Below are 269,533 nucleotides of genomic sequence, written 5' to 3'. Positions count from 1 at the left end.
TCCGCTCCACCCTAATACCGAACATGCTGCAGCTTACGTTAGCAAGGACAATGTTCCTGGGAGGGACTGTCATTAGTTGCTGGATCATTCTTGTTTCTGTGTTTTTGAAAACATGGGAGAAAAAGCACTCTATGTTAAACTGTTTATTTAATGCCAAGGATATTATTCTAATTATTTTTGCAATGTTAGGTTTCCATTTCTCTTGAATATGCCGTACTAAGCACTGTTTTATTTTTTATAATATATAAAATCATATATCAGTCATATATCAAAATCCATTTAAATTGAAAAAGGTTGCTACTTGTGTACAAATATTGATATGCGATTAATCACAAATAATTAATTAGATTAAATATTTTAATCGTGTCCCACCACTACTAAAAATGTGCTTTCTTATGTAGTCTGTTTTTGATCTGAAACATTTTCTTGAACTGTGGATCGTCAGCTCTGCATGTAGCTCCACTTTACCAACTGGGCTCTTAAATCTCACAGTTGGCACATTATTTCCTTAACAGTCATTGTTGGTACAGCAGGAACATGTTGTTCCAGAGTTTTTTCCAATGTGATCCTTGCGTAAAAGGTCTCAAATGAAAGATAACATGAATTTGAACATGGCTGTATGTGTACTCAGGGTTTATGAGAGTCCCTCAGTTGTGGTTAAAGTTAGGTTAGGTCTGGCAGCATATTGCCCTTAAACCAGTTAAATGTCCCCGTGATTCATTTCTGTTGTTTAGAGTGAAACGCCTATTGCATGGTAGCCTGGAAGACAATGTGTTGTTTAATTTGCTTTGGCAGGTATGTCTGGCCCCTCTCCCATTCAGAGAGATTTCCAGCCAGTCAAATCCATGGGAAGTCAATCACAATCATTAATCTCATGTGGGGCAGGTTTGAGACAATGACTTACAGAGGAGCATCATAGTTACTAATGTAACTAGGGTTCTCACTCCAGCGCAGCTTTCCAGGCTCATGAAACTCATCAAACTGTAAAACAAGGCGAAACTGATCAAATATGAATCAAGATTCTGTTACTGTATTGCTTAATTTTTACCTAAAATGTTTTTAAGCGGACCAAGCACCGCCTCAAGTTGCATGTGTCGCTCAGCGTCGTTTCGTTGCTTTGATTGGTTGTAGGTCATGTTTCGTTGCTCTGATTGGTTGCTGGTCTATCCAGTTGCGACACATTTTTTGTATGCACCATTAATAATGCCCTTTGGAAATCAAAAATGAAAGACACATTTGAGAATTAGTATTGTGGTGCCAGTAATTGCATTGATTACCATAACATTTGGTAGCATACCTATGTTCCCCAGGTCCTATATTCCCAGGTCTTTTATTTTTTCCACAATCAGTGCCAAATTCCCTGGCCAATAGGGCTATGTAGACCCTAACACTACCCCCTAACCCTAACAAAATGCTGAATTAAATCAGCCGAGGCAAGGGTGAGGGTTAGGGGGTACTGTTAGGGTCTACATAGCCCTATTTGCCAGGGAATTACGCACTGATTGTGGAAAAATAACTGACCAGGGAACATAGGACCTTTTTTGGGGAAAAGCGGGGACATCAGACCTTTTTTAAAAAAAACATAGATACGCTAGGTTACGCTCTCACTAAAATAAGATGATGGTGAATATGGTTAACATTAAACTTGCTAAACATCAACGTGTTTGCATTGTTATTGTTGGCATGTTAGCTTGCTGGTGTTTGCATTTAGCTCAAAGCTCCAAAAAGGCTAAGTACAGCTTTACAGACAGTCTCTTGCAGTAACACTTGTACTGTAATACTGCAACATCAACACTCTTCTCGGTGTAACATACAGTCAATACAGTATGAATATACTCTTTGTCTTTGATTGTTTCAGGGATTAACTGTTAAAATGTTTGTGAGGTGATTGAGATGAATACAGTCCATTCAAAAATCCTGAGTCATTTATGTGGTTACTGCCCCTACTTACACTGGTTTACTGGATGGAATAACTTGCATTTCTTCTCATGAATAAAACTCGTAAATTATTTCTGTGAGCAGTGATGATTAGTAGAATCACTTCAGGCTAGACTGTAGACCAGTTGGTGGTAAATTACTTAATAGAGGGCTCAGTATTTTACAAGCAGTCATGATTCAATTCAGCAAGAGGTCCAGTAGGGGTTTAGGGCTGGGACAAATATATGGCAGACCCCCCTGCTGTCTCCAAACTCAGCTTTCTTCTGTTTCCAGCAAGTCTGCCTCAAACTTCCAGCACTTTAACATTCGGTAGGAAAAAAATACCTCATTTGATTCCATTCTGCAAAGACTTTACCTGCAAAAAATATGAAAAAAATCCCATTTCCTGGCAGACAGCAGCGTAGGGAACGCGAGCCAGGAAAGCTGCTTTTGATTCATGCTAAATTGCACTCTCAACACAGAACAGTATTCCTGTCCATTTTTCAGCCTTTTCACACTGCACCTACTTCACATTCACACAAACAGAACATATAAATACATCCACCCACCCTCCTGTTCCAAACATCCAGCTCATACAGACTCTGGATCCAGAGCAACACCCTCATTTCATGTATAAATTCAGGGTTTAGCATCTATTTTTGGATGTGTTGTACCCGTTCCCTCTTATTGGCCCACCCTATTATGTCATAAATCCTGGCTTTAGTTGCAGCAACAGTTCCTGCTTTTGTTGTGGAGTTAATTCAGAATCCCCATGTACATAAGTCATTGTTAATTCCCACACAAGTCACACTCTGGGGCTGTCAGCATTCTCTATTATTTTATTATTATTTTACAGCACCACTCCCCTTCAACTATGAATAATATCTCAGCTTTAAGGGAAATTTGAACATTACAGCAAAGTGAAAATTGAAGACATGTACAGTAAAAACAATCATAATTCAGTGCAGTTTCTGTTGAACATGACGTTCAACAAACTTAAATAACACCTCAAATGTCATCTGTAACCATATATTTAGCTGTTAAGAACAGAATGAGAGGTTTTACAGTGTATTTGATAATGGTCCCTTTATACTGCAGTCAGGACTTTGATCGCTTGGCCATTTGTTCACATGAGAACTTCAGGTTTGTTATCCTGGAAAACCTCACTTGAAAAATGACTTTTGCAGAGTTACTTTCCCCTCATAATGGTTTTTTAACGGTGAGTTACTGTACGGGCCGTTTCAGTCAGTTCATTTGAGGCATGCTTTATAATGTCGTTTTGTGGGCAGTTGGAAGAGTTTTCTTCTAATCATTCACACCTACAAATCATAACTGTCATCCCAGGAATGCTCTTTATTCCTCTTTACCTTCTTCTGGTTCAGCTATTTTCAACAGCTCTGCTACTGAGTGTTTTATTAATAAAAGCTCAGGAGATTCAATTTAAAATTGACGTAATCTGGGTTTTTCAGTTGGTGGTTTATTGGCGCTTGAAATGTGTCACATTAAGTCTGGATGCTCTACAGCGATATGAAATCAGCAGTCAAAGAATATAGTTCTTCAGGTGACTTTTTAAAATGGAGATTTATTTCGGTTAGATGGATGGAAAACTGTTTTTACTGTATTGTTTATCTTGGAACAGTTTGGAACTGTTAAGATTAAAACATTTACAGGTTCAGATTTTCAGATAGGGCTTGGCGATAATTCAATATGAGCATTTATCGACTTTCAATGGAATCGTATATTAAGATATCGTGATACACAATGATGTCATCTAAATTGATAATAACAGACATAAAAAAGGCTTTATAATGTGGTTATTTCATGTAGACTTTGTATTTATTATTTATTTATTTATTTATTGAATTACTAGAGAACATGCTATATCGTGATATATCGGTATTGAGATATGAAATTACCTATATCGGGTATATAAGATTTTAGCCATATTGTCCATCCCTATTTTCAGACTACGGTACCTCCATCTGTCGAAAGACTATGAGAAGTGGTTGAAAGCTTCAGAAAACGCTTGTAAGCAAGTTTTGAGTTGAAATTAATGGCAATACAACATATTTCCCATTTACCAATAAAATATTTCTGTAACATATGCAAATATGTGGTTGGTGGTTAAAGAAAGTCATGATTACTTATTCTGCATTTGTTTTGTGACTTTACAGCCATGGCCCGATACGTTGCAGTCCCAATCTTTACAGATTTGTGGTTGAGATCAAAATTAAGGTTTTTGTAGAAGGAAGGGCGCCAGAGGTAAGGAATGAAGACTGAAGCATCCATAAAGAACATGGAACCCACTGATACTGTGGATGTAGATTTTAATTGTTTGACAGTTAAAACAATAATGTTTAGTTCAACATTTTACTTCACATCCATTGTATTGCACATCTTTAAATTGAGTTTTGAGTTAATGTTTCCAACAGCAAAAGCAGACTTTTAGGTTTTGAGCCACAAAGCACAATGGAAAGTTTAGTCAGGATGTCAAAGAAGGGTCACGGCTCCACACTTTAAGAGGCATACATCCTGAACATTACCTAATTCCTCCTCAGGGTTACCCAAACATGCCCTCCTCCGTCACGCATTCACATGATCTGAAAGTAGATGCAAGATTTGTCTGTTTCTGTTTCTGCTGCTTGATATATGATAATCCTCCTCAGGTAGCACTTTGGGGCTGATTTCTTATTTACAACTACATTTTTTTAACGTTAACCATAAATGTCAAGCTCCCGGAGACAGTGAGTCGGGGAGGTTCTTCTAGGACAAAAGCATGTTGTCCAGACTCAGTCGAGAGCATAAGTACATTAAATCATTATTTTTCAGACAGGAAATATCTGCCACTGGACATTTTGCCTGTAAAATGTATTTCTAAGATGAAATGATTCCTGCCTGGCACAGCTTTACTCGAATCTGAATTGGAGAGTTTCTTTACACTCATCTATTCAATGAGCCTGTCTCCAGGGAAAATCACAAATGTTGTTCATCTTATGATTAAACCATGTGTTTGATCATGCTGAAGATGTGATTCAGAGTGAATCAAAAAGTAGAAAAACAAGTGCAAGTCTTTGACCTCGCCTCCTGAGATGCCCACCACATTAGCATTTCTCTCTTGGCAGATGTTGATGGTGGGGTGTCTGACTGTAGCTGGCCTCTCTGCAGTGGCCCTGTGCTCCAGGCTCTGGGGAAAGGGGGGGGGGGCTCCTTACTTACCCCCCCGCCCCAAACCTAAACCACAACCTGCCCCATGTCTGATGCACCCCTCTCACTCTCCTGACCTCATAGGCAGACTCCAGGCCAGCTGGACATAGCCTGAACACAGTCACCACACAGCCACCACCAATGGCTGCCACCACCCTCCTGCCCCTGACCTATCACCCAAAACATTACCATAAACTTCTGCCCTGCTGCCAAGCAACACACACAGCAGAGCTAACAGTCGGACTCTGCACTGCTCGTCCATGTAAAGATAGCTCTGTCTGAGAGGAGCTGGTGGAGCTGGTGGAGCTGGTTGAGAGGGGTAAACGCTCTTGGTTATGATGGCATTTTACACACAACATAAAACCTACTGTGGTGTTTTATGTTTTGTGGCTTGTGGTGATGCAGTGGCATTGCCTGTGGAACAGCCTCCTGCCTGCTGCAACAACTACTGTGCAGTATTTGAGGTTGATGAAAAATGTGTCCGCCAGTTTGTGAACCACTTTGAAACATGCCACAAGTCTGCGTGCCTCACGTCTTTTACACGCTTGACAAATCGTGCCGTTTCACGTTGCCTCAGCCTCAAGAATCAATAGAGGTCTGATTGAGAAGACCACACGCACATGGTGTTACGGTAATGACGGCCTGAGTCTGTTTGTTTGCATAAGTGAAGAGCAGGCTCAAATCGTTAATGAGTGCTTTGCGTCCAGCGTGCAACCACAGCTAAGCCAGTGGGTCAACAAGGTTGGCCAGACTAACCACCGTGTGTGTGTGTGTGTGTGTGTGTGTGTGTGTGTGTGTGTGTGTGTGTGTGTGTGTGTGTGTGTGTGCGTGTGTGTGTGTGCGTGTGTGTGTGTGTGTGTGTGTGTGTGTGTGTGTGTGTGAGTGTGTGTGTGTGTGAGAGAGAGAGAGGGAGCGAGGGAGAGACTGTGGGTGCATGGTTTTGCATGTCCTTGAAAAGTAAAAAAAAGTTTACATGCAGAAACTGAAGTAATATCAGAATTTGTCAGCCTCCCTTTATTTTCGTGCATGCGTTAATTTGCTCTTACATAATCTATAAGCACTCACTGTAATGTTTCTATATTTAACATCATTCTATATTTACTTGTGCTCTGACACAAAGATACAGTTTTGTTTTGCCCAGTGAAAATACAACTATGAGACATTTCAGTGAATATTTAAACACTGAAAAAAATAACCCTGCTTCACTTGAAATTTCCAAATCGTTATAATGCACGGTGTGAGCCAAGTGCACTTCACCAACTCAAAGCTGATCCATTTACTGTAAATGAGCTTGTCTCTGTTGGTTTCCTGACCAATTACTGTACAGTGAACTTAGGTCCTGTATTTATTTATCCATAGGTTATTTTAAATGGACTGCAGTCAATGCAGAGGCCTTGTTGAGCGGTCTTGTCCTCCCAGCCTACCCTGGGACATGCTAGCAGCGCTTGGCAGACAGACACGAATGCTGAAGGGAGCCTCTGGACAGCTTTATCCTGCGTCGAGCGAGGCCACCCGCTTCGTGCTCACCAGGGCACAGTGACTGGCACGGCGTTCCCCGGCCTCAGTTTTTACCTCTCAATTTTCTGCTTCTCCAAGAGAACTGGAGAACACTGTGCACTTTTTTAAGCTGTGGGACCTTGAAAAAGATCCCAAGACCTACCAGAGAATAGGAAGTTTCAAACTAGTAGAATACATTATTAAACAAGAATGGCTGAAAAAAGATACTCCAATGAGGGGATTTTTAAACAAATTATATAATCAGGGTGGTGGTCTTCAGTACAACACAAGTGAAAGTAATTTCTACTAATGATTGAATATATTTTGGCTTTCTTATTTAAGATTGAAGCTTAAACAATTAATCAATTATTAGATTAGCTGGTCAATAGAAAAATAAACGATAACTATTTTGACAATAGAGAAATCGTTTGTCATTATTCAAGCAAATATTCTGTCGTTTACAGCTTCTAAAATGGGATGACAGCAACACCTTGGGCTTAAGGAAACATCGATTGACACTTTCACATATTTTCTGACTATTTATTAATAAACCAAAGGATACATCTGTTATTTAAGAGTAAAGTGAGGAATATATAAATCAGTAATGAAGATTAATGTTAGTTTTAGCCCACTTTAAGATGTTCAGGATGATGAGGTGCCAAAAAAGTTGTATAAATCATCTTACAGGTGAATTCTGAAGACAAGATCAGAATTAATAAGATGAACCCGGGTCACTGCAGCAGCAAATGGGATAAACAAAGAGAAATAGAGCAAAAGTTAAGTTTTATGGCTGTAGCAAAAGCACATTTTAGAAGGAGCCACTTCATTGCCAGACTGACTGGTGCTAAATGGAGAAGGGATACGTCATGCTTGATGAGCTTGTTATTAATTGGTATGGTTCAGTGTGTGGTCTCGTTTAGCAGAAGCGTCTTTGTAAAACAAACTGTTAAATGTGCAATATTCAAAGATTGGAACTGTTTTTTCTTGGAATTGCATTGCAGTTAGTTTATAAAGCTGCAATAGTCAAATGTGGTAAACAGTGACATCATGCTCTTTTACAGTATAGGCCACATCTTTTGTTACGAAGATTTCACCAAACACAGACAGACAGACTTTTAAAAATTACAAGAGCTCGGTCATCTAAGTGTTTTTTGTCTGTGAGACGCAATAAATTAGAAAAGCACTAAAAAAGCGACCAAATACGAGAGGACACAATTTAAGGATATCTGTTTAAAATTGGAAATTCACAGACTCTGTAAACATACATTTATTTTTTAATGGCAAATGAGGCTGATGCTATCAAGACAGGAAAAAATACAGTATATAGACTTATCTGTCTGACAGTGAAGTGACAAACAGTATACTATTGAGTTCTACTTATCGCTGTGTACGTTTGTACGCTGAGCTTATGATTAGTTTTGGATGAAAGTGTTTCAACGCAGGCCGCAGTATCACATTTATGGATTTGTCTTTTAAAAATGGTCATGTTTTTCTTAAATCTTTACGAGGCACAGTTTTTAGATGTGTTCTGGTCTAGTGTTGACCTTAAATTGAAACTGGTTCTGTAATTCTTAATTTTTCAGAATGGGTTCACAGAAAAAAAAATGTCCCCACCCTCTGAGCAAAAGCTCTAAAATAGCTTTTTATTTCATAAATTGAAAACATGTGTTCAGCCTTGATGATGTAAAGGTTCAAAAGTGTTAATTCACTAATGAACAGTGAGTCCATTAGACATTCGATTACATACTCTGGGCAGCAGATAAATCAACACTGAGTGTAATTCAAACATGGGCTCTGGCCAAGCGGCTTGTTTTCTGTCCGACTGTGGTTTTCCAACAGTCTAAATCCATGAAGCGGATTTGCTCACAACAGCCAACATATTTCTCCAATCTGCATCCCCTTGTAAAGCAAAGGAAGGAAGGCAGAGCTCACAACTGTTGGTTTTGTACTGCCCACGGTCTCACAACCCTGTAACATAAGGCCGGGCTTTCATTGCCTCTCCACGGCATGAGCGAAAGGGATTTAGCTTTTAAAAGTTTGTTTTGTAAGAGTTGTAAATAAAGCAGCACTGATTCAGACCTAGATCCCCTTTCTCTCAGATGGGGTATGGCTTATGTGGGTGGCTTTGGAAATACTGAGGCATGCTGGATATGTTTATATTACACTGTCCCCAAGGAGAGTTGAGCTTTGTGGTGCAGATGGATTACAGGGGGAAAAGAGCTGTTGTAGACCTTTAAAGTTCAGTGTTAATGGTGGGAGTAAAGTGGCTGTGTAGGTGCGATGTGTTCATTTCACAGGTCGCACGTTTTTCTGTCCACGACGATGAAGGGTCAGGGGGATTCCCACACCAGCCCAAAATGAAGGTGTTTTTGCTTAATATATACCAAAGATTAGAAGATTGATACCACTCTTATGTTTGAAAGTGGTATCAATCTTCTCATCTAACTATTGGCAAGAAGATGAATGGGCTGAATCCCCAAAATGTTGTAGGGGTTAGGGGTTGGTGGAGACCAAAACAGAGCTAAAAGAGAGTGAATATTGAACTTAAGTCCTGAGGTGGCCAAAAATTACAACTCGGAATGGATGTTAATGTTAATCCTCGTTGTGAGGTAACACATTGGTGATTGAACCTGTGGCACACTGACGAAAGCCCTTGCATTTGGGGTATTACAAACTAGGGGCCTTGGGCGACATTCCCAGGAAAAACCACAAGCTGTGACGTGTTTTCTAGTAGTTGGTCCGCCAGAGAGGGTAGGCGGAGCTAACGTAACAGATTCGCTATTCAACTCACTCGTGTGGGAGGCGGTGTACTATTTTTTCCAGTCTCTGCTAGCGTTGCAGGTTAACGGCCCAGGTGCCAACTGCCGTCACTGCCGACGTCACGTAGGCCGCACTGTTTGGATCTCTGGGAAGTAAAGTATTCCTGCAGTTACAGTTTATTGCCATGGGGGCCGCCAAAGAGAACGAAACGGAGGTCTTCGAGAGTGCAACGTTAATGCAGGTTAAATGTATTTTGATAAAACAAAGACCAGAAAAGAAAAAAAGGACAAAGAGGTTTAAAACAGTGAAAGATGTTGATAGATTTATTTTAACACCTCCACAGCTGTAGATATCTGTTCCCATTCAGGACTTTTTGTGTAAGAGCACACCAGTTCTCTTCTACAGTAATGAACCACAGCAAGAGCCATATGTGTGTGTGTGTGTGTGTGTATGTGTGTGTGTGTGTGTGTGTGTGTGTGTGTGTGTGTGTGTGTGTGTGTGTGTGTGTGTGTGTGTGTGTGTGTGTGTGTGTGTGTGTGTGTGTGTGTGTGAGTGTGTGTGGGCGGGCATGCCTGAGGTTGCTGAGCCTCGGCCTTCTCCTCAACATTAATAAGGACTTCCTTCCTACCAGACAGAGTCAAACACCTGATCACTTACCAAAGAGGACATGCCCACGCATCCCTCAGAGCTGGCAGCCTTCAGCCACTAATAAGGGTCGGCCTGTGTTCTTTAGCTGCCCATCAATCAAAATGTTCACATGCCGGACATCCATACACAAATCAGGTTTTCTCTCCGTACTCCACCCCTAATGTGTGAGAGTGTGTTTATGTGTAAGCTTAGAATTAGATATCATGGGTGGCGACTGCATCCAGGGAGACAGAGCAAGAAATAATCCCTCTTATACACACGCCACTTCAAAAATTACAACTTTTTCTCCAATGGCAATAAAGTTTGGCTTCTTTTTGAAAATGTCGAGCCAAGATACACCAGGTGAAATGTTCATTTTCATGATGTGCATAACCTTGTATTTTTCCTACTTAAATATCGGGTTTTGAAATGGTTTTTCCATAATTGAATTAGAGGGGCTAGTCACAACTAACTCAAGAACACATCAACAGAGTTTTCAGCCCAGATGCTGTCAAAGAATCACTTGGCCAGAGCAACAGACAGGTTTTCTGAACAGAAAGTTGTCATTTTAACAGAGCTCAAGCTTGTGAATGTAGTCAGAATTACTCCATAGTTCTCAACTACATGTATAATGATTCAATTACCACTTGTCACTTGATATTAGATTGGGGATATGTGATATCTCAAGTGTGTGGGCCACACATGTTGGCTGTCATGAATCTGACTGTGTTCAGATTAGTGTTTCATGGTTTATATTCTGTCAACATACCACATAATGTTTCAGCAGTAAAAGCTGCTGTAGTCGGTTTGTGCTCCGCACGGCAAGCAGGGAACAAAATATCCTTTAAACTAAATCAAAATGTCCTTTTCTCCTTCAGCCAGGGAGTTTACCATCATGAAGCTTGGCCTAAATTACAGGCTCAGATATGATTATTAGAGATTAAAAAAATTAACATCCATTGTCTTCTGATCTAACAGAATAATATTAATAGATGCAGTGCTCATAGTTACTGTGGTTATTTTGTAAAATAGACGTGATAAACTTTATGATATCGTTGGAAGTGGCTTCTGTCTCATTATAAGGTTGACATTACTGTTACACAGCAGAAGGGTGGTGTACATTTAGCCCCTTAGCCCCTAGTACTTTACTTAAATTACTGTTTTTATTTTTTATGTTTTTTATTTGGCACAGCGATCACTGCTGTGGACAATCCGTAAATAACATTTTCTGTTAATTCCTTGATTTTTTAACGTTGTACTGCAAAGACACCAGCCTACAACTATGTCATCAGAGCCCCGCACCCGCTGCGGATTCAGACAGGCTTGCTGCATTCATGTGCTCCTCGGATCGTTTCTCGAGTTGGGAAGTTGTTCTTCCAACTTCAATGTGTTCATGAGATTTAAGTCATGCTTTGGAAACGACAAGGAAGCTAAAAAAAAATGGTGTTGTATTTTATGGCTGTGAGTGTTTAAACACATTGATAGCTGTTTCCAGTATTTATGAGTGATTTTGTCCCAGATTTGTATTGCATGACTAATGCATGACTCCACATCAAATCAGCATAGGACCCGTTTATTCAAAGTCAATAAACTTTGAATAAATGGGACGCATGTCCATGTTGCACCCCCTTCCAACACAAAGCACGTCACTGGGTCCTCAGCAATACACACACCAAGTGTTAAGCAGATCTGGTAAACGGTTCTCACACACACCAATAAAGACCCCTCACTTTAATGTTCGATTGTCTTGTTTAGCAAACTAGAGTAGATCCCTCTCATTTTTATCATGGGACAGCCACCATTGTGGCGGGTGCAGCTCATATGGTAGAGCTCGGTAATTGTACGGTTGGTGTGTTAATCCCCAACTCTGCCTGTCTACATGTCAAGTGTCAGCGAGCCAAGGCGCTAAAAAATGAAAGCCAAGAATTGAGAAATCAAATATTACAGCAAAATAGAAACTTTATTAACTTTCTCCAGCGAGTAACCTCTCTGTCCAGAGAAACCTGGGCATCTTGTCACTTTGGAAAGCATTGCAGATGACAAACATGGCACATAATGTGTGTGGACTGAATTTCAAATAGTTCCCTTTAGCTGCGTAAACTTGTACACTGCAGTTACATATTCCTGTCTGCTCCAGGCTTGATACATGCTCCTCTTTGGTCAAGCTGAAATCACAAAACTCAGTTGCACTATCAAAGACAAACAAAACAAATCTTTATCACGCTCAATTTCCATAATGCAGTTTCTTTTTGAATATCCCTCTGTGTGGGTTTTCCACAGTACAAGTCTGAACAAATTCAAGCCCGGCTATTCTACAGTGCTAAGGTCCTCAGTTCTGTTTGATTAGGGCTACACACAGGAGGTCCACTGCTACGGTGTTTTCTTTACCTGGCCCATAACTCTTAAAAACACACAAACACTTGGGTTGTAAATGACCTGTTCATCACACAGTGACAGGAGAGGTGATTCTGGACTCTTGGTGGGCCAGGTGTGCAGATCAGGACAGCTGTGCCGTGCCAAGACCTGTTGGCATGGCGACGCGGGACCATGGAAAGTTCTGGAATCTGTCGCTGCTGGCAGGGCCGAGCTCCTGAACGGGACTGTGTTGGCTTTGCCTCCAGCTGTTTCTTTACAGACATGCTGAACGCCAGCAACAGCCAGGGGCCAAGATCAGCCCAGTGAGTCTGGCCACACACAGGCCACTTACACACACACACACACACACACGCACAAACACACACACACATATATATACATATATATTTATACCCCCACAGTTATACAAGCATGCAAACAAACACATAAGCATTTTCAGCAATAAGCCTGTCTCTGCCAGAGAAAAAAAATGCAACAAACATATTTTCACACATCTTCATATTCCCACATCGTGATTATTTAATGTATACATGTTATTTACAAAATGTGCTTGTTTTTATTTTAATTTACTTTTTTTCATGTCCATTTGTGTTTGTATTTCTATAATCCTCGGTTGTTTCTATTAATTCTGCTGCTCCCAGGTTATATAATGCTGTCCCTCTGAGGAAAATGTTATTTTAGTATCTGCTTATTCTCAGATACAGGTTATTGATCTTTCCTTTTCCTGATTATGTTCTTATTCTTTAATCATTTTTTCTTAGCTTTGATTCAAATATTTATACAATTGCATTTTATCGCCTTTTTGTTATTTGTATGCATGTTGCAACCCTGTATAAAGTGCGATACAAATAGAATTAAACTTACTTACTTTTTTCCTGTTTAGTTTTTTTTTTCTTGCTCTATGGTGTTTGCTAGTAATCAGAGTGAATTGTCATTTGTTTTCACCCAATCACTGAAATAATTGAGATTTGGCCAGTGATTTAAAGGTGCGGAACCAGGTGCTGTGTTTGTTGCTGTAATAATCGAATCTTATCTATTACGCATAATGAACAATATGCTTCTTTGTGTATAACTGTATAAAAATGACAATAATAAACACATGAATAGCTTGAAATCATATATTAAAACAGTGTGCCAATCAACTTTACAGCACTTAAACCTTTCTTGGACAAATGATGTACAGATGTTACCTTTTTCTATGACAAAATAAACAAAACATACCCTTCCACTTCTTAACTAATTGTAATGTGACAATATAACTGTACTGGAATGTTCTCAGCACTATTAGAGGTGCTTGAAAGCTTTGATTGAGGAACCTTTGAAGGTGGTGTCAGTGAATAATCGCCCTGTTGAAACAGCCCCACCACAGAAAAATAAACTTGCCATCTTTTGTTTTCCTTGCGTGGTCGAAGGTAATTCATTGAGTAAAGCGAAATGGGAGGGAATTCTTTTGAGGCTTTTGTTTGCTAATTCATTACGTTCTCAAGACCGGTAAAAGTGGCTGCGGAAATTTTAATTTATTGAAATCTATTTCAGTGGTAAAGCTGGCCGTGTTTCTTAGAGAGTCTGGCCTTTTTCTAAACTCGCACGGTGAGTTTTGGTCAATGAGGAGGTGTACTGCTTTTGTGGTTGTGCTCGGGGGGAGGAATGTGTAGGTTTGTGGCCGGTGGAAACCTGCAGTTAGAGGAACTGGTCATAATGGGAAGGTATATACCCTGATCAGCAGTCTTTCATATTTAAAATGAAAACAGAGTGATTGTTATTCCTGCAGATAAGTGGCCAAAAAGTGGCCAGCAGAGCATCACATTTACTTAGAATTGAACTGGATAATGGAGTATGATAGCACAAACTGTGTCGATCAAAAGCATCAGTAATAGAAGTAAGTATATGTACCTTTTGTAGATATTGCGTTCATGTCATATCAGAGTTACTATGATTACCGTTAGATGTCCTAATTAAAATATCGTCCTTTTATTACTGTTCTGTGTTTAGTCCAGCTCAACCTGCTAGTGTTGCAGCGCTGCTCCCCTTAATGACAGGCTTTACGGCTTTTCTCTACATATACGACTGAAAATTAGTCTGAATGTAGAATATTTGATTACACCAGTGATTGTCGGTTCTGATGTAAGGGGTGGCAAAATTTGCAACCTATGTTGATTTCATTCAACGCGGTAACCGCTTTTGCTATAAGTCATTAAGTTAAACCACTTTTCCTCAAAGAAATATGCAAATTTTAGAGTTATTACTGTCAGTTGACTTACAACAACCTACACAGTTGACTCAATCTCATTCACGCTTTTTCCTGTTTTCATTCACATCTTTCTGTCCCTTTTTTTCTGGCTCTTGCACAGGAAGGTGTCACTATTCTCCATCTTGACTGAAAAGCTCAGAGTCGTTGATTAGCACAACCTCCAGCTGGAAAAAATGTAGCTCAGGATCCAGGCTAATTTTGTGGGTTTTGAACTCACAACATGTTGACAAAAGGAAACACATTGCTAAATCATGGTGACCTCCTTAGGTATTCCTAATATACAATGTTTTTGGAAACTGCTTTGTTTTGTGTCACCAGCAGGTTTCAGGTGTGCAAAGTTTCAATTAAAGCTCTGTCCATCGTCCAGCAGGTCAATAGCCTGCTGAGATGAAGTACGAACTGACTGACTGAAAGACTTCCTCTCCGCTGTCCCTCTCACTGGGCATAGAGTGGCTGGATATGGTTAGCAGCAGTCATAACAAGCATTTTTCAAAATGAGCTTCATCTGATGACAAGCTCGGACATATTGAATACTCGACGGTGTTTTCCAGTCCAAGTCTCTGATGATGCTGTCCAACAAAGACTTTGCTCTCCAACTGTACAGAGGGAGGAAATAGAAATGGAGCAGACATCACCCGGGACAGCAAAGTTTTAAGCATGTTACACACAGCTGGACAGGCACAGCTTCCTCGAGCTGCTACAAAGAAATGTTCACTAAATTCACCCCAAATCATTATGCTGTCACTTCAATTTCAGTCTCACATATGGCATTATATGTCTTAATGCATGTGGTTACTACATTTATTACTTTACCAGAGTGTGTCCATCAACTTGCAAAGCTTCACCAATAAACTAATTTCCATTTACTGTCTACTGCTGATGTTGTAAGTACATCTTTGCTTTCCATATCCGTGGTGACTGCCAGCACTCACGCAACCCACCCATCTGGTCGCATTTTAACACACGAGGTTGCCATCATGTAAGTCAGAAAAAGTAAGAGCTATAGAAAGGTGACAACAGTTTTCCCTCCTAGCTTACTACCTCCCTGCACCACACTGAGTCTGACAAGCTGCTGAAAAATAGGACCGGGTCACATTTCAGCCTCAAAAGAATGTGCAGGGGCTGTGAGTAACCCTGTGGTCTGCTTCGGCATGTTTGGTCTGGCTCTTCATAATATCATGTACTGTGCCATTGAGGACCGAAGGCATGAACACCAAAGAGAAGTGCCGAGGGCGTTCCTACTTTGGACCAAAATTGACGCCAAAACCTAATAGTAGCACTGTAATCAGTCTTCCCCCTAATATTAGCACCATGGCTTTTTTCTCCAGGGTGGCGGTTGGTGTGTTTGGCTCAGTGCATCCTCTTTGACCTTAAAGTCAGTCCAGTGGCTTCATAATGCACCTTTTGTCATAATCAGCAGTCAGCACATTAATCTAATTCAGCATTAACCTTATTTAAGATGCTTTTACCTGACGATAATGACACCGATGATTTCAAAAACATCCTCAATTTCAGTATTAATCCTTCTTAAAAACAGAGCGGATTACTGAATTGCTCCATTATGCTTCTCCCCATGTCAGATGTATTAACTCCTTGAACAATTTTTGCCACATGGTTTTATCATCAAACTCAGGAAATCTCATGGAACTGGTTTCTCTTTTATCAAAACCAGAAGTGCTGGCGATGGCACCAAGAAAGAGTCCAGTTACACAGAGAAATAAATTACATGTCCCAAAAGGACTCCACATGAACTTAAAGATAACTTGGTCAATGCACTTCAGCTCATGGTTGATATCCAATATCACCCCCACTGGTAATTGTTGCACCTCTAACACTGCAGGGTTGCCTTCTACTATTGCACCTGTGCTGAATTTGCAGGAAAACTCACCCGAAAGAGAAGAGCTTGTCAATTAAACCAGAAGCCGATCTCTGGTCAATCAAGCCACCCAGTATGCGCTCTCACTGTGAATTAAAATTAAAATTGATATCCCCAGCAAGGCCAATATTTTTTGTTCTGCCACTAAATGTCGGCGATTTATCATTCAAACATCCTAGGGTTTTGTGTAGGTACTTTTGGACCTCAGGTTCAGTGGGTTTGATGCTCAGCCAGGGACAATATCGAATCCATGCCAAGAGTCCAAGCTGTGAACGCTTGTCTGAGAGTTACCGTAAATCCTTCTGCTCACACCACTAAGAAGCTCAGAAAGCCACAACCCTGCTATTTGCCACCCCTGTGGTCCTTACAGGTAGCCACTGAGACTCCCCAAATTATGATCTTCGTGTATGGGGGAGCAATGCAAGAAGAGAGCTCAATGGATAAAGGACTACCTGTTGCCCCTTATTTTCCTCAGTGGATAAGGACTGGGGCTGTCAGTTTTCCTCTGTGTTGATTAATCTGGCACTTTATTGGATATGATCCTGATGATTAATGGCATATTATCCTGGAAAGGTTGCCCTTCTGATAAAAACATTGAGATTTCAGATATTTCCTGATTTAACCTAATATTTGTGGCTGTTACTCCTGAACATGCTAAACTTATTGAAAGGGATATACATAATTCCATCCCTTTAAACTTGCATACAAACTTTTATTTCCACCTTGAGGAAGCTCCAGGGAGCATTCTTTCTGCTTTAATCATAATAATTTAAGTGTGATCGTTAAATTTACTGGTTTCCCCTTGATTAACATCTTAAACAATTCACAGATAAAGGTCAAACCATATCCATCTCAGACTCAAGCGGCTCATGGTTCATTATTGTTTGAGATCCTCTGTCCTTTTGTTTGCATATCACCGTGAATTTGCATAATGCCGGTAAAGATGATAATGTTCTTAATTTAGACTTCTTTTCTAAGATTGAAAATGGACCATCAGGGGGTTCAGAGGCTGAAGTCCAACACTGCCCCCACCAGGAGTTCCCAGCAGGGTTCTGGGATCACACATCAAGGTCTGTCGCTGGCCATCGACCCCTGCCGAGGCCTCTGTGACGGGGAGGAGCCAACACTGAGTAGGCCGGGGGAGACAACACACCATAGCTGTGTGCAACTGCACAGTGAGTCCTTTCGCCCGTTGCCATGCTGTAGCTGACCGCAGGATTGCAGTGTTTACTTAAGAGCCGGTGCATAAGAGAAAGGCGGACCACCGGCAGTCACCACCCGCCGGGACCTGGGCAGGACCTGGGGCTCATCTTTGTTGAAAATGGCTCTGGAACCTGCCACCTCCCACCGGGCTGACCTATATTTAGCAACAAACTGAAAAACCTCTTCATTCTTAAAAAGCTGTTTAGGTTTCCATTGAGAAGGGGGTTCAGAGGAGGACGGGTGGTGATGCTGCACTCCTGTGGTCTGAGAGGTGCTTCTCTTTTCCCTGATCTGTACAAGATATTTATGTTTACAGCTCACCTGGGATGGAAATAGTCTATCTAGGACAGCCAAGTAAAATGTGGTAAATCCTGTGAGAGACAGTTATCATTACCGAGAGAGAAGGTGATGAAAAATACATGTAAGCACACTGCCAATGTACCTAATGTCTTAGCCTAGATACATATTGAAATTGACACTTTTTTTAAATTCTAATTAACATGGAAAGTGGCAAATGAGTCGGTAAGAGGTGTGATGCCTAAAATGGTGCGTAAAGACAGTCAGCAACTCTCAGTCCAGACCAACAACACAATATCATGTGAGCATATCAGGGTTTTACAGTAACCAAGTTGTCATTAGAAACCATTTTAAGAAATTGCCAACCAATTTTGCATCTTTGGAAAAAAAGATAGGGACAGCAAAACATGCACCCCGAAACGATGCAACTTTTTTTTTTTAAATATAGGAGCCAAGTGTCAACTTTCTACATTTCTCAAAACACTCGTTTAAGCATCTGAATGCTTAATTCTTGTCTACTTTGCTTCATTTGTTTAAGAAATCTGGTTGCATGCTTCCTTCCTAATGAAAGTGATGAATTGCTGACTCCGTCTTTTTCAGTATGCGTGCTGTTCTACTCTTCCCACTTCTCCACGTCTCATTGAACTCGGGAGGAGGGCAAATCCAAGACAGGACATGCGTATTACATGTTTTCATTTTCCCTCATATATGCCTGAATAGTGAAACAATCCCTCTTTTCATGCCCATGGTTTCATTCAGTGGGTGGCGAGAGCACCACTATGATTGAGGATGAGGGAGCTGGGTGATTTTTTCCAAGGTGAGCACCTCATGGGAGATGACTGCTCGCTGCCATTAGTTTAAGTGCAGGAGTGTCAGTTAACCCGACACTGGCACCAGGAATACTTAATGCCAGATGGAGGGAGCTGTCCTTGAAGTCGTAACAAGCAGGAGCAGAGAAACAAGCCTTTATTCAGTGTGAGAGAACATAGAAAAAATTGATAACTTAGCAAGGTTACCACAAAGTGTACGTTAAATCCCACATAGGAAAGGGAGGGATAAAGGAGATTGAAGGTGGTGGGGAGGGGCAAAAGTCCAAAGTGGATAAAAACACAGTTTAGATGTTGCTGACTGTAATTTTTGATTGCGTTCAAAATAATATTAAACAAAGCAGCAGTTGTCACGCTAAAGGGTCCAGCTGCTTAAGAGGTGTCAAATTATTGTACCTCAGCTGGATACATCAGTGTTGGAAGCCAGGGGGTGAGAAAAGAGCCAAACCCAGCAGACTTTGGCACATTTGTCCTTCACCGCTGGCACGGATGAGCCACGCTGTGAGGCTTCAGAGCATCGATAGGCCCCCGGCGTTTTACTACCCAAAACTAGGAGCTGCTACAAGAGCTGAACACTACCTCCTGGAAGGACAGTAAACATGACGACAAGTGCTTTTTCCACATGGTGCACCTCCTGGTCTCCTGACCAAATAGTTCTGATGTAGGTCCAGCTAAAGAGCAGTCCATTCAGGCGACGAGGCACTATGGGGCCTAAAAGTTTCAGTATTCAAGATTGAATAAATAAGATCGTATCAGCTTGAAGTACCAGGTTTTTGGGAATGTGTCCTGGCTGCAGTAGAGACCGAGCTAAGAGCTATTACTTAAAATAACTCGACACCAGAAGGGTCTCAAATCCTCAGTAAGGAAATTACAAACTCAGTCTATGGAAGCACCTCACACAAAGGTCCCCAAAGAGCTCTCTTGTTGTCAGCTTTTATAAAATCCATTCCCTTTTCTTTTTTGGTACTTAATTGAAAATTGAGCTTGAGTCCTGCCAACGAATGCAATAAAATGCTGAATGCACTGAGCTGTTGGCATGTTCCCTGATCTGGCACTTGAACCCAGGAGTGCGGCTGAGTCTCTGTTGATTGTCTACTTCTCATTCATTAGGTACAGTTATTGCTGACGCTCCTGAACGGTGACTCGAGTGAGGGGCCTGTGAGCTCAGAGCCCAGGCATCCGGGAGAGAGAGGAAACAGTCGAGGGGCATGGCGGTGTCACAACCGACACATCACAGGAGGCTTTTGAGAAGTCTTTGGCTCTTCCCATACTGGTCCGGTACCAGTGTTCAGCCATGCGGACAGAAAAACTAAGCAGAGGCAGGTCTGTTGCGAGCTTCGGCCAAGTTAAGCACGGAAATATTTCTTTCCTGTTAACTCAAGAGTCTGGCAGTCACCTGCGTGAGGTTGCCCTCTCTTTTAGTCGCGAGCCATCGGCCATTCGGTTCAGCCGTGTCAGGCATGTTAAAAAAAGGCTACCCTGGTGATGAACCATGAATAAAGTCAGATATGTGGTTCCAGTTACAGTGTATTTACAGGGTTTCTTGACACTATATTGCACTGTGTATCATTGTCTCTTATCTAAGAACATTTTCACTTTCCCATAGTTGTTGAAGTGTAGAATTGCAATGAGTTCCTGAAGGCCTTGTCATGGGGGAGCCAGGTCTGCGCTCAGGAACAGTGGATACATTTCTGTTTGGGGCAAGGCTGGTGATTGTGTTTGGCGCACAGTAGGTCACTAGCACATGCTCTCTTTTAATCTGCATCAACTAATTATGTTTTGACCACTTGGAGGCAGCAGAAACAAGCTGGAAAACACACAGTTAAAATCGCCTTTATAACATTTGTTTGGGGGACTTCCTGCAGATATGAAGCAACATTAGCATTCATTTGGAGTAATTTTTCTGGCCACCGGATGAAGTCAAGTATCATTCTATTTTTAACTCCCAAGGGAAATATTTGGCTCTTAAGCTAAATACTCGACTGTGCTCTCCGGCTATAATCCCTAACTTTGTCTGTCTGCTGTTTGGTGATGAACAGAACGTGTAAAGTGGTTTTCTCCATGGAGAGTCAGGCGATTATTGTATGTGGATTTGTCCCGAGGAGCAATGTAACACAATGTTTGACATTTGACCCATAGTTAAAATAAAAATAGATTGTAGCAGCTTTAACTTTGTGCACAGGGTCCATGAGTGGATAAAATATCTACATCAGTGAAGCTCCTTTGCATTTCAGTGCATTTGCAGTGGCAGAAGAGACACTTTCAGTGGCTCTAACAGATCAAATTTGTCTTGTTCCTTTTATGTCAGTGCATTACATTTTGTGGAGATGGATGGCCTATATTAACTTTTCCTCCCAATTATCCAACATGGCATCCCATGAGTGCCTCAATGTAGAGACTTAATAGCAATTCTTCATCCCCTTCATGAAGCTTCACACAGTAATGTTTGCCTTAAGTTCAGTGAGGACATGGGCAAGTGTGTCTCTGTACTCAATGGCCAAATAAAACGGGGAAAAGCCCAAATCATAATAGTAATGCAAATATATGGAGGGGTACTTATGATACAAACAGGCTGGTGGCCAACTGGGCATCAACAAGGACCAGGGAGGGAGTCTCATTTTTCCTCCTGACAGAAATGTCTACAACTAAGAGTGTGTCCTTTAAGTAGAGTTTGGATTGTCAACAGATGAAAATATACTGTGTGCGCTCTACTAGATTGCTGTTCTTAGGCCAGGACACACAAATCTCAGCTCCTGTGAAATACACTGCTCCCACTGCCTGCATCCTACCCTCCTCTATGCACAGGAAACTGCCCAGGACTTGATCTTAATTAGTTTGGCACTGTTAAATAACATCCTCTGAGGTTTAGAGATTGTTGTGATAGATTAGTGCAGGGAAACTTTTGTTTGTTTATTTTACATGGCACAACAGTCTAAAATCTTAAAATGTGAATGTTGTTAAACAAAATACACTTTTATAAATAATAAATGATGTATACAGTTAACTGTTATGTTCTTATGTCAATGTGGACCAAGCAACAGTTGTGTGCCCATGAGGTGACAAGGGCTGTGATCATACGTTGTGCTGAAATGTCATAACTAGGTATAACTAAGTATGTGTTTTGTTGTGTCAGTGGAATTGGATCAGACATCCTCTGGGTGGTAAAGGTTGACTTTTCCTAAGCTACTTCTGCGGTTGGCTCAATTGGGATTTTAAAGTGTTTAAAATCCAAGATAAACTTAACCAAGGAGTCTGTGTTTAACATTTTTCTTAGTGATTAGAAATCCACTTTTAGAACATGGATGTTTTAGTTTGAGATGTGCCGTCTTTTCCAAACACAATATAACATCTAATTATTCAATCCAACTTGCTTTCCTTTTTGTCTTCATCGATTGATTAATTTCACGATTATCTGTCAAAGAAAGTTGTCTTACTGCTCAACGTCAAATGGAGCAGTTCCATTTAAAATGAACTCATTCTGAAAACGTGAATGTTGACGATTAAAGAGCGGGCTTTGATCATTTTTCAGAGGCCATGACTGTTATGCTTAAAGAGGCACTCTCTATGATTCTTGGCCCATGCCTTATTTTCTGTATAAATTACATACAAAGAACGCTTAAGAGGTGTTTCTCAAGGGCTCAACATTTTTTATGCTTACACTCCATTGGCAAATGCACTATGGAAAAGCTGAACTATACTTGAAGTGCTGTATTTTAGTGTGGTTTGGAGCTGAGGTGGGGATCAATTGCTCGGTTTCTGCAGCAGCATCCCAGAAAGCCCCAGAGAGGCAGGTCTGAAGGACAGGTGGGGAGCCACACAGTGCCACCTCAAACCACTGTCCCCACGGCAGGAGGGGGGAGGCCTCACCACAGGGTTAGAGACCCAAGACAGGCGGTAGGAGGGCAAACACTGGCCTGTCTGTGTGCAAGGGTGCGAGGCTGCAATTTAGGATTACTTTCGCTATTGATTCCACTGTCAATTATTTGCTTCAATTAATCATTTAGTCGTCATATTTACATTACATTTATTGACATTAATATTACATTTTATATTATGTCTGAATGGGTCTTAAACCTGAAGACACTATTATATGTGCAATAATATAAAACAGACAAAAGCAGTAAATGTGTGGTAGGAGGGGCTGTAAGAAAGTGATTGTTGTCACCCTTTTCTTCCCTTATCTTGTTCCCCTTGTGTGCTTGATTAAATCATTTTACTCTTAACATATAAAGAGTGCCTGACACTGTTGTTGCTCATCAACTCTGAAACAGTCACATGCAAAGTCTCAGTGAAGCCAAAATGCTTACTGGCTTGATACCGAACATGAAACCTAAAATAAGACTACGCTTCTTGAATAACGTGGCTCATGCTGCCCTCTTCTGTTACAGAGGCAGACTTCATCTGAATGGGCTCCCTTCAACATTCACTCACTGCCACGTTATGTAATGGGAAAACCATCCTTCGACATTTTAGTTATTGTTATTAACTGCTATTAATCAGTAATTCATGCGACAAACTTGCTACACAGACTGAGTAACATCCACTGCTTTCAAACCAACATTGAAATCGTTCTCTCTTTACTCAGTGCGACTCAGATGAATTATTTAAACTCGCATGTGTCAGCTTATTGAATACAATAAAGTCAATAGTAAGTGATTGAAGCAATTGTGTAGATATCGTGTGCAGGATTAATGTAAACCCGTTATCTAAAACACTCGGCCTGCTCTTTCTTTGTGGCCTGCAAAGCGTTGCATTCTCAGCGAGCCAATCAGAACACACCTTACTGGGATCTTCCAACCAATGGCAGGGCTGGTTGTTTTTTTGGCCCTGTTGCGACCGCGGACAGACAGAAGCAAGCGGACCGGGTTTGAAGCTAAGCTAATTCAATCACATTACAGCTACTTAATTCTAGTTGTTTGCATTTTTCCCGTTTGCAGCACGCGCGCGTATCTGTTTGGGAAAAATTAAAGTCACCTGTGAATGTTTTCGCCCCGAGGCTGAGACGCGAAACTGAGCATTTATTCAGGTAAACCGCCTCTGTGGTGCTAGCTGAATTAGGCGCCAGTTAGTGTTTGACAACAGCGCGGCCAGTCACGTTCCCGGTGTTGTTGTTGTGTGCAGCTGCGGAGTGAACGAGCTCATTTTCCGAGCGGCGAAAAGAGAAAGACCAACATTAATCGCTAAATTAGAGTTCAGCATGGCAGAATTCCTCGAAGACCCGTCGGTTCTCACCAAAGATAAGCTGAAGAATGAGCTCACGGCCAACAACGTGCCACTTCCCAGCGGCGAGCATAAAAAAGAAGTGTACGTGCAGCTGTATCTGAAGAATTTGACCGTACTGAACAATAAGAGTCCGCCTGCAGACACCTTCTCCAGCGACGAGGAGTTACCCGCTCCCGTGGTGTCCAACAAAAGTCGATCTGGAAGAGTAAGTTTGGGTTAATTGTTTATTATTAGTAGTAGTAGTAGTAGTAGTAATCGTAGTAGTATTTGTGCATAGCTTGTTTTGTGATAACGCAAACTGATTATTTCTGCAGAAAGCTACCAAAAAGACAGACAAGCCTCGCACAGAGGAGGTGGAGGTGACTGACTTCACTGATGAAGAGTTGAAACAGCAGCTGGCAAAACATGGTGTGGACTCCGGGCCCATTGTTGGTGAGTTCCTGGAGGCCTTTCTCAGACTTTTGGGGGGAAACTTTTCATGTTTTAGGAGTAATTATGTCAATAAATGTATCCTTTCAAATAAGTTTTTTAACTATGCAGTGAATGTTTCAGGCTGAAGATCTAATAATAGTATATCACCTGGTTACTTAATAAAATTATAAACATAATACATAATTTATCTTTTAAATTTGTTCAGTTTTGATTGTTTTTAACATAATTGCAGTAGACAACATAAATGTTTGCAAATATTGGTCCATGAATTAGTGCTACACGTATCCAAGTAATCATGATTAAACCATATGACTTGCAATCCATAGTGTAATTTATCTGTTTTGTTTTTGTTTTTTTTGCCATTTCCTGCCCCCCATTCAGCTTCCACCCGTAAGTTGTATGAGAAGAAGCTGCAGAAGCTTTTGGACCAGCCTCCAGCTGAACCCGAAGCTCCTACAGACGTCACAGCTCTCCCCAAGGTCGACAGTAACCAGAACGGCAACACAAATTCTGACCAGTACAGTGACAAGGAAGATGGTGAGCTCTAACCACGCGTTACCCGTGGGCTTTTTAAAGTTCACCTTACTTACTAAGACACATGACACGACCTGTATATGTCAGTTTGTCTTAAAACATTATTCAGCAAAATGATGCAGACGTGGATAAGATTTATTGTTGGAAAAACACTGATTAGTGTACTGATATTGCTACGTTTCACTGTTGTGTTAACATTACGTTTGTTTCTCAGAAGAGATTGCTGCCCCTGAACCAGAGCCGGTTCCTGTGGTGGAGAAGTCTGTGAGGAGCAGAGGGAAAACTCCAGTCACCGCCCGAACCAGCAGCAGACGACAAACCAAGGTGAGGCACATTTTACCATTTTCACTATTAGTGATAGGAGTATATTTTAAGTTTGCATTAATATTGTTTTTATATCACACTGACAGGTGGTGGAGGAAGAAATAATTATTACTGAAGAAACTCCTAAGAAGGCCAGCGAGAGTGTTGTTGAAGATATCCTTGCCAACGAAATAAGCACACCAACAGGCATGAGGTAACAAGCACATGCATCCTGTACTGCAGAGTATTCATCAAAATGTTTGCCTAAAAGTGGAACATGAAAAAACATCCTTGACCTTGGAAACACTAGTTGGATTTATGGATTTATTTTTTTATTTTAAATCAAGGTTCACTTACTGGCTTTTTCACATCCGTACTCAGCAGTGGTAGCTGGATAGAAGCTGTCACATCTAAAGCAAAAGACCATCTTTGAACCAAGACAGGTTCAAAGATGGTCGGGGTTGGTCTTTAGCATTACATGTGACAGCTATCTCCATGACAACTAAGCAAATTTAATCTACTGAAGGAGACCGTGAGATGCAGGCGAAAGCTCCTGAAAATCTAATTAAGAGGACTTTGGGTTTAGAAATGTTTTTTTATGTCTAGTCTAACAGTGGTTTTGCTGTTTCCCTGCTCAGTGCGACCTGCAGACGCCCGATTCGAGGGGCAGCCGGTCGACCATTAAAACCAAGTGAATACTGGCTGGATGAGTCCCGTGTGCAGCACAGCGTCCAAACTGAGACTCGCTCTTACTCTGAGTCTTTCTCCAGAGGAGGTAGCGCCATCACTTACAGCAAAGCACCAGTCCAACGAGGCTTCCTGTCTATGTTGCTCAAGCTCCTGCTCCTTGTTGTGGTGGTTGGTTCCCTCTTCTATGCCTACCAGAACCTGGATGCCAATAACATCAAAGGCCTCCTCGACAACGTCATTGTCCCTCTTCAGGGCGTTGTGAACAACGCAGCCACCTACCTGGGCCTGAGCAGCAGCAGCGCCGGTGCTAGCAAGTAAAGACCCTCAGCAGTCTCTGACCATGCCCACGCCACCCTCCTGCAGCCTGCTACAGCACACCACAACTCAAGCAGTTAACTTGGCTTACCTCTTTTCTTTACCCACACGGACAAAAGTTATAGGAACGATAAACTGTCTCCTCTTTGGACTCCAGCTTTCCTCCTACCACAAGAGGAAACAGTAGCTTCTGGATCACACTGTTTTGTGGCAGTCAAAAGAGACTCACTTAAATGTTGATTTTAATCTGTGAATTCTTTGTGTCTTTGTGTGTGTTTAACCCGTATATGTAGAAACCAGTGCAGAATGGAGAGGCCAGTTTATCCATGCATGGTTGTAGTTGTTGAAGGTCATTCTGTAGTCTCTAACGCTCTGTGCCAGGTGTTTTTCTGATGGTGAAGTGCCTGGACACTGTTAGCACGTAGTGCCCTCCCATTTTCAAGCACAAAGCAGTGCTACTAATACCAGAATGTTACACGTTTTCCTGTATGAATTTCAAAATTTGCTCTGTAGCTATAGAGTTAGGTAGAGTGATTCATTATTTCTATGGTGCTCAGGTCTATTCAGCTCTAACTTTTTAATGTGGTCTGTGCTGGGAGGAGACACATGGTGTAATCAGGTCGCATCGCCGCATGAGGAAAATCCGCCCAGGTTTAGGGTTGACGTACAAGACCTTTTTCAGTGGCTGGCTGATCACTGCTTAAATCATATATATGGGGCTTTGTGATTATGACCAAAATCAAGATACTGGTCACTATTGTTATCATGATTTTTACTGTAAATGTTACGAGGAAGAAAATGTACTTTTAGGATCTTGTATCAAACTCCTCATCAATTTACAAGCAAAATTTTAAATGAAACAGCTTTTTATTATTATCTACCACTTCTTTGACAATTCCTTCTTGAGGAAACTAAAATTGCAACATTCGATCATAGATTGTTGATTTTCCAGCCCTGCCAGTGTGCCCATTTGAGTTTACATGCTTTGGGTTTTAGTGCTCTGTTGTGCTTTTTATGTTGTTTTTATTAGATTTCTGATCCTTCAGTCCTATATGCAGGATTGGCTGTTGCAGTGCACCCACATAGCCCACCTCATTGACAGCATGTGTCCAGACATGGAAGATCTGCAAAGAAGACACGTGGAGAAAGTAAATAGTTTTGGGACAGTTAATCAATTTATTCTTTTCAGAACACTTTGACTACGCCTGCCTGAGCAAATTACCACAATTATGAGACTGTATATTCCTCTGAAAGGGGCTGTTTACCCAGTGGGAGGGAAATTAATTAACAGGAGGTGATGTTGGGGCTAGGACGACTTCTGGGGCATCTTTGTTTCTATTTTGATATTTTTCTAAAATGGTGTTAAACATTTTTTATAGCTCATTTTAAGGTAACCTGAAAGCAATATGTAATACACAAAAGTGATACTGTATCTTAATTTGAACCTTGCTGACTTAATCACAAGGGATTCATCATCAGGCAGCTCTCCCACAATGGACAGAAACGACAGGGGTTATGTGGGTAAGGATTTTGAATCTGTTTATTTATGATAATATAGGTAGTGTATCATAAAATAAACGTGCTGTTACCACACATTTGTCCTTTGTCCTGCTGTCTGAACGATACCAGTCTTTTTTCTAGTTTTAACACCCATACTACTAGCTGTTTCCCAAAGCAATACATGTTTCCAATGTGGATGTGTCAACAGATCATGGCTACTATTGACACAAGTCACATAATATGGGATAATGTAGAAAATGAAATGCATTTTAAAGTCTGATTCAGTTTATAACTCCGTGAGAAATTGAATGGAAAACAACAGCAGGTGTACAAACTTTAAAGTAGTACGGTAGCTTGCCAGCTTTTGGAGGAGGCGGCCTAAGTGGTTGATGCTTCACCGGAATGAGAATTAACGTATTTTCTTGTGGCCTCTGTACATCTGAATGTGTACGTTATCTAATGTGACAGCTTGACTGGATAAGTCCATTCAGCACCCTGCTGTTCTCCCAGTCGGGGATCGAAGAAGCAACTCCTACAGAGGACACCAGGCCAGGGTGTCGGCTGCTACTGTGCCCAGACCTGCTCCGACTGCCTCTCTGTTGAAAGTTCATTTAAATGTGAAAAACTTTGGAGAGCACCTGTAAACACAACATTTTTCTTAATTCACACAAGAACACCAATAAGTACATCTCCATCTCGCACATTGCTGACTTGCAGGGTTGTCTTTTGTCTGGTGATTTGCTCCTGGCGCTGACCTGAGAAGAGCTGTTTCACTGCTTTATGTGAATGTGACAGATCATCATTGTCTTTCCATCAAATGCTAAAATGTGGGGCGGCCGGTGGCACAGTGGTTAGTGCAATCGCCCTGTGTAAAGAGGCTGATGGTCCTTGAGGCAGCAGCCATGGGTTTGACTCCAACCTACGGCCCTTTGCTGCATATCTCCCCCTCTCTCTCTCATTCCATTTCCTCTGTCCTATATAATAAAGGCTTGAAAAACTGCCAATAAATACTATAATGCACACGGCTGTGGCCTTCTTGGTAAATCCCTAGATGCTGTGGCCTTGTCTGGAGTCCACAGCATGAATGTTTTTTCTTATAGTATAGCTTCTGAAACCCTTTTTTGAACAGGGGACACTAAATTAAGGCCCAGATTAATCCTAATCTTATTTTTTTGTTTTGACCGCTCCGGAGTGCAGCGAGTTGCATTTGGTTTACTAATTTCAAAATAAGGAGAAACATATTCAAGGCTTTTATTCTGTGGGTTCGTAAGGAACTTTTTCATAGTCTAAGGTGGACAACATGATTGGCTGATGGTCCACAAATACTGAAAAGGCTGAAAGCTATCTTGAGTTTTGCTCTCTTCACAGCTAATCAGATGTGTGTCTTGTTTGCTCATGCTACAGTTTCTCCCTGCAGTGGTTGTGCTCTAACATTGATTCTCCCCCTGCTGGCTCGGTAGTGTCTGTGCTTTACTAAAAAATGCATCTCAGCAGTTGGTGTACTCAAGACGCTCAGATTTAAGTGTGAGTGAATGACTGAACCCTGTTTTTCTGAGGTAACGCTGCCAAAATTAGACACACTCCCTGACACCTATTTGTTTGGGAGCAGCCCAGAGCCCCTAAGCTGCTGCCTTGCTCTGAAGTAATTTCCACACGAAACGTTCAAAACACTGAAGTGGTCCTTCAGCTGGTCCTTAACCAGTGCAGAGAGGCTGTATATTATAAGCAACTCCAGCTGAAGTGTAACATTGAGTACGAAATATAATGCAGATGTTTACCATGTACGCAGGTTCGTACAAAAGTGAATCATAATTGTGAAGTGGTATGTGGACCTTTTATAATAAAACTAGCTTTCTTTTTCTTTATTATTTAAAAGGAAGTATGGTTTGTTGTAAGCGAACATGTACCAGCTGACTGAGGTGACCCTTGGAGTGCCGAACTGAGACTTTGTAGGGGATGGAGAGGCTTAGTCAATTAAATCCAGTAGGCTGCAGTCTGACAGAACAACAGGAAGGGGAGCAGGCAGTACAACACAACAAGGGCGAGAGTTACTGAAGTGTTGGAGAAAGAATCAGGACTTTCACTCAAAGTAACTGGAGGCTCAAGACAACAGGTGAACAGCCATGATTTTCATTGTCACGTGGACATTTAGAGTGGATTTGGTTGGATTCTGGTTTGTGGTGTCGTACTGTGGGGAAAGTTATGCTGCGTGACAAGAGATACATGTTTTACTGTCCTTTTCTTGTCCACCACACATAAGTGCATCTACTGTTTGTTTTTATCTTCATCTCTCATATTCGTTCAGTTTGACTTGTTTATCTCCAGGTACTCCTTCGAAAACCGCCACCACAACCATTAAATATCACTTTCTGAAAAAAAAACATCAAGAACAAGAAATGATCTACTAAAGATAAACAGATGAAATGTCTTTCTTGTAGGTTAAAACCGTAAAAATGTTGTTTCATCTGGGACCTTTTGGCTCATCAAGTAATCAAACAATTATCAAATGATTTGATTTTTTACGCCACATGTTGTCCCTATAGTGTGAAAGTTATACTGAAAATGGTTGTGTTAAGATTACAGTTGTGATGCCTGCCATCTGTACCATGCACATGTCTGTTCAAATGTGACTTCACTTTCTTAGTCACATACAAACATTTGACAGGTATTTTGGTATAATAGACTAATTCTCTGATGATGATTTGGTTCTTGATCACTCAGGTACCAACCGTGTTTTTATTTTGCGTAATTTTAAGTCACAAAACCAACTGTCCCCACTGTAACCTTGCAGGCTTAGCCACCTCATTTACTGCTCATGTTTACATGCTTTGAGTGCACAATGCTTTCTCTTAGTAATCCAGTTAAACTCACGTCTGATTAAGGGATAGTTCCCTTTCAATGGGACTTTTATCCTCTTTCAGACATGGCAAATTGTGAGAGAGATGGCTAGATTAGAGTGTTGCACATACAACAGTTAGAGACAATGTAGTGCCTCATATATTACAGTATCTACGCTCTGCAGCGTAAAAACAATTCCCACATGTGCAATGTGCTGAAGATTCAGAGGCAGCTAGGTCATTTATAATTTATATTTCTGCCTGTTATTAACGGTGGCAATATTAAAGCTGTAATATAAGAGAATGCATTTTATTGCACTTATCTCGGAGAAAGAATTTAGGTAGCACACTACTTCCTGCACTGTATATGGTAGAAGTACTTGTTATAGAGACGTCCTATAAGATGCGAGGTTAAGGTGTGGTTCAGGTGCAGCAGATGGAGGCAGCATTAAGGGATTACAGTAACTCCTTGAACAGTCTGCAGTCAGTCAGTCAAGTTTGCCATCCGATTATAATGCTCCCTCCTTCCTCCTCCATCGGTGGAGGAGAGAAAGGAGAGGAGCCAGCCCTGAGTCACATGTGCTCTGTGCTACCGCTGCAGCTGACCGGATACCTGCCTCAGCTGTCTGGATTGCACAAACAGTAACTGTGGGAGGTGTTGTGGATGCATGGGGGGTACGCAGCTCTGTGGGATCACACCTTAGGTATCCATTCACGTTGCCATGCTGATTACATGTTGGTATTTATACCTCGCAGCTCGGAGCATCGCCAAACAATGCAAGTATTGCTGCTGTTTTTGTGTCTGGCTGCTAGTCATTTCAAGGTGAACTCTGCAGAAAGATAATATGTGGGACAAACCTCTGTCAGTGTGTCTTTATATTCTTTCTTTTTTTTGTAATGGATCTAGAAGAGAGAGAGAATTCATGCCTCCATTAGTGCTACGTAAATAAATATCAGGCTTAATTTGTAACTCAGAATATAAAATGTGACGTCCTGAATGCAGTATTTATGAAGTTTGAGCATGCAGGCTGCCCTCTGGATGCAGGACTGTTTCCCTCAGTAGTGTCTGTGCGTAGTGGTTGTCACTTGTCTTCAGTCGACATGCTTTATGACCAGGAACACTCTTCTCTCCCTCCTCTCTCATCTTCTTTAATTATTCTCTCCTCAGCTCTGAACATGGCCTCGATTCTGCAGAAGCTGATCACCCCGCTGTTCAGTGGTCCCCCTGAGCCTCCCAGAAATAAAGTGACGGTGGTGGGCGTGGGCCAGGTTGGCATGGCCTGTGCTATCAGCATCCTGCTCAGGGTAAGCCCGCCGGTGTTCTGTGTCACAGAAGAGGGTAATACCCAGGATCCTCCTCGACTGACGCCAGATTATTACTGATCTCTTGGTGTCTGATCAGACAGTTATCCATCTACTGTAGTTGTTAAGGTGTGGTGACAATGACAGAAACTTTGTTACCAAAAAGGGAACACCTACAATTATTTTCTACCAAAGCAGCTGAAATTGGGCAGCAGATTACCGTCTATACAGAAGTGATAGCAGCTAGTTTACCTACTCCACAATGAGACATTTTAACACATCATACTGTATGCAAAGAAGCTCACTGCTCGCCAAGTATTCCCAAGAAATGGATAAGCAAGTTAATATAGATTTATGATCAGGATTTGATTCGTGGCCCAGTACTGTATGTGCATTTTGTTTTATCTGAATTGAGTTTGAGAACAAATTCAATTGTAAGCCATCGAGGATATCTTGCAGTAAAACTGCATTATTGTATTCATAATTTATGCTCATCTGTGTAACGCCAAAGCAACATGTTATTTGGCCTTATACATGCAGAGCACTGTGTTTTAAATGACCAGTTCAAACAGCTTGAAACTTTCTATCGACGTAATTTAGACTGGGAACCCTTATTGCAAAAAAAGCAGGTAGATTGGTGAACAAGAGAACTTTGAGAGGGCGCGGTGTTGTTCTGACCTTTCCTGTTGTGTGCAGGAGCTGGCTGATGAACTGGCCTTGGTGGATGTGATGGAGGACAAGCTGAAAGGAGAGATGATGGACCTGCAGCACGGCAGCCTCTTCCTCAAAACCCCTAAAATAGTCGCAGACAAAGGCAAGTTTAAACCTCAGACACTGCAGGGTAAAGGAAACTGCCAAGCATTAAAAATAGCCAAGACTCTTACCAGCTGCGTTGAAAGATACCTGAGTTTAGACAGGAATCTGAAAGTGAGAACATTTAGCCATTATGACAAATCCACTCCTCCTCTCTCAGACTACTCAGTGTCGGCAAACTCCCGCATCGTGGTGGTGACAGCTGGAGTCCGTCAGCAGGAGGGAGAGAGCAGGCTGAACCTCGTACAGAGAAACGTCAACATCTTTAAACACATCGTCCCTCAGATCGTCAAATACAGCCCCGACTGCACCATCGTTGTGGTTTCCAACCCAGGTACTGTCAGACACACACGTGTTCGTCGTGTCCACACACTATGCGCCCTGCTATAATAATGCCAGCAACACTTCTCAACAGTTGACGTGCTGACCTATGTGACCTGGAAACTGAGCGGCCTTCCCCAGCATCGCGTCATCGGCAGCGGCACCAACTTGGACTCTGCTCGCTTCCGCTTCCTGATGGCCGACAAACTGGGGATCCACCCCAGCAGCTTCAACGGCTGGATCCTGGGAGAGCACGGGGACACCAGTGGTGAGGGTTTCTGTTTGGTCAACCCTCTGCATGTTATTATGTGATTTGAGAAACCATGAGTGCAGACTGAGGTCGGTGGTTTCAACATGTGTCTCAGTGCCCGTGTGGAGTGGGACAAACGTGGCCGGAGTCAACCTGCAGACATTAAACCCGGACATCGGCACCGACACGGACGATGAGAACTGGATGGAAACACACAAGATGGTGGTGGACAGGTGGGCCACACTTCACTCGCTCACATTTCCTTGACTATTGCTGCGTGTGTTTATTATAAGTCTCTTAGAGTAGCGGGATAAACCAATATTTTTGTTTTTTATAAGTGATCCCTCCCTACGCACCTCCCCTGGGACTATGAGCCATGAGGACTATGAGCCACTCAGATGGAGAGAACAATGAAATTAGGCAAATTATCAAACAATACGTTTAGGGAGAGAAAAGAAGAAAGTAAAGGAATAAATAAGACAGACAGACATCCAATCACCTTATATATATATATATATATATATATTATTTAGTAGATGTAAGAACAGTGGACATACACACACACACACGGTATATATATATATATATATATATATATATATATATATATATACTGAATAATAGTATTAGAATATCTCAAATGTTTATCAGGTCATTAGACCTTAAATAATCATAATTTATGGTCTTACTCCAGTAAAACACTGAAAATAATTTGTCTCAATAGTATTAAACATTAGTTAAACTTACTATGTACTATAATAATTATCACATCAAAACGGCAAATCTCCCTTTGAGTCTCTTTTTGTGCTGCAACAAGAAAAAGTGACAACTATTGACACGTTAATATTATCTATATTCCTTACTGTCACCTGTATCCACTAATATTGTATTGGCATGAGAATAGGACGTTGAAAAATACATTACATCATAAAAAAGTGAAATTGTCTCTCTGTCTCTTTCATCTATTGTGGAGGACAAAAGCATCCGCCCTGTTGTCCTGTTTTATCAGTTTATTTTTAGCACTTATCATCTGCTTTGTCACCATTAAAATTAACTCACTGTGATCAATGTAAACATGAAGCCGTCTGTGCTCTTTCAGTGCCTACGAGGTGATCAGACTGAAGGGTTACACCAACTGGGCCATCGGTCTGAGTGTAGCTGACCTGACAGAAAGCCTCATCAGGAACATGAACAGGATTCATCCAGTTTCCACCATGGTGAAGGTAAAGGCTGCTCTCACACACAGAAGCCAGTTTTGTCTTTACGTTCTGGATACAAACTGTACCTTTACCTACAAAAACGATGTTGCTGTGTCATATTGTTTAAATAAGTTGCAATAAATTGAAGTTTTTTTGACTGATTTGTGATATATTGCAAGAAATGTCAGCAAAGATATATTTAAATATGCATTAATTAAACATATTTAACAGATAAAAATACTATTTTAATAATTGTGTGCCAGTTTTATTTATTCAAGCTCAGATTGAGCTCTCATGACAAACATGACTAGGCTCAGCTCACACAGTCATTAGTTATGTTATATATGTATAAAGAATATTTTATCCACTGGGTGTCACATTTAAGACAGGTGTGAGGGGAAAAAAGCGAGTTTTACTTTCAAATCATTGCATCAACTTCCAATTGTGGCCTGAAAACTGCAAAAAAAATTTGGTTCAGCCTTTTAATATTGGAGCACAAAAAAATCCCATTTTTGCATTTTATATTCTCTCTGCTGACGCTCTAATTTTGAAATTCTCATACAGTGTGTTGTTGTTGTTGTTGTTTGTTTGTGTACAGGGCATGTATGGGATCAGTGACGAGGTGTATCTGAGTCTGCCCTGCGTGCTGAACAGCGGAGGCGTGGCCAGCGTGGTCAACATGACCCTGACGGATGACGAGGTGGCCCAACTGCGCGCCAGTGCCAACACGCTGTGGGACATCCAGAAGGACCTGCAGGATGTCTAACTGAACAGCAGGGGGCGATATAGCTGTCCCCTCCTGAAGTATTGTCACTCTGCAGTCACTAAACACCACACAGCTCCACCCTCCACACCTCCAACCCACCGCCCTCTGTAGATCCACAGGCGTATGGGAGTTTAATCCCGTCAGATTTATCTCTAGGTGTCAGTTTGTGACCAACTGAGTGTAACGCTGCTCTGACTCAGTTGTCCCCGGCCGTGTTGCAGTGTGGGACTGTGCACATGTTGCTTTTGTGTTTAATAAAGCAAGTCTGTTGTTGCTTGAGCAGCAATTGCATGTGTTCAGTTATCTAACTGTTGAGGTCTGCAGGAATGAGTCCTAAAAACCTGGAAGTGAGTTAGAATCTTTGCACTCACAGTTGTCTCAAAGTCAGTGGGATTATTGAACGGGTGGTTGTCTGGTCTGTGGTTAACACAGGCTTGATAGATTTAAAAAGTTAGTTTCTATGAGACAAAATATAGTAAATACCCCACTGATAAATACCCCACTTGCTAACAAGTGTCTAAATGAGTCTACAAACATCGTCACCCCGTACCTAAAGCTAAATCAATTAGAAGCTAGCATGTGGTGTAGTTCGATTATAGATTATTATAACGTAGCTTTCAAAAATCATTTGTGAAGATTATCTTGCTGAACAAAACGTGTAAGTGTCATAAACTTCCAGAGAGACAGTGATGGGTAGATGAATAAAGCTGGTACGGTGCAACCATTTCTCCTGTAATGCATCATATCTCTGTCCATCTGTATACTTATGGATTAATCCTGACATCGATCACAAGTAGGAGAAACATCATTATAGACTTTAGATGTCACAATGGTTGCATTAAGGACATACAACAAATCATTTGATATTTCCTCTCCTAGACATCTTACAAAAAGAAAATGGTCACCTATATAGAAACGTTTTATTTGGGAGCCATGTGCATATACAAATAAGCTTTTATTCTGATTCATGTCCGCGTTAAACAGGATTAAAACTCAGCTGGTGACCTCTGCTTGACTCAGTCACGGCTGGTTCAGGCTGCCGTCTCCAATCAAAGTCACTCTCTCAGTCAGTGTGATGATGGATGGCTGAGTGGTGTTCAGCATGGTGTTAATCGCTGTGAGGTGTGAATGACTTAATTGTTGCCCCAAGCCGACACAGACTTCATAATCGATAACAAGTCGCACGACAGTAAAAGGAAATCCCTCGACATTGAACACGCAGCTCACTGACAAGGCAAGGGGATTTTATTTATTCAGCACATTTGGATACAAGTTCATTCAAACAGAGACTGGTAACACGTATGGAACATCACAATAATACGGTATAATACAACAATGACAAGAAATAAGTCTAGTGATCTCGGATATCACTTCACAAATGGTTCAAATTCAGCTCTTGTTCGTCTGGGTAATTATCTGTATTGCCTCCACCTGGAGAAGAACACATTTGGAGATAAATCTTAAAGTAGCTCAGATGATAGGGATGTGTTGGTGGTAACTGTCAGGGTTTTTACCTTCTTCCGCAACTCGCTGCAGAAGCTCCAGAAGAACGGAGGACAAAGACGATCCAAGTCCATCCCTGCTCTGGTCGCGAGTCACTGCAGAGACGCAGAGCAACGATATTTAAAAAAGGGAATGACATCATTTTTGTGAGATAAAGTCCTTGTATCAAACTGATGATCATGCAGGTTTTTAGGCACCACTTTATGTCAAAGGATTAATTATAAGTTTACATTTAATAATTAGTAAGATTAATTATAAACACAAGTGTTTAAAGGTTAATGGTTAATTAAGTATTTACACATATTCATAGATCAGCTGCAGTAAAACACATTAATAACAACTTTCAGCTTATGAAACATCCCTTTTTCTGCTGGTCCTTTAATGGCAAAGTCATCAAGTCAAGGCTGCAACTATAAATGTCAATACAGTAACAAACCATAAATTCTGTTGTTAAACATGTTAAAGTCATCAATTATAAATGATCATGAGTTTCTCACTCTCTCATGAGCTCAAGTTAAGCCAAAAATACCATCAAATTAAAGTGCAGTTATGATGTTAATTGTTAATAAATATATCGTGGTCCGCAGATACAAAAAGTGTTCTGGCTTGTGTCTAATTTAAGAAGCGTTAGTAAATCATTTATTAAACATGAACAGAGTCATTAGTTCCTACTTGTAAACTGTTTATAACGTGTCAGTTATTATTCCAAAGTGGAAGAAGCGTTTAAGAGCCAAAAAGTAATACTGCTCCACTGCGTACACAACTTTATCATTTTTCTGTATTATCGGAGGGCGTCACATCACTCACCCATATGTAAAGTGTCACCTTCCTCTCTGCTGATGCGCTGCGACACTGAGCGGTGTCCTCCTGTAAAACATCAACGCTCAACGATGTTTTCTCTAAATTTGACAAGACGCCTCAAAACCAAGCAATACTAGAAGTGTAAACTTCCACATTTTTTTTTAATTCTTACGTGTTCCTTTTAGGTATAAGATGGCTTGAGGGGTCCAGCTTCTCCGCTGAAACATGATGCAGAAGATGATTATCTCCTAATTATAAATATATGTTAATGTTTTTGTTTAAATTCAGCTTAAACATGAAAGAAACATTTTCACCCACCTCTGGTGCGCTCCAACACTGAGTGACCAGTGTCATCACGAGCAACGGGACTATTAGAGACATTGCTGAATTCTGTAATGACATTTAGTTTAATTACAAATGACACTTATAGTTCTTATAATAGAAGAAGAAGAGGAGGAATCACCCTCCATCCCACCTCTACATTTAATAAAGGCTTTAAAACACAATCTAATGTAGTTATAAGCAGATATAAAGAGATTTAAATGTATAGTATTTATCAACAATTTTCTCCCATGAAGGCAGATTTTATATTATGTCAAGAGTATTTCACTATATTATATTTTTCTGTTCATACACAGGAGTTATACTAGTTGTTGACAAATATGTTAAACACCTGCTTACAACTACATCACAGTGTTATAAACTGCTTATTAGATATGCAATTATATCAACTCAGTTTTTAAGTATCTCTGACTTTAGTTATTTTAAGGAAAAGTAAAAAAGTTCTAAGCACTGACAAAAAACAAAAACAAATATTAATACTACTGCTAATAATAATAATAATAGTAATAATAATAGCTTACCGTTAATTGTAGGCTGTGTTTTGCTCTCCTGCAGGCTAAATGTAGGATTTGTGTCTTCTCTGTGACTGCAGTTTAATCTTAAAAACAATCATGGAAATCACCTCATTATACAGGAGGCTCATTAGCAGCTTAACGACATCTCACGTGACGTTTCCATTGATAAGTGACAGGTGTTGTTAAAGCTGTCACTGCTGATTAACTGCTTGAAGAGAGTCTCTCTTCACGGGGTCACCGCGTGATGACGACACCAGTGAGAGTTTATGAATGAACGCTGACGCGATGACAGCGTGTCAATAGAGTCCGTGGGTGTGACAATTCAAGTCGCTGAAAGTGTTGACGCTTTCCATAAAAAACTGCTAAAAAGTTTGTTGGAAAATAACAAGTGAATCTTTTTGTTGTTTATGAATTTGAACTCATTCAAATTCATTTATTATAATTTGCAAAATAGACATGTGATGGTGACAACCGTGCAAGATACACTCACCAAACTTTACTAAGGCTGAGTTTGAAAATCGTGTGGGTGCCGGAAGTAGGATGGAGTGAAGGGGCCATTGCTCACGCTCACGCTCACGCTCACGCTCACGCACACGCACACGCACACGCACACGCACACGCACACGCACACGCACACGCACACGCACACGCACACGCACACACACACACACACACACACACACACACACACACACACACACACACACACACACACACACACACACACACACACACACACACACACACACACACACACACACACACACACACACACACACACACACACACACCTTTAACATTTCATGACTGCATCTTGCACGGTTGTGACGCGATCGTTGTGACAAATTCAGTCCCCACACATACAGTGCACACACCTGGTGGTACATGATGTGGTATATGGTGATTAAAGTGTGACCATCGTGTTGTGCGGTGGGAGTCAGGGATATAAAACTGCTGCAAAGAATATGAAACAAGCATTTAAAAAGACACTTTATTGCAAGTATTCACTTACAAAAGTTACAGTAAAACATCTCCAAAACAAGCATCTGAAACCTTTTCCACAACAGTTAAAGGTTTCTTTGCCAACGTAACATTTAGCTCAACATTATTTTCCCATGTACAAAATTCTACTAACACTTCATCGATAGACTCTCAGTGACAGTTCAGGCACACGATCTGGAGGAGAGGATGCTGGAAAGAGCTCCTGACTCTCCGCTGAGTTAATCCAGTGGTCCCAAGTGATCAGTCCATAAATATTAGACAGGAATGATACAAAATGGGAGACCTGCTTCCAGCTTTTTAAATAGAAAACATCTCTTGGCAGTCAGGTACAAAACATCATGATGTCGGTCAAACATCCACAGGTACGCTTTGTTGGGATTCACAGTTCTGGAGTGGCAATAACCAAAAAATATACAGAAACTATGATAAATACGGCAACAGACAGTCCTCTGTTATACCATGTTGTTGCTCTCACCAATTTGATCCACCAGCTGAAAGAGAATAAGATCAAAACAGAGTTAGTTTTTCTGTATTTACAACCTGCAGCCCTTAAAAGAAACATGAAATTCATCTTTAATCACGGTTTGTCTTGGCAGCCTAACTTTCTTCAGCCGCTAGTAGCGTTTTTTAAGATCTAACTTTCAAATATAGGATGTGGTTGCAGCTTTCGATACACATAACAGAGACAAAGGTAAAACTAAACTAAAATTTTCCGTGTCATGAATTAGCCGTCTTTAGCGAGTTTAAAGTCTTCGATCATTTAGAAGGACATTCAATATTGGTGTTTTTATACAGAAAATGCATCACATTTGCGGCAAGGCAAATTCTGCGTTTACAAGTGGCCGGCTATTTTCATAAATAGACATTTCAAAGTCTGTTTTAAAAAAAACATCATGCACACCTGTCCGTTTTCAGAGAAGTTTTCGTATACTCTATATATGCTGTCAAGAGCACGCTAAACCTGTAGGTGTCAGTGTACGGAGAAGCTTGAGCCCACGTTAGCGAATGATCCGTGATCACCACAGCCAAATGAAAACGGAAACATAGGTTACACCTGTGACGCAGGCGTTAGTTCTGGCGCTTACTGTGACGTTTGCTGCCGAAAACGCAACCAGAGTTTTTCAAAATCTCCACTCTGGCTGGAGTTTTTAGAAGAACTCGTTTTCAGAGGAGAATTCTCTGTTTGCGTATAAACGAAGGGCACAAGCGCAGGGATATGCCTCTGTCTTTAAAAATAACGTGTACGTGTAAACGGGGCCTGTCTATGTGAAACCAAGGCTTAATATTCCTCCTCTCCCAAAAGACGGTTTTGTGGGATAGGCGTAAACATGTCACGTGACCTGAAGCACAAAGTTCGGCGTACAGTTATGTACAACATATGCGTCAGCAGGAGTTGGCCCGTGACCTGATAATTCACGACTTTCTCTGCTGTGATTGTCAGCATTCCCGTGGATCTCACAGGCTTTCCAGCTGCTCATCACGACGGTCGATACTTTGCCGTCTCTAGTTCCTGTGATCAGCTGTTTCCTGCTATTAAAACTCCAGACTGTGGGACGCACAACGGTTTACGTCATCGACACCTCTGCCCAGGTCACGCCTGTGCCGCCAAGCCGCATCACTTCTGTTTAGCATGGAAATGGAGCGGCCAATATGTGTAGGGTCCGAGGCGTCACATTAGGGGGCTATATCAGACCACTAATATACCTCTCTCTGTCTGAATCCATGGACCAGGCGGCAAAAAACGCCGCCAAATTACCGCCTAACTGTGCAAAAACACCTTATGATACTTACTCTACTGATGCCTGGTAAACTGAGCAAAGACCCGAGCACAGGTATTCGTCTGATGAAGCCCACCGCCACAGGGAAGAATCCTCTGTTAAAGAGAGAGATAATGACGTGAGACAAGAAAAAAAACACACTGATTCAGGATAATGACGACAAAGACATCTGTTCTCTTTCTGTTTTGAGCCGACCTGAATAAGAGGAAGAAACCGTAGATCTCCAGAACGACTCCAATGATCGGCCAGCCGACCAGAACCACCAGCACTCCTCCCAGGAAGAAGCTGGTGGCTTTTACTTTGTGTCTCTGGAAGAAGAATCTGAACGTTCGCTCCAGCCCGATGACGAAGGACAGGCCCGCCACAAACAGGATCTGCACAACGGGCAAAGACGAACAATATACGATCACAGGTGAGAAACCCGTCGGGTCACGAGGGAGAAGTTTGACTGGAGTATCGATGACCAACTCACATTTCCAATGGCAAGGAGGGCTTTATCAAAAAACAGCATCATCCCGAAGAAGAGGAAAAATACGCCGAACCCTGTCAGCCCCATCCCAATTTCTGAAAGGAACAAAACAAAAACTTATTATAACATGTTGTTAACATCACACGTAATAAACTGTTGTCAAGAAGAAACTGAGCAGCTGCGGACACTAACAGCGTGCAACAAAGAAAAACCTAAAAATAAGACAAACTCAAGTTACTTAAAGACAAAAAACACAGTAAAATGTCAATAAAAATAAATACTAATAATGAATTAAAAGATAGCGATTACAGTATTTATGTTGAGCACACTGGTGTCTATCCAACTCAATGAGGAAAAAAGAAACCTAATAATAATATAAATATTAATAATAATAAAAATATAGTAATAGAAATAATATAGTACATTGATCTGTAAGGGATTTTAGCTCTGTTGTGGCAATGTTTTAGCTCCAAACAGACATTTCAGTGTAGATATTAAACCAAAACACAGATTTTTAAATCATTTTTCCAGAAAATTCATTTCACAACAGATGACAATACAAGTGCAAATACACGGTTAGAGGATTTTATCCATGTTGCAAACTCCTAATTTGCTGCTGAAAAATTGGCATATTAATCAATTTTTTAATGAACAGTTGAATGTATTACAATTTAAATCGATTATTTGTTATTAATGAATGAAAATGTAATGTATTTCCTGTTTTCTATTAACTGATGCGTTAAAAAATAAAGTATTACTCGATCAAATAAAACGGAAGACTATTTGTTAAAATAATGAGTTATTATTGTAGTTTTTTAAATTATTATTATTGCAAGAGAACAAGTACATATTATACTTAAAGATCCATATTATCACACAAAAACATACGTATCAGAAAAATAAGTTATTATATAAATTAATTCATTCATCAACTTTATTATTGATTTACAAAATACACTAACAGTGCATCAAACCTTATGATGAGCATCACATTAATAACAAATAGACGTAACACCAAAATAAATACATACATAAATAGAGATAAAAATAATAATGATAGTTTTTAAAAAGGGGGGGGGGTAAGATACACCAGGGCACGTGAGCAATGAAAGTTAAATTGAACTAAAGATATTAAAATGAGAGCTCAGATTTATAGATATCAACTTGAAATACACCTGCGGTTATTTCATGAAAACACAAAAAATGGGTTTTACTTTAGCAAATTTACACTTGTGGTGTAAAACTTTGAATTAAAATGAGATTAATTAACTATTAATTTCTATTTTTCAGCCGGAGCGTCACTCTTTTCAAACACTTTGCACGAGGAGCTCAAAATCACAGCAGCTATTCTCTGAAATGAAAATACGTCATCATATTCCAAAGTGACGTGCAGCTACGTGACGTAACGACGCGTCAGCCAGTGGTCTGTGAGCAGCTAACGTCCGCTAACGTTCACACACAGAAACACAACAAAGACAGAGACCCACGCAGGAACATGAAGCGGTCTTACTCTGTGAGTCCGTGAGGGAGATCATGGTGGCGGCGGCGGGAGAGTTTATCAATGACCACAAAGCTCGTAACGACTCAGGTCTGCTGCTTTCTGCCGTTAACGGACACAACTGTTGGAGCGATGGAAGCGACGCAGGCTGCTCGTTACGCCCGTTACGCCACGTCCTCCGAACCACGCAGGCACGTAACCCACCAAAGATCGTCTATGTTGGATCAACCCGCTCCTCATATTTCACAAACGGTCCGTGGGTGTCTTCAGTGTCAAACCTTTTCATTTTATGCTACTTAAATATGGGGACTAACGTGACTTAAGTATCAAGAGGTAAATAAATAAATACTTAAATATATGTTTAAATAAATACAGGGATAGTAAATGATAACAGAAATAAATAAATGAATTAAAGCTGAAATAAATGAAAAATACATATATAAATAAATACAAGGATAAATAAATGAATACAAAGATAAATAAATGAATTAAGGCTGAAATAAATGAATAAATAAATACAGAAATTAATTAAAGCTGAAATAAATGTATAACTAAATACAGGGATAAATAAATATATACAGAAATAAATAAATGAATTAAGGCTAAAATAAATAAATAACGAAATACAGGGATAAATAAATACAGAAATAGATAAATAAATTAAAGCTGATATAAATGAATAAATACAGGAATAAATAAATGAATTAAAGCTGAAATAAATTAATAGATGAATGCTTGCATAAATGTATAGAAAATAAATAAATGCATGGATGAATAAAGAATAAATTAATGCCTTACATTTATTTCTACATTTTTGTTCACCCACGTTTATTTATTTATGTATTTCAATGTTCATGTGCTAATGAGGTAGGAGGCCCCATTTATTCATGCCTTTATTTATTTATTTATTTATTTATTTTATTTATCTGTTTATTTATTTATTTGTTTCCGTATTTTTGTATTTATTTTATTTCTGCATTATTTATTTATTTATTTATTCCTGAGTTGTCCATTTTTAGCCCATAACTTCTAGCTTTCCACTCATACTCTATATTCTTCACTTGCGCTTCTATTCTGTACATTGCGCATATTATTTATACTTTATATATTGTGAACTTGCACATTCCTGGGTCAATATTTCTATCCCTGCACAAATGTGTACTCTTTCATTAAAAAATGTGTATATTGTAAATTGTTCTTTATAACATTTCTTTTTAATATTTAGTTTGTTTCTGTTTTATATGTATGTGTCTTGACTAAAATATTTTTTTTGGACAGGTGACAGTGACATACTTCAGATAAAGCAGCGCAGAGTGATGTTGTGGTTTTCCAGCAGAGTAAGAGCTCTTCACTTTACTTTAGATACTATCTGCGCATGCGTGTTCGAAAGTTTCTGTGCGTCATGATTGCGCAGCGATTGCGCTGTTAACGCAAACATTTTTCGCTTTCTGTTCGTTATTTTTCATATATTCCGCTAATATTTTCTCCTACTATTGTTTCCCAGACAACATATGTATTTAATTTTCAATTTTGTCGTAAATACAGAGAACATTAAGGACACTGCGTGCCTTTCCCCCCCGTTTATGTCAGACAGGAACTACAACTCCCATGAGCCCATGCGATGAGGAAGAGTTTCATTCCCAGATTCAGACGTGTTCAAATGAGTTTGTGTTGAAGCGGAGGGTCTGGTCTAAGACAGTCAAACGAACGCTGCTAATTTGCAAATATGCACCGACCGGAAACCCGCTTTATGAAGTGACACGTTTTCCCCCAGTTTTAGTCTCCAGGGATCCAACATGGCGACCAGTTTCGCTATTCTTCTGGTTTTTGTCGGCTGCTGTAGCAATGTGGTGTCTCTGGAGCTACTTGTAAGGTCAGTGACAAACTTGGACGGTGAATGAACTCCTGTCGACTTTACTGCATTAAAGTTTTCACTGATGTTTCTCATCTGTGTTTTAAGTATTTGCTACTGTATCCAAGTAACAACAAGTGTAAGAGGACTGCATGGCTTTAGTCGCAATAAACCAATAACATGCACAAATACAGGAGGAAATAAACAAATGCATAGATACATAAATAAATCTATACGTTAATACAGGAATAAATTAAAAAATAAATGTATAACTTGATAAAATGCATAAATAAATACAGGAATAAATAATAAATAAATCTATAAATAAATACAGGCATAAATAAATAAATGCACAAATAAATCAATAAATAAATCTATAAATACAGGCATGAATAAATAAATGCACAAATAAATGAATAAATAAATCTATAAATACAGGCATGAATAAATAAATGCACAAATATTTGTATAAATCCATAAAATGCACAAATAAATATAGGACTAAATGCATAAATAAACAGATAAGTAAATTCATACGTAAATACAGGGCAAAATGAATGAATAAATATATGCATGAATAAATGGAACAATAAGAAATGTAAAGCATTTATTTATTTATGCGATTATTTCATATTTGCATTTATTCATTCCTGTATTCATTTCTGCATTTATTTATCAATTTATTTCTGCATTTATTCCCGTAAATATTTATTTATTGATTTATTTATTTATAAATATATAATATCCTGTATGTATGTAGGCCTTAAGTAAAATTCATACATTTATCATACTTAAATATATTAAGAAAAAGTGGGAGAATTAAAGTAAAAGGAAGAACAAATTACAGATGAGAACACTGGTTATTTCATTTTCTGTTTATTTCAATAGAGACTCATTAGTTTCTGCCATGGCAGTTTCTAATCTTTCAGGGCTCCACACATTAAAGTATGTACAAATAAAACGTTAATATAGTCATGGAAGCAAAGGAAAACTGTAGAATGGACAAAGCAGCTAATCTAAACGCAAAGTTATCAACAAATATATAATATAATAAATGGTTCAAATGATCTCATGTCATTTCATTATCTGTTTATTTTCTGTTGTGTCCTCCAGACAGTTTCCAGGATGTGGCAACATCGTCACCTTCGCTCAGTTTGTCTTCATTGCATTAGAAGGTTTTATCTTTGAAACGAACTTTGGGAGAAAGAAACCTGCGATCCCCATCAGGTAAAAACTCTTCAAAGGGGTTTGAACTTCCTGCTGCGGGTAAAGATGTGGAGCGGGCGCTAAAACACCCTTGCTGTGTCCCTTTTTTCCCCAGTAACTATGTGATCATGGTGACCATGTTCTTCACAGTCAGCGTCATAAACAACTACGCTCTCAACTTCAACATCGCCATGCCGTTACACATGATCTTCAGATCGGTAAGAGCTGCTGTTTGTCTGCTTTTCACCTTCATCTTTTCATTTTCTCTCTCATCACATCGCCTCCGTCCTCCACCTCCACCTCTGTCTGATCTCTGTCTTGTTGCTCTGCAGGGATCACTCATCGCTAACATGATCCTGGGAATCATCATCCTGAATAAAAGGTACACCTGCTTCCTCTGACAGCAATAACGCTTGTATACGTGGAGTCATGTCTGCAGGCTGAAAAGTGCCAATGTGCAGTTTGATTGTAGTGATTTGTGTCTTGCTTTCTTCTCCCCCTGCAGGTATTCAGCCAGTAAATATTTATCTATAGCTTTAGTTTCAGCTGGTATCTTCATCTGCACCATCATGTCTGCCAGACAAGTGGTGAGTCCTCTGCAAGTTGCATAATTATAACAGGCTTGTTTTTATTTTCTTATTATATCTATCAAGTGTGTTTTGTGTCTGTTTTACTCTGCAGCAGTTACTTCAATATAAGGCTAAATCTCTCTATAAAAATATGCAAAATATGGCCTGTAATATTATTTTATGCATTTTTGTCATTTTGTTCCGTCAGAATGTGGCCAGTGAGGGATCAGAAGAGCAAGGCGTCTATGCTTTCATGCGCTGGCTCATAGGTGAGTTTCAGGTGCCACACACGTCCATTTTATAGAACTTTTTTAACATTTTACAGAACTTTTTTACTTTTTTGACTATTACTGATCGCCTTTTATAAATGTTCTCGAAATTCTTGCGGCTACTTGAAGAGTCAATGTAATGAAAATTCATTCAATGTGCACTTTGTCTATGTGTATACCTGAATGACAACTAAAGTTATCTATTTATCCATCTATCTATTTATCTATTTTAAGTTTCATTCTGAAAAGAGGGTGAAAGAAGTCGTCATTTTCATTATAGATCCAGCAGTTTTTAAAAAATTGATTTATGATTTAGCCTATAAAATGTCAGAAAATTTTTAACTTTCCTCGCTCTGAAATGACATGAAATAGAGAAAAGCAGCCAAGCTAAAGGGAATATTTGTCATTTTTGTTTAATTAATTGCCTATAAGATTAACAAAATCAGTACAGATTAACTCTCTGTTAACTGACTAAACGATCAACCGATTGTTTTAATCCGGAAACACTTCTTTCTGTGATGGATGAATAGAAAACTAGAAAGAAACATGCATAGATTTAAAACTCACTGTTGTTGTCTGTCCTTTCAGGTATTGGAATGTTGACCTTTGCATTGTTGATGTCTGCAAGGATGGGCATCTTCCAAGAAACGCTGTACAAGCAGTACGGGAAACACTCCAAGGAAGCCCTCTTCTATAATGTGAGTTTTTCTCTCTGCTCCGACGCGCAGGCCTCCTCAGGGGAAAGTCAAGCGTCATTTGAACTCTTAGGAAATATTCTCTCTAAGGAATAAATTCTCGCTTCAACAGCTTTTGAACTTTTTTGTTTCTTTTCGTCTGTTCGTAGCACTGCCTGCCTCTGCCGGGCTTCCTGCTTCTCTCAACAGACATCTACAACCACTGCGTCTACTTCAGTCAGAGCAGTGAGTGCCATTGATTCATTCAGGAAAGCTTTCCATTTTCATCTTTACTCACAGATGTGAATTAACATTTGCTCTGTCTCTCTCAGCTCCCACAGTTGTTCCTGTGGTTGGACTGACTGTGCCGATAATGTGGCTCTACCTGCTGATCAACGTCATCACACAGTATCCTGTCAAACAAAACAAGTTTTGTATGCATTTGTCTAGTAGAACTGAATGAAGCCCAACCTGCACAAGAGCATAGAAAAAAACACAGTTCTCTCATTTTGTCATGTTTCTTTAAATCTGCCCTTTATTTCTTGTTAAATGCGTTAGAGTTTTGCTTCTTTGGGCGTCTCAAAGGATCCCAGATGTAGACACACAGCTTCCATTTACAGCAAGGAGTCAAAAACTAGGGCTGGGGATCGAACTTCAATACTTTTTTTTACTGTTCACAGAGCATTGCATCAATCACATTTGATGTTCTCTAATCAGATACTTACAGAACAATCCAGTGTTTTCTTTCTTGCATCTCAGAGTTCTTGCAGTTATATCGAGTTCAATATTAGTATTAAAAAAAATAGTTTAAAGGTGCTGTACTCAACATTCAGAGAGTTAATATAGCCACAAACAAATATGTCATGCGTAAATATGTAGTGGAGTAACGGCGTCCTGAGCAGATATTGAAGTTACTCTCCCTTTGTGTGTTTTAATCTTTTTTCTGTTGTTTTTAGTTTTTAGCAATAGCCACAAGCCAAAAAGGTTGGGAACCATTATTTATTATATTATTAATTATTGTCTCTGTGAAGAAATCAACCTACTTGCAAATGTGCCACTAACACAAAGGCAAAGCAACTACTGATGTCACACTTTCAAGGGATTAAACTTTAGATTAAATTGCAGGTTCTTTGCATTTCCTCCCACTCTTGTTACAGACTTTAACCAGTTTTCTTCAGGTACGTATGCATCCGCGGCGTTTTCATTCTGACCACGGAGTGCGCCTCGCTGACCGTCACTCTGGTGGTGACCCTGAGAAAGTTCATCAGCCTCATCTTCTCCATCATGTACTTCCAAAACCCCTTCACGCCGTGGCACTGGGTCGGTACGGCGGTGGTCTTCCTGGGCACTCTCATTTACACAGAGGTGTGGAGCAGCGTGCGGGCGGCTCTGCGTGGACCTGATGTCAAGGAGAAGAAGGCAGAGTGAAGGAGAAAAAGAAAAAGAAGATGGGACTGGTGGTCGAGTAGAAAAACAGTCACTGTGTTGGACTTGGAGATTGTTTTTGGTCGACAATCCTGCAGCGTTTTTATACAGTTATGTCCGTTTTTTTTCAGGCCGTAGTAAATCCCTGTCACACACACAGTTTACAGGATAAGGCTGGTTAATGTTCTATATTTTCATTGACTGTCTCGAACAACAGAGAAGTTGGGGGAGACCAAAGTGGAGCTAAAAAAGAGTTAACACAACAAAGGCGCTCTATGGCACAGAGAAATAAGATTAATCAGGCTTTAGCTGCTCGTTAAAAGGATCTTTGGTCTTTTTAATGGGATTTTTAAATAATAAAGACACAAATATAGAATATCACCAGCCCTGTTCTTTAATGTTAGTACCTCATTAGTATTCACAGATGCAAAATCTTGGTGCAACTTTATTTTCAGGGTTTTTTTTGCATTGTTTTTTGAATATTTATTTTCTAAACGCGATAGCCGATTTACTCTGTTTAATCGTATTTCCTCGTGTGTCAAACTGTCTCAGGTGTATCTGTGTATCAGTGTTTGTCAACAGGAAACATCACATTGTACAGTGCAATAAACCGTTACACTCCCTGCGCACTGAAATTAAAACCACTACCTGTCTACAAATGTAGATCTTAGTGTCTCAGTAACTGCAAGGTCAGGTAACTTGTGCATGTTTAAAAAGAAACAATGGAAAGTAACAAAGTAGCGTCTACAAAGCGCTTCAAAGTACTTTCTGTTTTATGCAACTTAATACTTTTCTTATACTACATTTCTGAGGGAAATGTATTTGTTTCTCCACAGCATTTGAATTCAGACTATAAATACAAAATATAACAAATAAATGATCATAATATACACTATGATAAGATATATTAGACTAAGCAATAATTAAAGTGATACAATGAGGTAGCCTACAACACCAAAGTGATGCTTAGGCATAAAAGCATCAATACTTATGATACAATTATACATATTATAAAATGGACCATTCTGCACAAGGAGTACTTTGACTTTTTGTGCCTAAGGCAAAGTTAATTTTGATTCTAATACTTTTGTGTTTTTACTCAAGTAACATTTTAGATAAAGGAATATTTCTACATGGTTGTATTGCTACATTGAGCACTTTTCCCACTGGTACAAAGCAGAATGGGTTGTTAGTTTAATAAACGTTATGCACGCCGGGACACAATGTTCCTTCACATTTCATTGGCTTTAAAGTGAGCCGACCAATCCAGGGAGGCGTTGTTCAGCTGCGGCCAATAGCAGCAGCTGTTGTTGACATTGAGCGGTGGGAGGGGCAGTTTGCTGCAGCTGGAGCTTAATCAGGTCCACGTTGGGGATTAAACATTTCCAGCAGCAGTCCTGATAGTAGTGTGTGTGGCTGCTGCAGGTGTGTGTGTGTGGATGGGGGGAAACAGCCCGAGTCACCTCTCTCGTGAGGATGGTGAAGGCGGAGGAGTTTCTTTTGTGAAGGGCATTCGGGTGAGTGAAGCTCAGGGAGAATAACAACATAATGCATGGGGCTTGAAGTGGAAGAAAGTATCCAAACACAGTGCAGATAAAGAGGGAGCGTTGGTGTGTCCGTTTGCAGTCCTGGCTCATGTTTGATTCCCTGATCCTGTGATTTGTAATCTATAAAGTATCGATCTGACCCACACTGCTCTGCTCTGGGGTTAAATATAGAAAAACAACATGGTCGGATGTCCCAGGGACCAAGAGGCAACACAAACTACTTTGACTTTTGCTTCAATTATCAAGTTCACCATGAATATACCTGCAATCAAAAATGTATAATATGCTTAACCTTGACAAAAACAGTATAATCAAAATGATCTTTAAGTCTGAATGAACTCTTTTTTTTAAAAAGTTATTTTTTTGGCAGTTATCAATGTGCGACCTTTTGTTTTCATCGACCTCTGTTGTTGACCTCATGCTCAACCTTCAACCATCAGCCACAACATGATTTCTACTAAATAATAAGGATGATGTGAGGGCGTTCACTCAGTAAAACATGTGTGATTATATTAAGCAAGGGAAAGGTAGACACCTATTTTTAAATTTAAAGGTTAAATAAATATGTTCCAATAAAAAGAAACAAAGGACGACCACACAACTTTATCTTAAAACAAACAAAAGTGGAAACAGAAATTAATAAACACGTTTTTAAATAACCGCAATGAAAAAGACGCATCAGAATAAGATATTTAACGAATATTTCTCTTGTTTCTCTGCAGCTGTCAGATAAAGTCATCAACCGGATGAAACAGCCTTCGAAAGTCGTCTCTCCTCAGCGCTCTCAGAATGAACGTCCTCCGTCACCTGAAACTCACACGCCCGCTCCAGTTCCCGCCCCTGCTGTCGTACACTCGATACCTCTTCTGACACCACCACCACCTCCTCACGAAGCTCCATCCACACCTCCATCAGTGGAACCTGCTCCTGTAAAACTTGTGCCTCCTCCTCCTGTTAAGTTTCACTCCCTTCCTCCTTCCTCCGTGGAGCCTGCAGCTCCGCCTCCACCTATAGAGCCCAAAACTCCACCTCTACCTGACCCTGTTGTTTCTCTGCAAGTAGATGCCCCCGTGGAGCCTAAATCATCATCTCCTCCTCCTCCACCTGCTGTAGTGGAGCCAGTAGTCCCATCTCCTGTCGAATCATTCATCCCACCTCATGTAGAGCCAGAGATCACATCTGCACTACCAACAGCAGAACCTGTCATCCTACCCCCACCTGTAGAAATGGCTGTAGCTTCACCTGAACCTTTAGCTTCACCTCTGCCCTCTGAAACGCCTCCATCTACTATAGAACCTGCTGCTGTAACTCCCTCTGTTGAACCTCTTGAACCTGTCGTCCTGTCTGCGCCACCAGGGGAAACTGTTAAACCTCCACCCACTGTTGAATCTACACCACTTGCACCAATAACACCACCCTGTCGCGTTGATTCAGCTACAGTTGACGCTGTAGTTTTACCTCCGCAAGTGGAGGCGACTCTCACTGAGGCTGTAGTCCCACCTGCTGCAGTTGAAAAAGACGTGCTTCCTGTCATGACTCCAGCTGTTGATTCACCGTCTCCATGTGAACTGCTTCCATCTCCACTTCCTTTGGATCCTGTGGCAGCACCCTCTCCTCCTCTGGAGCCCGCTGCAACACCCTCTCCTCCTCTGGAGCCCGTGGCTGCACCCTCTCCTGCTTTGGAGCCCGTAGCTGCACCTGCTCCTCCTCTGGAGCCCGTGGCTGCACCCTCCCCTCCTCTGGAGCCCCTGGCTTCACCCTGTCCTCCTCTGGAGCCCGTGGCTGTACCCTCTCCTCCTCTGGAGCCCGTGGCTGCACCCTCCCCTCCCCTGGAGCCCGTGGCTGCACCCTCCCCTCCTCTGGAGCCCGTGGCTGCACCCTCCCCTCCTCTGGAGCCCGTGGCTGCACCCTCTCCTCCTCTGGAGCCCGTGGCTGCACCCTCTCCTCCTCTGGAGCCCGTGGCTGCATCCTCTCCTCCTCTGGAGCCCGTGGCTGCACCCTCCCCTCCTCTGGAGCCCGTGGCTGCACCCTCTCCTCCTCTGGAGCCCGTGGCTGTACCCTCTCCTCCTCTGGAGCCCGTGGCTGCACCCTCTCCTCCTCTGGAGCCCGTGGCTGCACCCTCTCCTCCTCTGGAGCCCGTGGCTGCACCCTCTCCTCCTCTGGAGCCCGTGGCTGCACCCTCTCCTCATCTGGAGCCCGTGGCTGCACCCTCTCCTCCTCTGGAGCCCGTGGCTGCACCCTCCCCTCCTCTGGAGCCCGTGGCTGCACCCTCCCCTCCTCTGGAGCCCGTGGCTGCACCCTCCCCTCCTCTGGAGCCCGTGGCTGCACCCTCCCCTCCTCTGGAGCCCGTGGCTGCACCCTCCCCTCCTCTGGAGCCCGTGGCTGCACCCTCCCCTCCTCTGGAGCTCACCTTTGAACAGCCCTCCCTGCCCTGTCACTGTGTAGAGCTGGCCATCGTACCCACTGATGCACCTGTAAGCGAACTCCTCGTCGAGCCTCTGGCCCCACCTCCACCTGCTGAGGAGCCCACCATGACCCCGTCTCTGCCCCCTGTTGTTGAGGACGAAGTACCTGCTGTCGGTTCAGCGCCACCACCTGCAGCAGGTGAGCTGATCACCCCCATGATAAAGATTGTAGCAACAGTTTGAAATAAATCAACTAAACTTCTTGTGTTAAAATAATGTGTTTACAGCTCCACCTGTCACTCCTGAAGTGGTGGAGGAGGAGTTGAGGATGAAGATCAAAGAGGAGATGCAGATGAGTCTGGAGGAGGAGATCAACCAGAGGAGGCAGGAGCTGCTGCGACAGTAAGGACAAATAACTGTCACATCGTATTTTTGTTATAAGATTAAATAAATACACATGAACTGTAGATAATTCAGATGCTTTATATGTACACAGTAATGCTGACGCAGTTTAATTAATTAGTTGATTGATTAATCATTTATAAGCGTTACAAATTCTTCAATTCTCTCAAAAAAATTGAATGAGTTTTGGTTTTGCCTGAACAAAACAGGGAAATTAAAAATCTTCACAATTTTTGACATTTTATAGTATACTTCTGAATATTCAAGAAAATTAGCAGATTAAACAGTAAACGTGATCATAAGTTGCTGCCTTAATACGTAGTTAAATGCATACACGTGATTATACTCAAATCTGAGGTGTTAAAGCTACTTTTTTTGTAATTTTGCTTAAAAAATTTAACTACATTTTCAGATTCACACAAATGAAATGTATGAAGGATGCATCACTGTGAGTGGGAAAAAGTCATTTGATGTGTCCTGTGTGAAGGCTGGAGGAGATGAGGGCTCAGGCTCAAGCAGAGGCCCAAGCAGCCGCTCAGGCTCAGGTGGAGGAGCAGGTGAAGAAGACGCTGGAGGCGGAGAAGGCGGTGTTCTCTGAGAACCTGACGGAATCCATCATGAAGGAACGAATGAAGACTGACGACGAGAGGCTCATGGTGCAGCTTTATGTAAGCGCAAGACAAACATGATCTGTACATGTCAGGATCTCTCTTGTAAATGTGAAAATCTTTCCTCTTACTGTGCCTCTGTTTCTTTCTTGTCCTCTTGTGTTGTTTCAGCGGATGGAGCTGAAGGTAGGGAAGAGAATTTATATGTGCATGACTCACTTTTTCACTTTCTTTCTGCACTAATCGCTCTTGAAACAGCTGCTGTGTTTCACTGCTTTTCATTTATTTGATGAGACAAAAAAAGGAAAACAAGTCATTTAAAGCTGGAACAATGAACTACAAAATATGAAACGATAGCATGTTTGAGTATAAGTGGTTTTGGAAGCATGAAGATGTCGTTCTAAACATTTTAAACTCACACAGGCTCATCAGCTGGAGGAGAGAGAGAAAGAGCTGAAGAAACGAGACGCTCTCTACAAGGAACATGTCACAAAACTTGAATCAAAGGTGAGCAAAATTTTCAATTTTCCTTGTCTCTACACCTCATTGAAGTTGCATTAAAGGGATAGTTCATAAAAAATTCACACAAAGAGAAAACAAACTAACTGATAGAGGCAGTGGTAGACCAGCAATCTGTTTTTGTCAAAGGATTCTGGTGGTTTTGAAGTAAACATAGATGCCGGCTTTAGTTCCCCGTAGGGTCAAGTGATGAAAATATTCTAAATATAGTTTACACTTCAACTGATTTTTTTTTTTCTTTGGGGGGTGGGTAAAATAACATTCCAAACTATCCTTTTTAAAGCCCCCGAAAACGTGTTTAAATCCAATTTTTTTTTCTTGATAACATTAAATATGTATGACTCAAAAAGCAATGTGAAAGCGGTTAGGGTAACCCCAGCTCTCCTCGGCTTTACAGAGCTGGATAGAGGCATGATTACACCGCAGCAGCTGATATGTAATGTGGTCTCTTGCTGTTTGTTGAATTTGTCTGACATTTTCATTCGCAGCAGGCAGCTGTTTTCAGAGAAACAGCTCTGAATATTTAACATATTTTACCTTGATGGTAACGTGTGGTGCTTTCACCTCTTTGACAGTGCACTGAGTTTTACAAAGTGACTGCTGAGAGCTTCGAGAAGGGCAAAGAAGAGACGCACAACCGTTTTGCGTAAGTTTGGAGTTACGGTGTTTTGTATAAATGAAAAAATGAATCTACATTTCTAAATAATCTAGTCTTGATAACAAGCAAACATTTTTTACAGTTAATGGCGTTAAGCTAGTAAGGTTGCACTGACACATATGGTACCAGGACAAAAGGACTTGGCGTTCATTATAAAAATCAGATTTTACAAATGATAGGCTAATTTGCACATATTTGGTGCAAACCAACATGATGTTTGATATTTGTCCGTCGCAGGCGTTTCAATATCCAACCGGTGTGTGGCGACTTGCAGAGTCAGATTTTAAAATGCTACAAGGACAACACAGGAAAGACTCTGTCCTGCTCGAGTATCGCCTCCGCCTACATGCAGTGTGTCAACAACGCCAAAAAGGTATGATTATATAAACTACTCTTGAACACCTAGAATATTTTTGCAACTTCTGTCTCTAACTTTGAGTTATTGTTGGTCACATTTTAACCCGTTTCTCTGCACCCTCCCTCTCTCCCCATCTGCAGGATAAATTGAGCACTGGAGGTTAATGTGGATGACGACAGAATTCAACAAGCAGACGAGTTACGGGAGAATCAACTCCAGCCTTTACATGTATCTGGAAAAAGTACCTCAAACCCAGCCCAGTAGTCTGGTCTGGTCTGGTCTGGTACTGGTAATGTTTGTTTGCAACCTCTCTGGTTCTTGGGATCATGTTAAAAACCAATCGTGCCACAACAAAGTTCTCATCGTTGTTCATGAGGCGAAACACAACAAAGGAGCAGAAAAGTTTCACTTGTGCATTTAAATAAGGTTTTCGTTTGAGATCTATATACTGATAGATCATTACGTATGTGTGCCTTGAAGTTCTAAAAGTTAATCATCAGGTTGCAGGTGCATGAAAGAACTGATTGAGTGTGAAGTAATGAAGACCTGTATGTGTTTCAGGGGTATTGTACTGTACATAAATTATTTTAGGGGTTATATTGCTGGTGCATGCAAAGATCATTCTCAATAAACTTTGTTGTGGAATCACATCAGGACTTTTATGTTTTGCAGTTTGAGACAATATTGGCAGGTAGTTGCTGCCATCTGGTGGATGTAGATTAGTCAAGATTGCACAATTTAGTCATTTGAGTAATCTAGAATCCATAAATTGGTAGGATGGATTTAAATTTACTTAAACACACACTACGTTGTAGAATTGCAAAAAATGCCATGTAATGATAGTTTAACAGAATAATGTAGATAACAGGGGCTGTATATCATGACAAAGTCACTGAAAACATCCACTTGCAGGAATATTAAAGGTATATAATGTTTTTTTGTTCTGTAACGTTTCGGGACTTTTGTTCTGCTCTGTAAAACCAAGGTGATGTAGCACACAGAGGTTAACTATCGTCTTTAAAAGTTAACATACAGTATGCATTGCTCCTCATTTAATAGTGAAGACAAAGTACTGAACCTCCACTTCACTGTCCATCATTTACAGATGTGGAGCTTATTTAAAGATGATTGATGTTACTGACTATATTCTTCCAGGGACTATCATTTTATTTAGTAAAGTCCATTTTATGAATTATAATTACTTTATTTAGACCCTCAGGCAATAACATGCTATTTTCATAAAGAACCATCGTACTAAATCAAAAACGTCCTGGACTCACTTCAGCATTTGTGGATGGAGAGATATCGTGAACAAATGTGAAATCTATGAAATAGATGTTGACTAAACTAGGTAGAACACAAGAACTTAACGTGTTATTTTTGTTTGTGAATTCATGTGACAAATGCAAATAGATTTTTTTTTTCAGTTATGAAACAATATATCCAAAAAATACATTTCTGTGAATACTAATCTACTAATATATCTATAATCACCAAAATAAAATAAAACACAGATGTTATGCATGAAATAATGTATGGTATTAAGAAAATTATTCACATGTATAGCTTTACACACATTCTTAGTTTATACATTGTCTTAGTTCCTTAGTTTGAAGAGTTTTAGGAATAGTTGCCTTGCTCGAGGGTACTCCAGTGGGCCATGACCTTCACGTTATTCGCTAAGATTATTTCATACTATCTATCATGGGAGGCAGAGTCGTGCACTGAGTGGGAGTTTTTAATCAGAAGATCTTAAACACTACTTTTTGTCGTTGATGTTCTGAGGAAATCATCTGGGATCCCCTCATCGCCCGCCAACGCACGGATGAGATTAGAGCTTGCTCTGCCTTCTGACAGCTGAATGTAAAAAGCCTCAGTTCAATGTCTCCAATGCAAAGATTTATTTCATGTGATTAACCCGGATTAGCAGCCACCCTCTCTTCCGTTGTCATCCTGCTCATCCTCTCAACAGCCAGTAAACCTCCTGCTCATCCTCTCCAACCTCCAAAAACAGTTATTGCAAGTTGCTATTGCATAAAAGCGTCAGCTAAATTAATGTAATAAATAAACATAGTACTGTCCATCTGTCATCTGTGGACATGATGCTCCAGTGTTTGTAAGCACTGAGTACAGCATAATGCATTGTTATCAGCAGGTTTTCTGGCTTTGTTACTGAAACACCGTTGTAACGTAATTCCCAGTTCTGACTTGTGAGGTAAATGGAAAGCACCATAATTAAAGTTTCTTTCTTGCGGTGCCCTGGAGTGCAAACCAAAATGGCAAAAGAGAAAACACAGAAATTTACTCAAAAAAAAAATGTGCATTTGCTGTTGTGTTTTGCACTTAAGGGTCACCGTACTTTCTGTTCCTAATGCCAGTGACACCACACTGCAGCTAAATCAAGGACTTGCGTGTCTGTTAACATGTGAGTCCTTTCTCCTCTAATTTTAGGTGCATCATGTCCTGGTCAATATGAAGAGGAAGTGAGTGTTTGTGGGTACTGACATCCAGAGAGAGATGTTGGCTAAAAACTTGAGTTTTAGCAATTTAAACGCAAGAGATTAAATCAAAGAATACATGTTCTTTATGTAGGTTGACAAAGTTCTACAACCATGGAAACTATCTGAATATATTGAGTATCAAATGCTTGTCAAGTTATAAACAAGCCTGCTTCTGTTAGTTTCTAAAAAATTGACATTCTGGAGGTAAAGTTGCAAAAGTATGTTGTAAGTTTTAGCCTTTTTATTTTCAGTCTTGAGGAGTGATGACAACCAAAACAAATCTAAAAGAGAATGAATACTGAAATAACATCCATCTGCTGGATGTCCCTAACATGTTCACCATTTAATTTGTAAAGTGGACAAAGACAATCAAAAGATTTAATAATGACTAAAATACTCAGGAGGTCATCCTGTTCTCTTCCTGCTCTGACTGACGTCTCCCTTGGCTGCAGGATACTTTCAGGTCCTTCGTCAGGGTGCAGATCACAGACAGGATCATCTGACCCTCCAGATTATAGTCAGACACTCTCCAGCTGTTCGGACTCTGTCGTCCTTCAGGTGAGTGAACACAGGAGGTGACTCTCACAAACTCCCTCCCCTCATACTTCATGAAGTTGAAGTGATTCTGGGCGTTAGCCAGGGTCTGCATGTCGATCTCCTCCGGGTGGACTGGAGTCACCAGCACCGACCGGCTTCTGTGTGGCTGCTGAGGCCTCGTCCTCTCTGTTACTGCTGAGGGTGGGATAATGTTCAGTTGGAAAGTTGAGCTGAATTGGTGCACCTTTAAACATTCCTTAAACCACATTTGGTCAAAATGCTCATCATCTGTTCTGGGCCCACAGTGGAGTGAAGGTAAGCAGACAGCCAAGGCTTTTATCTGGTCTTGAGTCAGAGCCCGCAGCCTGAGGTTTGACACCTCCATCTTGATGATCCTTCGCTTTGGACATTCAGGGAAACCACCTTAACAAAAACAAAGAAAATCAATTTAACTAGTGTTCATTTGTCTTATAATGAAATGTTCAACATGCTTTATTTGTTTTCACCCAGGGAGTTTTGATTTTCTGTGAAATGTGCAGTGTGCGCAGAAGAAAACACACCTGCAGTTTCATTCCTGAGGTTTGCTGACTTGTAAAAAAGGATCAAAAGATATTTTTCTTCTCTTTCAGTAAGAAACTGTTCAGAAGCAAAAGCTGCCATTATTCTCAGCCTTTAATGGATTTGAATGAAAACTTCTTCTATTTGCATGAGAGCACAGTTTTTTTGAATCAACACAACCCTAACATTCTGAAATCTCATAGTTGGTGTAGCCAAAAATATAAACACTAATAATATCTGTGGTTGGAGCACTAATAATGAACTGTTTCACACAATACCATATTACCTCTGATAACTTTACACATAAACATATAATTGATTATTTCTATGGTTACACTGCTGTACGTGCTGTATGTTATAACATGTTATGTTATATTATGTTTTATGTATTATATTATAACATTATTACTACCATGCACCTGATACTATATCTTATACCTCATATTACACTGTTCTAAATTATCCTATACTATGTAACTATGTTATACTATCTTAACATATACCGTAATATATTATATTTCTATGTTGATATATTAATACAGACAGCACTAAGTATCAGTAACTATATGTTATTCGTATGTACGCTGTAACATATTTAACTTACTATTTATCAAACTTGTCACTTTAACTTGTCACTTACCTTGTAACTTTGTCTTTAATTTGTCTTTTTGTCTTTATTTTATTTTTTTACTATTGTTATACAGGTTGTATATTCCTTTTTTTATTACTTATTCTCTGTACTTTTTTCTGTCTTTGTGCTGCTGCAATACCTGAATTCCCCCTCTGAGGATCAATAAAGGCTTATCTTTTCTTATGTTATGCACAGCTAATCTATATGCAGCTTTAACTTGGAAACTGCCTTTGTGTTGGATAAAAACAAATTCAATAGTGTTTACGCATCAGAAAAGGATATATGTTCCGGACAGATCTGGGGAAACTGTTCACTTGTGATATTTCTGTCTGTGAGGTTTTTACAGCCTGATACACATCGTTCCGTGAGACCTATCAGCCCCATTGTGCATGTAAAAAGAGAAAGAAAGTGTAGCAATGGGATTTTTTGAAGGACGGTGAGCGAATGAATGTTAGTTTTGTAAGGCAAAATAAAACACAAAAACAAGAAAATGAGGCGTGTGGGTGCCCAGACTCATTCCACAGAGACTGGAACCGTATCACCCACTCAGTGTTTTGAGAAACACCACAGAATATCTCACATTACGCTTGCATAAAGAATACAGCTATCACATCACAACTTATCACTGATGCATGTTAGAAAATTAAAGGCACATTGATCCTTTGAAGAAGAACTATTCATCTGTTGTGCATATGGCTTCCTGAAACAACAAAGGAATGCATGTGCATCACATTAATCGCATCACATTAATCGTAACTTAGGGAACTGAAAGATCCAAGCCTCAGATTCTTCACAGCATCACCTGTACTGTATGTACCGTAGGTGGGTTTATATCTGCTGCATTTAGCTGCTTTTCAAGGGCAGGTTTGTTGTTATGCAATCCTGTCCTTTCTTTGGTGCTGTAGTGATTGTTACCAAGGACGCATGCAGAATACTTGAGTAGGGTTGTTACATAACGCTGCTAGTTTTGTTTTGTGTTGGCATTTTTGGTGGATTTCTCTTGTGAGTGTGACTGACCACAACAGGGCACAGGTCATATAATGTACACAGTATGTGCAACAAAATATTTTTCTAATGCACAGAGACATACAGTAACCAAGCACCTGTGATGTCTATTGAGTATTTTTGAGTCTATTTTTTCCTGATAAGAAAACAAACTCCTTACCTTCCCTAAATTATCTCTGCTCAGCTGTACCAACATCCTACATTCATCCATCCAGTCCTGTCACACACACACACACACACACACACACACACACACACACACACACACACACACACACTCACAAACCCCTCTAATGTTAAGATAAATATGAAGCTACAGCGAGCAGCCAGTTCTGGAATGGAAGCACGTGTAAAAATAAAGTCAGACCGTGCCATGGTTATTTTTACACTTTCCATACATGTTTTTTACCATTGACTTATAAAATGTGGACATAGTCTCTGTGACGTCACCCATAGGTTTCTGAAGATCGGTTGTGAAGCTCAATGTGGGCGGCTCCGGCTGTCTCCATCTTGGCAGTGTCTGGTGCCGCCTGTTCCCGGCAAATTCGAAAAGGTGGAGTCGAATAAAGCCTACAGTCTGCCACATGTGACAGCAACCACCTATCATTCAAAGTGACCAAGCCCTTAATTATGCAGAACTTGAAGCCTTAAAGTGTACCTCTACCTGTGTAGGGACTTTGTTTTATGTGTAGGGAATTAAATTTGTCTCAATGGCTTATCTGATGTAACCTGACTCTTGACAGAGGAATTTCGTTCCGCCTTGCTTCTCTCATACATCTGGGATCGCTCCATAGAAAAGGGATTTCAGGAGGCTGGGCCTTATCAAAAATCCTTGCATATGATTGGATCAACCACTTGTCCTTCAGCTTTATTGACGTGCTACTTCAAACACTTATGCTGATGACTGACGCAGGGAAAAGCCAAACGGAACAGCTGACATCGTTTCCACCAACAAAAGCCTTCAGAGCTGTTCTCTGGTGTTCTTTTAAAAAAGAAATATTCGCTAGATTGGACAACATGGATGAAATAGCAGCATCGATGTTGACGCCTGCTTTCTCGATGCAAGCCGCCATTGTTGTCTGATTCACAACAGACGCTCCTCTGCTACGTCACATCTATAAAACCCTCGCCTGGTGGTCCTGATTGGCTGAACCACCTGAAATCACTTTCCTACGGAGCCATCCCAGATGGTTGAGTGGAGCTAGGCGGAAGAAAGGCAGAAGCAAGGCGGAACGAAATTCATCTTCACAAACATGTTTCATGGTCTGACACACATGGGGACTGACACACTTTTGGAGTGAGTCTCAAGTGGTCGTTTGAGGAACTTCAGTTTTTGGCACTTTGGCACTTGTTGTTGCTTAGTTTCCCGTCTTTGTGCTAAGCTAATCTAACTTAGCTTCACGTTTAATGGAAAGATATAAGTACAGAGAGTCCTCTCATCTAACTCTGCCAGAAAGTGAATAAGCGTATTTCCCAAAATGTCAAACTATTCCTGTCATTCCTCTCTTCAACTTCTGCTTTTTGTTCTCCCAACAAGAACAGAAGTTAACACCCACCCAGGCAGCCAGGCTATCTTGGTGTAGCTCTACGTTCAGCACAGACTGTGAAGTTAAACTGAGCGTTTGACAGTTCAGCAGTCTCGATATAGCTCAAGTCTGTCTGGTTGCTGGTTGTGGAGTTATGCAAACAGAGAGAAAGAAGAAGGAGGTGCATCAGAGTAAAGAGAGGAGACGTATTATCAGTCTTTCTATGACTTTATAACAGAGTTCTCCTCGATGTGAGGGATGGTCAGGATGTTAGGTAGCAGGCAGAGGCCGGCTGCGGGACTGTGGACACTTAAAGAGGCATATCTTGCAATGCTGCGGCTGCGGATTCACACACAGCTGGAACGATGAATTGGAGTGAAAGAGAGTAGGGTGGCAAGTCAGAGAGAGTAGTCGCAGGTGCACACAGCGCTGTAGGAGGGTGCTGGATAACTGGCAGCAGGATATAGGTGTAGATGTTGAGGTGGTGATGATGAGGAGGGGATTTGGAAAATGACGTGACTCAGCCCTCTCAGCCTCTTCCTTTGGCGTCTTCAGGATGGACAGATGAAAGGAAGAGAAGGAGCCACTCATCGTGCGGTCAGCTGACTCACCATTTAGGAACGGGTACTGGGAAAGGAAGCCCGTGCTGCCGGGTGATGGGTGAAGGGGGCTGGGCTCGTTTGATGCAGGCACAATTATTCCTTTTCCTCTCACACCAGAGGAATGCAGGGGGGAGATTCCTGCTCTGTGAGTCGTGCCCTCTCACCTGCCGCCAACATATGGATACTATTTCATGTTTCCCTTTCCCCCATTCGCCGGGGAATTCCCCAGTTTGTGTGCTTTTACTCACAGAGGAAGTTACTGTGTTGTTCTGAAAATAATTTGATACAAGTTGCGGTTTAGTTTAACAAAGCAATGTTCCTGTTTTCACTGCCCGTAATTTATTGCAGTCATTTAGAGCATGGTCAGAAGTCTTATCCAGTCATAAATGAGAGTAAACAACAACTCCTTATTTCCCAGCATTTTAGAGTTACTCACTTAAATGTGGAGCGTTATGTGGATGAAGCATGTAAAAGGAGCAAATTGCTTGTTTGCATTGGCGAGAGAGAGAATGCTGGGTATGTAATCTTTGTGTGTGTGTGCTTGTGAGAGAAAGTAAGCTGCTACTGTACATTTTATTTAATTGTCTTATCTTTTTTCTAAGGCTTACAAAACTTTAATATAATCAGTGTTTACAGCATCATAATGTACTGTAAATACAGATATTAATACAGGGTAGTCTATGCGTGCATGCGTGCGTGCGTGCGTGCGTGCGTGCGTGCGTGCGTGTGTGCGTGTGTGAGTGCTTGTGTGTGTTCGTGTGTGTCTGTGTGTGTGCCTGAGCCTGTGTTGACTCACTGTTACAATAATGACTCTGGCAGAGCTGTTGGATGAACAGCTCACGCTGACTGTAAAGAGCAGAGAGAGAGAGAGAGAGAGAGAGAGAGAGAGAGAGAGAGAGAGAGAGAGAGAGAGAGAGAGAGAGAGAGAGAGAGAGAGAGAGAGAGAGAGAGAGAGAGAGCAGACTGTGTGCTCTCCCTGGCATCTCCATCTCATAACTCCTCTGTCGTTCAGTGTGTTCACACACACACACACACACACACACAGAAACACACACATTCATACAACCTACTACAGGACTACAGCACCTACAGTACAGTTTATTGCACTTCAGTCGGAGCAGCGAGTGTGAAAACGACTCCAGGGAGGAAATAATGCATTGTGTGGTAGGTGACGGATCAATTTGCAACAGGTTAGTGTTTGTGCTTACCACTGTGCTTGTGTATGTGTTCATTTATTTGGATTATTTGTGAGTGTTATAAAGATAAATATGGTGCTTTTACTTACACTCCTAATGTTTCATAACTTGTTTGAAAGTGCAAATTGTATGGGGTGTTACGCAGTTTCACTTTCAGTCTATATTTGAACCACAGTCAGTCACCTGTAGCCAAGCCAAGTGATTTCTAATGCATTGATCTTGAGTAGCATTTACTCTTAAAGGGTAAACAACTATGAACAAGATGAACATGTTTGTGTTGGTGGTGGTAAATTATTCAGAAATCTTTCCTGGAGGAGATCCAGCATGAAGGTTTCTTCTCTGAGCTATTATCACTACTCTGCAGTGATCTCAAACACAATAACACAAAGTATTAGATGCAGTCCTGCTGTCTCTTCTCAGAAAAACACTTTCTCTGTCTGTACTCACAGAAAAATGTGATGCCACTTGGTGAGGCTGTGAGATTGATTTTCTAGGCTCAACAACCATCCTTTATACTTTATTATCTTGGATATACGGGAGTTTATGCTGCACTTGTTTTGCTCTAATATCTAAATGTAATGCCAGGTACCACACCTGGATCCTGCCCTACACTAGTGCATGAGAGTCCATGGTGCGGTGTGTATGTCTATATATATATATATACATATATATATATATATATATATACCTGCAAAACACATGCAAACCTCATTCTGTCATTTAAATCGTCTTGTGATGAAGTCTCTCTTTGTCTGCACAGTCACTGATCTCAGGAAAGGCAATAAAGGTCCAGACTAATTAATGGCAGACTGGCAGGGCTCTAAAATCCCCTGGTTACTCACCCTCCAACATCAAATACGGTGACATTAATCGCCATATTATGACAAAAGTAACTCAGTTTCTGCTTCTTGTACGCAGTCGTCTTCATACATAACCGTTGCCGTGGGACAGATATATGATTTCATGAACAGGAGACTGTCCGTCGCTGCCTCTTCAAAATGAAAAGCCCTGGAAATGTTGTCTATGACTCATCCGTCACAAGGTAAAAGAGAAGTAAAGCAAGCAGAGTTGTTGTGTTGGCACATTATGCTCATCTCAGTTTAAGTGTTCACATCAGCGACTGTATGTGGAAAAGGAGGTGAATGGACTGATCTTCAGTTCAGTGTCCAATAGAAACAGTTAGGGATGCATTTCTGATCCTAACAGCATCCTGTAAAACACAATAAAATAAACTTTGTTGTATAGCCGAGGCAGGAAAATTGGTCTCAAAGACAAACACAAAACATGTCCACAAGATAAAAACGTCACATTGAAGTTATAATCCGTAAGATTTCCATTTTGTTAATTGTCTGTCAAGTTACTATCAAAGAGAGAGTTAAAACAATAGTGATTGTTCATATGACCCACTAATGAAAGCACTTGTTACCTTTTTGCCAAGTATTACAATCTGTGTGTGTGTGGCGACATTCCCTCCATGTACTCAAATGTGCCGCCATGTTAGGGACGCTGCTGACAGCAGTTGGCCTGTCTGTGCCAGTTGTGTTGTGTTCACTTCTAATCATAAATCGAGAACGTCCAACTTGTAAACTGTAGTAAGGGCAGAAGTGTAATAGGAATGTGTGCATGTGTGTGTGTGTGTGTGTGTGTGTGCGCGCGTGTGTGTGTGCGTGTGCGTGTGCGTGTGCGTGTGCGTGTGCGTGTGTGTAGTGGATGGACTGGAAGTAGAGAGGTGAATGTGTTTCAATTAAGTTTACAAAGGAGCAAAAGTCAACACACAGTGAACGTGACAAGATAGAGGCTCTGAAAGAACAGGCTCGCCTGCACTTACATCTTACCGCCAAAGAGGCCGCTAGAAACAACGTATCTCAAATCTTACGGATTGTGACTTTTACAGAATAAAGTTTCACATTGGTTTTGGATGGATTGAACAGACGAGATATAACGTGTTAATGGCTAGCTGTTTCCCACTTTTTAGCTAAGCTAAGCTAACCAGCTGCTAGGTGGTCATCCCTATATTTAAGGTCTTAAGATACAGAACAGAACAGATAACATCTTAAGAGATTATTAAGGACTATCTTCTCTGTTCAGAGATGGACATTTCAAAACAAACAACAAAAATCTATTCAGTCACTTCAATATATGAAAAAAATAAAATAAAAATATCGTGCCTTCAAATTTGAGGGCGTAAGCTTTAAATGAGTATAACATTCGTAGCTGTAGGTGGGTGAGTTCAACGTTTGACCTCAAAAAACATACATTACTTAGAACGTTAAAACTTTTGAAAGGTCTTGTTAATGTGTCATATTAAGCTGGGGGACACAGGACCCTCCCTCCCGCTGCTGCAACTTCTTATTTAACGGACAGATATGAGAATGGTATCAAGTGTTTTACAGAACTCTCTGCAAGAAAACTAATAGGTGCATTTTAAAATGCTGAACAACATCTTTAACCTGAAGGAAGCAGGAGCTCTTTGATAACGCCAATATGTGTCGGTCAACAAGACTTCTTGTTCATGTCGTGATGCAGAAGAAACCTTTCCACTAGATTCACACCTTCCTCCCGTCCTCATCTTGCTGCCTCACGAGCAAATTATTTCACATATTCATAGGGTTATACCTTCTGCCATTAAGGATAATTGCTCTGCTCGCCCGAGGCATGAACTCACTTAAACATGCCAAGGAGCATTAAGTCCAATGTGAACATGAAGCTGCAATGTCAGACACACCACCTTCAGTAAGAGCTCAGGGGAACAGAATACCTAACAAACATCACATCTTGCTCTCCATGACTCTTCACTGACTTTCTTCTGCCTAATCCGACTGACGCACTCTTGCTCTGAATTCCTGGACGCTTGATGACTCCGGATAAAAATATTGGGAGTTATGAGAGATAATTTTCTTTGGACTCATTTAGCTGTGGCTCAGTCATTGTCCCAGTTTGGTGATGCAGAGCATTTAGCATCAAACCCAGAGGATATTTGAATTTAATTTCCTTTCACTTAAGTCATTTGGTTTTATTTGGCAAAGATTGGACAACGAGGAAGGGGAAGAGGAGGTGTGATGAGCGGTGTGTCATATGATAAACCTTCACCCCCTTCCGCTCCTGTTTAAATGAAGCCATCTGGGAACGACATGAGTCATAGCATTATTATTAGACCTGCTAGACCTGATACCTTTATGTTGCACATTTAATGTCAACAGTATTTCTATAGCTCAGACCTGACTATTCAACAATAATGCATGTTTTTATCCACTTCTTGCTCCTCTTCCTGCTGCTGTTTCTTTGCAATGCCTATTGTTTCCAACCACATTTATTTTGACCAGTGTTTAGAGCTATAGGCTAAACTTAATGGAGGATTTGTCCTTTTAAGATGATATATTGACCTGACATGAGAGGGGGGCACTGAGGTGTCCACCCTGTATATGCATCAATTCATACTCAGTTTGGACTCAGGGACAAGATTTGGGAAGCGGAAGAGGTATGGTTTGTATTTGTAGTCCAAGTTACCAATTACGACCATGCTTTGGTTACATGCAGGTAAACAGTCCATGCGCAGAGTCACAGAACCCATCGACTGCTATCTGATGATGATTGAGCTTTTCATTAGGTTTTTGTTATTATTTAATCTGCATTCACAGGTATCTGTTTGTAGAAACGTCGTCTCTCAACTCCAACTCCATTCTCGCATCTCAAGTTGCTAATTAGACCGTAAACAATGAATGCCGCTTAGAACAGGAAGTCCACTGGATACTGCGGAAAGCCCAAAATATTAGCTGTTGCCCCCAGAGACTTATCTGCAGTCAGACAGGTAGCCGATGGTTTCTGAGATTGACCAAGCTGCAACCTCCAGTGATGAAAAATTAAGCCAATATGAAAGTGCCTAAAGCTGCAGTTCCTCGAATGACCACTTGAGGCAGGCTATAGCGAGTCAATCCCCACAGATTATGTTAAAATGCCCATCTTTATGGCAGAGATAAACATGTTTACAGAATGGTCTCTATAGTTTCATATTCATTCATGAAAACTCTACATTGGGTGGTTTCTTATAACTCATTTATTATATTAAGACTGCTTCATACAGGCTGCTCCAACCACTCTCGCTGAATCCCCTTGTTTCCAGTCTTAATGCCAAGCTAAACTAAGCTCACCAGCTGCTTGCTGTAGCTTCACATTAAGCGTACAAACATGAGCGTGGTTTCAATCTTTATTCTAATCAAGAAGAAGTGAATAAGCATAGTTCCCAAAATGTCAAACTTTACCTTTGCAAACATCGTTACCAATGCTAAAATATCATTGATAGACGTATTCTGATGCACAATAACATGCCAGTCTGAAACGTGATATGATTGTTTTTGTTTGTGTGTATTGAGTTTTCTCTTTAGGTGGAGTACCAGGAGACATGTGGGAGCTTGTCTTTACAAAAATATCCCTTTGAACTTCAAGAGGTTCACTTTAAAATTTCCTCCCACTAAATTTTCTTCTTGGTTTGGCTCTGGCTTTCAATGTAACCACACCCTCTGCTGTTCGTTTGTAGAATAGGCCACCGTGCAGCAAGTGGAGCAAACACAGGACAGCCTCCCGCTTCAAACAACAGCTACTTTTGACCCACATCTGCATCCAATTAGCAGCACAAGGCTCACCAGTCGATACTGCATAATATCAAGGATCTCTTTTTCTGTATCCAACATTTCTTGTATTGCATGTCGCAAGCATAATACACTGTCTATAAAATCAGAAGACTGCACTCAGAAACTGACTTCATTTGGTGACGTAGATGTTTGTACCCAGTCTCTAGCACCATATGAAATCAGTGTTCTGGGAGTTGGACTATCAGCATGCAAACACTGAAATATGAGATGTTTTGTGATGGCACAAAGTAGGTCACATTTGTATAAATTACTGTACTTTCCTGTTTCATAAAGTAACTGGTCACAGCTGTTTCATAGCTTCTTGGTAAACCTTTTTTCCCCCTCAGTTCTCCCATTGACTTAAACATACTTGCATCACTTTTCAGTGATACATTTTGAACCTGTTAGCTTTGTGTTTAATGCATTTTGGATATACTGTATAAGCTAAACTATATAATTTTTACTGAACAGTGGCCATGACTGGCAATGAGAGGGATGATTGAAAGATAAATGCAAAAACTAGTAACACGAGTAACAGTGGCAACAATACACAACAATATCTAGCTAAAGTTTGCTAACATTAGTCTCTATAGGCTGTAAGTTGTTGGAAGTAAGTTTGTTGTAGTTTTCTTATTTCAGAAGGTGTATCGTCTCACTTAAAAGGCACATTTTCTGACTGAAGTCTGGTAGCATACTGCCATGCTGTTCATTACATCACTAAGTTTTCTCTATGTAGTAATTTTTTCTTCTTCAACTGATTTAGAAATGTACTTAATCAAATGAATGTAAGTGACAGCTACTTTTTACAGTTTTAGTTTTTTTAAGGTTATTTTTTGGCGGTTTTTCAAGCCTTTATTATATAGGACAGACAGGAAAAGGGGAGGGGTGCAGCAAAGGGTCGCAGGTCGGAGTGGAACCCGCAGCCGCTGCCTCAAGGACCTTCAGCCTCTTTACATGGTGCGACTCTAACCACTCGGCCACCGGTGAAAATAAAACTGTAAAATTACATCTAAGTGTTTGTTGTGTCGTTAATAAAACTCACAGTTCCTCTATCCATCAATCCACCCATCTACTGCAACTGCTTGCCCCCCATGAGCCAATCCCAGCTGACATTGGGCATGAGGCAGGGTACACCCTGGACAGGACGCCAGTCTATCGCAGGGCACATAGAGACCAACAGAGACAATTCAGAGTAATCAATTAACCTGACACCTGCATGTCTTTGGACTGAGGGAGGAAGCCATAGAAAATGCAAACTCCACACAGAAGAGCCCCAGCCCGTATTTGCCTTGATATCAGAGATAAAATAACTCAGTCACAGTAAAGTTTTTCAGTGCATGTAGGTGTGTCCCTGGTTACATTCACCTGCACTAAACAGCTTTATTTCTTTATGAGCACTCAAGGTTTTCTAGCTTTAGCTGAAATCAATTCAAATGGCTTCATTTAATCCATCTTTCTAAGCTTTTGAAGAAATATCTAAAAGCCTCCTCATCCTTTTAATGGATTTAGTGGGGAGATGTAAAAATCGATCACACAATCTGAGTTGTCGCTTTCTAAAATGTAGCACCTGAAGCACTTTTAGTTTGGGTTATTTGATTAATTGTATGTACCTGCATGATTCTTGCATGTGTTGGATGGTACCTTCATGGTCAAAAGCATTAAATGTAAGAGAATCTGAAAAAAAAACAGCTCACTACGGGCAAAAATAAGATGCGGGTTCATCTTGACCCTGGGTTTGAACATACTACATAGACTACACTTGGCAGCTGAATTATCACAATCAGGATCTAATTTATTGGCTAAATGTGTTGACACATACAAGGGATGAGTAGCTCTTAATATACGAGCCAAAGAAGAAGCACGATGCACAATTATATTACTGAAACAAAGATGACAAAGCTAAACAGTGGAAAGCACACAAAAATAAAGCTGCAATAAATAGGCAAGTGTGAACATAGATATACAGTATGTATAAATAACATTCAGACAAAAAAACATAAAGCCTAAAAATATATTTTATGGTTGATTCCATTATCCCCAACCAGTATGAAACGATGATTATGCTACACCCTTTTTTTCTTTTCTTTTCTTTTACTTTATTGAAATGTACAAGATATATTTGGCAACATGTATAGAATAGAAGAGAAATACGTTATTGATCCCAAGCTGGGAAATTGCATTGTAACAGCGGCATTACACACAGACTCATCAGAGCAGTAATATAAAAATACAATAGAAAAAATACCTAAAAAATAAATGTACAGTATAAATAAGCGGACTAATTGTAGTGCAAATGTAAACATATAATAATCTAAGGTGCAGTGGACAGATTATGAGAATGAGTACATCCAGGCATTGCATAAATGGCACAAAGCTTTTGCCAAATGCCACTGTACTGTATCAAAGATAGACATTTTGTAAAACAGGATTAAGAATGGATTACAAAGAAAGAGCTTTTAGTTTTGTTTTTTAAACTTTATTTGCATATTTTCACAAATATAATACAAACATAGTAATTAACAAAAAAATAATATATATATGAGGCAGTCAATGCTCCTTTCAATAATCCTTACAATTTTAAATTATAATGACATAACACAAGTAAGAGTACTTAAATACACAATAAAATGGCAATAAATAAAGCAAAAATAGATACATACAATGAAATTAAATTAAAACGTAGGCTACATTATAACATTTCTTCAAAAAAGAAAAGGAGAAAAATCTTGTAATATTTCAGCGGCCTAAGTACATTTCTTATTATTAATAATTTAGATAGAATCGAAATAATTTCGAAGGAAGTGCTTTTTTTAATAATTTCTGAACAGAATTATAACATCAATAGAAAGGAGTAAGTATATTTTTAATTTCAGTTAATTTGTGCTTTTCTTCCATTTACCAATTTTAAAAACTTCACGTATGTTTTATGGTTATGCTTCATTCAGGGTCCCTGAGCCTCTCTGGCCCCTCCCACCTCATGGTATCCTAGCAGCGCAGCTCCGAGCCCTCTCCTGATTGGTCCGTTTCCAAGAATCCGCCATATTCAAACTTCCGCCGTGCTGTGTCTGTTCTGTTGTCATCGATCTTCCGCTCTCTTTGTACATATCGGGGCCAGTTTTCATACGTCTGGACTTTTGTTTGCTTTGCCATAACTACGTACAACTGATCTCAAAACGAAGCCTTCGGAAAGATGGAAGAAAATGAAGAAGTTGGTGGAAGGACGGTGGGAAACAACAAGCAGAAACTTCGCAGGATGTCATCGAGGACGTCCACCACCAGCGTCATCAGCGCCGCGGTGCCGTCTCCACAAACACTCCGCAGAAACAAGTCCAAGAAGTGAGTGGGTCACGTCAAACAAATGTGATATCATTATATCTATTTATTTATTTATTTGGAACTATTTGTTATAACAGGACATCAGCACATTTCGAGCTAACGTTATCTGGTTGGCCAACTGTGACGGGCAGGGCTGTTATTGTAACTGGCAAAAGATGCCTTCAAGTGCACCTCGGAAAGCCATAAACTTTCGGATGCTGTCACCACGGATCCCTAGGCTATAAAGAATTACATGTGCCATAAAGATATATATATATAAACATGACTTAAGTCTCAATAAATAAATAAATACATAAATAAAGGTATAAATAAACACAAATTGATACATAAATAAACACATTAATGTATAAATAAAAGAAAAATAAATAGAATAATAAATAGATACTTTACATTAATTTCTACATTTTTGTTCAGCTCCCCTTTTTTTTGTCTGTGCTGCCTATGTTAATTGGGTAAGAGCTCCAATTTATTCATGCATTTATTTATTTTAGCATTTGTTTTTTTTCTTCCTGTATTAATTTATGCATACATCATTTGTTGAGTCATGTTTAGTCCTCCATAACTAAATGTACAGTACAGCAGGAACTAAATGTATGCCATCACAAAATAAATGTCTTTGTTTTTAACTGTCTGATTTTTTTGAAGACCACATCATGTAATCAGTGGCTTAACTTTTTTTTTTTTAATTTAGTAAAACTAAGAATAACTAAATGATCAATTATGGCTGCAACTTATTATTATAATGTATGAACTGAATGATTAATAAAGTAGATTTTGAGTAACTACTTACTCTATAAAATATTTTAAAAAAATACAGAAAAATGGCCATCAAACCGAATTTTGCACTCCCCCCACTCATAATCCTGTTATTTCCAACATGACTTGAGGGCATGATTACAAGGAGTAGTTTGTGTAGCAGTGTGTTCAGCTGACAGTGACCCTGAAAGCAACCTCAGGCTGTCATTTACTCAGAAGAAGACATTGTAACTCTCTGTAGCACCATTGTTTTGTCACCATAACACTTTTTCTACAGCAGCAGAGAGCCGTCCAGCTCCTGATATGGTTTTGAATATTGACGTCGTCATTCACAACGTTTGACATATTTGAAACATAACGGTGACTGTAACAAAACTTATACAAAAGGCATCCATCATACTAACAGAGCTGAAATGCATTTCTTATGAAAACAACGATTCTCTTCAGTCATGTTTGTTTGTCTCGTGTTGCTGTTTGTGGTGTGTTTCAGCTGCACTTATGGTCAGATTCTGTACATCTTTATCAAGACAAAGAAAAATCCTAAGCAGAGTAGTAGACAGTCACTCTGCAATGAAGTCGATGTAAACTTGTTGTCATTGCTTATTTGTCTCATTTCTTGTAGACCTCCACTGCAGAGAGGCAGCTCCTTCACATTTCTCACTCCTGGGACTCCATGGGACTTCAGTCTAGTGAGTTAATGTTACGTTTCAGTGGTCACATCCTCGTATCTATGACCTGTTGAAGCCATGACTGTTTTTCATATATCCAGGATTCGTACAGGTGCTTGAAATCCTTGAAAATGCTTGAGTTTTAATGATGTGTTTCAGGGTTTGAAAAGTGCTTGAATTTTGGATAAAGAACTTGAAAATGCTTTAAATTCTTTCCGCATTTCTTTAACAACAAATAGTTATAGAATTCTTTAATTAATTTTTTTTATCCTTCAGTCATTACAAAACACAATTTTAGTTATTTCTAGCATAAGACCATCTCTTTCAACGTGGTAAAAAAGTAATCATTTTTAGTATGTATGTATTTGTAGAAATCTATAACTTACCACAGCTGTAAGGTGCTGGAAAAGCTTGAGAATGGACCTTGAAAGTACTTGAATTTAACCGTGGAAAAGGTGTACGAACCCTGTATATATTTTGCATGTCACTATTGTATTACTTAGACTTTGATCCTTGCATGGATCAGAATCAGAAATACTTAAATAATCCCAGGGAGAAATAATGTTCGCTACAAAATTCCAGATATACAAACAACAAATATTATACAGACAAAATATATCATAAAAACCTTTAAGAAATATATACAAGAAAATATTAGATATTAGAGATGTTGCTGCCTATGTGTCTGAATTTTCATCGGACCTGTGAAAGTAACCAGTTTTTTTCTTATGTTGCTACAGAAGAGAAAGCGCAAAGAGAAGGAAGATGACACGGTCAGTCTGTCCAGCTTCGACCTCAAGGTGAGATTCAGGGCAGCTTCTTGTTTGTCTGTTGGGTGCAGGTCTAGCGTAGCAAACTTGAACGTATCCTCACAACAAACTTTAATCCGTCTGCATGACTCAGGGACTCGCCACAGTAAGCCATGAGTGCTCTTGTGTGTTATGTGCTCAGGATAATCCCACTATCCCCAAGACTGGTACAAGTGTCTGAGTAAATGATGGCGACAGAAAATCGGGTTGTCCCTCAGCATGATCACTGTCTCTCGGCTCTGTGAAAGGGGTTTAGTACACTTTCCATTAAGGTGTCTATAGTACCATAATTTTACTTCAATACTAGTACAATAAACGATACTCAATACCTATTTCGATACCACGACAGAAGGAAAACAAACTCCTAGGCACACAAAAGAGGATACTTTTATTAACTGGTTGTTCTGACATCCACTCATGTGGTGCTGCCTGCTTTTTCCAATGGCTCCAGTCACATGGTGAGAGAGAATACAGTGATCTGTTTTTTTTTTTTTATAGCTTCAGTACTTTCGGTACTATCAGATGGATAAGTAAAAGAGATCTTATCATGATAAACACATGGTATCGAAACAATTATCAAAGTATTGTAACTTACTTTCCGTATAACATCAACAACTCCCATTTCATTTTTAATACCATAACATTAAACTTAAATAACAGTTATCTATAACATTTAAGAACTGGTGTTTTTCCTGACACCTTTATTAGTTGAGTTGTTTCTCAGTATAAATGGCACCAAACAAAAGAAGAGCTCCAAATTAAATGAATCATTTTATTGTAAGCAATAAAAGAAAACAGCAGATTTGACAGAATGTCCTCATTATATCATTTTTCATCAGCAAAGACCTGGATATTTGACTTTTCAGTTATTCGTTCATTTGTGGTTAAACTGTAGCAGCCTGGTTCAGGCGATTTAATGAAGATGAAGTCAGTTTACGGCCGTGCGTAATGCTGTACACATGCAGGCGTTAAATAAAACGAGTTGGTAAAAGTTTTATTCAAATGTGTAAATAGAAAGCCCTCTTTTAATCAATACTGTATTATTCAAGGTATTGTCACACCACTACAGTCTACACCTCAATACAATCAAGTTAAACTGAGGACATTTTATTTCCTTGATTTCCAGGAGCCCAGTATTAAGCGTGTCCGACCTTTGGCCAAAGTTTCATCCCTCGTCAACTTGATATCTCCTTCAAAGAATGGAGCAGTGCGGCGCTTTGGCCAGACCATCCAGGTAAATGCCACACTCTTGTGACACTTTTAGTAGAGCTTGTGTTTGACTGTAAAAAAAAAAATATATATATATTTTATAATATATATATATATATATATATTTTTTTTATTTTAAAATTTTTTCCCTAGTCAATATCATTACGTGGTGACAACAAGTCACCGGGGATGCTCCTCAAAGCCAGCAGCAAGGCAGCAGGTCCCACTCCCACTAAACGCAGAAACAGCACGCTTTGGTCGGAGACGCTGGACGTCCATCAGAAGAGCACGTTCTCCACCAAAGAGATCAAGAGACAAGAGGTTCTGCAGTTCAGTCTTTTAAAAAGCTTACAGCACAGTTATCTTAAAAGTACGTAGAAGAGAAAAAAATAACTTCTCCTGCTGTGGTTTCGTCTTCAGGCAATTCACGAGCTTTACAGGGGAGAGCAGGATCTCATAGAAGATCTGCAACTTGCACGAAAGGTTAGAAAATTTTTGTTTAAAATTATACGAAGAAATAAAAACGTTTATGCTCCCTTTTTTGTTTCTTTTGGGCTCACACTGCTGCTTTTTTTCTCACATTCAGGCATACCATGATCCGATGCTAAAACTCTCCATCATGACAGAGGAGGAACTTGCTCACATATTTGGGGACCTGGATGCGTACATCCCCTTACATGAGGGTAAATCACCATAAGCCATTCTTTGACCTAAACTGCTTGAATTGATACCTGAAATGTTCGTGACCATGTGTGTGCTTTTTTTTTCTGCAGACTTATTGATGAAACTAATGGAGGGAACTGGCCCCGATGGAACAGTAGCTCTGATTGGACAGATAGTTATTGACTGGGTATGTGTTGATGTTTACACACATTATCTTCAGATGTGATCAGTTTCAAAAAAGATAAATGTAAAAAGATTGTAACTGTTACTGTTTCCGCTCAGCTGCCTGGTCTGAATGCTTACAAGGGCTACTGCAGCAACCAGCTCGCAGCCAAAGCCTTACTAGACCAGAAAAAGCAGGACAGGCGGGTCCAGGACTTCCTGCAGCGCTGCCTGGAGTCGCCCTTCAGCAGGAAGCTGGACCTCTGGAGCTTCCTGGACATCCCACGGTCGCGCCTGGTGAAATACCCGCTGCTGCTGCGAGAGATCATGAGACACACCCCTCCTGATCACCCAGACATAGCCAGTCTGGAGAGAGCTGTATGTTACCCACATTACTGCCAGTGTTGTTCTTATATTTAGCTGTTATTTCACTGATTATGTAGTCGTGTGTTTTAGCCAAACTGATCAGTCTTTCTTTAATGATCCAGATCACTATAATCCAGGAGATTCTGTCAGATATCAACTTGAGAAAAGGGGAGTCAGAGTGCCAGTATTATATAGACAAACTGGAGTATCTGGATGATAAGCAGCGGGACCCTCTCATAGATAACTGTAAGACCCTACTCTGTCACGGCGAGCTGCGGAACAAGAGTGGCTCGGTAAGAATTAGAATGACTATCATTAATACCATCCCCATTCATGTTGTCTGTCTTGTATCAGAATAACTTTCATTCTCTATTAATGTGTTCCTTCACAGAGGCTGCATGTGTTCCTCTTCTCTGAGCTCTTGGTTCTGACCCGACCGGTGACCCGGAACGACCGGAGCTGCTTCCAGGTGTATCGACAGCCCATCCCAGTGCTGGACATGGCTCTAGAGGACCTGCAGGATGGAGAGATCCGCATGGGTGGGTCCTTCAGAGGGGCCTTTACCAATGGAGAGAAAGGTGGGTTGAGTTGGGTTGAACTCCACCTACTGGCAGTGTGGCTGAGGCATTTTATGTCTTGTTTGGTCTTTAATTAATTTATCCCAAAAAAGATTTTTAACATTTGCTGATTTCAGACCATAAGATGTGAAGACTTGCTGCTTTTGTCTCTTTTTATATTATTGAAAATTTGATTTATTTTAGGGATGCACGATATATCGGCAATCCCAACGGCATTGGCATCGGTCCAATGAGCAAAACTGGTCCGACGTTAACCACCGATGATTATTTCCATTTAGCTGTCGTTGTGTTTGTCAGGGCAGAGCTGGTGTGTGTATGTCTGTGTTTTTGTTTTTAAAAACAAACACAGAGTTTGTAACACAGTGACATAGCACAGGAAGGGCCAAGGAATATGGGTCTTCATCATTAAAACAACTTAAATTTACTGTTAAACCTGCATTAACTGATTTTATGGCAACTTAGGGGCAATAGAAATAAGCTGTGAACACAAAAACTAACATAAAATGACCTTTAGAAAGTTATATGGTAACCTTTTTTAGCAAACAGTTGGTTATTTAACCATTCATCAGATACAGAACAACATCCATTTAGAGTTGTGTTTCTGGCCACCTGGTGAATGTAGACTTAGACTTCTCTTTATTGAGCCCTTTGGGATGACTCCCGCAAGGGAATTTAATTGAATGTAAGTGCATTTTGCACTCTCATTTGGCTTTCTTTTTTTTTTTTGTCTCCCCAATACTCTTGAATTAAATATCTGACTCTTAAGCAGCTAAATATTCCACTTTATTTCTCCAGCAGTCTGTCATTTGGTTCTGAGCTCTTTATCAGAGGTTTATCAGATATTTATGGTTGTAAAAAAAAAGCTTCATAAACTGCAGATTTAGGTGATAAATGTCTGTTGGTTCATCAATACAGGAAATCAATTTCACTTTATACATTCACTTATTTGATCCATTCTTAATGTGAAAATATTAACTAGTGCCAATAAGTGGTTTTTAACATTGTGAAGGAGAAATGAAATAGTATATGTCAAGAATATGTTTATGTATTTATGTGAAGAAGGGGAGTAAATAGTATCCCAGATTTTGCTGCCTGTTGACCAGTTGTATTTATTTTCTTCTCTGTGTCCCTCTAGCTAAGAATGTTTTCCGTGTGAGCTCTCTGGATCCCTCCCATGGCCAGTCCCACACCCTGCATGTCAATGATGTCTACCACAAGCAGCAGTGGCTCAACTGTCTTCGTGCTGCGATGACCCAACAACAGGGGGCTCCACCCACAGTTCAGCAGGGAGAGGCTTTCAAAGCCAAGCGTCGCTCCTCCACTATCTCAACCACCAACTCTGACGAGGAGACAGATGAGAACTGTCCGCCTCCCTCTGGCCCTAAACTCAGGCCTCAGACACTCTCCAAAACCAGACTGGACCAGAAGTTACAAGGCTCACTAAAGAGGAAGGAATCTGGAGTGTAGACATTTGACCCAGCACACAGGTTCCTCTCAGACAGACCCATGTACGCAACATGAGTCCTGTTTTGTCAGTGAATTATCATGCAACCAGTTTTTATGCTTGTGCTTTGTCTGTAGCTGCACTGAAAAGGTCTCTTTAATCATTTCCGTCCAAATTTATTTGTAATTTTAGTTTTTACAAAGTGTTATTAGTTTACAAAAAAAGTGATGTGTCAGGGTGACTCAAATGTGTGTTTTCACCTACTAAATGTGTGTGGAATTAGGGTTTTCTGTGTTTACCTATGTTTAAACAACTTTATACCACTTGAGCAGAAATTTTGTTTCAACATTCATTCCAGTGCCGACAGTTTTACATTTTCTATATGTTTTTGTTTTTTTGCTGCAATCAAAATGTCAGTGCTTGTATATTATAGGCAGCGCGTGCAGTTGTCAATTTTAAGTGTTATCTGTGCCAAAAAGATAAGGGTTCAAGAAACTGAGTAACTGCAATGGCCTGTGTCAGGAAGGAAGCCATTGGGTGAGATGAGACTAAAAATGTTTGATATCAGATATAAGATAATGAGTGAGAACATTGACCATGAATAGGATAAAGTAATTACATTTCTTTGGCAAAAAAATAAATAATGAATCCAGATGTATTCAGTGAAAAGTTGTTAATGTGAAAAGATAAAAACCTGTAGTTTGTACTTGAGTGTGATTGACTGTGAGATTGTATGTTACAACACACCAACATCCTCTTTGGTTGTACTTGGACCTCTCAGTCACTTCCTTTTCATATTGACAGAGCTGTTGCGACATACTTACTTCATATCCTTCATGTAGTTTTAGTCATATTTCAGTTCAATACAGAATGATACAAATTAAAGGCCATTTGATTTGTGTTGAAACATTGAAGCTCTTTAGGAAAAAAAACACTCAATACTGAAGAAGGGACTGTGTAAGGATTTGCATTAACAATGCCACTTTTACATATTTGCAAAGCTAGATTTACATGAAAGTAAACTTTAGCTAAATACCTGTTGTTATGCTTGAGTTTGTGCTTGCTTAACGCCAATGAGAAGAGATGTGGTTTTTATTTGTTTATGCTGAAAAACTGCAGCATTATTGTGTTATACAGACAACAAAATGGCTGCAGTTTCATTAGGAAATAAAAGCAATTAAGAAACCAAAACTGAAAGTGCATAAAGAATAACTAACTAAGGTCTCTGGGACAGGATAAGGACAATTAAGTCCAGAGCTAGCTGTTTCTTTCTACATAAGTTACCAGTTAGCTTCTAAACAACCTTGCAGAAACCATCTTTCTTAAAATGTATGTTTCTGCTTAAGTAAGGCGGATTGCATTTGCAGTTGTCAACGCAGTCTTTCTGGAAACAGTTAATGTCAAACCACTTGGCATTTGCTTCCATTAATTCACTATTGCCCCTGCTTATTTTAGCTAAACAGTAGCTTAGTGGTTCCCAAAAATCTTCTTGTCCTGATGCCCTTGTCCTTCAAACCTAACACCTGCTTTCCCAAGAGGTGACAGTGGAGACAGCTGCTGTGGTTCAGACACTATCAAATGACAACAAGCTGAGGGAAGTGAAACTATTAATGTTTTTTCAATACCTTCAAAGAAAGTAGCAGTCTTTTATTTTATTTTTTATACAATTGTCACTTTAACTTTCTTTATCACCTGCACATTTAACTTAAAGTGGCTAACCTCTCATATCTAATTCAGCTCATCTTGTTTCTTTCATATTATTTCCGCCCACAACTTATAAATACCTCTCTGTTTCTAGGTGTGTTCACTGACCTGCGTACTGTTATCTGGTTAATCTTTAGAGTTTGTTTGCACAAGTCCTGCCATAGTTTCTGCTGTTGAAAACATCCTGTATGTCAGTCACGGGAGATATCAATATTATTCTTTGTGTTATTGATTGGAATTCATATTTTAAGTGTAATATAATAATATCACTCAAAACCATGACCTTCATTTAAACTTTATATTTCTATTTAAATTTTAAAGTAAATTTGTACTTTTTCTCCACTACATTTATTTTGTAACTTTAGTTACTTTACAGATTCAAATTATTAATACAAAATATTATCGACAAATAAATTAGGATACATTGTCATAGATTAAGCTACACAGCAGTATGTAAATTAAAATTACATTTACATCCATCTCTCAATAGTTATAATTCAATAATGTAATATTCTGAAACTGACAATTCTGCATAATGAGTGCTTTTACTTTTTGTACTTTAAGTACATTTTGATGCTAATACTTTTATACTTTTACTTAAAGGTTGAATATGGAGAATGAGCAGAACACCTCCATCTAGTGTCTTAAGATCGTAGTCTCAACAACAAAAAAATATTAAAAGCACTCAGGTTGCCATGTTCGTCAGGTCCAGAAGCCTACAGGAGACCGGAGTCTGTCTGAACCTGTTTGAACCCATCCCATCCGGCAAATCCCTCCATAAAAACAAGTATTAGAAGAGTTTGACTGACAGTTACCGTTACAGCTAAGTAAACATGAAAGTTAGCTTACCGAGCAAGGAGAATGTAGCCCTTACTGCATGCGTTTTAATGCCATTGCACTTGAGTAAATCAAGTGAATGCTTGACCTATATTGACTATCTAATAAATAACACAGCTGCAGGATTGTCAAACTCCATTTCCCCCAGTGCCAGACTACAATAGCTGCACCGAACAACAGACAACCCAGGCAACCCACAATACCAGCCGCTATTGGCTGGTATAATGTAAACAGAACATTATATAAGTCATTGTGAAATCCGTAAAAAAAAAAATATATATATATATATATATATATATTAATTCTGGAAAAGCAATACTTTCATTCTGTACCGCTCAAAACGCTGTGTGGGTGTATTATTTAAAAGATACATATAATGTTTAATAAAGATTCTACATATTCAACCTTTAAGTAACATTTTGAATGCAGGACTACTTGTAACAGAGTATTTCTGCAAAGTTTAATGAGTTCTTTGTGTTGGAAGGAAACTAGTAGGAACGAGTCTCACAGGTTGTTGTTGTCAGTCCGGTTAATCAGGAAGCTGCACCAAGCTAAGAAGGATGTTAGCCTGTTAGCATATAGAGGCCTCACGTTAGCAGTTGTGATTAGATGTTCGCTCAAAACATAAATTAACGCATCGATCTACACATTTATTCGATGTGTATTTTCCTTGTTACACATTTAACGTTATTTCAGTTTTAATTTATTTATTTTTCTGAGGAAGGTTCCTAGCGACATTCAGCTGGTGGTGACGGTAACATTTAGACGGTGCACACAGTCAGGGACTAGATGTAGGTCAAGCAGTTCACCCAATGTGCCTCACCCAGTTATTTATGAATCATTCATATTTCATTTATTCCACTGTTAAGTTATGTAAACTCGTAAAATAGGTAATAGGTAGATTTCCATTTATTCTTGGCACTGTATTAAGTAACATATTAGGAGCATGTGGAGCCGATTTGGGGAAAAGGAAGAAAATCCTTTCCTGTTTCAACATACTTGTCCAATCTCATTTAATCTAATTTCTGAATCTAGTTCCAAAGCTTTTTATTAATTATCAGGAATAATTCTGGTGAAGAAACACTGCATTCTTCCCATGTATATATCAGGAAGTAGTTCATATGTCGTTGCATGAAAATCATGTTTCTAATACCCAAAGTAAGGTGTCATAAAGGCACAGATTATTTGTTTTGGGTTTTTTTTTTAGTACTGAAATGAGCCTGTAAATTACCCAGCACAAGTTTTTAATTGTAGACTGTAACTTGCAAAAACCTTAAATGGCCCAAAACATGACCTCAGTCTGTTATATAATATGTTATTATCGTTAAGATCACATTATATCTGTTAAAACACTGTTCATGTAGTTGACCATCAATGTGAAGAAGATAATAAACCTAATACCTGTCAGAATCTGTGGCAGAGGTGCAAGTTCAGACATGTTTTAATTTGTAAGTCAGACTGGAGGAATGCAGTTATTATATGTGCGTGGTTGTCTCATTTTCATGTAAGGTTGTAGCTGCAGTCACAGCACAGTCATCTAATCTTCAGCAGCTTCCTCTATCTGACTCACCGGATGACTGTGGGGATAAAGCTGTAGTTCCTGCTACACTAAGTATCTCCAGGACCATACACAGACTCACAATGTAAAAACTAAAGTCGTGTGGAAATGTAACCGCACCTTTACATTCATAATCATTCAATAATTCATTTCTGAGTGCCATTCCTAACAGCAGGTCATCTGGCAGGGGGTTACTATTTATCTGTGAATATCGATCCGGCAACGTACTTGCACGCCTGCCTGTTACGTATGTTGAATAAAAGTGTCAATAAAAGCGTGTTTGGTGTGTTTTCATTGTGACGGGTGTCTGTGAATCCTGCAGCCAAACTAGAAATCATGTATATGTAGCATTTTTCGCTTATAATTTCAAATGTTGGATGCATTTTCCCCCACATGTTACACAGCAGTTTTTCTTTTATTTTCATGCATTATGAAAATGAATTGGCAGGCTCTTTAAATCTGCTTCATACAGTAAAAGTCTGCAATACGTTTTTTACAACAAAGGTTTTAATGCAGATTAGTTTGAAAGTCCTTGAAAGGAACATTATTACAAACAAAAAAACAATAACCAATTTTGAATGTTGGTGGTTGTAGCTCAGTTACAACAGAAGACACAACACTGAAAAAACATTTTTATAAGCGACCTGTTAGTGGTCTATCTATTTACACAAATTTGATAGAGGTACAACCATCTGTAATTATTTACAAATTTACATTAAAAATAAATAGTTACATAATATATACAAATACATAAAGTTCCCTAGTAATCAAACTACTTTATGTTCCCTGTTGGTTCTTTTATTACAGGATCTATGATGAAATCATATGTAAATTCACACTTGGTCATGATGAGCAAGCCAAGTTCATGTTTCTATATTTCAAGCTCCATTAAGCAATACTTTTAATATTAACACTGACTTGAATGACTGCAAGTATTGTGAATTTGTTGAGTTGCCAAAGCCTCTGGGAATTCGTTGTCAAGTGCCTTACACACCCACACGTGTGGCTCCTTAGATCTCTGCTCTGGGTGAAGGTGGACTGAGCTATGCTGGGAGGGATGTGAGGTCATGTAGTAATAAGGAAGATAAAAGGTGTCATTTATTGTTGTAACACGTGCAAAGAGCTTGACACTATCACCTGTGTGGATTAACACACAGGCGATGGCCTTTAATAGCTAGTCCTTATAGACTTTTGGACTTCATGCAGACCATAGTTAAAGGGGAATTTCAGTATTTTTCAACCTGGCAAAAACAAACACTTTAAGTGGACCGTGCGCAGGTGCCTCATTTGATTGATGGTAGCCTGATAGCAACCAGGCTGCAGTGCTCGTGCTCAATACTCGACCAATTTCAAAACAAGTTGTTGCAATCAGTCGCTTTCACAGAAATACATGGGCCAATAGGGTCCTGGTTAAAAGAATACCAAAATTCCCCTTTAAGTCTAGTCTCTCTTAACTACCAGAAACAGATTTTTTTTTGTTGTAAACAAATTATTTAATTGAAAGTAAATACTTGACATTCATTTGGTGACCTTAAATGAGACTGGGATGCTCCTGTATCTCTTTCTGATGGATGAGTGAGCAGGCAGTTGTTTGCCGATAGGTTAGCCAGGTTCTTCTGGCATCGTGACATGAAACTGCGCTTTCTCTGCCAATGAGCGTTGCAGGGGGACTAACGATTAGCCAATCAGTGCCATGGTCGGGACTACCAGCGTTGTGTGTGTTTACATTACTGGTCATCACAACCAGGTCTATGGTCACAACTGTTGTGATCAAAGGGTGGAAAAATGTGGTTTTGAGCATTGAAACCTCCGCAATATGACTCATTTTTATTATCATCAGAATCTGATCCGTACGTTCTGATAAGATTTTGGAAAGTCTATTGGAGTTGTGCGATTAAATTATTTTACAACCATTTAAGTTAGCAAAGCGCTAAACCAGTAGTTAAGGCTGTAAGTCTCTTGTGTTTGGGTTAATCCCCCCCCCCCCCCCATGGAAATTAATAAGAGTGCAGGCAATGTCAGACTAAAGATGGAAACACAATGTAACCAGTTGACAATTCTGTCAGATATCAGGCTAGGTACACATGTCAATGCTGTATAATTTACTTGGTTAAACAATCTGAATATTCAAGTTATGAAATCTTTCTGCACCCATTAAAGTTTGGCAGGGTTAAGACATTTCATCTGTACCAACTTCGGCAAAATGTCACATGACTTTCTGGAGAGAGATCCAAAGAGCCACGTTAAGTTTGATTGTTATTAAATTTCAATAACTGGAGGGGGCATGTAAGAAAGAAAACGTATGATGCGATTGGGCAAGCCCATTTCGGACGCAACTTCACATGCTCTTGTGCCGAGAGCCCTTCTCACAGCCACTCTGCTGATCTGCTGTAGACTGAGGGGGTTATCTAAAGAAGAGAAAACAGAGATGACATATATGTACCCTGATCGGATTACTGCCAGTGACAGGATGCACACTTTAAATAAACAAACTTACTCTCATAGAACTCAAGGCAGAGATAAGAGGGAGACCCCAGACTGGTGTAGTGGATGGGTTTTTTGTTCAGATTATCTCTTGCGTACACATTCCCCCCAAACTCCACAAGTAGATCAATCAGGTCAACGCTCTTTGTTTTGGCTGCATGATGAAGGGCCGTCTCATGGAGCTTGGCAGCATTCACATTTGCTCCTTTTGGGAAATACAGACATGTTAAACTGTATGAGGGAGAAAAATACTTCTCCTGTTCGTACCGTCTGTGTTTATGCACTAATTATAATCACTTTTTACAGGAAAACAATTAGCAGTGACCATAAAAATGAACCAGCAGTGAGTTATGCAACTACCTTTCTACACACATAAGGATATTTTACAAATAGATAAAACTACTATTCTGCAAAATATTTAAATCTCAAACATTAGTAAATGCGGTGATTTACAAAATAAATCATGACAAAAATATACTTAATCTTATAGTAATATCAATATTGGTTTTGGTGACAAGTTGGTTACTCATGACATTCTTTGTTCTACAGTTTTTGCAGTTACGACATAAATATCACAATGAAATGGTCTAATATCCACATCTAGACTTTGTCCCGAAAAATACTGTGACATCTAATTTGATCCAGCTCTGGTGTGCAGGAGACAACCTCACCTGCATTGAGGAGAACTTTGGCGCAGTCATGATGTTGCCTTGCACAGGCTACATGAAGCGGTGTCCCATAGTGGCAGTCATGGGCCTCCATGAAAGCTCCTTGATTAATCATGAGCTGAACACAATCTGAACTCCCTATTGTGACAGGACAAAAAAAATATTGTCTGTTTAGGACAAAATGAAATGCTCTGCAGCAGAGGGACTTTCCACGCACAGCTGGGAAATAAATCCCAGGAGGCAGGGAGTCATATTAAAGTATAATGTATTTGTAAAGTTAAAGAGACAGTACTCGACGTTCAACGCATTAATATGGCAGCAAACAACTACTTTCCATGTAAAGATACAGTGGAATAATGGCTTCCTGAGCAGAGAATAAAGTTACTCTTCCTCTGTGTGTGTTGTTATCCAAGCTTCTCTGTTGTTTGTTGTGATAGATGGTCCGGCCGCGCATGCATGTTAGTCCATGTGGCAGAGAAAGAGTGTTGTTATCTCACGTATTGGGATGAGAGCCGTTTTCAGGGTTTTCTGTAGACTTTCAATATAGATGCAGTACTCCAGGCCAATGATTTCTTCTGAGTATTTAACACTAATTTCATGTGGACTTTAAAGATGGATGTACATTTTTTCATATAGTTTTATCATTAAGATTGTATTGAAGCTGTTGTTCAGCATGAACAGATTTTGGCTGGAATTTCACTTTACAGCTTTCTCCTTACTCGTCACTTCAGTCTTCAAATCAATACTGCGATCATGAGTGTGCTGCAGTGCCTTAGCAGGCAGAGCCAGTACACTCTGTCCCATTGCCCTACTTGTAATTGTGTTTCCTTTTCATTGCTATGTCTTGTAAGGCTTTTTATTAATAATCAAGAGCTCTGCTATTGGATTGTGCTCTGTTCCGCTCTCCCTTCCTGTTTTATCTTCTAAGCCCCAGCCTCTGGGACAAATTTCCTATTACAGGAGACTTTTTCAAATTTTCCACTGGGTTACCACATGAAGCCATGAGCCAAATGTGCTCCCACTACTATTTAGGGAGAACACTGGAGAACTTAGTGTAGTTAAGGCCTGCCTTGATTATGAATCTATTCGCTTTTTCAGAAAAAGATACCTAGTTCTCTACTTTCACCTGCATTGACACAGTACAACCAGATATTTGGAATCAGGTGTGGCAATGCAAGACTGATGAAACAAAGGCATCAGTCACATACATAACTCAACATACATACATACATACATACATAGCATTCCTGTGTGATGTATGTAACAGGACGCACCTCCCATGCAAGCCTCATGAAGCGGTGAGAAGGTAAACAGTGGAGGATTAACAGTTGCTCCGTACTCCAGCAGCAGCTTGACACATTCAAGGCTACCAGCCGCACAGGCATCACACAGGGGAGTGCTGCCATCGATGTTACGAGCATCCACCTGGAGGCCACAGAGCCATAACAAAGTCAAAAGTAAAGTCAATCAGCAGACGTGTCTATACACTGTACAACTGTTATACTTGCTCTTGTTTGATTGCCCACAAGATTCAATCAAAAAAAAATTGGAAAAAAAAGTAAAGTCAATCATGAAGTCATCATTATAATGAAAACACCAAGATCACTGACACCATCTCACCTGTGCACCAGCGCCCAGCAGTAGTCTGACACATTGGGTCTGTCCTTGTATACACGCCTCATGCAGGGGGGTGATGGAGTCGATTGCCACAATGTTAACTGCTGCACCACCCTCTATCAGCTTCTGCAGCTGGAGGGCCCTGCCCTGTGCAGCGGCCTCGTGCACCGCTGACCGGTCTGTCCAGAATCCAAGACCATGAGCTGCAAATATGTGAAGTCAAACAATGCTGAGCCTCTCTATTCACAATGTTTACATTTTCTGAGTGGGTGTGTGTGTGTCTGTTGGTTTATTTTGCCATTCCAACCATTCATATAAAGCTGAGATATTATAAGCATAAAGGATAGAAAAGGATCTACAGTGAGCTTTTTCGTTTTTTACAATTTCATTACAAATTATATTAGAAAATTTATATTCAATGAAATGTATATGTTTATTTTGAGTAGAGTAGGTCTCAACCACACATAATGACTTAATTATGATTTACAGAGACCCAACAATTCCCCCATGAGCAGCAAAAAGTCACACTTTCTTTTACAACCTTTATGTTTAGGACTTAATCCTGTACAATCAAATAATTCACCTTAGAAGCACCTCCTGGTCATGATCGTCTACATCAACTGGTACAGAAAGGGGCACAATGAAATCACTCATGGGCAGCATGAGCCAAATATCTCAATAGCATTAAAGTCAGTGTACTGTATTACATCTTAAAGTGTGTGGTATTAGGCCCATTACCTTGCATAGTCTTACGGTCCATAATATATATATATATTAAAGTATGTCACATGCTGTTACAGAGCAAAGCTAAGTATAACTAATTATGTTGGCTAACCTTGACCTAGCTATACAGCGACTGGAAACTGACCACCATGAAATGAAAGCGAATGAAAGCTAGCAGTCATTGCAGCTACCAGGGTCACTGTTGGTCACCAACTGTAAGCTTCTTACCGATTTCTCCATACAAGGACGGTCTGGTCCGAGTGATCTCCATTACATGTTACCGTTTTGCTTCTCCGTTAAACACGTAGATTCATCCAAACACGTGATATATTTTGAAGCACAATAAAGACCGAGGAGGCTGCATTATTATTACAAAACACGCTGGACAGCCGGGTGCTCAGTGAGAACAGCGGAGCTCCAGTCCACATAAACAAAGGCTTGGAACTCTGGGATATGTAGGCGACTGACCCACAAAACAGAGAGCTTAGCTTCAAGTTGAATACTTGACTGAAACTAGACACTAACAAAGATAGACACTAATAAATACTTTAAAAAACAATTCATAGAAATGTATCGATAGTGTACGCCACCCGGGTTCCCAGTGCATGGCAACTAGAACATCCAATTACCATGGAAACTGAACTTAACTTGATAACTAGCTAGCATTAAAATTGTGGCTTTTTGCACTAGCTTACACATTACCATACTATACCAACATGTTCAACTACAAACACTGAGCTGGTACAGAAAAGGTCATCAAAGCTACATAAAGATGGATAATTGGGGGATAACTGATTCTTAACTGATTCGGTCTACTAGTAACCCCTTCATTTTAAGATTTCAATTACGGTTATGATTCAGGGTCAATATCCAAATGGATCATTAACCTCAAACCAGGTTGTTACAAATAATAGCTCACATAAGCAGATTGGTCTTTAATCCAAATTCTGTCAGAAATACAAGTTTGTTTTAGGGCTCTAACAGTTTGTGTATTTATACGGTGGCACAAACATAAATTTACATTCACATTTACAAAAAAACAAATAACCAAATTTCCTGTTTCAGGACTCAGGTTCATCTGGTTCTTTGTCAGTTGAATCAATTTTCACATTTGTCTGTGATGTTGGGTTAGTCGAACTTTTCACCCCACACATTAAGACAACTTAATTGTGTCTAAAACAGATAACTGTGTATGCGCAAGAAATGTTTTAATTGTCACTAATGCAACAAATATGTAATATTTATTGAGGTATTAATTTCTCATCCTGGCAACTTTTACTGTGAGGCTTCACATAGTAAAGAAGTTTATGTATTTGGGTGTTTTGTCCAATGTGACAAACTCGCACCAAATTGTGACTCCTAAACCGAGGTATACGCACTGAAAGAAATTCTGAGTGGGACTTTTTGGCATAATATTAAAATGGTTTGAATCTTGCTTGAAGGACAGGGACTACTTTTTGTCTATAGGTAATTACACATCTGAGCAGGCAAAAATTACACATGGAGTTCCCCAAGGCTCCATTCTGGGGCCTCTTCTGTTCAATATTTTACATGCTTCCATTGGCTCAGGTCATGACAAACAACAAAATATTTTACCTTTATTATGCAGATTGCACATACATTTACATAATATCAGCATATTCCAATACAAGCACTGAGTGGATGCATTGAGCAAATGTTCATATTTCTTTCTATATTTTTTCTACAATGTATTGTTTTTTATTGACTTCCTCAGTGCTATCCACTTTGCTGCTGTGAATAAGAAATGTCCCCTCTGTGGGACTAATAAAGGACTATCTTATCTTATCTTATCTTATCAACGATTGGATGGACCAGAATATTCTCCTAAACAAAGAAAAAACTGAATAAATTGTTTTGGAGTAAAGAAGAACAACTAAAAGTTAGCACACAGCCTCAAACAAATAAAATACAAACGCCCAGAAAACTGCAGGTCTGCTGCAATTCCATAGACTGTATAAAAAATGGACGCCTCTCCGCCGAGGTCCGTTCTCTCAATTTGATCCAATCGTACTTGCCTATGGGAGTCGCCATCTTGTCAGACTATGACTCCGCCTTATTTCCTTTTACCAAAAAAAGGCATTGATGTGACGTTGGGGGGAGGGAGATACATCCATCTGGCTGACGTACTGGATACTGGATTAGCCATATTGGCACCACCGCCCGGGAACTAGGCCAACAGAACACGCTACTAGATGAAACGGGAGTATTAGAGAGTATTTTGTGACAGGAAAGGGATTTTTTTAGAAGGTAGAGACTGACACAGGAGGTCAGTTTCTAGCAGAGTCAAGTGCAGGCACTCCTATGTCTCGGGAGCATACCTATGTTGCCCAGGTCCCATGTTCCCGTCTTTGTATGTGACCAGGGAACATCGGACCCTTTTTTAAAAAATAGGGTCTGATGTTCCCTGCCTTTCACAGAAAGGGTCCTATGTTCCCTGGTAGGTTATTTTTTCCACAATCAGTGCCGAATTCCAGAACAAATAAGCCTATGTAGACCCTAACACTACCCCCTAACCCTGACCCTAACCGTAACCCCTAACCCTAACAAAGCGGAGATTACACCAGCTCCAGGTGCCAAGTGCAGGCGGCCAGCATTTATGCTCTATGATTTAAACTGATATTCAACACAGTACCATGCCCATAGACTGTAAAACACCGACCCTCACGGCATCTAATGCATGTTCTATCAATAGTAGGCTGTATTGCAAAGTCATGGTGCAAGTGCAGCTATTTAATTAGCATAACAGAGCTAACACGTTGTGTTCCTAAACCATCTGTTGGTACAGTTGATCTAAGAGCAAGACATCTGGTCACATATGATAACACCACCACTGACCGCAGTCGAGGTCGAGTTGACGGAGTTAGCATGCTAATCCTGACAACTAGCCTCCAAGATGAAGTGAGGGCCAGCGGCTAATTATTCATAAACTTTAACATACAATAAAATAAAAAACAGCCTGGTCCAAAGAAAATTCACCCCCTTCAGTGTTGTTATGGAGATATGACCTATACATACAGACTAGAATGTTTTTTGTACCAGGCCTTTAAGTTGTCCTCCGTAAGTTTTCTATCTATTTAATTGGCTAATATCTATCAAAGAGTGAGTTAAAACAATGGTGATTGATCGTATGACCCACTAATGAAAGCCTGTCTACTTGCCTTTTTAGCCCAGTATTCCAATATCTGTGTCTGTGGCGACATTCGCGGGCTAGATGTAAATAAGCCGCCATGTTAGTGACGATGCTGACAGCCCTTGGTTTGCTGGTCCAGATCGTCACCAGCGGTTATGCAGCATTCACTTGTAATCAGAAATCGGAAATTCCAACTTCTGAGTCAGGCTTGTAGTAAGGACAGAAGTGTAATAGGAACATGTGTGTGTGTGTGTGTGTGTGTGTGTGTGTGTGTGGATTTAAGAGGGTAACATAGAGGGGGCGGACTGGAAGTAGAGAGGTGAATGTGTTTCAATAAAGTTTAACAAAGAGCAAAAAATATATATATTGTCAACCCAAATACATGGACATAGAAAAAAGAACATAGTGGCCATGAAGGTGACAATTACATCTTACCGCCACAGGGGCCGCAAAAAACAACGTATCTCTAATCTTATGGAGTACAACTTTAAATAGGTTTAATTATTCTGTGAAAATGGCCTATTTAACATTGGGGCCAATGACAAATTGCACTGTTATAAAACATGCCCCTAATGGCCATTCTACAAACTGCAAATTTTGGCACTTCCTTATCGGATCAACCAGGAAGTCGCTGCGGTGGGGGCTCGTGCAACTTAAAACTACAACACAACTTTAAATCAAGACTAAAGACTTTTCTGTTTGCCACTACCTTTCAGTAAACAAAACAATGCATTAATTACTTATGCTGCACTGTATCTTCCATTGGCATTCTTGGTTTTATTTCATTTTAAATATATTTTATTTTTTGTAATTATTTTGTCTGAATGACATTTCATATGTTTCCTTCCAATTATTTTAATGTTTTATGTAAAGCACTTTGAATAACCTTGTTGCTGTCTTGCCTTGCCTTGACTTTTGAGTATCATTACATACCTACTTTCCTTATACTAAATACTTAACCTTAAATTACACACCAACACCAGCAGACATCAAACTTTGAAATACGTTTTCCAAGGCCTGTTGGCAAAAATGTGTTTCCACTGATCTGAACTTCCCCCACAATCTATACAGTAGTTACACCAAACTAAACTACACTGTAGCTACATGAAGGATATTGTAGAACTCCATTATCTATCTTAAACTACAGTATCACGTCAAAGGTAGAAACACACACAAATGTTCAATACTATTTCGCTTAGTAGGCTAATCATTCATTTTTTACTGAGAAGAGGACACCAGGAGAAGTGAACCGCAGGCGCTGTCGAGCTTCAACTACTGCCTCCACCACCACCACAGTTTGGTGTAGACTTTCAAGATGGATGCTTCGTCTCGATAGGTTTCTGTTTCTTTTTCGCAACGGACTATACACGCGCCGCTGCCCCCTGCGTCAAGATGGGGGGTGTATCATAATTTAAAGGATTTACAACCCGTGAAACGACAAACGTTGTTATAAGTGTGTTTATATATATTTTTTTTTGCTTCTACGTGGCCAGGGCATGTCGCTTATTTTGTAACTTCCTGGTTGTCGCATTAATGTGTCTCTTGAAACTGCGGCAAGTTAACGTTACTTTGAAAGGTTTACTGCATACACGGGACTTTATAATCTCGCTTTAATGTTTAGAGACGACTGTTTTAAACGAAGGGCAAAGGGACAACGACACATTTCACAAGTGTTCAGCAATGGAAAGTGGGAATGCTGGAGCCTCGAGTGAAGGTGATGGGCTTTTTTTTTTTCTCTCCTCGTGTAACTTTCACTTTAGGATTCACAAGGAAACGTGGGTCGGATGTGTATTCCCCCCAAACTATACGAGAGATATATGACCTTATAGTTGCTGTGTGATTAGACCAAAAATTGACGCGTAGGTGCGGTGTCGTGTCTCAGGACAAGAAGTCCCAGCTGTAGAATAACTTGGAAAGTTGTTTCTTTTCCCTTGAAGAAAAGCGAATACGCACTTCGCTGGGATTTCGCAATATCGCTTGTATGTCAATATAAAAGCTCATGTTTGTATTTTTTTGTCTACTTTTAGGTGTTTTAGTGCCGGTCTCGGAAAGTTCTGGCGTCTTTCAAAACAATATTTTGGCTCCACTGAAAAGTGCGTACTTGTATGAGGAGTCAAAGCAGTCTTTCAGGTATGAGTCCGCTGTGTTGGTGAAGAATTCAGCACTGGAAGAAAAGGTCAGTCTAAAATGTCCCCCAACATTAAGATGTCATTAAACATTAAGCCACATGTAATGGTTAACCTTAAATATGTCCACATTTAACCAATAGCTGCACAGGGTTTGATGTCATGAACACAAGTTAAACAAAGGAGAAGTCAATTTTGTTGATTACTGTATCTTTTGACTATTAAATGTGAATATAGGAGACTTAACTTGTATATCATTTATGTAAGAAAACTTGGGAAACAAGTAAAATGAATGCATGAACATAGAAACAGCCCTTTATTACTATGAGAGGAACCTCAAACATAAGATCCAAATTTTGACACTTTTGAAACTGATTTTTTCTTTCTTCTTTTATATCAGTATAATGCTTTCCGAGCAAAGAGAAAAGAAGCAGGGTACTCAGATGAGGATCTACAGGAGTCCTTTGGGTTTCTGCTGTTTGATGATGTCAACAAGGTAAAAGCTGGCAGACCTGAGGAAAAAAATAATGCTCTGACAAATCATACAAGTTTGCTGATAGTGTTTGTATTTGTTTAAAGGCGAATGCACTTGGAGAAACAGGTGTGCTCACTGGAAACAGCATATGCACAACTCTGGGAGATCCCTCGAACGGTAACTTAAACTGATTTCTGTTTTGCAACCAGTAGTGAAAGCGCAGTGACATTTTAGTATGGGCAGCTCAGCCATGACTGAACAAGAGGTCGTATTACTATGCAGAAACACAAAGTTAAGATCTGTACACAGCAGTTTCTGTATCTTATAACATAGATATGCTTACTGGATTCTTTTTCAACATGCAAAATAATTACATGAATCCTTTCTCATTCATTTTAAACATTTTATCCCAAGTTATTACCTTGATAGCCATATCTAGGTCATTGTCCATGCATGCAGTCAAGTCCAAAGGATCTGTCGTTTAGATCCAGCCAAGGTATGGTGCATGTGGAGAGTTTGGTGCTCCACTGCATTTGAAAGTGAAAGCAAAAAATATAGCAATAGGAATCCTTACAAATGAAAGTGAAAGAATTTAGATTGTGAAACAGAAACCATAAGTTGGTGCATAGCAGTTCAGGAAATTCATTTTGTCCAAGCCATAAAGTCAGTGAATTTAGCATTTGTTAGGTTTTTCACTGTTCATATTCCTGTAATCTGAAATGTTTCTGCTCAAATGTTTTGTCTGATAATCCTCAACCGCCCAGGCTGTGATAAGTGTGGAAGTTATCAGGCATAAACATTGGTCAAAGTCCTTGTTTTTCTGTACACGGTGGTATGAAACCACACTGGATTGGCACATGAAGACAAGCTCCACTGTGTCACATGTAACTGAATGTAGCAGCGTTGCACAGGGTTAGCCTGTGTTATACTTCACATCTGTACGTATTTTAGTTCCCATGCAGATTGCAGTACTATAACAGATTTCCTCAATTACCTTCTGGTAATTAACTGATTTTTTTAACATTATGGCTGCATTTATTAATGGTTCAAAGAGATGTTTTGAAAGTTTAGACAGTTGGTATTTTGAACATGTCGTAACCTATCAACACACTTCTGGTGGGGGAGTATAGGAGACACACCAAACCGGTTATTGGCTCTTTGTTTATCCTCTTACATTTGCAACCTGAGAGAATTCACCTGAATGTCACTCTTTGCAAAGTGTATTATCTAACCTCATTCATATGTCAGTGCATTGTAATTATTTTATTATCCTTTTTACGTTTTTAGAACATGAGGTTTGATGACATATTGATAATTTCTTGGATTTTATTTTTTTCAAATTACTTTTTATTTTTCAGTTACCTCACTTCCAAGAAAATTCACTATGTTGCAACCCCTGCCCCTTTTTTTTTTTAATCCTCCCCAAGACACGTTAGAAGAAGTAAAAGTAACTATTAAAATCCTTGTATCTGGTGGCAATTAGATGTTATGTTTCTGCTGCTAGGAGACTATTATTTCTCCTTGTGTAATCAATAAAGTTTATTGATTTACCTTGTGGAAACTAGCCTGTGAATATTCTCATTTGTCCAGGTCATTGTTATCCCCAAAGCAATTTCAGTCAAAAGCAACTGGACTTGGTTGTTTGTCTAGGAAGACGTTTCACTTCTCATCTAAGAGGCTTCATCAGTTCATTTACGCATCTGACCAGGTTGGGACTGGTCCAACTAACTGGTGTGGAGATCCAGGTATTTAACCTCTCACAAGGCCGATGATGTCACTGGAACCCTTTGTGCTCCAAGTGCCAACGGCCATCATTAGAGTGGCAGTCGTTGGTGGGCAGTTGGTTTTGACTTTGTTAGTGCTCTATTGAGTCTTAACAACAGTCGTTGGAGTCACAGGAGGCCATTTGTGAACAGTTGTTCTTTGAGGTTAGATTGTTGAATCTCCTGGGAAGGGATGAAAGGGCAGCATTGTAAATTGGAGATAAGTGGTTTCTCAGACCTCCTCTGTTTAGTGATGGTTTCTCTACTTTTGCATAGATGGCTTCTTTTACTCCTCTTTCAAACCATCTATCCTCTCTGTCCAGGATGTGGACATTGCTGTCATCAAAGGAGTGGGCTTTCTCCTTGAGATGTAAGTGGGCAGCAGAGTCCAGGCCTGAGGGGTAAGCTCTCCTGTGTTGGGCCATGCGTTTATGCAGTGGTTGTTTGTTTCTCCAATGTAGAGATCTTTGCATTTCTTTGTTGCTTAGTGTTATTCCTTTAAAGAATTTCAAAGCCTTTTCCTCTACTTCTTCCATGTATAGATTTGCCACAATAGGGGTTTTATGTTGTCCAATGCAATGAGGAATGCAAAGATCTCTACATTGGAGAAACAAACAACCACTGCATAAACGCATGGCCCAACACAGGAGAGCTAACTCCTCAGGCCTGGACTCTGCTGTCCACTTACATCTCAAGGAGAAAGCCCACTCCTGTGAGGACAGCAATGTCTACATCCTGGACAGAGAGGACAGATGGTTTGAAAGAGGAGTAAAAGAAGCCATTTATGTAAATGTAGAGAAACCACTAAACAGAGGAGCAGGTCTGAGACACCACTTATCTCCAATTTACAATGCTGCCCTTTCATCCCTTCCCAGGAGATTCAACAATCTAACCTCAAAGAACAATTGTTCACAAATGGCTTCCTGTGACTCCGACTGTCGTTGTAACCCAGTAGAGCACTAACAAAGTCGAAACCAACTTCCCACCAACAACCGTCACTCAAGACGGCCGTTGGCACTTGGAGCACAAAGGGCTCCAGTGACATCATCGGCCTTGTGAGAGGTTAAATACCTCGATCTCTACACCAGTTAGTTGGACCAGTCCCAGCCTGGTCAGATGCGTACATGAACTGATGAAGCCTCTTGGATGAGGCTTCCTAGAATTCCTAGACTAATAACCAACTCCAGTTGCTTTTGACTGAAATTCCTTTGGGGACTTGTGGAAACTAAGATATAAGTGCTTGATTAGTGCAACCACCGATCTATGAAAAAATTGCCTTAAGTATCTACAATATAATGTACACCCCTTATGGGTAAGTGTGGCTAGATTTTCGTATTATGGCCTATTAAAGACTGTAAAAAGAATGTAATGTAACATTGTTTACAGTTATTGTTAAGTAACAACTGGTGAGGTAATTCAGTCGTTAAACGTGTGGTGTCTTTGACAGCTGCGACACATTCATCTTTCAAGGTTCGGCTGCTGTAGGATTGTCAGTTGTTTGGAAAGACACTTTGAAGTTATCAGTTTATTACTATATTTTTTTATGATGTCCTCAAATCTTAATTAGTGACACTCCCTGTATTTATTTGTAACTGAACACATTAAGTTTTATGTGTTTCCTCAGGTGTTTACATATCAATGTACTCTGACTGTTTGGATCTAAATCGTTGGTATCATGGGAAATCTGGATACATTGCCATGATCAGGATGACAAAGGTATTGAAAAAAATAAATGTTCATTCACGCAGTTATGTGTTTTCATTCCAAGACAACATTTCATGAATCATCATTGTCCTTCCTTGTTACCAACAGGGTAAAGTTAAAAGGGTTTTGGAGAACTACACCCAGAATTTCACTGCACTCACTGTGGGGTTTGACTGTCACGTGTCAGAACAGTTGCCTTCAGTATCTGCCAATACCAGCTCCTTTCTTGCCTTTGAGAGAACCCAGGTAAGAAGAGGCATGTGACTGGTGATGAAAACCATACAACACAACTTTTCCCACTCTACTTTTAAAGAGTGCAAACAATAAGAGCTGAAGCGGTTCCTCAAGTAACTTCATACTTGTCCTTATTTATTCATTTATTTAATGTAACTATACAACGCGCTGTTTCTTCACGGATGATTAATTAAAGTCGCACAAAGGGCTTGACACTATGGACACCACATGCATGTTGGACATATGTTGTCAAGAAGATGGAATGGCACAGATTACAAAGTGGAGGAAGAGAGGAAATAGAGAGGGGCCAAGAGAGGAGACACACCAAAGAAAAAGACAGAAAGCGTTCAAAGTTGGGATTATTTCAAGCTTTAACTAAACGAAAACTCTGTACAGTGTATCTAATGTAAAAACCAAACTATCTTACCACAATGGCACAACGTCAAAGATATGGCACCTACGCAGCTCTGTTCACTAAAAGTCAGATGCGGCACGCTTGTATATTGCTTAAGTATGACGTTTATGTTTTTTGGACATAATATTGTTTGCAATTTAAGCAATACAAATTTTTATAATAAGGAAAAAGGAAATCTGTCTGTGTGAACATCCTTATGAGGACAATATTGTTGAATACCATAATGCATGAATGCATGTTATGAAGGAAAAATAGCAGAGACACAAGGCAGCTCAAGTGCATCTTGTTTTATTATTGCAGTATTACATGTATGAACTGCTAGATGATGGAAGCAATGCGGCAGCTCAATCTCCCAGTGCTGCCTGTCCCTTTGCCATTGTATCGTTTTCCTACACGGATACAAAAGCAACACTTGCAGCACCACGGGAGAAAGGGTACTGTATTGCTACAGCAACACATGTACTTAACAGAAGGCCATTTCATACAAATTGAGAATAGTGAAGTCATATTGATTGTTTCCCGATTTCTCTTTTCAGTGAGGAGAAAAGACTTGGTAAGTAACATGTCATTAATATCAAACTGAAAATAGGCTGTTGTGAATTCCCCAAATTTTAAAAATAATTGTTTTATTTGATAATATTTTTTTCTTCCAGTTTGTCATTACTTCCCGTGGAGGGGTCAGCTCCAAGTAGGCACCCAGCTCTATGATGTTAAGCTGAGGTCTACAGCAGGGGCCTTGATTCCTGCTAAAATGTAAGTTAAAATGTACACAGAAAATATACAACTCTTTAAATCCTTAAATATCTTTAAGAATTTAGATTACAACCTATCTTCTGTGCTTTGTCTTTTTCTTTTTCCATTAAAGGCCACCGGTGGTGAAAATTGACAGAGCCATTTCCATGTTTGATCTGAGACAGCTGTTGCCAGGGGCAGTCTTTGAAACCTGCTTCTCTGGTGAAGGTGTGCTGTTATATTAGAAATATTACAAAACTAGTGTCTTGAAAAAAGTCTGAGATTTATTGAACACTTATTGTTTTTCAGTCTCTCTGGATGGCTTATACTGCAGTCTTTTTGAGTTGTTTTCTTCTGAGGCGGAAGAAACCAACTCACTCTCTTCACTTCTGCAGGAGATCAAGGAGAAAGATCTTGTGAGTTTCTGTTTATTATCAACCTTTCAGAGCATGTAGGGCTTAGTCATTTCATACATCCCAAGCCAATGCCCGACTCATCATTACAATGAGAGTAGCTGGTCTACCTACACAGACAAATGAACATATGTGTTCTAAAAAATAATAATAATAAATAAAAACACATATCTGAGACTTAAAGCAATTCTTACATTTCTTGCATGTCTCAGTTAGAGCACTCAGCGCTTCCCTCCAAAGTTTCACCCTCTTCCCCCTGCCTGACCTCTGACACTCCCTCCTCCCCTGACACGTGCGTTGAGAGAGAAATGCTGCCTTCAAGTGCCATGGGAAGTCCGAAGTTTCAGACCCCCAACTAGGCAAAGTGCACTGGAACGCCTGTCATATTGGAACCTCCTACTATCAAATTCAGGGAAGATCGACCTACCCCAAATTTGCTAGAATGATTGGTCAGACTTTTATGGATAGGTATTTAAGACCTGGTGGATTTCTTTTACATTTTAGTGTGCCATATGCGTATTAGGAGCATTTTAAGTTTACAAAAGAAAAGTGTAAAAATGCTAGAGAGAAAATAATTGCTTTAAGGTTGACTAAGGTGGTGCAGTGTTGGACGTTTGTGGGTGTCTGCAAAGAGGCATCCACCCCATGTGGGTTTTAAACCCCCCAGCCAATAAGAGCATGCAAGCTGAGCAAAGCTTTGATTCCCAAATGCCACTTTGTCATTCCCCTTTCCCTCAGCGTTGCATACTGACACACAGGGCACAGAGCAATGTACAGTACTTTGCACAGAGCAGACCTTCACTCACTCTCTATCTCACTCAAACAACGCTGCACACTCTCTCTCTCTCCCTCTCTCTGGCCGTTGAGCCAGGAAGGAGAGGAGGGGGGCTGACTCTGAATGCTGTATGTTTACTAACAATAAACCGCGTATTACATAATATACCTTTAAACAAGAAATTGATTATTAAAATTCTCATAATTGTCTGTTAATTATCAACTCAGTAGTTTCAGTATTGGGAATATCCCATTTCATACAACACTACATGATAATATATATATTATTGAAATTGATTTGCTATCCAATATCCAAAAACTGTATCTGATAATCTTTCTCATTTATACGCAGGCTCTCACTATTCAGCTGAATGATGGGGGTTTTCTTATCTTGTTGCACTCCTCCAATTTCCTCACATATGATGGTAAGAAAAGGATGAACTATATTGTCAGTCTCATGACAACTTGCAAATTTCTATCTTGGTTTACAATCATAAATCAATTCAATTTCAGCCACATACAATGTCTTTGTGTCCCCTACCCCAGATACTGGGTCCAATGCAACTGAAGTCCTGCAGGGCATGTTTGTGTTTCCAGTGACAAAAGTGATACAGAGAGGTGATCACAACATGTGTTTTACAGTGGATATTTTAATTTGATATGTTGATATATTTATGAATACAAAAGCAGCTATTAAACAAGTAATCTTTCTTGATTTTTCACAGCCATAAAATTTGGACAGAGGAAGCCTACCATGTCACCTGAAATCCTGCGGGTTCTACCAGTCCTAAGTTATGCAGAGGGTGAAGTTGAGAAAACACCAATTGACCCAGGTGAAGAACTGTGTGAAGTCTTGGCACAGCATATGCAGAGTTATGCTGCACTGATAAATCCTGGGTTGGCATTGAGTCCCTCAAAGGAAGTCAGTGTCTTTCCAGATCAGTATGATGTGCCGGATGCCCACAAGCACCTCTACTCATCCCCGGAGTGGACTGAATGGGCATGGCAGACCTTCAGGTCATACCTGAGCAAACCCGTCTCTTTTCAACTGCCAGTGTCCAAGGCTTCAGAAATCCTTGCGGCTGGACAAGAGGAGCGAATAGAAGACCTTGATGATGATGTCTACATATGTCCGTCATCTCCTGAGGAGGCACCAGCGAATCCTGTTAGCATGGAGGTAGATTACCCGTTGACAGGCCCCAGATCTCCTGTTAATGTTGAAACACTTCTGGGCAGTTGTATAACAAGTGCTGAAACACAGCTTGAATCAGCTGTGCCGCAAAATGTTGTACCAGATGATTTGCAAGTTGGAAATGCCACTAAAGACACCCCCAAATCTGGTCTGACTGTGCTGAACAAATCTGATGACATGGGTGAAAGAAATGTTCTGATCCCCCCTACATCAGATGACCTTCCTGCTGAGCTGATTGTCAGCATCACTTCAGCAGAGCAAACTGTCACTGATGAGAGTTTAAATCTGATCAGTACGGTGTCTACAACGAAGCATAACGACTTTCAGCTTTCTGATTTTTCAACAGCCAAATTACATGTGGCAGGAGTTAACTCTCTGAATGTTGAGACTGTTTTGGATTTCCCTGAGGTCACCAATCTCACGAAAACAAAAGCAAGGAAACTATGCAGCGGACATGCCACAGGTCAGAAAAAGGTTGAGACTCTAGTGGAGGATGGCAACTCAAAGAGTCAGAAGGAAGTCCAGGCCGAGGAATCATCAGATCGGCCACAGTTGAGTATTCCTCTAAAGATCGATCGGAGGATAGTACGAAGGCGAAAGTGCACATTCAGAAAGTCTTCAAAAAATGAAAAGGTGAGCTCTGCTTCTTTTGGTTTAGCAATTGCAGAGGAGAAAAACACTGAGACTGGACAGAAGAGCGTGGGAAGCAGCATTTTAATGGAACTTGAAGCTTTTACTCTGAGAAAGAAAACAGAGCGCTCGGACTTGAAGCCTGTCATCAGCGAGTGTGGAAGAATCTTGGTTCCTCATGGCTCTGTAGATATTGCGGATCAGATTAAGTCTTTCAAGAATACGTTTCAATCTGCAAAAGATGATCAGTGCCATGAGAAAATGTTTGTTGATAACTCTGTGAATGTTCATGACATTGACATGGAGCAAGACTCTAGCACTGCTTCAGAGACATTAGTAGATAAAACAGATCTCACTACATCAAAGGATGAAGGGGACCATCTTCAAAATGCTGCTGTCAGTAATGTTAGTCCAGAACATAGTATTTTGAAACTGTCAGATGATGGCAATAGTTCATTGACTTCAAATCGAGAGAATAGTGAGCATTCTTTAAGGACTGATGGCACAGCAACTCCTCCCTCAGAAGCAGTTACAGAAAAACACACTGATACCCCCTCCGCAGGAAAGATTGCTAAAAAGGGGGAATTTCTGTTGAGTAAATTAAAGTCTGTTCTTCTAAGAGGAAAGAGAAAAATGGATCTCCTTGAGTCAGAGCAAACAACTGCAGACACTTCCCAAGACACCGAGCCCTGTCTCAAGAAGGGTAAAGTTGGTTCAGACACTGGGATGCTGAAGAGTAATTATGTGATTACAAGCGTCCAGGAAACAAATGCGCGTGCAGAGGAAGTTTCGAAGATGCTGTCAGTTGACCCTCTTTTTGCATATGCCCTAGGACTGACCCCTAAAGAGACACCAGATAATATGCAGAAATGTGAGGGCCAGGATACTCAACTTAGTGAACACTCATCAGATACACAAGAACAAACCCTTCTAGACAAACAACCTCAAATCATACAAAAGCCTTCCTCAATCTTCCCAAGAAGGGGAAGGATTAAAATGCTTAAAAAGCATCAAGACATCCCTGCAGAATGTGTAAAAAAGAAATGTAAGTTGTATTTTTTAAATTCTGAAATGTGGAATGTTTGTGCATGATTTGTAACATTTCTTCAATATTGTGTATGCCAGTTAAACTAACTGACCCTTTTCTTGCATCTGTCACCTCTGCAACTGTCCTCAGCATGCTACTGCTTTACTTTGCGATGTCTTTGCTTGTGCTTGGCTTGCTTTTGCTCCTTTCTTGCTTTTGTTGCATTTTGCCTACCCTATGCATCTACACCCAAACATGGTGTTACTGACAAACCAATTCCTTTCTTCGAAACAATATAATATTTTACAAATTGGTGACAGGTTCTGAATAGTAATATATTGGTATTCAAATGCTTTCAATGTGCTACTTTTTATTTTCATGCTGTTTCTCTTTTTCTCCTCTGTTTTGTCTTCACAGGGTGGTTGCATTTTCAAACACCAGCTTGTTATGCCAGTGAAAATCTCAAATACAAAGATTGTACTAGGGATAATTCTGTCAGGAAGACTGTAAAGGAAAAAATGAACAGTGCTTGCTCATCTACAGATGCTTTGAACTTACTTGCTGACTTGGCACTCAGTGCCAGTATTGACCAGGTTCCACCACAACTAGACCCAGCATTTCAACGAAAACCTGAGCCAAGTTTGAAGAAGTGTGACCTTACAAAAGATGTTACAGGTGCTGAACAAGAGTCAGTTCTTCATGCTCTGCTTAGAAAGCCTGCTGCTAGACCCACACAGCCTCTTGAGTCTCCTTCACCACCAAGCCATCTTGTGGGATGCAGTGAAGTGGTTGGTTTGGTATCTAAAGAACATGCTTACTCATTGCCCCCGTCTTCCTCTCTACTGTTGGGTTTGCCAGGTACACCTTTCCAGGTATCCCCTTTAAGTGGTTCTACTAGACTGCTGCACCATCACCAGGCAATGTATGGCGATGGAATTAAAATACTACAACCCAACGTCAGCCAGGAAGACCGAAGTGAACAAGACCACAGGACTCCAGAATACCTGAAAAAAAACATGATGCGCAGAAGAAAGTTCAGACACTGCCGTGCCTTTGTTGACAAGAATGGATCTATCCAAGTCACAAAGCGATGGAAAGAAAACTATGACTTCAATCAAGACAGCAAGTTTACAAGTGACTCAAAGGATAAAGCTATTGTCCGAGCCTTGCATGGGTATGTACATAAAAGTAAAATATTTATATTTTCACATAATATAAGTGCTATACTTGCTTATTTGATAAAGTTGACTTTTAGTTCAGATGACATGATCATCAGTTATTCAATTGCAATAGCTAATTTATGTATATTTCACATCTTCGATAGCCCATGGGATTTCTCCATGCAAGACACCAGTGACGAGGTTCGGCTCATTGTCCACATGTGGATAGGTCTGTTCTACAGCCGGTCAACAGCCAGATTCTTTCATGTTGACTCAAACCAATGTTCAGAACAGAGTGATTCTTTGGAAATGTCTAGTGAAACGGGTTCATCCCCGGCTCAGTCTGAGCTCAAGGCCAATTCATTTACGCCTTTCCCAAATGAAACAGACACTTCAGAACTTTCTATTTCAAAAGCTTTGGACCTCAGCAAAAAACATGATTCTGTGTTGGACAACGGATCTGTGATTTTGGACTTGTCACTGAGAAACTCCAATGCAGGGATTATCCCTTCAGATCCAGAAGTCACCAGAAAGCAGATTTCTGTGTCTGGTGATCCAAAAGAACCCATTGAAACCTTGAACACACTCAAGTCATCTGTGGGACTGCAGGAGGCAAGCAAAATTCAGGTTTGGTTCTAATGTTTCTGTTACAATAAAGATAAACAACTATGCATTTAATGTTTTTGTAAGGATTTCAAATGTCTTTAGAATATAGAAAAATAGATGGATCCAATTTGTGTAGTTTGTCATGTACTAATAGACATACAATCATTTGCACAATTAAGGGACTACCCATTAAGAACTATTTAAGTTCATGAGGTGAGTTTGAAAGCAAGGCAAGTTTATTTGTATAGCAAAATTCAACAAGGTTATTCAAAGTGCTTCGTATAAAACATTAAAAGCATTGGGAGAAATGACACAAACTTAAACATTTAAAACACATAAAAAATCACAAAAAACATAAAAGATTTAAAACGCATAAAAAGTAATTTAAAACATATAAAAGATGTTTACAGTTACAGAAGTTACAGTGATCTACTTTTTTGGTCTTAGTGAAGACTCGAGCAGCAGAGTTCTGAATTAACTGCAGCTGTCTGATGGACTTTTTAGGGAGACTTGTAAAGACACTGTTACAGTACTGCTGAATATAAATGCATGTACACGGTTTTCCGCTGACACACAAGTCCTTTAATCTTTGATATGTTCTTTAGGTGATAGTAGGCTGACTTTATAATTGTTTTAATGTGGCTGTTGACGTTCAGGTCGGAGTCCATGACTACACCTAAGTTGCTGGCTTTGTTTGTGGTATTTAGCATTACTTTTTGAAGCTGGGTGCTGACTTTTGATCGTTCTTCCTTGGCTCCAAAAACATAATTCATTTTTTTTCTTTGTTTAATTGGAGAAAATTATGTTTCATCCAATCATTGATTTGCTCGATGCATCTACTCAGTGCTTTTATTGGACTATAGTCGCCTGGTGATATAGTTAAATAGATGTGTGTGTCGTTTGCATAGCTGTGGTAACATATGTTGTTGTTTTTCATGATCTGAGCCATTGGCAGCATGTAGATATTAAACAGAAGAGGCCCCAGAATGGAGTCTTGGGGAACTCCACATGTAATTTTTGCCCGCTCAGATGTGTATTTACCTACAGACACAAAGTAGTCCCTGTCCTTTAAGTAGGATTCAAACAATTTTAATGCTGTGCCAGAAAGTCAGTGACAGTGGAAGGGACAATCTACTGTTTTCTGGCTAGACCATCGGAATGGGAGTCACAAGCTCTCTCAGAAGCCCTCAGAAAAATCTGAATTCTGGCGGACATTTAGAGTTAACTTCACTACTCGTTTTGGTTTATTCTGTTAATCTACCAGGTTCTACCACCATCTGATATAAAGACTCTGAAATGCTATTTGGCTGCTTTTATCCAGGAGCACAAAATTACCCCTACTACATATGGCTGGTGCTGCTCTGCTCCTGCACAGGCCTCAGCTCCTTCTCCTCCAGAGGTGACATTCCGCAGACTGATTGCTATTTTCAGTGTCTAGTGTTCAAGTTAGACGTTGGGGTGGCTGTGGCTCAGAGGTAGACCAGGTCCTCCTTCAATCACAACATTGGTGGTTCGATCGCGGGTTCTTGTTCACATGTCAAAGTGTCCTTGAGCAAGACACTGAACCCCAAGTTGCTCCCTGTACACTTTGTGGCTGCCGACTGCTCCTAATGTTTAGGATGTGATGCCTGCTGCCCAGCTAACCAAGTGCCAGGCCCTTTATTTCTTTTCTTGTGGGTGTTGAAACCAGAACTATTTGGGCTCAGACTGGCAAAGTTGCATGGCCCCAACTACTAGGTGATCTTGTGTAGACTTGTCTCCAAAGCTTTAAGGACCCCGGTTGGGCATATTCCTTTGACCTTCTCATACTGGTGCCTCTAGACATGGACAAATTTGCAATGGGAGACCCTACTGGAAGTATTGTCCCTGAAAACCCAGCTCCCATGCAGAACTCAATCATTGATGCATACTCCTGGTAGAGCAAAAATAGGTGATCTGCAGTTGACATAGGGGTGAGCTTCAGAGCTTCTAATGGTTTCCACTGTATAAACCATGTACCAGAAGAAGTATTGATGCTTGTGTAGTGTCTATCATATCCATACTTGTGTACTCAAGTAATGCGCACACTGCCAAGATGGACTGCACATACAATGCCACTGTATGACTGAAAGGGACCGCCTTTATACATCCTGTTTATTACATTAGGGTTCTGTGTCATTCACAGGCAAACTTAATGCGAAAATGGATACTTTGTTTATGACTGTTCTACCTGCATGTCAGTCAGAAACTAGTCTTGTTGTGATTTACAGTATTCACTGTTTGAATTGTGTATGAATAGCAAGAGTGGCCTTGAAAAAGCATGTCAGAATTTTCTGAACATTGAAAAACTACGAAACAGCAGTAAAGGTTTTCATTGAACAAAATATATTTGTAATGGATAATATGCTACTTTTATTCTTATCTGTTTTGTTTTTCTTTTTTCAGTGTTACAAAAAGATGGCACACTACACACAGATGTCAGATGCAGAGATCATCAATGAGGTGAATGATGTCAGAAGATCCTATGAAAATATGAGGAAAAATGCTGGGAGCCTGCAGCGCACTGATGTACCATCTTGTAAAGTTGATGGAACATTCATTCCCGTACAAAAAGAGATGGGAAGTGCACCCATTCAGCCCGAACATAAGCAAACTACTTCAGGAACTGGCCATGTGTTACATGGATGCAACAATAGAAAAACATTTATAAAAGATGGCAATGAGAATTCAGAAGCTATAGAGAGATTAGTGGAAAAGCATGGAAGAGATTCATCCAAATCTGTGACAGACGAAGAGATATCATCCAACAAAGAAGCAGATGATGTGTCTCATACCGTTGAGCATGATGAAATTGAATGTAAAGATGCAAAAAACTGGGAAGTAGAAGAAAAGCCATACCAAGGAGGCGATGCAGAACCTTCTCCAAAAGTGATTCAAACAGAGGATTATTCAGCAAACGGTAGCAAACTATCAGATATAGTCTGCAATGGAATTCATTTGGAAAATGAGAAGCTGTTATCTAGGGAGGAACCTATAGCACTCTCACCAGACAACGCTGAAAATTTTAATGAAGATGTGGATATATGTACAGTACAAAAAGGTCAAGCAATTCAAGAGGAAGATTCTTTTGGAAAACAAAATGCACTTGATGAGACAGATACTTGCATTTCACCTGTGGAAGCTGACAGTAATTTGAATGCTCAACCAGTACCTATGATGTGTGATGGCCCAGACTCAGGAAAGAAGAATTACATTATAGAGTGTGATCCCAAACCACCATTAGGAGAGCAACCACCTGAAGTCGACAAGGAGGAAGATGCAAGCCATGATTTACAGCTGAGAAAGCTGTGTGCAAATGACAGTGCATTGACAGATGAACATGCCATTTCAGAAAAAACTCCTCACATTCCATCAGAAATGGAGGCTGTTCCTACTCAACCTGCAGTTGAAGAACACTCAGAAAAGGACATTTGTCTGGCAGAAAAGGCACATTATCAGACGGCAGCATTACCCATGTCTGTGGGGAAAAGTGGTTCATTGGCTGGATCTTATGCTAATGGTCCTCTTCTCAAGACAAATGACAGTGTTGAAACAAGAAGCCAAAACAAAGAAATGGCAAACTACAAACTAAGTTGCAATGATCTTGAAGATGAGAATAGCCGATCAATTTGGGGAGAGCAAAAGGTTGATAACGCAACTGAAAAAGAAGACTTTCATCATCAGTCTCATCCAATTCAGTGTGAAGCTCAAGTGGTATTGACTGAAGAAACGGATCTCAAACAGAATGAGAAAACAAATGAGAGATTGGAAGAGGTCTATTGTGGGGTAATAATTCCATTAATTGGAATAGATGGAGAGGATACAGCACAACCACATGACTTCTACTCACAGGTCAAGGTTGAAGCAGCTGGCCAAGAAGAAATACCATTTACCAGTGAAACTACCGACAGTAAAAAGACAGAACTGTCTGCTGGCAAAATCTCCATTCCGCTACTTGATGTAAGTGAAACCAACGAGCTAGTGGTCTCAGGAAATGAGTCTGATGACCGGTGCCCTACCCCAACAATGGATGAGAAACCATATGAGTACTTGACTTGCTCTGGCCCAAGTAATAATAGTGCTTCTGCTTTTAGTGGCAATGAAACCTTCAAAAACATGAAATGTCTTCATACATCCATAAATGATGAGGTACCTCACAAGTCTAAAGTTAATGATATTGAAAAAAGAACTCTAAGAGTTCTACAAAGTATAGACGTGTTCCTTTCAGAGTCAAGCCACACTGACACATCCAGCCAGATTAAAACAGCTGATTTGAAACACTCTCTTGATCAGACCCCTAACCCCAGAAGCAAGTACATCCCCACTTGTTCAGCCCCAAGCCACACCTCATCTGACTTTGAGGACATAGAAATAAGCAATACAATGCCAGCAGTGGTTTCAGTCTCTGCCACACAAGACCTTCACATAGAACCGACAAGTCACTTTCTTACTTCACCTTTCAAAAGTAAACTAGAAGAAGTACTTGGTGTAAAATTGCAGCTAAGCAAAACTGACTTGGTTCATCAACACAATTTTGAAAAAACAGATAAATTACAGGAAACTTCAGTTGGGCAAGATTGGTCTCATTCTTGCAGATCCATTCCCCCTACTGATAGTTTTGAAGCCATTAAACCTAATATTGACCAAGATCGACATAAGACAACATCACAAACCAATTTAAGTCAGGAACCGCACTCATTCAGTCAGCGTCCTGTCATGGCAGTGAAACCATCTAAAAGTGATGAAAGTCAAGCAGATTGCATCTCTAAAGACAGACAAATTGAAAATGCTGTAATGTCACATTTTCCCATAAATAAGCAGACTAAACCCCCTGTAGTCACATACACCACACCCACTACCAGGCTCTTGGAGAAAAAGACAGAAAGTCTAAAGGGAACCTCTGAAGGACTAAATGATGACATGCAAAACGGCAGGGAACTTTCTTCAAGGAGCAGTTGGTTATCAAAGGTTGATGACAGTAAGTCTAATACAGGTAAAGCTAAATTGGTTCTTCTAGATCAGCACCAAGTAAGGGACATTTCCAAATTCAACAAGATCCCTTCATCATCTCTCCCCATGCAATCTTGTGAATCTGCAAAAAGTTCCTCTAAACTTGTTGATGGAAACCAGGGTTTCATGCCCTATGATTTAGTTGAGAAAGTTGGGCAAACAACTACAGAGAGCATTGAGATGGATCAGAAAGACTGCTCAGACCCATCAACTTCATATGCAGATTATAAAGATGGTGGCATAATAGATGAATGTCTCTTTCTGGGACCTCAAAGCTCACTCGTGTGTACGATCAATAACACCAGTCAGAACAGATCTTATTCTATTCTGGACCAGGTTTCTCAGAGGTGCCTACAAGATGACCCCACTGAGGCATCAATGGAGCAGGAATGCCTTATCTTCTCAGATCAAATGAAACAACTTTTGAAAAAGAGTAAGAGGGGATCAATCCGCCAACAGGACACACATGGCAAAATCAGTTTGTCATGCCCCGGTCCTGTGACTGTGCACTTTGGCAGTCTTGAGGAACAGGAAGATGTGGAGGATCACTTGAACTCACATTTGGATGCAGTGTCACTTGTTGGACAAAAAATCAAGGTAGACATGCCTGAAAGAAAAGACGTGGCAGACACCGCAGAGGAAGAAAAGACTTTGCATCCTCAAGAGTTATCTCGAGGAACAGGAAACCCAATGGAACATGCTGAAGTTTCTGGTATGATTTCAGAGGAAGCAAGACTGTACGAGGAAATGATGAATGACGTTTGTGCTGTCAGAAAGGGACCATCTAGACCTCAGCACTTTAGAATGGATAGAGGTTACCCAAGGATTGAACAAAGTAACCATTTTGACTTCTGTGATCAAATGAAGAGAGAGATGGATGACTGTTTTCGCAGTAATCTGAATTCAGTCGTGAAGAAATCCTGCAAAACAAAGTACGGATTCTACATATTGGTGACATCAGATGATCCCTTCTTTGTGGAAACCAAGGTAAGACAAGTTATAGTTATAAATATATACTATTTATAGCTTGCATTCCTTAAAGCTTCAGTTGGCAAGTCTGGCAGATTGAGTTGACCCATTCAAATTTCGAATGTTTACAACTCTCACGCCCCTCACCCTCTATCACCGAGCTCCTCCGTGCCGCTCTCCGCTCTCAAATCGAGTGCTCGTCAATGCACGTGCACCAGATTCCTGTGTGTGTCTTCTCTCAACGATAAACAGCATGGAGTACATGCTACATGGAGGTAGGCTGGCTAACTCACTGATAGATAGCAACTGCTAACGTCATTTAGCATTTCCCTAAACTAACACCAAACGTCTGCAGTAGCATGATAAGAGTCCTTACACAATAACAAAAGCACCAACAACGTAGTTAGTAAAATCAGAGTTTATTAAAAGTGTTTTGAAAGACTTACCAACTCGACCGGTAGCAACTTTATGTAGATTTCAAATGCAATCCAAAAAAGGAAGGAGCGCATTGATGATTTCTTCCAGCAAAACACGTAAACCTTGTGGTTTGAAAGTTTGGTGAAATATAAGTTAATAATAGATGTTAAAAGGTTTGGAAAAGTCCCACAGCATCTTTCCTGCAGCGCCTAAACGGCACACGAGGAGGCAGGGGGCAGGGGGTGTGTGCTGCCGGACGACGCACAGGGAAAGACCCCACTAGCAGCTAGCCTGCAACTTGAAGTAAAGAGAGTCAGAATGGTTCAGGTTTGTATCTTTCCCGGCTTTAAAACAAAAATGAAAGCTTAAAACCAAGACACTTTTCATAGGATGCCATTGCGGTAAGATGACCATGCTCTGATAAACCAGTGGCTTATTGTTTTGAATCTGGACATAGAGACGCTTAGGCAGAGGGATTACCGTGTCTGCCACAAACCACAACGCTTAGGTGTTTTGCTGGAATTAATCATCAATGGACTGCCTCCCTTTGGATTGCATTTGTTATTCAACTTGAATGGACTTTACTACGAGAGGAGCTGGTACCGGTCGAGTTGCCAAGTCTTTCAAAACACTCTTTGAATAAACTCTGATGTCAATTACCACATTGTTGGTGCTTCAGTTAATGTGTAAGGACTCTTATCATGCTACTGCAGAGGTTTGGTGTTATTTGGAGCAGTATTAGTGGCTAAAAAAGCTGTTTAAATGTATTCAACTCGCCCAATCAATTCAAACCCAGCTAATCCGTGTACGCCGCATTTTGCCGTAAGCGACTATTAGCGGAATTTCACTTTAATGGAGAGGGGTCATGTTTATGGTTTTGCGCACAAAACTGCCTACGTTTAGGCCACTGGCTCCATCGTGGGATCTTCCCACAGTGCTAGGTGTGTGAAGCAGCGTGCTGGGCCTCGCCCTACACATTTGCTGCAAGGTTCTATAAGTTGGATGTCACAGCACCAACTCTAGCGAATACGGTCCTGAGCGCAGGCTCTTCTTAGAGCATAGATCCTACCAAGTGATGCCCCACTGGGGACAGTTGTCTTCTTCACAGGCATGTCTGGCAATTCGGGAGTCAGTATTTTCCCATACGAAACGCATACTATGAAAGAGAACTTAAGGTTATGGATATAACCCTGGTTCTCTGATTAGCATGAGTGAATGTCTCACCAGACAACCCTTCTTGCTAGAGAAGCGAGGATGAGGTGAGCTTGTTTTGAATGATGACTCTCGCTATGTCAGCCTGTTATATAGGGGGAGGGTCCCTGCTCTTCCTGACATAGGCGTCATCAATGCCAGCCAATAGGGGGCTGGCGTAGTGTTATTGTGCTTCTGATGAGGTCACGCAGGAGGCGTTCCCATAGTGAGACAATGCTATGGGAACGATGCTAATCCGAGAACCGGGGTTATATCCATAACCTTAAGATACCTTGTTTCTAGCGGACTCTTTGACGGTAAGATGTAATTGTTGCCTGTTTTTTCAGAGCCTCCATCGTGTCATGTTCACAGTCGCTATGTGTGTGTTCACTTTTTGCTTTTGTCAACTTCATTGACACACATTCACCTCTCTACTTCCAGTCCATTCCTATTTCACTTCGGCCCTTACTACAAGCTAGTGACGTCTGATTGGGATGGCTTTCAGGGTCAAGAGCATTAGCTAGCTACATTATCTGATAGCTACATTATATGATCCTCTCTGACAGATGAACTGGCATTTGTGTGCTCACAAGATTGGCCATGAATCCCCATTTTCCTGTTTGGCCTGAGTAAACTGTGTGCATGTGACAGTATTTAACTTACTTGTACACTGCTGAGGGCCTGATTTTGCCAGGCAATGTCCAGTAGTAAAAGTCCATCATTTTGGCAGCAGGTGATGTAAAGCAAGCTGTTTTAAACTGTCAAGTTTCAACCAGTGAGTGCTAAAGGTGCTAAAGCTAACGTTAGCCTTAAGCTAACAAACCCGGTAAGTTGGCTCGAGATAATGTGTTACTAAACAGCACTTCAATGGCTATAAGGCAAAACACTTTAGGTAAGAGGTCAAGGGACCCTTTTCAGAATGGCCATGGCAGTTTTTCCCTTGCCAAAATATAGCCTATCTTTGGAGCGTTATTCAGCCCTTTCCCGCAGGTCTCTAACTGGGGTGGCCAATCATATTTTCGTGTTTCATGTCTTTTTTAAAAATTAAATGTCTCACTATTTATTGGGTCAGTTATTGTAGTATTGGTTGATATTTGAGGTCACTGAGTAGATGTAAAAGATCATATCAAAGAAATGCTAAATTGAAGGATTGCATACAGCCCGTTAATAACCCATACATATATTTGCAGACACAAAATATACAAAAGCAAGTCAAGACTGAACTCATTTTAATGTTAAAGCAGTTTAAGTTTCACTGATGGAAATGACTTTTAATGCTTTGGTTATTTCTCCTTGATTTTCAAAAGGCACAGTTAGAGGCAGAGGGACACACTGCTGTACAGCCATCTGAGTTCTTCCTTGACGAGGATAGTTATTCATCTCTAATCATTGTCCTCAGGAACGAAGACATTGCAGAGCACATTTGTGAGGTAATACACCAGCTGGTGAAAAATGTCATGAGATAACTTTTGCGACAGGTAATCACAAATGAATGACTGCTTTTGGCCATCGTAGGTCCCGCATTTGCTCGAGCTGAAGAAGTCACCACGTGTGCAGTTTGCTGGAATTGACGAACCAGATGATGTTGTGAATCTGACCCATCAGGAGCTCCTCACAAGGGGTGGATTTATAATGTTCGACAGAGCAGCACTGGAGCCCCTCAGCATTTGTATGTGTACTTTTAACTGAATACCAGCTTTCTATTGTTTGATATATTGTCATATAAGCGGCCAATTTAACTACTGATATCAACTTTGTATGAATTTTAAGGCAACATAAAAAAAATGTCAGAAGTCTTGCAAGAGCTAAACAAAACAGGGAAGTGGAAATGGATTTTGCACTACAGAGACAGCCGTCGGATGAAAGAAAATGCAAGGTAGGTTCCAACCTCCCACTGTAGTTAACAGGTGTTCTAAGTCTTTTTTTGATAATCAAGTTTTTTTTTTTTTTTAAAACACTCTTCTTTATTTGAATTTATATAACTCTCACAAAATGTCCTCATAGTTTCAGTTACCATACGGAGTGTTTTCCATCATTTCATAAGGAACGGATGCTGATTGTGCAGTTTCTAAAAGCTTTTCTTTAAAAGTGTTGCCTGTCTGAACATTATATATCCTCCTCTCATATCCAGGTTGAGTGCAGATGCCAAAGAGAAGAAGAACTACCTAAACTGGTGCCAAGAAGCTGGAATATTGGAGGTTTTGCCTTATCACGAGTGTGACCTCATGTCAAGAGATAAGCCTGACTATCTCACCTGTTTGGTCCGTTTGCAGGTCCAGAATATATTATCCCGCTACCCTGTTTTTATAACTGGTGAGACACTAATGCACAACTACATTAACTCTGCCTTAACATCTAATGAGTCTCATGATATTGTTTTTTTTTTTAAAGCTATTGTTTGCAAGATTTTATAAACATCTCTACTATATAATTAAAGGTGATTGATTTCAATGCTTTAGTGCCTCAAAAGTAACTATGTTAATTGGACATTAAAAAGATCCCCAAAAGTAACACAGTAAGTCTTACTGGTTGAGTTCCTGCATTGTGTCTGGGTGAACCTGTAAAGGTTTTAGTTATGACAATGCAAAATGGACTGACATGTTTTTTCTTTATCCTACAGCTACAGCAACAAACAGCTCATTTGGAAAGAAAGGAATCTTGGCGATGACTTTTGACTCTTTCTTGACGTATTCTCCGGACAAAAAATGTACAGCCTGATGTGTAAAAAGTCAGATGGACACACGTAAGCTGTGCTCGTTCAAGAACACATGAATGAAAAACTCACTGGATGTGAGGGAAAAACACCATTTACTATTTTATGGTCATTTAAAACATACTACATTTTAACGTTTCTTTAGTCAGTTCAGCTCTTGTTATTTGTATATTGAGCAATAATTACCAATTTTGATTTGCCGTGTTTTTGTTTTGTTTCATTTGTCAACTAAGTTATTGAGTTATTGGACAGTGTGACAATGCCAATATACTGGCAGGTGTAAATACTGTATGCATTTTGTATTATATTTTTTATTGTAAATTGTTTTCTACAGTGTATATTTTGTTATTTACAGTCCTTGAGACACAGGCAGTACAATCCTTTTGCAGCAAAGTTTTTTTCTTTCCAAATGGTTCATATTTGATGTATTCAAGTATAATACTGCACACTGCTGCTGACAGTGATTCTTAAATCTTGAGTGTTGACTAGTTGGAGAACAACAGTTTAACAATATTAGCCTACTAAGCACTTAAGATATGTATGTTTCATGACTGTACAGAGTAACTGCACTGACAATAAAGAGTTCTGTTAAATTGAGTTTCTGTAAAAGTTCATCCATATGAGCTGCCATAAGAAGCTATACTTGATGACTCTGACTACTTTTACTGCACTTGCCAGTTTTCTACTGCATGGGGACTCGCCTCCCTTTTATTAGCATGTCTTTCTTTGTTTTTGATTTTTGCACTACGCATAGTATCCCCCCAGAGTAGGTGGGCTTCTGCAGCTTATCGCCGTAGCAACACAGCATGAAACTGCTGTCACATAATCTTCAATGTGACACTCACTTGATCCTTTCATTAGCAACCATTTTTGTGCACTTCATCAATTGTACGGTGTAATGTACAGCGTAGCTTTATGAGCCACCTTTTTTTTTTTTAATCTGGGTTGGGTGATGTAAAAAATTGGGGGTGCTAATTGACAGAAGCCTGGCTATTTAAAAATGGTTGGTTTGTATAGGATGTCCTGTGTCGGGGATATGCAGTGTTTTAACTCCATCTTTTAGTATCGTCTCAGCTTGCTTAAAACCTCGACCGAGGACGTACCAAAAAAATACTACCAGCTAAAACTTTTGCTAATGGAAATCCAAAAAAAGAGTGAGCCAAGTTGAGAAGAACCATGCTGTACCGTGCAGAGTAGATATGGAACATGTTGCCATGTCCCCACTCACAGACCAGCCCTAGAGAAATAAGGCCTACCACAAAAGTTACAATGGAAGGATGAAGTGGCCTCAATCGATCTCTAAAGAGAATAGGTTCAAATGAGCAAATTAACTTTCATCACTCAAGTGGAAAAAAAGGATGTGTATAGGTGAAGTGACACATAAAACACGCAATGGTAAATTATACATAAGAACTGTAACCAGGAAGAGGGCCTTACTGAGAATACAGATCTCTTTGACGGGAATGTCCTGGACAAGAGAACAGCAGCGAGCCGAATACAGGTTGAAAGGGTCATACGTATAATAAATTATATAAAATTGAATAAGCACATATAATTCGAAGGATGATTTCAACATGATTAAATAACATTAAGCTACATATACCACACGGGGAATATAAAGTCCAATATGCAGCGGTTTCAAATTGTTCCATATAAGGATCGGCTCCAGCTCCCCGCGACCCCGACAGGGACAAGCGGTTGAAGATGAATGAATGAATGAATGAATGAATGAATGAATGACGTTTACGCAGCAAAATAATACCAAATCTCTGAACCTGTTTGATACAAGAAAACACAACAGGAAGTGAAATTGGACCCACTCGGAATCAGAATCAGAAATACTCAATCCCATAATCCCAGGGGGAAATTATTTTCGTTCCAAAACTCCAGATATACAAATAACCGATATTATACAGACATCATATATAAGAAAAAAGAATATATATATGAAATATCAAATTTAAATTTACAGAAATTCATATTTACAGTAGTGAAATATATACAAGATAAAAAAATACCCGACTAATGTACAAAAGAACAGATTGTTTGTAGACACTCTTAAATAAAATAATAAATAAAATGGAGTATGTCGTATACAAATAGCTAAACAAAATAAATAATTCTATATGGATTTATGGTGAGATTATAGGCTACTCTCTGGCAACGAGAGACTGGCTACCCTTAAGGCCCTGCACCACATGTATCCCTCAGTAGTAGCTGAACTGAACTGTTTCTGAGTTACTCATTGCCACCGTCCACGTCAGTAAAGTTGGTCAGCCTGAATAACACGGTGTCTTCTCCAACTTCAGTGTGACAACGGTGAAGCATTAAAACTGTAACAGCTTGTACTGCCCTAAAGGTTTTTGCTTAAAACGTTAGCCCCCCCTAGCGTTGGTCTATGTATTTTACTAACTATTTTTATTACTTTTTATTTTTTCTCTCTCTCTCTCTCTTTCGTGTTTATTGTTCTTATCTCCAGCAAAAATGGGTTATTGAGAAGTTTCCCCCCTAAAAGTTTGTATTTTGTATTAAATAAATAAAGTTTGTATTTTGTATTAAATAAATAAAGTTTGTATTTTGTATTAAATAAATAAAGTTTGTTTCAAAAAAACAAAAAAACAAACAACGGATGTGAAGCGATAACCGAAACTGGCTTTCGGTGAGTTTTCTACATTAAATACGTTTCCTGGGCCTCTTCAGCCACCACGACAGTGAAAACGTACCGGTCCAACAGGTTAAAATGCCGCATTTTGTGCTGTATATTAACTATATTTGAACAAAAATACAAAGTCTTTTTCGTTTTTTACAATTTAGAAATTTGTATTTCAGATTCTGAACAAGCAGACAATCAGCAAAAAATGATATTCATACAAATAAGACCAGTGTGCAAATAATGTGGAGGGCTAAACATGACTTAAGTCTCAATAAATAAATGCATTCATTAATGTATCAATAAATACGGCAATAAATAATTAAATGCACAAATAAATGAATTAAAACTGAAATAAATGAATACATAAATAAGTGTATGAATAAATTAATAAAAGTATAAATAAATGCACAAATAAATGAATGAATGAAATAATAAATAAATACTAGAAAAAATGAATTAAAAGTGAAATACTTGAATAAATGTATGAATAAAATAATAAATAAATGAATTCAATCTTAAATAAATGAATAAATACATGAATAAATCTATGAATAAATTAATGCATAAATTAATTAATTCAATTTGAAATAAATGAATATATAAGAACATGAATAAATACATGAATAAATTAAAATAATAAATAAATGCACAAATAAATGAATTAAATAAATGCATGAATAAATGTATAAATAAATTAATAAATCGATACATAAATGCATAAATAAATGTATAGTAAATAATTAATAAAATGTATAAATGGATACATTCTTTACATTTATTTTTACATGTTTGTTCACCTACATTTATTCATTTCTGTACTTCTGTGTGCATATGGTATGTCTTTATTTACTCCTGTATTCGTGTATACATGTATTTATTTATTGAGCTTCATTGAGTCATGTTTGCAGACGTTGATGACCCGCTCGAACACGGCGGAGTCGTGTGGGCGGACGCTGATTTGTGCGCATGCGCGATCTAGATTTCGGGGATGGGTCTATCGATGGAATCAAGATGGCGACTCTGGCGAAAGCGCCAATATATTTACTGAAGTAGATGACCAAAATTAGCCGCCGTAGCGGGTTTTCTCAAGCCCCTGGAGGGGTTCTGTGAAACATGAAAACCGGGAACATGTTTTGGGAGAGGAACTAACCGGGTTTCATACCGTAACAAAGTCAGCGAGATGTGCGAGAGCTATGCCCGCTCGCTGCTGCGTGTTTCGGTGGCGCAGATCTGCCAGGCTCTGGGCTGGGATGCGGTTCAGCTCACTGCGTGCGATCAGCTGTCCGATGTGCTGCATCGATATATCCAGCAGTTGGCCAGGGTCTGCCATCGGTACTCTGAGCTCTGTGAGTGTTTCGTTTACTACCCCGGTTACTTTTTTAACCCGTAAAACTGAAGTAGTCGATCACGTTGTTATTGACTGGGTCCGTAAGCTGGCGCCCCCTAGCAAAGGTTGATGTGTCAAAAAAGTACAGTAGCTACATAGCAAAAGTAGCTTCCATGTTTTGTTATTGTTGTATATGATGGCCTCCAGCTGTCTTCACATTGTGTTAGTCTATGTCGCATGCACTATTTACCTAATTGCTCTTATCTGTAAAACGATTCACTATCAATCTGGGACCTGATGAGCATGATTTATGCTTCAGGTTGAACGTCAACATCAGTCAGTGCACCTCCTTGTATGTGCAGCACAATCAGTAATATACAGTCAAACTTTTGTTCCAGGGTATTGTAACAGTAGAGTTTAATGATCAAGAGGCATGTAGAGTGTGTGTGCTGAGGTTTTAATGACTTGTTGTGATGCTGAACTTCAGATGGACGAACAGATCCAGTCCTGGATGATGTCAGCCAGGCCTTCAGACTACTGGGGGTGAGTCTGAGTGAACTTGAGGACTATGTCCACAACCTGGAGCCTGTGGCGTTCGCCCAACAAACGCCGCTCTTCCCTGTCAGCAAAAACAACGTCCTGCAGTTTCCCCAGCCTGGAGCTCGAGATGCAGAGGAAAGGAAGGATTACATTCCCGATCACTTGCCACCTCTGGTCTCTTTACAAGAAGGTAAGCAGATATATTGATTACATGTGCACATCTTTGAGTGTGTGTGTAATCAGTGTTTTCCACAGGTTGTTTATAGAATATTCATAATAGAAATGCACCTGTACCTGAACCTGTATTGGGTACATATAGATAACACTGCAATGTATGCTATCATGATGGTGACATTTTATTGTTTCTCTTCCTCATAATAAAAAAATCAAAAATATAATAATTTCACTCCTTTACAATAGATGAAGGTGGACTGAATATTAGAAACACCTCTCTGCGAGACACATTGCAATTCAGTAGCACTTCAAGCTACATCCTCCCAAATGAAATGAAAGCTGAACCAACAACTCTCTATAACAGTTTCAGTGAAAGCGGCAGTTAACATTATAACCTTTGTGAAGTAAGGATTGTATTAGACATACAGTAAGTTTTAGCTCAGCTCACCATATAAAACCATATGTTTGGTTCGGGGCAAATCAGTTTGCATGGACCACCATAGTTAAATAACTTTCTCATAACCACAACAACTTGTACCTGTATACATAATAAAAATGGGTCTTTTCATCATGAGAAACCTTGGACCTTAATTGAAAATGGTGCTCAACTTGTGTTTGTCCCTTTCCTCTCTAGAAGAGGAGGAAGAGGAGGTCCTCGCTGACATGGGCACCTCAGCCGAAGCTATGCAGGTGGCACTGGAAGAGGATGAGGAGGAAATGGACGAGGATGAGACGGTCAATGATGAGAACCACCCACTGAAGAGGCACCTTGACAGTCCGGATGCGGCCATGGGCATGATGCCTACCTCCAAGAGACCACGCATGTACCCTGGTCTCAGCCCAGAATGGGGGGTTGAGCCCAGGGAGCCGCTTACCTCTCTCAACGCTCAACGTGTTCCCCCAGGCATGCTGCCTTCTCATGATAGCCTTGACCCCCTATCACCTGAAACACCTTCTGGAGCCCTGCCTTCCTTCAGACCTCAGCCGGTAGTACCAAAACACTCTGATCAAAAGGGCCTCACCACTCCAGGAAGAAAGCCTAAGGTCTCATCCCCTGGCAGACAACGGACTAAGTCCCCGAAAGGGGTAATTCCTGTTCCGGTGGGCGGTAGTCCCATCCATTCTCCAAAACCGTCTAAGGAAAAGAAGAAATCTCCAGGGAGGACAAAGAGTCCAAAAAGCCCCAAGAGCCCAAAGATGGGTTCAGCCAAAGCACCCCAACCCCAGAGCAAGACAGATGGTGTGCATAAGCTACCGCTGTCTGCGCTGAATGAGAGGATGGGCAAAGAGAATATCCATATGCGTCAAAATATAGAGGATAGGGAGTTAGATGAGGGCCCCTTCAAGAAACTAGAGCCTGAGAATGCAGCCATTGATGACTCCATTGATGCTGTGATTGCCAGAGCGTGTGCTGAGCGGCAGCCTGATCCTTTTGCCTTCTCCTCGGGCTCTGATTCCGATAGCAATGGATTCTCCAGCCCAAGGAGGCTGACCATCATGGAGCCATCTACACCTAAACTCTCGATTGGGGCCAGCATCTCTATCAAAGACACGTCAACACCACTTCATCTACAGGCACACCCAGGCCTAGGAAATTGGACTATGGATGATTCAATCAATGAGGTAATCCGAAAAGTCAACCAGGGAGGTCCGTCCGTACCGCCACCAAACCAAGGAGACTTTGTCTCATCAGGATCAGCCTCACCACCTACTCCTGAGCCTTTACTCAAGGTATTTGAGGAGAAGACCAAGATTGTGTCATCAGTAGATGTCAAGAAGAAGCTGAAGAAGGAGCTCAAAACTAAAATGAAGAAGAAGGAGAAAGACAAGCCGAAAGACAAAGACCGGGATAAGGATAAGGGCAAGCTGAAAGAGAAGAACAAGGATAAGAACAGGGATAAAAACAAGGACTTTTCCAAGGATGGCAAGATGCCCTGGAAGGAGTTTGGATTGAAGGATGATGAGCTCTTCCTTCAGCGAGACTTCACTTTGCCTGAGGGCTCCATCAAGATAAAAACCAGAGACGGAGATGGCCCGAAGAAGGAGAAGGAGAAACACAAAGACAAAAAGAAAGATAAAGAAAAAAGTAAAAAGGACAAAGATAAGAGGGACAAGGGTAAAGACAAGAGCAAGGAGGACCGGCAGAAACAATCTGCGTTAGCTCCCTTTGCTCTGGGGGAACTCCCCCCACTGTTCAGCCCCTCTGCCTGCCTGCGCATCCCCTCCATGCTTCCTCCTCTGGCCCCGATCCTCCAGGATAAGGACATAAAGAGCAAAGAGAAGGACAAGAAGAAAGACAAGAAGGAGAAGAAGAAAAAGAAAGACAAAGAGAAGGATAAGGAACGAGAGAAGGCCAAAGAAAAGGAGAGGGAGAAAGAAGAGAAGAGGAAAGAAAAGGAGAGGGAAAAGGAAAAAAGAGAAAAGGAGAAAGAGAAAGAAAAGGAGAGAATTCGATTGGAGAAGGTAACTTTTTTTGTTAGGTATGTCATGATGTGTCCGTGTTAGAGTGTCACTGATATTTACTTTGTCCTTCCTTTTTCTCCAGGTGAAAGTAGAAGCTCCAGCAGCTCTGCCGTCTCCAGTCATCCCGAGACTGACGCTCAGGGTGGGAGCAGGCCAGGACAAAATGTAAGCACTGAACCAATGTTTCCATTGATAGTTCTGGGAATATTTCTCTTATTACCTCTTTGCATGGTATTCAAAGTTCTCTCTTCCTTTATTGATTGAGCTTCTGTAGAATCATATTTTTCTATTATTATTAAAGCAGCACTGAAAACTGTACATAGAGCTTCTGTCAGATGCCCGTTCAGATCCATGACTGTTTTTTGTTGATAGTTCCTCATGTATATCTATATGTTTGAAAAAGTCTAGCTGCTTTTGTTACATAAAAAAAGGGGTTTTGTATGACAAGGCATGTTTGAATTAGAATGGAATAGAAATACTTTAATGATCCCAACCTGGGAAATTGCAGAATTAGTAAGTATTTTTTTTTAAAAGTATTGTTTTGGTACCCACATAAAAACTCAGGTATGGCATTGCTATTAATATCTAAAGAAAAAAAAAAGAATCAAATATGTAAGTTGTGTTTAATCATTTAAGTCCCTTTTAGATCGAATGGAGACCTGACTACATGTAAAAAGTAATTCACTATACTGGAGAACAATAGGCCGACATCATCAGCTGAAATTGGCCTATCACAGAAATATCAGTATCTGTTTGTCGGTGTATGTATTGTCCAATATCTGCCAATATGAAAACCTTTAAATTAATTAAATCAGAAATCATAAAAATAAGTAAAAGTAAACATGTCTCATTTAAAACAAATGAAACCCTAAGATGTAAAAGCATGTTCCAAGGCTGTTATTACTACACACTTCATTCACTAAGTGGTTGACATTTATTCATTTATATTCTTTACATTATATAGTTTACATAGGAAAAGTTAAGTCCCCTGTTTGTGTTTACTAGTATTTGTCTCTGACTGCCAATAGTGTTATCAGCAAGGTGGTTCCAAATTCAGAGCCCAAGGCGCCGGCACCCAAGACCCCCGCTGCCAAGTCTGGACCTGGGAATCGCCCTCGGACGCCCCCACCACCCCCAGTACTCTGCCCAGTCTTACCCACTCTGCCTCCACCTCCCGCTCCACTTCCTCCAGCTCCTGCCCCTTCATCGTTGCTCTCCCCTTCCCCTATGCTCTCTCCTGCCGCATCCTTCAAAACACCAGTCCGCAGCGTAGTAACTGAGACCGTGAGTACCTACGTGGTGAGTGCTGTGATTTGACATTTGGTGCATATGATAACAGGATTTATGAAGTGCACTTTAAGAGGTTTTCTTAAGTCAAGGCGAAGAATAAATTGATTACACCTGAGATGTAATTAACTGAAGGGTTAGTCATGTTATCTTTTCCACTAATCTGCATTGTTTATGCAATAGCTGTTTTGTCATTGAGCGATGTGTAGCTAATACTTCCTGTTGTATGTATTTACCTTTAGATCCGAGATGAATGGGGAAACCAGATCTGGATTTGTCCTGGATGCAACAAACCTGATGATGGCAGTCCCATGATAGGATGTGATGACTGTGATGATTGGTATCACTGGTAAGAGATGTCTTTCTTTTCTTCGCACTGTGTTTGTTTGATTTTTTTTTTTTTTAGTTTTACATACATTTTAATAAGTTTGAATTGTTGCCATCAATTTCAGATTTCAATGGGTTGATACATTTTTTGTACAGCAAAGGACAAAAAAGACATGCAGATGAAGACACATTGTGTTTTAAACATTTCTAAAATTCAGTTGGTAAGACAAAAGTAAACATATGTTAGTATTTACACTGTAGTCATTTGTATAACAAAATACTCAAATGTGCATATTCGCAAATATAAAGTAGATAAAATTGAATTAAGAAAACTGCACAATATTTATTATCCAGTTGAAACAGTAGCGCCAGCTGTACCACTTTTAACAAACAGTTGCTTAATTTTGTGCTCAGTCAGGAGCACACTCACCCACATTTACTCTCTGTAGACCTGGAGGTCTATCCACCAGTAGTGACAGTGTCTGAGTATGACTGTGGGTCATTTTTGGATGACTGCAGCTTGTCTTTGACTTAAATGCCAGCATGTAAAAGACCATTACAGTGAAGATCAATCCCTGAGCCAGGATGCTGCCAAAAGTTTAGTTCGCTTGGTAGTTTATAGGTTTCCACTGTTTGTCCAGTGTCTTACTCATAAACCGTAATGCCTCCAAATGATAGATCACATCCTCCAGCTCTGGTCTCTCATTTGTCACTTCTCATCAGCTGTCCCACTGCCAAAATTGTCCGGGTGGAACTCTCACACTTAAGAAATGTTCCACGCTCGCCAAGATATAAAAGTTAGTTATCTGCTACTAGAAAAGTACCGCAGTACCCTGCCGTTAAAAACAATACTATTCCACTTTTTATTAGTATCGGCACTTTATGAATTTTGTGCGACAGCGGGGCAGCGTGTGTCTGTGTTTCATAGTTACAGACAGTTACACAGCGAGACAGACGGGGCTAAAAGTGACTTAAGTGCTAGTACCGTCCTAGGCTTGTTTATAAGCAGACGCACAGAGCGAAAACGTAGCTGACAGTATGGAGCCCATGGACATCACAAAGCCCGTCTGTAAACGATGCTTTAAATCGATCTCTTTGAAACACCTCGCGGACAGAGATGCAGACTTGTTCAAGAGTTCAGAGAGCTGCAGGTTAGAGATAAAACATAAATATCCCATGGAAGTAACATTAAGTCAAGTGAGTGTTTATTTTGTGATAAGTGAACTTTTTCCCCATCATAGGCAGTCACTGTCCGATGTGGTTCACACATCTCTATATGCAAACACAACAATCACACTCTTAACTGTTTAACTGGAAAAAGGAACATTGAATGTATGTTACAAGTGCCTCAGATTAACATGAGGTTGGTGATCTATTTTACGTCCATCAGTACCGGTAATATAATCATAGCATGTGCATTTTTGTAAATAATTTACAATATATTTAGTCATTTATCTTATAAGAGAATGGTCAGATTAAAGCAAAGACCTCCACCAGGTCTGGGTCATTTGTGTTGTATAACGTGTTCAGTAGCTATAAAGTTCAGCAGCTTTTACAAAAATAGATTTTTATTTTGACTTTTTAAGTTTTTTTATTTAATCAAACGTAATTGTCATTTTACCTCTTTCTTATCGCTGAAAAATGTGTCTAACTGACGTAAGAGCGTTTGGACCGGAAATTGTATTTTGAAAGGGTGTTACATCACACTTAACAGCCGGATAAGGGCATGAAAAGCAAAACAGATACATATACACAAAAAATATATATGAATTCAAAAATAATGATTTAAAAACATTCATGGTTCATTAGTTAATCATACTGTGATATTAAAAAAAGGTTAATTTTATTATCATGAAGTACAGTATTGGTTGGTTTCCATGCAAGGAGCATCCTCATATTTTTTGGAGTATCTGTAGGTCAGGCAACTTCACCGGCTCTTCAGATGCTGATTAACAGTGCTTTCTTCACATTTAAAGGAGCAGTGTGTAGGGTTTAGTGGTATCTGGCTTGTGAGGTTGCAGATGGCAACAAATTGAATGTCCCTTCCCTCATCCCTCCCTTTCCATCCGTGTAGTAGAAACTGCAGTGGCCTTCAGGTAAAGTTAATAACACAAAAGACCACCTCTAGGGCCAGTGTTTGGTTTGTCCATCCTGGGCTGCAGTAGAAACATAGTGCATATTTTACAATGATGAAATATAAAAGATATGAATTCTTACTAAAACATGCGATTATACACAAATGAAAACAGTCATGAATACTTCATTCCATTCCTGCCAAATAGATCCCCTTTTATCCTACATTCTGGTCCTTTTAAGAGCAAGTATTCATCTTATTTGACATTTTGTCAACCAGGCCTATCTCGTAAGTGTTTGGGACTAACACAACCCTTGTAGAAATGTAAAAACAGCGTCATCCTGTGCTTCTTTTCACTAACCTATACACTTGTTTTCTCTTGTCTGCTCAGGCCTTGTGTTGGGATCCTTACAGCCCCTCCTGAAGACCAGCAGTGGTTCTGTGTTAAATGTTCCAGCAAGAAAAAGGACAAAAAACACAAGAAAAGGAAACACAAACTGCATTGAGACTATGCAAAAAGCACATATTTTGGACTTTTTTGGACTTGAAGCCATCACTGAACACTTGTGGCACTGCTGTAAAATAAAAAAAGGAAGTTTAAATTTGTGGCTGATTCTGGCATCTGATGATTTTTTAATGATGTCAGCCATGATGCATTGTGAGTTAGTAAGATAAAAAGGCTTTAACCAGCACATATCCAGCCTTAGTTCTCACATGGTTTTCCCTTTTCATCTGTAAATTGTTTACTCGTTTATTTGGATGTCCATTCGTAGGAGATCATGACAATTATGTTTGTACAAGGAGACCAGAGAACCAGAGATTAACATCCATCATCTTTATTTCTGTCAACTTTTGTGGCAACACAGACGGAATGACCACCAAGTCAAACCATTACCCAGTTTTCTGCAGTATCATTGAAATGTCATGTATATAATGATGATGGCATCAGGTGTGTATAAATGTGTCAATACCAACTTCCAAGCCAAGTGCATTTTGTTCTTAGGATTCTGACTTGTTAAATCCATTTTCAGATATCGGTTTTTAACTCAAATGATTTTCTGTAATTTCTGTACATTTTTTAAATTTAAAGTTTGTATTTTAATTTTTTCTTCATATGGATTTGTCCTGGAGTTAATACTGTAGCTGTGCTTGTAATGTAATTCATTTTGCTGATATTTCAATATTAAAGATGAACGGTCTGTGTACTCACAGACTTTAAGATGTAAAATCTCATTACCGTCAAAATCTAGCCTAAATTTTCTGTCAACCACTTCTGTGCACCCATAAATGTTGACCCAGACAGACATCGCAATATTTTTCCAGTAGCTGATTGTTTGAATTTGCTCTCCAAATAGAATATATTGGAAATATTTTAACAAACTGAGTTTCATATGTTGAATTTTTGTTCCTGCTCATTTCAGACTTAATGGCCAAACTATTTGTCTCAGCAGTGTGCAGTTGGTTACTGATCAAATCTGGAATCCTCCCTTGCTGCAGTCTGTGCAATGCATTAGCCTAATTCAGGACTATTCTGCTGAGTTGTCTTCCTGTACTTCACCTACATGATACGTGGGAGAGCGTTTGGCAGTGATATCGCACGAGTGGCGTTTTTAAAAGATTGTGCATTGTGAGGAACAGTTTTCTCTCGTCTTTAGATGTATGTGTGTGTGTGCGTGCGTGCGCGCGTGCGTGCGAGAGAGAGAGACGATGTCTTGTGTGCCTTTTGCAGCAGAGTTGTTTTTGCTTTTCCCTTATTGACCACACGGTGTCATTCTTCATGCACAGACAAGGTAGCATGCTGCTCATGACATGTACAGACACCATAGAAGGATCTCACACAAAAAAAACCCAGCTCACAAACCACACGATGAATGTAAGAAATATGACAGGTGTCTTCTAGTTGATGCATATGGAATCTTTATCTCGCAAGTAAAACTGGCTCAAGAAATGCTTCATGCAGCATGTAAACGACTGAGACTCGAAATAGGATTTACAACCCCTCAGAAGCCTTGTGAGACAGTCAAGCGTGTCTCTCCAGTTATCAGTGAACTATCTTTTTTATGAGTTTGTTTGATCTAAATTCTTCCATTCTTTTGAGGTCAAATGCTTTGCAACTGTTTTACAACTGTGGCAGGTTTTATTACCAGAAGTTCAACCTCACTGTACTGTACAACGTACATAATGGTCTAGATGTATATCATATTCTACATGCTTCTTTTATTTCTGACCAGTAATGGCTGGACCTAAGAAGGCCACTTGGTTGATAATATAGCATATCAGAAATGCAAAGTCATTTAACGATTTATAAACACACAATACTTTAGAATCAATGGTTTGACAGAGTTGTGTGATGTGTGGAGCAGCATTGTTCTGAATGAGCTGTCAGAGAGCTAAAGCCCATTAAAGTCATTCAACCTATTCAGGGTAAAAGCATGGATTAGTTTAATTAAATCTTGTTCAGAAATTGCTATATTTTTTGGGTGATAACAGGCGGATTTTTGTCTTTATTGCCGTTAATAATTCAGAACATCCGGATGTCTTTCAGTCGTTCTACTTTGGTGTAAAATCTTTAAATTTATTTGAAATGAATTTTGTCACCGACCCCCAATCGGACTTATTCATTCACTTTTCAAACTTGTGTACTATCCCTTTTACTACTACCCCCCCCCCCCCCCCCCCCCACTTCTCTCTCTGACTGTGTTGCTCCCATAGATGACCTTGATAGAAATCTACTCAGTGTCTTCCGATAACACTGAATTCAAAGAGGAAGTGGAAAAAACGATGTGGCAGTATAAAAAGGGGAAGTAAGATGACTCCTGTCCACGCAAAACAAGCTGACATTTCAATGTGGTGTTGCTTTTTATATGAGATGCATTCACTCATGCAAGCCACAGCCATTTAACACAGAGTGGGGGAAATACAGCCTATATCAATAAATAAATGTGTAATATCTTTAGTGATTCATTTATTTGCAATTAAATCAAGTTGTATATAGAGGGTCATAGACAGCAGTAGCCTCTAATTCTGAAATGCTCTCTCCACTTGTGGTTGCAGGCCGCTCTCACTGTCTCTCTTCACTCACATATGCTGGTGTCAGGTCTCCTACAGTGGGAGCTTGCTGCTGGCATCTGTTGGATCATAAATTATACTGCCTAGTGCCAGTAAAGATAGAGTTCTGCCACATGTGATGTAAAAAGGATTATGTCTTGATTTCTTATTAGGTAAAAATGTTTTCACCTTGTCCAGATCTACACTGCCTCATAAATGGGATATCATTCTGATGTAATACAGAATATAAAACTCACATGTGCAGTACTGTGCATTAGTACACGCTACAGAACACAATGTGCATCGAGCTGTAACAGTTTCAGTTTTAATCCACAAAAACACAGACGGTATTTGTTTGTGCAATCAATCCCAAGAGAGCCCACAAGTGGTAGAAAGGGAAAGCTGATGGTTATTTTCACTCATCACACAGCCACCTGCAGTGCAGTAAACATGCTGCTATTTGACTTATGACAGGCATGAGTGCATTTTTTTTCAAGCACTAAAACCCCTTTCTCTTCAATGTGGATGTGTGAACAGGATGTGGATTTCTCACAGCGATGCATCTTTGCTGCGTGTACTTACAGGTTTCACAAGTTACAAATGCATTTCATACAGCACTCGCGCCATTTTGTGTTGCATTATTTTGCTTGTGCAACCTCTTTTTAAATTAGGTTTCAACTGCAAAGCATTATTGCACACAACGTTATTATACTGAGTGTTGTTTATGCGCTTACACGTTGTTAGATCAGAGCTTTCGGTGGTGCTGTGCGCTACATGATGCCTGTGGCACTGACACTCATACTAAGCAGCAACACATCATAAAAAAAATGGATTTCAACATGCAGTGTTTGAAATATTCATGTCAGCAGAAAAGAGCAAGGCTGAAATGAAGAGGGTTTTGTGCCATGATCAGAGGAAGTAGAGACACCTCATGCTGGTCTTCTCAGCTATGATACCAGCACACGATGACACATTCCTGTTTCAGATGACTTTTCCACCAAATATCACGTTACTCTAAGAGGGAACAACATCCATGGGAGAATGAGACCTACATTCAGTTTCTCCTGGGTTTCCTGCGTAGAATATTGTGACAAAAATTGCTTTAAAATTGTTTAATCGGATGCCATAGTGAGAGCAAAACATGCTTTAAGTGCTGCAGCTTCAAAAACGGCCTTGCCTTCAGCATATTCCCAGCTATATGGCTCAGAACAGGCAAATGAGCTCTGTCCAATGCAAATTCACATGCAAGGGCTTTCTTCTGTTCTTCACTCTTCAATATGCCATCAGTTGATGATTCAGCCTTCCAGTAATTTAAATGTAATGTGGAGAAACATTTACAATCCTAGATTATCCTGCAGTTACATACATGTCATTATGCTCTGGAATACTGTATGTAGGGCCATAGGTGGGCCTGTAGCCGAGTCACAGGGAGTATTTGCAGGTGCTTCAGTGTAACCTGCCTGCAATCTGAAATGTTGAACAAGGGGGTTGTACTGTCGTATTTAACAAGTATTCATACTGATGACAATGTCTGCTTATATTCTAGCAGGCTATCTTTATCCCTATCCTCTCCAGAATAATAATGACATGAGGTTGTTAGCTCTCAGCTCCCTACCTGTCACCAACTGGTGTATCATCAGCCAGCTCACAGAGGGACAGCAACATGTACATCCCCACAGGAGTAGGATGGAGAATGATTATAATATTTACCTACAATATGTACAGGTTGTTTTTGTATGTTAAATGTTAAGAATTCTTATAATGGACAGTTTTTAAGATACAAGGCTTCACAGACCCATTTACAGGAGTATGTCTTGCCTTAGCCTTTATTTGGAGCAGTTATCTGATTCATACATGCCAACAAGCACAGATACAAGCCACGAAACCAGGACTTGTGGATGAGATCTTGTGGCAACTGTGTCGATGTTTCCTCTCATTTCCTCCAATCTGACAGTAGAAATAAATCATCCATGTCCAATTTGCTGAAGTTTTCCTAATATGGGTGTCAATTAGTGCAAGAGTGCTACTGTGGCCACAGCTTTACAGCCTGCAAACTGGGCTGCCGCAGGCAGCACAATGCATTAGCGCAAGATGAGCTGTCAGAGAGGATTATTTCAGCCACGCCAGTCAGCGAAGGGGGTGGGCGCCGCTCTGCTGCACTAAACCCAGGAGAAAGAGTGGGCGGGAGACAGAGAAAGGGAGAGAAATTCATAGAGCAAAGAGGGAAATAGAAGAAAGTGTCCATTGCACTGGGTGGATTTTTCCAGAGCACCAATGTTGGAACACTCTTCTGAGCTGGCCCTGGTGCAGAGTTTGTATGCCAACAGCATGCGCTGTCCCCCCTCTGCAGCCGGGATCTCTGTCAGGAATGAGGACCTGCCTATGAGGTACGTTGGGGTTGGCCCCTCATTCAAATCTGGGCGAGCTTTTGTGGAGCTGCCCGTATTTGGACTGCTTCTTTGTCTGAGCTGAATATTGTCATAGGATGTATTGTTTCCAGTTGAGGCGTTCTCCCATGCTGTGACTGTGGGCAGGGTGGTGCACCTCTATGAGTCCCAAAAAAATGTTTTCTAGCATCCCAGAAACCGTGTATTTGAATCAAATGAATTTGGCTGTTCATCCCATCTCCCCTAGACAAACATGATTGTGAAGAAGAATGGTGGTAGTGGATTACTTTTAAATTGTAAATGGGAACAGAAAAATCAATATCTTATAGCATTCATGTCATTTAATTACCTTCCTCCTCTTCCCAAAGATCCACAAAGGCTCAGATACTTGCATGAAGTACAAAGAAAGAAAGAAAGAAAGAGAGATGAATGTGTCAGCAATGGAGGTGTTTGTCTTCGAAATGAAAAAGATAAACCTGTGTCATTGGATATCTACTGAAACCAACCCAGGCCTTACTGTACTCCCTCAGTCAAAATGAAAAAGAAATATTTATCTTTAAAAGAACAAGAAGGAACATTTACATCCATCTTGAAATTTGCATTCATTTAGAGGAACTGGACCCTGATAAGGCAGGGTGTTATCATGTGTGCTTAGTACATCTTGACCCAGTACATTTCCTCTAGAAAGCATGATAAGATGAAGTTCTCTCTCCATTTTGAGAGCCTTTCCGTTGGTTGCCATTCTGAATGTTTTTACGAAAAGCAGAGCTGAGAAAAAAAGTGTACCTCCAAGTTCAAGGCGATGTGTTCAGACATGATGTGACCCATTTGGATATGAATATTGCCTATTTTTACACTGTGCAGTTTGTCACGAATGTTCTAATTTGAATGCTGGACGATGATGATGATGATGATGATGATGATGATGATGATGATGATGATGATGATGGTGATGATGATGATGACGATGGTGATGGTGATGGTGGTGGTGGTGGGTGAGTGGGGCTTCAGCTCCACTGCATGAGGGGAAAACGTTTGATGTAAACAACAAAAGCATGGTACGTGTGGAGGATTATGATAGGATTACAGTAGTAATAATCTGAGATTAGGAAAATAAAGATGCAATAGTATTAGAAGGTGACAGCGTCAGCCTCTGGATTCCACTCCAGCAAACATTTCTTAGAAAAGATAAGGGGATGCATAAACTGGTGCAATGGCATGGTTAACTGTAGAAAAAAACTATACTGTGTATATTCTACATACCCACAAGAGAAACAGGAGTGGTTCTTCACAGGAATCCTGCTCATTTTCTAACACGTCTATTCAATGAGATCCCCTGAGATCTAATTCAGTCAAAGGAAATATGTGTATGCTGCAGATGGGATAACATTATTGTATTTTTCCTCCATTTTAATGAAACCTGATTCTCCAGAGAGGTTTAGACTTTCTTTTTATAGCAGCCCCTCAAGCTTAATGGTAATGCATGTTTCTATAGTGGTCTTGCCTGCATGTATGACAAAATAGGTCGCATATCACATTATGCATACAAACCTCTTTTAGGCACTGTTTAATAGAGCATGCTCTGCATTGGTGCCAAGATGCCTTGAAATTGCTAAGGATACAAGGATTAAATCGGATTTCATGAATGAGATGTTTCTTAACACTTGCCATGAATAATATTTTTGGATTGTGCAGCTGCTGGAGCAATAATGAATTATTTGATAATTAGGCTGCCCCCCCCCTCCCCAACACCCCCTTGCCTCTCTGCTATGGCAAACAGTACTTGACAACCAGCCCCCCTACCTTTCCCCGCCAAGTGTAGAGGCCTCGCCCAGCAAGTCCTGCACAACAAAAGAAGATAAGATCCCCCTCCCCCAGGGAAACAACAGCCCACCACAAAGGGGACCCTGACCTGTGACCCTTTGGGAAAAGCACGACCGAAGACAGCAAGAAAAACTGCATTTTAACAATCTCACTTTTGATTGGAAAAGATTAATGTACCTAAATGCAATCTAAGGCAATAAACAAGTTGGAAATAGTCCTACTTATTTGCGTAATCCAATAAAACAGGTTCCTAATTTAGACTCCTGAGAAAATATGGAAACAAGAGCACTCTTATTAATCTAGATGTTAATGACCTGGTTTCTATTTTTAAACATTTTAAATGGCTCTCTAATCAGGATCATTAGATCCCTGGCTCATTCTCAGAATAAAGAGGGACCTGATCTGATTCTTATAATGTGCCATTTGCTTCTGAAAATGCTGCAGGATATCAGTCATTATGTGGGTCGAAATATTCTAAAATCTATCAGACACTCAAAACATGATCTTTATTGTTTGACTGGTGAATGAAGCCAATCCAGCATCTACGTGCATATTTTACCAGCATTTGTCTGGCGATCATTTCCATCCCTGGTCATGCCACAGCAGATAAAACATTATGAACTACAAATAGGTCACTAAACTCTCTGTAGAAGACCACGTGCCAGTCCCTATAGGGACATTACAGTAATTTCACATCGGGGGCTGTGAGGCTTGCTGAGCAGCAGCAGCAGGAAGCATGGTTTCAGACTTTTGTTGAAAAGGCCACGCCTCTGGTTTGCTGCAGCTCGGTGTGCAGTGTGACAGCGGCTTTGCCTGAATTTATTTCAGTCGGGGAACGAGAGAGAAATCAGGAGGAAGGAATAAGGCGGATACCGGTGTCCTCGCCTTCTCCCATGCAGTTTTGAAGAAGACGCCCCCCTCCCTGCACCTGTTCTGCTTCGTCTTGTTGCCGTCTCGCAGGAGTTGAGCCTCTTGGCGAGAAGAGCGGACATCGCTTCTCTTCATTGTTAGATAGACGTTGTTGTTTTGAGCATGACTTCGGCGTACGACCTGGATTTCCACCCTCTCACCGAAAGTCGGTTAATGACTTCGAGCGACACAATGTAAGTAATCCAACTATCGTATTGTATTCCAGTGTCCCTGCTTTAGAAACGCAAACATTTGTGAGTGTTTTAACACAGTTCAGGGCGAGTTGGGGTGTTAGCTAACCGTTAGCTCAACTGCCGACTGGGATGCTAATGTTGCTAATCACACGAACAGTGACGGTACGCTTAACAGGAGTTGAAGTAGTTTGTCTTAACTTGGATAATAAGGGAAGTAACTTCAACAGAAGTCGATTAAGTAAATGTCACACCACTCATAATGAGCACACACCGACTATTGGCGCTAACGTTCACTGTTACTCTTCGTGACGGGGAGAAAACGCAGTTAGCTAGCAACGGCATCGATACCGAGCCCGCGACAATAGTCAAGTGACATGTGCTTCCGGAGATCACACGTTTCGGTATCAGTCCAGGAAAACGGCGTCCATTAGCCTTAAAAAAGAACAACCCGGGTGTTTGTGTTACTTTACTTTATGCAAACACAGCACCACCTCCTTGGTAAACCTAGTTGAACAAGTTTACGTGTGCTCGATTACGGTATGTGTTAAAACAACGGGTTAAAAGGAAGTGCGTTGAGTAAGAGTTACCGTGTTTAAGTTGGCCTGAACTTTGCTATTACTATAATTTGTTGCTTATTATTTCTTAGTTTTATTGGTTAAAGCTCAACAGCAGAAGTGAAGCGTGTTTTTAGGCAGTACACGGCACACATTAGCTCGGCTTTGCCTGGCAGTCCCTCCCTGCCTCTCCGAGTGCTATCGAGCTAGCCGCCATCGTTAGCTGCCCGCACCTCACTGGCTGTTGTTCCCCCCGTCCATGTTGAGTGTAGAGTGCTTCTTGCTCAACGGCAGAAAAACACGTGGTTTGCTACATTATTGAGCCCTTAATGGAAATCTTGTGACAGGGCATGTACACAAAGGAGAAGAGACATTCACATTCAGAGGTCCACATTATAAGTTTAGCTAATCCTGACAAATACAATCCCACAAAACCAGAACCTGCTCTTACAAGACTTTTACAATTTAAATGTTTACACTTTTAGGAGTGCTTATCTTTATTTTGCAGTAAAAAAACAGGCCTGGGTCTCTTTTGCGATTCTGTGATATTGTACTTAAAAGAAAGGACACGAGGAAACGTATTTTGTAACCGCATTTTATCAAATATTTAATTTAACTTGTAATCATCCACTTCTATATGTGGTTATTGCTGAAAGGTCAGTCCTGGATCCGAACTTTAAATCCTTTACTCCATTTAGTCCTACTGTGATGATAACTTAAACAGCCAATTAACAGGGAAAAATGGCGACCAACTACCAAACACGACTGAATTACAACGCATCAGATGTGAGGATTCACTGCTTTCCTTTGTATGATGCGACAGTAAATTGTTTTTACGTTTCTTAATGATGGTTGGACAAAAGAAGCTATTTTAAGGAATAACCTTTGGACTTAAGGAAATTGCAATCGATGCCTTTCATTAATTTATAACAGTTAAAACGATTCATTGAGAAAACTGCCAATTATTTGTTCATGCATTGATGGGTGTTTATAATGAATGGCTAGCTTTTTATAATATCACTTTTTTCACATGATATTCTCTGAATAATATCTCATGTTGGACTTGGAGAACGTGAGGTGGTGATTAGATCTTGCCCCAGCTGTATTTGATTGATTTATCGCCCTGATTGTTGACAGAGAGGTTGACTATGGGGACTTAAGTGTGATCCGTTGGCAACCAACACAGCCATAGTGCTATGTCAGTAAGCCAAACGTCACAGTGGCCCCTTTTGTTCTGTTTGGGGGGGCTGTTGGTCTGTGCAAACTGTACGATCTTGGCACAGGGTCTGAGGGCTGCCCGGTCCAGCTGTTCTGCTCACTGAGGGTGGCGGCGACGGTGTTGGGAGATTGCTATGCAGCCAGATGTTTAAGACCAAGAGTAGGATGGCTGGGCTCTGATCTGGCCTATCACCTGTTTCTCTGTTCCTGCTGCTAGCTTGGCTCTGCAATAATTACATGCCTGGGTGTCCTGGAGCTCCAAGCACAGCCTTGGAACGCTCATAATCACGTCCCCTATGTGGGGCGGCGTGATCGAAGGTTAGGCAAATTCCGCTGCAAAATTCGCAAACAGATATTGTGGGACAGGGTTACATAAGACCAGATGCACCCGCCATGTCCATGAAAGTGTCAGTACTGTGCGGCTGTTTACTTATTAACAAGGTCTACGCTAGAGGCATGTTAAATCAGCAACATAAGGGATGTGATGGATAGCAATTAGCATAATGTTTTAAAGATGGTGCACTGTTCATGCCAGCACAGTTGTAACCTTTTGTAAGTTGGTGTGTGCAGTCTGCCTAAACTCAAATTAAAAAGCACTTCTTGAGTAGACACGTTAAGAGTATCAGTATTGGATTGAAGGGATGTGACAGGAGAACCACTCTTTTTTGGATTGATGACTCTCGAGCAGGAAGCTTCTGTCAGAAACAATATAGTATAAATGTCTGCCATTTTGATTTGAGTGTCCTGATGACTGTGAATTTCATGCAATATGTACTGCCCTAAAAATATCAGCATTGGATTGAAAAAAGCACCATGTAGAATAAATTCTGCTTACAGTCCCACAATGCACTGTCAATCAACCTTACTATAATAAAAACTAATCTAAAAGTAATCAAATGTAATTGCTGCTTTTAGTAGGCTGTTTCTCTTCATTTGAGATACATTGGTAAGGCTGCTCCAGTAAGCTCCACCTGAAGCTTTAAATGTATGCTCCACCTGACACTACCATAGGTGTGAGCAGAGTTTATTTAGTTGGATGTGTGACTGTTTGTTCACACAGGCTTTGCTTCATCAACGTCATCCATAACCGCCAGGGATGCTTGGTGTGATTATGGAGCTAATGGGGCGGGTCTTGTCATCAGATGCTGGCCGTCTGTTAACATGCGGCCCATTCAGAAGCTGATTGAACTTGTCTGTCTTCATCAGGGGAAATGCAACAATGAAATCAGGCCATATTGAGCTGATTTGCGGTTATGCCAGGGGGAAAATAACTTAAGAACTTTCCGGCCTCCGGCTACATCCATCCATCCATCGTCATTTGTTCTTTCAAACCTGGGCCACAAGTCTGAGTGATTCTTCCTCGAGGGGCCAACGTCAAATGTTATGTAAATCCCACTGCTGTTTTCTGTGACCACTTTAAGTTGCAACCCCAAGCCTGTCGGTAGGATATTTTCATGCCAAGCTTGTGAAACCTTATTCAACCTGTCAAAAAATATTCTGCCTCTTTTTGTAGTAGTGGAGAAAATAGATGGAGCTAGAAGCGTCTTCATGACAGATGTCAAAGATATTACCGAGGCATTAGTGGCATTCTGTGTCTTGTTGAATCATGTTATGAGGTTTCCTGAAAGGAGAAGCAATTCATGATTTTTTTGTTAATGCAACACTAGCAAACCGCTGTTTTAGCCAACTGACTTTCCTTTTTTTTCATGAGCATTGTGTGTGTCCATGCGATCTTTGACACCAATAAAGCATGACAGTCGTGTGCTGCTGGATGCCAAAACAGCCAAAGGCAGAGGAGTTTGGATAGGACAAGACTCATTATGTGTAATGTTTCCCTAACTAAATACTTGTACAATCAATATTTTATTCAAGGCAACATTCTGATAGTTTAATTGAGCAATAGCCTTAATAAATGGCTAGTAATGATAAAAAATACAATTATAGCAAGGATTTTTAATATCTAAGTAACCGCAAGTATTGCTTTCTGTCAGCAGTGATGACGGAACAAAATCATGTGACATGTGTTGCTGCTGTGACGCCTGTTGGGTTACGGATGAGTAACGTCCAAAATCTTGTGCATTACCAGGAAGATTGGCCGGCTTTCTATTATGGGCACAGACAAGGTGTCGCTGGCATACTTGTGCGGTCAGAGCTCACCAACAGGACCGCCACATGGTCCAGATAAATCACCTGTTTTTATGGGTGGTGCAGCAGTAAGCATGCAACTGTCGTGGCCCTGGCTCTGAATTGCTCATCAGCTGCTGCAGGGCGTCTTGGAGTTCGATGAGCTGCCACATCGCAGGGCTGTTTGTGGAAGCTCAGCAAAACACTTCATCACAATGTCTGGCGATGTAGGGAGCAGGGATGGGCAGTATTGACAGAATCAATTATAGTATTTTTGAGTCAGAAGTACCTTTTTTATCAATGATTTGCTGATATTTCTCTTATGTTTGTTTGTGCTTTGTATAATATATAACCTGAAGTAGGGGAGAATGAAAATATCAGTGAGGTGAAGTGAATACGACGATCAAGCAGATGATCTTTGTTGTTTTTACTAGAACAGTCTAATATCTACCATAACTCAACTGTAATGCTAACTTATGTTAAAAACATGTAAAGGGTTAGTTATCCAAATAAAATAAATATTTTCTCACTAACACCCAGTGGCCTCAAGCTATGCATATAGCATTGGTTAGATTTCCTCAGGTTTTGTGATACAATGTCCTGTAAAAACCATTATATCTTTACTGAAACCAAGTCCTGGTTACCCTGACATCACTGAACCCATTGACCAGTTTTCATTGTCACTAATTCCTACTGAAGAAATAACTCCTGTGAAAGCTGTTGACAGTGTTGTTTAAGGTGTATACCAGCAGCTTTGTATTGGCTTAATGCCACTGCTGTATTGACATAACATTATGCAGCTTGACACTCTAGTTCCACTGACAGATACTACTTAATGTCAGCAGGTGTTACTCAAAACTGATACGCTTCTGGCAGATACTGATCCTAGTAGCAACCTGTCACCTTCTGCCATCTAAGCAAGCAGGGCTAGCCATAATTAATTAATAACCTCCTTTAAAAGAATGGCTCGACATTTTTTTGAAATGCAATTATTTACCTCCTTATTAGGAGTTAGGCTACTTCTTAGCTGAAACTTAAGAGGGGCTGGATTTTGTAGCTTTTTGACAGAGCTGTCCCCTGCAATCTATATACTAAGCTCCTGGCCACTCTTGTTAGCTTCATGTTTACCCTCCAGATATGAGAGTGCTTTCTGCAACGCATATTTCTCAACATGTCGAACTATTAATAAAGGTTAGCGCAGCATGGGCGCTTTTAACTTGAAATGCTTTCAAAGCATATACAGTTTCTAACTATCCTATCTGTTCTTGCTCCTTTCTTTTTGCTCCAGTTTTAACTCAAGCGGTCAATACAGCTTAGTGTGGCAGTGCTTATGGTCTGTGAACATGTCCACTTTACAATAGCCTTCCATGATGTAAAAGTACTGGGAGACAGACACATTTTTATTACATGAGTCATATAAATGTATGATATATAGACATTTTTGTAGTTATTTAATCATTTTTGTGTACAGTAAAGTGTATAGTAAAGAATGTATTATTGCAGTTACATTTCTCTGGTCGTTTAAGCTGTCGAGATTGCACAGCTTCCGGGGGCATGCCGGTTTAATGAATGTTAAAGAGACAAAGGGAGTTTATTTTGAGTATTCATGTTTTTGAAAGCTATGACACAAATCCAGTTTTTTTTTTTGTGAGGTTTGCCGTTTCTGCAGTGAGATTTTAGAGGCGCTGGAGAGCCACGGGCAAAACTGGATAAATGGTGTCACCCACCAGTGCCGTGGCCTTAGCAGACGTAGCCTGCGATGTATTCCAAAGCATCTCTCTGACTTGGCCCATTGTGCTGTAGAGGAACGGTGAATAGTGTTCTCCAGCATGGGCGAACAATATGTGATTGTTCACCCGCTGTGGTGAAGAAGCTGTAGGTTACTCTCTGTACCATCGCCAGAGTGCCTGAGGAAGAGATGAACCGCAAATCTCTGTCTGCTAATCAGGGATTCCTGTAGGTTTAGAGCTCTGCAGTGCTGTTTTCCTTTAGTTGTCGGAGGTGGTGGGAGGGTGGCACTCACCCCTTTTTGGTGGAGAGAGGCTTTTGTTTCACCAGAGCTGATTTTTACTGTTTATATGTCATCATTCGAATGTATTGACAGCCACTGGGGGGAAAAAATCATACTGAGGTGTGGAGTTGGATTCCAAGAACTGAAGTGTAATTTGTTAGCATGTCGTTTAGGTCCCTCAAGGAGTTTGGTGTTTCAGCAGAACGGCTGGGCTCAATTTGTAAGAGATGGATGGCTCGTGTCCAAAGGTCTGTGTGTGATATTATTTTTACATTAGTGTATTTTTTTGTTTGTCTCTTTTACAATGCTGACTTAAGAATCTTGGTTTGGTTTGTGCCAGATATCTTATTCTACACCTGTTGTTTCACATGTGGCCCTTCTTGATACTCCTCTGTGGTACTACATTGTGAATTGGGAGTGATGCTTTATGCTTAGCATGATTTATCTGCCTCACCCCCATGGATGGCTGTAGATCTGGACTCATTCCTGGTTTCCAGCACCTCTGCATGTCAGGAAATGTTTGTGATCTTGATTTTGTGTGTGCGTGAGAGAGAGACGAAGCTGCTGTAGTCGTAGGTACACTGGTGGATATTGATTATCTGTCCCTAAGGCTTGCCTCAAAGGAAAATGGCACGATTTTAGTATTTCACTCATCTCCATCATTGCTCTACTACCCCCGATAGTTACTCGATATGTTGTTGACTATGCAATTCAGAGTTGTTGCACCATCCATTATTGTAAACAATATTGTTTCAGTATCTACTTCAGTATACACATTAAATAGTCACAGTGCAAAGGATTTAATGCTCTATAAACACTGACTCCTTGATAATAAATTTGAAATATATAAAAACTATCAAATCGCATTAAGATTAGTTATGAAAGTCCACAGAAAAACGTATGCCCATCTAATGAATCCCAATTTAGCCTAATTTCAGTATGTTTTGGTGATTGGTTTCACATGTATTGTCACCCTACAGAGTGACAATGATAAGTCATGATCATTCTCTGAGCAGGCTGTTTAGCAAACAGTCTTGTTAAAATTTACAAATAGTTAATGCGAAGAGTTGCATCCGGTATTTGGAAGTATTTGGGTTTTAAAAGGATAATGTGGAATTTATTGATCTCACTTAAATAATGTAATTTGTTTATTGTATATTGCTTAAATCCCAAATACTGTTAGCTGCATAATGAGGCAAATATATTGGAAATCGTTCCGACAAGTTTGTGCAGGATTTTACAAACAAAGTGTTTGACAATAGGTTGCAACAACAATATCGTTTATGGATTGACAAAACTTGAACTTCACAAATAAATTTTGTCTAGACCCTAGTATACGAATAACAGATTTCTTTTCATTCTCTTAGCAACGGCAACGGCAACGGCAGCAAGATGAACGGGTCGCTGGAACAATTGGACCATCCAGACCCAGACTCCATCAAGATGTTTGTGGGACAGATCCCACGGTCCTGGACAGAAACGGAACTAAAAGAGCTTTTTGAGCCCTTCGGAGCTGTGCACCAGATCAACATCCTCCGTGATCGTACCCAGAATCCCCCTCAGAGCAAAGGTACAGTCGGGACGCAAATCTTTTTTAGTGATTGTTCTACTGTGCCACGGAGGTTGTTGAATGCTAGGCTCTTGACATTTAGAATGTTCTTGTTTGTTTAATAAAGTGTTAACTGATACGTTAATTTCATAATATTCAAAATATTGGTAACCTTCCAAAGAACAGAGAAGCTTGGAACTTTTTTTATATGGCCAACGTTGTCCTCTACCTGTATTTGCCTGGCTTTTAGTGGTCAAACACTATACACAAAACCCTGTTATTGCCACGTCATCTACCATCACATTTCAGCACAATCCCCTTAGGCAGAGCACAGCCTTGCTTGTCTGCACACGCAATGCAGCTGGTTTTGTGCGTACAGATGAGATGATTCAATAGCCTTTTCTTTCAGGGTTAAAAAGTAACACCTTTTTCCATAACCATGCATCATAGAAATATATATAATTTATTTTGTACTTTGGCTTAAAAGCAGCATTGTATGAAGGAAATGTTACTCAACTGCAACTTTCCATTAAGGCATCTATCGATGTTCTCACCTTAGAATGGTGCTCGAGTTGAGCGATTTAGTTTAGGTTCCAATTAGAGGAGACGGTGAAGTGGAAGCCTGCTGTCTGCAGAGAGCTGCAAAGTGCCAGTGGAAGTGCTCAGTCTCCCGTAACTAACTGCAGGTGAATAAAGTAAACGACAGTTTCCCTGATGTAACTGTCCTGGGTTTACAACATCACCCAAATTTCAATTCCCTTGATGGTTGGATGACTCACAATGGCTAAAGGCAATAATCCTTTCGGGGGTTTTATGTGATGGGAGGCTGTTTGATGCTGGACTTGGCGTCTAAATGGAGCCTCTTTTGGGCTACTAGTGGTTTCACAGCCCAGACACACCAAGCCGGACCATGCAGTCTGAAATTGTTTGACTGCCATTAAACAACTTTGGCAAACCTTTGGCCATAATATTTGAGGTATGCCAGAACCACTGGCATTATTCAACCCTTATAAGCTGCTGTTACGCTGATTGAGTCTGAATAATCGTTAGCGGAGACTGTCTGAGAGAGAGTGTTGCCCGACTGGCTGTTCATCCAAGTGAATCAGTGATTTTACCCATTAAGCGCATTCTATCCTTATTTATTGCCGTTACCCTTTTTGCTACTGCATGCTGCTACTTGGAGACGGACATCTTTGCCTTTCTGGCGGTTATACTCTCCCTCTGCCCCCCCCCCCCCCCCCCCCCCCCCCCCACACACACACACACACACACACACACACACACACACACACACACACACCCAGCATTTATTCAAACATCAGTCATTGTGCAGTAAATTATAACATGTTGTAACAGTTGTCTGTGCAAATAAATCAGATGCCATTTTAACTGATTAGCAATATAATTTGCTTAATCGTCATTGAATGTGCAAAAAGGAACCTCTGGAAGTAGTTCCCAGGGTTCCTCATTTAACGTGACTGAAAGAGCGTTTAGTGTGTCAAGGCCCTAATAGCCACAGATCATGTGACGGGACAGCACTTGATTCAAATGATCTTTTTCACAAAGATATATATACACATCTAATGTGACCAAATCATCCCAAGTGTGTTCAAAGGTATACTAGAAAATCTCTAGGGTGTGTAAATATACAGCCAACACTGTGCAGTTCATTGGAAGGCTGAAGAGTTCAAAGTCCCCCTTTTTTTAACAGAGCCCTCCCCTTTTCTATGTGGAGTGTCAGCTGTGATGGTCTATTGACATGTTAATGCTGTGTTAATGTATTCTAATAGATAATCTGGCCTGATCACAGCCGTCTTTGGCTCATTCAGCCTGTGAGAGGTGAATATGTTGCTGTAACCCAATAGTCCTACTCCTACTTGTAGAAGTAGAGGAAGCTTTATTCTACCTGATGATATCTGGGTTATGTTTATTTGTATGGTGCTTGCTTTAAATTGATTTGATTGGTTCGTTGAGCTTGTTCTTATCCCACTTCCATTTTTGTTGTTTACTTTGCCATAGATCTATTGAGAAGCCATCTCATTTACGTGTTTTTTAGGTCACGTCTACCGCAGGTCATGAAAAAATCATCTGATAACTATCACGCCTCTCTGGATGGTTTATTTAGCTCCAGTAAATTGGAGGCAGGGCCAAGCAGCAGAGAAAGAGAGAGCTCAGCTGGAGAGGAGCTCGATGCATATTAGAGTTCAACAGCCCTCCCCGCGGCCTGGGAGCTCCAGTAACAGCATAATACACACTATGTAGGTCAGAGACGCTGCAGTGCTCCACTTCCCCAGCCCAGTGAAACTGACAGGCTGGAACGCCACTGGCGGTCTGCTGGGACGGAAGGATGAGAGGCTTTTTTCCCCCTCCCCCGCTCTTCTTTTCTGCGTACCCTCCCCCATCTCTTCTCTCCTCCCATGATTCCTCTTCCTTCCTCTCACTCCTGCTCCCTCTTGTCTCTTTGTGCTGTTTTCATGCCCCCTCTATATATGTTTGTACGTGATTGGATTCCTATGTACCACGGCACCACTCTCTGATTTGATGTTTGTACTATGCCCTGACATGTCTGGGCTGTGTTGACCTGCCTCCTGACAGCTATCTAACCCTGTGGTCATCTCTATGGCCATGTCACACAACTGCCTTCAACTATCTCATTACTCCAGTGTCCTCTCTGCAAGCTCCTACATGAGCTGTGTACACCATCTAACAGTTGGTGCTAAGAATATCCTGTCACATGTTTCAAACATGTGATGTGCAGAGAACATACGCTCATCCGTTAGGCTTCTTTCCTTCTCTGCAGTTGTCGTGGTATTATGTTTACTCTCTGTCTGTGCTGTGTTTTTAATGCTGTTTTTGTCTCTTTTCCCCTCCCATTGTCTGTCCCTGTTTTCTCTCTGCAGGATGCTGTTTTGTAACTTTTTATACAAGAAAAGCTGCACTGGAGGCCCAGAATGCACTGCACAACATAAAGACTTTAAGTGGGGTGAGTAAGCACAGTATGGGCTGCTTTTAGCTGCTTGAGCCCCTCTACGTCCCTGGTGCAGGCCGTGAGCTGTGTGCTGGGCGATAATGAGCTCTCGGCTCACTGAACGTCTGTCTGGCCTGAAAAATATCTTGGCCCCCATTATACACCAACATCACACCCAGGACTACCCTGAATCTCAACACGCGGATTTGATAAGCCATCTAACCCTACATATATACGCACACACGCACACACGCACGCTGGTATCAGATAAAGTGTTCTTGACCAGGCAGCAGGTTATTCACTGAGGCACAGTACCCGATCGGCACAAAGTGGAACAAATTATTAATGCTTGTCTTCATGAATCATTTATGCACATCTACATTTTTATTTCCCAAAGTTGGAGACCTAAAAGGAGGCATGTTGAATACTTTTTAACAATGAAGCCTGGTGAGAGTGATTGGGGTCTCTTAATTCCTTACCCCATTTATCTTGAGATTAAAGCTCAGTCAACTGGAATAGGTGCTTGTTAAACCTCCACAAATGTGCCCCCCCTATCACCGCTCTAAATGACTCCCATCTAATCAGTTAAATTTATAAAAAGCAACTCCAGCCTTCGATTCAATCAATAGCACAGTCTATTGGAAATGGAGCCACTGTCAGTGAGGTTACAGGTAAATATTGCACAGAGCTGATAAATGAGTATAGCAGGCTGAGTATAGAGGCTCCGCACTCTTCACTGGAGGACTATCAATCAGCCAGACATTTCAAATAAAGTGGGGTCTAACAGCTCAGCTCTCGACTCCCAATCTCCGATCATACTGTTACTGGCATTGACTTCAGGTGACTGAGTTTGGTTTGCGTGACAGTGGAAAAGCTTGTTTCTGTTCCCGTTTTCTCTCCCTTCTGTGCCTCGCTCTCCTTGGTCAGTGACGCTAGCCAGTACCCATACTGAGCAGGCCATCTGTCTGGTTCTCTTTAGTGCTTGTCAAAAACAAACCCACCACTTTTCATAGGTACAACCTGCTCAAGCATCTCACGGCTTGATTTATTTCTTTTTATTCACTTCACATAGCAGGTAAAATGTGCTAAAAATATAGTCACTTGAAGTCCTGTGAGTCGCCTTGGACAAATGTGTTCATTAAATGGCGTGAAATGACAGATCCTACAGCACATTCTCACATAAATAACACAGCGTTAGAAAGAGTGTCATGGTCATAGATGTTAGGCTGACTCAAATAAGATTTTTCACATCTCAGATTTGCCACACCATGTTGTTTGTGATATAATATCTAAACAAAAACTTGCTGTAGAATTGAAAGTCATAGAGAACTGGCGTGCTTGTCAACCATCTCTGTAAAATTGTTCTAACGTAGATGACAGATGCTGACAGGAAGAATCGATAAGTTCAATCACAAGTCTACACTACAGCAAGAAGTGAAATTGGATACGAGAATTTGATCATGGACACTTCCTCCTGAGTATGGCGGTGGTGTTTTGAGTGAGAGAACAAAACAAGAGGCAGAGAGGAATGCTTGAAGATGAAGGGGATGGAGTGTCAAGATATGAGATTATGCGGAGAGATAACAAGGCCAAGCACCTGTATGGTTTATAATAGTGACAGGTGCAGTGTTAACCATTTCTCTAACTTTTTTCCCAGATGCATCATCCTATCCAGATGAAACCCGCTGACAGTGAGAAAACAAGTGGTAAGTGGATTCATGTGAAATGTAGGGTGACATCAGCCATAGGATGGGATGGATGAGGTTTTATAAGAAGGCGGGGGCTGGATTGTGATTCTGTTTAATGCCAAAATGAAGGCTGGAGAGGGACTTAGTTCAGGGAATGTGCAGCAATACACAATTTCTATATGGTGTCAGGGGTTAGGAGGATTAAGGGCTTTTTAAAGGCACCAAGGGGGAAGAGTAGAACCAGTACAGAGGATCTGGAGGAGAGCACAAATGGATGATGCAGTCCTCTGTCTTGAGAAGTAGACACTGAGGAAAACAAGGCTGCAAGTTGCAAAGATACTTGTACAAGAGAGGCACCTTGAGCGAGAAGCAGAACATGTGGCAGACTGGTAAAGGAGAGAGCTTGAAAAAGAGAAGTGCAAGATTTTACACCTGATGTAATAACCGCTTTCATTGCTTCATAATGGTTTTGAGTTTCTCTGAATAGTTTTTCTCTTTTCGTCCTTCTGCAGCGGTAGAAGACAGAAAACTCTTCATCGGAATGGTTGCAAAGAAATACGGCGAGAACGAAATCAGAATGATGTTCTCGTCTTTCGGACAGATTGAAGAGTGTCGAATTCTCCGGGGACCAGATGGTCAGAGCAGAGGTAGGTGTGCTTTCAGCGTAGGCAAAGTGCCTCAAAGTCGCCACCTTTAGAGTAGAAGAGTGCATATTCTCATCAAGTACTTACACGGGCCCCTCCCTACTTCTTCATTTCAACCCCCAAAATCTCTATATGCTATTCACCTCCGGTGGCATCCATTCCATCCCTGTAGTCTATCCTCCCGTCACTGTTACACTCAGCTTCCACCTCTCTAAAGCGAAGGGCCACTGCACTCGCTGTCCGACACAATGGCCCGTTTCCTTGGCAACCACTGGCTGCTAGTGTTCGTGGGCTCAGCTGGCAAGCGGCTCGGCTCAGCTCAGCTCCTCCTTTACCGCCTCCTTCATCACACTCTACAAAGGCTGAAATTAGCTTGTCGTTGCATCTCCTGCATAGCTCTCCACTGCATAAAGCCTCAGATAGCAGGCAGCACGAGGCTCTAATGATGCATACGATAAAAACCCAGTGACAGTTGGCCATTCATTTATTTCTTTTTAGAAATGGCACGCAATGTAAAATTTGAAATGGACCATAATAATACCCTTTGATGTTTGCAGATATTAGACATTTAGTAAATCAAAGCCTTTCAGTGTGTATTTCTGTGTGCATCTTATGTGTTTATAATCACATTGACTGTTTCACCATGACACCATGTAGTCAAGCCTCTTTGGGTGGCAATTTAATCCGTCAATCACTGTGCTCATGTGACACGTGTTACTGTTCTCCTTGTTGTGTTCTTTCTCTGTGTGCTAACCAGTGAGGGTGGTTCTGTGTGCTTGGGAGTTGCCATTCTCTGTACTGTAATGTGTTTTTTGGGGTTCATAACGAGTTGTCCAAACCTTTTTGTCTTGTTTTGTTTCTTCTTGTCCTTCCCTCCCTCCCCCCCTCTCCTATTGTTCCCCCCCTACAGGCTGTGCGTTTGTCACATTTGCTACCAGGGCAATGGCAGCGAATGCAATCAAAACCATGCATCACTCTCAGACTATGGAGGTACTGTACCCCTTAGCACCTATTTCTCATTTCCCCCCTTCCCCGCCCTCATTCATTCTGCTGCCCCCTTGTGTTGGATAGATGAAGAACCTGTCCAGGCAGATGGTGTCCATTCATCACAGAGCATGAGTCATTTCCAAAACCACTCTTGCTAATTACAAAATTACATTGTCATCTGCAAAATAATTGAATAAAACTTGAAACATTGCCTCTCACATAGCTGCTGAATCCCGAGCTAACAGGACACAATGAGAAATGCTGTCATTTCTCCTGTTGGGATGAACTAAATGCATCACATTCATTGATTCTGATAGTTTTTTAGAGCCTAGCCCTCACAGCCATAATAAATCTATATTTTGGACCACAGGGGAAAAGAGCCCACACCATCAAATATAGGTTAACAAAAAATTAACCCAGACTGGAGCTGCTACTCTATTAGATTTCTACAAAAACTGGGTCCATGTCATCTTGAAGCCAATAGTATGGAAGTGGAGCAGCAGTAATTTGACAGCTAGCAGGTCAGAGGCTCCCGAGTGAAGTAATAGACCAAGTCTAATTAGGAGCCAAACCAAACATAACGTTCCTCCTACCAGATTAAACGCAGGCCCCAGTGGTGCTGCCACCTATTTCCCAGCATATTATAACCTCCCCAATTCTCAGCTGCCATGGGAGGTGCGGCTGGTGGAGAAGCCATTTTCCCAGTCCAGTCTGGTCCCTGTCTGGCTATCAGCTCTCAGTACTTTAGCACCGCATGCCTCGTGTCCATGCGTCTGTCTGAACAGTATGGGACTGTCTGTTTGTGAGATTGTGTGTATTGTAATGCATTTTTCTTGTTAATGTCTGCTCATATATCCTCCTTTGAATGTCTGTTTTTCCAAGTGTTGTCTCCATCTTGTCTGTGAACTCAACTCAGCTCCTCAGAGTAATAAAACAATTCACTGTCTGCAGCATTGTCCTGTGCCCCTTTTTGAAATATGGCCTGATTCAGCTATGCATGGCAGATGTCCTCTGTGTTAGCTTCGATATGAATGCAACAGGCTTAAAAACTGTCTTGAGGCACAAATGAAACCTCCCTTTTGAAAAATTCCTTGCAAGGACTGTGTCCTTGAGTTGATGAGCAAACTGGATTCTTCAATGTGCTACTGAATCTGTAACGTCTCTAACCTCTTCACTGCTTTAGGGCTGTTCCTCACCTCTGGTGGCGAAGTTTGCCGACACACAGAGAGATAAGGAGCAGCGACGCCTGCAGCAGCAGCTAGTACAGCAGATTCAGCAGCTGAACAGCGCCTCCACCTGGGGAAACCTGGCCGGCTTGGGGACCCTCACACCGCAGTACCTGGCAGTAAGTGTTGCTCAAACACGCAACCCCACAGAGCTGCACTGTTACTCATGTATTATCTTATTGCGCAGTTTTAGTAAAAAATATATTAATAATTTAGCAATATGTTTACCATATGGGCCACTTGACTTGCATAGTGCAAGTAGGTGTTTCTTAACCTTCATTTTTGTGGGTGTAGTTTGTGGTGGTGGGAGTTGTTCAGGTTCATGTTTGAAGAGACCACAGTCTTAACAAACACTGAAAAATGTTTTTTTTCTCAGTGATTTGTTTTACAGAATAATATTGCCAGGTGATCCCGTTTGTTAAACAGTGACTGTTCTGGAGGGAAATGCAGAAACCATTGTGTCTACAATATAAACATCCTCACATGCCTCAAACCTGCGCAAAAATGGTTGAAAATGTTGTTGAGATTGGCTTATCATAGGGCTTATACATATAAATCATGTGACGGTGCAGATTGCAAATATATAAAAGCTTTACAGATTAAACTGATCATCTTTGGCTCAGAATAGGAATATCTTGTTTCACTCGTGACGTGCATGTGCTTACTCTGATTCAGCTGCAAAGAGCTTGTGACTTAAAGATGGTCATAACATTAACAGCTGAGCTGTTCGTGTGTCTAGCAAGCTGGAGATTTAACACTATTGCATGCGCATTCAGTGTTGACATGCTAAAACGTATTGAACAGACTGAGCTGCCATTTCTTCTATCCAAATATTGCATACATTTTGATTTAAGGGAAATAAAAGGATCTTTGGGCATTAAAAGTAAACATGACATCCGACATCTGTTTGTGACAGTTACTGTACGGCCAAGCTTGATTTTCATGTAGCCTAGGAAGACAAAGACGGATTGTAATCAGATTTTGTGTTAATTACTGGCAAAAACAAACAAAAAAAATAATGTTGTTCTGATTTTAGTGTCGTTTTTTTTTCCTTTACATTATTTCTATTTATGTTCTTATTCCATTCCCGTATTCAAAATAAAAAACAAACAAACAAAGGTGCCTTTAATCACATCTGGATACGCAATACTGGGAAGTGACGAGCATAAATTCAGCCGATATTGAGCTCAAATACATTAACACACTAAGCATCACACATTAATAGATGAGTTTATGAAAGCCAAGATTACAACGTCTAATCTTTGTCCTCGCATTAACTGCATAATGGCTTCACTTGAAGTGTCAGTCTTCTGAAATTCAACAAAACGAGCAACTGCGATCATATGGTTGATGAATTAAGATCTAACTGTGTCCCTGGACTATTTCATTCTTGAATTAAGTCTTTTTTCTTCTTTTTTGTCAACAGTTACTCCAGCAGGCCACATCTACCAGTAACCAAGGCAGTTTCAATAATATGCAGAGGCTAGGAGGTGAGTTCACGCTCTCAGATGTCAAAACTACTGTTCTTATGTCATCCTCTATAAATGAAAAAGCCAACACTCGGTGTCACCTACCTTGTGAGTCAGTGCCTGATGCCACATGGTTTTAACTGCCATAAATCACAGTTTCTTCCGTGATGGCTGCCTCACTTTTATCATTGGGACAAAACTCAAAATAATCCAGATGGGGCAGAAGTATTTTTCTTCTTTTTTCAGTTAGTCCACTTGCAGTCGCCATGTTTTTCAGGGCATCTGCCTGTTCCACCAGTCGAGCGTAGAGACTGACCTCTGGGAGCAGACTATACAATGGGCTACATCGCCCTAATGCAGCAACTCTGTACAAGTTTGATAGGAGGAGCATCTGTAATTTTGACAGTGAAAATCATACCGTCAGAATTTCTGAATACACTGGTATACCGTTATACCTGGTTACTGCCCAAGCCTGTTTTAAGGATGGGTTAGATGATAACTCGACCAACGTGGGTGAATGGAAAGCAGCAAGTGTGATTACAAGAATGCCATGTTGAATCCAGGCAGGGTAAAATAGATCAGGCTGAGAGAATAAATGTGTTTAAGTGATCTCAAAATCACGTCCCATCTTAAACCGTCTTCTCTGTGTATGCATTCTGGCAAAGTTGGTTCCCTCGAAGAAAAACTTTGAAAAGACATTTGTCTGAGAGAACTGTAGCATAACTATGGATGTCTTTAATAATCACCTCTGTGTCCTTGTTCTTGCAGCAGGTGTGAACCCCCTTCAGCTGCAGAACTTGGCCACATTAGCTGCTGCTGCGGCTGCAGCTCAGAGTTCTGGCAGCCCAAACTCCACCAGCGCCCTGTCTGCAAACAATGCCCTGGGAGCCCTGGGCAGTCCAGGTAATTCAACACTAACATGAGATGGATGGATGGCAAACCTTATGGTTATTTTAGTTCAGTTGAAGTTCTTGTTTATAAAGGTTTTGCTTGCTGAGTTTTTGACCTTGTTTACTGTATTCCCCTGTGTCTCTTATCTTTGTCTATCTTCACACACGTAACATATACAGTTTAAATAAAAATCCCTTACCTACTGAGATGAGCGTTCTTGTTAACAGTTAGCCCTCCTGCTTCTGTGATAGTATCAACCAACTGTTGCTATTTGCCTAACGGCCCTCAGCCATTCCTCTTTTATTTTATGGGAGTTAATCAGCCACATATAAAATTTTATGAGAGCTCCCATTTCCCTTTAATCTGTGTAAATATACATTGGCTCCATCTGTCTGAGTTTAGCATATTGCCACTGCGGTAATGACCTCTCCTCGTTAAGAGACAGATTTTTAACTGCCCCCTCCCCCCTCTCACTGCTGTGTCATCCTCTCATAACTGTTAAAATTTGTGGCAAAGATGCCAGGCATTTAGAGTGATATGAGGTCTTTTGAACATAAGCTAGTCGCCCTGTGGTAACCCGTGTGTGTGTCTTTCAACAGTTGGTTCCACAGCGTCCAGCGCAGGTGCTGCCATGAACACCTTGGCATCTCTAGGCACCCTGCAGGGTCTCACTGGGTCTTCGATGGGCCTCAACCTCAACGCTCTCTCCAACAGCGTCAGTGGTAAGAATGTCCTGTTTTTATAGATTGACAAAAGCTTAAAGAATCTGCTCACTTACAGCTGCACGCTAACATCGATGCTGCATTAACAAAGACTTTAAAAGCTCACTTTTTTGGAGTGTTGGTGTGCTGGACTCAAAAGCTCATGTTGCTCTGTTACTGCTGCATTTTATACATACACTCCTATACTTAAATGCATTATATATCCTTGCAGTGCTGTTTAACTGTACTCTATGCAACCTCAGTAACAAACACAGTTGAAGTAACACCTCTTGGTAGGTTTTAAATAGAATTGTTTATTATCAGTTTGTCAAGGTATTATATGTGGCAGAACTGTTCGACTGGACTGCATTTGACTGCATAGGTGTACCTAATAAAGTGGCCAGGGAGTGTAGCTTGACAAGCAAAAGGCCGGTTGTTTGTAAAAGCTTGTATTTCTGCCCCCTGGTGGCCAAAAACGTTTAACTATTCACAGTAATTGCCTGCAAGTTGCAAACGGTGCTGAGTATCCAGCCCATTCTTTTGTTTCTGCTTTACAGGTATGGGGGGCATGAATGGAGGCCTGGGAGCCTCTATGGCCAACGGGTCAGCAGCCAGTTCCATGGACGCTCTCACCCAGGCCTACTCAGGGATGCAGCAGTACACCGCCTCCGCCCTGCCCTCCCTCTACGGCCAGTCTCTCCTGCAGCAGAGCATTGCTGGAGGTCAGAAGGAAGGTGAGCATGATCACTATTGTTTCAGCCTGTTTTCACATGTTTATTAACGTTTGTTTTCTAAATAAGATTAACTTCACGATGAATTAATGAATTGTGTGCATCTTAATAAGAATCTAACTTGAGTGTCTGATTGTCTTACCAAATGGAGTAGGGCCAGAGGGTGCCAACTTGTTCATCTACCACCTGCCCCAGGAGTTTGGCGACCAGGATCTTCTGCAGATGTTTATGCCTTTTGGAAATGTGGTTTCTGCCAAAGTCTTCATTGACAAGCAGACCAATCTGAGCAAGTGCTTTGGTAAGTGTGATGGCACCACTGGTCTCTGAAGCTCTCTTTTTTTTATATAATTGATGTAACTTCTACGTTGAGTGGTGGATATTAGGTTGTCATAGTGCAACCTGGCCTCTTATTGTAACAGAGCCGGATCAATATTGATCCTCGGCTGTCAAGTTGTGTGTTCAGTAGTTCAAACATTTAACATATTTCAGTTCTTCTCGTTAATCATGCTCATTTTGAGGCATTGAACTTCCTTTTAACCTTTCAATGCAGCTTTAATTAAGATAAGATTTTCCTTTATTAGTCCAACAGTGGGGGGGGGGGAACTGTGGCAGAAAACAGTCCATCATTTAATATTGTTTGTAAAAACATGTTTTTTGACAGAAATATTTTCAATTTTAAGTTTATTGGTTATATTTGTTTTGTTTAAACAACTAGAGATTTAAGGATTTTATCACTCTTTAAACTTCCAATGTTTTTGAATGTAATTAAAAATTACAGCAATATTACTACTTTGGTAGTTTTTATGTGAACAAATAAGCTGCTGGTCCTTGCATTAAAGAAATTGTAACCAGTAAAAGGTTTTATTTTACTTGATTGAGCCATCAATTTATTGATATACGTATGTATTTGATAATGTTTCATTATACTGTCATATGTATCTCGCCCCAGTCTTATGTATTCATTGCAATGGCTCTCTGTTTTCCAGAGAACATCAAATAAATCTGACTTTAAGACCAAAAATATCCAATAAAAAAACTTCCTTAACTTCAGTCTGGATCTGTAGTTTGAGAAGAGACTGAAAGCATTTGACTGACAGTAGTTGGGTTGATGGCATTTTATAAGTATGTGAAGGGGGCGTGTTAAAGTTCAGGGTGTTTAAATTACTCTTTCAATGTGTGTTAAAGTGTCCTCCACCTTGTTGTTTTCAGGGTTCGTCAGCTATGACAATCCTGTGTCTGCACAAGCTGCCATCCAGGCCATGAATGGTTTCCAGATCGGAATGAAGAGGCTGAAGGTTCAGCTGAAGCGCTCCAAGAACGACAGCAAACCCTACTGATCCTAGCCCCGGGGCCTCCCCCCTCCCCAGCTCTAATGCTAGCACTGCTAGGGTAAGTTCACCCTCCAGCCAAGGTCACCGCAGCAGAGACTCAGTGGGGCAGGGGGGAAAGCCCACCACAGGAGGGAGACTCACTCTCTTCCTAAAAAATGGTTGCAATGATCTTTCCACATTTTACTGTATTTCATTCCTGCGGTTTTATCATGTAATTTGGGTCGGATTAAATATTTTAATGTATACGATTATTTATGACGTTCACTGGAGTCGGTGTTCGCTGGAGGTATTTTGTGTCACTGTAATTAGTGGAGAGCATCAGGTGTGTTTCCATGCCATTTCATTGCCTTCAGGTCAAGCTAGATGGGTTGACTAAGGATCAGTTGTTGTGTTGAAGGGCTGAAGCCAGGCCACGTAGACCCCGAGTCCAGAGCTTCAACCTGTGTTTGGCTTTCTCCATGTAGCCTGTGTCATTTGTTTGTCATTCTTAATGTGAGATCCCCTGCATTCTCCTTCATCTTTGCTCCCCACCCACCCCCATCTTTCCCTTTTCTGTCTCCCACTCCTTCTCTCTCATGATCTAAGCCATGTTGAGCTAGGCTACCTCTCTCTTTTCTCTATTAACAACCTCTTCCAGTCATTCCATCCATCCTCCAAGTCTCCCGCAAGGGGGACTGGCTCTAGATGGATCTCTTTGGGTGCCAAGTATACCGTTTGTGCATGTTGGAGTCTCTGCCATATGTCCTGGTGGTGTCACTTCCTTAAATCTGTGTATTGTTGTTTTGTGTGAGAGGGGGGGGGGGGTTGTTTACCGCACTGTCCGTATTGTATGTGGTGATTGGCATTGTTTTTGTTGTTTTTTGTGCCTCATGGTTAAACGATTCTTGTGCTGTGCCCCTAACTTTCTCTTCTCTCCTCTTTGTCTTCTCTCTCTCTCTCTCTCTCTCTTCCTTTCGTGTTTTTGTTCCTTTTTTAGAACAAATCTCCATGCCTGTTTGCTCATCATTAGCCTAGCATGTCTTCATGATGTTGAAAGCCAAGCCAAACTCCTGGCCTCATCATCCCACCATTGTCTGTGATGTCTCTCTAAGCTCGCCTGACCAATACCTGGCCACCCACTGACCCTTGACCTTAGCTCAACCTGATTTTTCTGCATGTATATTCATTTAGTTTTGTTTTTTCTGTATAGAAATGTGACAGGTGGGAGAGAGGTCAAGCAAATCAATGTGAAAACTTACCTGCGTTGAATTCATTTAAGAGACCTTTTTTGTTTTTGCTAATTTTTTTCCCCTTTTTTGCGCGAATGTTTTAAAAACCTGTGGGATTTCTTATTTTTAATTTAGCTTTTTTTTTTTTACTATTCTGTTTCTTTCTTTTTACCTCTCTCAGTAAAGTTCACTTGAAAGTTGAATACAGGGATTGGCACACAGCTGTGCTATTTGGTGCCATTAGCAATATGTTGGCTTCTTTAAAAAATGCTACAGACCACTTTCCAACCCTTTTGAAAGTCTGACCAGTAAAACCCCTCTCAGTGCTCTGTAATGATCCCTACATTTTGCGGGCAGTGTGAAGATTTACACCAAGGCTATTTAAAATATATTTTCTTTTCATTTACAAAAATATCCAGTGTATTTACCTTTTTTTGAACTATTGATGGCACAATAAAAGGTACATTTGCTCTGTTTAGAGAAATGACTACCTACATGAGTCAACTTTTTTAGAACTGATTCACAAATAGACAATCTGTGGTTTAAATGCACACTTAGATTACCTATATTTTATACCATTGAATCTATAGAAGTTTAACTAACAGAACCCAGGCAAAACTTTGGGTTTTTTGTAGATTATGTTGTAATGTCATCTGTGTCGGGGGGGTCTTCAGTGTATTACATTTTTAAAGAGGACTAAAAATCAGTTTGATTAGCGTGACCATTTGAGGATCATTTCTAGTAAATTAAAAACATTTTAAGTCAAAAAAAAAATCCTCTGCATTAATTATAATTTCAACTACTAGGAAAATAGAACTTTTTTCAAAATGGTCACAGTATGTGGACTTCATTTTCTTTTTTCTTCCTGCGTTAAAGAAAAATTTAGATTTCAACTTCCACGGTACGTCTTGTTGACTTTCTGTGAATTTGTCATTAATAATTTAATTAATGGATGTTTCACTTTGGTTCAGTTTAGATGCTTCACGTTGAAAGATGATTTACAATGTCTGTTAATCATACAGATGCCAGACAATGTCTTTTTGTTTAAATTTGTTGTTAAAGTGCCCATGTGTCAAACTCGGTGTTTTTGAATTCACACATTTTTTCCTGTAATATTACTTAGTTTTCTTTGCGCACACACACACACACACATGCACACACCGTGACACACAAAACACTTTCTGTGGTTGCAAATGTGGGAGCCCCTGAAGAAGAGATCACTTGGACACAACACATGACCTATGGGTCTCTGCACATTTTATAGATACACACTCTTGCTTTTTCATTTTAGTTTTTTTGCTGATTGTTCTTTTAAGTGACTTCCAGTATCATGTTTCAGTCGTACACGATGCACAGCACATTAATACTACTAAATCCACCACAAATAGTGTTGGTTTACAAATACATTCCATTTTTTCAGCACGAAGTTTACACTTTTTTTCTTTTCTTTTTTTAAACACCGGGGTGGTATTTTGTCTGTTGTACTACAAGTTGTTAAGGCAACCCTGGTAAAACAACAACCACTTCACCCCCAAAGAAGGGTTCCCTAAAACCGCGTCCCTGACGGCGCTAAAGAGTTGTCAACTCAGGGGCTTTTTTTGTGTGTGAAACTAGACACTCACACAGGATTATGACACAAAATGCACAAATATCACCATTTGACCTTTTTGGTTTGGATTTTTTTCCTTTCTCAAAATACATAAATATTCCAAAAAACATATAAAGAGGTACCAAATTTGAAACAGTGCTCGAGGAAAGTGTTGTAGTTTTTGTAAGGAAACGTTAAGCACAATTGTGGGAGCTAATCACTTTTGCAGAATGTTGTGTGTGTGTGTGATTATAATCCCCAAATTTTCAAGGTACCACTGATTTCACTTTTTAATATGGGCATGTGCTTTTTACGGTGTGTTTTTTCTATCCAAATGCAATACAATATTCAAAGTGCCATATATACGTCTAGAAACTGCCTACACATCCTTATCAGGCCTTGGTTTAGAGATTGCTGCAGTTCGCCTTTTTTGTCTATTTATGCCAGTGTCATGAAAGCTCTTATCACCTGCTCATGCCCCCCTTCTATTCCCACCACTCTGTGTTGAGTTATTGGTAAATGTGTATTGTGATGTACTCAATTTGAACAGTTGGTTTAAAAAAAAAATTGTAGATAAACAATAAACTTCCCTATACATTTGAAGGTTAAACCTCTTTCTTAGTGAGTGTGAACATGTGTACCGTAACACTTTGCGATAAACGCGTTTGGTGACCAGATGTGTCGGGGTATTTGTTTAGAAATAAAGTTAAAAAAAGAAGCTAAAACAAAAAAGAAAAAAAGATCACTTGTTTACCATGATAATAAGATCTTTAAATGATAAAAATGTGTCAGACACTGAAATGAATGCAGATCTATGGTTGGTATGCAGTGTATGGTGAAGTGTTACTGTGAATGAGTAAAAAAATAAAATTAAAAAAAAGCACAATGTACAGTCCACAGCGGTCCTAACAGGAACTTGACTCACTTCAGGGGCTTCCATCACAAATCCCATTCAAGCTCTAACAATCACTTTCTTTCTTGTGTTTTTTTGTTTTTTTTCTTTCATATTCTTAAGTGCTATTTTTTGACAAGTGTGGTAGCTTTGCATCTCTATAGATATTGTCTTGATCCAAAAAGAAAATAGGGAGAAAAAAAAATCTTTTCCTGTGTTATTTTCTTGTCTGATAATCGGTAGGACGTTGTTCATGTTCCACCAATAATTTAATAGATGTTTTATCTTGTCTTGATGAAAGCCAAAGTGGGTGCATCTTGATGTGATCTGTATTATACATACAGTAGTTTTTTTTTTTCTCTGTTCAGTCGATTATACATTTTTTGAAACTGGGTGGGATTTGAAAAAGGAAAAAAAAAAAAAAAAAAGACATGCACAGGCTTTCCAATTTCTACAACTGGTTGTTCATATGTATTTTGTACCAGTGAAGCTTTTTATATTGGAAATTAAAGAAAAAAAATCTATATTGGAAAAAAAAAAATTGTCTGGCCTCTCAATGTGGCCTCGCCTTGACCCGGTCTTGAGTTTGGCCTCTTGGTGGTGTCAAGCAATTTTTTTTTTGGTTTTTGTTTTTTGTCTCTAAAAGATGCCTGATTTTGATTTTACTTGGATCTCTATGTTCCTCACTTGGTTAATCAGTTTCGGGGAGGGGGGTTGGGATCCTCTAAATCGTGGTAAGTTTCATGTTAGTATTTGTGCTGTCCACATAGTTTAATGGTCATCCGGATTTGGACAACTTGTGTGGATAATTGTCTTAGTTTAAGAGTTAAGTATCTGTTTAGTTTGAGCCTTGCTTTTTACCTGTGTAGAGTTTTCTGTTTTTTCCTATAGCGGAGTGTGTAGCTCAAAGACTCTGTGTTCTTTTTTGGTCAATGTTTGTTCATGTGTGGTGTGTTTCTTTGCCTCTGTCTCCAAATTAAACCATTTCCCCTAATATGGACTGTGTGTCTTTGTGTGTTGTGCTTGTCCAGTGTTGTAAAGACATTTTACAAACACCCCTCCCCTCCCCCAGTGTGTCATGTCTTCGCTAACTTGTTTCTCTTCGTTGTGCTTCTCTTTGCTTATTTCTGAGCGGTAACAGAAGAAGGAAAGCAGATTTATGTAAATCTAAAAATTATCCTTCCGCTGTCTGATGGAGGGGGGGGGGTTATAGGTTACAGCTAATTTTGGTCTCTTACACAACAGAAGATTAACGCTTCAAAATGGTTGTCAGCTGTCTGATTATCATTTTCATAATTGCTGATTTTTCAGTACTTTGCAGGTTCTCAAATGGGAGGATTTGAAGCTATTCTGTCTTCCATGACATGGCAGAGAATAAAGGCATTTGTTTGTTGATGTTTCTTTGGGGGAGGGGGGCATTGCACAACTTTAAAGAGAATTTCTGACATTTTATGACTTTAAACTTAAGTAAAGAATACCAAACAATTGATCAAACAAGAAATGATTAGGTGCGACCCTGGAAGCAAAATAAGCAATTCGAAGAAGGCTCCTCGGACTCTGTAGATAGATTGAAATGGGTTTTCTGACATTTAATAGACGAAATAAAGATGTAAATAATTGATTGGAACCTAACTCCAGAGTAATGCTCTAGGAAACAAGCTGTAATCTAAAAAAATATTATAAATATTTTGCAAATGTTAAGTGAATCACTATCCAGAGATGTAGCTTCCTGACAGCAGACTTGACTGGTTGGTTTGGTTTTCCGCACAATCACTGCAGTCAACAATTGATTTATATCAGTGTGTAATGTTATGAATCTTTCTGAGGTGATTATGAAGTGAAAGTGTTTACATATTGTTGGTAATTCAACCGCTTCAGGTTACATCAGACTGTTATTTCCCAGAATGCCCTGCCACAGAGCCCTGAGAATGTTTTTTTTATTATTATTAATCTGTATGTTGAGTGATAGCTTTAGCAGCATAATATCAGTATAACATTGTGTAATAAAGGTGTTTCATTGGGACAAAGAGCCTCTCCCTAACAAGACACAACATATCCTGCTGCATTACATCTCTGTAAACTGGTTATATCTACACTTTTACTATAATTTCCTCTGTTGAATTGATATATAAAAGTAGCTTTAATCTAAAATGGCAGCTAGTCAGAATGTGGAAAACCCTTTTTAGTCTGAATATTTTAAGTTGCAGTGTCACTTGGATGATTAGGAACATGACATTTCAGTGATCTCAATTATTAGACAGACATTTGGAAGTAATGTGAAAGTAATTATTCAGAGACCTCCTCGCTTGTTAATTTAATGTACATTATTTCATACAGCACAGCAGTATAATGATTTTTTTTATTAAAGTCAATCTAGTATAAGATGTATTATATTAGAAGCTAAGACTTAAATATGGCGCCTTAAAGCAAAGTAATGTAACTTACACATTTAGTGTTGACCTCTTCCTTCCTTTAGGACATATTGTGAAATATCCTGAAGTAAACCAGAAAATATCAGTCTACTAACAACTCCTGCTTTATATCTTGGTATTATGTGGAAGCATTAAAATACACTAGAGCAGTTTGGATCAAGGTCGTGGTAAAAAAAATAAACCTTCCAATTTTTCTGTTAACATCACAGCAAAGCTTAATGAGTTTTATCTTTTCCATAAACAGAAGAATGCCTTTATTTTTAATTCCATGTTGAAATGAAATATAATTGTTTTAACTTTTTTTTTTTTTAGTTCAGATATAAACATAGAAACAAACCTTCTGAACACTGTAATGCACCTTGATAGACTCTTCAGTCTCATTTGGTGTTTTAATGATGGTGGGAAGAGCTATCCAGCACACTGCTCCAAAATCTATAACTCGGGGGGAGATCTGGTGTCTGTGGAGGCCATAGCAAATAGTCCACATCCTTTTACTCACTGTAATTTCTTCACATATATGGTATTTAAATACCTATAAAAGAAGCAATACACAGAAATGGGTCAATTTCTTACCAAAACAACGCGTGTTATGGCGACGACTGTGCAAAGGTAACGGTGAAATCCTGCTTTCCAATCTTCAAATATGGACCCTGGAATTTCCAAGGAGAACGTGAACACACCACTGATCTCGTTCCTTGACACTTGTTGCGCTTACGTCACGGAGGCTACTTCAATGACCTCGGAATTTTAACTCGCTTTAACACAAGGAACAGTTGCTCCAAAATGTATTATCATGCTGCAAATACGAACTTGGTGGTTTTTGTTTTCGATTAACCTAAGACGAAATCAATAAAAAAACTAAAAGTGAAAGATTTCCTCGTAACTGTTTTGAAAAGAGTACGTGAACCTCAGCCAATGGGCTTCCGATGCGGCTTCTCCTCCCACAACGCCCCCCTCTCTCTCGGCAGTATGGCCGCTGTCCTGTAGCCGTTGGCGTCGGTTGGTGTGTGCCGATATACGATTATAACATTACCTTAAACTTTTTAAAACAATGTCGGCCCTGCTTTTCCTGAAGAAGTCGCTGAGCAGACTGCCACCGACTGTCGCTCGGCAGGTGGTCGGCTGTTATCACACCAAGAAAGGTGTTTACGGATACCGACCCAAACAGACTGAGAGCGACCACAAGTCTCTGAGGGACCGCGTCACGGCGCTGAACCAAGGTCAGTCCTGTATGGGGTTAATTCACTCCTGGAGAAACTGAACCTCAGAGGAGCTAAAATAAAGTCACCGACTAAGAAACGTGCATTAATGTTATTTTACTTTGTGAACAGTATCACTCACATTTCAAGAGTCACATGGCTCATTGATTTAGCTGGAGCAGAGGTCTTCAACAGGGGGTTCGGGATCCCCACGGGGTCCGCAGAGTTACTGCAGGGGGTCTGCTAACTTGTTTGGTAATGTGCATTAACATGAATGCAACGTATTAATAGCAAAGATACATTTGTGAAAGAAAACCAATACATTGACACAGCCTTGATGCTAGTCTTACTGGCTTATAGGTAAGTTAGCCATGCACAGATACAGTTGAGCTGAATGATTCAATGTGCTTTCCAAATTTATGTTTAACATTAACATATGATGAATGAATATAAATACATGAATATGTAATAATGTCAGTGGCAAGCATTGTAATATCTTAGTATTGTATGCATCATAAAAAGCTGTGTGTATAGACTTTAGGCTGCCCTAGCTGTAAGGCCCAATTTAATATACAACTCAGTTTAATGTACTAGGGGGTCCTGCTTCTTCTCTCTTTAAGCTTAGGGGTCCTTGGCCAAAAAAAAAGGTTGAAGACCCCGGGGTAGAGGATGCTTTTATTGCGGTTAGCCGACAGTGGCTGACATTGAAGTGTTTTTGGGACAGCTCGTCCTGACAGCGGCCTGTTGTTTTTGCAGATCATGGTCTGGCCCGTCTGGTGGAGGCATACAGAGCACATGGACACAAGGCTGCTAAAATTAACCCCCTACTCCCCCAGGAGCCTGTTGTTGACAGCGTCCCAGAGATAAACATGTTGACTGGTACCATCACAGGACAACTTAACACCTCAGGTACATGTCAGCACAGAAGGTGTGACAATTAAGTATTCTCCTTCAACAAACATGACTATAAAAAAATGCTATAAAAGCGCTCCCCACGGCTCATTCAATGTGCTTCTGCAGGTCTACGACACTTTGGCAAAGCGGAGGCTTCAGTGGAAGAGGTTCAGGCCTACCTGGAAGGAGCCTACTGTGGCCATCTCTCAGTGGAGACCAGCCAGCTGAGCAGTCTCGAGGAGAGGGAATGGTTCGCTGATCGCTTTGAGGAACTCAAGAAGAAGAGTTTCTCCAAAGAGGAGAGGAGGCAGCTGGCCAAGATCATGCTGGAGTCTCAGGTAGGTTTAAGATAAAAAAGAGGAGGGTGCAAAAAATATTCTGTATTATTTGACACATCTTATTGTTTCGTTTGGTTATGTCATGTATTTTTTAATGCATCTGATTCTTTACTTCTCTCTCACCACCTGTAGGAATTTGACCACTTTTTGGGCACCAAGTTTGCTACTGTGAAACGTTATGGAGGAGAAGGAGCAGAGAGCATGATGGGCTTCTTTTACGAGCTTTTCCACCAGTTGGCCCACAGTGGAGTCACAGACATTGTCATCGGCATGCCCCACAGAGGCCGACTTAACCTCCTGACAGGCCTGCTGAAGTTCCCACCAGAGGTTAATCAGCCTAGACAGCCACATTTAATGAGACATGTACACTTTGAAATTATCCGTGACCTGACAAGATTATTGTTTATGCCGCACAACTGTAATTAGCAGCTCAAGTGAGCAAAAAGTCACATCCAGCTGCCAAAGGGCAAACAAGGGTAGGATAGTATCAACCAACACTGTTCTTCGATCACTTTTCTCTCCAGCTCATGTTCCGTAAGATGCGAGGCCTCAGCGAGTTCCCTGACACATCCCCTGCCATCGGTGACGTCCTCTCCCACCTCACCTCCTCAGTAGAGCTGGATTTTGGAGCTCAACACCCTCTTCATGTGACCATGCTGCCCAACCCATCTCATCTCGAGGCGATCAACCCTGTGGCTCAGGGCAAAACCAGAGCCAGGCAGCAGCTCAGGCAGGAAGGAGACTATTCACCTGAAGACAACGCCCAGCCTGGCGACCAAGTCGTCTGTCTGCAGGTGCGCAACTCATATACTCACATGCAGTCAAGAGGTTTGAGTTTGCAAGAGGAGGAAGCGCAACTAATTACTACTTGTAGTGATCAATTTTTTTATTACTCCTTACTGGAGGGAAAAGCAAATAAATCCAGTGACACTATGTCAATGATCAGATTCAGGCTCAGTTTACAGGACCAATCTGCACAATTTTTCAGGCTCACAAAACTCAGACTTTAAATGAAATGAACAACAATTAAAATAACAAATGTTTATTCACCCTTGGCGACGGCAAAACTTTCTCATTTAAAAAAAGAAGTCATATCAAACCATCCTGCACTGTTCACACTACAAGACAATCTCTGTCGTCTTCTTCACAGGTCCACGGTGATGGCTCTTTCCCCGGCCAAGGGATCGTTCCAGAAACGCTGACCATTTCAAACCTCCCTCACTACAGAGTCGGCGGGAGCATGCACCTCATTGTGAACAACCAAGTGGGTTACACCACTCCATCCGAGAGAGCGAGATCCTCTTTGTACTGCAGTGACGTCGGTCAGTGATATCATATCAAACCTAGTCTTTTGCAAATGTGCTTGTTTTGTTTTGAAAGGTCACACTCGTATGATACTATTTGAACTGCCAAAGTTTGGTAAACCCCAATATGTGTTCTCAGTATATTACTAAACACAGGTCATCTGTCCTGTTATAAGCAGAAACTAATGCTCTCCTTTTCACCACAGGTAAGATGGTGAACTGTGCTGTGATCCACGTAAATGGCGATGATGCAGAGGATGTGATGCGGGCCACTCGGCTGGCTGTGGAGTACCAGCGGCTTTTCAGGAAAGACGTCATCCTGGACCTGATCTGCTACCGTCAGTGGGGCCACAACGAGCTGGACGAGCCTTTCTTCACCAACCCGGCCATGTACAAGATCATCCGGTCAGTTAAATTCACCTTGTGACCTTGTTCAGCTTTCCTATCATGAAGAGGTCTCACTCTACTTCAAATTCTGTTATATGTTTTGCTTCTACCGACTGCAAATCTAATTCAGCAGTCAAATTAGCAACAGAAAAAGTGAGATAGGTGTGTCTGAAAAGCTCAAACTCTTCCTGGTGTCAGGTAGCATGGAAAGCTTGTTCACGTAAATGAAATTACATGTTTTCTTTTCACCGTCCAACCACTATTTAAAGAAAATAGTTCCTCAAAAAAACCCAACTATTTTATAAAAGTTACTGCTGCTATAGAGAAAACAACCATGTAACATGCTTTGATATGTTGTGTGCAGACTTTACATGTTTGGGCTCTAACCACTGAGACCAGGGAGGTTTCTGATGAATGTAAATATTGGGTTATGTGTAATTTAAGCGTTGTTAAACAAAAATATCCATAAACTCATTAAATTTGAACCTTAAGGTTAGTACAGTTTTTACACAGACAACAAGGTCCATAATTAAAAACAAACAAAATGTTTTTTTCTACCACTGAAAGATGTATTTCGACTCATATCGCATATTGTTTTAAGTGTCTTGAAATTCCATCGTTCCAGATTTATTTCCGTTTGCGTTCTTGAATCTGGTTGATAAAACAGACTCTCATTTTTGGATCCTCACAGCTCCCGTAAGAGCGTCCCTGACTCCTACTCAGACCAGCTGATCTCCGAGGGTCTGATGACCGAAGTTGAGCGTGACAAGATCAAGTCCCAACACTATGGCATGCTCAACGATAAGCTGGCCAACATGACCCTGTACAGCCCTCCACCCACCAACCTGCAGGGCCGCTGGGGGGATCTGGTGGAACCCCAGGCCAGAGTCACCACCTGGGACACAGGCGTCCCTGTTCCCCTGCTGCAGTTTGTGGGAGCAAAGTCTGTGGACATCCCTGAGCAAATCCAGCTGCACAACCACCTTGGAAAAACCCACGCACAGGTGCGGCTTGTTACTGTCATTTCTGTTGGATTGTCTGTTGTTGACATGGCAGCATGGCAGTTGTTGACATTTCCTCCTTTGTGAACACAGGCTCGGTCGCACAAGTTGGAAGAAGGAACCAAACTGGACTGGTCCACAGCAGAGGCCTTGGCTTTCGGCTCCCTCCTCTCCCAAGGTGAGTCAAGGTGTTGAGCAGGAAATTCACCAGATCAAATAGAAGAATCCTCATCTGGCTGTCAAAAATGGGTTTGTAGATTTAAAATTTTTACTTTTACAGGCTTTGATATTCGAATCAGTGGGCAGGACGTTGGAAGAGGCACATTCAGTCAGCGTCACGCCATGGTAGTGTGTCAAGAAACGAATGACATGTACATTCCTTTGAACCACATCAGCCCTCGGCAGACAGGTTTCCTGGAGGTAAAACCTTTATAAACTAGATAGATCTGTCTAAATCATGACATATGTGTAATAATTATTATTATTAATAATTCCTAAATAAGATCAAACAGTTTCCTCCTTTTACGTTTTGTATTGTTATGTCTTTGTGTGTGTTTAGGTGTGTAACAGTCCACTGTCTGAGGAGGCAGTGCTTGGATTTGAATATGGAATGAGTATTGCTCAGCCGAAACTCCTTCCCATCTGGGAGGCTCAGTTTGGAGATTTCTTTAACGGCGCTCAGATCATCTTTGATACCTTCATCACTGGAGGTAAACTCCGACTACACTGGTGCTATCAGCAGATTCACAATTACTCTCATTATTTCATATTTTTGGAAAAATCTTTCACACATCAGATGTGCTGTGTCCCCAGGTGAAGCCAAGTGGCTCCTACAGTGCGGGTTGGTGATCCTGCTGCCTCACGGCTATGATGGAGCGGGTCCTGAACATTCATCATGCCGTATGGAGCGTTTCCTCCAGGTCTGTGTGAAATTTCATCCGTGTCAAACCAAGTTACCAGTTTCTGTGTAAACAGAGTTCATGTCAACATCCCAGTTGTAATTATGGTATTATTACATGTCTGACATGGCACTTAATGTTACGTACATGCCTGAAAAAAACAAACAAACGTGTACGCCTCAGGTCAGCCAAAGTCAGTCGTTGAAGGTCGGTCAATCCAAATGTAATGGATGAACTGTAGTGCTGTGTTGTCCAGACATAGATATTCTTTTCCGTCCCCAACTTTTCCATCATACAACGTGAATGATCACAGTTCGTTATCTTTATCATCTCTATTATGCATCTCATGTGACGTGAACGCTGCATATCTACATGCTTCAAGTCCTGCATATTCATCGACTTTTGAATTAATGATATTTAAAACATTATGGAAGTTTTCATGGCCAGAGCAGAGGTTACCTTTTCACTTTGTCCATTTGTAGCTTTTGAGGTGTCTTTCTACTTTTTTACTGTGATACTGTCTTACAGTATATACAGTAAAACAGTAGTAAGTACTTACAGTATAACTCGTTTTTGCAAACCAGTGCCATGGTACAGACATGTCACGCCATGTCAGCTTTCTTCAGTACAAAGGAACGTGATGCAGCACAGAGGATATAATTAACAGGCCATTAACCGGTGTAATCAATAACAAATCAGCAGAGATAATGTCTCTTAATTATCCACTAGCAATCAGGCTTTAAAAGAGATCAGATTGAGGCTGTGTACAAAAATCACTCCCTTACTTACTCCCTCTATAATAGGCACTCTGTAGTTTACACTCTAGTGAGCCTTAAATGAAGACTGAAGACATTAAAGAATCATCGTCATTGTGCGTCATCAGTCATTTTTTAATCTATAAATCCATAAATGTGACACATGACTACATGCTGCATTTCACACCTAAGACACTTGAATATATTGTCGAAGAGTAAATATAGTGCGCTACTAAAGAGAATAAGCAGTGATTGCATACATGGCATTTGTCTGAAAATGTTGACTGTTCAAATTATAGTAAGGAAGTATGTAACGTTTATTTCTGGAGCACATGTAAACACATCTTAAGGTGACCAAAGTGCTGTGTAAAAGATTAATAAAAATATGTCGTCAGCGTAGATTTAAAAACAGAGATAGAGGGAGGACATCTGATATCTAATGGGGACTGGTTCAGCAGTTGTAGAGCAGCAACTGCAAAGGCACCTTTTAGTTTTCTTTCCATCATACAGCATGTTTGCTATTTTTTAATGTCTGATTTTGTAGAAAGATTTGTTAAGGACCTGTGTAAGAAGTAGTGTTCAATCGTGCACTGCACAGATGGAAAAGTATGCCTGTCATTCACCGACCAACACACACATTTTGAGAGTATTGTTTTCAAAGCACTGCTCTGTCTGCCGTTATTTGTTAACTGGTTTACAAACTAAAGTTGTTTTTTAGCAGAATGTGTGTGCTCTCCCAGCAGCGTTCTGTGTCGTGTTACACATTACCTGAATTGTTAATGATCACTAACTCGTCCTGCTCTGTCTCGTAGATGTGTGACAGTAAAGAAGAGGGTGTGGACGGTGACAATGTGAACATGGCTGTGGTCAACCCCACCACGTCTGCTCAGTACTTCCACCTGCTGAGGAGGCAGATGATCCGTAACTTCCGCAAACCTCTCATTGTGGTTGGACCTAAGACACTGCTCAGATTTTCTGTAAGCGCTGTAGAAACATGTTTACAACTCCTTTTCCCCAGATATTTCCATGCAAGTGGCTGACTATTTTTTGTTTTCACAGGGGGCAGCGTCCAGTCTGACTGAACTAGGACCTGGAACATCTTTCAGACCAGTGTTGGGCGATACTTCAGTCTCAGCACAAAGGTACAGAAGCCGCAACATTTAATGATTGTGAAGACTTGGAGGCTTCTCTAATGATTGTGATTTATTGGCCTGGGAGAAGATCTTGCGTTCAGCCATGTTTTTGTGTTTCCATCCACAGCTTATCTTGTACACTACTCGACTCATCAGTCTAATAGTTTTTGTGCAGATTTATTCAAACTATTTTTTTTGACTGTTGATCATACTTAATGACTCCTCAACAAAAAAAAGGTTAAAAACCAGCTTGACATTGTCTGTTGTAGGTGTCATTTTCGCCTTTGTCGTGGCACAAAAACAGACATCCATTTTGAACTGGAGAATCTGCAGTTTAATCTGTACCCAATCCACTAAAGTTAGGCATGAGATGAATAATAGAATAGAATATCCTTTATTAACATTATATTACAGACGACATTTGGAGTGCTACTCCTTTTGTTGCATTAAAAAACAATATAAAAGAGGTACAAGAATACAAGAATAAATAAGCTATATACATGGAAAAAGAGGAGAATGGAGAGAAGCTGTATCCATGGAATAAATCACAGTTCTTGATAACTTCACTACCAACTTGATTGTACAGCTGCTACGGCAGACTGGATGTTCAAGTAGGGAGTGAGTGGGAGAAATGTTGTTTATTCATTCATCTTCAACCGCTTGTCCCTGTCGGGGTCGCGGGGGGGCTGGAGCCGATCCCAGCTGACATCAGGCGTGAGGCAGGGTACACCCTGGACAGGACGCCAGTCTATCGAGTCCTTTAATAAAAACCCATTCTTTTTTTATTCCATGCAGTGTCCAGAAGGTGGTGCTGTGCTCAGGTAAACATTACTACGCCCTGCTGAAGCAGAGGGAGACATCAGCAGCCAACCAGAACACAGCACTCATCCGTGTAGAGGAGCTGTGTCCATTCCCACTGGACGCTCTACAGCAGGAGCTTAAAAAATACCCCAACGCCAAAGGTATGTGTGGGGCCTCCACCGTTTGTTGGCAAACTAACTCATGATAGGTGTCATCACAACAACATTTTGTTTGATTTTAGGCCAGTCATTGAGGCAAAGTTAATTTCTGCAGTTTATGGCTGTTACAGCAGTATTACAAGCAAACCAGTTTCCCTCAATGAACACATAACCATTTTCACAATTGCTGTAGTGAACATTTTCAGGCTGAAATATTTGGTGAGAATGTGTTTTTGTTGCATGCCTCCACAGCGAACAGAGAATCATATTAGGGTCCATATTTAACTACAGCCAAACTATATCAAAACATCCGTTTACGAACTCAGACAAAAAATCATGCAGTATAATCCAAGTCTCATTTATCCAGTCGTATTCTCAGTACTTTTTAGACCAAACCTCACCATTTATAACACTACGGCTCGTGTGCAGGCGCACTTCTCGTCTGTGCATGAGACTGTTCAACCAAAGGAGAAGCACAGTAGAGGACAAATTAACAGCCACTGAAATAACCCCAAAGTGATTTAGGGCTACAACTGGTGATAGTTTGTGTCATCAGTTATTTACAATATAAATGTATCTGTTTCTATTAAAATGACTTCTAAGATAAATTCTAAGTAGTTACATTTATTCAGATAATAATAATAATAATAATAATAATGAAAATAATACAATTACTTTTATATTGCACTTTTTAAAACAATGTTTAAAAGTGCTTCCCAAGAGAATAAAAGCAGATGAGTGAAGCAAAAGTTTAAAAAAAAAGGTAACTATAAAAAGAGAACATATCAATAACAATATAATAGTGTGTGTAAATAAATGTCATAGTGTGTAATGTAATCTGTAGTCTCTTTGTGTCCACTGTCCTCTCTGCTGACATGCTTGCTGTGATCTGCATGTAATGATTTCTGAGGCATTTCGCTGTGCTACATTATGTAATACTGCAGTCTTTGACTGATGCACAAGAGGCAACACAATATTATTTATATAAAATTATAATTTTCACACATAAAGGAAAGGTGTGGTTATTTACCTCCAAGCTTAAAAGTGCAGTAACACAACATTTAATGGTAATGAAGATATGATTTTAAATTAAGACATATCTCAGATTTACTGGGAAATTGTTCCAGATATGAATGTAGTGCAGATACACTGAAAGCTCTCTGTTTTATTTTTAATCCTCTTAACCTTTGCTTTTTTATTTTTATAAATAGACATAGACTCCATCACAGTAGTCTGGCACGCTCAAAATACATCAGCTGAAAAGTTTTAGGTTTTGCTGAGTCATTCGTCCTTAAATTCCCACTATATATTCAAGGTACCACTATTTGTAATTGTCCTTATGAAGCACAAATAGTTTTGCTCTCAGTCTTCAGTTAACGTGATTAAAAATGAGAAATGACCTTTGAACAACAGAAAGCAATATCAGTTTTATCATTGATCACTTGGAGGAAAGTGATTTTTTCCTAAATACACTCTGGACCAGAGTCACTTGATGATGCAGCCATCTAAATGTGAGCGTCGGGCAGAAAAACAACTGCAAAAGCAGCTCCACGGGTGAGTCACGGGAAGTTGAATGCCATTCTGCAATGAGCGGCAACTACAATAGAAGTCTGACAGTCGTCACTTATATTAAAAAGTACCTAAGATAACATTAGACAACTCACAAAGAAACCAGAAATTCTGAAGCGTCTGTGTATCTGTCAAACAAAAATCTAAAGTTTGAGCCTTGCCAGACTGGTATACACTGCAGGGTTAATTGTACCAATTGTTTTTGGTATTTTGTCCACCGTCTGTAGCTGAATGAGTGTCAGTCCACACTTTGACCGTTATGCAAGACTTTCCCAGTATGAGGAACTAAAGGCTATAGGTCTACGCGACCTTCTCTTTACCCGTAAAACTTTGCATTTGTGGGTTGTTAGCTGACTTTACTGAAGGTGATCGTCTACGGAACTGCAACACGGTTGCGGAACATCAGACGAGGACGTTTTCACGTCGAGAGCTCAAATCCTGAAGTCACTTCTGAAAGTTTCTTCAATCAGTTTGTCTGAAAAAGTGAAATGTGTTCTCGGGGTTTACTGCCTGTATTCTCACAAACTTGGGTATCTACCACGCCATCTGATTAAACGTCAAGCCATTGAGCTTTACAGGCAGCACACATACCTACATCACTGTAAATATTTCGGTCTTATCCATGATATCCATCAACACTCTTTTGTCCATCCTTTTTAGCTATAATTTAGTCTTTGCTGTCTAAAAATCATCAGTGCTATTCGGCCCTCTCTGTTCAGTCACACAGCCAAAAACAACAATAATAATAATGGCAATTATTCTCCTTGTCAATGAATCTGCTGATTATGTTCAGATACTTAATTTGGTTCCTGAAAATAGTGAAAACAACCATCACGATATCCAGCGTCCAGGTGATGCTTTTATTTCATGTTGTTATTTACAGACTAATGACTGTCTTGTTTGATCCCTATCAACATCTCTTTATTGTATTATTATTAGCAACATTTTCTTTTGTTATCTAAAGAATATAACACATCTTGTACCATCCCTGCTAACATGTCCTTATTTTCAGTAAATTAACACTTGCATAGTCACAGTCACAATAAAATTGCACCAAAACTAAGTTGATTACTTATATTAGTAAGTGTGCTTTGGCAACATGTCAGATCGCATGCCAATAAAGCTTACTGAACTGAACTGAGGCTTTTTTAAGTTATTTGCGTTTACAAATGTCACAGCAAGTGACATTTGAAAGTTCACGTTTCACTTCGGCTCTCTGTCTTACTGTTCTCCCCCTCCAAAAACTCACTGAGGCTAATCCAGTTTCAGTTGGATCTGGATCAAACCAACTGTGGTAAAAAGGGAAGAACCCCCTAAACTACGTGACATGCTCAGTGAAAAAACCCTGTCCTCTTTTACTTTCATGTACAGAGTTTATTTGGAGTCAGGAGGAGCCTCAGAACATGGGTCCCTGGTCTTTTGTAGCTCCCAGGTTTGAGAAGCAGTTGGCCTGTAAGGTGAGCAGGGTTTCAAACAATATAATCTACCAATATAAAACCTTTAATCATTTAATTGTTGATATTACACATAACTTACTGTCTCTTCTGTCATTCTCAGCTCCGGTTAGTGAGCCGGCCCGCTCTGCCCGCCCCTGCTGTTGGTATCACGACCCTCCATCACCAGCAGCAAGAGGCCATCCTCACCAGTACCTTCTCCTAAAATACTCAACAAGACTGTGAACTAAAATAACCAGTAAATAAGCATTAGCACGACGCTACATACTGGTATCTGCTGTGGTCCTCCAAAACATCGTCACTAAATGAGCTGCACGGCAGATACACAGGACCTTTTTAGATGATGCCGATGTGTGGTTTTAGAAATAAATTGGTTAATAATATAAAGAACAAATCAAGGAAAGCGCTAAAGAGAAAAGTGCTTTATTCTTTCATTTCTATTCTTAAAGTCAAACACATCTTTAAATTATTATGTTTATGCTTTGAAAGAAAGGCCTGAATTCCTGTTTCTTTTGTCTCATTTACCACGCCTGTATTATTTATTCAAGGCACAATGGGAAGAAAAAAGACAACTGCTAATGTGGTTCGGATGTGACTGGAGGCCTTAGAAACCATGTTTACAATGTGAGGATTAAAGAAGTACTGTTAGGTGACCTTCGAATCTATAGCCTTTGGGATGGTATCTTACCCAAGTCAGACCGGTACGAGCACCACGTTTCAGAAAATCAAAGTCCCCTCATGCGTTCAGTCTGCATGTGTTGTCCATTTTTGTGCTGTTCTTAAAGTGTAATTCTGGCGCAATATCACCCCATGGTCTTTTTCTGCACTTAAATACATCAGATAAGCCATCAAGACAGTTTTTTTGGGTGATCAACTATTAACGGAGAAATCTGGGAGAGTCACTAACAGCCGGACGTAGCTAACAGTGATTAGCTCGGGGCAGTGCGGTGAAGGCATTAAAACGCCGTTTCTTACCACTTATACTGCTCAAAATAACACCAAACCTCTGCAATAGCATGATAAGAGTCCCTACACATAAAACGAAGCACCAGTGGGCTCCTTTTGGATTGCATTTGGTAATCGACTTGAATGGTACTGGGGCCAGCTGGTAAGTCTTTCAAAACACTTTTTTAATAAACGCAGATGTCACTAACTACGTAGTTGGTGTTTTAGTTAATGTGTAGAGACTCTTATCATGCCACTGCAGAGGTTTGGTGTTATTTTGAGCATTATTAGTGGGTAAAAAAGGCATTTTAATGCCTTCACCGTACTGCCCCGAGCTAATCAGTGTTAGTCACATCCGGCTGTCAGCGACTCTCTGGATTTCTCCGTTAATAATTGTTACACGAAAAAACTGTCTGGATGGCTCATTTGATGTATGTAAGTGCCAAAAAAGACCATGGGATGATTTTGCACAGGAATTAAACTTTAACAGAATATATCAGTTTAAGTTGTTAAATATTTATGTAAGAACAGGTGTACTTGAACTGGATTTCTGAAGAAACAAAAAGAGTTTTTGACTTTTGAATGCTTATCCAACCTTGAGTTAGATGTGTTTGGACATTTTGTGGTTTCAAATTGAACATTATTTAATCATGATTCAAACTAACTAAAGGCATCAAAGGGCTAATGTAAATAAACACAAACAGATGGATTTCAAATAAATCTATTTTTACCTTTACGCGTCATGTTTCTTTTTTCCCAATCTCGTTCTTGCAAGTTTGACTTGATGTCATATGAAAATAGGGTCTTTCAAGTAATTTCATTTATACAAACAGTTTGTTTTAGGAACAACAATGTCACTCTCCATGAGCTCCAATCTTAAAGCCAATCTACAACTGTGACGAGACTCAATCAGTTTTAGAGTCAGTAGCTGCTGGAAAAAGACCACTTCAAACTGACCTACTGTTAATAACAAAGAGAGAGAAAAACGTAACATTGTTTAAAGACGTATAGTTAGAATCGTTAGAATAGTTAGTGTACATCATTCTATATATTGTTCAATTCATGATATGTTAATCTTCAATATTCAAAGTTGATGCAGCAGAACCAGAAGTATGTTGTTTCACATCTCTGCAGAGAATCGCATCCACCTCAGGAGCAGCAACAATAATTTCTGCCAAATAATACATGCACCATTTAACACTCAACCCTGCAGAAAATTGCATCCGCCTGATGACTAAGCTTTCAAAAACCACAGACTTCAGACCGTTTATCATTGATGAACCTGACAAAGACGATTATAACATGTTTAAACAGCCTTAAAAATCATTATTTTTCCCTTTAGCTGTGGATGCAATATAATATTTATTTTGATGTTTATGAGAATTTGAATACTGAATTTGTTATAGGCGTTATGCTAATCTATTTGTTATTGTTTGTTTTTATTTGGTTACAGGTTTAAAATGAACTAAAGTTACCCTCAAATTTTACGAACATCGTTTATCCTTGGGGTCAATTTGACCCCAGCAATTTAAACATCCAGAAAATGATCATGATCAAAGTTGTTACTCAAGTTTTAATGTCAGATACTCTGTGTATATACTGACTACCTAAACAGCATTTTAAATTAAACACAGCACCCCAAACACCGTCTTATACATCCAGAATACCTACAGTATAACTACAGACAAATATTGATTGATCTAAAATTGGATCGATGGATATTTCTGCGTGTTTTAAAGTAAGTATATTATTTGTAAGTATTATTTTGAGTTATTTATAATATTTAATTAGAAAGCCATTTATTTATCAACGATATCAGCATATATTACGTACACGGTCAATTTGACCTCAGAAAAAAACAGTTAAAACTTTTTTGAATTGTAATATAGATAATTATAATAATAATGATGATTAAATCAATAAAATTATCAAACTGACATAAAGGAACAACGATGTGGCAAGCATGTGTTCAGGACAATGAACAAATAGAATCAATTTTAAGTTCCCCCAGTTGTCCCCACAAAATTAGGAAAAGTCCTTAAATATGAAGCAAAATAAATAACGTCAACCATGTATTTAGAGATGTTAAACATACAAGGATAACAGGGGGGTTACGATGGATGAGGGTTACATGCTGTGCTTGGGGCTCCCGTTACTTCTGGCTACGCCCCTGCAGGCTTTTAAAACTCATATCAAAATGAAAGCATGGATTTGTGCAAGAACCAGACACGAACACCAGACTTGGTTTAAAAATGACTTTCCTGCAGAAACACTGACTCCTAATCAGCCCGGCGGAGTTACCACCGGGCCGGTGATTTGGTGCAATGCGAACACTTGAACCGTTCATTGTGCACGCTGAAAGAGAGACAGGAGGGAGCAGCAACCTCCCACTCCTGCTATTGCTATAACAACAGGGCGGTCGGTGTGGCTGGATGGCAACCAGCAGCTCGGATGCGACTGCCAAGTGTCCTCTCCCCTCCTGCGAGTAGCCCGACCTCAGCTCACCGCATCGCCCGCTTTGACTCACTGAATCCCGCCCGAAGAAGAGGAGGAGGAGGAGGGGGAGGGAGGGAGCGCCTGTGTTTCCCCGTCACAGTGATCTGAACAGCGGGGAAGCTCAGACTCGGGATCCGCTATACGTCAAACAGATTAGTCAAATAACCTCTCTTGGTAGGACATACCTCCAATCCTTGGGCTTGCCTGAGCTGAGGAAACAGGACAGTCAGACAGACAGCCAGCCAGGAAGCTTTTGGCGAGAAGTGCACTACTTTTCTTTTTTTCTGGGTGAGACGACTGTGGTGGTGATCCTCCTCCTCCAGCAGCAGCAGCAGCAGCGGCAGCAGCAGCAGCGGCGGCTCTTCTCCTCTCCTCTCCCCGCCCCTGGTGTGCGAAATGGCGAAAGAAAACGGCGAGTCCAGCGATGGATCTTGGAAAAAGCATGTCGATGACATCAAGGATATATTTGACTTCAAGGAAGTCCTCGGGACGTGAGTAACAAGACTGAAACTTTGTATCCAGTTGTGTACATCATAGCAGACAATGACACCGATTTAACGGAAATGGAAAGCAGACTGACAGCTGTTGAATATTCGTTCAATTAACTGAGAAGTACTCGACAGACAGAGAAAGGGCCTTTTTCAAATGGGTTTATTTATTTGTTTTAACTAAGCCTACGGCCGTCTGAAAGAGGCATTGTTTAAAATTGAGTTAATTGTTCAGGGAGTGGAAATAACGCTTCATGAGACACAATAACCTGTGAAGTCAGACACGCGTGATTCCCCCTCGTTATGTCACAGTTCATTCAAAAACTACTGCAGCGTGTTTTTATTCTCCCCACAGGGCTCACGCATGTATGGAGCTCCACAGAGTGGGCAGCCATTTAATTTTTAGGGTCGTTTTTGTACAACATGATACAACTATGATGACAAAGACAGCAGGGCCCTTTTTTTTTTTTTTTTTTTTTTGCATACACAGGTGATGATATTCCCTCTCCAAATCAAGGGACCACTTGTTAAGACTTTACTCTTTCAATGGCAGATTTTTAAATAAACATTATGTTGTTGTTTACAGATATTTGTACTTGTTGGTACATTATGAGAAACACTTGGGTTGAAGTTATTCCCCTACTGTCTCAAGACCACAGAGGAGACAATTTCCAGAGTTTATTTTGGTCCGCTGTTAGTGCTGCTTGACTTCATGTCTTTTCTTCTTTGAATAAGTTATTCTGCGGACAGAGAGCATAAATGTTCCCCCTGAATGGACCCCAGACCTAAGGTCTCAGGCAGTCAATCCTTTTCTGACAACACTATACGATCTATTTCTCATTTTCTTCCTGATGGTCTTCGCCCCCTTAAGACATGTCCTCTCTTCACTGAGAGGAATTTAACGAGGTTGTATTGTTGGAGATTCGGGGAAGGGTTCTCCTTGGGGAAATATGTTTTGTTTTTTATTATTTGGACTCCAGTGTCAAGCTGAGCAAAGAAAAAAAATGGCCTCTATAGTCAGTGTGTTAGTAGCTAAACTGGGAAGCCACTCTGATGAAAAAAGGGACCCATTGTGGTTTGCTGTTGTAATATATGCAACCTCCTCTTGTGTAAACTTAAAGGGGACACACTGTGCTCATTTTAAGGTTCATACTTGTGTTTTGGGTTTCTACTAGAACATGTTTACATGCGTTTAATGTTGAAAGAACACATTATTTTCTCATACTGTCTTTATTTACTCTCTATCTGAAACACTGTTTTAGTTCCTGTCTGTCAGTGTGCTCTGATTGGTCAGCATTTCTGGATCTTCCCCGACTGCGCTCTCTTGGTCTCTGCACCATCATTGCAGCCTGGGAATGACTGTAGCGGCACTTTCTACCTACACTGGAGATCAGAATTAGAGTTATTAGAGTTATATAAAAGTTATTAATACTTGATTTATTCTGAAATACTGTTATTTTTTTATCCTACAGCATTTGATAGAATATCCGCTGTGGCTATAGCTCTTCTGTACTAGCATGTTTTTTTTTAAATAATCAAGGCGCTTCAACAGAAACCTTTATTTTGTGGAAAAACCCAGTGGGCAAAATTAGAGAACACTTTCAGATACCTCCCAGTTATTGGTGTCAATCTGGCACCTGGTGACAATTTATTGTTGGACATTTATCTGCAGCTCCCCTACTTACTTTGTAAGATGGCAGCTGCTCTAAGGTGACTGAAACCCTGAGACAGCAGGTTGTCCAGATGAAGGCCGAAGGGATGACCCTCTCAGCCATCAGAGAGAGGTGGGGTGCTCCAAGTCTGTGATTCAAGAATCTTGAAATTTTACAAGGACACAGATTCATTTAAGTCCCTCAAAAAGGCCGGTCGTCCATGTAAAACGAGTGCACGTGAGGACAGGGTTATGTGAAGACTCTCAATGTGGAATCAGCTCAACACTGCAGCTGGAGTTGCTTGCCATTTCTGTTCTGAACAGGGCAAGGATCTGTCTTTGCACACAGTGTGTCATCGTTTAAGACTTTTTGGACTGAAAGCCCACTTTGCAGTGACCAAACCTCTCATCAGCAGAAAGAATAAAAAGGCAAGACTTGCCTTTGCCGAGGAGCATGTAGTGTGCACAGAGGAGACAACTAGTCCAGAGTGACTTCAGTGATGAGAGACGTTCAGTTTATTTGTGTCTGATGGGAAATATTATGTTTTTGGCGTAGGACTGTGGAAAGACTGAACCCAAAGTATGTAAAGAAGTCAGTTAAATTTGGAGGAGGAAGTGTCTTGGTTTGGGGGATGTTTTCTGCAGCAGGAGTTGGGCCTCTTGTACAGCTAAATGACAGGGTGAATGCAAATGTTTATGTTTGCCTCTACACTTCCTATTCATTTTTAATCCTACAGCCCTAAGAAAACATTTTTTAAATCTTCTCTTCTGACTCAATGGTTACTGTTCTCTAATTTTGCTCACTGTTTTTTCACAAAATAAAAGTTTTTGTTGTAGTGCCTTGGTTATTTAAAAAAAAACATGCTAGTACAGCAGAGGTATAGCCACAGCGGATATCCTATCAAATTATAAACAGTAAAAAATAACAGTATTCATGATTTGTTCTCTAATTTGGATCTCCACTGTAAATGTACTATAGTCATGACATCACGACCGTCCTGACGGCTCGTTTAAAGCCACCGTTTCTGAATACGAGCTGTGTGCATTGAGCATTTTGATACTTTCACAGTATTTATATAGCACCTGCTTTATAATAATAAAAAAGGCAGTATCTCATCAGTCTAAAATCAGCCTCACCTCCACTACCTACGGAAATCTCTTTTTTTTTTTACAATATGGGACCTTTTAATAATCTGTCTTCTTCTTCATCATCATCTCATTTTGAGCTGCTCCCTGTGACAGCATATGGGTTTTGTCCTGAGGAGCAGCATCATAAAATTCTCATACAGATTGGTGATTCACAAAGTGCACTTGACACTTCATCTGTTGTACTAAACAGTCAGACATTCCTACCTGAAGGCTGTTCTGATTTCCCCAAGGCTTTCATCTTCTGTGTGAAGCGCCTCTGAATAACACGAGTGAATCATCGTGATTTTCTGTCCACACAATGGCCAGGTTGGAGGAACACACATCCCTCGCCCACAACCTAAGCAGCGCACATCTCCAAGGCCAGTTTGTCACTGTTCAGCCCTTATGTTACATATTGCACAGGATGTACTTGTCTTCATTGACTTTAAGAAAGTCGCATTTACTTGTTCCTGTGTGTCTTGCCTTGTTGCCACTACACAGGCTTCACAGCAGGCCACCTGGGGTAAAGAAGCCCTGCAGCTTTGCTTTAGGATTAAAAATGGACGAGGAAGGAGTGTGGGTCAGAGGAAGAGACATAGATTATCCTCCTCCTCCTTCTGCTGCTGCTCCACCTTTTAGCTGTACCTTCCTCATCATGTTTCCCTATCAGCGTCCAAGAGGGATCATCCCTCTGCAGCGACCTCATTCATCGCTCTCCAGAAACCTGCAGTGGAAGTACATTTACTCAAGTGCTACACTTAAAGGTCCCATACTGTGTTCATTTTCGAGTTCATACTTTATTGATATTTTTGGGTCTTTAGTAAAACATGTTTACATACTTAAATGTTCAAAAAACACATTCTTTTTCTCATACTGTCTGTCTGAATATACCTGTATTTACTCTCTGTCTGAAACGCTCCATTTTAGCGCCTGTCTTTTTAAACATCCCAGTTGCTCGGATTGGTCAGCATTTTCCAGGTCTTCTGCATCTGCTCTCCCTGCCCCGTCATGCCCCGGGGAATGACTATAACGCCACCATAGCTGCACTTTCTACCTGTATAATGTAGATATGTGAGGTGTCTTAAGTTTACATCTGTTGTGATTTGATGTCATGTAAATAAAACTGATTTACCACCTGACCAACACACACCGGTTGCTAAGGTAGCTCTGGCCCGGTGAGTCAGGACCGGAGTGCATGGAGTCCTAGGGTCCCAAGTCCTGGGGCCGGTTGCATAAAAATATTTTAGACTGGTCTTTAGTGTTAGACCAGTCTTACAGTCATTTTGCTGCTGGATAAGTCTAGACAATTTAGACTATTTTAAGCCTAAAGTTAGCCACCCTGTCCACAAGGCTAACTGTGAAAGCAGCACCTGATGGCTCGTTTAAAGGTTTCTGAAAATGGGCTGTGTGTGTTTCTCTGTGGGAAGAACATTTTGATACTTTCACGATATTTAGCATCTCAACAGCACCTTATTATTATCATAATAATAACAAAAAAGAAAATAAAGTATCTCACTTGTCTAAAATTAGCTTCACCTCCACTACCTACAACAAGGCATGTTAAATGCAGGACCTTTACTTGTAATGGAGTATATTTATATTCTTTTATTGCTATTTTTACTTAAGTTGAGGACAAATTTTCCACTACTGCTGCGTTGTCTTTGTGTGAGTTTTGATAGGAGCTGGGGAGTAGGAAGCCTGCGGTGGTGTAAAGCTTTGGCCACACTTCTTCCCCATGTATTCTTGCAGTAGCTGTTGTGAGCTAATGAGATCTTGGCCACTGAAGCCAGTCCTCCCACCTCGCTGCCACAGTGCCTTGTGGCTAATTTCAGAGCCTTAAGCTGCTGATGCTCTGTGGGAACGAATTAAGTAACCTGACCACAAGGACCTTCAGAGATCCCAGTGGGCAAGTGTTGTAAATGTGCAGCAGAAGGGGGCTTGTTACTCACAGTGGGGGATGTTGAGATGTTAAAGAGCGCACCAATTATCTTTCTGTTACGCAGAGTAACTGTCAGATAGCATGTGGTTCTAAAATCTGCGGTAGTGGCCGTCACGACTCAAAAATGTAACGGACAGCAGAAACTGACAAAGAAACTTTATCTAATGTGGATGAGTCACATCTTGGCCAAAAAAGGTCTGTGTCACTGTGGATATAAATACAGTATCTTGGGTCAGAGCAGCCCTACTGATAATTGAATGGGCTGATATTATTTTTATTATTGTTCTCTCTGATGGTATTCATTTATGGTCTTATAGTTTCTGTCCACATATTGAATACAAATCCAATTTTCTCTCTTTTAGCTTCGTGTTTGGTCTCTACCAATCCTTTAGCTGCTAAACGCTCCACTGTGTTCAACAGCTAGTTGCTAATTGTGTCTGTCTGCTGTTTGGTGCTGAACATATAGTCTACAGAGACCTTTTTCTCTAAATCTGCCTGCTGCAGCTGAAAATGACGCCATGAGAGCGGTGAATGATGCTAAAACGCTCTGGGGAGCTATGGGGAACTGTTTGAGACATTGTTAACACCTCCACCACAAAGGTTATGGTTTCGGCACGGCTTTGTTTGTTTCTCTATCAGCAGGATTACAGAAAAACTCCTGGCCTGATGTTCATAAAACTAGGTGAAAGGGCTATCATGGGCCAAGGAAGAACCCAATACATTTTGAAGCATATCTGAATCACAAGTTATTTAACATTGCGTGATTTGTGCTGCATTCATGTAGTGTTGGAGTAATCAGGAAAATAAATTCAAGACTGGGACAATTTGCACTGCATCAACTTTGTGAGCTCTGGCATGCCTTGGTGGATCTCTGTGCTTGCTGAGTGCCCATTTAGTTCATAATGAAATAATGGTTTAGTAAAGATAATATTGGCTGACTTAATGTAATATATCACAGGACTGCACTCGAGTTAAGAAATACGACTAATCGATTAGTTGATTTCATCGACAGATTTGTCGGATTGAGCTTCTCCACAAAGAATCATGTAAAAGAACCACTTTAAATCTTGCGCTTAACAGAGACGTGCTCATAAGTTTCTTTGAAATTAGTCCTAGTCATAAAAAATGACTTTTGGCTAAAGAAATCTTAGTCAACTAAAACAATTGTTTCGTTGACTCATCAGCAGTATTACATCAAAAGAAACCCTCATTATCAGTCTAAAAAAAGACTTAAGATCTTAACTCAGGCAAATAACTTGCAGAATGTGAGTGTTTTATTTAATTTAATGTCATGGCTAGAAAAGTGGTCCATTTTTATGTTTTTCCAGAATCCCACTCTCTGAGATTTGAACGGTCAAAACTGCAAAATAACACATTCCAGACTTTGATATTAATTAATAAACAGGCCTCTACGTTAGATATTAAACTGACCCTGGCTCTGAGAACTCATCCGTGATGCATTAAAATGACTGCCTCCGTTCATTGATCTTTTTCTGAAATGCAGCTTGTGTAGAGACTAGTTGGGTCCTTGATGCAGTTAAAATGGCAGCTAGGCAACCAGGATGAAGGAAATCCTTGGATGCTCCCTCTAAAGAAGACTACCTACCACTTTCCATCACCACTGTCCCCCAGTTGCATACACTGTGGGTGGGCATACTCTGTCAATGACCATAATGATGGAGAGTCAGATAAGATAATGCGTAGTAGTTTTATGCTTCTGAGTTTCCATTGGTTTTCATGTCATCTCTCACCACATTCAAAACCTACAAAGCCATAGTGTATGATCCGCTGCACTCAGGGAGTTCAAGTGTGCGACACCGCCCTGTATCAAAGCATAGGAAGCGATAATCACCCTTATTAAAATAATTCAGCTTCCCTGCAACGGGCTGATCTGTGGCTTCAGACACATTTCTGCCAAACATTTCCCTCGAGCGATGGGTATGTTGTTTCCTTTTTCGGTCGTTTATGGCTCCTATAGCCCTGTAAACTGACCATCGTTCTCTGTTTGATCAACAGTCTGAAGTGCTCATTCCTGTAAAGTAGCCTCAGGTCCCGTCAGTGTGTTTTTGGGTAATGGTGTCCAGCTTCAGCCGTTGGGACTGTGAGAGCTTCTGGATTTTATTCAAGTCATATTATTGTAGTTGATTTAATTCTGCGGCACCTGAACAATGCTATTCACTTCCTGGAAGGACAGAAAACCGGTGTTGGCTTGTTTGTCAGCAAGGGCCAGAGAGGAAAACCACAACTGAGCCTGTACTTTACTTGAGTGGTGCCATTTTATGCAACGTGGGTTGTTTTTTGTCTCTACAATTACTAGAAATGGTTTCCTGAATTGCCCCCCGGGGACAAATAAAGTTTTTTGAATTTAATTGAATTGAAGATGCTTTACTAGGTATTCATTATCAATGACACATTTTTTTTTTAAAGATTCCATATTATAAAGTTATTTCCATTTGCTTTTTTTTTATTATAAAGCAGGTTGAGGGGCTATGTAAATACTGTGAAGGAATTGGAAAGTGTTTTTATACGAGCCGTCAGGACTTCTATACGGTTGTGATGTCACAACTAAACTATTTATTTAAGAAGAAAGTGCTGCTCTAGTGCCGTCACAGTAATTCCCCGGGTTCAATGATGCTAAGAGCGCAAATGCCCGACCTGGAAACGCTAACTTAAAGGATAGTTTGGACATTTGTTGTTTTTTTTAAAGATTTTCTTTTTGTTGGCAGTTTTCAAGCCTTTTATTATGTAGGACAGACAGGAAATGGGGTGAGAGAGAGAGGGAGAGACATGTATCAAAGGGCTGCAGGTCAGAGTCGAACCCGCGGGCGCTGCCTCGAGGACTTCCAGCCTCTTTACACGGGGGGCCTGCTCTAACCACTCAGCCACCGGCCGCCCAAGTTTGGATATTTTAAAGTCGGGTTGTATGAGGTCCTTGTCCATAGTCAGTGTAGCCTATTACGTACAGTATGGCTGTCAGCATGCCCCCAGTCTGGAGAAGCTAAGCAAAGTGCTGCTGTGGACAGGGGCAGCAGCAAAAACACATTTTACACACCCAAACATAGGCCCACCGTCAAACATCCATTTCAGTTTAAGTGTATGCTATACTTAGAATAATTTCATTGCTTCATCTTCCTGTCAGACAATAGCAGACAAACTTTATAATTTGTTGTTAACGTTTTGAATGCAGGACCTTAACTTGTAATAGACCAGGAATAACATTTAAAATTATAATTATTATATAAATAAGATCTTAAATACCCTAGATTAGGGTTGTTTTTCGTCCAAAAACAACAACATCAGCAGATATATATCTTCATGAGATTGTGTCTTTAACTTTGGTCATACTTGACCTCCTAAATCCAGTTTTGTTGTATCACTATTTTAATTATTGAAAGCATTTGAAACTTCTTCCACTACTGCCCTCCTAAAGATTCTTTACAGCTAACAGAAAAATGATCCTCAAGGAGAGAGATCAATATTGGTGTATTCCAAATGATGATAATGATAAGAATAATAAAGCATATTGCACAAAGTAGTGCCTGTTAGTTAGAGACGATGTCATTTGCTGACTACAGTTTATAGGAGACGGAGTAGCGTATCACAGCGGAGCAGATGGTGGTGTAAAGTGTTTATAAATACTGTAAGTGTCTGTGTAAAGCTGCTGCCAGCATAACTTTTATCTGCAATTTTGAGAGATGTTATGTTTTACGGTTCTGTTTAGTGTACAATGATAAGTACATTATAATGAGGAGAAGCAGTGATGGTCCCAAATATCAAATTTCTGTCTTTTGCTTGACCCAAATTTACAAACAATCACATATCATGGCTAATTTGCGATCCAACCCCAACTTTGGGAAAGACTGCTTTAAAGAACTGTAAGCAACTGCATTTTTTGAAAGCATAGATTCAATAATCTGTGGTGTGTGTGTGTGGTCAGAGTTTTTGTCCGAACACAGTAGGTCACGCCGGTGGTCGCTCCACCTGGATTATGAAGTGAGACTTTCCAATCCCATATGTTGCGTAACAGGGCGATGCATCTTACACACCATGATTCAGTGTGATTACTCGGCAGCACCGCAATATAATGAATATGAATAAACCTCTCCCATCAACTGTGACCCTTCATTTTCATAATCACCAAAGGACGACCAGCTGAAGTCGCGCTCTCTGGATGATTGTTTGACACAGAGCTTCACTTTGCATCTGCAACATCAGCCGCAGGTTTCACACAGCCCACATTCACATTTCGAATTAGTCAGACAGTTTGGCTGTCATGCACGTAGAGTGGTGATGTGCAGACTAACACACACACACACACACACACACACACACACACATACTGTCATCCAAGAGCTGTGAAGAGGGAGCTCTGTGAAGTACTTGAAAATAAAATATTATTATTCATCCAATGGCGATGTGTCGTAAGATATTGAGATCAGTTTCAAGAAAGAGTCCAGTGTAGATGGAAGTTTCTCTCATCACTTCATGCTCATCCCATTGATCATGATCATCTCAGCTCTAGAGTTACGTGTGATTGTTGTTGATGTGTTACTGTCTCTTTGTGTGTATGCGCAGATAAAGCATGTGGGCAGCAGCATCACCATATGTTTCTCGCCGACATCGCACCTTTCCTTTTCTGTGAATCAGGAATTAATAGACTGAATGCTCGCAGCACAGTTCTGTTGTGCTCCGTGCCCTGAAAGAGCGAGGGAAGTCACAGCCTCGGATTCTGTCATATTGTCATTCACAGGAAGTGATGTTGCTGCTTGTCAATGTGGTGAGCAGGGGGGGGGGGGGGCATAAATGGTGCTACACGCTCCAACCACCCTGTCAGTGAGGTTCACAGGTTTCCGGTGGTTTTCATCATTGTGTGTCTCCTGCTGCAGAAAGCGTACCCTGTTTTTTTTTTTTTTTTAAAGACGTGCAAGAGAGTCAATTGACAAGCTCCTCATGCTCGTGAAAGAATTCTGCACTCCTTCCATACATGTCCACACAGCTGGGGAAATTGGTTGCATGTGCTGAATAGAAATGATGCTCATTGTCCTCACGGCAACAGCTGCGGTGGGAAGATAGTGCTGTAACGAGCCTGCAAGTGGTGCACCAACTCCCTCACTTACACAAGAATTTACATTTTGTCACACATCATGTGTCAGAACCAGGTCAAAGTCAGAAGGGCGTCTGCTCCGAACCCTCTCACTTCTGTTTGAGTGTGTTCCACCCCATCACACCTGGGGCCGGGCTTTGGCACCAGGTAGTGTGTTTGTGCACAATCTGTGTTCATGTGTCGTGGCTTTGACTGACCCCCACCCCCGTGTGATGGTGCAGTGAGGGATTAGCGTGGATTTGATGGCCTCAGTGGGACTTAGTGCAGCGAGTGGTGCTGAGTTCAGAGCCCGTTGAGAGGGAGTGATTACACTTAGAGAACCTAATGGACCGTCTGATGTTGGCCGTCGGCAGTGGATCACTTAAGGTGCATTTCACTTTTGTTTAACTGATGGTGATGATGCAACGAGACACTTATTTCTGCAATTAAACCCCCATTAAAAAAGAGGAAACAAATACAGGAAGCAGGTGGCTGAAATTTTGGGCTTGTCCTTTTTTAAAAAAAATTTTGGCATCAGAGTTCTAAAGAGATAACGATTGATTAGAAGTTGATTGCTCTTTTGTTACAATATACCTTTGGCAAAATCACGAATACCTTTATGGAACAGGTGAAATATTTGAATATATTATATTATATATTATATATTTAAAAAGAAAGCTATCACACAGAATGGCTTCTGGTAAACGCTACAAAAAAGATGATTAAGAGTCAGAATTAAAATAAACAGTGTGGAGCAACAGACCTTCATCCCCGCGATGACTGCAACATGAACTAAATGTAAAATATTGGAAAGTAGAAGGGCACTCGGAGAGCGCAGCCCCCTGGCAAAGCATGTCCTATCACACGATGTTAATGTGGTGTGAATTTACCCAGTCTGAAACTCTATTTTCATTTTTTATTCCGACACCACGTGAATGCAGCACAAACGCCCTATCTCTCATTGTAAACGAAAGTGAACAATAATTTGTGTATCCGCTAAATGTAATGGGTTCTCCCTTGGCCTACTCTACACACTTCAATCAAGTTTCATGAAAATCAGGGCTGGTAGTTTTTTGCACTGTCCTGCTGACAAACACACAAACAAACAGGCAAACATGACCTCTTTGGAGGAGGTGGAAACTGAATGCATTAAAATATGTGCCTACAAGTTTTAACCTATTAGATGCTGAATGTTGTTTTTGCTTTACAAGTAGTGATCCAAGCCCACCCATTTAACTTGAAAATGTTAATACAGTTAAAGTTGCAAAAAAAAAAAGAAGAAACCTTTATTTCAGCTGTAATAAACTGAGGGAGGAGCATGGCTGTGGAGCATGGCTTTGTTAGCAGAAGAGAACAGAAGCACTCTCAGTACTTTGGCCTCGGGCTCGGTTTACTGTTTGATTTCTCATGTTTTATGCTTTGCAGCAAACAAACCTTCATTAAAGCCATGAGTTCATCAGTGATCAAAGATTATTTTAGCCGTTTTAGATCGCATTAGATGTTTTGGACCAGTGAACATGACCCAGATATTTTCAAATCAACAATCCTTTTTTTTAAACATCTTAACATTAAGCCTCTCTGACGGTCATGGAGGAAAAGGATGGCTTTGAAGGTGTGTAAGGAAAACAAGAAGGGGGGGAGCAATCGTGCTGCCTGCTCAGCGAGATTTATTAAGGTGGACTGAATGTGGTATCATAGCAACAGACAGATTGCTTGAGCAAATATTCCCTTAATTCCGTATTTGTTTTTAAAGGCTCTCGTGTATGGAGACAGATGGTGTAAGGAAAACACGCTATCTGCCCTCCTAAATGGGTGCTTTTTGAGGTTTTAAAAGTGTTTGCCGTGCTTTTGGCTGCACACGAGCACCAAGCATAAGCCAACACAGACGGCTGTTGGCCATAGTCAGGAACTTTGCCTGTTCTCAGTAAATATTCACAATATGCTGTTTGTGTACTCTGGCCTGTCTGCCTCTGAGTGCTCTCTATCTACTCACTGACGATAGGTTTTCTGTGTCAACATTGACTAAGCGCATATAAAGCAGGAATAACATGTATCTCTCTCTCTCTCTCTCTCTCTCTCTCTCTCTCTCTCTCTCTCTCTTGCAGCGGTGCGTTTTCTGAAGTGGTGATGGCTCGGGAGAAGGCCACAGGAAAGATGGTCGCAATCAAGTGCATACCGAAAAAAGCGCTGAAGGGGAAGGAGACGAGCATCGAAAATGAAATCGCCGTGCTTAGGAAGTAGGTACCGCATGACTGAGCCGCGGGGGAGTTTGAAGAAAACGACTTTAGAAGGGGTCACCACTTCGGGTTGTCCTCGGGGATGCTCCTGTTTGTCTCTCCTGTCTGAGTAATGACTCAATGTTGGGATGCCTGTGCATCTCAGTTTATTTAACAGCCACTGTCAGTCTTAAGTGACTTCCTCATTGAATCCCATCTATCCACCATTTTGGGTCTTCACAGTGAACACACACACACACACACACACACACACACACACACACACACACACACACACACACACACACACACACACACACACACACACACACACACACACACACACACACACATACACACACACACACACACACACACACGCACACACTCGTGCACATACACATGGTATGATAGGATTGACACAAGGTGACACTCCATCCTCCTCCAGGGCCTGATGGGTAATTCCCCCGTGAAGCTCAGTTATCAGTCACTCTCGAAGTGAGCTCACCAGTTGTTGGGTGTAGTTGCCTGGGTACAGTTGGTATCCTTTCACTTCCTCCCTTTTCTCTCTCACGATTTTTTTTAATTTCTCTATTTTTCTCCCTTTCTTTATACTCTACTCAGCTTTGTTAGTCGAACAGCCCTCAAACGGCAACCTCATGTTCGTTCTGGACTTTGTTCTGAAAGGAAGTTGTGAAGGTTGTTTAGTCCTTTGAGACACTCTTCCGCCCCCATTCTTTCTTTGTCAGCTACCTGCCCTTGTAGACACACTCTGTCATCTACACATCTCCCTGCAGAGGCAAGGACTTTACTAAATCCTTGTTGTTTGGTTGCCTGGACACAGACTCCTAGCATCTTGATCCGTCCTGTATTATTTTCTTCAGGTGCTCCTGCTGACAGGGATTGCCGCTTCATGACTCATTGATTAGCATCCTCCTAAGAGTCCCCTCCCTTCCCCCCACCCTCTATCACACACAAAAGGTTTCTCCCTTGTGTGAAGGATACCAATGTGAACATGCACAAATACACACACACACACACACACACATACACATACACACACACACACAACACAGAGTGTAATTACAGACAAAGTGCTGCAACATAAAGCAAAAATAAAACAGCTTAGATTTCAGTTGGCAGGGCATCATTTTAACAAAAGAAAAGGCTAATTGCACCTCATTAGTGGCCTGTGCTGACAGAGGCTGATAGCAGGCAAAATGAAATTTCTGTCCTCCCTCTGCAGGATCAAGCATGAGAATATCGTGGCTCTGGAGGACATCTACGAGAGCTCAAACCACCTGTACCTCATAATGCAGCTGTGAGTACATCAACCCACCGCATTGTTTGTCAGCTCTTTGTCTCCCATCCGGCCGGTCATTTTGATTATGTGTTTTTGGCTTGAATAAGCGTCTGTAATGTCCTTGCATCATTTTTGCCCTGGGATGAATGTGTGATTGAAAAGAGTGATGCTTCAAAGATAGATGAGCTCAAAATATGTGTACCCGAGGTTTAGATTAGAAGATTGATACCACTCTCATATCTGTCTGTAGTGGAGGTCATGTGGCGGATTAGCCTGAGTTTGCTCCTCTCAGGTATTAATATTATTATTATTGTTGTTGTTATTATCATTTTATTGGAGACACAGAGCTAAGTATCTGCTTTTCAAAAAATACCCAGTAAAAAAAACGCCGGTCACTTAACCTCGGGTAGCAAAGAATGACATATGCACTTGAATTTTTATGAAACAAGGAATACATAATATGTAACATTAATATATAATAATAGCAATATGTGTATATATACATTATATATAAAATAATAGAAATTAACAACCATATAGAGAATTCTAACTGATTGTTTTAATTTAAGAAAGTCTGAAACATCACCACTATCAGCCCAAATGACCTTTGATTGCTGATATGTACGCGCAAGGGTGTGTTCAGCAACCCCGCTGTGGATTCCACTTAATGGTCGTTTTTTAGGGCTGTACTGTTGATCATCATTGGTAAAACTATGCCAATGTTGGTGAAGGTGGACGTGTGAAAACCTCTGTGTCGTTTTCCTGTGTGGCATATGTCGTAGAGACCTTTCCCCTCACCACATCAGTTCACAGGGTTTGTGACTAATGCACCAGCAATTTAGGCGGCGATTATGTGCCCTCATGTTATCTCTGCACTGTGCATAATGTTGCCTCGAAGTCTCACTTATCAAAATGGTGATTGCCAGTCGTCCTTGAAGGGAGGCACATAATTGATGCTCAGCTTGATATGAGTCACTTTTCTGAGTCTTTTTGCCTTTTGTCGTTGCCATTTTAAATAGTTGCGATGAAATGCTAATAAATCAGTTGCTAACACTTAAGAGTTACATAATGCCTCACAGGGACAAGACTCAAAAGTCGTGATGACATATAATGAATGCTGGTAAACTGCATTTTGAAAAATAAAGTATGACAGCAGCACTGGTAATCTTGGAACTCATCCGCTCTCATTATGCAGATATCTGTTTATTGAGAACAGCAGCTCTTTAATAACACTTGTGCGTGTGGCTCATTAGCAGCAGTCGTGTGAAATATATACTTGGCCTGTACTAGTGCCTAAATACTGATGCCTTTACGTGAATTATTTTTGATTAGATAAATTATACTTATTACCATGAACATACCCTTGAAAAGCAAAATGTCTTGTGTGCTGACAGTGTGTCTGGAGGCGAGCTGTTTGACCGCATCGTGGAGAAAGGTTTCTACACAGAGATGGATGCCAGTCGGCTCATTCGACAGGTTTTGGATGCGGTCAACTATCTGCACTCTATGGGCATAGTGCACAGAGACCTAAAGGTACAATAGTAATTAATATTCATAGTAACTCCTTCAACCCTCTGCAAGAGTTGAAAATATTTTGCCACTCATCCAGGAGAACTCTTCTGTCACGGTGAGAGAGGAAATCCCTGCTATTTAACCTGTGTGAGTGGTATTACGTGAGCGCTTCATGAGGATCACACAGAGGTTAAATGTCTGGGATTTTTCTTCTTGGTAAAAACTAATGAAGCATCTTGGATTTGCCATCAAACTCCTCCAACTCCTGACTGACAAATCCAGGGGATTTAGTTTCATGTTTTGTCTGATATCTCACCGCCCGGATGGCTAAAAAAGTAATCCACGCGCAGAACATGAGGTCATATGAACACAAGCCCCGACACACTTTTTAACTCTTTGCTTCCCCCTCTTATTTCCAGCCTGAGAACCTGCTGTACTTCAGTCCACATGATGAGTCAAAGATCATGATCAGTGACTTTGGCTTGTCAAAGATGGAGGGAACAGGTGACGTGATGGCCACCGCCTGTGGGACTCCAGGATACGTGGGTGAGGACGCCCTCTGAGCTCTGGAAACTTCCTCAGAGATAATTAGATGCACTAGTTGGCTAAACATGATCTAATCTAATCTGCCAGTGGCCAGAGGTCGGCCTCAGCCATCTGCTACTGGCAAACCAACCAACAAACATTTACATTCTTCTCCAGCCTCTGTGTAATGGTGGATGGTTGAAAAAACTGTTCTGTGTCACTAGTTTTTCCATTTTTAAAAATGAATTTCATTGTTCCAGCTCCTGAGGTTTTAGCTCAGAAGCCCTACAGTAAAGCTGTGGACTGCTGGTCTATTGGGGTCATCGCTTATATTCTGTAAGTGTCACTTTTAAACATAAATGTGTGTGTGTGTTTGCTTGATTTTCATGTGTTTTCTTTTAACCTTTATTTAAACAGGAAGCCCAGAAACCACAAACAAAACATCATCGAGATTAAAAACCTCTTTATCAGAGTGACCAAGAAAGGGAACTACAGGGAAGTTACAGACAGATATCATAAAACCAATAACAACATTAGAAATGGGAAAACAAACAAGAGTCTAAAGCCATGCTAGCTCTGTGAGGCTGTACATAGGCAAACATCCTAACGTGAGAAAACGCCAACAAGCTCAAAGTGACAATGATAACATGTTGGAGCAGGGATGAATTATTGAATGGGCCCAAGGGGTCAGTGGGCAAAAAAACAAATGCAAAGAAGGCAAAAGAGACACCAACTGCTACAAAGACACGCAAAAAAACCCAAATATATTAAAAAAGTAAAAACACAAATCGACCATAAAAAGAGCGGTATCTGTGAGCAGGGGCCCATTGTCCCATAACCTGTCCATGTGTCGATGGTTAGCAGGTACAATGTTTACAAATATTCACTAGTATTAAAACATTTTCATGTCTGTTTGTGATGTGTAGTTGGCAGTTTGATCAACAACCAAAATCACACATATTGTATTTCCTGTTAATATCAAATGTCTCTAATATTTTCATACTAACTGCTAAAACAGTATACTATAATATGGCGATTGGGCTTTGTTCTGTATATAATTGGAATTAGTATGTATTAAGTCTTTGGAACAGAGCTTTATTTTAGCATGTTAGCGTTCTAACATAATCTATTAGCACTGAACACAAACTACAGGCTGATGGGAATGTCATTAGACACTAGACAGTATTTGGATTTAAGTCAAAGTGGTGGACTCATTTTTGGATTAAAACTGATGATGGTAGCCTACTAGATGAAATGTTAAGGGATCACCAATGAAATTTCAATTCACCCTGAGACAACACCTCTTAAAACAATACAATGTGGCACCTAAAAGCCATCTTAAGCCCCCAAGTTTAAAAAAAATCCAGATTCTAATCCATTTGATCTAAGTCTGAGCGATTCCCACATCTACTGTTGATGGAAAGTGTTACATGAAGTTTGCCAGATGAATAGAGTGGTGTTGCTCGTTAGCACAGACAAAATCCCTGGTCTCGTTATCTATTCGTAAGGTGTGAGGAATGTTAAGGTAATTAAGTGGAAGAGTTTCTGAAGCGCTCACAAATGAGGCTTCTGTCCGGCGGTTGTTATGGAATAATTTGGATTCTGTTTCAAAATCAAGACCACAGTTTAAATATAGAATTTGCACATTTTACAGTTTGCATGTTATTTTTCCCATATCATATGAAAACATTCCTATTTGTTCCCCCTCTTAGCATTCATGTAGCCTCTATAATCCCTCTTAACTGTCTCTGACTGTTGCATGCTATATGAAAACTCAAACTGCCGGGGAATGAGATTAGGCCACAGCAAATCCTTTTTAGAAGGGTTAAAGTTTCAGCTGGATGAAAGCACAGACACACAGACTGTTGTTGTGTAATCATCTATCTTCATCTTTTTCCAGGCTGTGCGGTTACCCTCCTTTCTATGACGAGAACGACTCGAAGCTCTTTGAGCAGATTCTCAAGGCAGACTACGAGTTTGACGCACCGTATTGGGATGACATATCAGACTCCGGTGAGCTCTGACGTGTCTGTGTTTATGTATGAATCAGGAGGTCACACTTTATTTTACAGGTCCCATCAATTTCTGATAATTTTCACTAGAGGAACTGACATATAGAGCCCAAAAACTGTAGAAGGTTATTAGACGAGTAAAAACTACACCTACAACAACAACACCTAAATAGTGCAGGTAGTTAAATAGTTTAAATGCCATTTAAAAAGAAAAATAAATCTGTATATTTTTACTCCAACCAGTTGAGGTAAAATAAATTAATCCTTGAACATTTTAACATTTATCTTTAGCTCTTTTTATTTTCCTATTTTGGGTTTCTGACACACATTTTATTAATTTATCTAAGCTCTATTTTCCCAATGCAACATTGATCACCACATTCACAATTTTCTCAATAAATATTTGATAACATAATATGTGTAACATTAGAAGGCTACGCAAACAAGATGACTGAGCTACCTGAAAACACTGCTAGCTAAAGACACGTAGCACAGTTGCTTTAAGCTAGTAACGTAAATGCAGCTAACTTAACACAAATAAAACTACACCAGTCGTGGTGGGTGACGTTATTCATCCATATACTGGATGCTGCTGTAGCACCACCGTATAAACTCCTGTAACTGTACTAACCAAGTTAACGCCACCAAAGGTAGAGGAGCATACCTATGTTCCCGGGGTCCTATGTTCCCTTGTTTGTATGTGACCGGGGAACATAGGAACCTGTTTTTTGAAAAAGGCCATATTTTTACCGCTTACCCCCAAAAAAGGTCCTATGTTCCCCGCTTTGTTTGTGACTGGGGAACAGCGAAGCTTCCCGCTGTTCACAGAAAGGGTCCTATGTTCCCCAGTCAGTTATTTTTTCCACAATCAGTGCCGAATTCCCCAACAAATGGGCCTATGTAGATCGTAACACTACCCCCTAACAATGACCCTAACCGTAACCTTTAGCCGTACCAAAATGCTGAATTAAATCTGCGAAGGCAGAGGATTATGCGACCGGGGAAAACCGGGATGATCCCCAAAGTCAGCTAGCTCACGCTTACGCAAGTTTTTGTCAGCCAACAAAGAATATACAGGGTTAACAGAGTTAACTTTTTGTTTTGATTGTTTAACTAAATGTACTTTTGTTTTTATGTATTCAATTATATTTTTGAATCATCTGATAACCTTTTACCATAGAATTTCTATCCTATACAAGTATGATCCTCAAAAGTGTTTGTAGGGTTTCAATTAATTTGACATAGGCTAATTACCCTATGTTATTACAGAGAGTTTTCCAGTTAGAAAGTCAGCCACTAAAATGAAAAATGTGTCTTTTACAGATAAGCATAGGCTGCAGTTCAACAAATATGGAAGATTTTGTTTACAAGTTTACAAGATTACATAGGTATTTTCTAGGGTTTAAACATTATTCTTCGGCCGGTGGCATAGTGGTTAAAGCAGTCGCCCCATGTACAGAGGTTAAAGATCCAGCAGCATCCTCGAGGCAGCGGCCGCGGGTTCGACTCCTTTCATGCATGCCTCATTCTCAATAACATACTACTAAATTACATAGTTCTTTCCAGGACCTGTCTTAGGAAAATCTTTAAGAAATTGCAGGAGTGTTCAACATGTTCACAGCTGGACATGTTTTTGTACTTTCATTCCCCTCCACAGCCAAAGACTTTATCAGCTGCCTGATGGAGAAGGACCCAGAGAAGAGATTCATATGTGACCAGGCTCTACAGCACCCTTGGTGAGAAACTAACCGCCACACTGCACCCCAACCAGACAATCACAGGGAACCACACATCTTGGTGGGATTTAACAGCAGTATGACGCAGATTGCCAGGCTTACGCATTTGTCATGGAGAGCATGTCCTCCCACTGTCATCTGTCTCCATGGCTCCGAGCCGCGAACCCATCTCTGCTCAGCATCGCCAGCCCTAAGAGAGAAATCTGCTGAATAAATGGTTGCCAATTAGTGGCTGCCGTCCTGAAGGATCCTTGAAGAATGTGGAAGCTTTAATGAACAATTAGGATGTCTTCCCAGGCCTGAGCTGGAGTTAACGAGAGTGAGTGGGCTTTGGCTGCTGTCCCTGACTGAGGTGTCCAATATGAATAGGTCTGTTAGCCATTAATGGGCATTTTGGGTCCTGGGCAGGTGATCCCTGATACAAATATGGGGTTTGTTTGTGACACTGGTAGCAGGTGTCCTGACAGAGAGAAATGGCTTTCATTGACAAGGTTTCATACTGTGATATTAGGATGAATGTGACAGAAAGCGGTGCTGTGTGTTAGCTCCTCCAAAACAAATCACCCCATCACTCAAACGCAGAATGACAATAAATGATCCGAGCAAATAGGAAAACACCATGAGGATGATTTCCAGGGGTATTGCATATACAAATATTACAAATATAAATCATTTGGGTAATGCTGTGTTTGTGAATTGTTATTAAAATGATCGAAAATGACGACTTTAATTTCCAGGATTGCTGGAGACACTGCTCTCTGCAAGAACATTCATGAATCAGTCAGTCGACAGATGCGGAAAAACTTTGCCAAGAGCAAATGGAGGGTGAGCACACAAGAGTTATCAGAGATTACTGGAAATACACAATATATTCTATCTTCTTGAATAGTAAAAGCATACAGTGGTTTGTCTGTACTTGGTATTACATTTGTCTGTTTGCACCCTCTCTTCACAGCAAGCCTTTAATGCGACGGCTGTGATCCGCCACATGAGGCGCCTGCAGTTGGGCACCAGCTTTAACAGCAGCATTCACAACGCCAACTCCATGTCCAACCCCCAGAGCCGCGCTCCAGCCAAAAGCCAGTCTGTGGACTGCGCCCCGCTCTCCCTGAAGGACTGTGAGTGACACTTCCGAAGTCTCTGTTCACACAAACATGTCCAAGTTTTAGTGCCGCACTCAGCTGAGCTCTGTTCACTTTGCTGCCCTTTTCGTTGAGATGAAAACAGTTGAAAAACCTCTTATGGTTTAATTTTCAATTAAACAGACTAAACTGATTTGACATGAGCCATGTGGTCACTGCGTTTCTGGTGCCATTTAATTTAACACAAAAATATACATAAGAGGAGAACATTTTTTGTTAATTTATTAAACAAAAAGACAAAACAAACATTTGCTGGTTCCAGCTTTTTAAATGTGAGGGTTTTGTTTCATATCATTGTACATTAAATAACTTTATTTTGGTGTCGTCATCTTTAGATCTGAGAAAGGGTTGAGTTGAAGGGTTAGTTGCAATTAGAAGACAACTGAGCAGATGAATTGGTTATTAAAATAATCATTATTTGCAGTCTTAATGTGTTCATTGGCTTTTGCATAGTGCTGACGTATATCATATGTTGTTTATTGTAATGGTGGCAGTAAGTTCAATATGCTGTGATTGACGACACCGTATGTTTGATAAAGTCATCTTAACCCAAGGTCCACTTACTAGCTTCTTCATGGCCTTTCAACCACCTCGTGGTTTTCATCAGCAGACACAATCTGCTCGGTTGCCATGGAAATAGCTCACTATTATTCCTACTACTGTTTCCAAGTTAAAGAATGAAAGAAAGAAAGTATGATTCTATTTTACTTTATATTATAGGATAAAAGGAAGGACATGTTACTGTAGTTCAATGTTAGTCATTCAGCTGCTGCTGTAAATATTCACCAAATCACTAAATATGTGTAAACTCATGGCTGAAAATTGTTTGGGTAACAATGCTAAGTTGTTTCAGGAAACTATTTAGCCTTCTAAGAAAATTAAATATTTATAACTTGTTTCAAATGAAGATTTACGTCTTCGGTGAGAGCCAGTTAGGGTTGAGTGCCATAGGCAGGCTTAGGACGTATTGACAGACTTTCTTATGGTCAAGTTACGCTTGACCTGAAATAGTTTGAGCAACAAGAGTGTGTGTGAATCAAGAGTGTGTTTATAGTTGTTTTTTAACGGCAGTATTCGACTGCGGAATAAAAGCCGGCCGTCGTAGAGAGGTAGGAGATCCTAAATCGTTTAAATGAGAGGACAGTCTCTCTTGGAAGAAGTGACAGAAATAGTAACAAGGCAACAAATTAAAAAAAGAGAAGTGAGAGAGATATTCAAATCCTGGCTCCTTTCTCATTTCTGCAAAGCTAAGACATGCAACTCTTTGTTGAAGCTGTATTTTCCCCCCACAGGTCCTCCAATAGCACCTTTGCCCTCTGCTGTGAAAGTGTACAATGAAGTCTCTGATGCCCCCTCCCCTGAACGAGAGGAACCATCTGTGTTGGCCGAGCCATCTCGGCCACCGCGACCTTCCACCGTAACGGTCATCCACACTGGGACTAAATGACGCCAGGTTCCGCGGGAGGTGAGCTGGGAGACCACAGAGCTTTGAGACAGGATGCAACCATTCCAAGCCTCAACGTTGTCGCCCAGTTTGCCCATCCCGCAACCTCCCATCTGTTTCTGCCAACCACGGCGGGAGGAATTTGAGGAGCGTTGGCTCAGCTCCATTTGCCGTGGCTCAGCACGCCACCCCCGCTGCTTCCCTTCCCACTGTCATACAGACTTGGAAGTACAGAGGGGAAGATGCTCACCAGAGGTTGTTATTGTGGAAGCCATGTTCAGCCTGGATCATGGTTGTCCGGCAGATAAACAAGCAGGGAAGTGCCACACTAAAGGGAACTCTTTATTGAAGCTGCTACCAGTTTTGACTGTGAACGTTTTAAGAAAAGGATGCTCCGCTGTATGCCTTGTGTAAATATCCTGTCTGGAAATGTTGAGTGGAGTCATGTTATGCAAGTGAAATATAAGCTTCAAGCTGTGGTAAATAATTGTGACATCATCTGCACTCTGAACTTTTTCTTGTCGTTTTGACAGCTCTTAATTCGCTGTGGTATTTGCTACAATGGCTCCCAACAGTGTGACAGTATGTGTTATCTCTTTGCTTTAATGTGTGCGGACGGGAAATATGAGCAGGACGGCGTGCTTCAACCACGGCTGTGATCGCTGAGAGGGCCGGTGCATTGCACTAATGTATTGGATTATTTATTTTCTTACAATATATTCTGACTTTTGTAAAAATAAAATGTGTAAATGTGTTATAGACTGTACTGAAAAGCTATTGGATCTAATGATAAAGATATTGTATCTCATAGTTGTTACTTTGTAATTATTGTTTTATTTGATGAATGTTTTTTGAAGTCCTCTTTGACCACAGGAGGGCAACCACGTGTTGTTGCGGTGTGACCAGTTCTCAGGGATGTGCTCCAACATGAAGCCAAACAAACCCCTCTCACTGTTGACTTTGAAGAGTGCTGATGGTGAAATAGTTGACAACTAAAACCTCCAATTACTGCATATTATTCTAATATGCCATTGGAAGAGTTTAGCAGATGCTTATTTTCTTTTCTTTAAATCCATCATTATTGACAGTGCGAGTGTAATGTAACTTGTACTGAATGGATTTTTTGCCCTTTAAAAACCTTGAATTATATTTAGATGTAAAGAAAGTGTGTGTCAGTGGAGTGCGTATTCATTTCTGCGGTAAAAATGTAAAATGACAAATGAATGCGAACGTATCTCGATAATGATTGCTCCCATTGCAGAATCGTCAAATCAGTGGTGTACAGTTCAATAGTCGTAATATCGTGCTACCTGCTTCCGCTCGTGAAGTGGCTGGTCAGAGAACAGCTCACTCACTCTGTGTTTAATCACTGTGCTTTCATACCAGCCTGTTGAATTTAGCAGAAAGACTCTTTCTCCTGCTTTCTGCCGCTCGCTCTCTAGAGACTTTCACACAGAGAAGAGAAGGGATCCATCTTTGTATTTTCTCTGTGGTGCCTCTGTTTCATTTTAAATCACCCAAAATAAATGGGAAAAAGAGCACTCCACAAGAACATGCCCAATATCGAGGGCTCTCTTGAATTATCTAAAAATGTTGTGGTGAATATGAAGATCTACTTACTGTAAATACAAATCTCAAAAACACTGTTTGTACTTGGGTCTTGAGTGTTTATTTTTGTCATTCTTATATTTGTTTTCCCAATAAAAGCACCAACAGAAAGCAAAAAAATACAAAGCCTTGAAAGCCCTTCAGTTTGCATGTATTACATATTGTTGCAGATAAGTGCTTTGGCATTGTAGAGTTTCATGTATTAAAAAAATTAAGGCTTGTTTGCATGAGTTGTTGCTTCTTTGAGAGGGAGTAAATATCAGGTTAGTTTATGCACATGTCTTACAGTAAAAAGGCATAAAGGTTTTTAAATGACCACTGGTATGCTAGTATTTAAGGTTTTTAAGCCCTTAGAGGCAAATGAGAAAAATATTCTATACTATTATTTTAAATCCGACTAAAAGCATTGATGGTTTCTTCCAAAGTGAATTTTAAATTCTACATGTACTCTAAATACAAGGCACATTGTGTGTTAGCAAGCTAGGCTCTTTATTAGAACTTGGGATAGTAGTGCACTTCCGCCTCTTGTGATCAAAATGAGTATTACAACAACGAACACTGTCTTTTTACCTGTTTTCACAGATTAAATTATTTATAAAAAACGTAGAAAGATAATCTTGGCACAACCTTTTCTTTCCTCGCCTGACTTTAAGTCATGAACACAGGAAGTAAAACAATTTAGATCAGACTTGGATCACCATATCCCTCACTCTCTGGGCTTCCGTAGCGTACTAAAGTCATCCAAGTGAGTAAATACATACATGGTAAAAGTAAATAAAGCAAACAAGCAAATACAGTTTATTGACATGTATTCTTCTTTGGCATTGTAGTGTAAAATCATTGCACATCTATTTAACCCAGGCCTTACTGCAGCTAAAAAAACAAACCCTGCTATATAAAATGTTTTACTTCTGTTTGGGGTTTCAGAAACCCCAGCTCTTGAGTACAATACATTTTCAGATGCTTTACGTTTGTGACTGGTGTTGACAGACCTCTTATTGACCCCAAATTAAAGTAACGTCATTATTTAGGATAACAAACTGTGCATTTCTAAGTTATTTTATAAGAACATCTGCCAAACATCCAATGGTTAGAATTTCTCAATTGTAATTGTTGGTTTTCTTAGTCCACTATAATAAGTAAGCTCGGGTTTTTGGGATTATGGGATTTCCCACTGTTTTCTGATATTTTGTCAATCCAATGAATAATTGATTCATTGCAAAAGTAATCTGTAGATTAATCAATAATGACAATAATCTCTAGTTGCAGTTTAAGGGATTTAACCTACTGTTCATTCACATCCCATTACATATAAACCATAAACTATCTCCCTTTTATGTGTAATAATGTTTTATAGTTATTTCTCTCCTGTGTCAACCTCGATACATGTATAAGCCCAGTTTGTGGCAAAGAGAAAGGCACTTCAATACCTGTATATTTGGTTTTAACTCAAAAATTCAGTAATTAAGTTCAAAAGAAAAGAAAAAAAATGCTGAAAGAAATTTGAAAAAATGTGCAATTATTACTGTAACTCTTCCACATCCAGCAGTTTGGTCTGTGGGAGCCCATCAGTGAGGAAATAAAGACTATCAACAACATAAGTTTGAAAAGAAGCAGAGAAGCTCATTCTGTAACTGATATGTCTACTATATAACTGTCAAGGTCAGAGGAGAAAGGCCTTGTTGTGAAGTTAAAGATCTTACAGCATCGTCTCTCTCCTCTCTCTGCCCCTGGTCTTAGGTGGACTGACGGTTGTACTCTTGGGGAGGATGCATCCCATCGTAGTGAAACTCCCTCCACTGCTCGGTGCTCTCTCTGGTCCTCTCGTCTTGTTCTGGGAAAGATTATGAGAATTTTAGTGGATGAATGAGGTGGTGGAGTGAATGAACTCATCCCTCTCAGCTCCGTCCGAAATACCATCATTGTCCTCTTCAGCGTAGTTCTCAAACTCGTTCCTCTTCTCCTCGTGAAACTCTCTCTTTCGTTCATCTGCGGCCAGAATCTGCCTCTGCTCAGCTGCAAGCACAGAGGAGGAGGATGAATTAACCGAGTGTGAAATGAAAAACATCATAGACTCAGTTGGTTAATGTCAGATTTTCCCTGGAGGAGGATTTGCAAATGAAGCAGACTGAACATTAGACACATAAACTGTACACAAAAGAAAGTAACTGGCTTTGAACTATTTTAACAAATCAGTATCTAAAAAAATGCACCAATAATCATGCTGATATAATATTTATTAAACAAATATACTATGAAATAACATTAGATTTATCACATTGACAACTATTCACCGTCAGAAAACGTATTATGTATTCTAATATTCACCTAATGGAAATCTCAAGTGAGCAAGCTGGTTGAGCAAGTTTTTGGACACTATTGCAGTCATCTAACTTTTGTTGGGTATTCATCTCATCCACCCTGTGAAACTAAGCTAAATGAAAACCTTAAACAGGCCAAGGGCGATTTTCCTGGAGCTAATTTCCTGAATGGAAGCCCTTGAAAAGGTCTGGTTCTGCACCCTGGGGATGATTTTAGGCCTAACATACTTCAACAGACTCAGGATGCCTTAAGTGCAGCTAATGTTTCAACAAAATATCACAACTCTGAATATGCTCTACGAGAAGGGCATGGCATAGTCTGGCATCAGCCTACAAGTACACACACACACGCACGCACACGCACACGCACACGCACACGCACACGCACACGCACACGCACACACTCTACACAATGACTGTTAAACATCACAAAAACTACAACCTCAAAAAATATCACAGAACTGAATCATCGTGTCTGAACAAAAGCTGCTTTCCGGGAACTTCATAAGGTTAGTATTTGTGGTGGTGAAGCTGTGATTCACAGAAGCTCACACTTAGACCCCCAAGTGACAGAGAGAAGTCTAATGAGTAATATCTCACCTTTTTTACTGAAGAAATATGTATGTGGGTAGAAAGCAAAAACAATTAAAGGAGAAGTTCGTACTAAACAGATTTAAACACATTTGTGAAGCTTCTGTGTGCATGGAAAAAGTCTTATATCTTTTATTTCAACTTGTGAAAAATGGATCAAGTGGAGTCAAATCATATTAAATCAAGTGGGTAATCTTCAACACACAGTCTCTTTAGTAGTGATCCTTGGTTTGGATCCTGTTTCGAAGCTACTACAGTAATATAGATACAGAGGAGTGACCTGCATGTGACCCCCTGAGAAGCAGGATTGGACATACGAAGAAGCCCCGAGCGCGTTTAAGAACTCGTCTGTCATGTTAGTGAAAGTCACTCGCTGACCGCAACATTAGATAGAGCCATTAACTGAATAAGAAAGGTTTGGGATAGCCATGCTAACCTTTCAAATGTCAGGTCACAACCTTTGACCTTTCAGCAGGATTCCCAGTACGGGTCTGTGCATGCAGTCAGAGCTGGAACTCACGCTGGGAATCCAAGCCACTTAGTTTCATATTACAGAGTTTAATGATTATAACATTAACAGATGCACTTCAGGTCAGTATTCAGGCATTTGCAGATTAAAACATTTCAGGACAACTACTACCATGAACATTTTATGAGACAGTGGACTTGTAACCATCCGGAAATAACCCAGCCTACATTTAAGAGTAGTGTCTGCGGTGGAGACGCAAAACAGACCTAGTATTTAGGTTCATGTCCATACGGGTTACATACGGTTCTAAAAGTATTATACCGAAAGTGTTTAATGGACACACAGCAAAAGAGTCTACTTGTAATAATTTTGCATCCCTTTGGAGTAGTTTTGCATACATTTTCTAACTCATTTTAATATTGTTTTACATCTTTTTCTGGTAATTTTGCATCCCCTTGGAGTAATTTTGGTTCTACTTGTGATTATTTTGGGTCTACCTGTAGTCATTTTGCATCGACTTTTAGACACTTTATGTTGTCATTTTGTATTGTTTTGCAGTAAGTTAGGGTTGTTTGTAATCATTGTGTGTCTCTTTGTGGTCATTTTGTGATTGTTTTGCATTTTTTGGGGGTTATTTTGTATCTTTCTGTCTATTTTCATTCATGTGGCATGTCTTTGTGGTCATTTTGGATCGTTGCATGTTTTTTTCAGCAATAATTTGTGTGTCAGGGCCCCTGACACTCTGGGCCCCTGGGCCTGTGCCAGATAGGCCCTTTCAGTAGTCCACCCATGACTACTGCCTGTTTTTACTTTATCTCCTTCGACACAGCAGCACTTTTTATCCATCATTTTCTTCAACTGACACACAGCAGACCTGGCCTGACCTGAAAGAGCAGCAATCGTTTTGAGTCTGATGTCTGTCTTTGCTTCAAATTCACTTTATCCACCTACAGAAACACGTGATACATTTATCAAATATTTTCCTCTGCAAATTTAATCCGCCTGCAAGCGAGATGTTATGCCTTTATGTCATCATGCAGCAGGAGAGGCTCTTCAAAGTGAGCACAATTTATTTGGCTCACTTTTGTAACTTGGTTTTTCTCTGACCCCTTTCTGCCTGTGTGTCGGCACATTCCACATTCAACTCCCAGCCACTCACCCACTCACTCACTCTCAGTCCATCTCAGTCTTTGCACTGTGTTTACTGCTTTGTGTTCACTTTATCCCTGCTTTTACTTTAAGCTGCACAAAGTGTCTTTTTGTTTTAACACACACACACACACACACACACACACACACACACACACACACACACACACACACACACACACACACACGCATGCACGCACGCACGCACGCACGCACGCACGCAATCACACACACACACACACACACACACACACACACACACACAGACCCACGGCATGTTACACAACTCCAATTCAGAGCAGCGGTCTCAGTGTGTGCTCTCACCTTCCTGTTGGCAAAACTGTACATAACAGGGCTATTAAATCACTCATGAATGTCAAACATTGTACAGCATGTGAATTTTCCCAACACTTGGAAGGAGAATATTCACTGAATTATTTGTGAAACGTGTGTGTGTGTGTGTGTGTGTGTGTGTGCGTGAGAGAGAGAGCTCCATGCTGCCCTGTGGCTCCTGCTGCAGAGGAGGCAGAGCTGCTGTGTGACCAGAAAGGTCTGAGGTCGGGCCAGGGTCACAAAACAGTCAACAGCTGCTGGCTGCCATAAAAACATCCAGACTGTCATTAACATGTTCTTCTCTCACTGTCCATTCAAACTACAAAAAAAAACTGTTACAAGTGTGATTTCATCATCACTGTCCCAAAAAAGTACATATTATTAAAATATCATTTTCTTGAAACAAGAGAAGGAAATATGCCAGTCTAGTTATACTTTACTATCTCAACTGTTTCCATTACAACATAGTGCATTTCACACACACACACACACACACACACACACACACACACACACACACACACACACACACACACACACACACACACACACACACACACACACACACACACACACACACACACACACACACACACACACACACACACACACACACACTCTGATGGTTAACAAACTTTGTTCACCTTGTTTATATGAACAATGCTTTGTTTTGTAAAGCAGATTAGCATCGTTTTTTATTTCCTGGTGATGTGTTTGTGTGGCATCTATACTTTTTCAAGTTGTGTAAAGAATGTTTCTTTTAAGAGGCATTTAATGTTTCATTCAGATCAAATAAACTTTTCTGGTCTCAAATGTAATAATGTTGATGCTCGTGCAGTCTTTTTTTGAGAGAGTTACACCAATTTCTAGGAAATTCCTAAAGTTTGTAAAAATTCACTGGATTCATCGCAGCTCTTTGGCAGAATCGGTTTCATTTTTTAGCACATTGTAGAGTTTTGAATACAGGTATGTTGGATCAAAAACAAGGGTGCAGGATTTCTTTGGTTTGCTGAATATTGGAATAAATTACTTTTAAGGACAGATGGTTTTGCAATGACTCATTATCAATATTATCACCAATTTGGATGCCACATAATAACTTCCATCATAGCATGATGAAATTAGTGCCCTGCTGCCATAGTGCTTTGTATAATAAGACACAGATGCCAACAATGACCACAAACACACAACAACAAACACACACTGCCACGGCTGACCAGAATTCACTGTCGCAGTCAAACCCAGAGTGAACTCACCGTTAATCTCATCCTGAGACTTTACACCTCGTCTGCTGCGTCTTCTGAAGAAATTTGAGGCATCTGCCTCCTTCATGAAGATCTTCTTCAGCTGACCTGCAGTTGGGAGCAGGAGGAGGTTCAGCTCACAACATAAAAGTATAAAGAAGAAATGATGTAGAAAAGACACAGCTGATGCAGCTCCTCACCTTTTGGATCTTTAGTCCTGCTGGTCACTGCTGCAGAGTCAGCCTCTGGAGACACTGGGTCAAAACATGAAGGCTCTAAATTAAAACATAGCTTACTGACCCTTGCATTAAATACAAAGAACAAAAACAGCTATTATCACATGAATCCTCGTACATCAGACTCACAGGAAAGTGCCAGAAGCACAGCAAGGAGAGCCAGCAGGGTCGCATACGTCCAGGACATCTTCAGCTCGGTGCCTGAATTTGTTGAGAGATACCAGTAATGTGACAGACCAGGAGGGAGAGGTGAGTGTGTGAGAGGTGGGGTTGGAGCCTGAAGGAATAGTGACTGCTTGTCAGAGGAGAGAGAGGGAGTGACGGTGCAGATCTGATAAAAGGCTGAATCCAGCAAACAGCTGGGAGGGTTTCCATGTGACAGGAAGGCGCTGAGGATAGACTTGATAAACTTATTTGTTTTCTAAAGAATCATGGGCCTGCTTCTTTAGTCAAACTAAAAACAAACCAAAAATGGGTGACACATAACAAAAACACAGACACACTGACATTTCTGGAGTAAAAAAAAGTGACAGAAAACAAACCAGGGCCCAAAGCTGGAGCAGGGTCGTAAGAGGCCCCTCCACCAGGCCGCTCTCTCTGCTTCTTGTATAAAGACGTGCAGGACAGTATGCCTTCCTTATGCTAGAGGTTTTTTATTTCTCCCACCTGATTTCTGGCTATGCCCCAGGAAAAGACTGAATGTTTAAATTGTTTTGTGGGGAAATCCAAGGTGGAGGTATTGTTGCTCTGGGAAATTAAAGGCAGGATTTCAGAATATGTGTTGTTAGTTTGTTCAGGTAAGTGAGGGACGCAGATGGAGTCTGTGAGTTTTGAATTTAGGGAAAAGCTTCATGGTGTTTTTGTTGTCAGTGGAGTAAAAAAAATAGTTACAGTATTTGCCACTGAATTATAGTGGAGTAGAAGTATAAAGTAGCATATAATGGAAACACTAGTAAAGTACAAGACAAATGCCAAAAAATGTAGAGTATAAGTCCTTGAGTTTCTTTATATCACTGATTTTGATGATACGTTTACTTAAGTGTTGAATGTATGACTTTACTTGCAACAAAGTTATTCTACACTGTGTTATTGCTTTTACTTGAGTAAAAAGACAGTGGTGGAAGAAGTAAAAAGTAGAAATGAAGTGTAGAAATACTCTGTTACAAGTAAAAGTTCTGCATTCAAATTTTTTAGTAAAAGTACAAAAGTACTAGTATCAAATTATACTTAAAGTAAAGAAAAATAAAGTATGAGTAGGCCACAGAATGACCCATTTTAAAATATCGTATATTAGATTATTAGAATATATATACTAATTGTTGATACTTTAATAATGCTGGGTAGCAGTCCCGTTTTTATCCATAAAAATACATCATAATGCATTTTTTTATTACATTTTTATTATTAATCTGAATCTGCAATGTGACTAAATATATCAAATAAATCAAGTAAAAAGAACAATATTTGGCAGTTATATTTGGAAGGTTTTTATCACCACTGTGTGCACAGGATTGCCCGATTAATACTGTATATAATAACTATAATAATAATAATTATTATTATTTTAAAGATTGTTCCTGCTCATGGGGGACTTGTTGGGTGTCTGTAAATCATGAATAAGTCATAGAGTGTGGTCTAGACTTACTCTATGTGTCTTGAGATCACTTTTTTTTATGATTTGGCACTGTAAAAATACTGAACTGAATTAAATTGTGTTTGAAATGTAGAAGAGTAGAAGTATAAAAAAAAAGCATGAACTAGAAATACTCAAGAATAGGATAGAACATCTTTATTGTCATTGCACAGGTACAACGAGATGAAGGGTAGACTTGATAAACTTATCTATATATTTTCTAAAGCAGTGGTTCTCAAACTTTGTACACGATGTACCACCTCAGTAAATATCAGGCTCCCTCAAGTACCACCACTGTGACCAATGTTTAAATACAGCAGCGTACACTACTACACACTATTCAGCTACAGAGAGGAAGGTTTATTCCTAATCAGGAGATTATTTATTGTTGACGGTCTTCATCCACAGCCACGCTGTAGGAAGGGTAGCATCAGAACTGACATGTCAGTGTTTTCAAACCATCATTTTACCTCTGCTCACTATCCTACCATCACAGCTTAGCTCGTGACTCATAAACATGACTATACAACAGCCTGATATTGAAGCAAAAATATGACGGGAAATGCTAAACTTCTTTTAAATTACATCTCAAGGCTCTTAAAAGTATTTTCTTAGTATTATCAAAGTCAAAGTCAAAGTCAGCTTTATGTCAATTCTTCACATGAACAAGAGATGTTTCGTTTCTCCCTCTCCCATGCGTAGACTTGACAAGACAAAGACAAGACATAATTAGTAAAGTGTAAGACACAAATGGTAAGTGACAAAACATAAATTATCTAACTGCTATAGTAACAACATAAAGAAAACATCAATATAAATTTAGTCATCTCATCTCATCTCATCTTCATCCGCTTATCCAGGGTCGGGTCGCGGGGGCAGCAGCTTTAGCAGGGGACCCCAAACTTCCCTTTCCCGGGCCACATTAACCAGCTCTAACTGGGGGATCCTGAGGCGTTTCAAGGCCAGTGTGGAGATATAATCTCTCCACCTAGTCCTGGGTCTTCCACGAGACCTCCTCCCAGCTGGACGTGCCTGGAACACCTCCCTAGGGAGGCACCCAGGGGGCATCCTTACTAGATGCCCGAACCACCTCAACAGGTTCCTTTCAACGCAAAGGAGCAGCGGCTCTACTCCGAGTTCCTCACGGATGGCTGAACTTCTCACCCTATCTCTAAGGGAGACTCCAGCCACCCTCCTGAGAAAACCCATTTCGGCCAGAGAGAGTCTGAGTACCAGTGCTCTCAAGAATATCATGGGCCTGTTTCTTTAGTCAAACGTACAGGCTCGCTTTCACTACATGCTGGATATACTGTACACCACTTGCCTTAAAAACACTGACAACGAGATGAAGGAAGAGGAGGGATCCACTAGGGGCCGCTGTGGGGTCGCACTGACGCTGCCCCTGCTGTGCCCAGCACCAGCCGTCGGGTGGCGCTGTTTCCCCGCGGTCATGTCGGTGACACGGCTGTGTGGTGGCAGGCAGCGTCAGCAGGCAGAGGACACTCAGATCAGCCAGTAATCACCATCGTCTCTCTCACACTGCCATGGTTGAAAACCCCAACAACAACAGCGCTTCCTACCCTCTACCGGGGGCGAAACTTTAAAACCTAAACAAGAAAATACAAAAAAACAAACCAAGCCGACATGCTGCTGGAGGACGATACAACCCCGCGGATATAAGCGACACCGAAAATCAACAAAGTAGCTACCTCCGCACCGAAACCACAAAGAAGAAGAAGGTTGTTTTTTTTCACGCTCGGAGGGAAAGACGGCATCCGGCCTGAGAAGAAGCTCCGAGGTCGGGGACCCCGGTCGGACTCATCGTTTCTGGTGAGAGTCGCTCGTATTTTCGGGGTCGTTTCTGTGAATTTACCGACGGTTGAACCGCAGGTTAACAAGACGCGTTCACACCGCCCCGCGTTGACACAAAAACGGGTTTAACAGTGTTTACTTCGCAGCCCTCTGTGTGTGTTTTCAGTTTGATGCATTCACCGGTGAATGGCCGCATTTCTAAACTAAAAACAAGCCGTGAGGCGAGCAAACACGCAGCATAAATGAATGGTGAGTAAGTTCAGAGTGGTTAATGCTTCACCGTGTTTGTCCTCACGGGTAAACATTTGTGTCGGCTTCTGTTGTTAAATACACAGCGACACAAACAGTTGTCACTAGATTTTAAGGGGTTTTGTCGTTTGGCTTTAGTGCACTTTACATTTTTAAAGATGTCCTGTCTTTCTGGTGCACCGTGCAAACTGTACCAGCCTCTGATCTCCAACACACCGTCAGTATTAACAGCTTTAATCCGTCTCAGCTGTTTGTGTGTAGGCCAGGAGCTCCAGACAGCAGCCTGCATGGGAACCAGTTTGAGGAAAATCTCACCCTCAAGAAGCAGCTTTCAATGAATTCCTGCACCTAATGTCTTCTTCCTACCGAGGGTTAAACATGTGTGGCAGTGAGCTGTAGGTTGTGTGTGTGTGGGGGTGAGAGTTAGCAGGATGTCCTTAAAGGAAGACATCATTGTTATGAAAAAGGGGGAGGGATGGTCATGGCAAACTGACAAGGAAGTTCATTTGGTGTGAAAACACCCAGGAGCCTCTGTGGTTACATATTTATTGCCACATTTATTGTTCTTGTGTTGTTAACAGCATTATTCTAAGTCTACTGACTCTAGGCAAATGTTATGTCTTATGTAATTATGTGCCACTGTTGGGACCAAACTCTTTATACATGTATGAAATACAACTTTTGCTAGTCTTTAATTATAGCATGCAACATAGAAACATATGTATGTCAAAAACATTAGGGCTGCAACTAATGGGTATTTTCATCATCAGTTAATTTGCTGACTATTTTCTCGATCGTTGATTAATTAAGTATTTTTAAATACTCATTTGATTCACCTACGACTGAGAAAACCAGCAAATGATCACAAAAGAGATTATCGAAACAATTTCTGATTAATTTTGGGTTGATCGACTAATCGATTCATCAACTAATCAGTTCTTATCGTAACATAAGATCATTGTGATTTGATTCGGCCGATAGTAGGTGACATTGAATTATCACCCTGCCTATTTATATTAGAAAATAAACTTTTTTCTATCTGCCTTGGTTTTGTCCTTTGATAGACAATAGACATAGAGAGTGTCAATAGTTTCAACAGAGACACCAAAACAATCATTTCTGAAATACTGTATCAAGAGGCAGATCTTCCTTTCCAAACTTCTCAAATATTAAATGTTGCGTAGAACTTTTCTCATATAAATGCAGTCAAAAATCGGATGTGATAAGATTAGTCTGAAACACTCTGATCAAAAAACAGGCAAAGATGCAAACGTTGACAGTCTTGATACTTGCACTTCAGAAACATTGTGGTCAGTACCAAAAAAAACACACACAGATTCAATACTCAGTCCTCCATGTCACTTTATTATATATATTGCTTTATATATATTATTTATACTGTTTTTCTGAATAAAAGAGCTGTCCAGGCAATTTCCCTTATTTCACATGAGCAGGTTTAAGTTTGACAGCCGCAAGAAACGCATCTTTCCTTGAAATACGTGTATCATTTGGACTTAAATACCTCACATAGAGCCGTGTTACTGCAGGAGGACAGAGAGCTGTTGGGGGACAGTGTACCTGTGTGTGTTGGTTTGACGTGGGGTCGTTCCCTTGGTGAAGGCCTTGGGGATGGTGGTGGCAGAGTAACCTGACCTGCTGAGAAACAGCTGTAGCCACGCGGTGCTGATCCCTGGAGTCCCAGTGCAGATCAGATGATGGTCCAGTATGTGTATGGGTGTGTGGCTGAGTATGCACAGTATGTGTGGGAGTGTACGCATCAATGAGTGTGTTTGTGCCGGAGATTCTTAATCTACTTTTAAAAATGCACTCATACAGAATGGGCTCATACCAAACTTCATAGACGTATTGGGAGATTTTAATTCCTTGTACAGGGTTTTGCTTATACAAGTGTGTGTTCTCTGACTGTGTGTGTGTGTGTGTGAGCTCATGTTTAAGCGGCTGGCCAAGACAGCTGGTTGAAGGTTAATGTGTCACTGCTCTCCGGGGAGCAGCTGCTATGTCACAGGCACCGCTCCTTTCTATAGATAGCCATGAATACACAACTCTTCCTCTTTTCTTTGCTGCATTAACTCAAGAACTCTGGCACCGGCATGCAGTTGTCCCACAAGACAAATGCTGCTGCTTGCAAGTTTGGCCGCCTCCATTCCGCGACTCTCTATCTCAGTCTGAATCTGTGGTAGCAGAGAGCCCACTGCAGCCACTGAACCAGCTGGCTGAGAACCTGTTTGATTGAGTTATACAGTAATACCCTACACTACATATCTGGGTCGTCATCTCAAGTATTAATGCCTGAAACAGGTGAGGGACAAATTTTGCCTTTTTTCCCGTTACTCTTGGCAGGATTTGCTAGAGCTGTCTGAACACTTGTCTGGTCTTTATTTGGAAGCAGACACACACACGCACGCACGCACGCACACATGCACACACACTTTCATCCAAATGTTATTACAGTCAGCATAGCTTCACATATTTGAGAAGTGCTGAGGTGCTCATAATTAAGTTCTCCCTGGTTTAATGAAAAACCATGTTAAATCCAGGAGTGTTTGGTTTTTTAATTAGCTGAATTTAGAAAGCCCCAGGCCCGCTCTCCCTCGGCTCAGTAGGTTTTGCTAATCAGGGATTTGAAGTAGATCAATGTCCAACGGCTAAAAATAAGTTCCTCCTTAATGAAATGATCACATTTCAAACCTTTGTGAGTTTCTCAGCGCTCACACGCAGGAAAGAAAAAGAAGCACGATTGAAAAAAGTTTTCCCACAGTTTATTTTTATTCATTTGCAGACATTCATAAAATATTTGTAGACAATGATTTAATCAACAACAGCTTTGCTAATAATCAATCATTCATCAAGCTGAAATTCCAAACCTTACCTGGTATTAGCTTCTCAAATGTGACGATTTGATCTGTTCCATATCCTTACAAACTATATCTATATCTTAAAACTAGCTTCTTTCAATATAAAATATCAGGAAAATAGTTAAGGGGATTTTCATAATTTAAAGATGATTAGAGCTGAAAGAATAAGCTAATTAATCCGATTTTTTAATTTAGTAATTTCTGTAGTTTTTCAACCAGTTTTTTAAACAAAAAAAAAAAAGTTGTGTTTCATGCAGCCCTTCCACTCAGAAAAAGACAGTTACAAACAAACCACTGTAACTTTCTGCAGAGTTTTCCGCATGTGCTGTAACACAGCTGTACCTAACATGCTGGCTGTGTGAAATTACTACAAAGGCTCCTGAGAACTGTTTGCACTTTGATATGGGCACTGATAACTCTGATAACCCTATCCTGTCGTCTGCCCATAGCAGCATGGCTTCTTGTCCCCTTTTAACAGCCAAGGAGGCTATCAGGACCTGCTGGTGTGACGATGAGCGGGGGGGCGGGCTAATTGCCGCTCTCTCTGATGCTAATGCTCTGCTTACAAATGGACGCCAGGTGACTTGACTCAGGCTCACATCAGATGAGCCCACGCCTGGGCGATTATCTCCGTAACAAGCCAAACAGGAGTCTATGATAATCATGCTGCCTTTTATCTATCAGCATATCTAAATATGTTTTTATGGGGAGAAAGTAACAACTAAAATATTGCAGCTGTAAAACGTTCAGGATCCACTCTGGAGAAAAAAAAGGATACAACCATAAAAGATGGATGTTATTAAAGAATAGGTTGGACAAAAAACAAGAAAATGTGTTACATTAAAGAGACAGGAGTCTGCTGCCTGCCAGATGATATCAGGCCCTATCTGTTAATCTCAGCTGGGTCCACAAGGCTTATCTGTCATCATTCATGCAGGCTTTCATCCCATTCATAAACTGTCTTATCATGTGTGAAGTATAAGTGCTGCTTTAGATGTATCGTTTTCATATGAAAGGTGTGTTTAATTTCAAAGTTGTGGGTATTCATCACATATTTATGAAGGGAAATTAATCTAATATAATTTTGTGATTTGTTAAAGATAATTCTAGGTATAATTGTGAATTTAAGTCAAATCTCAGAATGAGCCCCTTTTGTTAGTATGTGACCTACATTTTTCTAGATAATTGATAGCAATATCAGTAAAAGTGGGCTGTTTTACAGAAACACCTGTTCTTCATGCTCAGTAAACTATTAAACTGCAGCTTCGAACCAGCAATATTGAACTTGGTCATCTACTATCTGACTGCAGGCAGTATTGGACCACAGAAAAAGCTTAGAGAGGAGTAGGCCTGTCACTCAAGCCTCTGTAACCATAGCAGCAGTGTTAATCAGCTAGTGTTGAATCAATCTTATTGCCAGTGAGATTTTCGGCTGTGCGTCACTGGTCTGGCCTGGCTTTCTCCTTCAGCCACAGGCTCTGGCTGAGGCGTCTGTTGTATTTCACACACACACACACACACGCACACGCACACGCATACACACAGCAGTGACCTGGTGACACATGTGACAAGTGGGAAAGCAGGTTGAAGAAAGAGTGTGTGTCAGTGAGGATGGAAAGAGCAAAGAACAGAGGACCATGTCTTGTTTAATGGTGCTGTACTCGGGCTGGCACATGTTTCTAAACCAATTACGTGGAATAATGATTTTTCACATGCATGCTTGACCAGACCATCTATCAAAACAAACAACAGACTCTGGTTAAAACCAAGCCCCCGCTACACCGACTTCCTGGTTGTTCCAATGCGGAAGTGCCAAATACTGCAGTTCTCCAAGTGTCCAGTAGGAGTAGTTTGCACAATAGAGCAGTTTCTCATTGATCCCCATGTCAAACAGGCCGTTCTTACAATATAATTAAACCTATTTAAGGCCTGGTACAAAAAACATTCTAGTCTGTATGTATAGGTCATATCTCCATGACAACGCTGAGGGGGGCAAATTTTTGTTTAGGGTACTTTTTTATTTTATTGGAGGTTAAAGTTTATGAATAATTAGTGGCGTGGCCTCTTGATTGATAGCTAGCCCCTGGCCCTCACTTCTCCTCGGAGGCTAGTTGTCATGAACGGTGATTCTTGTGGTGGTGTTTTCATAAGTGACAAGAGGTTTGCTCTTTGATCAACATTACAAACAGATGGTTTAGTAACACACCGCATTAACGTTAGCTTTGTTATGCTGATTAAATAGCTGCACTTGCACCATGCCTTGCAATATAGCTTACCTTTGATGGCACATACACTGGATGCTAATCTGGAGCACCAGGAGAATTCGGGCCACCAGGGTCAGTGTTTTACAGTCTATGGGCATGGTGAATGGGCTGTGTTGAATATCAGTTTAAATCATAGATCATAAATGCTGGCTGCCTGCACTTCACTCCTTGAGCCGGTGTGTTTTCCACTAGAGACGCGGGACGTAAAAATACAAGACTCCTGTTCCTGGAAAAAAATCTCAACATTGACTCCTACTCCTGTTTATATAGTAACGTGTGCTGTTAGCCTAGGTCCTGAGCGGTAGTGGCCAATGTGGCTAATTCAGTACGTCAGCCATATGGACGTCTCTCCCTCGCGTCACATACATGCCCTTTTTTGGTAAGAGAAAATGAGGCAGAGTCAAAGTCTGACAAGATGGTGGCTCCCAGAGGTGAGTACGATTGGATCGAGTTGAGAGAACGGGCCTCGACGGAGATGCTACGTCCATTTTTTATACGTTCTATGGTTAAAGCTCACTGATTCATTCTCTACTCAGGTCATCATTACTCCACTATTTCTTAACATAAAAAATATTTTATATGTTCTGGCGCCATTTTTTCCTTACCGAGTCCGATACCTGAACTCATTGGAACAACTCTAGCTACCATACCGCTCTTAGAGCGTGATCACACTATCCTTTTGGCCGCGGCCAAAACCGGTTTTTCAGCTAAAGTCTAGTACCTTTAAGTAGTGTGAGCGCACCCGCTCCACGCTCAACTGGGGCCAGCTGGGCCGCCACGGCCCGCTTGAAATAGGTGGGCTTTAGCGGAGCCGTTTGCACATGTACGAGCACGAGCGTGCGCACGTGTACGCGCACGAGCACGAGCCCTACGGCAGTAGCGTTATGTCCGCCTGTTCGGACATGTAAATAGAAGGACGGACCATGCGCGGACATTTAACAACAACAACAATGGTGGTGAAAGGTTCACGTTGTGTTTACTGCAGATTTGGTCGGATGAAAATATTCAAAAACAGTCGACAAGACGCACAAAAACTCCGAGGTCTATGGAAAGATTTGTAAACAAAGCCACACACACGCGATCAATGCGTGTGACGTGTTACGGCTTGAAGGCGTATGGACAGCAAGAAGTATTGGCCGAGGCCCAGGTAGTGTGACAGCGTGCTCACACTGTCCTTTTGGCCGCGGCCAAAACCGGTTTTTCAGCTAAAGTCTAGTACCTTTAAGTAGTGTGAGCGCACCCGCTCCGCGCTCAACTGGGGCCAGCTGGCCCTCCACGGCCCGCTTGAAATAGGTGGGCTTTAGCGGAGCCGTTTGCACATGTACGAGCACGAGCGTGCGCACGTGCACGCGCACGAGCACGAGCCCTACGGCAGTAGCGTTATGTCCGCCTGTTCGGACATGTAAATAGAAGGACGGACCATGCGCGGACATTTAACTACAACAACAATGGTGGTGAAAGGTTCACGATGGTGTGATGCGGAGGTGGAGTGTTTACTTCAGATTTGGTCAATGAAAAGATTCAAAAACAGTCGACAAGACGCACAAAAACTCCGAGGTCTACGGAAAGATTTGTAAACAAAGCCACACACGCGATCAATGCGTGTGACGTGTTACGGCTTGAAGGCGTATGGACAGCAAGAAGCATTGGCCGAGGCCCAGGTAGTGTGAGTACAAACGGGGCTGGGGCGCGGGGGGGAGAGGGAGGGGGGACAAGTACCCTAAAGTCCGGGTCTCGGTCCGGGAGGACAGTGTGATCACGCCCTGAGTACAAACGGGGCTGGGGCGCGGGGGGGAGAGGGAGGGGGGACAAGTACCCTAAAGTCCGGGTCTCGGTCCGGGAGGATAGTGTGAGCGCGCCCTTAACGTCGAGTGCAGTCCCTGTAACTTTAAACACATTACTGTTAAATTAAAGCCTCACCTGCTGCCGTGTGTGGGGGAGGCATGCCTGCCTGGTTTTCATGCTCCACTCAGCTAAGCACCATGCAGCACACCACAACCTCCTGCGTCTCCTAAAAAAAGCTTACTTTTTACTTTGCACAATGCAGCCTTTATATAAGGCCCCCATAATGGAGCCAGCTCCTTCACTCATGTCCTCATTGTCTTGGCCAGGATGAGAAAAGGCTGCTCTTTAGAAAAGCGAGGCTGAGCTCACCCGTGAATCATGCCAACAGTCACGCTTGTTTTCTGTCGTGTTCTGTGTGCGAGGCAGCCAGGGGGGAGGCAGACGTTTTCTAGGACCACTGTTCTCCTAAAGGCAGTGACGTTAGCTGGTTTACTGAACCCTGTAGGGGTCATAGAGAGGTTGTAACCTTGCTTTTCCTGTTTCTGTGGGTGGCCCAGACAGCAGGTATCCTGTGGCGTGAGTGGTTCATCTAACAGAAGTGGGGACAATTGCATAGACCTCTGCATTGATGGTGACTCGTGGAGCTCTAGTCTGGCACTACAGGGCTGCCGGGGGGGGGGGGGTGGTGGTTCCTCACAGCAGGCACTCTTTTCCCAGCCCTCTGTTCGTCATCAGCACAGTGGCTGTTTCCTCGCGGCCGCAGCAGGAAAAGGACAGAATCCATATGAAGCATATGTATGTTGTCACCACTGCAACATCCATAATGCCTCAACCCCCCTCCTCTCTCCTATTTTCTCCACACCCCACTACCTCCCGCAGACTGTACTGCCAGGAAAACAGAGGTGGAAAATGCAATTTAGCATACAGCTGGATATGTGAGTTTGTCCGTGAGGCGAGGGTCGTGTTATGGTGAGTATTGATGGCTGGTTCAGGGGATGAAAATTCAGCCGTAGTTGAGGGGGTGGGGGTCGACTGTAGGGTGTGAGACGGAGGGAGACGGAAAATCAGTGTGCATGCAGTCTCCTGCCGTGCTCTGCATTTCCAACATGGAAAAGCACTGGGGTTGCCATGGTAACAAATCCAGAATCAGTGCAGTGCTCGGACCCCTCCTCTCTACCCTACATTACCCCCCTCCTCTCCTCCCTGGCCACCTCCCAGCAGATCTGGAGCTCAGACCTCAGACCGGCCTACTTAGGGTAGCAGGGATAAGGCTCGGAGCATGGATCATGTCCAACGCTACACACTCGATCCCAGAGCAGGAACGTGGGCCAGGGGATAGGGGTGCACAGTAGACAGACCCTCCTCTTCTCCTCTCTACTGCTGCCATTAACTTTCCATTGATTTGTATCCACAGACTCTGCTGGATAGTAGGTCATATCCCGGTTATTTATGAGATTTTAATGTTCCCCCTCAGATCCCCATCATATACATTCATACATTAGGAGGGGATTCTGGATATTACCAGATTATATTATGGAAACTGGAGAGATTTACTGCAAAAACCTACAGTCTGTCAGTTTATCCCAATTTTGATGCCAGATAATCCTTATTTTCGCTTATCCCAATGATTGTAAACACATTTTAGTTAAGGCTTGGTATCGCCACTGATTTTCTGAATTGATTCGATTCTGATTCACAGATAACTGATGCTGTACATTGTAAAAAGGAACCCTCTTACCTGGTGCATTATAAAAATATGCATGTTTTCATTAAGAATTGTTCCTAAAGTAGTTGCATTAAAGCTGCAGTAGGTAAAAAAAAAAATTAAAACGGCAGAATTTGAAGTAGAGTGAGACCTCTTCCTGCCGCTCAGCTTTTCCCCTTCCTCTAAGGGCGCACTCACACTGTCCTTCCGCACCGGGCCAAAACTGTTTATTCGGCTAAAGCCTAGTGCGTTTGACCAGTGTGAGTGCACCCGCTCCGTGCATAACTGCGGACAGCGGGCCGGAGCACGAGCGTGCGCACGTTTACGAGCACGAGGCCTACGGCGGTTCTGACGTAATTTATGTGCGCCTGTTCGGACATAGAAAATAGAAGGACGGACCATGCGCGGACATTTAACAACAACAACAACAACAATGGCGGCAAAGGCTGAACTTTGGAGCATTATTGAGCCCCCTTTCTGACAAGCTATCATGACATGGTTGGTAAATCATTGATTCTAGATTTTATAAATCGATATCAGATCATGCAAATGAAAATTGGTTTGAAAAAGAAAATACTGCAATATTATATATACTACATTATATATATGTGTGTATATATATATATATATATATATATATATATAAAATACAATATCAGGGCTACAACCAATGACCATGTTCATTATGGATGAATCATTGTCCATTTTTCGATTAATCCTATAAATCTATGAAAATAGTGTAAAATATGAATTTCACGTTCCTAAAGCCCGAGGTAACTTCTTCAGATGTCTTGTTTTGTCCGGCCAACATTACAAACATAAAATTGATGCAATTTACAATGATATAAAACAAGGGAGAACAGCAAATTATCATGTTCAGTGCGATGGAATAAGCAAACATTTGGTATTTTTACTTTATCAAAGGATTAATTGATAATAAAAATAGTTGCAGGTTAATTTTTGTGTTGAATCATTGCATAATAGTATAACTGTAGGCTATATCAGGTGTGCCACTTGCTTTGGGAAGAAAGACAAATCAAACTCATAACTCTGAACTCTAATAGATTCTTCTGCTTCAGCTCGCCTTTCAACAGTGAAGAAGACACTTTTCCATCTAAAGAGAGTACTTTTTCTTTGTCACGTTGTGTTTAATGCTACAGTAAAAAAGTGGGTAATGCAGCAAGCTGTTTGGGAGACGACAGCCTGCTCGCCCATGCTGGAGCTGATGAGTTGTGGCGGACTGATGTGAAGATGTTATGACAGTCGAGTTGACGTTCTGCCTCATCTCGGTCCTGGAATAATTAGATCGCTTGTTGTGCGACTAAGAGCACAAAAGGCCACTATATATAAATGGAGGCAGAACAAGATTATTATGTAAGAGGGGGTTTGCTGTGTGAAGGAAATAGGGGCAGGCTCACTGCCTCTTAAGGGCGCACTCACACTATCCTTCCGCACAGCGACCTGGGCTTTAGGGGGACTTGTCCCCCCTCCCTCTCCCCCCGCGCCCCAGCCCCGTTTGTACTCACACTGCCTGGGCCTCGGCCAATGCTTCTTGCTGTCCATACGACATCACGCCGTAACACGTCAAACGCATTGATCGCGTGTGTGTCGCTTTGTTTACAAATCTTTCCACAGACCTCTGAGTTTTTGTGCGTCTTGTCGAATGTTTTTGAATATTTTCATCCGACCAAATCTGCAGTAAACACTCCACCTCCGCATCACACCAACGTGAACCTTTCACCACCATTGTTGTTGTTGTTAAATGTCCGCGCATGGTCTGTCGTTCTATTTTCTATGTCCGAACAGGCGCACATACCGCTACCACCGTAGGGCTCGGGCTCGTGCTTGTACACGTGTGCACGCTCCTGCTCGTACATGTAAAAACGGCTCCAGCAGCCGTTGCTTTAAACGTACATATCTGGGGTGAGAAATGGCATGTTAAAATTAAATGGAAGTTATAAATCAAGATGTGGAAAAACGGTTTTATTAACTTATTTGCTGCCACTGTCGCCATGTTTTTGATTTTTTTTTTTCAACCACTCTGACTTGTTTCAAGTCAAATCTGATTTTACATTTTAGGCTGATAGTTTTCCCAATCTCCACTGATAATCTGTTAATCATTTAAGTCGTTTATCAAGCACGGATGCCAAAAAAAGCTTTGTATTCAGCTTCTAAATGTGAGGAATTGCTGTTTTTCAATGCTCATGTCGTGTAAATGGAAAATGTCTTTAGGTTTTGTGCTACTGGTACTGGAGAAATCGCCCTGGGCTCTGGGAACCTGAGCAATGTTTCACAATTTTATGACGTTTTGGAATAAATGTTAATCAAAGAAATGAACAACAGATGAATTCATGATGAAAAGCGTTGTTAGTTTAAGCAATCGTTTGTAAAATGTTGTCTGTCATGCTCCGATCCTGTGTTGTTCTGTGAACTATGAAACTGAAAAAATGAAGTTCAGATCCTGGCTTTCCTCAAGTATTGGTTGGTTCACATATTTTCTGTCTGTTTTAAGAGAATAGCCTTGCCCATATTTAGTGCAAAACAGTTTTTGGGTCTACTTTAATATGTTTTTTTCTGTCCATGCTAGCCAAAAAGAGATCCCTACAAACTGAAATTTCAGTGGAATTGATGGGGGGCATCCTTGCTTTGTTCTAAAGTACATTCTTAAATTAAGCTGAATATAATATTCGGCTTCCACAGTCTTTTATTTAACATCAATATTTTTTAAGCTTCCACAGTCTTAGTTTCACAAATCAAGAGAGATTTTATTCCAAGAAGACTTTAGCTGTGGGTTTTGTCCCCCATTACTTACATTGAAATCACATCTCTTTGGGGGCAGTATGGAAGAAAAAGCTACAGCGACTAAAACTGTTTAGATGTATGTATAGCCACATGAGTATTGTTTTAAGAAAGAACCCTTTGCTTTAACTGATGATTCAAAGCATCAACGTTAAGACATTTGCCTTATTTCAGCAGCTACCATGGCCTCATTATTCTGCTCTGGCTGGGTGAGTAAGTTGTTGGACAGAATTCCGGTTATGATGAGTAATATTTGGAGGACAAAAGACTGTCAGTAAGGAATAGTTGACAGGTAGTGAACCCTGAGGGGCTGCTACTCGTGTGTTTTCATGTCTGGCTTTACTCATCATCGTGTCACAGACAGACGCTTGTCCAGATCTGCAGTAGTGGAGTCGTGAGGTCACAGGGAGAGGCTGCTTGTAATCTGCTCCTGCCAAACATTCCCACATATCTTGATGTCTTGATTTGAACTCTTTTTCCCTCTCCTCGCATAAAATTATCTCACTGATTTTCTCTTTCGCACACACGCACACACACTATCTCTAGCTCTCACAATCAGTTACTCTCATGTACACAGTAAATGCGACTGGAATGTGTGATGTGGACTCAATGTGGCCCAGGCTCGTCCTGCTCCATTCAGTGGCAAATCCCCCTGGTTTAGGATTTGCTTTTACAGTCTGGTGTGCCAGGGACCGTACGCTAAACTCACCCACAAGAATCTCTCACCAGCTTGTCATGCTTTCACATGGGGAGGAATGTAAAGTGATATGCCTGAATGAGCTGAGTCATAATTAACGTCAGAGTGCTAATTTTTCTGTGTTATTGTTCGCCCGGTCAGATACCTGGTGATCTTGTTGTGGGATTGTGAAACACGGCTGCAGGCGGATGTGGTGTAATCTTTTGAAATGATTGCAGTTTACATGACATATTTTATCAATGAAAACACGTCAGTGCTACAGCTAACAGATAGTAAGGAAGTGTTGGTGGTAGATAGTCGTCTGTAACTAAAACTGTATCCTTTTCTTTATTCTTGTCATCCTCAGGCCTCCCCTTCCCGAGAGCTCCATGGAGAAGATGAAGCGGTTCAAGCGGCGTCTCTCTCAGACGTTACGAGGCAGTCACACAATCGACGAGTCATTGTCTGAGCTGGCAGAGCAGATGACCATCGAGGAGAACGGCCTGAAGGACAGCGGTGAGTTTAGGCTACATCCAGACTTCTACTTTTTTGGTTTAAAACGCACATGTTGAGGCGGAGTCCTCAGAGCAGCGGCCCCGGGTTCGACTCCGAACCATAGCCCTTTGCTGCATGTTATCCCCTCTCTTTCTCTCTCTCTGTCCCACATTTCATATCAACCTTTAGCTGTACTTACAAATAAAGGCATAAAAAGACCCAAAGAATAGAAAATGCATATGTTTTTCTGTGTTTACACTTCCCATCCACACTACTCCAGCGGTTCTGAGCCCCTACAATGGGGACGTTTGGAAATGCTGCTGAGCCCGTTTTAGTTTGAAAACTCTGTGGTTGTTTACTTTTCGCTTGAATGGTAGCTTTAGTAAAAGCAGTAATGAAGTGCATGTCTGGAAACAGGCTTCCCGCAGATCCTTAAAAAGGCTTAAAAGGCATTGAATTCATTAATCAAAAAACAAGGGCTTAATTGTTATTAAAATGCATTAAATCAAACTTTCAAAGGTCTTAAAAATATTAACATATGGGAAGTGGTATTTTATGACTTTTTTCTGATGAAGTAATTCATCTAAAACTTTCAAAATAGTTGGTAAAATTTAGTTTTTATAATATTTCACCGAATGCCTCTCACCGTAACATCACGATATCGGAACCAACGAAACAATCATGTGGTTGCGGCCCGAGATGCATGCAGTTGTTTTTTGTACAAATGCTCTTAAATTTCATTCCAGGTGGCATTAAAAAAGAATGAATTGAATTTAACTTGCCTTAAGCTTTAGGAATCCTAGACAAGAGACTTAGTTGCTGAATTTTAATAGACCACATTTATATAGCACTCTTACCCAAAGCTAAATTCAAATTTAGATTTAGAGTTAAACTGCTGAACATGTTATTATGTTCCTACAAAGTCTAATGTAACCTTCAGCTTGCCTCCCAACAGAATTTAAAGCTAAATGATTGGATATTTCTAACTGATATGCACCTTAGGATATGTGGTTTACTCTTGTCCTCAAGCTTTTATTTACATCCAAGGCAAGCCTGGGAAATCCTCAGGAACCAGAACACTTAAAAACGGACTTTCATAATATATGTAACATACAGAAGTCAACCACCAGCTCCAGGATGTGGAAAGAATTTCGCTAAAAAAAACAGATTCTTTATAAGTCCCAAAATTAAAAGTAAACTTTCTTCAACACAACAGACATGCTTGAGATTGTGGAGACAAAAATGCAGGTCATACTCGTTTTCTGGGATTATATGAAAATGAGGAAATACTGAGATGATGTAAGGGTAGAGCTGAACTGGATATTGGGCTATGAATTACCAAATACATTTTTGGCGTCATCTCTGGGCAATTTGAGCAGGGAAAATGTTCAACAGGAGGACCGATATCTGGAAAAAAATTATGTTTGCCACAAAAAAAGAAGACAATTACCAGGAAATGGTGCAAAGAAGATCCTCCTACTTTGAGAAACTGGCTGGACACTTGAGGAGATAATCAATATCGAAAAACTCACATTTTTTGTGAATACAACAACCGGAACTCGTTAAGAAATGGTAAAAGTGGATTGCCTATAGATTGCTTCACGGAGGTCCCACTAGAGTATCAAGACAGGGACATCTTGTGTTGTATCAATATTTTATATACAGAGCTAGCACGACCTGTTTGTTCTGTAAATATTAAGGGAAAAAAGATAAAACTTAAGGTGAAGAAAAAGACAGTTAATGTGACTTCACCAGAAATAACTTTACAGATCTATATTGTCTGACATGACTCTTTATTTATGTTCTGTAGACACACTCTGTTCCACACTGGTGGATACTGTAGTTGGTTACATCATCTGGATCCTAGCGAAGGCTGTGGCCTTAAAGGCGTCAAAATAAAAGCGGAGTGGAACAGCAGCTTATCTCTGCTGATATTCACAAAATCTAGAGGGAGGGAGGGAGCATGACTCGGTGTCCTACCACATCGTTGCCATGGTGCTCAGGATCTGGAAATATTCTAGAGTTTCCATGACATTACCACGGCAACTTGGATGACTTGGTGAAACCAGCCAGGCATCTTGATGCATTTTCCCTTTTTTTCATCTTTCAGCTCTTCTTCCTCTCTTTTGGCCACCCACAGCCCCCCCCCCAAAAAAACCCAAGCTTCTTTCAGGCCTGTCCTCAGTTTTCCTCTCTTGTCTTTTGTCCAAATGAGAAGTTTTTTCCCCTTCTTCAATCAATCAGATCGTCCAAGTTCGCCCTCCCCTCCCCGCCACCCTCTGAGAACTAACTGGGCTTTGTAAAGAGCTTTTTGTATAGTGATTAACACCAGGTTTGGCCAGAGTGTTCTGTGCTTGGTGAGTGGGGACACAGAATCATGTTGTTTATGTGTGTCTGCGTGTGAAGGGATTTTAGCAGCCTGTGTAACAGTAAGTAGGGTAGAGAGGAGAAATAATGGAGTAGCCAGATGAGATGTGATCTGAACTCTATGATTGGGGAAAGCGTTCTGCTCCTGATCTGATTATGTAACACTTTTAACATAGAGCAGCAGCAGCAGCAGCTGCGGAGAGATAAGGGAGAGGTAACATAAGGGCCTGGATATGGAGGCTGTTTATGTTTTTGTTTTCATTGGAAATCTAGGAAATGACTTGGTGTAGAAGGGGATGATGATGTGTGAAACAAAAATACAACAAAAATAACAAATTGATGACATTTCTTGTAATATAGGACACGCCAAATGTTCCAAAGTTTTGACATTTGCGCTTATGAACTGTTACGAAGTAAAATGTGTTTTTTTTTCTTTTTAAAGCTTAATAAGACCCACATGCCCACAGTACTCTGAATCAGCCTCGACCGGCAGTGGGAACCTTGTGGGCTTAATTTTGTCAATAAGATTTAAGTCTAAAAATGTACTGAGAATTGGATAAATCCTGAAAATCAAAAGCCAGACAAATCTGAATGTGACAGGGGTTTGTTTAGATGATTACTTGGATTGCTTCTTCTCAAATATCTTGATTGTTTTCAGCATTTATTACAGGCACAGTAGATATAAAATGAAGCACAACGCTGCAACTTCATGTCTTGTTTCCTGCCTTAGATTTATTAAAGGTTAAGATACATTTGACAGAACAGTCAGCCTGTTTTTCCAGCTTGAAAATCAGAGCCAATGGTTGACGACAGCCCAGTCAGGGGTGCATTTATCTAATCTGGTGTGGGAAGGGTTGCCGTGACGTCTCAGTGAAGGAGAGCACATTCAGTTATCTGTTACGCAGCCCAAAACAATAACCACTGAGGCCAGCAAGACTACAGTGACTGAAACAATATCTTAGTGTTGGCTTTGTAATTGTTACTCTGAATGAAAAACAAAAAATCTTATTATTTTTATTATCACCTCCAGACCTCACACCATCCAACTTTTTAGCCACACTTTGCACTGATAGTAATTTTGGTTTGCAGTTTTTGTTGAATGGATTGAAATCAAACAGTTTGTTTGCATTTTAATTAAGACACAAAATTAACCCCCCACACCTGGCCACAGTCTGCATGGTTCGTTTTCTGTCAGATTCACTGATTTGTTTTTTGTAAAGTGAATGAGGTATGAAAAAATACCACATTTTATATATATATATATATTATGTACATACACATAACAATACATTTCTGGAAAACCAATTAAAGCATTGTTAATGGGTAAAATTACTTGGAGAGGAATGTCTCTAATCAAAGTATATGTAGAATCTTCATTAAAAGCAATATTTAAAAATAAAAAAAGTACACCCACAAGGTGTTTTGAGGGGCACAGAATGAAATGAATGAAACGTCTCCCTAGACAAATAACAGTCCAACAAGTCCAGTTGCTTTTGACTGAAATTGCTTTGGGGATAACAATGACCTGGACAAATGAGAATTTTCACGCGGTTTGACAAAGACTTTCTGTCACGTTCTGTTCATCATATTAAGGGCGATCCCAAACCAGACAGTGATGAGTAAGGGCAAACTGTAAAACCTTATTTTGACCATCCTCCATAACCATCTTTCTTTTCTGTTACTCTATAACTATTGCCATATGTTTCATCCTAATCGTCACTGCTCTGGTTGCACATCTTACAGTATCCTTCTGTCTGCTAAGCAGTTTCTCTGGGGCTCCATTTTCTCCCCACTTTCACAGTTGGTGTTTTAGTTGGTGCTACTCTGTCAGCTCCATTCTTGCTTTTGGACAAATGCTCCTCTGTCCGGCAGTTTTAGACCCTTTTCTCCAGCCAAAATACACTGCTGGGACTCCAAGAAACTTAGTTCACATACTAACTAAAGCCTCTCAATTCCCTACCTTTGATAACAGCTATTAACTGGCTATCTGTATAAAGGGCACACTGATGAGAGAACAGACCACATTGTAACTGCCCCAGCTCTGTTTATAATTAGGTAACTTTTGTTTCAGTGGCCAACTGCAGGAATCTGATATTCTGGAAAAATCTTAAGAACATTAAGATTAGCCTTCACCAAACCCCGTTATTTTCATTTATTTTTTGTTGTATATTATATTGCATTGTGTTTTGTTTTGTGATGATTCCGGTTGAGTGAATATATGACAATATCTCAAATTCTCATATTATTTTAATTAAGATTTAACAAATTGTAGTACCTTAAACTAAGGTTGTGCCGTTAATAGAAATTGTATTGAATTGCGATATATGTGTCAAAATGTTTTTCTGAATTAAGTATTGTGGTGCTGCAGAGGTGAAGTCGTATTCTACATATTTATAAAACATTCTTTGTCTGGTACAGATCATCGCAAAAATAATCACACCATCATTTTGATATATTTTTCAATGAAAATTATCATTCCCTCCAATATTGTTAATCATCGCGCAACTGCAATATCAGTCAAAATGATCACAATTAGATATTTTCCTCTTATTGTGCAGCCCTACCCTAAACTGTTTACCTGTTACTTCTATCACCGTTTCTGTTTTTCCCATCTTGTTGTTTTTCAAGTCCCATGTAGAGGAATATAGTTTTTTCTTACTAAGCCACAGCAGTTAACTGACATGAAAATATAACATGAACATGACAATCTATGCATCAGTAGATTAGAAGTTAAAACTCCTTATGTAACAGGGATTATTTTATGCAGTCTGGTGTTGGGTTGTGTAACCAGCAATTTATAGTTTGTGAATCAAAAAAGCTTTTAGTCTGTTTGCCAGCAAAATGCCTGAAATCATCACCACCTTTATTAAACATTTAATGAACTCTCAGCCAGAGGGACTTTGATTGATGTTGAGATTTGATTTTTTTGTGAATGGTTGGAAGATGGCACCATGTAACACATTCAGAGACAAATTGTTTAGATTTATTTATTATTTCAGTGATTAAACCTCAAACTTAAGAAGAAAATACACAAGCATATAATGATTCTTACATGGAAAATATTTGGCTAAACAAAGCTGACAACTTGAAAAATAATCTGTTTTGTGCAATACAATATACGCCATCAAGTGAGAGTGTGAAATTCACTGACCTGTTTTGTTGATGATTTACAGTCAGGTTCAGCTGGAAAAGACCATGTTATTTTAAAAAGAAAAAGTGTTTATAGTTGTTTTGAACAGCCACACTTGAAGGCAGAGACAAGTTAAAACCCTGGCTCCTTTCTTCTCTCAGTACGCCAAACCAATCACGGCGTGTAAATGTGGGCTTGTATCTCACAGTAATAATCACTCAAATATGTGATGTGTGATATTTTCTGGTCTCATGATTAAGCAGCTCCGGTGTTGACCGTAATGTGACAGATTAACATTAAATATCATGTCTTTGCTAATGTCATTGTAAAATTTAAAGTCACAGGCAGGCTCATATGCTTAGTCAACCGCAGAGTACTGTTCCTCAATAAATAGATAAATGTTTCAATTAAAAGAAATGTCTTCTTCCGCAGAGCCCATAGTGAGGAATGGTCGTCCTCCATCGGCCCACAGTGTCCACTCCTTCCTCCACCAGTACACGGGCTCCTTCAAAAAGCCGCCACTGCGACGACCTCAGAGCGTCATCGGAGGAGGCCTGGGGTCTCTCATGGTCATGCCCCGCAATGGCAGTCGCTTGGGTGAGACACACCTACACGGACACCTACACCAACTTATCACATCCGCACACACAGGCTGTGAACGTAAACAGAGGTTTAGTACAGGAGATTTCTGTCAATAGGTAGAATCTGTTAAGAAGTGGCTAGATTTGATGCCAGATTTGAATTTAAAGTTGGATGTGAAGCTGCCAGATTAAAAGTCCATATGTAGAATATCCTCAAAATGATGTGTAAATTCACATTTCAGCTGAGCCCACACAGAGTGATATATTATGAGCTCAAGCAACCCCCTGATAGAGGCATATATTAGTGCAGACATGCACACAAATATCAGTGAAATCATTCCAGTGTTCAATTCAGTCAATGAGAAAAAACTAGAGACTAAAAATAATGACTTTGGACACATCCTTGGATTCCCAACCCAGATACAATATTTAAATTCACAGCACTCCCTAAAGTAAACATAAAGCCTGGAGGAAATGGAAATGTGTTTTATATCTATGAAATCTGAGTTTGTTTAGGGATAGAAGAATTACAGTGTGATGTATGGATGTGTCGTGTAAGACCCCATGGCAATAAAATAAATTAAGTCTATCAGTCAAACTTATTAAACCTAATGCACACCGTGTGAATATGCTGCTCAACACAGCCAGAAGCTAGATAAGAACAGAGGGGCTCGCAAAAGGCTGTTTTTGTCTCCTGTTGAGCCCTGCCCTGTTTCCACAGATTCAACCTCTCATCCTATTTTTCCTTCTTTCTCTACTGCAGATATCGTCCATGAGAACATGAAGATGGGGTCGGACGGAGAGAGCGACCAGGCGTCTGGGACTTCCTCCGATGAGGTCCAGTCGCCCACGGGTGTTTGTCTGCGGAACAGAGGGAACAGACGCATCTCTGCAGAGGTGGGGATTTTTTCTTTTAACGCTTTATGTGTTCTTGTTCTGCTTTTTAAGTGGTGGATAGGTTATGTTACTCTTACATAAAAGAAGAATGACGCATTTATTCATCCGGCATTATTCCTGGCTCAGTGGTTCAGCCTTCACATGAAAATTAAAGAAATCTGAGTGTTTGGTAATGGACTTTTCTTTCTCCAAGAATTGGTATTCAGTGATATGTGCGTCACAGCACCATGCTTCTTCTGGTAGTGTGTGATGAACACGTTGAAGTCCTCAGCCGCCCACAAAATCTCAGCAGGGGACACGCGCGCATATGCACACAGTGACTGCACATACTGTACTGCTGAACTGTCGCCACCACCATCATCCACCCAACTCCTTTGCTTACTTTCTCGTTCTCTCATTACACACACACACAGACACACAGAGTCAGTAAATTTTGTTTTTACATTACTCCTATTTTATGGAAAGACTTCTCGCTGTGATTATTGTTGTTGTTGTTATTATTATTTGTTGTTGTTGTTGTTGTCTCAGAGGGATTACCTTTTACCACAAGCATCTTTTAAATCCGGGGCGTAACATTTTGCATATATTAAATGTAGTGTAGCGCTGTTTTTACCCCAAATTCATTAAGCTAAAAACATTTGAAAAAAAAAGCAAACTACTGTAGAGATGAAGTTCTCATTGCTTGCACCACGCTACGCAGAGTTTTATTCAGCAGAGCATATGGAAAGACAGACGTGCACACAAATGTAGAACCAGATCAAGAGCGAAAGCTTTAATCCAGCTGGCATGTAGGGACACAGCGTGAAATAAGAAGAGCAATCAAAACAAAATGACATTAATGTTTGATGCTTCTTTCATTTGTTTAGTGTTTAACACTATCGAAAGGTTCTGACATGATGGTTGAGGACTTTAACAACATCTCAAACTGTCTGCTTCTCGCTCTTTCTTTACAACAAAGCTTAGACTTGGTCCCTCCAATCCACCTTAATGGCTCCTAATGGGATTTGAGGATGTCCAGTGTCAAAGAAAAAGTGAACAAGAAAATTACTTCTTACCTTATTTACATTTTCATTACGTTTAATATTCTCATATTTACAGAAGAAAAGAAAGATTTGTTTGGAAAATAGAAATATGATACAATATGAAATGAAACGATGTAACTTTATTGTTCCCGTAGAGAAATTTGTCTTGGACTCAAATGCTGCACACATGTATCTGCCTCCATAGTGGTAATAAAAAATCAACAACATATAAACAAATAAAGCATACTATAGCAAGTCACAACCAAGAATTACACACATTATACAATCAGTGATAAGAACACCTTGAACAACAGCTATTTCACGACCCCTGTAGCCTCAAGCAACATTAATGAGGACGTAATCATTCATCATTTCGTCTCCATGTTTATCGCATGTTAATCTACATTGTCACATATGAGGGGGAAGGTGGAGGTCTCAAAGGTCCAGGGACTGCTCTCAAAATACTGTGTGAGTAAAGTTATGTAGAGAGTAAAATTAAATATAGTTTAAAACTTTTAAATACAATACAATCATGATATCTGACCATTTTTAAGATGTTGCAAACTATTTTCCTAAAATAACTCTTAATTAAATGTATATAATCTTTTCTTTTGATTGTTCTGTATGTGTACTTTGCTGTATGGTTGATGCTGACAACATGCCAGTGAACCACATATTGCACAGTACCTGCTGGGTGATCGTGTGAGGAAACGTCTTGTGACTGAACAACACACACTTCCCTCCCTCTGACAATGTTCACTGGTTGGTTTGATAGCAGTACCTCTGGGGATTTACGAGCAGATACCAGTAACTTCACAGAGAAACCAACATGCAAGACTGCACGAAAAAAAAGAAGAAAAAAACCCCTTCAACACGTAGTCAAGCAGCTTTCTCCATTTGAGGCTACCCACACACAGCGACATGACACATCACCTCTTGCTGTGTAGCGACAGTGTGTGCAAGCAGTGCACCACACTCTTCCTGTGACTGTTTCACAATCAGGAGAGGTGTATTTGGAAAGAAGCACAAGAACACAGTTTTATACTTTCTCACAGCCCAACAAACTCTGTGTATTGTTTGTGCTGGTATGAGCAGCACGATTGACCATGTGCCTGTTGCTGGTGAAGTGATCCAACAGTGAAATCACTGTGTGGCCTCATTCTTTGTGCTGATGTGACACTCAGAGGAGGGATAGTAGACTAAGAAGAAGAGGAGGGACGAGGAGGAAGAGTGAGGAAATCCTTCCGCCTGTGTTCAGGTAGAGGATTGTATGTCTCTCACTGGAGAGGAGGCAGTGCTGTTTTGGGATTACATCACAAGGATTAGTGTAATACGGTCCAGATGGGCCCCTGTTGTAACAGATTAGGACGGGTTGATTGGACAACTGGAGGGAGGGGTGGGGGTGCAAAGGTCAGGTGATGGATGGCATCCTTTGCTCCGGCGACAAACCACCAGTCCTGATCCAGCACACAGAAACTACAGACCAACAGAACTGTCATTCAAAAATACAGATTCAGAGGGACTTCATAGCAGCCATTTACTTGACTTTATGTATGCATTTTCATGGTGCATTTAGAGCTGAAACAATTAGCAATATACTGATTTCATGTATACCATTGTATGAAAATTCAAGGTTATCAAACCACGTACATTTACTTATCTTCAGCATTGAAAACAAATGCTTTGTTATATTAATTTTCAAAAGAGCGACTTTTAAACATACTTCCTTCCTTTTTAAAAAATGGTTTTAATTATAATAAAGTGTTTGTTCAACCAAAAAAAGTAATAAATACAACTAACAATAGTTAATACTGGCTACTGTGAAACCATGATATATTCTGAGGCGTTTATCATCATGTGAAAATATATCAATGCAAACACATAGACCAATAAGCAGAAAATTAAGATGCAGGTGTTTTGTTAACTTATATATCGTTTTGCTGATCTAATATGAGAATTATCTATTTTTCTTTATCTTATATGACAGTAAACTAAATTATCTTTGGGTATTGGACTGTTGGTCTGACAAAACAAGCAATTTTTAGACATAAATTTGGGTTCTGGGGACTTATAATGGAAACTTGACCCTATTTTCTGAAACTTTATCAACATAGTCATTATTCAAATAAGCAAGAAAGCAGTTACATAATGACAATAATTGTGGAGGAATTTTCAGTCAATCAACTAATTGTTTCCACTCCACTGCAGCAAACACTAAGGGATATATAGATCTGGTTAGAAGCACACAGATCTTTCTTTACTTGATATAATGTTTTTTTTGGCCCTTAACAAAATTGATAAAAACATTTTTTATTAAACCATACAAAACAACAATTCTTTACACCAGCAAAATCTGTCTTGTTTCACTTTGCATCTGAACTCTAACACATTTCACACATTTATCAACTGCCCTGCGCAATGTACATTATGTCTTTATTACTGAAGTGAGGATAAAAACATCACTTCCTATAAAACTGAATCTGAATCTGTCACTCGTAGGCAGCCACAAAGGCAAAAAGCTGAGTCACTGTTGTGGTTTGAATGAAAGGCTGAAGGGTCAGTTCACCCTTTTACAAGTCAGTCACCTTTAGTTACAGATTTATCGACGAGCTTGTTGTTGAAATGTGAAAAGTTCAAAGTTGCATATTGTTGTTTGTTGGTGAGGAGGGAGGGGTGGAGCCGTGGCGTTACTAAGTGTCCGGTGTTACCTCAGAGGGAGTGAAAGATTTAAAGCAGCTAGAGAGAGAGAGAGGCCGGATTAACAGTAATCTAACAAATAGAGGAAATGCATGATGGGAAGATTTCAGACGTTGCATTGTGAGCGTGTGTCTGATTTTATATAACAAGTCATTAAGATCATGCTTTAGTACTTTGTTGTTCTAGGAAAGACTTTGCCTCGAACTCTTAAGGGCTTCACAGGCTTCTTTTATTATGTACACAAGTCTGCTACACAAAACACAGACGCATACTGTTAGACGTGTATTTACACACACACACACACACACACACACACACACACACACACACACACACACACACACACACACACACACACACACACACACACACACAGCCCTCTCTGTTGACCAGTGAGGGCTAAAGCTGGCTGGTCCTTACAGTTTCAACTTGCTTACTCTGGGTTTCCGCCATTTTTTGTCAATCACTGGTATTTATTCAGAGCTTATGCTGTTTGCTGAGGGTTTACTCCTGTTTTTTTATGGTTTTACATCATGTTGACACTGTTTTTAAATTAGGTTCTCTGTTGTTTTTAACCATTTGTGTGTGTGTGTGTGTGTGCACGCTTGTGCGTGGGCGTGCAGGACCTGAACAAACGTCTGTCCCTGCCCGCTGACATCCGGATACCAGACGGTTACCTGCAGAAGCTACAGCTGAGCAGCCCGCCCTTCGACCAGCCGTTGAGCCGACGCTCCCGCAGAGCATCACTGGTGAGACAGAGAGAAAAAAGGGGAAGTGGAGATATTGGTTTGAGGGCAAGAAAGAGAAGACAATGTGGTCGTAAGAAAGAGAAGGGAAATTAAATGGATGATGAAGTAAATATAGTTCAGTTAACTTGCTCAGCACCAAAGAGCAGACAGAGTTAGTGACGAGCTGGTGAACATAGTAGAGCGTTTAGCTGCTAAAGACTCAGGAGTTGGTGGAAACCATAGACTGTATATAAAGATGGACTCTCCAAAAGTGAAGCCAAAGCATTTCAATCGCCCACTCACAAGTACCAAATAAAGTGTTGATGTCTTTCTGTCATTTTAGGTAGTTCTGATCACCCTGATGTTTGTTCATATGTCAATGTTTGGTTTTAATTTGTTATTTGATGCCATAAAAACGTGGTGAAATGTCATGATTGACAGCTGTGATTAACTCGTAATTGGTCTGCCGGATGTACGGGCGGGACTTTGATACTGCTCGATCTCTCCTGCGCAGGCTCTGTCTGTATCCTGGATATTTTGGCTTCACTTTTGAACAGTTCATCTTTATATACAGTATGATGGAAACCGAAAACAAAGCTAAAAAGAGAATTAATATTGGACTCACAGTCAGTAGGATGACACAAATACAAAAATGTTAGTTTTTTCTTTCAGCTATTAGCTATTAGCTATTAGCTATTAGCTATTAGCTGTTAGCGGTCCCTGTTTGCAATGTACCCATGGTTGTGCAGACAAGTATCACAGGATTATTTTGATACTGGATAAAACAAAAAATATGATTCCCAGAAAATACAAGTTACATTGTATGTGCGTGTTCATATTTGACTGAGTTATGGGTTACTGCCCACATGAGAGTGTGCAGTTATGATTTGAGAATCAACAGTGGAGGATGATCTGGTGGAAATAGAGAGAAATAGAAACAAGTAGAGATAGCTGTGAATTATGTTTTATTTAAAGGCATCTAGAAACAGAAGTGAAAGTGATTGCTCACACCTTGCCCCGTCTAATCTCATCCTCTCAGCCTGTTGTGTGTTTACTTTGCACCCTGGCGTTCAGTTTGTCAGCAGCCTCAATAATTGGCTTGTGGTTTTACTTTGAATGTGCATCTGTCAAAAGCAGAACAAAGGAAAAGTACGAACATTCTGCCTCACCCAACTCATTTGCATACCTGCTCCCCTGCAGAGTTGTTTATAGAGCACTGAATGGCTTTGGTCAATATGTAATATGTGTGTCAGTGACCTCTCACTAAAAAGTTTTTAAATAGTTGGCACATTTGCTTTTTCTAATTATTACTTTCTAAAGCATGTTAGGGCTGCAACTGAAGATAATTTAATTATCAATGAATCTGTGGATTATTTTCTTGATTGATAGAGTAATTATCTGTAAAATGTCTGAAAATAGAGACAATGTTATAATGGCCCACAGCAAATCAAACCTTAGAGAAGCAGCAAACCGCTGGCATTTATGCTTAAAAAATTAGCAAAATATAGTTGTCAATACATTTTCTGTCTATTGATTAATTAAGTTGGAGCTCTAGATCACATAAGAGTTTTCCATTGTGTAATAAACATGCTTTATGAATAAAATTAGCCTTCACTATAAACGAACACATTGTTAAAGCCAAAAGCTAACGGTCCTCTGTCACAAGACATTAGCTATGATGTTGTGACCTCCTTCCACCCCACACCCCCCACCCCCGGTCGCTGCGAAGCCGTCATAAGGATTTGCCGTCATGTCTATAAGCTTGTCCCTGCTAATAAAGACGCCACCTTCATTAATGCTGTTTGTCCTTTTCTCTCCTCCAGTCAGAAATTGGATTTGGGAAGCTGGAGACCTACGTCAAACTGGACAAACTGGGGGAGGTATGTGTGTTCACCGTTTACCTTGACTTCTTCACAGATGCAGATGTTCTCACAGAGCTATACCACATACAGACGCAGTTATATAGTTCACTTTTAACCCCTGACTGCCTGACTCACCTCTCGTCTACCTGTCCTCTAGGGCACATACGCTACGGTCTTCAAGGGGAGGAGTAAGCTGACGGACAACCTTGTGGCTCTGAAGGAGATCAGACTGGAGCATGAGGAAGGGGCGCCATGCACAGCCATCCGAGAAGGTATTACAGGCTCAGTGTTGCACTATGAACCTCATACATTACCCACATTGCCTCCAGTCATTGCAAGAAACTGCAGCAGGTGAAAAGGTTGATCTGGTTTACTGCTACAACTTAAGGTTGTAATGATCTGCAACAGTTACATGGAATCCTAATGAGGGTTTTTTTTGTTTAAAACACATAATTGCAAACTGACACACAAAAATCCCCAAATGCCCAAATTTGAGCAAGAATTCAACCCCACTTGTTCTCTATGTTACAGTTAATAAAACATGTTGAGCACTTGATAAAAACATTTGAATTCCAGTACTTATACAATAAATATTGGTGCCTGACACTACAGGTTATTCGCCTCCCAGAGAAATGCAATGTGGTTCACTTAGAGTGAGAAGTTATGTAAGGAGATAGATATTTGTATCTTGTGTCCTTGTGTTTTTTTTCTTTGAATATTTTATAGTTTATCTTTTGGTTTCCTGACTTTGTTGACTATTTAAATCTGAGGCTTTCTTCATGAGTCTGTCACATTGATCTATGACGTAAGGCTTTATGAATAACTCTTAATTGGCTTAATTAATGTAAACGCAGAGACATCAGAGGCAGGAATTAAGTCAAATCTACCGTTCAGATTAAAGAAATAAGGTGTAATAACATCCTTCCCTTTCTTTTCCTCTAGTGTCGTTACTGAAGGATCTGAAACACGCCAACATTGTGACACTGCATGATATCATCCACACAGAGAAGTCGCTCACACTGGTCTTCGAGTACCTGGTGAGACAAACATAACCCCGGCCCTCACTTCCTGCATGACTCGCATGTTGTTCTGTGCATGGATGCTAAAATGAATATATTTTACATCATTATTATTCATGACCATCTGCAGAGTTGAGGATGGTAATATCAGCAGCACAACCTGTAGCCTTTCTACTCTTCTAATGCCGTCTCTCTCTCTTTCTCTCTCTCTCTCTCTCTCTCTCTCTCTCTCTCTCTCTCTCTCTCTCTCTGTCTCTGTCTCTCTCATCTAGGACAAAGACCTCAAGCAGTACATGGACGACTGCGGGAACATCCTGAGCATGCAGAATGTCAAGGTGAGCCTCTGCAGACCGCCTGCTGGCTCGGCCGACTTAGTCAACTGCCATGACTTTGTGGTTGCTGGTGTCAATACAAGAACCACTGTTGGTGTGCCCCCTGGTGGTGGAGTGTAGGAAGTGGAATTTGTTCTCTTCATTTGACTCTTCTACAAAAATCTATTGCAGTTGTGTGCATTTTGTAGAATTTATCAATTTTCTTTTTCTAAATTACCTATATTTCAGAGGGGTTTGGATAAATGACATGTTATGTAGCAACAAATTTAATTCAGCACCAGGAATTGAAACTGATGTGACACTATGATGATGTTTGCTAATCTCAAATATCTCTCTCCACAGATCTTTCTGTACCAGATCCTGCGAGGATTGGCGTACTGTCACAGACGGAAAGTTCTCCACAGAGACCTGAAGCCCCAAAATCTGCTCATCAATGACAGAGGAGAACTCAAACTGGCAGACTTTGGTAAAAGAAACAACAACGAAAAACAGTACTTTTATCAATTATCAATCCGTGTGCGAGTTGAGTCATGAATTATCTACCAGTTGCACCTTTTTTTGGGACATTATTACAAATACTGTGTGACACAATTGAGTCATATTTATAAAAAAAGAAAAAGGATTAATATTTGGCATTTTGGAATTAAACCCCTAATATGAACTTTCTACTAAATGTGCCCATTGGATCCGTTTTTATTGCTCATATTTCTGCTCCACAGGCCTGGCGAGGGCCAAATCTGTGCCCACTAAAACATACTCTAACGAGGTTGTAACGCTTTGGTATCGGCCTCCTGACGTGCTGCTGGGCTCCTCGGAGTACTCCACGCAGATAGACATGTGGTGAGTGGGCCTCACTCATTATAACGGTTGGAAAACACTAAATTCCTGGCTTACTCTCTTTATGTCCATATGACTGAAGGCACAGAAGCAAATATAATCCTCAAGAAGAACAAATGTCAAATTGTTGTCAAATTCTCTTGCTGCTTCAGTGGCTTGTGGAATAAGCACTGTTGTTTGAAGCGTCTTTCATTGAGTGAGCAGCAGCAGACAGGTGTCTTTATCCCCAGTAAAGAGACTTTGATGTGGAACACAGCTGTTAATGAACAAGCTGATGTGGAATTGAAGTGTTAATGGTTTTCCTTAAACTTAAGCAAGGTTGTCAAAAATGTCAATCTGTCGATACTTTACAATACCACAGGTTTAAAAAACGGTACAACATCCATGTTATATCCATGTTATATACTATCAGAGCTAAAGACAACCAGCACCGTGCGCAGGTCGTTTAACTTAAAAAAAAATGGGGGGAAATATTATCCTATTTTGTGTGCCATGGACTATTTCTTTTTTCGTTTTGCTGTGGCATTGAAAGTGCTAATATTGTATGGGAGTTTAAAATTCTAGTATCGTAACAACCTTACTTCAAAGTGCTCTGCTACTTTCTACAATGAATTCCTGCCTCTTTCTTTGATGTTTCATTCACTGAATGGATAGAAACGGGTAGAAACTGTTGATGTACAATTCAGAGAGTGTGAGCCAATAAGTCAGTGGTAGCATAAATACAGAAGAGCTGTTTAGTTTAATTTGTATTAAAGCTTCAGTCACACTCTTAATTATCTGTCTGTATCTTCCTGTCAGGGGTGTGGGCTGTATATTCTACGAGATGGCTGCCGGCAGGCCCCTGTTCCCAGGCTCCACGGTGGAGGATGAGCTGCACCTCATCTTCAGGCTGCTAGGTCGGTGCTGCCCCCTGCTGACAGGGGAGCACTTAAACTTTTAATATGAGCCTTAAATCGCATTAACCCTGGCATGTAGCCCCTGTGGCAGCGTGAAAAGCCCCTCCAGCTGCCACGGTAAAGCCTGACTAACAGGGTCAAATGAATGTCCCTCCACAGGCACTCCCACAGAAGACAGCTGGCCTGGAATATCCTCCATGGACGAGTTCAAGTCCTACAAGTTCCCCAAGTACAAGGTTCAGCCGCTCATTAACCACGCACCCAGGTAAGATGGGGAAACTTAAATCCTGAACATTTCTTCTCCTGCTATTTGTGGATTGTCTTTTTATATGACATCAGATATAGTGTGCTGCAGCTTATCGAATGTCACATGAGGTTATTTCATATTTATAAACCTTTACAGTGTCTTAACACTCCCACCTCACCTCTCTCGTTAGCCCTCCAATCACTGGAGATGGAAATGAGCAGATGTTTCTAATCAGACCCAGGTATAAGAGAAGTCACTTGATGTAGTTAGACATTAGTATTATTGGTTTGTTTAGTTAGGAGTGTGTGCTCTTTGTCACTTCCTCTAAGGAAATCCTGTGGAATAGTTGACTGTGTTTCCTTCCTAACGCTCTCCAGCATCTGTGAGTCACCCCACCTCTACTGACCTCTCTCTCCTGCTCTCTCGCCCCCTCCCTGTAGATTGGACACTGATGGCATCGACCTGCTGGTGTCATTCCTAAAAGTGAGTCTCACTATATCTGCCAGGCACGACTGGGATGTTAAAAGCAGCGTGGCCCAATCACACATTGCTGACGTCATTTTTTTTTCTAGTTCTTTAATGACTGTGTGTTTCTTTTACTGCCACAAATTTCAGTATGAATCGAAAAAGAGGATCTCTGCCGATGAAGCAATGAGACAGCCATACTTCAGGAGCCTGGGGCCACGTGTGCACACACTGCCAGAGAGTGAGTAATGAAATGGCAACGCAGAAATGCAGACTTGGCAGAAGCCGCTAGGTACAATTAGAAGGATATTGCAGTGTACAGTGAGGATTAGTTAGAGCTTCATAACAAAGACACTTTTCTCCTGGCAACTGTGATTTCTGTTGCACTGACTGACTCATTATGTCTGGCAGGCATATCCATATTCACACTGAAGGAGGTCCAGTTGCAGAGAGATCCCGGCTACCGGAACTCATCTTACCCTGAGTCAGGTGAGGAGTGATGCCGGTATAAATACTTAAATCACTTGTGTTTTCCCTATGAACCAGAGGTTTTTAAACCGTGAAGTGCGCCTCCCCAGGGGGGCGCGGGGGAAGGGGAGAGTTTAAGGTAAAGATATTGCATTAGGTGAAATGCTAGTGTTTTAAAAACAACAGGATGTTTTTTTTACTGTTTGGCTGTGGCTGTGACACAGCTCATGGAGACAGTTAAGGGGCTTTCACCATATTTCATCAGCCCTGATACTGATACCAGTGTTTGATTAATAATCTGTACGCCTCACTGTGTGGAAGTGACAGGGATCATTCTTTTATGTGCAAGGTAACATCTGACTTGACTTAAACATTGCTTTCCTAACTTTGTAAAACAAAATGAAACAAATAATTGCATACATTTAAATTGACTAAATTGTTATTCATTTTTAAATCATGTACCTGCAGCTTCTTTAAAATCAAAACAAAAGTCTTTAATATGAACATGAACTATAATTCATGTGCAAACCTTTTAAATGGATCATCTATTCAAGTCAGTATTGGCCCAATATCCGATATTGATGCAATATTTTTAAATACCATATGAAATAGCATACTATGCTTTACATACCTAATATGTATACTATCATTCAACGTACTTTTTGTGTGAATAATCAGAAATATATTTTCATGCGCACTGAGCTGTAGTTACGTCACTTTCTGAGAGCCTCCTTACCACTTGGAGATGCGTACCTATGGTAACGCGCGCCAACCTCAGCTCTACCGGCACTGCCAGATAATCCTTAAACTACTGGAAAAGTTAAGCAACTAGTCCAATAGTTGGTGACAAAATCTGATTGTGTGAACCTGATTTTTAAAATTTAGAAATGTAAATTGAAGCATTAGTGGTATTACAGAGGGGCATTGGTCACTCTCTGTTGTCTGTTATGAACATTGTTGTTACTACCGCATTGCATTATGGGATATTTATGCCGGTGCAGTGTCCAGTGTTTGCATACTGTAATATTTCACCAGAAATGGCATGCATGTTCTGGATTCTCACATTCTGTTTTAGCCTACTAATAAATACAATGTTAATGTGGAATTTTGGAAAATGTGAACATATATCAACATAGAAATGGGGATCACAATGTAACTCACTGAATCCATAACAAGATTGTCCTTACTGTTAACAACCCTCAAAGCATTTTCGGAACTGTTCCAAAAGTTAGAGCCAGATTATCGTCCTATTGAGAGGTTGTCTGGGGTGTGAGACTCTGACATCCCCTGCTATTAATATATATATATATATACACACACACACACACACCCGTATATCCTCCATCATTTTTTTTTTTTTTTGTCTCTCCTCAGGCAACGGAAAGAGCAGAAGACAAAGCATGCTGTTTTAGATTCTCTGGACTGTATTTTTTTTATTTGGGAAGGATCTCTAAGCTGTACAGTCTCGCCGGTGGCCAGTAACCCGAGATGGATGTTGGCGTGGAGCATCATCATCACCCCCCCAAAAAAGCTACTTGGGGAAACTCGTCCACAGTGCGACTGACCCTCTTTCCAGGTCTGGCCTGAACCTGGCGCAAAAGAGACATTTATATACTGTACATCTATATTTATTGAGAAGAGAATTTGCTGCTAAATCCAACTACTGTCTAGAATTCTAACTGACTCAGTCACTTTAATGAGTACATGCAATGTGTATAGATTTCCTTTTTTTTTTGAAGTGGTGGTATTTTAATTGATATTTTTTGTCATTATTTCCATTTCATACATAAAGGAACTCCACCTCCAAGCTCCTCGTGCGTGCGTGTGTGGGGGGGATGTAACGCACACAGACGAGCAGAGGGTTGTTTCTCTAGCAATTCAAAAGGGTTGACTTTCTGTCTGTTGCCACGGTGCTGCTCTCAGCTGCACTCATCATTTGTGACGGTTTACTCTGAAGGCTTCTGAGACCAGCTTTGATATAACTGATAAATTTATTCTAACTGGAGGCTAATATGAAAGCAGTGCTGCCAAGCTCTGTGCATAAAAGGATCACATTCTTGTCAGATGCTGGTGTATCATTCCAGGATGTTGAGGTCTCTGTTGTGACCAACGAACAAATGCAGGAGGAAAAAGGCAACATAGAATTAATGACAAGGGCATTAAACAATTAGTTACGCCTCCTAAATTCTTCATAAAAACCTAAATATGTAACTACCTTCTTGCTTTATCTCCTCCAGTCTGTTACAAAGAGGAGAATGGATCCTCAGTGTTGGAATCTGCTGCCTTTGTGCGTTACAGATGTGTTCTCCTCTCTGCCATTCCCATCTCCATCAACTGTTTCTATTTTTCTGGATAGCATCCATCACGATGTTGCATGCCTGCTCTGTTGTATGAGGAAGCACACAGCCACTGAACTCCTAATTCAGGGACTACTAGCTTTAGTCCTGTCCCTAGTGAATACGATACTGTGTCACAGTCTATTTAACAGTGTTACAAGAGATGTTTTGTATGATATTCTTTAACTTTATTTGTTGATAATGTCATTGGTGTGGGACTTCGTTGCAGATGCCCTGCCATATTTGAGCTTTTTTTTTCCAGAGTAAAGAAAATTAAATCTAAAGTTTAAACAGAAATCATGTGAACTGTTTTTTTCCCCCCTTTAAGACACTTAACATTTTTTGTCAAATGTAAAAAGGCACTGTGTTCAAGCATTCAATGCTTTATTTATTGAAAATGACAAGACATTCTTCACAATACAAAATCATACAGAATACAAACTGTATACCAAGTCCAGTATAAAAAAAAGAACATTAAAAGTGTTACAAAGTTTTTTTCATTGATTTGAAATCTCGTCTTCGTTAAAAGATTTTGGAAAAGGAAAAAAAAAGGACAACAAGGCACAGCCGGTACTATCTGAGAAGCATAGTGCATACAATACCACACAAGTGAAACAACCAGTTTCACATTGTGACAAACACTTAAGAAAAAAAAATAAAAAGAATATTTTTTTTTACAAGATTAAAACAACCAAGCTCTCTGCAGAATGAGTGGCTGGCTAGCCTTTTGCAGCTAGCGACATGTCACTACTATCCATTGTGGACAGGGTCATGTGGAAATGTGCTGTACTTTATCACAAAGAGCCGGACGTCTCACAGACATCGTGGCCTATGGCTTTTACCAAGTGCTTTTTACCACTGGAATCTGAAGCAACTCAAGTGCAAAAAAGTGAGGTCACATACTGTCTCGCAGGGCTTTTCTGAAGCAAAATTTAACAAGACGGACAATAGATGATAGATAGCTGCTGATGATGATAATGACAGTAATAATGAGATGGATGAAGATGGGGAGGGTGTTTTTTTTTTCCTACAGACCCTGGATCAGCATTTGTGGTTGGTGGGGGACAGGAGCAGGGAGGAGGGTGTTCCTTCCAGGTTTGGCAAGGGGACAGGCATGTGTCCGTTGATTAGGCTGGGGAACTGTGGAGGAAGAGAAACGGGCAGAGTTAGCGAGGAGGGGACGGCGGCTCTATGAAAGCTGCTTTCCGGTGAGGAACTGCAGCATTGTCACTGTGCTGGTTTCCTGTTTTTTTAAAATTATTATTATTCATTGTGCCTCTTCCTTTTCGTCTCTGTCCCCGTCCCCTTAACCTCCGCAACAGAAGGAGAAGTCAACAGTGTTTGTGCACAAAGAATCCGGTGTGTTTGTGTGTGGGGGTGTGGTGTATGTGTGTGTGTGTTTCACAAATGAGGAGCAGCTCTCAAACCAGTCCACCCTGTTCAGACTGACTCCCCTGGGCTCAAACAGGAAGTATTCACAGGATTTCCTCTCTCTCTCACAAGCACTGAAACAGGACACCTCTGCTGGACCTGCTTAAGTCTCAACTAGTTTCACAAGTATCTGCTATTTTGCAGATCTCAAAAACATCTTGTTTTTAGGTGTTATACATGCTTTCGGTCAAGTAAATACCTGCATGAAAAATGTTAAATCTAAAAGATCGAGAGGCACTTGCAATCAATTTTAAGGACAGACTAGAGGAGCAATGTTAAGAAACAAACTATTCCATGTAAGTTTGTAAAAACTTGAGCCGATCATTTTATTATCCGTTGCAAATATTTGGAAATTCCTTCATCTTAATCTCATGGTGTGTTTACTCGCATGATTTTCACAACGGGGATTTTGCAGCTGTGCTAATTTTACCTGCGCAGCCTCACAACTTCCTCCTCGGCTTTCAAACGCTACCAGTAAGCATTCATTGTTTGAGCGCACCTTTCAACTCCTGGTGTGTGTGTGTGTTAGTTACCTGGAAGAGGGAGCTGTGGCCCTGCAGCCGGGCGGGGCTGAGCGGAGCGACGGGGCTCAAACTGCTCCAGAAGTGGATGCCTGACAACAGCGGACTGTGAGCCAGCAGCAAACCAGAGGGAGTCTGCGAGAGGGGGAAACACAAGAGGGGAGGGAGGCTCCGTGTAAATAAGAGAAACCAGTGAAGACAACATTTTTTTTTAATAAAAACACAGAGACCCAGTGGCTGGAGGAGAGCATTGCTCTGAGGGCTTTGGTAATGCGAAACATGCTGAAATGGTAAATGGACGTGTATTGGCGTTTGGAAAAACAAACTGACGGAGCAGGAAGGAAGTCTGTGGTTTTTCCCCAGAATACAGGGGTGACGTGGGGAGGGGAGGAGGGGGATGGTTGGGGTTGTTGTTGATTGGGAGGAGAGTGGGTGGGGGGGATACTTGGAACGCCAACTGGAGAAAAAACATATGAAATCAATTTCTGCCTCTCTCCCCTGGTCTTCTCTCCCCCTCCCCCGACTTTCCCCTGTGTCACCTCAGAGAAGTGAGCCAGTGTTACGGAGGGACCCAGCCCTGCTCCCATTATTAATGGAATTATTGGAGCATATGGCATCACTTAGGGCCTCTTCCCCCTCTCATAGGTTGGACTTGCAGAAGATTCCTGTAAATTGCTTGTTTTCCTCTGATCTCACTTTTTTGCGCCCTCATAAACAGACAGTGTGAGTGTAGAATTAATGGCTTTCTCAAAGTGTAGATAAACCTCTGAAGTGGCATTTTGCTTTGTAACAACTCCAGTGTAAACACATTATTAACCGAGTTAGATTATTAAATACCATGTCCCAGCTGGATTAATTGGGCTTTAAAGTTGTGGGACAACACACGACATACTGTACTGTAAAACCTGAATCTTATAGCAGGCGTGCCGTTTAAGACCAGACAACAAGAAGAAGTGCACTTTACAGGAGAAATTGTACATTTTACATGCGTTTTCATTTCTCAAACTTTAATTTGAGTGTTGACATACTTCTATAAGGCCTGTTATTTGCAGTACATAAACATTCTGGCAGTAATTTTGGCTTTTACCCCACAGAACTGTTTATCAAAATGATTTGAAAGGTTTAACCCCAAACATAACGCCGACAATGACTCATTGAATTAGTCTAAATTTGCATTTATTCAAAACTATGTACATTTTCTTTCAGACATGAAAGTGCCTGTGCACATTTTACCCTAAAAATCCGGCCAATTTACATTTTCCACACCTTGTCTCTTTGTTTCTTAAGGAAATGTTGGCCTACTTAAATAAATATAGCAGTAGACTTTCCACCAGCACATGCCAGGCTGTGTCAGATGTCTCTTGCTGCTCTCTGACCGCTTTAGGGACACTGACATCATACTCTGGATAGATCCCATCATCTCTCTGTGGCCAGCCAGGCCACCACACAGAGAAGACAGAAACCGATAGCATCACGGAATTAGTACTCCCTTTCTGAGATTTGATTATTATCGGGCTCACTGTACTTAAGCTGTGGCTGGCACACAGCGACACGATCTCTAGTCTATCTTAAATTATTGAGAGCAGAAATAAGAGAGCTTGTAAACGTGTGTCAAATGTTAGCAGTTGGGGCGTGTAAACATGTCTGGACGAGGTGAAGCAGGTTTTAGATGAGTCTCAGGTGCATCATGCTAACAGTAGTAAATGACAGTATTGTCATATTCCAGCATAAGATGAGCAAAATGCTGGGGAACATCTTGAATGAGTCACCGTTCCCCCAAAGTGCTGACATTCATAACTTTGAGTCCTTAAACCACCAGACTTGTGGCACAGGGAGGAGATTTATTTACACACTCTCACACACACACACACTCTCACACACACACACACACACACACACACACACACACACACACACACACACACACACACACACACACACACACACACACACACACACACACACACACACACACACACACACACACACACACACACACACACACACACACACACACACACACACACACCTGTGCAGTGAAGAAGGCAGGAGTGAGGGAACCGGACGGCAGCGCCGGGCTGTTGAGGGCGATGGAGCCGATGTCGCTCCCTGCGAGCAGGAGGGATGGTGATGAGATCTCCAGAGCTTTGGGCTTTTTGCTTTTTGGTGGGAGTCCATCTCCTTGGTTACTACTACTACTACTACTACTCATAGAGCTGCTTCTACCACTGCTGCCGCTCCTCTTCTCAGGAGGCTGCAGGGCTCGCTCTCTGTGCCCAGAGGAGAGGTTGAGGGGCTGAGCGCTCTGGTCAGAGTCCTCCTCTTCCTCCTTGACTGCGGGGCTCCAGCTTCGGCCGGGCCGGGAAGGTTGGGTGTGGGGAGAGGACGGGGAATGGAGTTTGGATGGCCGGGGGGAGATGTAGGACTCTGGCTTGGCAGAGGGAGGGGAGCACCTTTCGTTGACGTTGGTGCCGAAGCGGATGACAGAGCGGGGCTCCTCATGGCGCTCCCGCAGGGCACGGAGCAGCTCAGGCTGGTTCTGCAGGGAGCTGATGCTGAAGGAGGAGTAGAGACCCGAGCGGAGGTAGTCATTCCGACACTGCTGCGCCCCCAGGGCTGCCAGCGTCCTCCTCTGAGCCTCCTCCTCCCCTTCCTCTTCCTCATCCTCCTCTACCTCCAGCTCAGAGGTCTCTCCTTCCTGGAGGGGAAACCTTCCGGAAGCCAGGCCCATCTCCACCGCCTGAGGGTCCATCTTCAGGATCTCAGGGAAGGACACAAACTTATAGACAAACTTCTGGCCAATCACCTTCTTTATGATGTTCTGCAAAACAGACAAACACCATTTATGATGAGGAGAACTCTACACTTAACTGATAAAATAATAACAACTGTTGACTGTCACAGCGATGATCAGAGCATTTCAGTCCAGCGAAGACATACTGAAACAACTTGGTGTTAGAGTGCTTCATCACAGCCGGATTTCTACTGTGCATTTGCTGAGAAAGAGGAAGTGGAAGTGTCTACCAGGGGAGATTGTGGTTTTAAGAGAAGAACAACAAAAAAAAGTTGTTGTGGTACTACACCCCTTTCACATACCTTCAGATCAGTTACAAAAGCTTCAGAAGATGACTAGCTGGACCATTACACAGTGGGAGCTCCTGCACATTAACCATAGGCACTTTAATTCACCTTGTCATAATAGTAGCGCAGGGCTCTGCTCAGCTTGTCGTAGTTCATGTTGGTCTTGTTCTTGCGTAGCCCCCACAGCTTGGCCACTTCCTCTGACTTCAGGAGCTTGAACTCTCCGTCGGTGGACGTCCAACATATCAGGTGCTTGTGACTTTGGTCCAAGAGCAGCTGCAGAAGGAACTGCCACAGAGTGATGGCACTGTCCATACCTGCAGCAAGACACATTCAGTGTAAGTGAGACACTTGACTCAGATGGAGCAGAGCACTCGACATAAAAGAGGCTGTTCTTCTGTGGCCTTTTTTTCCTCTATGCGATAAAAATGGAGCATCATCACCCAGAGATGTCAGAAAAAGCACCAAAACTACCTACACAACCTGCCAGATGCGACAATGACAGAATAAGCACAAAATTCAAACGTCTGGGGGAAACAAGCCTGGCAGTTCTACTGTGCTCATTACTTTCTATATTCTACGCCTGCTTAAAAATTGCTGATCAAACAGGGGCTACCTTGTGTGTTCAAAGAGACTGTAGAACAAGATGATGATTCATCTTGATTAAATGCCTTTTTTCCTGATCTCTGCTTTACTGCATACAGACTAAATCAGGTTGCTGGCTGCGGAGGGAACAGCCTGTAACATGTGGTGTAAGGACGAGTACAGCGGTGATGAATAGAACAGTGTGTTTTAAAGAGTGTAGTGTAATGTAGCAGCCGCAGCAGACGAGAAAAAAAATATAAGGAGGAACAACAGCTCAAGCCAGAAATATGCTGCGGTTCAACCTGGCCCTCTCTCCACAGGAAGTATGACGGGCCCAGGGTGGGTTATTCCTTTAATAGAGGAATGTGCAGCCTTGAAGCTCCTGTCTGCCGTCTAGGAGCTCATATAGTAATATTGTGTGTGTGTGTGTGTGTGTGTGTGTGTGTGTGTGTGTGAGGGGGGGGGGGGGGGGTGTTTCTGTCACCACAGACAGTACAACAGAGTGGTACTGAAAGGACTAATCAATTAGTTGAATGACAGATGATACATTGGCCAAAAAATATATAGATACAGACATACTGTATGATTGGTTAATTGTTAAGTCAGGAGCTAAAATGACAGAACAGCATCTCAAAATTGAGGAGTTGCTGGTTTTCTCAGTTTGTATCATTTGTAATTGAATATGTTTGAGTTTTGAACTGACAGCAATTATCGTATTTTCTGATATTTTAGGGATAGAGAAATGTTTTAAGCATGGTTCTAAGAGATTATTGGATGGTGAAATAATAATTATTAGCTGCAAGCACCAGAGACACACATACACATACACATAGACATAATACGACTGCTGGTATCAAATACATGATCAGGTTTTTAGCTGATTTGTAGTCTTTATTTATTCGTTAATCATATAATAACTGTTTTAAATCTGAATTTTGCCAATTTTCATTTATCCAGAGTTGTTCTTTGGCTGCTTGTGTGAGAAGTTTGGCTTCTTTTGTAAAATAATAATTTAAAAAAAAGTATATTCCTTAAAGTATCATGCAAAAAAAAAAGAAGATGTTTTGGTATCGCTCATGTACGGCTATGGCACTACATGGCCCTACATACTGATGGACTGTATTCTTTTCTGTCTTATCAGTGGATGTGAGGAGTGATTAGTGACTGATGCTAAAAAACAATGATAGCAGACTGGCCTTTTAACCACGGCACCTCTGTCCAGAGAGGGAGAGGGAGGGAGGGCTGAACTCATTTCCGACACAAGCTATCCCCTGAGTTTTCTATCAGCCATGTGAAACTACAAACCTGTCAGAGTCAGGACTTCCTCCTATTCTACTTCCAAGGACAAATGTTGAGGAGAGGGGATCCCACAGCAGGGGAGCATTTCCCCAGTCCTGCCACACTCCCACAAAAATCCCAAAAAGAAAGGGGGTCAAAAGATCAAATCATTGTCCCCTTTCCACAGCCCCACCCTTTAAAAACCAATACGAACCCACAGTTCGGTTTTTGGCTTTTAAAATACACTTTGAAGCAAAAGTAACACTTGCCAGTACAGAGCCAACAGCTGACAGGTCTACAATTAGGCCAGTGTGACTTATAAACATTCACCTTTGCAAAATGCTGCAAATAGCACAGAGGGACTTTTAAAGTGTGGAGCAGAAACAGAAATCATATTTTAAAGACAAATCAGAATGAAGTGACAATAACCTCATTACTAATACATTATTTGCACATTAGGGTGATGTGCCTACCACACAGAGATAACAAACAAAACAAAACCCTACAGCGTGGAAACTACAGTCCCTGCAGACATGGCATAAGTCTTTCTAGGAATATTACATGAACATTGCGGTGGTTTTTGGTCCGGGATCAGTAGCTCCTGCTGCGGATGCTCTTGCTGAGAAGTCTCGCCGTGCGCACAAAGCAATCCAGTGTTGGCTGAACGGAAACTGCTAATGAGATTATAGATGGTGTGTGCAGACATTACTTAGCCATGACTAAATCTGCTCTCTTCCTGTTCACAGACGGTGGAAAATTCAACAGGGGCCCGTAAAGAAGCATCTCTAAACCGCAGCAATGGACTGTTTTTGTTTTTGTTGTTGCATTGCTCGTCTTTTGTTTGCCTCTCTTTCTGAGCAGGCGATAGATGTATCCGGAGACTTGAAAGTTGCAGTAACAGTTACGCACAGAGGTCTAGATCACTCTTCTGCCCCACTGACTCATTTTCAAGATGTTGCTCGGACCGGAAGACGGCACATTATCGCGACCGCCTCTAAAACCTGTAGCCTAACTATTCTTACGTAAAAGTTAAAAAAATACACCGGATCAAATGAGTTTAACACAACGCGAAAACTTTACAGCCAAGATCATTCATATGGAGTGTGAATACAGTCGCTAATTGTGCCAATCGTGCGTTATTTCACCCTTTACGCGCACAACAAAGCGCAGATCACAGGAAGATTGATTTTTTTACATTACCTGCGATCTGTGTTTTTCCCTCCGCGAAACTTTACGGTGAAGCTTGTGTGATTCCTTGTTTTTCCATGCTTACTTCGGGTCTACACAGTTGTGCTGGACTGAAATAGGATCCTGGGCTTTTTCTTTTTCTGAGCAGGAAGTTGGAGCAGGCAGACACAGAGCCGGCTGACTTCCTCTCCCCGACGATTCCCCAGGCAGTTTGCCGTCTGTGTAAACACACTTTTCCTCCCCTCCTCTTCTCCCCTGCCTGCCCGCTGACGGCCAGCAGTAGGCCTACTCTGTGTCGGCACACATGGTGATACAGAAACTCCTACAGCCCACAAACTGACATCATCTGTCCGCAGGGCTGCTGCTGAGATGCTTTCAAGTGCGCCTCGTTTATTTCGAACATTTCCATCCAACATCCAAAATGATCATTATCCGCAGTGGTGGAAGTGAAAGTAGCAATATTACGTTGCAGAAATCTCTTGTTACATGTAAAAGTCCCGTATTTACAATTGCACTAGAGTAAAAGTACAAATGTAGTATTAGCATTACAATATAACAAAAGTATTGGAAGTAAAAGTAAGCCTACTAGTTATGAAGAGTGGCCCATATACAGGGATATTACATTACATAATTATAATTGTATAACACCTAATTTTGTAGCTGGTAATAAAAGGTGGGCAGAAGCAATCCTAGAGTTTGTTGTGGCCCTACACAAAAATTCACAGGGGGGCCCTGGAACCAACGTTCATCACCATTATAGGTTTGTTTAAACTGAATCATGCACATCACTTGTAATGGTAGTAAAAAAATAAAACAAAACTTGCAACAGGAGTGGGTGGAGTCAGGTGGGGCCCTCTTAAAGTGTAACTCCTCCGAAAATGGAACCCATGGTGTTTTTCAGCATGAATATACATCAAATAAGCCATCGAGAAAGTTTATTTTTCCATTGATCACCTAGTAACAGAAATCCCGGAAATTCGCTAGCAGCCAGACATGGCTAACACCAAACCTACACATAAAACGAAGCACCAACAACGTAGTTAGTGAACCTGGAGTTTATTAAAAAAAGAGTGTTTTGCAGTGCTACAAGCCTTAGCAGCCGACTACGTCCATATTGAGAGGCAGCCCAAACAAGTTGATTACTGAGTTCTGAACTTCAGTAAATTCAGTAATCGACTTGTTTGTTTGCTAACAAATCTCCAGGAATTCTCTGTTAATAGTCGATCGACGAAAAAACTGTCTTGATGGCCTATTTAATGTATATTCATGCAGAAAAAGACCGCAGGTTCCATTTTCCCAGGAGTTACACTTTAAGGAGGTCAGGCCTCCTACTGTCATTGCAATCTTTGTGCAGCATCACTGCTGTTTGTCAGGCCCTACTGGCCTGGGGCTCCATGCTGTTGCCTGCCTCTGAAGGTGGGATTACTTTATATAGGCCTACTGCTGGGTAGCTTAACCTATGATAATAAATCAGCATTTAATAGTCAATTTATATTTTGTATTTATAACCTAAATCTGCATGTAACTAGTAAAGCTGTCAAATAAATGCAGTAGAGTAAAAACTACAATATTTGTCTCAAAAATGTAGTGGAGTAGAAGTATAACGTGACATAAAATGAAAATACTCAAGTAAAGTACCTCAAAATTGTACTTGAGTAAATGTTTTTAGTTACATTCACTGATTACCGGTGTTTTTGTGAGAACAGTGAATTGGATTTAATCAGTGTCAGGGTATGGGGACACGTAATGGGAGAATTATGTCTTACTACAGCCTATTTATTATATATTTAAATTCCTTAAACTCTGTAAATACATTTATTGTGAATATGCAAAAATGAGTCAAGCTGCTTTTATATTTGTTATATACCTTATGCCTGCTATTTTGTTTGTATGTTTTATTTTCAGTTTTAGTATGCATGTATGCAGGGGCAGGCACATACATTTTAAGGGCTTGTTGCTCTAACCTGAAAGAAGGGCACCCCCCTGTTATATCAATATTACACAATATTGTGCTTGCCTTACAGTAAACGTGACACAGAGAAATTAGTTTAACTTTAAAATCCAATTCATTTGTCACATGGTAGGGAAATAGGTCAATGCTTTGCATCACATTGCTGCGTCCAGCATAGCCATGCCTATCAAAACGTAATAAAATAATTTACAAGATACAGTGATTTAATTTAGTTTAACTTTTGCAATTCTTCTTCTTCTTCTTGTACTTGTAAAATAAAATAAAACATTTCCTCCAGAGGGGCAGCTCAGCAAAGAGGGCAATTGGCCTTCGCTCAGGGATGATGATGATGATGATGATGATGATGATGATGATGATGATGATGATGATGATAAAAATATGGTGAACCCCTACCATCTAACGTTATGAATTGATTTGCAAATGTTATAATACTGTTTCCCCCTCCTCCATCATTTTTGATGTATTTGAAATGTCTGACAGCAAGTGAAGGCATCAGTAGAAATAGGATGCATGCTTTTTTTTAAAGTTCGCGATTCAATTTTCATAAAGTAATTTTGACAATCAATTTAACTTCATTTGTTCCCGGTGTTACTTAAAGTTAAATACAGGGTACCTGTCACGAGGCTATACAAACTAATCACGTTTGGCTCTTTCACACACCTGAGCACTTGATGTTTTTCGCCGCCGGTGCGTTTGTGTGGTTAAATCACATGAACGCATTTGGGTCAATATGTCCAAACATCTGTGAGCGACCAGTGGAGGTCAGTGGTCCCCGGAGGTGTGACACCGGCGAGGCGTGGCCCCCGAGCCTTGCCTCTGATTGGCGGCTGAACTTTAGGTGGCTGAATGTGGTACCTTGGGAAGCGGCGAGCAGCGCTCACTGCAGCAGAGTCCCACTGAAGCGTAATGCCTTGTTATACTGTCCACATCCGAGATGAGTGGCTGGCAGTGCCCTGCCGGGATACCACCAACACCATCCAGTGGCTCGGACACGAAGCTCTTAAACGTTACATAAAGAACAAACCAGACAACGGCGGCATCAAGGCTGTAAAGGACACTCGTTTTGTTGTGCGCAGGTGCCAGGGTTTGGGTTTGTTGGACGCGGATGACACCGTCGAGGATGTACTGGAGGATAACGACTTTGTCGAGATCGGTAATGACCAAATGCATTTAATACATAAGACATTTATGCATCACATTCGGGGAACAGTTTGCCACTGCTGTGCGTAATTGCGCATGGATGGTTATGTAGCCTACCCACGACACGAGGCATTAAATGTAGTTGCATTATATACCAATAGTAGTAAATGTGTATTATCTTCCTATACTTACAGCTATTGAGGGCGACACCATGTCTCCCGACTTTATCCCGTGTGAGCCTGGGGTTTCTCACCTGTATCCTTCCAAGTATTTGTGCCACTACGTCATATATTAATCAACGTGTTTTTTTAGATTGTTTATTAATTTCTCTGATTTAATTGTACAGCATTTGCCTGCTACCAGACACAATGATCAACTACTACACTCAGAGTTGTTGGATTCAAAGGTCTGGGCCCAGGCAAACACAGTATAGGGCAACATTGTGTCTTGCTGATTGCTAACCTTAATTCAACTATGTGAAATAGCACAGCAGCATACAGAGAACCCGAAGAGGTAAGTGTTTTCTGTACTCATTCTCCATTAAGATTTAAAACACATTATACAGACTACTTCTGTGTAACACAGCTCTCCCTGTGCAGTACATTTCCTTGGATGGCAACAGCCTGACATCGACGGATCTGGTCAATTTGGGAAGAGGACTCTACAAGATAAAGGTAATGATCAGCAAGATTGTATTCGTTCATCATCGCTGGTCTGTGTAATATTTGACCAAATGTAATCATTCCCTTTTCCAACATTTCCAGCTGACTCTGGAGGCAGAAAGAAAAGTTGTGCAATCCAGAGAGCTTTTGGACACCATTGTCAAAGAAAACAAAGGTTAGAATACAAGAATAACTAAATTAAATGCATTGATGTTAACCAACTACTGCAAATATAGAGTACTTCAGAAATCAATGATCCCATGTATTAATTTCTCTGTATCTCTCTCTGTTCCCCCAGTTGTCTATGGAATCACAACAGGTTTTGGCAAATTTGCCCGAACGGTCATTCCTGTCAGCAAGCTCAAGTAAAGACAATATATTACTATCTGTTTTATTTGTAAAAGTTTAAACGAGAATTAAAGCGTTTTTATGTACTTGTGTGTGTGCCTGTCCACAGGGAGCTGCAGGAGAACTTGGTACGGTCACACTCAGCAGGTAATAAAACTCTCTAAAGCTCAATTACCAGTCTAGAATTTAACATTTGAAGACATTAGTTAGTTAGTTAGTTAGTTAGTGTTTCTCCTGACAAAGCGTTTTAGGTTTACTGTATTTATAATCAGCAACATCAATGGTATGTAATGGTGTGTAGGTGTGGGAAACCCGCTCAGCCCGGAAAGGACCCGCATGTTGCTCGCTCTAAGGATCAATGTTCTGGCCAAAGGGCACAGCGGAATTTCTCTGGAAACCCTTCATGCTATGATCCAAGCCTTCAACGGTAAACCACCAGCCTTTACCTTATTTGACCAGGGATATCAGCTTCAACTGAATGCTGATAACTTCCTCAATCAATTGGGGAAGCTGACAGTGACTTTTTATCTCTCACTGACTTTGCCCCCGCAGCTTCCTGCCTCTCCTTCGTCCCAGAGAAGGGGACAGTGGGGGCCAGTGGGGACCTGGCACCCCTCTCTCACCTGGCCCTGGGGCTGATGGGAGAGGGTAAAATGTGGTCTCCCAAGAGTGGATGGGCAGATGCCAAATATGTAAGATTTTACAGACAGTCATTATGACTTTTCTATGATTATACAATAGCTTGCTGCAGGATATCTGCATTTTGCTTGTAAGAGTGACCCGTTGCAAGGTCCAGTAGGCAAACATGTTTGCTTTTCCATGACCCTTGGCCTTTTATGTTTTTTCTCCTTTCATCTCTGGCCAGGTCCTGGAGGCCCATGGACTGAAGCCAATATCACTAAGGCCTAAAGAGGTAATGTTTAAAATCAACCATGCTCTCTCATATTTGATTTGCCTGAACTAAAGAAACTGCCCCACGTTTCACTAGAAACGCTTTTTCATCAGAATTTAAAAGAGCAATAATAGTGTTTAGAATTACAATTATACAATACAATATACTGTAGTTCACAGTGCATTGCAATGTTTAAGTGGTCTCTTAAAGTAGAAAACACGTCCCTCTCACTCTTTCCCTCACAGGGTCTTGCTCTGATCAACGGGACACAGATGATCACCTCTCTGGGGGCGGAGGCCGTGGAGCGAGCCCAGGCGATTGCTCGGCAGGCAGACATCATTGCTGCTCTGACCCTGGAGGTGCTAAAGGGGACCACCAAGGCCTTTGACAGTGGTAGGTGGTGAACAAAAGTCACCAAAAACAAGACGGAAATGTTCACCTCAAACTTCAACATCTGTTTCATCCCTCCTCATTTCCCGCTCTCCTCCTGCAGACATCCATGCGCTGCGGCCGCACCCAGGACAAATCGAGGTGGCCCAACGCTTCCGCTCGCTGCTTGACTCTGATCACCATCCATCCCAGATAGCAGGTCTGAGGACAGGCCCATATTCTAAAACAGAAAAGTAACAAAATATTATATGATAACCACTCAGAGTTTTTGTAATACACCTAACACCTGGCCAGCACTGTCGCCTCACAGCAAGAAGCGTGTCCTGTGTTCATACCTATCTATGGCCCACAATTGATGGAAATTGCATGTTACTGTGCCGCCATATTTGTGGGCGTCTCCTCCCACCCAAAACACTGACATCTGTAAGGAATATTTCTACCACTGAGCTTGATCAAGGACGGTGCTGGTTTCTGAGCTAGAGCACTGCACTGTGGCTGCCCACAGCTCATAAATAGTTAGAATGGTTTAAATGCAGTGGGTGTATCCAGATGGATTAATAAAGTATCGCTTTTGGTAATAAAATGCCCACATTGCACCCTTAAACATGAAGTACTTAATGTGTGTCATCTGGTGTTGGTGTGGTTTTCCAGAGAGCCACCGGTTCTGTGACAGAGTCCAGGATGCCTACACCATGCGATGCTGTCCTCAGGTAACCTCAAATAAAGCTTATTTATGCATCCCACAACCTTAAGTTCCTCCCTTAACTGGCTGGACGCCCTCGATCCTCACACAATTTGGAAAACTCTGTGGTGAATTCTCTTGTGGAAGATCTCATGAGTGATATTCCTGAAGCAGAGCATTCAGATATTTAGAACTGGAGTAAGACCATACTTTAAGTGTTGTTCAGTTGTTTCTGAGCATTCCTTTTTGTTTCTGCACACAGGTTCACGGAGTCACCAATGACACAATACAATTTGTCCAGAACATCATCAATACAGAAATCAACAGTGCCACAGACAATCCTGTATCCCTCCAGAGCATAAAGTTGACTCACAAAACTATTGTGTTAATCTACATGTACCACTTTTGTCTCTGCAATCAAATTTCTAACTAGATTCGACCACGTATTCTTGGTTCAGCCACAAATGATATACTGCATTTTACTGGAAATGAGGTGATTCTATTTTTCTTAACGCTCGTACAAGATGGTGTTTGCGGAAAGAGGTGAGACCATTTCAGGTGGGAATTTCCATGGTGAATACCCAGCTAAGGTACGTATCTTTGTGGGTCATAAAACATCTTTTGGGTATTTGTTGTAGGTTTTGTTGTACACTCTTTATTTGCACTTTCCTTTCGTTCAGGCTCTGGACTTTTTAGCCATTGCAGTCCATGAGCTGGCCTCCATCAGTGAGAGGAGGATCGAAAGGTTGTGTAACCCGTCTCTGAGTGAGCTGCCGGCCTTTCTCGTCAACGAGGGAGGACTCAACTCTGGCTTCATGATTGCTCATTGCACTGCTGCTGCCTTGGGTTGGTGTACAACACAAATAAATACTATAAAATGCAGCACTAACCTCAGTAAAGTGAATTAGATGTTACTTTTTGTTGAATAAAATAGATATTTGTTGGTGGAATCAAATCGTTTTTTAATACTGATGATAAATTTCAGGTAGAATATTTTTTAACAAACATATCTGGTGTGTTATAAAACAGAATTTTACAATTTATGTCATTTTTTATTGAATGTTTTAGCATGAACTTTAACTCTAATCTCCATTTTTCGTACTGTCTAGTTTCAGAGAATAAAGTTTTGTGTCATCCATCGTCTGTGGACTCCTTGTCCACCAGTGCTGCCACAGAGGACCATGTGTCCATGGGAGGCTGGGCTGCTAGGAAGGCCCTGAGGGTCGTGGAGCATGTGGAGCAAGGTAAGACTTTTTCGAAACCCAGCTATGATTGGATTATTCGCTACTATTGATAATGAAAAACAAACATCCTATTACAGTAATTGTGAGGGACAGATATGGGCATACAATTGCAGTGATTATAGCACCTCTTCTTTACACTGGCATCAAATAAACAAATTAGTCAAATGGACAAAATTACTGAAACAACAAAGTAAAAAATGTCGAAAGGAAAAAGCGTTAACAAAATCAGTTACACAAGCTCCTACATAGTTCAGCTGTATAAAGTTAAATTAATATATAATAAATTAATGAATGTGAATATAGCTCTAGCTTAATTTCTTTTCATGTTTTTTGTAGAAATACACTAGTTATTTTTTATGTGTTTGAATAGACCGAAAAGCTAAACTCAACAGCTTTAAAAAGTTCAGAGGGCTTTCAACCTGCAATGCCAGTTTCTTACTCATTGTGGATCTTCACTGGTATTGAAATAGTATAATAGTATAATAGTATTTTGTGGCTCCTCTACATGGACATATATGTCTTTTATGTGATATTCCCTTATGAGTTTTGTAAATATATCATTATATTTATATATAAATAAAATTATTCAGTGTTAGGTCTGGTCCAGCCCCTCACATTGTATTTTCCACTCTAATGTGTTCAGCAGCACTACAGTTGATACTGCGAACACTTGGATTGTTTTTTAACAAGGACACAGTAGTGATACCACATGTTGTGTAAAGATTGAATGTTGTGACTGAAATAATTACCACTAAAAAGAGGACTAACCTATAACAACCATATTTTTTAGAAAATAGTGTTCTTTTGCAAATGACGTCAAAAAGTGATTATGCACTTTGTCGGATCTAATGTATGTTTTCTGTGATCAGTTCTTGCAATAGAGCTGCTGGCAGCCTGTCAGGGTATTGAGTTCCTCCGCCCACTTCGTACCACCACTCCGCTGGAGAAGGTCTATGAACTTGTGCGCAGTGTGGTCAGGTAAGTCAAACAGATGCGGTCAAGGTACACAACTTTCAGTCCACTGAAATGATGTACAGGATAGTTAATATTTATCCACTGTTCCACTTCTGACTCTCTCATACTCTCAACTATCCTGCCACTAACAGACCGTGGATTAAAGACAGATTCATGTCTCCGGACATTGAGGCTGTTCACCGTCTTCTACTTGACCAGAAGGCAAGTGACAAATCTTATGGAGGAAGCAATGTTAACTGTTACTGTGACTTTAAAATGTGTTCGACCTACTGTATACTAAAAGCTCCACAGAGATGGACAATAATGAAAAGAAAATGTGGTTTTTAAGTAATATGTTCATATTTTCACCTCAGGTGTGGAATGTGGCCAAGCCTTATATCGACAAGTATCAGACGGAGTACATCCCCGAGTCCCGTCCTGTCTCTCCCACCGCGTTCTCTCTGGATCCTCCAGCATCTCCGAGGAAGCGCGTTCGCCAAGAGTGAAAACATGACCAATTTCTGTTATGCTACTACAATCAAAGATTGATTTGAAGATGCAATGTTGTTTTTCCCTTATAAGCTAAATTCACACTTTGATTTCTGACATTTTTTAACCTTGAGTATATCTTGGTAACTTAAGAATTGGGTATTTCTCTAGAAATTCTTGGGTGCTGAACCTGCATATAGCTTGCCTGACACCACTGTGCACTAGAGCTGTATTTATCTAAACTTTTGTTGTCCCTTTAAAATGTGCCTAATGCAGTTTTTATTGCCACATGACTACCTCAGCCATTGTACCATTTTCATATCAAATAGTCTTTAACCATGTAGCACAAACAAATGATTAAATGTATTTTTCAGGTCTAATCTATGAAATCGTAAATGACTGTCATCTGTAGACAACACAACAATAAAAGTTTTTAGAAAAAGTTTGTATGATTATGTTATTCCTGCTGTCTGCTCACTACTCCTGTCAATGTCTGCGTATTTAGCGTATTTGACAGAGAGGACTTTACCCAATAATACTTATTTCTGGTCTGTCAGTACAGTATTTTAAGTTGACTTTCTGTAGTAGTGGTGGTAGCAGTAGTCACAATCTATCTCCTGTATCACTTTTCTGTCATTAAAGGAATTGTTCTGAAAAATCAGCCTGCTATCATAAGGCCTTTATGTGGTTTTCTCAAGAGCACATGTGTTTACCAAAAGCTATTTAATTGAGTATTTCAGTGTCTCAATTACATACACACTCAGTGTAAACAGACAGGAATGTGTTCTCAGCTTCCTGTTCAGTTAAACAGCACCCACCTGTCCAGGCTGAGCCACTCTGCCACCTAGAGGTGCTGAAAAACCTGAGGAAGATAAAGTGGCATATCACAGACCTGTAAAGGCAGCATCAGTCAACAAATTCAAAGGTTACACAAACAGCACATCGCAGATACTAGCACAAGGGGCAGAAGTCTGCTGTGGACAGATATGGTTCAACCTTAGCAGGCTAAGCACTGTGTGTTTAGCCTAACTGAAACCTCAAACTTAACATCTGAATCCGTTTCTGCAGTGCATTGCATTGTCATTAAATGAAAGGCACAAATGTGTTTATATACAAACCACAATAATACTGTAGTCTATTACAAAATCATAGGCTTAAGTCCATTACTTTCTGAGATGAATCTCCGTCACAGTTAAGTAGAGGAAATACATTGTTAACAGTAGGGCCATGTTACTAAAAGTGTTTATGAGCAAACATATATGCGCTCTAATGTATAATGTAATGTATAACTTACATTAAATGCTGGCATACCAAGCCTGTCATTGTGTCATTGTTGGATTCATTCATACAAACTACTTTTTGGTTAAGAGTTATGACTTTTAACAAATTAACATTCAATGTTCACATACAAACCATGTTATACAATTGTCACAGTTAGCCTTTCAGTCTCATAAATGTAAATTATGGGTACACACCAAAACAAAATACTTTCTAACGGACAAATAGCACAGGATACTGCAAACAGGGCAGGAACCAAAATAAGCTAACAAAGAGCTAACGCTAACTGCAGAAACAACGAATTTGACCGTGCGTGTGTTGTTATGTACATGGCACCACAGAGCTGGCGTTATAAAACGTTTACGGATAAAGTTTGGTTGAAAAAGAACAAAAAGCATCTCCTTCGAGCCGGATTCGAACCAGCGACCTAAGGATTTCAGCTGCATTGCCACTACAGTCCTCCGCTCTACCAACTGAGCTATCGAAGGGACGATGCCGTGGAACACGACCTTAGATCATTCAAAGCTCATCAACTATGGTACTACTGTTCAGCTTTCAATTAAAGTGACAAGGCCAGCACAGCGTCGACTGAAATCAGGCCAAACGCCAAACGAGTTAGTCTACAAAAAGGTTCACATTGTAAAGAACTGGCGATCGTTGCTGATTGAAGCTAGTGAAATTACCGCCAAAGCTAACGTTAGCTATTAATGATGGTTAGTAGCGACACTGCTACCCCGGTGCGCACCCAAAAACAGGACAAATACCGATAAAAGAAATTAAAAGACGCTTTCCTAATTTTAACGAAGTACCACACTCAATTTAAAATGGGAAAACTATTTATATATATATTTTTTCAATTTAGAAATCTTTATTTCACTTTAAGAACAAGCAGACAATCAGCAAACATAGATATGATTACAAATTAGACCAGTGTGAACATAATTCAATTCAATTCAATTCAAATTTATTTACAGTGCCAAATCATAACAAAAGTTATCTCAGGACACTTTACAGAGTAGGTATAGACCACACTCTATGACTTATTTATGATTTACATAGACCCTCCATAGAGTACTGTGGCAACGAAACCCTCCCCTATAACAGGCAGGAACTTCAAACAGACCCAGCTCTGTGGGGGACAGATCTGTCTTGACCAGTTGGGGAGGAAGAAAAGAAGCGAGAAAGAGAGAAAAGACAGACAGATGTACAGAGAGAGACAAAGACAGACACAAAGACAGACAGAAAGACACACTTCCAGAGATGCAAGCAACCAAAAAAAACAGTAACTATAATAACATCTATAGTAATGTGAATATGACTTACATGTTCCCAGCCAAGTCACCTATGGACTGAGCTATTAGTTGATTGGCGTCATTCGTCTCAAAGTACGCACGCCCGTCAACAAAAACTAACGTTAGTTCCAGTGGAGAAGTTAGTTGTTAATGGGCTTGCTCCACCTGCACCTCAACATTAATCAGAGATCCTGTCTGTGTGCTGCTGAATTGGGGATCGAACTGGTAATCTTGCAATCACACTGATGTATAATTGACAGATACTTTTTGTTGTTGGTCTGAAACAACACAATAATGTAGTTTCTGCTTTAAATGGAATGAGTTGTGTATTTGTGATAATGTACACTGTCTTTAAAGAACCCGGGGTGTACTGCTCAGACCAGGTTATCCTCCAGCAAGCACAAGAGAAGGGGTTACCTAAGTAAAAACTCTGCAGCCAGGATATAACACCATAATGAGACTCTGACTTTCATAAGTGCCACAGAGTGCCAGCTTGCATCACTACTGGTGCCTAACAACATCTTGGAGTTATTATGACTGTGATCAACAAAATAACTGTAATAAATCAGTTTGAATACAGTACCAGTGGTTAGCTGTGAAGTTAACATGGGTTAAAGTGATAAAAAGCATTTAAATAAATAGGATTCATCTTCTGCAAGCTTTGCTACTGCACATCAAACTCACACTGACTGAAATGTACTGTGCACATCTTGGGTTACAATAAACTCCTTTGGACAAGATGTATATTTGCGTAAAAGTGGTTCATACGTAAGAACTTGACACATGAGACATTTCTGGAAAACAGGCTTACTTTTATTCCCAATCTGAGCAGTGTCGCTAAAGACGCTTCACACAAGATTTCAGCAAACCAAATACAGTCAAATCTATATCACCCTTTTTTTAAAGTCCAATTTTAACCACTAGGTGGCAATATCACCCCATTTTCTCCTTGAATCAACACATACTGTATGCAGAGAGATATAATTTACTTTGTTAGTAATATTTAAATTTTGGGTCAGGTCAAATGATTCCTGTGTTGAAGCTCACTCTTAAATACATATTGCGTTCATATATATATATATATATATATATATATATGTGTGTGTGTGTGTGTGTATGTGCGTGTAAGCTTCACTTCAGGACCTTGTCTGGGGTTTGAGTATCAGTGTAATTCTTTTAGGAGTAACCAGTAATTCTGCCTGATCTTAGGAAAGAGTTAAAAAACAAACAAAAACGAGGTTAGTTTAAGAAAATGTCATGGCATAATTGACAATACTTCATTACACTCATGGTATTACAGTATATTATTATTAAATGTATAGTGTATTTAAATAATATTAAATTATGATTTATCACTTTGTGTTTTACTGTCACTTTACCTTTTTTTTTTTTTTTTAAACTGTTTTTCTATTTTTGACTGTTGTTTTTTTTGACTATGTACATTGACTATTATTAAATTTGTGTATTTTGAATTTTTAATCTGCTATTGATGCTTTTGTTATTTGCACTTTCCTGTGATCATTGCTTTTGTGACGTATTCTTTTTGGTTTGTCTCTACGTTTCCAGTTGATCCCGAGTCTCCATGCTTGCCTTTCTGATCTTGGCTCTCAGCTACACTTGAGGTGGTGGTCACTTTCCTCATATTTAGGAGTCAACATAACAGCTTCAGGCTCCTGCTTCAGGACAAGCTGCTCTCCTTCCTGACTGGTGCAGAATTCCTCCTGTTCCTCTTTAATTTGTGGAGGCTCCGGGTCCAGACTTGAGTTCCTTCCCTGAATACAGAGCTGCTGCTGGTCAGCGGAGGGAAAGAGAACAACATTATCATATATACTGTATTTGACTTGATTCAAATGGATTTCAAACATGTAAAAAAGAAAACCAAAAAGTTTTTTTCTTTTTTTTTCAAAAAAGGAAGAAGTGTACAATTATTTAACCCCAACTCTTTTCCATAATTAATTGGGAGTTAACATCTTCCTCTGTCCTTCATTTGTTTTCTTTCTTTATTATTTATTTATTTTTAATTTTTTCTTCAAACTCAATTTTTTTTACACAATACAATTTATTTATCATATATTCCTATGTATTAGAATTTATGGAATATTTATTTAAAAAATTATAATTGTTAATATATTTTTGTATACAAATATAAGTTCATTCAGAATTAAAATAATAATAATAAAATAAAAATGAAAAAGAGGAAATTGAGAAATAAATAACAACGTATCAACTTGAAGAGAGAAAATCGGACAACTGAGCAAATAAATGAAACAAGTTCGTATTTAAATTCATATTCACCGGACAGTTTTAAATGACTATAACATGTTTACACACCTAAAACTTTATTTAGGGTTTCCAACAGTCTGCGCTGACGGTCGGGCTCTTCTTCATATTTGAAGACAGTTTCTTCAATAACCGCAGTTATGCGTTGAAAACCTTTGTCAAAATCTCAACATTGTGGTAAATATCTGCGCTGCAACATCGTCCTCCAGCTAATAACATTCAACCATTCAGCGCCTGTGTTGTTTACTTCCGGTGGTTGTCACATTGTTAAGTTCCGGCAGTCGAGTGAGTCAGACTTTCGTTCCGGTTTCACTTGCGCATCTCTTCCTTGCAAGAGTTTTTATTTTACATATTTGATTCGACATTTTCTCTGTAGCGTACCACTACATTCACCTGATTCACATTTCGAGTAATAAGAGTTATGGGAAAAACAACAACATATCAGCAGCAATGCAGGAAGTGAACTCAGGTGAGTACAAGTAACAATAATAACACATTCAAGATGTTAGTAAACGTGCCAGATTAGTTACCAGACACAAGTCGGGAACGTTTTTCGTCTTACTCCTTCTATTATATCTTCAATCATAAAGAAATGTAAATCATTTAATTCCCACCCCGTCGGTCTAACACGTTATATAAAGTGTCTTGCACCAAGATACATATAAAGGAACATATACATATATCTATATATACAACCTTGCCACTGAAGAGGGCACTTTATCACGTGTTTTGGCTTCTGAGAGGGTGCTTTAACGCGCAATATTGCTCCCAGGGGGCACTTTAGCACGCGTTGATGCCATGTGGTTACTTTTTTAGGTATTTGCTAATTTTATGCTAAAACTCAATCTGGTTACTTTCAGTCCTGTTACTTCTATGAAGCATTTAGTTACTCATATGAAGTATTTATTATTTTATTTTATTGTGTGATTCTTAATCCTTTTGTACTGTGTGTCTTGCTTTTACTTTTTGTATGGACCTTGAGTCTGCAATAAAGCTTAGGCTATCTATCTATCTATCTATCTATCTATCTATCTATCTATCTATCTATCTATCTATCTATCTATCTATTTGGCATTAAAACTAAAGCAGTTACCTTTCTATGAAAAAAAATGTTGAAACTCACTATATCCCGACAGTACAGGACACTGGATCTGTGAAATAGTGATCGATCGAGTATCTCTAGTATCTCTACCTCTCTCTGGGTGCTATTAATGATATCTTCTACTTCCAATCACCAACCTGCACCTAATCAGAGCCGAGGAGTCTCTAACACAGTGTCAGTAGCTGCTCCAAACTCTGATCAAACTGTCAAACTAATCTGTTACAGTATTAAATATTTCTTGCATAAAGTGTTTTCAGAAACATATTTTAGTGGTTTAGCTCTAAATTGAGAGAGTTTCTGACCAAATCGAAACAAAACAAATTCCTGCCCACCAGCCAGACAAACTTTCTCATTTTACAGCTCAACTAAAATATGTTTCTGAAAGACTTTATGCAAGAAATATGATAGTATCAGAATCTTGAGTCATTTTTATTCAGCGCTGCCTAGTTTCACAGTTTGATCGGAGTTCATGAGTGGTCACTGACACTGCGTCAGAGACTCCTCGGCTCTGACTCGTTGACAGTCAGGCACAGTGGAATCTAGCAGATGCCATTTGTAGCAGATAGAGAGCAGTAGAGTCCGTTGTCCTCTATGGCAGTGAATGCTGGACCCCTAAACCAACCCTAGATAAGTCCCTGGACGGGTGCTACACCAGGATGTTGCGTGCAGTGCTTAACATCAGCAAGAACGCACATGTAACCAACATAATCCTGTAAGAGGGAATACCAAGGGTGAGTGAAAAGATTGCTGTAAGGAGAATGAGACTTGCAGGGCACTGCCAAAGACACCCAGACCTGTCAGCCAGCAAGCTGGTGCTGTGGGAACCGACACGCGGGCGCCGGTCAAGAGGTCGTCCCACACTAACATATGTGGACATACTTAAGAGGGATGCAGGAGCCCAGAGTACCAGCGATCTGAAAGATGTATGCAGAATCGGGATGACTGGAGACAACGATGGACGGCTCGTCTGAGGACGTCCTAGAGAGAGCGGTAGAGAGCTGTCAGGAGATAGTGACATTTTCAGCAAATTTGATGAAAAAAACAAATTTTTTACAGAAAGTCACCAACTTCAGCTTTAAGAAACCAATTCAAATGATACAGTAAATGGCCTGAATTTTACCTACATCTTGAGTAGTTAAACATGTATCTTATTAGAAAAAAATAATAGAAAAATAAAAATTGAAGTTTAATTTCGGACAACATCCAAATGGCACAGGTTTGACGGGATGAAGACAGACTGAGGGAGTGGGCCGGGCCCCATCTGCAGCAGGGGTGTAAATATAGACAGTGCAGGCAGTGCAGTTGCTCTGGGGCCCGTGGGGTAGGGGAGATTCAGATTGCCACCTGATAGCTTCCCCATTGACCTTTCTACTTTCCCCAATACAAAAGCCTACATAACTCAATCAACTGTAAAATCCAACAAGTTGTTGGTAAAAATATATTTACACCTGATGGTGTGTGTGTGTGTGTGTGTGTGTGTGTGTGTGTTTCATAACTAAGAGGCATGCACTGGGGCCTGTCATAATTGTGTGCTTGTCGTAACTACCTTAAGCCACAGATCTACAGCCTTCTTTTGGTATGCAGCCCTGTTTCCAGAAGAGTTTGGAGACTGTGTAAAATGTAAATAGAAACAGAATGTGATGATTTGAAAAACAAGTAAACCCCATATTTAATTGAAAATAGCAAATGTTGAAGCTGATCTAATCAAATTCTTTGAAAATGATTTTTGAATTCATGCCGGCAACAAAAACAAAGGCCCCGCTTACACGTACATGGTTATTTTTAAAAACAGAGACAGTTCCCTGCTTTTGTGCCCCTCATTTACACTCAAATGGAGAATTCGCCTCTGAAAACAATTCTTTTTAAAAACTCCGGCCAGAGTGGAGATTTTTAAAAAAAGGTTGCATGTTTGCATTCAAACAGAGAAAAACTGAGTTTTTGGCAGCTGACGTCACAGTAAGCACCAGAACTTGCACCTGCTTCACAGGTGTGAACTACATTTTCATTTGGCTGTGGTGATCATGGATCATTAGCTAACGTGGGCTTGAGCTTCTCTACCCACTGACACCTATACGTTTGGTATACTATTGACCGCATATATACACGGATTAGTAATTTTTTTCTTTCTGAAAACGGACAGGTGTGCACAGTGTTATTTTTTAAAAATGGAGATGGCTAAATGTCCGTTTATGAAAATAGCCAGGATTGGCTCTGCCAGTACTTCTTCCACCACAGAGAAAGGGTCATTGAGCTGTAATGTGATGACAATAATTGCTCTCAGCGAGGTTCATTGAAGGTTTCTAATGATTAATTCTTGCTGTCAGGCTGCTGATATATTCATCTTGTCCTGACCCGTCAGACAAAAACCCAAGGTGTTAAATGTGTAGCTGCTTCAACACACAGTACATTACAACAACGTGGGGACAGACATGCAGCCTAAAGCAGGGTCACGCTGGTGAGGCAGCAGACATTCCTCTCATAACACAGGCAGCCTCAAATCTTCTTCATCCCCTACCGAGATTATCATCCTGTCTGCCCCTCAACTGAGAATCCACTGGGAGTTACTTAACCACAACCGCCTGAGGTAAAAAGTCTGAAGGGTTGCACTCCAAGACATGTCACCATCAATCATAACTGCTAATAGACAGCTTCACAACACAAACATTATGGTTATCCTCAATCTAGCACTAACTTTGGAATGTTTTATGGCTCTCTTCTGCATTAAAGTGTTTTGAAGCAGTAAATATTACAACTAAATTGCACAGCAGGTGGAATTTTCTCTAAGTAATGGAGCTATTTTCTCTCCGCAAAGCGAAGCAAAGAACAGCCCAAAGGCATCCTCATGATAAACAACTGCCAGTGGTCTGCAATCTGCTTCCCAAGGTCACCATGTCCATTACATCCTTGTGGGCCATCCCATGTGACCCACAAGGCTTTCATTGTTTTGCAATGCAACATATACAATGGAAAAAAGCTCATTTGAGCTGTCTTGCATGGGCATTTCCTGATGAGCCCTGCACAGTGAAGATAAAACACTCATAACACTCTGACATTGTGCCAACCACATTTCTGTACCATGCTGCATGCCAACACTATAAAGTGTAAACGAAGTAGTAATTTTCACAGTGCACAGTTTTGGAGGTCAGTGTACAATAGATTTATTTACTGTACATGTTTGTGCTGATAGCCCCAGCCATTAGGAATTATGGACAGGGCCAGGGGGACAACATTTCCTAAATTGGGCCCCTCGTCCACACCCACTCCAGCACCACCACATCCCACCCACCCTTAGCTCTAATACCAGCAATATACTCTTGGCCATTAGACTTGTTTTGACAAAGATGGAGTCTCTAACAACCATTTCCAAATCCAGCGTTATCAACCACTTATCCAGGCAATGCTCTGTTTTGCATACCTATGATTATAAAGCACAAAAGGTCAAGTCAGTATTTCAAAACAAAGAGAAAATGTATTTTCTTTCAAATAAGACTGACTGTTATTTTCCTCCTTTTATCTTAAAGAAAACAGAGAGAGAGAGAAATGCCCTCTAATGGATGATTAAAGAAAAGTAATCATCAGACATTGAATGAATAAATTACTACATCATGAGAGAACAAATACATTTACACTATCTATTGATTTGACCCCTACAGTTATTGTAGTGTTTATTATTGAGTGTTTTGACAATAGCTGCAGGGAGTGGGGTATCAGATGACGAAGTCTAAATGTGTTTTAATGATAACAATAAATGTATTTATCATGTAGATACATATGAGTGTTTTGCTTGACCCCGTTTAAGGGCCAACCACTGTTCTCCTCCCATAACTCTGAAAAATAAGACTTGGACACATCCGCCTGCCTGGCATTTATAGAGTTGAAACCAGAGATCGTTTAGAAGCGAGACTGTACAACTCAGAGTAATTTCCTGTATCTGTGTCACACGTGTTTGTCCACTGACCTGCCTCTTTAGGAGACTTGCAACAGGTCCTGCGTGTATTGATTCCAGTGGGAGAAGTGAACGTGAACACAGATTATGAAGGATCCCTTAAGATAAGGCCATACACTGTACGATTTGAGCCCTTTTCTGACCCGATTTTTGAGCCACATGATTCATTTTAAAGTTGAACTGGGTTTCAGCTTCACTGGACGTATTTTGCCGTGCATTGTACAGTGTCGTTAGGCTCTCACACACAAGCTACACATGAATTTGCCAAGGTCATTGCTTTTTTTTCTTCTCACTGCACCAACATGAAGTGGCTAACAGGGCTTCTCAAACGGTCTGAAAGTGCTATGCTGCACAATAGCGACAGGAAGTTAAAAAAAAGTTGCTAAAAGTCTACACTGGTATCTCCCATCTGTTAGGTCTTCACAGTATTGTATCATGTTACATTTGGTCAAAAGTTCTGATTACTGTGAAAGGCTGGTAATGTTGCAGACCTCCACCACCTCCGCTAGCAA

The 269,533-nt window shown here is 40.6% G+C and overlaps 16 protein-coding genes across 24 annotated transcripts; 12 read left to right on the top strand and 4 right to left on the bottom strand.

Annotated features, from left to right (window-relative positions):
* The first annotated feature begins 23,677 nt into the window (after positions 1–23,677).
* On the top strand, positions 23,678–27,884 carry tmpob (thymopoietin b). Its single transcript, XM_083916705.1, has 6 exons — positions 23,678–24,263; positions 24,373–24,490; positions 24,872–25,027; positions 25,239–25,348; positions 25,435–25,541; positions 25,966–27,884. Exons 1-6 carry the CDS (start codon positions 24,033–24,035, stop codon positions 26,333–26,335), a joined length of 1,092 nt encoding a protein of 363 aa, XP_083772831.1. The 5' UTR covers positions 23,678–24,032; the 3' UTR covers positions 26,336–27,884.
* A 3,507-nt stretch (positions 27,885–31,391) lies between these two features.
* Positions 31,392–35,409, top strand: ldhbb (lactate dehydrogenase Bb; the record flags this gene model as incomplete). Of its 2 annotated transcripts, XM_083916706.1 has the most annotated exons (8): positions 31,392–31,467; positions 31,838–31,974; positions 32,668–32,785; positions 32,945–33,118; positions 33,200–33,373; positions 33,471–33,588; positions 34,455–34,578; positions 35,153–35,409. In XM_083916706.1, the coding sequence occupies 8 exons, from the start codon at positions 31,392–31,394 to the stop codon at positions 35,318–35,320; spliced, it is 1,089 nt and encodes a 362-aa protein (XP_083772832.1). In that variant the 3' UTR covers positions 35,321–35,409. The 2 variants fall into 2 exon arrangements, with proteins under 2 accessions (XP_083772832.1, XP_083772833.1); XM_083916707.1 differs by lacking the exons at positions 31,392–31,467; positions 32,945–33,118 and having other exon boundaries at positions 31,892–31,974.
* Positions 35,410–39,545: 4,136 nt separating this feature from the next.
* Positions 39,546–43,366, bottom strand: golt1bb (golgi transport 1Bb). The gene is made up of 5 exons (XM_083916712.1): positions 43,241–43,366; positions 41,734–41,825; positions 41,457–41,635; positions 41,275–41,356; positions 39,546–39,974 (listed from the first exon to the last, which is right to left on the bottom strand). Exons 1-5 carry the CDS (start codon positions 43,263–43,265, stop codon positions 39,936–39,938), a joined length of 417 nt encoding a protein of 138 aa, XP_083772838.1. The 5' UTR covers positions 43,266–43,366; the 3' UTR covers positions 39,546–39,935.
* A 1,534-nt stretch (positions 43,367–44,900) lies between these two features.
* Positions 44,901–49,837, top strand: slc35b4 (solute carrier family 35 member B4). Its single transcript, XM_083916708.1, has 10 exons — positions 44,901–45,101; positions 46,194–46,307; positions 46,402–46,504; positions 46,619–46,668; positions 46,792–46,873; positions 47,064–47,124; positions 47,713–47,822; positions 47,969–48,044; positions 48,131–48,206; positions 48,977–49,837. Exons 1-10 carry the CDS (start codon positions 45,025–45,027, stop codon positions 49,224–49,226), a joined length of 999 nt encoding a protein of 332 aa, XP_083772834.1. The 5' UTR covers positions 44,901–45,024; the 3' UTR covers positions 49,227–49,837.
* Positions 49,838–50,566: 729 nt separating this feature from the next.
* Positions 50,567–56,451, top strand: LOC310949118 (uncharacterized protein). Its single transcript, XM_083916451.1, has 9 exons — positions 50,567–50,740; positions 51,493–53,374; positions 53,463–53,577; positions 54,065–54,245; positions 54,357–54,371; positions 54,609–54,692; positions 55,280–55,350; positions 55,600–55,735; positions 55,861–56,451. Exons 1-9 carry the CDS (start codon positions 50,663–50,665, stop codon positions 55,882–55,884), a joined length of 2,586 nt encoding a protein of 861 aa, XP_083772577.1. The 5' UTR covers positions 50,567–50,662; the 3' UTR covers positions 55,885–56,451.
* Positions 56,452–72,094: 15,643 nt separating this feature from the next.
* On the top strand, positions 72,095–78,918 carry LOC310949299 (neuroepithelial cell-transforming gene 1 protein-like; the record flags this gene model as incomplete). Its single annotated transcript, XM_083916698.1, has 12 exons — positions 72,095–72,240; positions 73,619–73,685; positions 74,405–74,464; positions 75,600–75,707; positions 75,836–76,003; positions 76,103–76,165; positions 76,269–76,365; positions 76,456–76,532; positions 76,628–76,885; positions 76,996–77,166; positions 77,265–77,451; positions 78,587–78,918. 12 exons carry the CDS (start codon positions 72,095–72,097, stop codon positions 78,916–78,918), a joined length of 1,734 nt encoding a protein of 577 aa, XP_083772824.1.
* A 4,643-nt stretch (positions 78,919–83,561) lies between these two features.
* Positions 83,562–88,853, bottom strand: asb13b (ankyrin repeat and SOCS box containing 13b). Its single transcript, XM_083916710.1, has 6 exons — positions 88,715–88,853; positions 87,767–87,966; positions 87,421–87,571; positions 86,150–86,284; positions 85,492–85,683; positions 83,562–85,402 (listed from the first exon to the last, which is right to left on the bottom strand). The coding sequence occupies exons 1-6, from the start codon at positions 88,755–88,757 to the stop codon at positions 85,254–85,256; spliced, it is 870 nt and encodes a 289-aa protein (XP_083772836.1). The 5' UTR covers positions 88,758–88,853; the 3' UTR covers positions 83,562–85,253.
* A 4,124-nt stretch (positions 88,854–92,977) lies between these two features.
* On the top strand, positions 92,978–115,793 carry tasor2 (transcription activation suppressor family member 2). Of its 4 annotated transcripts, XM_083916693.1 has the most exons (23): positions 92,978–93,351; positions 93,665–93,813; positions 94,164–94,259; positions 94,343–94,415; positions 97,626–97,717; positions 97,814–97,951; positions 98,655–98,788; positions 98,891–98,907; positions 99,008–99,107; positions 99,220–99,314; positions 99,396–99,502; positions 100,626–100,698; positions 100,820–100,891; positions 100,999–101,106; positions 101,212–103,140; positions 103,540–104,296; positions 104,447–104,909; positions 107,313–110,903; positions 113,801–113,923; positions 114,009–114,162; positions 114,264–114,369; positions 114,625–114,806; positions 115,114–115,793. In XM_083916693.1, exons 1-23 carry the CDS (start codon positions 93,318–93,320, stop codon positions 115,209–115,211), a joined length of 8,691 nt encoding a protein of 2,896 aa, XP_083772819.1. In that variant the 5' UTR covers positions 92,978–93,317; the 3' UTR covers positions 115,212–115,793. The 4 variants fall into 4 exon arrangements, 3 of the variants coding, with proteins under 3 accessions (XP_083772819.1, XP_083772820.1, XP_083772818.1); XM_083916694.1 differs by having other exon boundaries at positions 100,999–103,140; positions 103,981–104,296; XM_083916692.1 differs by having other exon boundaries at positions 100,999–103,140.
* A 3,084-nt stretch (positions 115,794–118,877) lies between these two features.
* taf3 (TAF3 RNA polymerase II, TATA box binding protein (TBP)-associated facto) lies at positions 118,878–127,258 on the top strand. 2 transcript variants are annotated; one of them, XM_083916696.1, is made up of 7 exons: positions 118,878–119,205; positions 119,674–119,916; positions 120,535–122,363; positions 122,446–122,528; positions 123,392–123,647; positions 123,893–123,999; positions 126,443–127,258. In XM_083916696.1, the coding sequence occupies exons 1-7, from the start codon at positions 119,040–119,042 to the stop codon at positions 126,555–126,557; spliced, it is 2,799 nt and encodes a 932-aa protein (XP_083772822.1). In that variant the 5' UTR covers positions 118,878–119,039; the 3' UTR covers positions 126,558–127,258. The 2 variants fall into 2 exon arrangements, with proteins under 2 accessions (XP_083772822.1, XP_083772821.1); XM_083916695.1 differs by having other exon boundaries at positions 123,392–123,662.
* A 6,857-nt stretch (positions 127,259–134,115) lies between these two features.
* LOC310949300 (CUGBP Elav-like family member 2) lies at positions 134,116–159,187 on the top strand. 4 transcript variants are annotated; one of them, XM_083916702.1, is made up of 14 exons: positions 134,116–134,413; positions 141,688–141,890; positions 144,770–144,852; positions 146,495–146,543; positions 147,038–147,172; positions 148,080–148,159; positions 149,340–149,501; positions 150,809–150,872; positions 151,623–151,754; positions 152,342–152,464; positions 153,001–153,177; positions 153,329–153,472; positions 154,384–154,563; positions 155,482–159,187. In XM_083916702.1, exons 1-13 carry the CDS (start codon positions 134,343–134,345, stop codon positions 154,509–154,511), a joined length of 1,551 nt encoding a protein of 516 aa, XP_083772828.1. In that variant the 5' UTR covers positions 134,116–134,342; the 3' UTR covers positions 154,512–154,563; positions 155,482–159,187. The 4 variants fall into 4 exon arrangements, with proteins under 4 accessions (XP_083772828.1, XP_083772827.1, XP_083772826.1 ...); XM_083916701.1 differs by having other exon boundaries at positions 153,326–153,472; XM_083916700.1 differs by having other exon boundaries at positions 151,620–151,754.
* Positions 159,188–161,613: 2,426 nt separating this feature from the next.
* On the top strand, positions 161,614–174,158 carry dhtkd1 (dehydrogenase E1 and transketolase domain containing 1). Its single transcript, XM_083916697.1, has 17 exons — positions 161,614–161,845; positions 162,581–162,733; positions 162,845–163,056; positions 163,189–163,383; positions 163,581–163,850; positions 164,207–164,378; positions 164,567–164,765; positions 165,439–165,751; positions 165,842–165,926; positions 166,029–166,168; positions 166,308–166,458; positions 166,562–166,668; positions 168,215–168,379; positions 168,462–168,544; positions 169,331–169,497; positions 172,435–172,520; positions 172,621–174,158. The coding sequence occupies exons 1-17, from the start codon at positions 161,677–161,679 to the stop codon at positions 172,720–172,722; spliced, it is 2,769 nt and encodes a 922-aa protein (XP_083772823.1). The 5' UTR covers positions 161,614–161,676; the 3' UTR covers positions 172,723–174,158.
* Positions 174,159–176,157: 1,999 nt separating this feature from the next.
* Positions 176,158–199,675, top strand: camk1db (calcium/calmodulin-dependent protein kinase 1Db). Its single transcript, XM_083916704.1, has 11 exons — positions 176,158–176,449; positions 188,353–188,484; positions 189,710–189,784; positions 191,161–191,299; positions 191,698–191,824; positions 192,064–192,139; positions 193,704–193,816; positions 195,473–195,551; positions 196,289–196,376; positions 196,507–196,669; positions 197,986–199,675. The coding sequence occupies exons 1-11, from the start codon at positions 176,355–176,357 to the stop codon at positions 198,138–198,140; spliced, it is 1,242 nt and encodes a 413-aa protein (XP_083772830.1). The 5' UTR covers positions 176,158–176,354; the 3' UTR covers positions 198,141–199,675.
* Positions 199,676–199,916: 241 nt separating this feature from the next.
* ucmab (upper zone of growth plate and cartilage matrix associated b) lies at positions 199,917–206,316 on the bottom strand. The gene is made up of 5 exons (XM_083916000.1): positions 206,218–206,316; positions 206,053–206,106; positions 205,865–205,960; positions 201,663–201,761; positions 199,917–201,579 (listed from the first exon to the last, which is right to left on the bottom strand). The coding sequence occupies exons 1-5, from the start codon at positions 206,273–206,275 to the stop codon at positions 201,482–201,484; spliced, it is 405 nt and encodes a 134-aa protein (XP_083772126.1). The 5' UTR covers positions 206,276–206,316; the 3' UTR covers positions 199,917–201,481.
* Positions 206,317–209,271: 2,955 nt separating this feature from the next.
* LOC310949293 (cyclin-dependent kinase 17-like) lies at positions 209,272–242,557 on the top strand. The gene is made up of 17 exons (XM_083916689.1): positions 209,272–209,551; positions 222,255–222,403; positions 228,312–228,476; positions 229,224–229,357; positions 233,700–233,825; positions 235,628–235,684; positions 235,824–235,938; positions 236,609–236,703; positions 236,958–237,020; positions 237,360–237,483; positions 237,737–237,857; positions 238,653–238,750; positions 238,910–239,015; positions 239,438–239,480; positions 239,613–239,703; positions 239,874–239,951; positions 241,305–242,557. Exons 2-17 carry the CDS (start codon positions 222,277–222,279, stop codon positions 241,340–241,342), a joined length of 1,581 nt encoding a protein of 526 aa, XP_083772815.1. The 5' UTR covers positions 209,272–209,551; positions 222,255–222,276; the 3' UTR covers positions 241,343–242,557.
* A 106-nt stretch (positions 242,558–242,663) lies between these two features.
* Positions 242,664–250,655, bottom strand: LOC310949630 (ETS domain-containing protein Elk-3-like). Its single transcript, XM_083917129.1, has 5 exons — positions 250,363–250,655; positions 247,408–247,616; positions 246,248–247,039; positions 244,231–244,353; positions 242,664–243,406 (listed from the first exon to the last, which is right to left on the bottom strand). Exons 2-5 carry the CDS (start codon positions 247,612–247,614, stop codon positions 243,308–243,310), a joined length of 1,221 nt encoding a protein of 406 aa, XP_083773255.1. The 5' UTR covers positions 247,615–247,616; positions 250,363–250,655; the 3' UTR covers positions 242,664–243,307.
* Positions 250,656–253,228: 2,573 nt separating this feature from the next.
* On the top strand, positions 253,229–259,140 carry hal (histidine ammonia-lyase; the record flags this gene model as incomplete). Its single annotated transcript, XM_083917417.1, has 20 exons — positions 253,229–253,475; positions 253,657–253,717; positions 253,948–253,975; positions 254,062–254,136; positions 254,227–254,299; positions 254,423–254,489; positions 254,582–254,619; positions 254,774–254,899; positions 255,025–255,164; positions 255,338–255,385; positions 255,610–255,757; positions 255,858–255,953; positions 256,406–256,464; positions 256,699–256,779; positions 256,961–257,026; positions 257,117–257,282; positions 257,546–257,680; positions 258,550–258,658; positions 258,787–258,856; positions 259,009–259,140. The coding sequence occupies 20 exons, from the start codon at positions 253,229–253,231 to the stop codon at positions 259,138–259,140; spliced, it is 1,965 nt and encodes a 654-aa protein (XP_083773543.1).
* Positions 259,141–269,533: the final 10,393 nt, after the last annotated feature.

Source organism: Echiichthys vipera (genome assembly GCF_963691815.1).
Source record: "Echiichthys vipera genome assembly, chromosome: 7".
Taxonomy (NCBI): domain Eukaryota; kingdom Metazoa; phylum Chordata; class Actinopteri; order Perciformes; family Trachinidae; genus Echiichthys; species Echiichthys vipera.
This window is presented reverse-complemented; position numbering and strand designations above follow the sequence as displayed.

Excerpts from the sequence above, each read along its gene's own strand:
- tmpob (XM_083916705.1), top strand. The coding sequence starts at position 24,033 with ATGGCAGAATTCCTCGAAGACCCGTCGGTTCTCACCAAAGATAAGCTG. Across the intron at positions 24,264-24,372 it reads ACAAAAGTCGATCTGGAAGA|AAAGCTACCAAAAAGACAGA; the intron begins GTAAGTTTGGGT and ends TTATTTCTGCAG. Across the intron at positions 25,542-25,965 it reads AGCACACCAACAGGCATGAG|TGCGACCTGCAGACGCCCGA; the intron begins GTAACAAGCACA and ends TTCCCTGCTCAG.
- golt1bb (XM_083916712.1), bottom strand. The coding sequence starts at position 43,265 with ATGATCTCCCTCACGGACTCACAGA. Across the intron at positions 41,636-41,733 it reads CCCTCCTTGCCATTGGAAAT|ATCCTGTTTGTGGCGGGCCT; the intron begins GTGAGTTGGTCA and ends CCCGTTGTGCAG. Across the intron at positions 41,357-41,456 it reads GGTTTCTTCCTCTTATTCAG|AGGATTCTTCCCTGTGGCGG; the intron begins GTCGGCTCAAAA and ends TCTCTTTAACAG.
- slc35b4 (XM_083916708.1), top strand. The coding sequence starts at position 45,025 with ATGGCGACCAGTTTCGCTATTCTTCTGGTTTTTGTCGGCTGCTGTAGC. Across the intron at positions 46,308-46,401 it reads AAACCTGCGATCCCCATCAG|TAACTATGTGATCATGGTGA; the intron begins GTAAAAACTCTT and ends TTTTTTCCCCAG. Across the intron at positions 47,125-47,712 it reads TTTCATGCGCTGGCTCATAG|GTATTGGAATGTTGACCTTT; the intron begins GTGAGTTTCAGG and ends CTGTCCTTTCAG.
- LOC310949118 (XM_083916451.1), top strand. The coding sequence starts at position 50,663 with ATGGGGGGAAACAGCCCGAGTCACCTCTCTCGTGAGGATGGTGAAGGC. Across the intron at positions 50,741-51,492 it reads CTTTTGTGAAGGGCATTCGG|CTGTCAGATAAAGTCATCAA; the intron begins GTGAGTGAAGCT and ends GTTTCTCTGCAG. Across the intron at positions 54,693-55,279 it reads TCACAAAACTTGAATCAAAG|TGCACTGAGTTTTACAAAGT; the intron begins GTGAGCAAAATT and ends CCTCTTTGACAG.
- asb13b (XM_083916710.1), bottom strand. The coding sequence starts at position 88,757 with ATGGAGATCACTCGGACCAGACCGTCCTTGTATGGAGAAATCG. Across the intron at positions 85,684-86,149 it reads CAAAGTTCTCCTCAATGCAG|GAGCAAATGTGAATGCTGCC; the intron begins GTGAGGTTGTCT and ends ATTTCCCAAAAG. Across the intron at positions 85,403-85,491 it reads CTGCCTTGAGTTCTATGAGA|ATAACCCCCTCAGTCTACAG; the intron begins GTAAGTTTGTTT and ends TCTCTTCTTTAG.
- tasor2 (XM_083916692.1), top strand. The coding sequence starts at position 93,318 with ATGGAAAGTGGGAATGCTGGAGCCTCGAGTGAAG. Across the intron at positions 99,108-99,219 it reads GCCTTGATTCCTGCTAAAAT|GCCACCGGTGGTGAAAATTG; the intron begins GTAAGTTAAAAT and ends TTTCCATTAAAG. Across the intron at positions 113,924-114,008 it reads TTGCAGAGCACATTTGTGAG|GTCCCGCATTTGCTCGAGCT; the intron begins GTAATACACCAG and ends TGGCCATCGTAG.
- taf3 (XM_083916695.1), top strand. The coding sequence starts at position 119,040 with ATGTGCGAGAGCTATGCCCGCTCGCTGCTGCGTGTTTCGGTGGCGCAG. Across the intron at positions 119,917-120,534 it reads TCTGGTCTCTTTACAAGAAG|AAGAGGAGGAAGAGGAGGTC; the intron begins GTAAGCAGATAT and ends TTTCCTCTCTAG. Across the intron at positions 122,364-122,445 it reads AGAGAATTCGATTGGAGAAG|GTGAAAGTAGAAGCTCCAGC; the intron begins GTAACTTTTTTT and ends CTTTTTCTCCAG.
- LOC310949300 (XM_083916699.1), top strand. The coding sequence starts at position 134,343 with ATGACTTCGGCGTACGACCTGGATTTCCACCCTCTCACCGAAAGTCGG. Across the intron at positions 148,160-149,339 it reads ATCACTCTCAGACTATGGAG|GGCTGTTCCTCACCTCTGGT; the intron begins GTACTGTACCCC and ends TCACTGCTTTAG. Across the intron at positions 153,473-154,383 it reads CAATCTGAGCAAGTGCTTTG|GGTTCGTCAGCTATGACAAT; the intron begins GTAAGTGTGATG and ends TGTTGTTTTCAG.
- dhtkd1 (XM_083916697.1), top strand. The coding sequence starts at position 161,677 with ATGTCGGCCCTGCTTTTCCTGAAGAAGTCGCTGAGCAGACTGCCACCG. Across the intron at positions 164,379-164,566 it reads TTTGTACTGCAGTGACGTCG|GTAAGATGGTGAACTGTGCT; the intron begins GTCAGTGATATC and ends TTTTCACCACAG. Across the intron at positions 166,169-166,307 it reads GGCAGACAGGTTTCCTGGAG|GTGTGTAACAGTCCACTGTC; the intron begins GTAAAACCTTTA and ends GTGTGTGTTTAG.
- camk1db (XM_083916704.1), top strand. The coding sequence starts at position 176,355 with ATGGCGAAAGAAAACGGCGAGTCCAGCGATGGATCTTGGAAAAAGCAT. Across the intron at positions 176,450-188,352 it reads TTCAAGGAAGTCCTCGGGAC|CGGTGCGTTTTCTGAAGTGG; the intron begins GTGAGTAACAAG and ends TCTCTCTTGCAG. Across the intron at positions 191,300-191,697 it reads TAGTGCACAGAGACCTAAAG|CCTGAGAACCTGCTGTACTT; the intron begins GTACAATAGTAA and ends TCTTATTTCCAG.
- ucmab (XM_083916000.1), bottom strand. The coding sequence starts at position 206,275 with ATGTCCTGGACGTATGCGACCCTGCTGGCTCTCCTTGCTGTGCTTCTG. Across the intron at positions 201,762-205,864 it reads GTCTCAGGATGAGATTAACG|CTGAGCAGAGGCAGATTCTG; the intron begins GTGAGTTCACTC and ends CTGTGCTTGCAG. Across the intron at positions 201,580-201,662 it reads CGCTGAAGAGGACAATGATG|AACAAGACGAGAGGACCAGA; the intron begins GTATTTCGGACG and ends AATCTTTCCCAG.
- LOC310949293 (XM_083916689.1), top strand. The coding sequence starts at position 222,277 with ATGGAGAAGATGAAGCGGTTCAAGCGGCGTCTCTCTCAGACGTTACGA. Across the intron at positions 237,484-237,736 it reads ACTCAAACTGGCAGACTTTG|GCCTGGCGAGGGCCAAATCT; the intron begins GTAAAAGAAACA and ends TCTGCTCCACAG. Across the intron at positions 239,952-241,304 it reads CTCATCTTACCCTGAGTCAG|GCAACGGAAAGAGCAGAAGA; the intron begins GTGAGGAGTGAT and ends GTCTCTCCTCAG.
- LOC310949630 (XM_083917129.1), bottom strand. The coding sequence starts at position 247,614 with ATGGACAGTGCCATCACTCTGTGGCAGTTCCTTCTGCAGCTGCTCTTG. Across the intron at positions 247,040-247,407 it reads TGCGCTACTATTATGACAAG|AACATCATAAAGAAGGTGAT; the intron begins GTGAATTAAAGT and ends TCTGTTTTGCAG. Across the intron at positions 244,354-246,247 it reads CTGCCTTCTTCACTGCACAG|ACTCCCTCTGGTTTGCTGCT; the intron begins GTGTGTGTGTGT and ends CCCCTCTCGCAG.